The 220,518-nt window shown below is 41.0% G+C and overlaps 6 protein-coding genes and 2 non-coding genes across 9 annotated transcripts; 5 read left to right on the top strand and 3 right to left on the bottom strand.

Annotated features, from left to right (window-relative positions):
* Window positions 1-7,112: 7,112 nt before the first annotated feature.
* On the bottom strand, window positions 7,113-22,593 carry LOC116312589 (interleukin-2 receptor subunit beta-like). Its single transcript, XM_039614019.1, has 11 exons — window positions 22,583-22,593; window positions 14,221-14,279; window positions 13,143-13,353; window positions 12,928-13,039; window positions 12,720-12,810; window positions 11,936-12,020; window positions 11,707-11,840; window positions 11,386-11,590; window positions 9,507-9,591; window positions 9,322-9,394; window positions 7,113-8,753 (listed from the first exon to the last, which is right to left on the bottom strand). Exons 3-11 carry the CDS (start codon window positions 13,231-13,233, stop codon window positions 7,773-7,775), a joined length of 1,857 nt encoding a protein of 618 aa, XP_039469953.1. The 5' UTR covers window positions 13,234-13,353; window positions 14,221-14,279; window positions 22,583-22,593; the 3' UTR covers window positions 7,113-7,772.
* Window positions 22,594-32,645: 10,052 nt separating this feature from the next.
* On the bottom strand, window positions 32,646-39,889 carry LOC116329142. Its single transcript, XM_039614020.1, has 12 exons — window positions 39,716-39,889; window positions 39,553-39,611; window positions 38,969-39,081; window positions 38,498-38,708; window positions 38,283-38,394; window positions 38,084-38,174; window positions 37,721-37,805; window positions 37,491-37,624; window positions 37,121-37,349; window positions 34,909-34,993; window positions 34,724-34,796; window positions 32,646-33,493 (listed from the first exon to the last, which is right to left on the bottom strand). Exons 3-12 carry the CDS (start codon window positions 38,969-38,971, stop codon window positions 32,747-32,749), a joined length of 1,770 nt encoding a protein of 589 aa, XP_039469954.1. The 5' UTR covers window positions 38,972-39,081; window positions 39,553-39,611; window positions 39,716-39,889; the 3' UTR covers window positions 32,646-32,746.
* An 11,806-nt stretch (window positions 39,890-51,695) lies between these two features.
* On the top strand, window positions 51,696-51,768 carry trnav-aac. Its single transcript has one exon. It is a non-coding gene; the product is annotated as a tRNA-Val (tRNA).
* Window positions 51,769-70,483: 18,715 nt separating this feature from the next.
* On the top strand, window positions 70,484-78,103 carry LOC120440455 (interleukin-2 receptor subunit beta-like). Of its 2 annotated transcripts, XM_039612992.1 has the most exons (11): window positions 70,484-70,758; window positions 71,161-71,273; window positions 71,535-71,745; window positions 71,851-71,962; window positions 72,071-72,161; window positions 72,439-72,523; window positions 72,620-72,753; window positions 72,906-73,134; window positions 75,144-75,228; window positions 75,341-75,414; window positions 76,645-78,103. In XM_039612992.1, exons 2-11 carry the CDS (start codon window positions 71,271-71,273, stop codon window positions 76,659-76,661), a joined length of 1,041 nt encoding a protein of 346 aa, XP_039468926.1. In that variant the 5' UTR covers window positions 70,484-70,758; window positions 71,161-71,270; the 3' UTR covers window positions 76,662-78,103. The 2 variants fall into 2 exon arrangements, with proteins under 2 accessions (XP_039468926.1, XP_039468927.1); XM_039612993.1 differs by lacking the exon at window positions 71,161-71,273.
* A 9,045-nt stretch (window positions 78,104-87,148) lies between these two features.
* LOC120440679 (interleukin-3 receptor class 2 subunit beta-like) lies at window positions 87,149-167,323 on the top strand. The gene is made up of 16 exons (XM_039613702.1): window positions 87,149-87,166; window positions 158,542-158,600; window positions 159,315-159,525; window positions 159,631-159,742; window positions 159,851-159,941; window positions 160,207-160,291; window positions 160,388-160,521; window positions 160,644-160,848; window positions 161,891-162,002; window positions 162,111-162,201; window positions 162,467-162,551; window positions 162,648-162,781; window positions 162,904-163,108; window positions 164,279-164,309; window positions 164,422-164,494; window positions 165,695-167,323. Exons 3-15 carry the CDS (start codon window positions 159,435-159,437, stop codon window positions 164,483-164,485), a joined length of 1,440 nt encoding a protein of 479 aa, XP_039469636.1. The 5' UTR covers window positions 87,149-87,166; window positions 158,542-158,600; window positions 159,315-159,434; the 3' UTR covers window positions 164,486-164,494; window positions 165,695-167,323.
* Window positions 167,324-177,128: 9,805 nt separating this feature from the next.
* LOC120440678 (interleukin-2 receptor subunit beta-like) lies at window positions 177,129-196,106 on the top strand. The gene is made up of 11 exons (XM_039613701.1): window positions 177,129-177,193; window positions 189,754-189,812; window positions 190,670-190,880; window positions 190,984-191,095; window positions 191,204-191,294; window positions 191,677-191,761; window positions 191,858-191,991; window positions 192,133-192,337; window positions 193,289-193,373; window positions 193,486-193,558; window positions 194,366-196,106. The coding sequence occupies exons 3-11, from the start codon at window positions 190,790-190,792 to the stop codon at window positions 195,344-195,346; spliced, it is 1,857 nt and encodes a 618-aa protein (XP_039469635.1). The 5' UTR covers window positions 177,129-177,193; window positions 189,754-189,812; window positions 190,670-190,789; the 3' UTR covers window positions 195,347-196,106.
* Window positions 196,107-196,579: 473 nt separating this feature from the next.
* On the top strand, window positions 196,580-213,992 carry LOC116329129 (transmembrane protease serine 6). Its single transcript, XM_031751089.2, has 18 exons — window positions 196,580-196,830; window positions 197,270-197,408; window positions 198,736-198,878; window positions 199,355-199,422; window positions 202,071-202,258; window positions 202,358-202,399; window positions 203,481-203,685; window positions 203,890-204,026; window positions 204,588-204,700; window positions 204,879-204,988; window positions 205,516-205,658; window positions 205,777-205,875; window positions 207,677-207,790; window positions 208,489-208,605; window positions 208,811-208,979; window positions 209,562-209,839; window positions 212,653-212,789; window positions 213,546-213,992. The coding sequence occupies exons 1-18, from the start codon at window positions 196,741-196,743 to the stop codon at window positions 213,708-213,710; spliced, it is 2,457 nt and encodes an 818-aa protein (XP_031606949.1). The 5' UTR covers window positions 196,580-196,740; the 3' UTR covers window positions 213,711-213,992.
* Window positions 213,993-219,916: 5,924 nt separating this feature from the next.
* On the bottom strand, window positions 219,917-219,989 carry trnar-ccg. The gene has a single exon. It is a non-coding gene; the product is annotated as a tRNA-Arg (tRNA).
* Window positions 219,990-220,518: the final 529 nt, after the last annotated feature.

Here is a 220,518-nt window from a genome sequence, read left to right as displayed (position 1 = left end):
ACCACAGCTGTAGCTGCTTATGCCACGGTTGCTAGGTAACAGAAACTTTTAGTAGCAATTAGTAATAAACCCTATACTATACAGAGGTAAGAGATCACAATCTTCATATCAGTCTCCCAGCAAGAAAAATTATTTCCCAAGCACTTTTTAAAAATAGCCTAATAAAAACAGAACTTATATTTAAGTTTCAAAAGTTTAAAACAACAAAACAAAAACAAAGAAATGAAATTAAGGTTTGTGTGGCTGTTTAAACAGTTTAAGAACTAATTTTGAAATCATACTACTTTCACTTACCTTCTTTCACAGTCACAGTAACCATGAAACATTTGTAACAAATAAAGAGTTTCACTTTAACAAGTCTACAAGGTGCCGTTGGTGGCTGATGTGTTAAATAACTTGATAAAGACTACAAAGGAAACTGAAAAAAATCACATACTCATAGTGGCTGTTGTGGTGTTTCACGGTTCTTCAAAATATGTGAGCATTCATATCACCCAGTTTCTACTGTCAGTCTGTCAATCTCTTTCATATGTCACACTAGATGATAGATATAAAGAAGTGTTATATAGGGCAAAGGTAAAGCCTGAATTATCTTACAGACATTAAAATGACAGAACACTGAACACACCCGGACTGGTAGGTTCTTAATGTCACTTTATCTTTATTTGATTATATTTTAGTTTATTAGGCAGGCAGAACAGACAGGCAGTCTAAGAGCAAAGTGCTCTGTTAGGGTGGAGGTCTTTAACATAAAACCGTGTATGTGAGGAGAAAAATTTTAAATTATATTCTGGATTTAACAGGGAGACAATGAAAAGACCTAATATGGGAGAAATATGCTCTCTCCTTCACTGTTGGTACTCTCACTGCAGGAATTGGATCCACTGAAGACTTTTCAGGAAATTGTTAAGACAACCTGATAATAATGAATTACAACTCATTATTATCAGAAGTATTGTTTGTAATTTTACCTCTACACATCACCATCGAGGATTTTAAATCCGACAATCTATATGTGCTTTGAGTGCAGACTTGTGCATAGGCCAGGCAACAAAGCAAATATAAGCAGATTCACAACATAATGTACCACAATAAGTTTCTTCTTTCATGTTACGACTCGCTTCACATAAAATTTATCTTGGCTTGATTGGGTCTCCTTCAATTTTTATGTCTTGTTTTTTTTTTTTTTATTCTGTACAGTTTCAGAGCTTTTATCTTGTTAAATTACTGAATGCCATGTTGTCACCATGAGCAGCCATGAGCGCTCACTGCAGAGCGTCCCAGTTTGCATGTAAAGTTTGATATTTATAACAGCAGATCAGGAAGGAATTGATACTGCTTTCATGCATTTGGACCACCTGTTACAGAAACCAGAAACAGCTGCCTGGTTTGAAACATTTTTGTGAGTTGCAGCACACGGCATAATTTCCCCTTTCACACCTTTTATATCAACTTGAAAAGCTTTTAGCAGGAAGTGAACCTGTCAGATTACTGGAACATTGGAGTTCTCAGAAAGATCCACAGTTTTTGTTCTATAGAAGATGTGATCTGAAGATCTTCTTTATGAGTCTGGCTCTATGTTTGGGGCAAAGCTGGAATATCTAATGTGACGTGATATTTATTATGTGAATGAGAATCTAAACCAACTTCAGTACTATGCTGTTTAAACTTAATATGTTTGTATTCAATCAATCAATCAATCAATCTTTATTTATAAAGCACTTTTCATACAAAAACAAACTGTAGCACAAAGTGCTTTACATGGTTAAAAGCAGCCCACCCCACCCTCCCACACACTCCCCACACTCTCATTAACAGAAACGATCATGAATACACATCCCCCCCACACACACACACACACACACACACACTTAAAGAATAATATTAAGCTGGGTACGCATTAGCCAAGTGAGGAAACACTATCACAGGGAGCCATCTGCACCGGGAGCCAGTCACAGACCGCAGCCTCCAGGCTGGGCACACAGCAGGAGGGAGGCAAAGAAGCCCCCCAGCCAGGCTGAGAAGACCCACAGAGCCCCAGCAGCCACGGTTGATCACAGCCCCAGTGCAGAGAGCCCCCACCGAGGAAACACTGGAGATATGACCTAATAAGAATATAAACAGGATAAAGAGATAAAATAAATAAGAGTGGGATACAGTATAAATATAAGTATAAACAGAGTAAGAAGATAAAAAATGAATAAGAATAAAATCAATAAATATTAGGTAAAAACTAAATTAATAATATAAATAGAATAACAGAATAGAATAAATATGTAAGCATTAAATAAATAAACGTTAGTTAAAAGCTAAATTAAAAAGGTGGGTCTTGAGTAATGTTCCCTCTAATTTTTCATGTGTCTGAGCGAACACACAAACTCCCTGAGCGTCCCTTGGACCACTGTGAGCGACATCAGACGTGTGCACTGTGGTCACGCCAGCATCTAATCCATCCAAGTTACATGGTTTATTAAAATAATCAAATTACAGCATTTACATTTATGTTAGACTACTTTTAATTAACTGCTTTAGCACACTTACAGTGAAAATTTAAAAAATACTGTTCATGACCTGTGTAGTATGTCAACACTATTGGAAGTAAAAATAACTTGAACTCCAATTTTGAAAACACAACTTTCTTTCTTTTTTTTCATAAAGCTCTGACTTGTATTATGAGTCTGTGGTCTGGGAGAGAGTCTGTAACTCTCTGTCTGCCAAATACAGTATATAATGACCAATGTTGGGCAATTAATTATATAGTTAGTACTTCAAAAAAGGAACTCAGTTTGGCAAACAACAAAGTTTTTTGCAGCTATTTATTTTTTTTAATGCAGCCAAATCGTTTTTAAATAAACATTTCAAACTATTTACAGAACAATCAGCTGTTCTGCATCAAATCTGATGCCACACAAATTATTTGTGCCACTCGAAAAAATAATTTCTGTCCACTATGAGATAAAGGAGAACAACAGCCTGATACCTGCAGGCCTGACAACAGGAGATGTATCACTGCTGTAACACCTGTAACATTCAGCAGCCGCCTCATTGTTCTGACACACACAACAAAACTACTGACTACACTACACACTAACTACACACTAACTACACAAGATTTGTGCTAAACGTCTCAAATCTCTCGCATCTCAGAACACCGCCGTCGCTCCTAAAACTTCCCCCCGTTTCTTAACAACTAGATGCCACGTTGCCATATCATTTTTTGATTGGTCGACATGGTACTTTTTTCGACCAATAGGAAAGGGTGGGGGGTTTTTTGGTTTTGTTTTTGCTCACAGGCGGAGAGCGCTTTCGAACGTTTTCCTTATAAAACGCCGTTTTTACCGTTTCTTCCCGCAGTAAATATAAACAACGATAGTATTCAGGAAGAAAACCAAACATTGCATATATTTTTATCACAATTCTGGTTTTACGTGGCCTATCAACACAATTTAAAAACTTTTTCCGTCAATTGTTCCGTCTGTCCTGCTCACATCTCCAATGGTTGTACACCTTGTCATTAATGTGGCTTCACTCCACATCAGCCACGCCGCTTTGCTAGCTAAAACTCCGGTGTCGGCACATAAGGACGCTGTCATAGCCTGTCAACGACGTTGATTGGCTGCGTATATACGAATGTGAATCGCATTATTGGCTGGACTACAGGATAAGGTGGCATCGTTCTAATCCCATACAGGAGCAGCCAGTCACTGACTAACACTGCAAAACAGAATTGTTAAAGTTTTAATTTTAATTTCAATTCAGGTTAGATTTTTTTGTGCGCAACGCAGATTTTCTGTGCGCAGAGACCGTGCCAGCAGTGCGTAATTGCGCACGTGCGCAGCTTAGAGGGAACATCGGTCTTGAGCCTGTTCTTAAAAACATGAACGTTCTCTGCGGCCCTGAGCTCCTCCGGCAGGCTGTTCCACAGTCGAGGACCATACCACTGAAAAGCTGCCTCTCCGTGAGTATGTGTCCTGACTTTAGGGACAATCAAAAGGCCAGTACCAGAGGACCTCAAGGTCCGCGAGGGTTCATATGGTAAAAGCAGATCTGAAAGATAAGAAGGCCCAAGACCATTAAGACATTTAAAAACCAATAAAAGAACTTTGAAACACACGGGGAGCCAATGCAGCGATTGTAAAACCAGTGTAATGTGTGCCCGCCCTCTGGTCTTCGTCAGCACACGAGCTGCAGAGTTTTGCAAAAGTTGCAAAGGTGAAATATTCTTTTTGGGGAGACCAGAGAGCAGGGCATTACAGTAATCAATGCGACTGGTAATAAAAGCATGTATCAATATCTCCGTGTTGGCCCGAGAGAGAATAGGGCGGACTCTGGCTATATTTTTTAGATGATAAAATCCAATTTTGGTTACGTGTTTAATATGTGGGATAAAACCGAGCTCAGAGTCAAAAATAACACCCAAGTTTTTCACTTGTAGTGAAGGGCATAGTGAAAATGCCTGTAATTTAGACAAGAGTTTCTCTCTCTGAGCCTCAGGACCGATGATTAAAACTTCAGTCTTGTCCTGGTTAAGCTGTAAAAAGTTTTCTGCCATCCAAGATTTTATATCTAGAATACAGTTAAAAAGGGCATCCATTGGTCTGGTGTCATCAGGAGACACGGAGATGTACAGCTGAGTGTCATCAGCGTAACTGTGGAAGTTCACTCCATGCCTCCTGATGACACCGCCAAGAGGGAGCATATACAAATTAAAAAGTACAGGGCCTAAAACCGACCCTTGAGGCACACCACATGTCATTTTATGGATCTTAGAGGAGCATGTATCCATACACACCATAAAAGTTCTGTCTGAGAGATAGGAAGTGAACCAGTTGTGTACAGCACCAGAGAGGCCCACCATGTGTTTCAGTCTGTTTAAAAGAATAGCGTGGTCTACTGTATCAAAGGCTGCGCTTAGATCCAGTAGCACCAAGACTGAGAGCTTTTGGGAGTCCCAGTTACATCTAATATCATTTAAAACCTTTAGGAGAGCGGTCTCTGTGCTGTGGTTCACCCTAAATCCAGACTGAAATATCTCCAGGATCTGTCTATCATTCAGAAAATCATTAATCTGAGTAAAAACAAGTTTTTCTAAAATTTTACTTAAAAATGGTAAGTTGGATACAGGTCTGTAGTTATTAAAATCATTACAATCCAAATTGCTCTTCTTCAGAAGGGGCCTCACCACCGCCGTTTTAAAGGCAGCAGGGAAGACACGCAACTGAAGAGAGCAATTCATCATGTATAAAAGCTCAACTTCAAAAAATCCATAAAGTGTTTTAAAAAGTGAAGAGGGGATTGGATCTAAAAGACATGTGGTAGGTCTCACTGTGGAGAGAACTTTCTTAAGGTTCTCAGCATTAACCAGGACAAAGCTGTCCAGTGTCTCCTCAGGTACAATCGAGCCTTCAGATGTGTTTAAAATCATATCATGAGAAGATAAAATATCACATCTGATGGTGTTGATTTTTCCCCTGAAGTGGTCTGCAAACTGCTCACAGAGTGAGTCTGTGGGGGTTCTGTGGGAGCTGTTAAAATCAGGGTTAAATAAATGATCTATGGTGGAGAAGAGGACCTTGGGATTATTTTTGTTATTATTGATTATTTTGGCGAAGTATGAATTTCTTGAATTCCTTAGTGTATTATTGTAAATTTTGTAAGTTGCTCGCAAAGTATTTGATGGTTGATTGCATTTTTATTTTTCCTCCATCTCCTTTCTGCTGCCCTGCAATTCCTTTTGAGTGTTTTGACTTCTTCTTTCTCCAGGGTGATACACGTTTTACGTTAATCTTTTTGGTGGTGAGTGGAGCAACGGAGTCAAGGCTTTTCTTCAGTTTGAGGTTAAAATGATTAAAAATAAAATCACAGGGTGCAGGTAGAATCACAGGGGGGCATTCGTCTAAAACCCTGGTAAAATTTGCAGCCACTTCAGAGGTTAGATAGCGCCTCCTCACAGTTCGCACCGAGGTCTCCCGCTGAATAAAACCGGTGATGTTAAAAAACACACAGTAGTGGTCAGAGACAGCCAAGTCAACAACAGAGGACACACTGGTGGACAGCCCATGGGTGATGACCAGGTCCAGAGTGTGTCCTCTGTTGTGAGTCGGCTGCGTGACGTGCTGACCACTATGAAAAGAAAAGTTTGCTTAAAATTGTGTTGTTGCAAAGATAAAATGCTTAAAGTCAATTAATGCATAATGTGAACACATTAGGTGAGGATGTGGGTGTTTGTGGGTCAGCTTGCACTTGGCTGCAAAACCACAAAAAGGACAAATCCACACAAACACAGAGTTTAAATGTCAGTGTGGTCCACATGGAAAGGGAGCTACTGCTAATACTTATAAATAGTGCAGTGGTTGTGTGCGTTGCATTGGGCTGTGCGCGCGTGCACGTGTGAGTGTTCGCGCGCGTGCATGTGCGCGCGGGTCTATTGCATTGAATACAAGTTTCCTGTAATTTCTGAGGAATATTACAGTAAATCTGGATGAAACTTGGCACAGAGGTACAGTAGGTGTCCCAGAGGAGGAATGTGTTGAAAGTTGGACATCAACTATCAAGAATGATTTTTAATGAATTTTTGAATATGCAACCAGACTGTCCCGCTTTGGGCTGTCCCAAAGCAATGTATGCCCTCGCGTCCATGTCTCAGTCCCCCGCGTGCATGTGTGAGTGCACCCGCGCACAAGTACGCGGGTCTAGGGAAATAAGGAGAAAAGGCGCTGCCGTAAATGCCGGTGTAGAAGCGCAAGAAAATTAATGCGACGGAAAAGAGGCGGCTGGCTTGACTGTGGCTCACAAATGACGGCTGACTTGACCGCGGTGCGCCAGTGTCATTGTGGAGCCCTGTCGCCTCGCCCCCACAACACTGGACAAACGACAGGGACGAGGAAGAGGCGGTTCTCCCGACATCGATGCATCAGAGTGGGCATGGCCACCCTTTCAAAACCCAGAGAAAACACAGGAACAACTTTGTGTTAAAGATGATGACTATGTATATTTATTTTTAATTTAAGAGTAAAATTCTTAAAAAAACAAAAACACAAAAAACAAATGCAAGCTCTTATATAGGTCAGTAATGTTATGAAGTAAAGTTTATGTTAGCGGCCGTTCAAATGTAAGTTAGAAATGTTGATATTTATTTGACACGGGACAGATGATGGCGACAGACACAGCTCTGTTAATACCGTACTGTTGTCCTTGGGGCTGTCACAATATCACATTTTTCACAAAGCATATCTATACCAGTCTATATCTAGACATTTGATTTTCAAATATCCTGATTATAGTTAATATGTGATTATCATGATACCCTCTAAATGACATCAGTTCACACACTATACAGATAACACAACTATCTCAGCTATCTGGAACTTACATTCCTTTACCAACATTTATTTCAGTACAATAAGCTACATGCCGTTTAGATGATCTCACTAAAACCACAATATGAATGCAAACACTTTAATTATTATAACCACATTATTATTAATTTGAGTTTAGTTTTTCATTAGATAACGCATTTCTTTTTTAAAAGTAGAAATACCTGAGGTAACAATTCACTTTTAAAAGCAAGGTTATAGTGCACAGTTCTGATATATGAAACATAATTTTGCATAAATATAAAAATAAAAGAAAATACATTTAACGTTGCTGAACAACGTGAAGTGGATAAAGATTTATGTGATGTTACATTTTCCTGAGAACTGACTGGCTGTGATGACTCCTCCAAGTGCTACATGCTATTTTGTCCTGCTAGTTGAGCCTGCTGTCTGTTCTCAGCCCTCCTCCTGTTTCACTGGCATATATCCATCACCAGAGGGCTCCACCGACCTGCCTGCTGACGTCAGAGCAAACCCCTGTGTCATGTGACCTGGCTGGAGGTGCAAAGCTGGACTCAGACGTGGCCCAGGCAAGTTCAGAGGCAGTTGTGGAAAAGAGAGCAGGGAGCATGGTAAAGCACTGGGAGGATGAGGTGGAAACAGGAAGCGTGTAGATTCAGTGGACTTATCAGCATCCTCCATGCCCTCATCCTGACTCAGCTGCTCCTCTCCACTACTGCTAACACCTGAATCCAAGCTGGGAAGCTTCGGGCTGTCAGCCTGCTGTTTCTCCACTCGCTCATAATCAGAACAAACCTGAATAAACTTGCCAAACACACCTCCGCTGCTTCCAAACAGCCTCTGAAAATCTGCCTTTTGTTCATTCCCTCCCTCCTTCTTTTCCTCACCCTCAGATTCCTCATCATGGCTATCAGTCATATTGATGCTATCTGCCTCCATGCTCTCTTCACTGACCTCTTCACACTTGTACATGCCTGAATCTAGACTCTGGAGCCTAAATCGATCATTGTCGAGCCTCTCAGTTTTCTCGTAGTCTGAAATCACCTGCACTGGCTCACTGTTACTGCTGCCTTTGAGCAGCAACATTAACGTCTCCTTTTCTTTCTCTCTCGCTTCATCGCTTTTCTGTTCTGTGCTTTTTCCTTCACCCTGAGCACCAACAGGGCCATAAGGCGTGTCAGCCGCACAGGGCTTCAGGTTCCCAGCAGTGAGTGAGGAAATAGGAGGAGGGCTACAAAGCTCAGAGTAACTTGGGTTAGAGAAGCTGGAGCTGGTGGAGTCATAGCTGCCTTTGTTCAACACCATCTTCTCATCTGGCTTGTAGGCCACAACAGCATCCACAGGGGAGGTTAATTCTACAGTGATTATTTCCACTGGTGTCACGAATGAGTGAAAGTATTCACTGGTGAACCCACTCTGGAGGAGAGAAGTCACAGAACAGAAGAAGAGATTAGAAAGATTTGAAATATACAAGATATTCAACCTGCACTTTAATGAAATCAGTTAAATAGGTAAGCATCAGGTGTTTGGGGCGCTTCACTCATACTTTACTGAATTTGAATTGCTTGGATCATAAAGGTCTTAAGTCTGTGACTGGATCAGTGAGTCACTATGTCTGTATGGTTACACCTCCCACAGAGTTCACATCTGTCTGCAATGCTCTGTCTTTTTATGGTACATGTTGTGTTGGTCTGCTTTTTAAGTTGCACTGAGCTTATTTTTGCTTTTAGACTCCTTAAACTCTCTGTAGCTCCCTGCTACTTTACAGAGTGTTTTTAAATGAATATTTTTAGACATGAAAATTAGACCTTGATGCAGTCTACCTCTGTGGCTTTACAGTGAGCCTTGTTCCCAGCAGGCAACAGTTTAACAGAACAAATATTGTGAAGTGACTGTTGTTGTTAAATGGTGCTGCATAAATAAAACTGCACTGAACTAATGCATGTGTTATAACAGAGGAAATATCTGTGGTTCATACGCTTACCTGGATTTCTTGCAGGAAGGATTTTCCTGGGTCTGGTATGGGTGGACCTTTGATTTTCTTTACTATGTAAACCCTAAAAAAATAAAAATCAATTAGAGTTGTAAGAAAATAACTTAAGCAAATCAAAACAGAAGAAATTCCAATAATATTATTTGCTATAGAAACTTGTGTCTGTGTGCACGTACCGGGTGGTTTTGTGAGTGCTTAAGAGCAGGCCTGCCAGCAACACCACCACACCGACTATCGTTACAGGCACAACAAACGTAATACCTGAAAAATACGGGACAGAATAGGTCACAGTGGCTCAGAAACATGAGAAAACTGGGTCAAACAGCCAAGTCCATGAGACACACACAGGTTTGCTTCTGCAGGCCGATACAGTGAATTTGAATAGAAATCAAGATGTGACTGTGATTTATTATTCAGACTAAGGATACATTTTGCATGAAGTGCATGGAATACAAAAATACAGACATTTTCACTCATGCCCTTGATTTAATTATTATTACTAATCCATGAGTGCGAATCCTTTGTATGTGACTGTCTGAAGTCAGAAACCTTCAAAATGCCGTTTCTTTCATTTACTGCAGCCTCCTTCAGTTGCTGTTTGCTTCTGGGTCTTTCTTCTGTTTGTCTTCACTAAGTGAAAAGTACGCCATGTTGGGCTGGGGTCATGTGACCGATTTGGCCTTTTAGGAACATCTCTGTTCCTTTTGCTGCATGTTTTGGGTCATTACAGGCCCATCCTGTGAGTTTGTAATATTTGACTGAATCAGAAAAGAAAGTGTTGTTGTTGCTGTAGCTGCTCTGTAAGCATTCATCAGTAGAGACCAGCTAACCATTTCCATCAGCAGCCATACATGCCAGTGCCATGAAGCTGCAGAGTTGTTGATGTGACAACCCTCTAATTGTTGTAGGACCTCTATGATAAGTCTCTTTTGGTTTTTAGCCCATTCAAGGCCTTGCACTGCCACCTCATATGGACTGCATATTTTATGTTCCCATGAGCAGCTACCAAATGGAAACTAAACACTTTGATCAGCTCAAGGAAACAGGCCAGATGTGGACATTGATGCTTTGAATCTGAGAATTAATGTAGTTGTAATATTGGTAGCATGTGTTATTGTTGTCTGCCATTTTTCTTCTTCTTTGGTGGCTATCTAGTCTCACTCTGTTTGTTGTAGACAGACCACTCTTACCTCATAACAACCGGCTACTATTTCTTCATTTCTGAAATATTCCACTTTTTCTGGTGACAAAGTCCTATTGACTTTGAATGGGGAGCCAGCCCTCTCTCTCACCTCTCCCTTAATGGCTTAGTGGCAGTTACCACTCATTCACCTCTCCCTTGTATGTTGAAGGTTGCGAGTTAAATTACAGTGTAAACGTACACGACACACACAGTGAATGTGCTCACTATTATTGCTTTTTATTGACTGTTGTGTGCTCAAGGAAAACAGTCTGTTCCAGTTCAGCTCTCCTTCCTCCCCGCTCGACTCTGCCTTCACTATATAGAGCAGGGGTAGGCAAGTACAGGCCTCGAGTGCCGGTGTCCTGCAGGTTTTAGATATCACCCTGTGTCAACACACCTGAATCAAATAATTCGTTCATTACCAGGAGAACTTATCTGGAGAACTACAAGACATGTTGAGGAGGTAATTTAGCCATTTGAATCAGCTGTGTCTAAAACCTGCAGGACACCAGCACTTAAGGCCTGGAGTAGCCTACCCCTGATATAGAGAAACAAAAAGAGACACCGTCATCAGTCAATCGCCACCCTCTGGCTCACCTGCATCCCGGTACTGCCCCTTGAGCTCACTGCACCACGTCTACCCTGCAGCTGAGCCAGGGACCACACTTCTGCCACATACAGCATCGGACATTTTTCACAATGACTTTTTCCCCTCTATGCTGTGTATTACACACCAACACACTTTAAACTTTAAACATTTTCCCGTATACATAATTATTCCATACTGCAGTAATCATGCTCAGCATGAATGAAATGGAAAGGTTTTGACATTGGTATGTTATGTTAAAGAAAACATTTTGAGATAAATGTACCTGATGTTGGTTTTATTTTCCCTAGTGGTGACTCCCATGATGCAGTGGGGCTCCAGTCACTCCAGGCTCCCTCGGGTTGAGGTTTAACAGACCGCACACGAACTCGTGCCTCATACCTCTCGCCTTGTATCAGCAAATCTGGCTCCAGCTCTGCCTTGCACTCCTGCCCACATTGAATGCCAAGTTTTCTGTGCACAGCAGGATCCTGACACACAGAAAGCAGCGTGGGGTTGAGAACCAATCTTGTTTCACACGTGAACTTTCACAATCTCAACTTTACACTTAAACTTGTTCACATTGTGTCATAAAATCTAAACTTACACTCCATGACTGATCCTGCTTCTTCCACTGCACTTCACTTCTGTATGAACTGATCCTTTCATGTTCAGGGACTTGGGACAACCAGGAAACAGAGGTGAAGTTGACCTTTGGCTCCGCAGGAGGATTCACCTTTACTGCAAGATCACACACACAGTTGTTTAAGGTCACCATGAATAGCTCACATTGTAAATCACAAAGAGAAATATATTATACTGTAGATTACACTCACTGTGATAAGATGGCATGAAGGAAGTAATTACACTCTTCATTTGGTTACAGCTCAGATTAAGGGACAACTCATCGAAAGACAGAAACTGGAAAAAAAAAAGAATTCGGAAAAATATTTACTGTTAGAAAACATTCAGTAAGAACAATATAGAAGTTTTTTGCTTGGCAAACTTCAAATTTCATTTAAAGTAAAACAATTGGAGTCACAAATAGCCAATCAGACAACAGACTTGGTAAAATCAAAGAGCAGCATAAAGAGAGAAGAGATGAAGCTTCTTTTAGACAGAGGATGACCTGAGTGCATCCAGGAGAAAATCAAGTAAAAATAGTTAATGAGATTACTGTGTACATTTGAAAGGAGTGTTATACATTTTATGAGCTTTCTTGCTGAGAATGACATTACTGATATTGTCTGTACAGAAGCCATAATAAACTTCACATTAGTTTCAAATACACAACAGGGAAAAGTAAAAAACAATAAAAATGAATAAATAAATACTGACATTCGCCAGTGCTACCCCTCAACCTCCTAGCAGCTGCGCTTATAGTATGAATTTGAACATGCAAGGTAATTTCCTTCCTTCATCATATTCACAGGATTTTCAGAAAACATAATCTCTGACATTGACCGGATAAAAAAAACTATTTGAAAGGAGTCAATGACTGCCCCGAGGCATCCCGTAGAACATTAGCTCTGACTTCTAATTAAACTAGAAAACTGAGATATAGGATATATGATTTTATCTCGGGGGCTCAACAATAATTTGATTTCTTCACACACTCACAGTGTTTTCCATTTCAAAGATCAGGGAGCACTTCTTTAGGGCTGGTCTGGAGATGTCAACAGACTTTAGGTGACAGGAAGCGCTGTAAGGCCTGGGAATAGGAATATTAATTTGATTTTCCTGCAGATGATGTTACTGATGACATCTGTGATTTATGTATTGTGAGTATTCTGTGTTGAGGTTTTTTTTTTGTGACCGAGGTCCTTACCTGTCGAGACATTTATTTTGAGCATGTATCGTGCATGCAGTGTCATCAGACACGTATCTGCTGTTCCACAAGCATGTGATGATTCTATTGAAGTCAGTGTAGCAAGTGAGATCTGTGAGAATTAAAACAGGAGAGATGGAATGAAAATGAGTAAATATGTCAAACAACAGATCTTAAAATCAGTTAAATCTAAATCAAGAGGATTAAAGACTAACTCTGTGGCAGGCTGGGACACTCATCACTTCTGCAGAGCAGCAGCACAGGCAGCAGAATAAACAGGGAAAGGGTTTTCTTATTTCTCTCCATTAAGTCGACAGTTTTCTTTCTTAGAGGCTGCTGGGATGGTGACTCGTGACTGTGACTGGAAGATTTGAAGGACTGTAGTTGCTTTAGGTATTGACTGACTGCTTTCTGATTCTTGTCATCCTGCAAAGGTAAACACATAAAATAAAATGTTACCATGTTAGCAACATGATTAGAGACGTTACTGAGTTTTATTTCTCTAAACAGTCAGACATCAACCCACATAAAAACAACACAGTTGGCTGCAGATAAACACAGAATAAACAGAGGACGGAACATCAGAAATACAAGTGTTTCAGATCCTGCCTCAGTTTGTAAAACTAAAAGCAGTGATGATGTAATCCAGACTCCTACTGTGTATACTAAGGAGCACTTAAACTTACTGTGCTTTAATTTACTTTCTTACCATTCATCCATTTTCTTCTACTTCACCAATTTAGCATCGCAGTGGTGAAAGCTAGAGTCTATCTCAGCTTGCACAGGTCGAGGGGTAAGGTGCACCCTGGACAAGTCAGCAATCTGTCAGAGGGCCAATAACTAACCATTACTATACAATACAAAGTGCTGTTCAGCAACTGTTATTGTGGTTTGGCGACATCTACATAAAATGAAATTGAACTGAAATCATAATTTACATGAAGTGTTGCAAAAATTAATGTTTCCATTGGTGTTGAATTTGTGAGCTTTTCTTTCAGACATGCATCTCGACCACAGCCTCGCAAACTGCTGGCTGCTTGATTTGTGTTCACCTTCATTTGATCTGCTCCACCATGGCAAATCAAATAAAACTGATACATAAATAACAACAACCTGATCTCCTGGATGTTTTGTTACACAAAAGCAATTTTCACTCAATGTTAAACTGAACAAAATTCAGTAAAACATTTTTAATATTGTAATTGTAATAATACAATTCTCTTATACAAATAATAATACCTGTACATTAAAGCACAGACGCTGTCCATTGAAAGACTTCAGTCAGTCACTTACCTGCTGGCTGAGCTGCAACTGATCTGCTTCCAACTGCTGACTTAATTTCACCTGATATCCTGTCAAAGAGCATCACATGAGGGTATTACTTTCTTTTCGTATCAAATGTAACCAACTAAACTGACAAGACAAAAAAAGGGTGAAAAGTCTTTTGATCACAACCCACAGTGCTCTTCTGACAAACATTTGAACTTCTGAGTGTTTCAGTTGAAGTATTTTAACCCTTTAGTTTCATCTAATCCAATTCTTCAACTTATAAACTGTTGCATATAATAGTACCTGCAGTGAACCTGTCTGTATAACTCCCCTGTGTAGCTCCCTTTGCATGTGGACCACACTGACATTTAAACTCTGTGTTTGTGTGGATTTGTGCTTTTTGTGGTTTTGCAGCCAAGTGCAAGCTGACCCACAAACACCCACATCCTCACCTAATGTGTTCATATTATGCATTAAATGACTTTAAGCATTTTATCTTTGCAACAACACATTTCAAACAAACCTTTTTCATAGCGCTCAATACAAACATATTAAGTTTAAACAGCATAGTACTGAAGTTGGTTTAGATTCTCATTCACATAATAAATATCACGTCACATTAGATATTCCAGCTTTGCCCCACACATAGAGCCAGACTCACAAAGAAGATCTTCAGATCACATCTTCTATAGAACAAAAACTGTGGATCTTTCTGAGAACTCAAATGTTCCAGTAATCTGACAGGTTCACTTCCTGCTAAAAGCTTTTCAAGTTGATATAAAAGGTGTGAAAGGGGAAATTATGCCGTGTGCTGCAACTCACAAAAATGTTTCAAACCAGGCAGCTGTTTCTGGTTTCTGTAACAGGTGGTCCAAATGCATGAAAGCAGTATCAATTCCTTCCTGATCTACCGTTATAAATATCAAAGTTTCATGCAAACTGGGACGCTCTGCAGTGAGTGCTCAAGGTGACAATGTGGCATTCAGTAATTTAACAAAATAAATGCTCTGAAACTGTACAGAATAAAAAAAGACAAGAGATAAAAAATGGAAGAGACCCAATCAAGCCAAGATAAATCTGATGTGAAGCAAGTCTCAACATGAAGGAAGAAACGTATTGTGGTACATTATGTTGTGAGTCTGCTTATATTTGCCTTGTTACCTGGTCTATGCACATGCAAATGTTCTGACCACATAAACCTACCTGATCTGCTCCTCAGTGTTGGTGTAGAAGCTGAACTTTTACTCTGCCAAATCTACCCAATGGTTGAAACATGTCACATAGTGTATGATGTGAAGCAGCTCTTTGTTTATTCCTGTACTTAAATCCTCTGCATTTAAACCTTTCAGATTCCAGTTTTTTCATAGAACTTAAACACAAAAAGTTCATCATGGGGTTCCATGAGGTTCTGTGCTAACACTCATCTTTATTCATGCTTAACTTCAACAATATCACTAAAGTACTGCATGCATTTTCATTGCTATGAGTTAGAGCCCAGCTATATTTATCTGTGAGGCCAGACAAAACTGACCATTTAGTCCAATTTAAGCGTGTCTTAAAGACATAAATGTCTAAATGATTCAGACAATACTGAACTTCTTGTATTGACACTATTTATATAAAATACATTAAAATAAATCAATCTAGATTTACATTTAGTATAACCTCTCCCTCAAGTACTCTCACTGTGATAACCTGCAGACAATCTTTTTCTTGTTTTTAAAATCCCAACATATCCTCACAGCAAGTCTTTGGCACTGCCTTCTTTCAACTCTGCAAAATTTCATAATCTAATAGATCTCCCATGATGCACTGCACGCTCCTTCCACTCTCCTTTCTTTCTCTTCCCATGCATTTCTGTGATCCTATTGCAGATCATTGTGTGGCTTCTCTTTCCTGTAGTCTGGCTTCTTCCTCACTCTGTACCTGTTTGTAAGTGTCTCCAGCTCCAGAAACATGTTTCTGATTACTGTCGCACCAACCTTCACACTGTTTGTTGTTTTTTATGGTTTCTTACGATTAATGCTGTGATGGTTCTGTGTCCTTCTGACCCAGCATTTTGTGTTTCTTGTGTTTTTATGACCTGTTGTGTTATGGTTTATTATTTTTAGTGGTATCCTGAGTTTATTCTATGTTAACCTTTGTACATTTAGGCTCCCCTCATGTCTTTGCCCCCTGTGTCTCCCTCTGTGTGTCTTGTTTTCCCCTCCTTGTGGTTTATCCATGTTTCCACAGTCCGCCATGTCTCTCTCTCTCATCTCCTCTCTCTCGCTCGTGCTCCTTTGTGTTCCCTCGCTCCCTCTTGTCTGCCTCTTCTCCACTCCTGTGTCTTGTTCCCCACTTTCCTGTTTTATTGCGTGGTCTTATGTTTCCATGTTTCCATGCATATCTTGTTTTGCTTCCCCTGTGGCATTATGTTAATTTGTATCAGCTGTGTTCCCCGTGTGTTTTCACTTCCTTGTTATCCCTCTGTGTATTTAGGTCAGCGTCTCCCTCAGTCCTTTGTCATACCCTGTGTCATACCCTCATTCATGCACCCATATCAGCTCCTCGGGTGTGGACAGCAGCTGCCCAGTCACTGCCGAGACCTGTGCCAACCCCCAAGGTGAGGCCTGCCAGCACACAGCCAACCTCCACACCTTTTACCTTCTCCTCAGGTGGGAGCAGCTGGTATCCAGCAGGTGCCTGCATGTTCTGGCTGCTCAGAGCATGGATTAACTAGCAAGAACCAACGCAACCACCAACTCTAATTCCACTGCGACCATCACTTCAGCCACTAACTCAGGCTTTAGTTCAGTTACCTGCTCAGTTTGCAGCTCAGCCATTAGCTCAGCCATCTGCTCTGTCAGAGGTCTCCGCGCCTGCTGGTCCTATGTCAGTGTCTGCTGGGAGTTCAGGAGAACCGCTCCAGTCATTCCGTGTTTCCGCTGGGGACTCCAAGGAATCTGTGCAGCTGTCTGTCTCTGCTGGGGGGTCCGAGGGGCCCGTCCAGGAGTCTACTGTCTTCGCTGGAGGGTCCAAGGAACCCATTCAGCCGTCTGTCTCCCCTGGAGGATCCGAGGGGCCCGTTCAGCCATCTGTCTCTGCTGGAGGGTCTGAGGGGCCAAGCGTGGCCTGTTCGTCCTGCTTGTTTTTGTCCACATCCAGCACGGCCTGCTCATCCAGGTCCACCACCACACCATTGCCGGCCACTTTCCAGTCCATCAGTTAAGGGTCTTTGCCATCACGGATGGTCTCCAGACCTACTCAGTCACTGCTGACATCTTCCACGCGGTGGGCCTTTGGATCTGCTCAGTCGCCGCCGCCATCTTCCATGCAGCCAGCCATGTGAAATGCACTGTTTTGGACCCCTGTACTGTCACCCTCCAGGTGGCCCCCCTAAGCTGTTTTATGAACTGTTTCCTGGGCTCCAGTGCCTTTCATGGACTTTTTGCTTTGAACTATTTCGTGAGCTCCGGTGTTTCTGGTGGCCTTTTTGTTTTGGATTTGGATTTCATTAGCCCAGCAGTGTCTTAGTAAGTCATGCTAATAGACCATTACTTTTATTTTAATGGATCTTTATGTTCTAACTCGTTCTCATCATTTTGAAAGAGGTGTGAAGCGTATGTTCTCTTTATTTATGTCAAGTTTTCTGACTTTTGGACTTCCCCTTACTCAGTACAAGAAAAAAGTGAGAAAGGTGACACTCTCTTATTGCTTTCTTTTTGCCTCAGAAGCAAGAAAACCACAAATACACACTAAAAGCTCAAACCACATCCTAACCCTCTTCTCTTCAGAGAAAGCAAAATTTTTTCCACTAATAAAAAAAAAGTCATTCACTACCAAGAAAGTCTGTTTTCCCTTCCTTCCTTTCTTATTCTGTTTTTTCTTTACATGAGTGGTTGAGGGGCATCTGGGGCCACAGCTTCACACAGGTGGTAAAGGATCTATTAACAGCCATACTAGCATTCAATACTAAAACTAATTCTGGGATGCATTACAAAAATTACTGATAATATTACATAATAATCACCTTGAGTACTCGCCGGAAACTGCATTAGGTAGCTATTCACTGGAACTCTTCAAATGACGAAAGACGCTGATACAAGTGAGGAGGCCATCATTAAGATTTCAAAGCAAAATGAACCAATCAGAGAGAGATAGCAAAAGCTGCAGGAGTGCCCAAATCAAGTAGTAGATATATTAGTAGTTAAAGTAGTAGTGGTCGATTCTTTAAAAAAAGAAAAAAGAAAAAAAAGGAATGCAGAAAAACTAAACTAAAGTGCAACATCTAAAGAGGTACCACTGTCAAAGACTAAATTCAACAGATGCCTTCATGAATGTAAATACAAAGTTCATGTGGGGTAGTCAGACTCGAACGTCAAGGAAGGTGGTAGGGAAGCAGACTCAGCAGACATTTCGGGTTTCCAGAGGTGAGCAATTTATTTACAGTGAACCCCATCCTACATGAAACTTAACAAAACCTGCCCCCAAAGTAGTGATGGGTCCAGCAACACTGACGCACCGACGCATGTATCAAGCTCACAGAGCGAAACCTGTATCGGTGCGTGCGTCGCTTTAAGAAAAAGTCACGTGATCGCTCATTGCCAACGCGCCAAACTGTGTTTAAAAGGTACCGCATCCGCATCTGCCAACTACTGATGGGATTTCCGACTCTTTTTAGAGAACCGGCTCTTTCGGCTCGACTCACTAAAAAGAGGCGACTCTTTCGGTTCCCAACCGACTCTTCAGGTTGTTTTGTTCCTTTAATTAATTTATTATTAACAATAATATAAAATTATGCACAAAAGGAATTACTAATGTAAAAAAAAAAAGTGATTTTATTTATATATGTTTATATATAAATATATGCGGCGGACCCTAGACACAAAGCACGTACAAACTCCAAAACACATTTCTAGCTTAACTGAACTTCCAAAACAGAGCTACCTAGATCACTTAAATTACACAATTGAAAGCATATGTGTATTGTTTGTGTATTTATACACAAGCACTCATATATATTCAAATAATTTTTTTTAACAAATGTTCATTTACCTGTTACTACCACACACCAAATCCGGTCGTTGGTAGTTGCTGGCTTGTGTAGCCACTAGGTAACAAAAGCTCAACACTGCGCCTAGCATTCTGGAGCACTTCTGTTGTGTTTTATACGTGTTTTGGAGTTTGTACGTGCTTCGGAGTTTTTACGTGTTTTGGAGTTTTTACGTGTTTTGGAGTTTGTACGTGCTTCGGGGTTTGCACGTGCTTCGGCGTTTATACGTGCTATGGAGTTTTTACGTGCTTCTGAGTTTTTACGTGTTTTGGAGTTTGTATGTGCTTCGGGGTTTGTACGTGCTTTGTCTCTAGGGGCCACTGTAAATATACTTTTATTTATTTGCTCCACATTGTAATAAATAAATAAATCATATAATACAAAAACCAACTATTCACATTTCAACTTTTAACTATTTAAATTTTCAGCTTTTTCCTTTTAAACAAATTTAAAGTTAAACAACGCAAAACACTGCAAACCACAACACAATTAAATATAAATTAAAATATGAAAACAAAAAGAACATGCATATTCTCTGTCATATGGGCCTGCATGAATAAACTTTCTGAATCCTTTATCATCCGCAACTGAAAATAGTTGTGGATGATTACTATACCTTTCTAATGTGACATTGTTGTCCCTCGCTCTCTTTCTCTGTCTCTCCCTCCCGCTCTGTTCCTGTGCTACTGCAAGTGTAACTACCGCCCCCTCTTCCCAGAGCAAAACACAAGGCTCGCATGCAGAGTGAAGCGGAAAAAAGTACGAGAGAGAGGGTGAGATAAAGAAAAAAAAAACCCACTGCTCGCAATAAGGAGCTGGCTCGCGTCGTTCATGTCAAAGGTCCAGCTCTAACAGCCATTTAGTTAGCGACCCACACATCACTACTGCCAACGGAATGAGTCGCCACCAAAAAAAAACACAAAATTACTCTCGCAAAGATAAAAAAAAAATACACATCTCTCCATAACAAAATGGAGCCCGAAAGAAAAAGAAATGTTTCTGCTGTGTGGGATCATTTTGATCTTTTGACTGCAAATAAGGTCACTGTTTGTCTGTCTTTGTTTCAGTGTAATTTATCAGAATAGGAAAAACAGCAATGTGACTTGCAGTGTAAATTATTTCATTTTATGCAGGTTAAATGTCACATCTGTTCTGCGGTGCTTTCTTACACAAACAAAAGAACCTCCTCAGTGTTTAGGCATTACAGAGCCAAACATGAAAATGAGGAGACAAACACACCGAGAATGAACACAGGTAGGCCTATATTGACACTGAACAGCTTTATCATCTTTCTTTTTTTTTATTAATTTGTGTTTTATTATTTTGAAATCAAGAATCTAGGAAGACTGTTCTGGACCAGGCAGTCCTGAATTGTATTATAAAGGACTGCCAACCCCTTAGTATTGTGGAGAGTGTCGGAGAGAAACATTCCAAGATCAGAGGGTCCTTTAACATACTGGGGGAATAGGAAGACATCTTATCAGAACCTTTTCCACCTGGCTTTACAGTTTGTGTACCCCAGTTTCATCTGTGCCCTGTGAGCGTGTTTTCCAAAGCTGGGGAAATGGTGTCAAAAAACCGCAATAGACTGAATGCAAAAACATTGGATAAACTTATTTTTCTGAATAGAAATTTATAATAAACTCTGAGTCAATTACATTTAAATGGGTAATATTATATTCACAGTACTTTCATTTTAATTTTCACTTAATGTCATTCACAATGTATTTTAAAGATGTCTACAATATTTTCAATGTAAAAGATATAAAATGATTCCATGGACAGTACAATACCTTACAGTGTATACAAGTGTGACTAGGTCATTGAATCAGTGTCTGTTGTGAGTCCAGTGTTGCCAACTCCTCAGTAAGGAAAATCGCTATTGGCTGTCCTAGAAGTCGCTAGAAGTCACTAAATGACGTCATCGCCTAATTTGCATAATTGGTCATGCTAATATAATTGTAACCTATGTTGTTGGAGAGAGAAATAACATCGTGGAAGAGACATAAAGTGAGTAAAAAACGTCCTAAATGCATTTAGAATTTATTTAGAACTACAAATTAAATTTCTTTTAGCAATTATTGTTTTTTTTAATGTCACAATTCCAACCCTGCTCCTTTACCCGGGCTTGGACCGGCAAAAGTGATCCGAAATAGGCACTCTGGTGGAGTTACTTTGTGTGTGTGTGTTTCTAAGTAGTTTTAAACCTTGTGATCCACAAAACAGCATAAGAGTAAAAGAGTAAAAGAAGAACTGACTGTGTTACAGCACCGCTGCTTGTTGAGAGTAAAAGTGATACGCTTTCCGTCTTTTTTTTTAGCGACTTTTTTAAGAAAAAAAGTCGCTAGGGGGTCTGAAAACTCGCTAAATATAGCGACAAAGTCGCTAAAAGTTGGCAACACTGTGTGAGTCTCATGTAAGTTGCCTGCAATAATATTTAAAGTCCAGCAGGTGTCAGTATGGAGCCAAACAGCAACACTGTGTCGACACAGTATCATCGATACAGTTTGAATGTGCTGAAACGCTCCACGAGGCCTCATCTACCCGTCACTACCCCAAAGTAACTTAATTAATAAAACTCAAAAATACATGGATTTGGTAACACAGCTCACCTCTCCTCTCTCATCTGAGTCTGGCAGAGACTGACTATATATAGGGCCATCAGTCTCCCTTCAATTATCCCAGCCAGCACCACTCACTTGGGCTGAGTGATCTAAAACTCTGATTAGTTGACTAAAAAGGACGAAAACCTCCTCTCACTTCTAATTAGCACATTTACACAACTAAATGGCTCTATTAACAAAAAAAATTCAGCAAATCCTTTTAGACCTGGTAACAAACAAAAGGAAGCATTTCTATGGTAAAAGAAACCCCTCCTCTTGGTTCAACCTGCTGATGTCATGTGTGACATCATCAGCACTTTAAAATGAGGAAATGCTAGGCGGGTCTTTCCCCAAACCTGACCTACATGAAGACTGAAACGAAAGAACAAAGTAAGTATGAACAAACGACTTAATTTGTAACATAATAAAATCTAAAGAAACATGTATCTGACTATTTGCCTTAATTTGCAGAATGCTTGATTTGCCGGCAACAGAATGCTTACACAAATAAACCCGGGATAGTTAGTGCAGCAATGTTACTTTGACAAATAGCAAATGATAGCAAATAAATACACAGACAGAATAATGTGCATAATGTGCAAAAAAAAAAGATCAACACATCCAGGACAAATGGAGAGCATTACAACTGCTCATCCTCTGCGACCCTGAAAACGATAGGCAGAAGTGAATGGATGGATGGATGGATGGATGGTAATAAAATAAAAATTAAATACCAGTAAGAACCTACCAGTCCGGGTGTGTTCAACGTTCTGTCATTTCCATGTCTGTAAGGTAATTCAGGCTTTACCATTGCCCTATATAGCACTTCTTTATTTCTTTTTTATTATTTATATCTAGTGTGATGTATGAAAGAGAGAAAAGAACAGAAGCAACACAATGTGGATGTTTTTACTGACGGTAGAAACTGGGTGTAGCAGGAATGAGGCATAATGCGACCATGATTCTGCATACTGGAACATTTTATTTTATCTCACTCGATGGCTACGCACACACTTATGCGGCTGCTGCTCCCCAGCTGCCAGCCACACATATCCACAACAACAATGACATGACAGGACCCAGCTCAGTCTTTTAACCCGGCGAGGCATGATTGCAGATGCCCTGCGAGTGCTTTTGCCTACCCTGCAGCAGCACCGCCGACCACCACTTGGTGAAATGATTGGTCACATATTTTGACATGTCATATTAGGAACTGTAAAACACCACAATAGCCGCTATGAGTATGTTTTTCAATTCCCTTTGTACTCTTTATCAAGTTACTTAACATGTCAGCCACCAACGGCAGGTACAGCGGCACCTTGTAGACTTGTTAAAGTGAAACAAACCTTATTTGTTAACATTTTTTCACTATGACTGTGAAATAAGTGAAGTGAAAGTAGTATGATTTCAAAACTAGTGCTTAAACACTTAAAACAGCCATACAAACCTTAATTTCATGTCTTTGTTTTTTCTTGACTTTTCAAACTTAAATAATAAGTTCTGTTCTATTAAGGCTATTTTTAAAGAGTCCTTGGGAAATATGTCTTCTTGCTGGGAGAAGCTTGAGATCTCTTACCTCTGTATAGTACAGGGTTTATTACTAATTTCTACTAAAAAATTACTATTGGATTAGATACTTATTTGCAACCTGGCTGGCACATACGTTACTGTCAATTGCTTAATTATTAGCAATTACCCAGTGGGTCACCAGGAAACTTTAGAGGGTTGCGTAAGGAAGTGCATCTGGGATTATATCTTTGCCAACTCAAGCACAAGAATCCATCCACTGAGGAAACCCTGTGGAAATAAGGGCTGCAGCGTAAAATATCATTATGTGGGCCCTACAAGCACTGATAGCAATCCACTCGTACATTTTCATTACTTATATTGTATTCTCCAACCAAATCCCTTAACGCAACTATTGTGCGCTCATGCACCTTGTAGAACAAAGTGTATTGTATAAGAAATGGTGAAAATGTGGAGCAAAAAATCATTAGCTGTCAAGGTTGCTGCTGCTGAACCATCACCAGTAATACCTGCAACAGCTAATAACAAGGCTTTTGCAGTCACAGAAGGCTGGTGTTGGACCAGCTGTGGAGAAGCACAGGAAGAGGGACTGAAGTCCTCAGGAGAGAGTGAAGAAGAGAAACAGGAAGGTGACATTAACGTGGTGAGAAAATAGACAGAGGGACATAAGCAAGGATTCAAGTAAAATGAATGGCTACTTTGACTATGAGCCACTCCTAAAAACTGAATTGTACCAGAAACAACTGGTTGGGCCACCCTTAGCATCAACAACTGCAATCAAGTGTTTGCAATAACTGGCAATTAGTCTTTTACAGGAGGAAAAGACTAAATGGGGAGGAATTTTGGCTCATTCATTGTGCAGAATTGGACGGTTGTCATGACACAGCATCTCAATCTGATTCAGGTCAGCACTTTGACAAGGCTGCTCCTAAGTCTTCATTTTGTTTTCCTTAAGCCATTCAGAGGTGGACTATTGGTGTGGTTTAGATCATTGTCCTGCTGCAGAACCCAAGTGCGCTTCAGCTTGAGGTCATGAACAGATGGCCGGACATTCTCCTTCAGGATGTATTGGTAGACAGCAGAAGTCACAGCTCCATTTACCACAGCAAGTCATCCAGGTCCTCAGGCAGCAAAACAGCCCCGGACCACCACACTACCATCATCTTACTGTTTGTATGATGTTCCTTTTCTAAAATGCTGCGTTACTTTTATGCCAGATGTAATGGGACACACACCTTGCAAAAGTGCATGTCAGTCCACAGAGTATTTTCCCAAAAGTCTCGGGGATCATTAGGATGTTTCCTGCATTTTTTTAAATTCAGTGTTTTCATAAAAGCCTTGTTTTAAAACTTTTTGTCCTCAATAACAGAAAAAAAAATTAAAACAGGTAACACTTTATCCATCTCCTAAATTTATAAATTCTGCACTCAGCTTTGCAGTCTCCAGTATCATTGATGTGCAGACAGATGCTGCTCATTTTACAGTTTTGCTTGTTTCTTCACCTTTTCCCAACAAGCTACCTTTTAACTCCATCTTTCTGCATACCTGGCTTACCACTACACCTGCTGTCTTCAGAATGTCTGCCCGCAATGTAGCGGGACACAATGTAGTTCTGTCCATCCTTGATCAACTATAGTGCTAGGCAAACCAACTAGAGCTTGTACATGAAGAGCAACGTTATCCAGAGTCCGACCATCACCTGCTCTAATCGGAGGAAGCTCCGGTATATTCCGTAGCTCTTTTAATGTTAATTGTCTGGGTTGCCCATAACGCTCATCAAGGGCTTTGATGGCTGGAGTGTATGGGTCAGAAACATAGGGAAAGGCAAGAGCTAATCGTTTAGCTTGGTCTACTTTCAGATGATCCAGAAGGACATGATATTTAAATGAGACTGTGCAAATTGAAGATCTGGAGGACCTGCAAGAATGGGGAGAAGAAAAATGAATCATGAACTGCCTAATCTCCCTCATCATCATCAGGAGTTCCCTCATCACCTCATCTTGATTGGTAGGTAATTGAATAGGGCGTGTCTCTGGCTGGATTTCTACCTCTTGGGGAGGGTCCTGCTGCCCACGTTTGTCTGTGTCAATATGCTGGCATTTTCTTTGACTCTCTGTCTCACATCTAGTACTTCTAGCTCCAGGATACTGAATCTCATACTGGTAGGTAGGCAGGGGGGCGACTGTCATGACCAGAACGTCTCAAACCTTCAGTTAATGGCTGCTGTGAATCCATGACAATAACACGACTCCGGCTCGAAGGACCGTGTTTTGTAGGAAGGCTCAAAGAAGGTTGGAGCTTGTTACCATCATGGGCTCATCCGGTCAGGATGAAAATGAAGAGTCATCAATCACAGGTTTCTCCTTTTATTTGAATATCCAGTATTAAAGGAAAGACACACATGGACTACTAACTCTCAGCTGCTGCCTCATGTGGGAGTGAAGAAAGGGTGAGCTGTAGGTGAGTAGCAGTCCTTATATAACGGGTGACAGGTGAGTGCAATTAAGGGCAAGCACCACACCCAATCAAAGGTGAGGAAAAGAAACAAGGTGCATCTGGTGAAGTGAGTGTGCTCAAAAGTGAGTCTTTACAACAGGTGTATTGATGGATTAATGGATGCATGGATTGATTGATGTATGATAGTAGCAGTGTTGGGCAAGTTACTTTGAAAAAGTAATTAATTATAGTTACTAGTTACTTCTTCAAAAAAGTAACTGAGTTACAATATTCTAAAAGTAATTAATTACTTGAAAAGTAACTATTGCGTTACTTTAAAAAAAACGTTTAACCCTCTGGGGTCCAGGGTATAATTGGCCATTTTTAACTACTTTTGATTTTCCCTCCACATTTCACCTTTAAAAACTGTTTATTTGCCTTGTTTGGTATCATTCTTTTCAGCACAACCTCACGTGTCTGAATTTACAGTTATGTTTTCATTTTGACATACTGTATTAACACAATTGATCTAAAATCAGACAAAAAACATAAAATCCGAGTAGAAAAAGTGATATTTTTTACTGTAACAACCACAAACATGTTTAATGAATCATATTTCATAACTTTAAATGCAAATATAAATTGTCAATTTTAAAATCCTATGCACAAGTTTTGCAAACAACAAAGTTATTTGCATCCATTTTGTCACGGTCCTGGGTCAGTTCGACCCAGCATTTTGTGTTTCTTATGTTTTGGTTTAGTTTTGCATTAGTTCTTCTCTGCTGATACTGTTTTGATTATAAATATCAGGGCCGTTGCTAGCCATTTGGGTGCCCTAAGCACAAATGCTTTATGGTGCCCCCCCCCCGCCACTTAAAAAAAAAAAAAAAAAAAACATTAATACTTTTGAATTTCTCAGTGGAATTTGTTTAATTAAATAACAACAAACATGACAGTTAAACAAATAAATAAGGTTAAAGGAGGTTAAAAATACTGTTACAAATAAATACTCAGGCCCCTTTGGAAAATTAAAATCAGAGCTGACATTAAAAGGACCTCTCCGCACAATTTCAACACGATCAGCATCTACAATGTGAGCTGGCCAACGAGCAGGATCGGTTGAAGGGGCACACATGTCTCCACAGTGTCACTTTCTGATAGTCTCTCAGTGACAGGACTCTCAGTGGTACTTGTGTATGGAACTGTACCTGAACTGGTGGTTGATGGTTCTTGTTCTTCTTGGCTAGGGATTGTTGCAGGGTCTACAATGGCTGGTGGTTGATGTCCAGGGATGGCACTACTACTGGATGGTTCATCCTGTCCTTGAGATCCTCCTTGAACATATTTAAGCATTGACCCTGCATACAAGAGAAAATATTCAGGGATTTTACAGAAATACAATTTTGAATCTACAGTAGGCCTACGAAAAATTGCATTATAAGACTAATAAATTAAGTAAGTCACTGGTACATTTAAAAATTACTAACTATATTTTACATGTATAGATTTTCATAATGGCAAATGGCAATATAAACATGCTGTACATAATTTGATATAAATGCGCAAGTAGGAAATCTATATTACTGGAAGATATAGGTTTCATATTACACTGTAATATGAAACCTATATCTTATTTATGCCGCATAAATAAGATATGCGTCTTTATAGATATCCTGAAATGCAGCAACATACAAAGTAATCTTGTCTAATCTGATAATAATACTTGACTGCATCACTGACCTATCCCAAAGTTAAGGTTAATCAGTAGCATGCATGGCGTTAGCCAGCTAGCAACCTGAGGAGGGAAATGCTAGTCTCACGATTGCTAACGTTATCTGAAAACCGTCAATTGGTGACCATGATGAGTTGCTTTTAGTAGTCCATTCTATATTCATATCCACAACGTAAACAAACTACCCAACATCAATCATTTGCAACATTTGTTAACACAGTATGAACACTGCTAACAGGAGCTATCACAGAGTTGACGGACATGGCGTGCAAGCAAGGGCTACAATAATGAACTTTTTCTTATTGTTATTATTTAAACATTGCCTTACCGGCAAGCGACGCCTGAGTTTCATCACGCTTCCTCTTCTTCTTTCTTTTCTCCGCTCCCGACTCCTGTTGCCGTTTCGAGGCCATGTTCAAACAGGTGTTTACCAATACCGAATTGAGGCATTATAGAACAGACCACTGGGAGTGGGGGTGGGGGCACCAGGAGGAGACTGGAGACAGGGCACAAAGCAGATTCACCCCTTTTCTCGGGAAAATTGTTTTATGTTGCTTTTGTATTGTTTAACCATATTAATGCATATGATATTTATAGTATTAATATGGTTTACTTTTTTTTTTTTTACGACCCTGATTTTTTTGGTGCCCTACCGGCCAGTTGGTGCCCTACGCAGTGTGCGTTATGTGCGTTTGCGGAGCTACGGCGCTGATAAATATATTCTGTTTCTTTAGCTATATGATGATGATGATGATTATTATTATTTCTGGTTTAGGTTTCGTTATCGTGCCCTCATGTTTAGTTTAGGTTGCCTGTGCTTGGTCTTCTCTGCCTGTCCCCGGTAACCCCTGCAATAAAGCCGTTTGTTCGGAATTCACTTTCGCTTCCGTGAGTCCTGCATCTTGGGTCCTTCCTCTCTGCCTGCCTGCACACAGCCGAGACATGACAGATTTACCTTTTACCTTGATTTTTTAAATAACCATTTCAAACTATTTACAGAACAATCAGCTGCTCTTCAATAAGATGCCACACAAATTATTTGTGCCACTCCAAAAAAATAATTTCTGTCCACTATAAAGGAGAACATCACAGCCTGATACCTGCAGGTCTGACAGCAGCAGGTGTATCACTTCTGTTTCTACCTGGAGACAGCAGTCGCCTCATTGTTCTGACACACAACACAAAACTATCCACAACACTACACACTAACTACACAAGACAGCACATTGACTACACACCCCAAACATGCTAAACGTCACAAATCTCTCACATCTCAAAACTCGCTCTCTCTCTCTCGCCGTCACTCCTAAAACTTCCCCTGTTTTTGTTTTGTTTTGGTTTTTTTGCTCATAAGCAGAGAGTGCTTGCTGTGCTGTCCTTAGACAGTAAACGTGACGAAACTATTGAGGAAAAACACGCGTATATATTGTTTATCAACACAATTTAAAAACTGGTATATATCACCTTGTTGCTTTGTCTTTAAGTGGTCATGTGATTGACTTACCACGACTACTTTATTCTTCCTCAGTCAAACAGCAGCACTCATGTGATTGTTTTGCCCCCTGAGCTCCAGGTGTTGTGCTAGATAGTGATCGTGATTACCATCCGCGGGAGCACGCAGCTGCTTAAAGCTGTAGTCTCCAGATTACTTACAGCTACTTCCTGCAGCTGATATAAGATGCGGTAAACTGAACACAGCTTCAACCGTCTGTTTGCTGAAAAATAGTAACGGACCGCGTTTTCTTCTTAGTAACTGTAATGGCGTTGTAACGATAGGAATAGTAATTAGTTAGACTACTCGTTACCAGTGTTGGTCAAGTTACTTGAAAAAAGTAATCAGTTACTAATTACTGATTACTTCTCCCCAAAAGTAATCCCGTTACTTTACTAATTACTTATTTTCAAAAGTAATTAATTACTTAGTTACTTAGTTACTTTTTAAAAACACGATTTACAACCTGAATAGGTGATAAAGCGATAGATCTTTCAGCCCAATTCTACTTTTTCTGCATAATTCATCATACAAAATATAATCAAATGGAAAAGTCTCTTTTTAAAACTTTAAACTTTAAATCTTTTAACTTTATGCATCAAGCAAAAACTTAATTATATGCAACATTCTCTGACTGGAAGAAATTTGTTTAACATTTAAACCTATTTTCTGCACATTCCAGCACATAAAATAAAATAATTTTTTGTGTTTACACTCACTCTTTCAAATAGATGCAAGTGAAACGCAGCAGAAAATAAATAAAATCAAAGACTAGCGGTCCTGTTGCTCTATTTTCACCTGTAAAGCAGGAGTGGGGTAGGCGGAGGTTTACCCTGGTGCAGGTGTGCCGCAGCGGTCAGTGGAAGAATCCGCGAGTTTCTCTGTGAATTTCACATTATGTCATAATACACTCGCTGCTTGCTTGGAAGTTTAGGGGTTTTTTTCGCTGTAAAAAGAAGTTTTCTTCCCACGCACAACGGACGCTAATGTTTTTGTCACTTTTTATGGAATCAAACTCAAAATAAGGTCAGTACTTCCACGCTTTAAACGCTGCATGCTACACTCTGTCCCGCACTCCATATATTATGATCTGCACACAGCTGTTGTCATGAACGTGGCACACGCTTACGTCACTGTCATGAGACGTTCTCGCAAAAAAATCACGGTTTTAGTAACGCAGTAACGCAGCATTCCTACGTGAAAGTAACGGTAATCTAATTACCGTTTTTGCAATAGTAATCCCTTACATTACTCGTTACTTGAAAAAAGTAATCAGATTACAGTAACGCGTAACAAGTAACGCGTTACTGCCCATCTCTGCTCGTTACTGAAAAAAGTAACGCCGTTATTCCCATCACTGGATAGTAGTGATATAATGGGACTGTTTTTGCCCCCCCAACCTCCCTTTACCCCCAATCACCCCCTCAGGCGTGCTCTTAACCTCTGTATTTGGCACTTTTGCTAGTTCATGAGAGAGACAAGCGTCACTGACAGCCGGTGGTAACGGGGGATGTCAATATCAGGCACAGATAGTGGTAGGAAAAGTAAAGTTCTCTACCTGCTGATTCAAATATGTGATTCATGGTCAAACCCTTTTTAAAGCTGCGTATATTGCATCATATAGTGATTATTCACACGGCTCTGTTGGTGCCTGTCTGGTTTCTTGAATAAAATATTTAATCTAATTTTGATCATTGTTCAACTATCAAGTTGTTATTAAAAAAAACAACTAGATAGAGGAAAAGACAAACTTTATGTACATTAGAACTTTTCACAGTGGTCACTGTTCAACATCGGGAAAAAAAGGGCGGTGTGAATGTGACGTCTGAGTAACAGCGCTTTATTACTGCCAATAAAATGCAAAAGCCCTCTATCCTGTGCCCAAATTTTAAACCTGAGTATGTTTGTTGAAAGGGTTCGTATACATTTCATTAGACGCGCGACAACATTTTTTTCTCCAAGAAAAAATTAAATCTTTCATCACTTCTTCTGAAACAGACGTCAGAGCGACGGAACCACGTACCGACATGACCGCTGCAAAACTCTGCGGCAGCTGGCGCAGTGACTCTGGCCAATATTCTGACTCCCAAGATTCATCCACGTTTGGAAACTGGCTTGATGACGCATCATATGTGCCAGTGTCATTGTGGAGCCCTGTCGCCTCGCCCAACCCTGGACAAACGACAGGGACGAGGAAGAGGCGGTTCTCCCGACATCGATGCATCAGAGTGGGCATGGCCACCCTTTCAAAACCCAGAGAAAACACAGGAACAACTTTGTGTTAAAGATGATGACTATGTATATTTAAATTTAATTTAAGAGTAAAATTCTTAAAAAAACAAAAAACAAATGCAAGCTCTTATATAGGTCAGTAATGTTATGAAGTAAAGTTTATGTTAGCTGCCGTTCAAATGTAAGTTAGAAATGTTGATATTTATTTGACACGGGACAGATGATGGCGACAGACACAGCTCTGTTAATACCGTACTGTTGTCCTTGGGGCTGTCACAATATCACATTTTTCACAAGACATATCTATACCAGTCTATATCTAGACATTTGATTTTCAAATATCCTGATTATAGTTAATATGTGATTATCATGATACCCTCTAAATGACATCAGTTCACACACTATACAGAAAACACAACTATCTCAGCTATCTGGAACTTACATTCCTTTACCAACATTTATTTCAGTACAATAAGCTACATGCCGTTTAGATGAGCTCACTAAAAACACAATATAAACGCAAACACTTTTATTATTATAACCACATTATTATTAATTTGAGTTTAGTTTTTCATTAGATAATGCATTTCTTTTTTGAAAGTAGAAATATCTGATGTAATAATTCACTTTTAAAAGCAAGGTTATAGTGCACAGTTCTGATATATGAAACATAATTTTGTATAACTATGAAAATAAAAGAAAATGCATTTAAAATATAAAATACATTGAATATCACCACCACCATTACTAAACAGCGTGAAGTGGATAAAGATTTATGTGATGTTACATTTTCCTGAGAACTGACTGGCTGTGATGACTCCTCCAAGTGCTACATGCTATTTTGTCCTGCTAGTTGAGCCTGCTGTCTGCTCTCAGCCCTCCTCCTGTTTCACTGGCATATATCCATCACCAGAGGGCTCCACCGACATGCCTGCTGACGTCAGAGCAAACCCCTGTGTCATGCAGTGTTGCCAACTCCTCAGTAAGGAAAATCACTATTGGTTGTCCTAAAAGTCGCTAGAAGTCGCTAAATGACGTCATCACCTAATTTGCATAATTGATCATGATAATATAATTGTAACTTATGTTGTTGGAGAGAGAAATAACACCGTGGAAGAGACATAAAGTGAGTAAAAAACGTCCTAAATGCATTTAGTTTATTTAGAACTACAAATTAAATTTCTTTTAGCAATTATTGTTTTTTTTAATGTCACAATTCCAACCCTGCTCCTTTACCCGGGCTTGGACTGGCAAAAGTGATCCGAAATAGGCACTCTGGTGGAGTTACTTCGTGTGTGTGTGTTTATAAGTAGTTTTAAACCTTGTGATCCACAAAACAGCATAAGAGTAAAAGAAGAACTGACTGTGTTACAGCACCCGCTGCTTGTTGAGAGTAAAAGCGATACGCGCTTTCACGTCTTTTTTTAGCGACTTTTTAAAGAAAAAAAGTCGCTAGGGGGTCTGAAAACTCGCTAAATATAGCGACAAAGTCGCTAAGTTGGCAACACTGGTGTCATGTGACCTGTCTCCTCTCCACTACTGCTAACACCTGAATCCAAGCTGGGAAGCTCCGGGCTGTCAGCCTGCTGTTTCTCCACTTGCTCATAATCAGAACAAACCTGAATAAACTTGCCAAACACACCTCCACTGCTTCCAAACAGCCTCTGAAAATCTGCCTTTTGTTCATTCCCTCCCTCCTTTTCTTCCTCACCCTCAGGTTCCTCATCATGGCTATCAGTCATATTGATGCTATCTGCCTCCATGCTCTCTTCACTGACCTCTTCACAACTGCACATGCCTGAATCTAGACTCTGGAGCGTAAATCGATCATTGTCGAGCCTCTCAGTTTTCTCATAGTCTGAAATCACCTGCACTGGCTCACTGTTACTGCTGCCTTTGAGCAGCAACATTAACGTCTCCTTTTCTTTCTCTCTCGCTTCATCGCTTTTCTGTTCTGTGCTTTTTCCTTCACCCTGAGCACCAACAGGGCCATAAGGCGTGTCAGCCGCACAGGGCTTCAGATTCCCAGCAGTGAGTGAGGAAATAGGAGGAGGGCTACAAAGCTCAGAGTAACTTGGGTTAGAGAAGCTGGAGCTGGTGGAGTCATAGCTGCCTTTGTTCAACACCATCTTTTCATCTGGCTTGTAGGCCACAACAGCATCCACAGGCGAGGTTAATTCTACAGTGATCATTTCCACTGGTTTCAAGAAGGAGTGAAAGTATTCACTGGTGAACCCACTCTGGAGGAGAGAAAGTCACAGAACAGAAGAAGAGATTAGAAAGATTTGAAATATATAAAATATTCAATCTGCAGTTTAATGGAATCAATTAAATAGGTGAGCATCAGGTGTTTGGGGCGCTTCACTCATACTTTACTGAATTTGAATTGCTTGGATCATAAAGGTCTTAAGTCTGTGGCTGGATCAGTGAGTCACTATGTCTGTCTGGTTACACCTCCCACAGAGTTCACATCTGTCTGCAATGCTCTGTCTTTTTATGGTACATGTTGTGTTGGTCTGCTTTTTAAGCTACATTAGCTTATTTTTGCTTTTAGACTCCTTAAACTCTCTGTAGCTTCCTGCTACTTTACAGAGTGTTTTTAAATGAATATTTTTAGACATGAAAATTAGACCTTGATGCAGTCTACCTCTGTGGCTTTACAGTGAGCCTTGTTCCCAGCAGGCAACAGGTTAACAGAAAATATTGTGAAGTGACTGTTGTTGTTAAGTGGTGCTGCATGAATAAAACTGCACTGAACTGAAATCAAATCATTGTATAACAGACTTTCCCATGAACTTATCCAGCATCTGATTTTAACACTGTGATGAGGCACTCTACTCTTAACCCTAACCCAGTGGTCTCCAACCCTCGGGCCACGAACCGGTACCGGTCCGGTAAGAGTTGATGCTCGGGTGTGAAATTTATGGTTTTCAGGGTTTTTGTCGTTAACTCGGTTTCCCCGAGTCTTTTCCTGTGTTGTAGTTGTGTCTTATTTTGAAAGAAACATTTACACGTTACCATAGCAACCAGAGCGCATTAAGGGGCAGAGAGGATGTTACTCTCAATGTTGTTGGCGCATTTCTGGCGGACACCGCTAATCAAGTTACACAATTACACAGTGAATGTGCGTTTATTATTATATTTACAAAATACCACCAGGTCATATCATTTAATTTTTTTGTGTTTATCCTTGACACCTTAAAGGCCGGTCCCTGAAAATATTGTCTGACATTAAACCGGTCGGTGGCGCAAAAAAAAGTTGGGGACTGCTGCCCTAACCTAAAGAAGAGTCACTATTAGACTTAAAAGTGGTTAAAACTGAACTTTGAATATCTGGTAATAATTTAATTTACTGCAAACAAATTCACCACAGTATTTCATAAATGCTATGTTTACTGCCCTGAAGTGGCCACAGTATTATCTAATGCATGTGTTATAACAGAGGAAATATCTGTGGTTCATACGCTTACCTGGATTTCTCGCAGGAAGGATTTTCCTGGGTCTGGTATGGGTCGACCTTTGATTTTCTTTACTATGTAAACCCTAAAAAAATAAAAATTAACCAGAGTTGCCAGAAAATAACTTAAGTGAATCAAATTAGAAGAAGGTATAATAATATTATTTGCTATAGAAACTTGTGTCTGTGTGCACGTACCGGGTGGTTTTGTGAGTGCTTAAGAGCAGGCCTGCCAGCAACACCACCACACCGACTATCGTTACAGGCACAACAAACGTAATACCTGAAAAATACGGGACAGAATAGGTCACAGTGGCTCAGAAACATGAGAAAACTGGGTCAAACAGCCAAGTCCATGAGACACACACAGGTTTGTCTCTGCAGGCCGATACAGTGAATTTGAATAGAAATCAAGATGTGACTGTGATTTATTATTCAGAATAAGGATACATTTTGCATGAAGTGCATGGAATACAAAAATACAGACATTTTCACTTATGCCCTTGATTTAATTATTATTACTAATCCATGAGTGCGAATCCTTTGTATGTGACTGTCTGAAGTCAGAAACCTTCAAAATGCCATTTCTTTTTTCAGGGTCCTGGGTCTCCTGACCCAGCGTTTTTAATTCTTTGTGATTTTTGTATTATTGTACTTGTGTGATTTATTCTATGGTTTCTAGTTTTGATCCCTTGCCCTTCATGTCTCTCTGTGTCCCCTCTGTTCTGTGTAAGTCTGTGTCTGCATGTTTGAGTTTCCCTCTGTGTCTTTTGGTTCATCGAGTCCTCTGCCTTACTGGTTATGTCTCTGTGTTTCTTAGTTGCTGTCTCCACCGTGTCAAGTTCGCATCTCTGTGTTATACTTCCTGTTTTACTTTGAAGGTCCGTGTCTCATGTAAATGTGTTCAATTTACGCTTCCTTGTCTCGTCAGTTCTGATTTCCCCCAGCTGTGCTCTCCTTCTGTGTCTCATTCCCCTCGTTACTTCCCAGTGTATTTAAACCCTGTGTTTCTCTGAGTAAGTGTTGCGTTGTACCCTCAACAAGCTGTGTGTTCTGCTTCTGTGTTTCTAGTGTTTAGTCACCTGCTCAGGTTTAGTATTTATTTTCCAGTGTTTCAGTTCCTCTGTTCAGACTTTTGTTTGTCTTTTGGTGAGTTTAGTTAGTACGAGGTTTTTCCCAGCAATAAAGCTGCACTTTAAGTTGTACTTCCGTGTCTGAGTCCTGCATTTTGGATCCACCACTCCTGCTTGCCTGCCTGCCACACAGCCAACCATGACATCTTTCCTTTACTGCAGCCTCCTTCAGTTGCTGTTTGCTTCTGGGTCTTTCTTCTGTTTGTCTTCATGTACCGCCGTTACGTATTTAAAATACAAAATATGAGTAACTGTATAGTTATAGTTACCATTTAAAAAGGTGGTATTCAGAATAGAGTTTATTTTGTTGAAATTAAGGGATTACACGGTGGTCTTTTCATGTTTTATATGATAGGCTGTTCCCTCTCTATTTTTGGTAACTCCACGCCGATGGAAACCCAAACAAAACACGCACTAAGAGGCTCTAATGTCTGTGTCTCAATCTGGCGGCCCATGTCATCCCTACTTGCGGCCCGCATAATGACTTGACGAAATGTTTTTAAAAATTGTTCAAAAAATTATTTAATATGAAGGCAACAGGCAGAGTGTTACAGGCATAGCCAGTGGCGGTCCTAGCCTGTTTGGCGCCCTGGGCGAACACCCCCTCTGCCCCCCCGATAGTTGAACAATGATCAAAATTAGATTAAATATTTTATTCAAGCAACCAGACAGGCACCAACAGAGCTGTGTGAATAATCACTATATAATGCAATATACGCAGCTTTAAAAAGGGTTTGACCATGAATCACATATTTGAATCAGCAGGTAGAGAACTTTACTTTTCCTACCACTATCTGTGCCTGTAGCGGAGATGACAATAAAGTTTACTTTGACTTCAGCAGCGAGCAGGCTCACCGAGGGCTCTCGCGCTCACTTTTCGCGTATAGAATTTTGAAAAAACATCGGTGCAAATTATAAGTCTGTATCATAATTTCTGGTGTTTTCGTGTTTGTTGGTTTGTTTTTATTTTGTTTTATTTTGCGAGTTGGTAATTTTTGCTGCTCCAGCCAGCCAGAGAATCCCCCGCCGCTCCGCCCTCTCCTCCCTGTGCCGCAAGCAGCAGGCGCACCTCATAAGCGGAGGCGCCCTTACTCCCAGCAAATGGGCGATAGAAAACCGATCGGTGCCTATGACATTCCCAATATGTGCTGGCATGATGTCGGGGCAGCATGAGTACGAGCAATTTTTTTGCTCGTACTCATGCTCAGTATGAATGAAATGGAAAGGTTTTGACATTAGTATGTTATATTAAACAAAACATGTTAAGATAAATGTACCTGATGTTGGTTTTATTTTCCCTATTTGTGACTCCCATGATGCAGTGGGGCTCCAGTCACTCCAGGCTCCCTCGCGGTTCTGAAAAATAGACCGCACACGAACTCGTGCCTCGTACCTCTCGCCTTGTATCAGCAAATCTTGCTCCAGCTCTGCCTTGCACCCCGGCTGTATCTTGCACTCCTCCTCTTCATTGCACTGAATGCCACGTTTTTTGCGCACAGCAGGATCCTGACACACAGAAAGCAGCGCGGGGTTGAGAATGAATCTTGCTTGGATTCACACAGCCACAGGGTTGTCATTTAAATGTGCACTTTTAAAATCACTTTACACTTAAACTTGTTCACATTGTGTCACAAAATCTAAACTTACACTCCATGACTGATCCTGCTTCTTCCACTGCAGTTCACTTCTGTATGAACTGATCCTTTCATGGTTGTGGACTTGGGACAACCAGGAAACAGAGGTGAAGTAAACTTTTGGCTCTGCAGGAGGATTCACCTTTACTGCAAGATCACACACACAGTTGTTTTAGGTCACCATGAATAGCTCACACTGTAAATCACAAAGAGCAAATATATTATACTGTAGATTACACTCACTATGACAGGATGGCTTGAAGGAAGTAATTACACTCTTCATTTGGTTGCAGTTCAGATTGAGGGACAACTCATGGAAAGACAGAAACTGAAAAAAAATGTTTGTCAAATATTTACTGTTAGAAAACATTTATTACAGAAGTTCCTGTTTGGCAAACTTCAAAGGGGGCTTAACAAAAGCTTGATTTTTTTGTAACGACAGAAAAACTAACTATTTGGAAGGAGTCAATGACTGCCCCGAGAACATTACTTTCTACTTTCTGTAGAATATTAGTTCTGACTTCTAATTAAACTACAAACTGAGATATAGGATATATGATTTTATCTCGGTGGCGCTACAATAATTTGATTTGTTCACACACTCACAGTGTATGTTCTTTCAAAGATCAGGGAGCACTTCTTCAGGGCTGGTCTGGAGACGTCAACAGACTTTAGGACACAGGAAGCGCTGTAAGAACTGAGAAAAACAGTATTAATCTCTTTTTGGTGCACATGATGACAGGTGTGAGTTATGTATTTTGAGTTTTATGTGTTGAGCTTTTCTCTTTGTGACTGAGCTCCTTACAGGCGTCGAGATTTATATTGAGCATCTATCGTGCATGCAGTGTCATCAGACACGTTTCTGCTGTTCCACAAACATGTGATGATTTTATTGAAGTCAGTGTAGCAAGTGAGATCTGTGAGAATTAAAACAGGAGAGATGGAATGAAAATGAGTAAATATGTCAAACAACAGATCTTAAAATCAGTTAAATCTAAATCAAGAGGATTAAAGACTAACTCTGTGGCAGGCTGGGACACTCATCACTTCTGCAGAGCAGCAGCACAGGCAGCAGAATAAACAGGGAAAGGGTTTTCTTATTTCTCTCCATTAAGTCGACAGTTTTCTTTCTTAGAGGCTGCTGGGATGGTGACTCGTGACTGTGACTGGAAGATTTGAAGGACTGTAGTTGCTTTAGGTATTGACTGACTGCTTTCTTATTCTTGTCATCCTGCAAAGGTAAACACATAAAATAAAATGTTACCATGTTAGTAACATGATTAGAGACGTTACTGAGTTTTATTTCTCTAAACAGTCAGACATCAACTCACATAGAAAAAAAAAACAGTTGGCTGCAGATAAACAGAATAAACAGAGGACGAAACAACAGAAATACAAGTGTTTCAGATCCTGCCTCAGTTTGTAAAACTAAAAGCAGTGATGATGTAATCCAGACTCCTACTGTGTATACTAAGGAGCACTTAAACTTACCATTCATCCATTTTCTTCTACTTCACCAATTTAGCATCGCAGCGGTGAAAGCTAGAGTCTATCTCAGCTTGCACAGGTCGAGGGGTAAGGTGCACCCTGGACAAGTCAGCAATCTGTCAGAGGGCCAATAACTAACCATTACTGTACAATACAAAGTGCTGTTCAGCTACTGTTATTGTGGTTTGGAGACATCTACATAAAATGAAATTGAACTGAAATCATAATTTACATGAAGTGTTGCAAAAATTAATGTTTCCATTGCTGTTGCATTTGTGAGCTTTTCTTTCAGACATGCATCTCGACCACAGCCTCGCAAACTGTTGGCTGCTCGGTTTGTGTTCACCTTCATTTGATCTGCTCCACCATGGCAAATCAAATAAAACTGATACATAAATAACAACAACCTGATCTCCTGGATGTTTTGTTACACAAAAGCAATTTTCACTCAATGTTAAACTGAACAAAATTCAGTAAAACATTTTTAATATTGTAATTGTAATAATACAATTCTCTTATAAAACTAATAATACCTGTACATTAAAGCACAGACGCTGTCCATTGAAAGACTTCAGTCAGTCACTTACCTGCTGGCTGAGCTGCAACTGATCTGCTTCCAACTGCTGACTTAATTTCACCGGATATCCTGTCAAAGAGCATCACATGAGGGTATTACTTTATGTATCAAATGTAACCAACTAAACTGACAAGACAAAAAAAAGGGTGAAAAATCTTTTGATCACAACCCACAGTGCTCTTCTGACGAACATTTGAACTTCTGAGTATTTCAGTTGAAGTATTTTAACCCTTTAGTTTCATCTAATCCGATTCTTCAACTTATAAACTGTTGCATATAATAGTAACTGCAGTGAACCTGTCTGTATAACTCTGAGCTGATAACTTTAAGATGCAGTATCAGGTGGAAGGTGGTTGTTCTGGGTTGTTGCGTCAGTTTTTCATCTTCCTTGACTTTAGTACAGCCTGTCAATTCCCCCACCCTGATGTAGTTTTCACCACACACACACACACACTGCGCTTCTTATAAGTATTAGCAGTAGCTCCCTTTGCATGTGGACCACACTGACATTTAAACTCTGTGTTTGTGTGGATTTGTGCTTTTTGTGGTTTTGCAGCCAAGTGCAAGCTGACCCACAAACACCCACATCCTCACCTAATGTGTTCACATTATGCATTAAATGACTTTAAGCATTTTATCTTTGCAAGAACACATTTCAAACAAACCTTTTTCATAGCGCTCAATACAAACATATTAAGTTTAAACAGCATAGTACTGAAGTTGGTTTAGATTCTCATTCACATAATAAATATCACATCACATTACATATTCCAGCTTTGCCCCAAACATAGAGCCAGACTCATAAAGAAGATCTTCAGATCACATCTTCTATAGAACAAAAACTGTGGATCTTTCTGAGAACTCAAATGTTCTAAAAGCTTTTCAAGTTGATATAAAAGATGTGATGGGGTACATTATGCTGATTGATCCTCTTAAAATGAGCTTTGGGAGCTTTCAGTTGTGTGCTGCAACTCACAAAAATGTTTCAAACCAGGCAGTTTTTTATGGTTTCTGTAACAGGTGGTCCAAATGCATGAAAGCAGTATCAATTCCTTCCTGATCTACTGTTATAAATATCAAAGTTCACATGCAAACTGGGACGCTCTGCGCTCATGGCTGCTCATGGTGACAACGTGGCATTCAGTATTTTAACAAGATAAAAGCTCTGAAACTGTACAGAATTAAAAAAAAAAACAAGACATAAAAATTGAAGGAGACCCAATCAAGCCAAGATAAATTTGATGTGAAGCCAGTCTCAACATGAAGGAAGAAACTTATTGTGGTACATTATGTTGTGAGTCTGCTTATATTTGCCTTGTTACCTGGTCTATGCACATGCAAATGTTCTGACCACATAAACCTACCTGACACCATTAATGCACTGCTGCTCCTCAGTGTTGGTGTAGAAGCTGAACTTTTACTCTGCCAAATCTACCCAATGGTTGAAACATGTCACATAGTGTATGATGTGAAGCAGCTCTTTGTTTATTCCTGTACTGAAATCCTCTGCATTTAAACCTTTCAGACAGATTCCAGTTTTTTCATAGAACTTAAACACAAAAAGTTCATCATGGGGTTTCACAAGGTTCTGTGCTAACACTCATATGGCATCGGTTTATGGATCCACAGCTTTCTTTCGGGACGTAAACAGACAGTGAAAGTCAGTCATCACATATCCTCTGGTGTCTGGTTGCAAATTTTGAAGCCAATATGATAACCTTATCCCACCAACGCAATTCAAATCAAATCACTCATAATGATTCTCTGGAAAATGAGTAGAATCCTTAGAACAGGGTTCATTAAACATTGTTATATGAACTGCAGAACAGTACATTTAAAAGCAGAAATAACACATAGAAAGCAAGCAAACAAAAAGCGAAGCAACCCCGGGGTGTAGAGCCTTAAAGCACAAACACAAAACACACACAAAGACAGACAGGAAACAGGCAGCAGGAAAAAAAGAGAGAGTCCCAGTGCATATCAGAGTCATCTTATATAGGGACGGTGACCCCCCCTCCCTTTCATCCATTGTGTTTTCTTTTCGTCTTCCACTTATGATATACACGACCCTACACCATAACTTGCAAACCAGTCTCTCATCCATCATTGCACTGGGTCCCTTTGACAGTTTCATGGCCAAAGTGAGTCTGAAAGTCTGCAGAAAAGCAGTTAATCAGTTAATCCATTCAACAATATTGTTGGGCCTGCATGCCAGACATAAACTGCTATCCATGCTGAGTGAGGGTTTACTTGGTCGCCTTCTGGTGTTTGAGGCGAGAACTAGAATCCCTGGTACACGCCCTGCAAAGGCCAGGTTTTTTGTCTTACATAGATATTAAAAGGGCTGTACACTTCGGCTTTACAATCATTCATGCTTTTGTGTTACAGCCATTTAAGGGGCCATATGCTTTTATCTTACAGCCCCAGAAAGGGCTGCAGGCCTTTGCTTTACAGCCATCTTTTGTACAGCCATTTAAAGGGCGGCACACGCTGTGAAGCAATCCTGTTAAACACCGCTGCATGCTTCTGCTGCACAGTTAAATGCAGCTGCCTAGCTTTAGCAGTGCCAAGCTGAATTAACCCTTTGTTGGACTAGTCACAGTTGGCCGTTGATATTAATCAACATGTGCTCATTCAACAAGTGGCACAACTTTTTCAATAATATAGTGGGAGATATATATGACCTAAATATATGGGCCATGTGATTTGAACATACAGGAAATGTTTAACACAGTGCCTCCACTCTATAAACACTTCGCTGTAAGTATGCATAGTCTATATGAGTATATATGATTACACACAATTTATGAAAGATTGATTGCATGTCTAGTGTATACAGGTATATATGTCATAATAAAATCCACAACACTGAGTCTCAGCACTGGTGTACCCCAGGGCTGTGCTGAGTCCACTTCTCTATTCTTTTTATAGATATGATTGCAGGCCTTTCCATCCAAGCAACAATTTTGTGAAATATGCTGATGACACCCAAATACACGGACCAGTACCTCCTCTTTGACTCCCACCACCCTCTGGAACACAAACTTGGAGTAATCAGGACCTGAGCAGAGAATGTTCCCTCTAAGCCTGAAGGGAAAAAGAAGGAACACACACATGTAAAGGAAGCGCTTAAAACATGCAGTTATCCTAGATGGGCTTTCATCAAGTCAGCAAAGATGCACAGAAAAGAAGATCAGACACCAAGTAGGGAGGATAAGAAAGACAAACGCAACAACATTGTCATCCCCTATGTAGCCAGTGTATCAGAAAAACTCAGGAGAGTTTTCTCCAAACACGACATCCCAGTATACTTCAAAACCAGCAACACACTCAGACAGAAACTGGTTCATCCCAAAGACAAAACTCCTAAACACAAACTTAACAACGTGGTGTATGCTGTACAGTGCAGCGAGGAATGCCCAGACCTCTACATCGGAGAGACCAAACAGCCACTTCATAAACGCATGGCACAACATAGAAGAGCCACCTCCACGGGACAAGACTCAGTAGTCCATCTGCATCTAAAGGACAAAGGTCACTCTTTTGAAGATGCCAACGTTCACATTTTGAACAGAGAGGACAGATGGTTTGAAAGAGGAGTGAAAGAGGCCATCTATGTCCACTGTGAGCGACCATCTTTGAACAGAGGCGGTGGTTTACGACACCGTCTGCCATCTATAATCCAGTTTTGAGATCCCTTCCCAGACGCCTTAACGCCCACTCACATCCTGGGCCATCTGACCTCAGGAAATCACACGATAGGGTGGGGCTAGGTTTCACAATGAGCTCACCCGAAATCTTGGCTGATTGTGACCTACACCCATTTTCACACCTTGGCTTATGTGATTAGAGGATCTTTAGGGGGTCCATTGTCCCTCTTGGTGGGTTACTCCCACAGAGCTTAAATCTGGAACTCTCCACCATTTGACCCTAGAACTGAAGAAGCTTCTTGGATGAGAGGTGAAACGTCTTCAAGCAAGTTAAAGTGGAGACGCTTTTCTTTCCAAGCTCCTTAGACTTTGTGTCACAATGAGAGACCATGATTTTTGTTTTATGTATCTTGGTGTTCTTACTCTTTCTCATAATTTTCACAGAGGTTTGAAGCATATGTACTCTTTATCTATGTCGTCTTCTGAATTTTATGACAAGTTTTCTGACTTTTGGACTTCCCCTAACTCAGTACAAGAAAAATGTAAGAAAGATGACACTCTCTTATCACTGTCTTTTTGCCTCTCCGAGTCAGAAGCAAGAAAACCACAAATACACACTAAAAGCTCAAACCACATCCTAACCCTCTTCTCTTCACAGAAAACAAATTTCTTTCCACTGATAAAAAAACAAACCAAAAAAACATCATTCACAGGTCCGCAGCTCAGACCGTAGTAGAGGGACCTCTGGCTAATACGTCGGGTTCTGTGTCGGGCTCGTAGTCAAAAACTAGGTCAACTTTGCTAGCGAGAGACAGAGAGAAGCATTGAAAGGCTGCTCCAACGGTACTTATTGTTTCGGAGGAAAACACGAACACAGTGTACAGTCGAGTCTTAATAGCTGACTTGCAACTGGGCTGATCAGGCTCTCTTTTTGGCTGCAGTGGTTATTATTATATTTAAATGCTTCCATCTCCCGTTTCTGGTTGGTGACAACCAGTGTTGGTCAAGCTACTTGAAAAAAGTAATCGGTAACTAATTACTGATTACTTCCCCCAAAAGTAATCCTGTTACTTTACTGATTACTTATTTTCAAAAGTAATTAGTTACTTAGTTACTTTTTAAAAACATGATTTAAAACCTGAATAGTTAATAAAGCAATAGGTCTTTCAGCCCAATTCTACTTTTTCTGCATAATCCATCATATAAAATGTAACCAAATGAAAAAGTCTCTTTTTAAAACTTTTTATTAGTTTTAATCTTTCAACCTTATGCATCAAGGAAAAATTAAATTATATGCAACATTCTCTGACTGGAAGAAATGTTTAACATTTAAACCTATTTCCTGAATATTCCAGCATATAAAATAAAATTGTTTTTTGTGTTTACATTCACTCTTTCAAATAGATGCAAGTAAAACACAGCAGAAAATAAATAAAATCAAAGACTCAGCAGTCTTGTTGCTTTTAAATCTATTTTCACCTGTTTAGCAGGAGTAGGGCAGGCACAGGTTTGCCCAGTGCTGCAGCAGTCATGTCAGTGGAAGGATCCGGGAGTTTCTCTGTGAATTTCACATTCCGTGGCAGCGTACTCGGTGCTTGCTCAAACGTTTAGGGGTTTTTTTCACTGTAAAAAGAAGTTTTCTTGCCACGCAGAGTGAACAGCGGATGCTAATGTTTTTGTCACTTTTTACAGAATCAAAATCAAAGTAATGTCAGTACTTCCACGCTTTAAACGCTGCATGGTCATACTCTCTCACATGCTCGATATATTATCCATTGTTGAACTGCACACAGCTGTTGCCACGAACGTCGCACTCGGTTACGTTATTGTCATGAGACACTCTTGCAAACAAAATCATGGTTTAGTAACGCAGTAACGCAGCGTGCTTACGGGAAAGTAACTGTAATCTAATTACCCTTTTTTGCAATAGCAATCCCTCACTTTACACATTACTTTTTTTTAAAAGTAATCGGATTACAGTAACACGTTACCTGTAATGCGTTACTGTGTTACTAGCCCATCTCTGGTGACAACTCGTACTTTTGCACTCTCCTTTTTCTCCCTCCCTCGTGCTCACAGAGACATAACGGGTATGGCAGTCCATTCTGCCGGCAGCACGGACTACACTGCCCATGAGACTACATTCTTTAGGGCTATGCCATCATATTAAATCTTTTTTTGAATAATTATTTTAAAAAATATTTCTTCACATCATTATGCGTGCCACAAGTAGAGGTGACGTGGGCCGCGAGATTGAGACACAGGCATTAGAGCCTCTTAATGCAGCGGTGCATGCTCTGAGCAGAGGGGGAATGGGTGCCCCAGGAGGTAGTAGCAAAGGGAGTCGACCGGCCACCGGATCTCCAAACATTTCTTCTCGACAGTGCTATACCGGCACTCCTGATCCATCAGCTTCTGGCTGATGTAGAGAACTGAGCGGTCGGCTCCCCCTACCTCCTGGGACAAAATGGCCCCCAGTCCTCTTTGAGTCATCTGTCTGCAGACAAAAAGGGAGGGAAAAGTTAGGTGTGAACTGCAGCAGCTCCCCACAGACAGTCTGTTTTAGCTGCACAAACACCACCTGGCACTGCTCCGTCGCTGGCCTAGATCAGGGGCACCTTTCCGGGTGACATAGGTTAAGGGTCTAGCCCCAGGAACCGCCTCACCTCCACTGGGTACCCATCAAACTGTGACACCTCATCGACCTTGTGATAGTCGACACAGAACCGCATAGAACCATCTTTCATCACCACGAGAACTATGGGACTACACCGGGCGCTGTGCGACTCTTCTATTACTCCCATTTTCAGCATGTTGGCCATGTCTTTCTAAACGATTTGTCTTTTATGTTCAGGAAACCTGTAGGGCCATCAACGCACCGTCACGCATTTCAATACGATGCTCAATGAGAGACGTTTGACTGGGCAGGGGGAGAACGCGCCTGCAAAGCTCTGTTGTAAAGCAGCAACATCTGCTCTCTGAGCTTGTGTGGGATGTGATATGGTTATCACAATGGAGGGAGGTGGGAATGATGGACTCTGGCAACTCCCACCCAAACTCATGTAGGGCTGCACGATTTTGCAGAAAATGAGAATCACAATTTTTTTGCTTAGAATTGAGATCACGATTCTCTCACGATTTTCTTTTCCAGTATAAATATTTATTGCACTTATTAACTGCACATCAACTTCATAACAGTTGAGACTGAACATAAAAACAATAAATGTCTCACATTTTGTCGTTGCCGCAAAATGTTGTACTGCTTGTAATTCCGTTTCCACCGTTGCTCGACACTGCGTGTATAGAGCAGGTAGTGCAACATTTGAAAAATAGTTGCGGGACGGCACTGTGTAGCGTTTGTCTAGGGTGTTGATCATTTTCCTAAATCCCTCATTTTGCACAGTGTTCATGGGAGCCATATCTTTAACCAGGTGATAAGTGATAGCCTCCGTAATTTCTTTGTGCCTGCGGGAGTTCGACGGGTATGGGGAAGCGCTGTATAAGGTTCCGTTATTGATGTTTGGGTGGTTGACCGGGACGGATTTTCTCCTGTCACTTTCTTGGCCTTTACAGCTTCGTCATCTCTCACGTGCTCTCCATTGTTTTTTCCCTGCGGCTCCGCCCTTGTCATTTGTTGAGCAGGAAGAGTGGCGCTTGTTTTCATGCAGATTATGTCCCGGATCACAATGCGGTACAATCGTCATCTTTTTTTTTTTAAATCGTTGTCATTTGGAAATGACATCGCACATAAGTATGAATTGAGATCGCGATTTTCTAACGATTAATTGTGCAGCCCTAAATTCATGTCTCTCCTTGACCGGGCTCACCAGAGAAGCGGTTTCAGCCTCCCTCCAGGCTTTAAGGAGGTTAAGGTGGTAAATCTGCGTGGCTCCTCCCCTGTCCGACCATACTACCTCATAGTCAACTTCCCCCACATGCAGTGTGACGACAAAGGGTCGTTGCCACTTGGCGCGTAGTTTGAGGCTGGAGTAAGGGAGTAATACAAGTACCTTGTCTCCCCGTGAAAATTACCTGAGTTTAGCCCCTTTGTCGGGCTCCATTTCAGTACTCTTTACGGCCCGCTGGGGACCCCACCTCTTTTCCGAGCTGCTGGCACCTGAAACTGGTGTTCCATGGGCTGGACGCTCCACCGTGCAGCCTCTGGTCCGACGGCCAGGTGATCCTCCGCCGACATCCTCCGCTGCGGTGAGGTCGACAGGCCAATGGCAGCAGACCCAGCGGGCAGTGGCCTCGAGCAGTTCCTTCACAAACTGCTCGAGGAACACGAGGTTCAGCATATGCGCCTCCTCCGGTGACGGCCCCCGGACGTAGCCAGCTGCCTTCCAGCTGCCTGGCCCACGCAAACAGCCATTCTCTCCCTGCCATCTGACTGACATCCACCGGAGAGAGGCCCATGCGATCCACAACACCAACCAGCAGATGACCTTGAACACCCCCCGGGATGCTGGTGGCAGGCTGAACACCCCTGTCAGTGGCAAAAGCTGTGTTGGCCACTCCTCCTTCGCCAGTGACATGTCAGCACCGTGGCCTGAAAACCAGCGGATCCTCTCCTCCGCCATCCAGTTGGCGTCACTGACAACAGGGCAGGACGCGTGCTGGTGCAGGCGCGGCCCCCACTAGCTGTTCCAGCACCACGGTGTACCGCTTTGCTTGTTTCCACAGAATAGCCAGCTGCTCGTCCTGGGCGCCGCCTGCCATGCGGACATCGCCGCCAATCCTGCATCATTTGGCCCAGCATCAGGAGGCGGCTGGGCAGGCTGCAGGGCTGGCTGCTGGGCGGCGGCTGAGCCGGCAGCTGACCGGCCGGTTGAGCCTACTATCCTCCTCTTGTCCCTTCACTGGGGCCATCACATCCCAGCCCAGCTCACGGTAACCCAACTCACAAATGCAGGCAGAGGTATACCTCTGCCCTGCTGTAATCACACGCTTTGTCTCCTACTGTCGCCGTTCCTTGCTGTCAGGACTGGGTCGCCACGTCACATTGGCCGATTTGACTCCAGGTTAGGAATCAGGCAGATCAGGCATCGGGTCCCTCTTTTCACCTGGCCTTCACACATTCCTCCTCATATCTGGGGCCTCTCTCCTCCCAGTGCTCAGCTAGCCTGCCTTAAAAGGTCTTTACACAGCTGATACCTCAGCAGGTGATCCCTATCAGCTAATTTGTCCCATGCGCAGCCAGTCCATGCAACAGAAACAGAATAAAACCGTGCAAATAAAAACTACACTCATAAATAAACACTTAAAAATTCGAATTAAACCAATATACAAGATAAATACAGATGTCCACTGTGTGACAGACACTCCCAACTCCGTGCCACACACAGCTCTCTTGCTGGCTCTGGCACTACCAAAAGGAAAAGAGCATATTTCTCCCATATTGGGTCTTTTCATTGCCTCCCCTGTTAAATCCAGAATATAATTTAAAATTCTTCTCCTCACATACACGGTTTTATGTTAAAGACCTCTACCCTAACAGAGCACTTTGCTCTTAGACTGCCTGTCTGTTCTACCTGCCTATTAAACTAAAATATAATTTTAAAAAAAGAGTGACATTAAGAACCTACCAGTCCGGATGTGTTCAGTGTTCTGTCATTTTAATGTCTGTAAGATAATTCAGGCTTTACCTTTGCCCTGTATAACACTTCTTTACATCTATCATCTAGTGTGACATATGAAAGAGAGTTCAAAGGAAAGAACAGAAGAAGCTACGCACTTTTTTTTTCTGACAGCAGTAACTTAGTGATATGATCGGTCACAGATTTTGAGATTTCATATGAAGAACCGTGAAACACCACAACAGCCACTATGAGTATGTGATTTTTTTCAGTTTCCTTTGTAGTCTTTATCAAGTTACTTAACACGTCAGCCACCAACGGCACCTTGTAGACTTGTTAAAGTGAAACTCTTTATTTGCTACAAATGTTTCATGGTTACTGTGACTGTGAAAGAAGGTAAGTGAAAGTAGTATGATTTCAAAATTAGTTCTTAAACTGTTTAAACAGCCACACAAACCTTAATTTCATCTCTTTGTTTTTTGTTTTTTTAACTTTTGAAACTTAAATATAAGTTCTGTTATATTAGGCTATTTTTAAAAAGTGCTTGGGAAATAAGTTTTCTTGCTGGGAGACTGATATGAAGATTGTGATCTCTTACCTCTGTATAGTATAGGGTTTATTACTAATTGCTACTAAAAGTTTCTGTTACCTAGCAACCGTAGCATAAGCAGCTACAGCTGTGGTGGACAGCCCATGTTTGACATGTTCGATGGAAATAGAGAAAATCTTTATTTTATACTATTTTTTTGACTGTAAACAGAGAAAATTGTATTGTTTGATGCATCTGGGAGATCACCACAACCATGCACTGAGTCCCTTTAGCCAACAATCATGCTACGTTTAGCTAGTAAACTAGTTTGCTAGTGTAGCTCTTGAAAGCAGTCTCATTTCATTGCGATGGTACAAATGTAATAGGATTTACATTATTGAGATTTTACTATATATACAAAAATTTTGAAACAAAAATGCAATTGTCTCAAATATTGTATTTCAGTTCAAATTCAAGGTATACATTTCTGTTTTGTATCATTTATACCTTTGTGACTAACAGAGAAATATTCATACACAGTGACCACTGTCTGAAAGCTTTAGTTATATTTAAGGACAATATCCCATATAACTAAAATAAACTAAAAAGATTTGATCCTTGTATGTTTCACATGAAATGGAAGACAAACTGATGCAGTAAATATTCTTTTATTGCATGAGAAAACTGCAGTATAATTTACGTAAGATGTTGAAGATATTGGAGCGCCAAACAGACTGATGTTTGGGTAAGAGGCTCAAACAGGACAGATATGATACAGAAACATGACATCCTTATAAAATACTGACACACTTTATGAATATGCAACTTTTCACAGCTCTTTGAACGTTGTATTTAAAATAAACTTCGTACTTTTCCCACAGAAACCAGCACAATCCCACTTTGATGAAAACAACAGTTTAACTAAATATATTCTGGATAAATCAAAGAATTATCAAACTTGTCTGTGGTTCCGTTTATTTTCCTTCTTTCTCTGTCAGATCCTGTCCTGCAGCATAAACATCAGTGAGTGGTTTCCTGTATGCAGCTGTTATAGTTTGGGTTGGAGATACTTCTGCAAATATGGGAAGCTAATTTTTAGAAACTGTTTTAAATGTTTTCACCAGTTCCTCAACTACAGAGAACAGCTGTCAGCTGCTGGAACCCTCTTTCTCCCCCTCTTCCTCACACACTGCTGAATCAGTCCTGGTGTATCACCAGGGGTGGAGAGCCTCTGTCCCATCACCTCTCACCTTCTCAGTCTCTCCTGAGTATGCACATTTGCAAAAGGAAATCAACCACGGCTGTTTATTATTGAAAGATACGAGGTTTCTCTGTGCTGAATCACGGGGAGCGTTTTAGTTAATTGAAGTTTTATTGTGATTTTATTTTAAGACATTAAACTGGCCACGTTTTGAATAACATTTATAAAAAGAGAGCTACGCTGGACATAAGTAACTGGGTTAATGTGATGCCCTGCATATTTTAAGGATTACGATAAACTTCATGATCAAAATGCATTTTTTTAAATAGGTCGAGTTAAATGAGTTTTGTGTCACTGTGCACAGCGAAAAACTCACCTGATGTAGTGGTAAGGTGATGTTCACCAATAGATGGCAACAAGGACAAATGAGTGACTGGCACAGGTATTTTCTACACAAACAAAATTTCGCACTGAAAAGCCTGAGTGGGAATTTTTGTTTACATAGAAAGTTAAAAAAAAATATTGAGGTCTTTCCAGTGTTTTCAAAACTGTGTTGCAGTGAGTTTTTTGGATACACATCAAACACAAACACGGAACAACAAAATATGTAAAATTACATACACTTCTCGCTCATTTTTTGAGAATTTCACCACTTTTAGTTTTCATGGAAAATAGCTTGTGTTATTCATGACATGACATCACTTAAAATAACTTTCTAAAGTCAGTAAATAGCTGCCACTTAAGTATAAATCTAAATCATACAAATCATTTTGTATTATCTGGGAAAAAAAAGCAAAAACAGTTGTGCTGTTTTTTCATAATAACTGGGTAGGGGTGCAGTAAAAGTCACCAAGGCTCTGCACAGCTCCAAACCTTCTCTGCCAATGACATAAGTTTAAAAAATGTGCGCTGGGAGCTTCATGGTATGGATTTCTATAACCAAGCACTCAATAAGTATGTTGACAAAAACTTTCGTGCATGTAGGGAATCTTACCACAGTTTACTTGTGTCACTTAGGTCAGCTAGTTGGATGGCAGAGAGGGCAGCCTTTACATTATAGAAAGAGTCACATTATTTTTTTGCCTATGAGTTTCTAATCAAGCATAAATATTGACAGAAAATAAATTAAAGGAAATACGTTCATGAAAATAACAGTCACAGTTGCTGAAAACTGAGCAGACGACAAACGCTTACTCAGTTTCCGTAGTGTAGTGGTTATCACGTTCGCCTAACACGCGAAAGGTCCCTGGTTCGAAACCGGGCGGAAACATTATTTCTTTACTTCAAGCTGTCAGCGCGAGCAGTCGCAGCGGCCCGGCGCTCTCCACGACTTTGCAGCTTTCTTTTTCTGTGTTATTGTGTAAATACTTACGCTATTGTGTACTTCACACACATGGAGAGTTGCCAAACTGCCTTTCATTGTTTTTGTAACAATGACAATAAACAGCTATTCTATTCTATGTTTATGTGATGTTACATTTTCCTGAGAACTGACTGGCTGTGATGACTCCTCCAAGTGCTACATGCTATTTTGTCCTGCTAGTTGAGCCTGCTGTCTGTTCCCTCTTCCTGTTTCACTGACATATATCCATCACCAGAGGGCTCCACCGACCTGCCTGCTGACGTCAGAGCAAACCCCTGTGTCATGTGACCTGGCTGGAGGTGCAAAGCTGGACTCAGACGTGGCCCAGGCAAGTTCAGAGGCAGTTGTGGAAAAGAGAGCAGGGAGCATGGTAAAGCACTGGGAGGATGAGGTGGAAACAGGAAGCGTGTAGATTCAGTGGACTTATCAGCATCCTCCATGCCCTCATCCTGACTCAGCTGCTCCTCTCCCCCACTGCTAACACCTGAATCCAAGCTGGGAAGCTCCGGGCTGTCAGCCTGCTGTTTCTCCACTCGCTCATAATCAGAACAAACCTGAATAAACTTGCCAAACACACCTCCACTGCTTCCAAACAGCCTCTGAAAATCTGATAGTCTGAAATCACCTGCACTGGCTCACTGTTACTGCTGCCTTTGAGCAGCAACATTGACACCTCCTTTTCGTTCTCTCTCGCTTCAGTGCTGTCTTTACTTATTACTTACTTTACATATTTACCCTTAATTTAATTATTATTATTATTATTATTATTATTAATGTCTGCATTGAAATCTTTTGCATAAGACTGACCCAGCCAGATTTCATTCCTTTACTGCAGCATCCTTCAGTTGCTGTTTGTTTGGAGGTCTTTCTTCTGTTTTGTCTTCACTTAACAAGAAACATGTGTTGTGTGACTATAAAAGTTTATTCTTTTAAAATTACTCCTCCTCAGTATGTCATTTTTATTTTCATCTGTTACTATTTCACCATGTACAGCTATCACTGATAGTAACTCACTGTTAGTATGAATTAAACACTTGCTAATACCTTACTAAAACATTAATAATTCTTAACATTGTGACATTATTATTAAGTGTGTTGCGGGTTCAGATATTGAGGATGGGCACAAAAACAACACTAGTCCAGAGGAGTCAAGTCAAACGATGATTTTTAATGAACACACGCGTGGGAGATGTACGCTGCAACATCAGCTGTAAATCTCACCCCAAACCTATACAATCAATTGTTTTATAATATCAGGGCATTAGAACGCCCCCTCATGCGTCAAGAAGGTACGATACAGACATAAGTTTCAAAACCACACGTTCTGTTGACGACTTTTGACACATTTAAGAAGGACATCTTCTCCATCTCGAGGCCAGGTGCTTCCCGTTAATCTTCCAACTCTCGCTTATCCCCTAGAACAAACTGTCCCTTATGCAGACATGATTTTGCAGTTACAAGGTTTTGCAAACTTATTATTTGAACTCTTACCTAAAGATGAGTCTAACTACTGTTTGTGTGTGTGTGTCTCGATCTCAAACGCACTCTGTCTGTGAGGGCAGAGGCCACTCTCATGTGTGCAATAACCTAAATGAAACTATATATGTACTATGTTGAATTAATGTTCTAATCAAATGCCACTGCTCAAAGCTTAATAAAAAGGATATAAATGAATAAAAGATAATCATGAATAACATGTTATATGTGTTTTGTAAGTGTGTTCTTTCCATAGCTCAAAGTCACTTTCACAATAGATTGTCTGAACCTAGCGCAAAACAAAGCTTCCGACCTTCAACTAACTGACCGAGCTTCAACTCTTTAAATAAGCACAAAATACAAGGTGTGTAGAAAATGATTATGACTGGACCTGTAATGAAAAGGTTAGTATGTGATGATGATAACACCTGTAATCCAAATTGTAACATTATGCCAACAGCTTCAACAAATGCTTTGATGAAATAATGATTAATGCAATGATTAATGATGATGACTATGAATAGTAGCAGTAAAATAATTTCTTTAATTCCACAAGTGCTACCAAAAACCTAAGTTTTACATATATCCCGTACATCTGTGATTTTAAATATCTGGGTACAGGTTGCAATGTGTGCTGTGAAAATTTATAGCAATTCCACATGCTTAGTTTTTTTCTTTCTTCCTGCTGGTGACTCCCATGATGCAGTGGGGCTCCAGTCACTCCAGGCTCCCTTGTGGTGCTGAAAAACAGACCGCACACGAACGCGTGCCTCGTACCTCTCGCCTCGTATCAGCAAATTTGGATTCAGCTCTGCCTTGCACTCCTGTCCACATTGAATGCCACGTTTTTTGTGCACAGCGCGATCCTGACACACAGAAAGCAGCGCGGGGTTGAGAATGAATCTTGCTTGGATTCACACAGCCACAGGGTTGTCATTTAAATGTGCACTTTTAAGATCACTTTATACTTAAACTTGTTCACATTGTGTCACAAAATCTAAACTTACACTCCATGACTGATCCTGCTTCTTCCACTGCACTACACTTCTGTATGAACTGATCCTTTCATGTTTGTGGACTTGGGACAACCAGGAAACAGAGGTGAAGTTGACTTTTGGCTCCGCAGGAGGATTCACCTTTACTGCAAGATCACACACACAGTTGTTTTAGGTCACCATGAATAGCTCGCACTGTAAATCACAAAGAGCAAATATATTATACTGTAGATTACACTCACTATGACAGGATGGCTTGAAGGAAGTAATTACACTCTTCATTTGGTTGCAGTTCAGATTAAGGGACAACACATGGAAAGACAGAAACTGGAAAAAAAATGTTTGTCAAACTTCAAATTTGATTTAAAGTCACAGATTGGAGTCACAAATAGCCAATCAGACATCAGAGTAGGTATAAACAGAGAGCAGCCATAAAGAGAGAAGAGATGAAGCTTCTTTAAGACAGATAATGAGTACATGTATCACCGCTCAGTACAAGACTAAAGCGGTGCAGCTTAAACTGTTCAACAGCCTCCTCAGGGACACTCCTCATTTTTGCAGACCAGTAGCAGTGGCAGCAGAATAAACAAGGAAAGGGTTTTCTTGTTTCTCTCCATACTTCAAGTAGTCAGTTTTCTTCCTTAGAGACCGCTGGGATGGTTTGTTTCCAAAGTTTAGTCACTCAAAGAGTTGAAGGATTGTACTCACTTCAGTACTGACTGCTTCTTGATTCTCCTGCACAGATAAGTATACATGAATAAAGTAAAACATCATGGGGCTGATAAGATACAGATGTCAGTCTGATTCTTCACACTTTTTTTGTGCATGCAGTCACACACAAACACATATAGAAATACATATAAACAAATGCAACAAGAATAAGCAGTCCTATAAACAGGTGATAAAACAGAAGATGTTTCACATTCTGCCTCATTTTGTCCTCTGTGCTTCCACTTACACAGACTAAGAAAACAGTCAACGACTTCAGTCAGTGACTTACCTGCTGGTTGACCTGCGACTGATCTGCTCGCAACTGCTGATTTGATTCCATCTGATATACTGTCAAAGAGCAGAGCATCATGGCACATCTTTGCGTATCACCTGAACCACCCGAAAACCCCCCAAAAACAAACAACAACAACAACGTCGATCTTCCTTTCTAAATGTTTAACATTAAGGCTTTCGTGACAGTCTGGTTCCATATTCAAAAATTCATTAAAAATCATCCTTAGTAGTCGAGGTCCCACTCTCAACACATCCCTCCTCTGGGACACCTACTGTACCTCTGTGCCAAGTTTCATCCAGATTCACTGTAATATTCCTCAGAAATTACAGGAAACTTGTATCCAATGCAATACAGTTAATAAACTATAATTATGTAATTTTCAAAAATTCATTAAAAATCAGCCTGAATAGTTGAGGTTCAACTTTCAACACATTCTTCCTCTGGGACACCTACTGTAGCTCTGGGCCAGGTTTCATCTCAATCCGCTGCATCAATAATTGTTTAATATTGATGGATCAAAAGTGTTGCTGAGAGAGTCATGACAGGGACTATAAAGAGACAGCATATTTCAGCCATATTTGCTTGTCTTCACTGACTCGCTTTGAAATCCAGATTTTAATTTTGGAATATTAGGTGTACTTGTGGTTCCTATAGAATTTTAAGGTTGAACGGGAATCAGAGTCTTCATCTCTCAGGCCTCTCTTCTGTGGATGCAGCTCACATCATTCTGTACAATACGATAATTTTTAATTCTACAACTGTTTATAACCTGCATAGTTCACATTTCTGTATAGCTGTATATCTCATATTTCTGTATAGTTTTTTTTATTTCATATTCTGTATAGTTTTTCATATTTATATCCTGTTCATAGCCTGTACATAGCTTGTACTCACTACAGCCTGTACATACTTATAGTTATAGCATATTCATAACATACCTTCATACCGTGTACATTGTAACATACCATAATAGACCCATTTCTGTAATATACTTACATACCTATATTATTGCTAATATATATTGTAATATATCTATATCATGGCTAAAGCACTTCTGGATGGATGCAAACTGCATTTCGTTGCCTTGTACCTGTGACATGTGCAATGACAATAAAGTTGAATTCTATTCTATTATATTCTATTCTATATTAATTCAGAAGACAAACACCCATCTCTGCTTTTGAGATTAGCATTAAAACCTTCAGTTTTGACAAATAATACAGTTAGAGTGGATCAGGTGACCCTGAATCTTCCCTTATTTGTGCTGCAATAAGCCTAGGCTCTTGCGGGCTTCCCATGATGTATGAATTTTTTCCTTCTTTGCTCGTTCTGTGTTTATACACCTCTCTGCATTTATTCATTACACTGTAAAATATAACTTGTTGTTTCAACTTAAAAATATCAGGTAAAGGGCTGCCTTAAAATTAAATTAAATTAAAATTTAAGTTAAGTCAAGAAATAGAGTTTGTTCTTGTAACCAGTGGCGGTCCTAGCCTGTTTGGCGCCCTGGGCGAACACTCCCTCTGCCCCCACCCAAAAAACACACACACACACACACACACACACACACACACACACACACACACACACACACACACACGCATAAAACATATTAAGGATTGTAAAACATAAAACTGTTGTTGGAACCATACACATATATGAAGAGAGAGAGACTATGCATAGCATGCAAATGGCTGCCATCATAATTCGTCATACAATGAGAACTTGACAAATCAAGAATTGACAATGACTAATTAATATTGTGCTGAACACAGTCCAAAAGATTCTACTGTCTACTATGATAGCCAAGTGGCTAACAAACGTAAACAGATGTTTTCACTATCCCTACTAATTAATGTTATCCTGTTGTATCTCTGTTTCGTCAGTGCTATCCTCTATGCTGTTGCATGCTGGGGCAGCAGGTTGAGGGTCACAGATGCCAACAGACTAAATTAACTGATCCACAAGGCCAGTAATGTTGTGGGGATGGAGCTGGACTCCGTTAGGGTTGTGTCTCACAGGCGAATGTTGTCCAAGATAAAGACAATGCTGGATAATACCTCCCACCCACTCCATGACATGCTGGCTAGCCACAGGAGGATGTTCAGTGAGAGACTGAGATTACCCATAATGCACCACTGAACGACACAGGAAATCATTCCTGCCCGTGGCCATCTCCCTGTACAACTCCTCCATCTAACACACTGTGAACACTGCAATAGTTACACCCTTTTTACACAGGCTCTTTTCTACTCTGTAATATTCTTGTCAATTTTCTTGATAGTTATTTATAATCACCTCTGTTAATTCTTGATATTTATAATTGAGTGACCTGTATATATTAGTGCTATTTCTTAAATGTGTAAAATCTGTAACATAATGTATTGTTTGGAGTTTAATCTGTTACTGTTACTATTTTTACAATTTCTTCTTGGAGCAACTGTAACCCACATAATTTCCTTAGGGATTAATAAAGTATTCTGAATATGATTCTGATTGTTGCAGGATACATGACCTGCCATTATCCAATGACACATCTGCTTGCTCGTTTCTCCTCCTCTTCTTTTCTCTTTTTTCTAAGCTGAGCACCTGATGGCTTTGAACTTTTCTTGGCTTGGATTTACAACGTTATGAATGAAATGTGCTCTATTTGGAAGCAGCAGGGGCTCCTCCCTTTTCGACGGGTTGTGTGTGAGACTTTAAATCATCAAACTGTAAATTATAAATTTTAAATTGTTATTGATCCCTTTACCCCGAGTCCTAAAGTGTATATTTATTTTCTTACTCTTCTTATATTTATTGTTTGTTTACTTGCACTGCTGTAACTGGAGCCTCGTCGTCTCATCTCTCTATATACTGGACTGTATGTAGCGGAGATGACAATAAAGTTTACTTTGACTTCAGCAGCGAGCAGGCGCACCGAGGGCTCTCGCGCTCACTTTTCGCATATAGAATTTCGAAAAAACATCGGTCCAAATTATAAGTCTGTATCATAATGTCCGGTGTTTTCGTGTTTGTTGGTTTGTTTTTAATTTGTTTTATTTTGCGAGTTGGTTGTTAGATGCTGCTCCAGGCAGCCAGAGAATCCCCCGGCGCCCCGCCCTCTCCTCCCTGTGCCGCAAGCAGCAGGCGCACCTCGCAAACGGAGGGCGCCCTTACTCCCAGCAAATGGGCGATAGAAAACCGATTGGTGCCCATGCCATCCCCAAACTGCGCTGGCATGATGTCGGGGCAGCATGAGTACGAGTAAATTTTTTTATTTGCCGATGCCCGTGATGCCGCCCCCCACCAAGATGCCGCCCCGGGCAACCGCCTGTGTCGCCCGTATCAAAAACCGCTACTGAGCGTAAGTATTTACACAATAACACAGAAAAAGAAAGCTGCAAAGTCGTGGAGAGCGCCGGGCCGCTGCGACTGCTCGCGCTGACAGCTTGAAGTAAAGATGGAATGTTTCCCCCCGGTTTCGAATCAGGGACCTTTCACGTGTTAGGCGAACGTGATAACCACTACACTACGGAAACTGCGTAAATGCTTCTCTCATGTGCGAAAGTTTTTGTCAACATACTTATTGAGTTGCTTGGCTATAGAAATCCATACCATGAAGCTCCCAGCGCACATTTTTTAAACTTATGTCATTGGCAGAGAAGGTTTGGAGCTGTGCAGACTCTTGGTGACTTTTACTGCACCCCTACCCAGTTATTATGAAAAAACAGCGCAACTGTTTTTGCTTTTTTTTTTCCAGATAATATAAAATGATTTGTATGATTTAGATTTATACTTAAGTGGCAGCTATTTACTGACTTTAGAAAGTTATTTTAAATGATGTCATGTCATGAATAACACAAGCTATTTTCCATGAAAACTAAAACTAAAAGTGGTGAAATTCTCAAAAAATGAGCGAGAAGTGTATGTAATTTTACATATTTTGTTGTTCCGTGTTTGTGTTTGATGTGTATCCAAAAAACTCACTGCAACACAGTTTTGAAAACACTGGAAAGACCTCAATTTTTTTTTTAACTTTCTATGTAAACAAAAATTCCCACTCAGGCTTTTCAGTGCGAAATTTTGTTTGTGTAGAAAATACCTGTGCCAGTCACTCATTTGTCCTTGTTGCCATCTATTGGTGAACATCACCTTACCACTACATCAGGTGAGTTTTTCGCTGTGCACAGTGACACAAAACTCATTTAACAACACAACCTATTTAAAAAAATGCATTTTGATCATGAAGTTTATCGTAATCCTTAAAATATGCAGGGCGTCACATTAACCCAGTTACTTATGTCCAGCGTAGCTCTCTTTTTATAAATGTTATTCAAAACGTGGCCAGTTTAATGTCTTAAACTAAAATCACAATAAAACTTCAATTAACTAAAACGCTCCCCGTGATTCAGCACAGAGAAACCTCGTATCTTTCAATAATAAACAGCCGTGGTTGATTTCCTTTTGCAAATGTGCATACTCAGGAGAGACTGAGAAGGTGAGAGGTGATGGGACAGAGGCTCTCCACCCCTGGTGATACACCAGGACTGATTCAGCAGTGTGTGAGGAAGAGGGGAGAAAGAGGGTTCCAGCAGCTGACAGCTGTTCTCTGTAGTTGAGGAACTGGTGAAAACATTTAAAACAGTTTCTAAAAATTAGCTTCCCATATTTGCAGAAGTATCTCCAACCCAAACTATAACAGCTGCATACAGGAAACCACTCACTGATGTTTATGCTGCAGGACAGGATCTGACAGAGAAAGAAGGAAAATAAACGGAACCACAGACAAGTTTGATAATTCTTTGATTTATCCAGAATATATTTAGTTAAACTGTTGTTTTCATCAAAGTGGGATTGTGCTGGTTTCTGTGGGAAAAGTACGAAGTTTATTTTAAATACAACGTTCAAAGAGCTGTGAAAAGTTGCATATTCATAAAGTGTGTCAGTATTTTATAAGGATGTCATGTTTCTGTATCATATCTGTCCTGTTTGAGCCTCTTACCCAAACATCAGTCTGTTTGGTGCTCCGATATCTTCAACATCTTACGTAAATTATACTGCAGTTTTCTCATGCAATAAAAGAATATTTACTGCATCAGTTTGTCTTCCATTTCATGTGAAACATACAAGGATCAAATCTTTTTAGTTTATTTTAGTTATATGGGATATTGTCCTTAAATATAACTAAAGCTTTCAGACAGTGGTCACTGTGTATGAATATTTCTCTGTTAGTCACAAAGGTATAAATGATACAAAACAGAAATGTATACCTTGAATTTGAACTGAAATACAATATTTGAGACAATTGCATTTTTTGTTTCAAAATTTTTTGTATATATAGTAAAATCTCAATAATGTAAATCCTATTACATTTGTACCATCGCAATGAAATGAGACTCGTTTCAAGAGCTACACTAGCAAACTAGTTTACTAGCTAAACGTAGCATGATTGTTGGCTAAAGGGACTCAGTGCATGGTTGTGGTGATCTCCCAGATGCATCAAACAATACAATTTTCTCTGTTTACAGTCAAAAAAATAGTATAAAATAAAGATTTTCTCTATTTCCATCGAACATGTCAAACATGGGCTGTCCACCACAGCTGTAGCTGCTTATGCTACGGTTGCTAGGTAACAGAAACTTTTAGTAGCAATTAGTAATAAACCCTATTCTATACAGAGGTAAGAGATCACAATCTTCATATCAGTCTCCCAGCAAGAAAACTTATTTCCCAAGCACTTTTTAAAAATAGCCTAATATAACAGAACTTATATTTAAGTTTCAAAAGTTAAAAAAACAAAAAACAAAGAGATGAAATTAAGGTTTGTGTGGCTGTTTAAACAGTTTAAGAACTAATTTTGAAATCATACTACTTTCACTTACCTTCTTTCACAGTCACAGTAACCATGAAACATTTGTAGCAAATAAAGAGTTTCACTTTAACAAGTCTACAAGGTGCCGTTGGTGGCTGATGTGTTAAATAACTTGATAAAGAGTACAAAGGAAATTGAAAAAAATCACATACTCATAGTGGCTGTTGTGGTGTTTCACGGTTCTTCATATGAAATCTCAAAATGTGTGACCAATCATATCACTAAGTTACTGTCGTCAGAAAAAAAAAGTGCATAGCTTCTTCTGTTCTTTCCTTTGAACTCTCTTTCATAAGTCACACTACATGTAAAGAAGTGTTATACAGGGCAAAGGTAAAGCCTGAATTATCTTACAGACATTAAAATGACAGAACACTGAACACATCCGGACTGGTAGGCTCTTAATGTCACTTTATCTTTTTTTTAAATTATATTTTAGTTTAATAGGCAGGTAGAACAGACAGGCAGTCTAAGAGCAAAGTGCTCTGTTAGGGTAGAGGTCTTTAACATAAGACCGTGTATGTGAGGAGAAGAATTTTAAATTATATTCTGGATTTAACAGGGGAGGCAATGAAAAGACCCAATATGGGAGAAATATGCTCTTTTCCTTTTGGTAGTGCCAGAGCCAGCAAGAGAGCTGTGTGTGGCACGGAGTCGGGAGTGTCTGTCACACAGTGGACATCTGTATTTATCTTGTATATTGGTTTTATTCGAATTTTTAAGTGTTTATTTATGAGTGTAGTTTTTATTTGCACGGTTTTATTCTGTTTCTGTTGCATGGACTGGCTGCGCATGGGACAAATTAGCTGATAGGGATCACCTGCTGAGGTATCAGCTGTGTAAAGACCTTTTAAGGCAGGCTAGCTGAGCACTGGGAGGAGAGAGGCCCCAGATATGAGGAGGAATGTGTGAAGGCCAGGTGAAAAGAGGGACCCGATGCCTGATCTGCCTGATTCCTAACCTGGAGTCAAATCGGCCAATGTGACGTGGCGACCCAGTCCTGACAGCAAGGAACGGCGACAGTAGGAGACAAAGCGTGTGATTGGCAGCAGGGCAGAGGTATACCTCTGCCTGCATTTGTGAGTTGGGTTACCGTGAGCTGGGCTGGGATGTGATGGCCCCAGTGAAGGGACAAGAGGAGGATAGTAGGCTCAACCGGCCGGTCAGCTGCCGGCTCAGCCGCCGGCCCAGCAGCCAGCCCTGCAGCCTGCCCAGCCGCTCCTGATGCTGGGCCAAATGATGCAGGATTGGCGGCGATGTCCGCATGGCAGGCGGCGCCCCAGGACGAGCAGCTGGCTATTCTGTGGAAACAAGCAAAGCGGTACACCGTGGTGCTGGAACAGCTAGTGGGGGCCGCGCCTGCACCAGCACGTCCTGCCCTGTTGTCAGTGACGCTCAACTGGATGGCGGAGGGAGAGGATCCGCTGGTTTTCAGGCCACGGTGCTGACATGTCGCTGGCCGAAGGAGGAGTGGCCAACACAGCTTTTGCCACTGACAGGGGTGTTCAGCCTGCCACCAGCATCCCGGGGGGTGTTCGAGGTCATCTGCTGGTTGGTGTTGTGGATCGCATGGGCCTCTCCCCGGTGGATGTCAGTCAGATGGCAGGGAGAGAATGGCTGTTTGCGTGGGCCAGGCAGCTGGAAGGCAGCTGGCTACGTCCGGGGGCCGTCACCGGAGGAGGCGCATATGCTGAACCTCGTGTTCCTCGAGCAGTTTGTGAAGGAACTGCTCGAGGCCACTGCCCGCTGGGTCTGCTGCCATTGGCCTGTCGACCTCACCGCAGCGGAGGATGTCGGCGGAGGATCACCTGGCCGTCGGACCAGAGGCTGCACGGTGGGAGCGTCCAGCCCATGGAACACCAGTTTCAGGTGCCAGCAGCTCGAAAAGAGGTGGGGTCCCCAGCGGGCCGTAAAGAGTACTGAAATGGAGCCCGACAAAGGGGCTAAACTCAGGTAATTTTCACGGGGAGACAAGGTACTTGTATTACTCCCTTACTCCAGCCTCAAACTACGCGCCAAGTGGCAACGACCCTTTGTCGTCACACTGCATGTGGGGGAAGTTGACTATGAGGTAGTATGGTCGGACAGGGGAGGAGCCACGCAGATTTACCACCTTAACCTCCTTAAAGCCTGGAGGGAGGCTGAAACCGCTTCTCTGGTGAGCCCGGTCAAGGAGAGACATGAATTTAGGGCTGCACAATTAATCGTTAGAAAATCGCGATCTCAATTCATACTTATGTGCGATGTCATTTCCAAATGACAACGATTTAAAAAAAAAAAAAGATGACGATTGTACCGCATTGTGATCCGGGACATAATCTGCATGAAAACAAGCGCTCACTCTTCCTGCTCAACAAATGACAAGGGCGGAGCCGCAGGGAAAAAACAATGGAGAGCACGTGAGAGATGACGAAGCTGTAAAGGCCAAGAAAGTGACAGGAGAAAATCCGTCCCGGTCAACCACCCAAACATCAATAACGGGAACCTTATACAGCGCTTCCCCATACCCGTCGAACTCCCGCAGGCACAAAGAAATTACGGAAGCTATCACTTATCACCTGGTTAAAGATATGGCTCCCATGAACACTGTGCAAAATGAGGGATTTAGGAAAATGATCAACACCCTAGACAAACGCTACACAGTGCCGTCCGCAACTATTTTTCAAATGTTGCACTACCTGCTCTATACACGCAGTGTCGAGCAACGGTGGAAACGGAATTACAAGCAGTACAACATTTTGCGGCAACGACAAAATGTGAGACATTTATTGTTTTTATGTTCAGTCTCAACTGTTATGAAGTTGATGTGCAGTTAATAAGTGCAATAAATATTTATACTGGAAAAGAAAATCGTGAGAGAATCGTGATCTCAATTCTAAGCAAAAAAATTGTGATTCTCATTTTCTGCAAAATCGTGCAGCCCTACATGAGTTTGGGTGGGAGTTGCCAGAGTCCATCATTCCCACCTCCTCCATTGTGATAACCATATCACATCCCACACAAGCTCAGAGAGCAGATGTTGCTGCTTTACAACAGAGCTTTGCAGGCGCGTTCTCCCCCTGCCCAGTCAAACGTTTCTCATTGAGCATCGTATTGAAATGCATCCTGGCGTGACGGTGCGTTGATGGCCCTACAGGCTTCCTGAACATAAAAGACAAATCATTTAGAAAGACATGGCCAACATGCTGAAAATGGGAGTAATAGAAGAGTCGCACAGCGCCCGGTGTAGTCCCATAGTTCTCGTGGTGATGAAAGATGGTTCTATGCGGTTCTGTGTCGACTATCACAAGGTCGATGAGGTGTCACAGTTTGATGGGTACCCAGTGGAGGTGAGGCGGTTCCTGGGGCTAGACCCTTAACCTATCTCACCCGGAAAGGTGCCCCTGATCTAGGCCAGCGACGGAGCAGTGCCAGGTGGTGTTTGTGCAGCTAAAACAGACTGTCTGTGGGAGCTGCTGCAGTTCACACCTAACTTTTCCCTCCCTTTTTGTCTGCAGACAGATGACTCAAAGAGGACTGGGGGCCATTTTGTCCCAGGAGGTAGGGGGAGCCGACCGCTCAGTTCTCTACATCAGCCAGAAGCTGATGGATCAGGAGTGCCGGTATAGCACAGTCGAGAAGAAATGTTTGGAGATCCGGTGGCCGGTCGACTCCCTTTGCTACTACCTCCTGGGGCACCCATTCCCCCTCTGCTCAGAGCATGCACCGCTGCATTAAGAGGCTCTAATGCCTGTGTCTCAATCTCGCGGCCCACGTCACCTCTACTTGTGGCACGCATAATGATGTGAAGAAATATTTTTTAAAATAATTATTCAAAAAAAGATTTAATATGATGGCATAGCCCTAAAGAATGTAGTCTCATGGGCAGTGTAGTCCGTGCTGCCGGCAGAATGGACTGCCATACCCATTATGTCTCTGTGAGCACGAGGGAGGGAGAAAAAGGAGACTGCAAAAGTAACGCATTACAGGTAACGTGTTACTGTAATCCGATTACTTTAAAAAAAAAGTAATGTGTAAAGTGAGGGATTGCTATTGCAAAAAAAGGTAATTAGATTACAGTTACTTTCCCGTAAGCACGCTGCGTTACTGCGTTACTAAACCATGATTTTGTTTGCAAGAGTGTCTCATGACAATAACGTAACCGAGTGCGACGTTCGTGGCAACAGCTGTGTGCAGTTCAACAATGGATAATATATCGAGCATGTGAGAGAGTATGACCATGCAGCGTTTAAAGCGTGGAAGTACTGACATTACTTTGATTTTGATTCTGTAAAAAGTGACAAAAACATTAGCATCCGCTGTTCACTCTGCGTGGCAAGAAAACTTCTTTTTACAGTGAAAAAAACCCCTAAACATTTGAGCAAGCACCGAGTACGCTGCCACGGGAATGTGAAATTCACAGAGAAACTCCCGGATCCTTCCACTGACATGACTGCTGCAGCACTGGGCAAACCTGTGCCTGCCCTACTCCTGCTAAACAGGTGAAAATAGATTTAAAAGCAACAAGACTGCTGAGTCTTTGATTTTATTTATTTTCTGCTGTGTTTGACTTGCATCTATTTGAAAGAGTGAATGTAAACACAAAAAACAATTTTATTTTATATGCTGGAATATTCAGGAAATAGGTTTAAATGTTAAACATTTCTTCCAGTCAGAGAATGTTGCATATAATTTAATTTTTCCTTGATGCATAAGGTTAAAAGATTAAAACTAATAAAAAGTTTTAAAAAGAGACTTTTTCATTTGGTTACATTTTATATGATGGATTATGCAGAAAAAGTAGAATTGGGCTGAAAGACCTATTGCTTTATTAACTATTCAGGTTTTAAATCATGTTTTAAAAAGTAACTAAGTAACTAATTACTTTTGAAAATAAGTAATCAGTAAAGTAACAGGATTACTTTTTGGGGAAGTAATCAGTAATTAGTTACCGATTACTTTTTCAAGTAGCTTGACCAACACTGGTTGTCACCAACCAGAAAGCGGAGATGGAAGCATTTAAATATAATAATAACCACTGCAGCCAAAAAGAGAGCCTGATCAGCCCAGTTGCAAGTCAGCTATTAAGACTCGACTGTACACTGTGTTCGTGTTTTCCTCCGAAACAATAAGTTCCGTTGGAGCAGCCTTTCAATGCTTCTATCTGTCTCTCGCTAGCAAAGTTGACCTAGTTTTTGACTACGAGCCCGACACAGAACCCGACGTATTAGCCAGAGGTCCCTCTACTACGGTCTGAGCTGCGGACCTGTGAATGATGTTTTTTTGGTTTGTTTTTTTATCAGTGGAAAGAAATTTGTTTTCTGTGAAGAGAAGAGGGTTAGGATGTGGTTTGAGCTTTTAGTGTGTATTTGTGGTTTTCTTGCTTCTGACTCGGAGAGGCAAAAAGACAGTGATAAGAGAGTGTCATCTTTCTTACATTTTTCTTGTACTGAGTTAGGGGAAGTCCAAAAGTCAGAAAACTTGTCATAAAATTCAGAAGACGACATAGATAAAGAGTACATATGCTTCAAACCTCTGTGAAAATGATGAGAAAGAGTAAGAACACCAAGATACATAAAACAAAAATCATGGTCTCTCATTGTGACACAAAGTCTAAGGAGCTTGGAAAAAAAAGCATCTGGACTTCTTTAACTTGCTTGAAGACGTTTCACCTCTCATCCGAGAAGCTTCTTCAGTTCTAGGGTCAAATGGTGGAGAGTTCCAGATTTAAGCTCTGTGGGAGTAACCCACCAAGAGGGACAATGGACCCCCTAAAGATCCTCTAATCACATAAGCCAAGGTGTGAAAATGGGTGTAGGTCACAATCAGCCAAGATTTCGGGTGAGCTCATTGTGAAACCTAGCCCCACCCTATCGTGTGATTTCCTGAGGTCAGATGGCCCAGGATGTGAGTGGGCGTTAAGGCGTCTGGGGAGGGAACTCAAAACTGGATTATAGATGGCAGACAGTTGGTGTCGTAAACCACCGCCTCTGTTCAAAGATGGTCGCTCACAGTGGACATAGATGGCCTCTTTCACTCCTCTTTCAAACCATCTGTCCTCTCTGTCCAAAATGTGAACGTTGGCATCTTCAAAAGAGTGACCTTTGTCCTTAAGATGCAGATGGACTGCTGAGTCTTGTCCCGTGGAGGTGGCTTTTCTATGTTGTGCCATGTGTTTATGAAGTGGCTGTTTGGTCTCTCCGATGTAGAGGTCTGGGCATTCCTCGCTGCACTGTACAGCATACACCACGTTGTTAAGTTTGTGTTTAGGAGTTTTGTCTTTGGGATGAACCAGTTTCTGTCTGAGTGTGTTGCTGGTTTTGAAGTATACTGGGATGTCGTGTTTGGAGAAAACTCTCCTGAGTTTTTCTGATACACTGGCTACATAGGGGATGACAATGTTGTTGCGTTTGTCTTTCTTATCCTCCCTACTTGGTGTCTGATCTTCTTTTCTGTGCATCTTTGCTGACTTGATGAAAGCCCATCTAGGATAACTGCATGTTTTAAGCGCTTCCTTTTCATGTGTGTGTTCCTTCTTTTTCCCTTCAGGCTTAGAGGGAACATTCTCTGCTCGGGTCCTGATTACTCCAAGTTTGTGTTCCAGAGGGTGGTGGGAGTCAAAGAGGAGGTACTGGTCCGTGTATTTGGGTGTCATCAGCATATTTCACAAAATTGTTGCTTGGATGGAAAGGCCTGCAATCATATCTATAAAAAGAATAGAGAAGTGGACTCAGCACAGCCCTGGGGTACACCAGTGCTGAGATTCAGTGTTGTGGATTTTATTATGACATATATACCTGTATACACTAGACATGCAATCAATCTTTCATAAATTGTGTGTAATCATATATACTCATATAGACTATGCATACTTACAGCGAAGTGTTTATAGAGTGGAGGCACTGTGTTAAACATTTCCTGTATGTTCAAATCACATGGCCCATATATTTAGGTCATATATATCTCCCACTATATTATTGAAAAAGTTGTGCCACTTGTTGAATGAGCACATGTTGATTAATATCAACGGCCAACTGTGACTAGTCCAACAAAGGGTTAATTCAGCTTGGCACTGCTAAAGCTAGGCAGCTGCATTTAACTGTGCAGCAGAAGCATGCAGCGGTGTTTAACAGGATTGCTTCACAGCGTGTGCCGCCCTTTAAATGGCTGTACAAAAGATGGCTGTAAAACAAAGGCCTGCAGCCCTTTCTGGGGCTGTAAGATAAAAGCATATGGCCCCTTAAATGGCTGTAACACAAAAGCATGAATGATTGTAAAGCCGAAGTGTACAGCCCTTTTAATATCTATGTAAGACAAAAAACCTGGCCTTTGCAGGGCGTGTACCAGGGATTCTAGTTCTCGCCTCAAACACCAGAAGGCGACCAAGTAAACCCTCACTCAGCATGGATAGCAGTCTATGTCTGGCATGCAGGCCCAACAATATTGTTGAATGGATTAACTGATTAACTGCTTTTCTGCAGACTTTCAGACTCACTTTGGCCATGAAACTGTCAAGGGACCCAGTGCAATGATGGATGAGAGACTGGTTTGCAAGTTATGGTGTAGGGTCGTGTATATCATAAGTGGAAGACGAAAAGAAAACACAATGGATGAAAGGGAGGGGGGGTCACCGTCCCTGTATAAGATGACTCTGATATGCACTGGGACTCTCTCTTTTTTTCCTGCTGCCTGTTTCCTGTCTGTCTTTGTGTGTTCTTTCTGTTTGTGCTTTAAGGCTCTACACCCCGGGGTTGCTTCGCTTTTTGTTTGCTTGCTTTCTATGTGTTATTTCTGCTTTTAAATGTACTGTTCTGCAGTTCATATGACAATGTTTAATGAACCCTGTTCTAAGGATTCTACTCATTTTCCAGAGAATCATTATGAGTGATTTGATTTTAATTGGATGTGAAAAGCTGGACCTCCACAGCGTTGGTGGGATAAGGTTATCATATTGGCTTCAAAATTTGCAACCAGACACCAGAGGATATGTGATGACTGACTTTCACTGTCTGTTTACGTCCCGAAAGAAAGCTGTGGATCCATAAACCGATGCCATATGAGTGTTAGCACAGAACCTTGTGAAACCCCATGATGAACATTTTGTGTTTAAGTTCTATGAAAAAACTGGAATCTGTCTGAAAGGTTTAAATGCAGAGGATTTCAGTACAGGAATAAACAAAGAGCTGCTTCACATCATACACTATGTGACATGTTTCAACCATTGGGTAGATTTGGCAGAGTAAAAGTTCAGCTTCTACACCAACACTGAGGAGCAGATCAGGTACGTTTATGTGGTCAGAACATTTGCATGTGCATAGACCAGATAACAAAGCAAATATAAGCAGACTCACAACATAATGTACCACAACAAGTTTCTTCCTTCATGTTGAGACTCGCTTCACATCAAATTTATCTTGGCTTGATTGGGTCTCTTCCATTTTTTATCTCTTGTATTTTTTTTTATTCTGTACAGTTTCAGAGCTTTTATCTTGTTAAAATACTGAATGCCACGTTGTCACCATGAGCAGCCATGAGCGCAGAGCGTCCCAGTTTGCATGTGAACTTTGATATTTATAACAGTAGATCAGGAAGGAATTGATACTGCTTTCATGCATTTGGACCACCTGTTACAGAAACCATAAAAAACTGCCTGGTTTGAAACATTTTTGTGAGTTGCAGCACACAACTGAAAGCTCCCAAAGCTCATGTTAAGAGGACCAATCAGCATAAGTTCCCCATCACATCTTTTATATCAACTTGAAAAGCTTTTAGAACATTTGAGTTCTCAGAAAGATCCACAGTTTTTGTTCTATAGAAGATGTGATCTGAAGATCTTCTTTATGAGTCTGGCTCTATGTTTGGGGCAAAGCTGGAATATGTAATGTGATGTGATATTTATTATGTGAATGAGAATCTAAACCAACTTCAGTACTATGCTGTTTAAACTTAGTATGTTTGTATTGATCACTATGAAAAAAAAGGTTTGCTTGAAATGTGTTCTTGCAAAGATAAAATGCTTTAAGTCAGTTAATGCATAATGTGAACACATTAGGTGAGGATGTGGGTGTTTGTGGGTCAGCTTGTACTTGGCTGCAAAACCACAAAAAGCACAAATCCACACAAACACAGAGTTTAAATGTCAGTGTGGTCCACATGCAAAGGGAGCTACTGCTAATACTTATAAATAGTGCAATGTGTGTGTGTGTGTGTGTGTGTGTGTGTGTGTGTGTGTGTGTGTGTGTGTGTGTGTGGTCAAAAATACAACAGGGTGGGGGAATTGACAGGCTGTACTAAAGTCAAGGAAGATGAAAAACTGACGCAACAACCCAGAACAGCCACTTTCCACCTGACACTGCATGCTTAAAGTTATCAGCTCAGAGTTATACAGACAGGTTCACTGCAGGTACTATTATATACAACCGTTTATAAGTTGAAGAATCGGATTAGATGAAACTAAAGGGTTACAAGGCTTCAAGTGGAACACTCAGAAGTTCAAATGTTCGTCAGAAGAGCACTGTGGGTTGTGATCGAGAGATGATCTAGATTTGTGGCAGTGACCTCACAGAATTCAGTTGCAGCTCAGCCAGCAGGTAAGTCACTGACTGAAGTCTTTCAATGGACAGCGTCTGTGCTTTAATGTACAGGTATTATTATTTGTATAAGAGATTGTTTGAAGTTCCAACTGCACAATATTAAAAATGTTTTACTGAATTTTGTTCAGTTTAAGATTAAGTGAAAATTGCTTTTGTGTAACAAAACATCCAGGACACAAACCAAGCAGCCAACAGTTTGCGAGGCTGTGGTCGAGATGCATGTCTGAAAGAAAAGCTCACAAATTCAACACCAATGAAAACATTAATTTTTGAACCGCTTCATGTAAATTATGATTTCAGTTCAATTTTATTTTATGTAGATGTCTCCAAACCACAATAACAGTAGCTGAACAGCACTTTGTATTGTATAGTAATGGTTAGTTATTGGCCCTCTGACAGATTGCTGACTTGTCCAGGGTGCACCTTACCCCTCGACCTGTGAAAGCTGAGATAGACTCTAGCTTTCACCGCTGCGATGCTAAATTGGTGAAGTAGAAGAAAATGGATGAATGGTAAGTTTAAGTGCTCCTTAGTATACACAGTAGGAGTCTGGATTACATCATCACTGCTTTTAGTTTTACAAACTGAGGCAGGATCTGAAACACTTGTATTTCTGTTGTTCCGTCCTCTGTTTATTCTGTTTATTTGCAGCCAACTGTTTTTTTTTTTTCTGTGTGGGTTGATGTCTGACTGTTTAGAGAAATAAACTCAGTAACGTCTCTAATCATGTTGCTAACATGGTAACATTTTATTTTATGTGTTTACCTTTGCAGGATGACAAGAATCAGAAAGCAGTCAGTCAATACCTAAAGCAACTACAGTCCTTCAAATCTTCCAGTCACAGTCACGAGTCACCATCCCAGCAGCCTCTAAGAAAGAAAACTGTCGACTTAATGGAGAGAAATAAGAAAACCCTTTCCCTGTTTATTCTGCTGCCTGTGCTGCTGCTCTGCAGAAGTGATGAGTGTCCCAGCCTGCCACAGAGTTAGTCTTTAATCCTCTTGATTTAGATTTAACTGATTTTAAGATCTGTTGTTTGACATATTTACTCATTCTCATCCCATCTCTCTCCTGTTTTAATTCTCACAGATCTCACTTGCTACACTGACTACAATAAAATCATCACATGTTTGTGGAACAGCAGATACATGTCTGATGACACTGCATGCACGATACATGCTCAATATAAATCTCGCTACATGTAAGGACCTCAGTAACAAAGAGAAATCCTGAACACATAAAACTCAAAATACATAACTCACACCTGTCATCTTGTGCACCAAAAAGAGATTAATACTGTTTTTCTCAGTTCTTACAGCGCTTCCTGTGACCTAAAATCTGTTGATGTCTCCAGACCAGCCCTGAAGAAGTGCTCCCTGATCTTTGAAATTGAATACACTGTGAGTGTGTGAAGAAATCAAATTATTGTAGTGCCACCGAGATAAAATCATATATCCTGTATCTCAGTTTGTAGTTTAATTAGAAGTCAGAACTAATATTCTACAGAAAGTAGAAAGTAATGTTCTCGGGGCAGTCATTGACTCCTTCCAAATAGTTAGTTTTTCTGTCGTTACAAAAAATCAAGCTTTTGTTAAGCCCCCTTTGAAGTTTGCCAAACAGAAACTTTTGTAATAAATGTTTTCTAACAGTAAATATTTTTAAAACATTTTTTTCCAGTTTCTGCCTTCCCATGAGTTGTCCCTCAATCTGAGCTGTAACCAAATGAAGAGTGTAATTACTTCCTTCAAGCCATCCTGTCATAGTGAGTGTAATCTACAGTATAATATATTTGCTCTTTGTGATTTACAGTGCGAGCTATTCATGGTGACCTAAAACAACTGTGTGTGTGATCTTGCAGTAAAGGTGAATCCTCCTGCAGAGCCAAAAGTTTACTTCACCTCTGTTTCCTGGTTGTCCCAAGTCCACAACCATGAAAGGATCAGTTCATACAGAAGTGAACTGCAGTGGAAGAAGCAGGATCAGTCATGGAGTGTAAGTTTAGATTTTGTGACACAATGTGAACAAGTTTAAGTGAGTTAAGTTGAGCTGAGTGATCTGTGCACGTTTAAATGACAACCTTGTGGCGATGTGAAATCTAAGCAAGATTCATCCTCAACTCCACACTGCTTTTTTTTTGGTGTCAGGATCCTGCTGTGTACAAAAAACTTGGCATTCAGTGCAATGAAGAGGAGGAGTGCAAGATACAGCCGGGGTGCAAGGGAGAGCTGGAGCAAGATTTGCTGATACAAGGCGAGAGGTACGAGGCACGAGTTCGTGTGCGGTCTGTTAAACCTCAACCCGAGGGAGCCTGGAGTGACTGGAGCCCCACTGCATCATGGGAGTCACAAATAGGGAAAATAAAACCAACATCAGGTACATTTATCTTAACATGTTTTGTTTAATATAACATACTAATGTCAAAACCTTTCCATTTCATTCATGCTGAGCATGATTACTGCAGTATGGAATAATTATGTATACGGGAAAATGTTTAAAATTTAAAGTGTGTTGGTGTATAATACACAGCATAGAGGGGAAAAAGTCATTGTGAAAAATGTCCAATGCTGTAATTTAACTCACAGCCTTTAACTCACCAGAGTGGTGAGATAGAGGGCTGGCTCTCAATTCAAAATCAATAGGACTTTTTCACCAAAAAAGTGGAATACTTCAGAAACAAAGAAATAATAGCCGGTCGTTATGAGGTAGGAGCGATCAGTCTACTGCAAACAGAGTGAGACTAGTTAGCTGTCGGAGAAGAAGAAAAACGGCAGACAACAATAACACATACTACCAATATTACAACTACATTAATTCTCAGATTCAAAGCATCAATGTCCACATCTGGCCTGTTTCCTTGAGTTGATCAAAGTGTTTAGTTTCCATTTTGTAGCTGCTCATGGGAACATAAAATATGCAGTCCATATGGGGCACCAGTGCAAGGCCTTGAATGGGCTAAAAACCAAAAGAGACTTATCATAGAGGTCCTACAACAATTAGAGGGTTGTCACATCAACAACTCTGCAGCTTCATGGCACTGGCATGTATGGCTGCTGATGGAAATGGTTAGCTGGTCTCTACTGATGAATGCTTACAGAGCAGCTACAGCAACAACAACACTTTCTTTTCTGATTCAGTCAAATATTACAAACTCACAGGATGGGCCTGTAATGACCCAAAACATGCAGCAAAAGGAACAGAGATGTTCCTAAAAGGCCAAATTGGTCACATGACCCCAGTGTTGGGAACGTTACTTTTAAAATGTATTCCACTACAGATTACAGAGTACATGCACCAGAATGTATTTTGTAACATATTCCGTTACGTTACTCATTGAGACTAACGTCTTCTGAATACTTTGGATTCCTTAATGTATCATCACGCTTTTTATAACTACATAAATGTACTATTGCTGTGTGATTTATTACTATTACTGAAGGCTACTCGCCATTTCAATACCAACTAGATTTTTGAATCTTCCATGTCGGGAATGTAGATGAAAACTAGCTTTACTGTCCCGGTCAACTTTCCTAGCAAGAGACAGAGAGAGGCGTTGAAAGGATCCTCCAACGGAACTTATTGTTCCGGAGAAAAACACGAACACAGTGTACAATCGAGTCTTAATAGCTCACTTACAACTGGCTACACTGCCCATGAGGCTACATTCTATGCCTGTAACACTCTGCCTATTGCCTTCATATTAAATACTTTTTTGAACAATAATTTTTAAAAACATTTCGTCAAGTCATTATGCGGGCCGCAAGTAGGGATGACATGGGCCGCCAGATTGAGACACAGACATTAGAGCCTCTTAGTGCGTGTTTTGTTTGGGTTTCCATCGGCGTGGAGTTACCAAAAATAGAGAGGGAACAGCCTAACATATAAAACATGAAAAGACCACCGTGTAATCCCTTAATTTCAACAAAATAAACTTTATTCTGAATACCACCTTTTTAAATGGTAACTATAACTATACAGTTACTCATATTTTGTATTTTAAATACGTAACGGCGGTACATGAAGACAAACAGAAGAAAGACCCAGAAGCAAACAGCAACTGAAGGAGGCTGCAGTAAAGGAAAGAAATGGCATTTTGAAGGTTTCTGACTTCAGACAGTCACATACAAAGGATTTGCACTCATGGATTAGTAATAATAATTAAATCAAGGGCATGAGTGAAAATGTGTGTATTTTTGTATTCCATGCACTTGAAGCAAAATGTATCCTTAGTCTCTTGAATAATAAATCACAGTCACATCTTCTATTCAAATTCACTGTATCGGCCTGCAGAGGCAAACCTGTGTGTGTCTCATGGACTTGGCTGTTTGACCCAGTTTTCTCATGTTTCTGAGCCACTGTGACCTATTCTGTCCCGTATTTTTCAGGTATTACGTTTGTTGTGCCTGTAACGATAGTCGGTGTGGTGGTGTTGCTGGCAGGCCTGCTCTTAAGCACTCACAAAACCACCTGGTACGTGCACACAGACACAAGTTTCTATGGCAAATAATATTATTATAACTTCTTCTAATTTGATTCACTTAAGTTATTTTCTGGCAACTCTGGTTAATTTTTATTTTTTTAGGGTTTACATAGTAAAGAAAATCAAAGGTCGACCCATACCAGACCCAGGAAAATCCTTCCCTGCGAGAAATCCAGGTAGCGTATGAACCACAGATATTTCCTCTGTTATAACACATGCATTAGATAATACTGTGGCCACTTCAGGGCAGTAAACATAGCATTTATGAAATACTGTGGTGAATTTGTTTGCAGTAAATTAAATTGTTACTAGATATTCAAAGTTCAGTTTTAACCACTTTTAAGTCTAACAGTGACTCTTCTTTAGGTTAGGGCAGCAGTCCCCAACATTTTTGCGCCACCGACCGGTTTAATGTCAGACAATATTTTCAGGGACCGGCCTTTAAGGTGTCAAGGATAAACACAAAAAAATTAAATGATATGACCTGGTGGTATTTTGTAAATATAATAATAAACGCACATTCACTGTGTAATTGTGTAACTTGATTAGCGGTGTCCGCCAGAAATGCGCCAACAACATTGAGAGTAACATCCTGTCTGCCCCTTAATGCGCTCTGGTTGCTATGGTAACGTGTAAATGTTTCTTTCAAAATAAGACACAACTACAACACAGGAAAAGACTCGGGGAAACCGAGTTAACGACAAAAACCCTGAAAACCATAAATTTCACACCCGAGCATCAACTCTTACCGGACCGGTACCGGTTCGTGGCCCGAGGGTTGGACACCACTGGGTTAGGGTTAAGAGTAGAGTGCCTCATCACAATGTTAAAATCAGATGCTGGATAAGTTCATGGGAAAGTCTGTTATACAATGATTTGATTTCAGTTCAGTGCAGTTTTATTCATGCAGCACCATTTAACAACAACAGTCACTTCACAATATTTGTTCTGTTAAACTGTTGCCTGCTGGGAACAAGGCTCACTGTAAAGCCACAGAGGTAGACTGCATCAAGCTCTAATTTTCATGTCTAAAAATATTCATTTAAAAACACTCTGTAAAGTAGCAGGAAGCTACAGAGAGTTTAAGGAGTCTAAAAGCAAAAAATAAGCTAATGTAGCTTAAAAAGCAGATCAACACAACATGTACCATAAAAAGACAGAGCATTGCAGACAGATGTGAACTCTGTGGGAGGTGTAACCAGACAGACATAGTGACTCACTGATCCAGCCACAGACTTAAGACCTTTATGACCCAAGCAATTCAAATTCAGTAAAGTATGAGTGAAGCGCCCCAAACACCTGATGCTCACCTATTTAACTGATTCCATTAAACTGCAGATTGAATTTCTTGTATATTTCAAATCTTTCTAATCTCTTCTTCTGTTCTGTGACTTTCTCTCCTCCAGAGTGGGTTCACCAGTGAATACTTTCACTCCTTCTTAAAACCAGTGGAAATGATCACTGTAGAATTAACCTCGCCTGTGGATGCTGCTGTGGCCTACAAGCCAGATGAGAAGATGGTGTTGAACAAAGGCAGCTATGACTCCACCAGCTCCAGCTTCTCTAACCCAAGTTACTCTGAGCTTTGTAGCCCTCCTCCTATTTCCTCACTCACTGCTGGGAACCTGAAGCCCTGTGCGGCTGACACGCCTTATGGCCCTGTTGGTGCTCAGGGTGAAGGAAAAAGCACAGAACAGGAAAGCGATGAAGCGAGCGAGAAAGAAAAGGAGACGTTAATGTTGCTGCTCAAAGGCAGCAGTAACAGTGAGCCAGTGCAGGTGATTTCAGACTACGAGAAAACTGAGAGGCTCGACAATGATCGATTTAGGCTCCAGAGTCTAGATTCAGGCATGTGCAGGTGTGAAAAGGTCAGTGAAGAGAGCATGGAGGCAGATAGCATCAATATGACTGATAGCCATGATGAGGAACCTGAGGGTGAGGAAGAGAAGGAGGGAGGGAATGAACAAAAGGCAGATTTTCAGAGGCTGTTTGGAAGCAGCGGAGGTGTGTTTGGCAAGTTTATTCAGGTTTGTTCTGATTATGAGCGAGTGGAGAAACAGCAGGTTGACAGCCCGGAGCTTCCCAGCTTGGATTCAGGTGTTAGCAGTAGTGGAGAGGAGACAGGTCACATGACAAAGGGGTTTGCTCTGATGTCAACAGGCAGGTCGGTGGAGCCCTCTGGTGCTGGATATATGCCAGTGAAACAGGAGGAGGGCTGAGAGCAGACAGCAGGCTCAACTAGCAGGACAAAATAGCATGTAGCACTTGGAGGAGTCATCACAGCCAGTCAGTTCTCAGGAAAATGTAACATCACATAAATCTTTATCCACTTCACGCTGTTTAGTAATGGTGGTGGTGATATTCAATGCAAAATTATGTTTCATATATCAGAACTGTGCACTATAACCTTGCTTTTAAAAGTGAATTATTACATCAGATATTTCTACTGTTAAAAGAGAAATGCATTATCTAATGAAAAACTAAACCGAAATTAATAATAATGTGGTTATATGAATAAAACTGTTTGCATTCATATTGTGTTTTTAGTGAGATCATCTAAATGGCATGTAGCTTATTGTACTGAAATAAATGTTTGTAAAGGAATGTAAGTTCCAGATAGCTGAGATAGTTGTGTTTTCTGTATAGTGTGTGAACTGATGTCATTTAGAGGGTATCATGATAATCACATATTAACTATAATCAGGATATTTGAAAATCAAATGTCTAGATATAGACTGATATAGATATGTCTTGTGAAAAATGTGATATTGTGACAGCCCCAAGGACAACAGTACGGTATTAACAGAGCTGTGTCTGTCGCCATCATCTGTCCCGTGTCAAATAAATATCAACATTTCTAACTTACATTTGAACGGCAGCTAACATAAACTTTACTTCATAACATTACTGACCTATATAAGAGCTTGCATTTGTTTTTTGTTTTTTTAAGAATTTTACTCTTAAATTAAATTTAAATATACATAGTCATCATCTTTAACACAAAGTTGTTCCTGTGTTTTCTCTGGGTTTTGAAAGGGTGGCCATGCCCACTCTGATGCATCGATGTCGGAAGAACCGCCTCTTCCTCGTCCCTGTCATTTGTCCAGGGTTGTGTGGGGCGAGGCGACAGGGCTCCACAATGACACTGGCACATATGATGCGTCATCAAGCCAGTTTCCAAACGTGGATGAATCTTGGGCGTCAGAATATTGGCCAGAGTCACTGCGCCAGCTGCCGCAGAGTTTTGCAGCGGTCATGTCGGTACGTGGTTCCGTCGCTCTGACGTCTGTTTCAGAAGAAGTGATGAAAGATTTAATTTTTTCTTGGAGAAAAAAATGTTGTCGCGCATCTAATGAAATGTATACGAACCCTTTCAACAAACATACTCAGGTTTAAAATTTGGGCACAGGATAGAGGGCTTTTGCATTTTATTGGCAGTAATAAAGCGCTGTTACTCAGACGTCACATTCACACCGCCCTTTTTTCCCGATGTTGAACAGTGACCACTGTGAAAAGTTCTAATGTACATAAAGTTTGTCTTTTCCTCTATCTAGTTGTTTTTTAATAACAACTTGATAGTTGAACAATGATCAAAATTAGATTAAATATTTTATTCAAGAAACCAGACAGGCACCAACAGAGCCGTGTGAATAATCACTATATAATGCAATATACGCAGCTTTAAAAAGGGTTTGACCATGAATCACATATTTGAATCAGCAGGTAGAGAACTTTACTTTTCCTACCACTATCTGTGCCTGATATTGACATCCCCCGTTACCACCGGCTGTCAGTGACGCTTGTCTCTCTCATGAACTAGCAAAAGTGCCAAATACAGAGGTTAAGAGCACGCCTGAGGGGGTGATTGGGGGTAAAGGGAGGTTGGGGGGGCAAAAACAGTCCCATTATATCACTACTATCCAGTGATAGGAATAACGGCGTTACAAGTAACGGCGTTACTTTTTTCAGTAACAAGTAATCTAACTAATTACTATTCCTATCGTTACAACGCCGTTACAGTTACTAACAAGAAAATGCGGTCCGTTACTATTTTTCAACAAACAGACGGTTGAAGGTGTGTTCAGCTTACGCATCTTATATCAGTTGCATGGAAGTAGCTGACTACTTAAGTAATCTGGACGCTACAGCTTTAAGCAGCTGCGCGCTCCCGCGGACGGTAATCACGATCACTTTTTGGCACAACACCTGGAGCTAAGGAGGCAAAACAGTCGCATGAGTGCTGCTGTTTGACTGAGGAAGAATAAAGTAGTCGTGGTAAGTCAATCACATGACCACTTAAAGACAAAGCAACAAGGTGATATATACCAGTTTTTAAATTGTGTTGATAGGCCACGTAAAACCAGAGTCATGATAAACAATATATACGCGTGTTTTTCCTCAATAGTTTCGTCACGTTTACTGTCTAAGGACAGCGCAGCAAGCACTCTCTGCTTATGAGCAAAAAACCCAAAACAAAACAAAAAAAAAACAGGGGAAGTTTTAGGAGTGACGGCGAGAGAGCGAGTTTTGAGATGTGAGAGGTTTGTGACGTTTAGCATGTTTGGAGTGTGTAGTTAATGTGTTGTCTTGTGTAGTTAGTGTGTAGTGTTGTGGATAGTTTTGTGTTGTGTGTCAGAACAATGAGGCGACTGCTGAATGAAAACAGGAGCAGTGATACACCTGCAGGTATCAGGCTGTGATGTTCTCCTTTATAGTGGACAGAAATGATTCTTTTGGAGTGGCACAAATAATTTGCGTGGCATCTTATTGAAGAACAGCTGATTGTTCTGTAAATAGTTTGAAATGGTTATTTAAAAAATCAAGGTAAAAAGTAAATGGATGCAAATAACTTTGCTGTTTGCAAAACTTGTGCATAGGATTTTAAAATTGACAATTTATATTTGCATTTAAAGTTATGAAATATGATTCATTAAACATGTTTGTGTTTGTTACAGTAAAAATATAACTTTTTCTACTTGGATTTTATGTTTTTTGTCTGATTTTAGATCAATTGTGTTAATACAGTATGTGAAAATGAAAACATAACTGTAAATTCAGACACGTGAGGTTGTGCTGAAAAGAATGATACCAAACAAGGCAAAGTAAACAGTTTTTAAAGGTGAAATGTGGAGGGAAAATCAAAAGTAGTTAAAAATGGCCAATTATACCCTGGACCCCAGAGGGTTAAACATTTTTTTTTTTAAGTAACGCAATAGTTACTTTTCAAGTAATTAATTACTTTTAGAATATTGTAACTCAGTTACTTTTTTGAAGAAGTAACTAGTAACTATAATTAATTACTTTTTCAAAGTAACTTGCCCAACACTGCTACTATCATACATCAATCAATCCATGCATCCATTAATCCATCAATACACCTGTTGTAAAGACTCCCTTTGGAGTGCAGAATTATTAGGCAAATGAGTATTTTGTCCACATCATCCTCTTCATGCATGTTGTCTTACTCCAAGCTGTATAGGCTCGAAAGCCTACTACCAATTAAGCATATTAGGTGATGTGCATCTCTGTAATGAGAAGGGTGTGGTCTAATGACATCAACACCCTATATCAGGTGTGCATAATTATTAGGCAACTTCCTTTCCTTTGGCAAAATGGGTCAAAAGAAGGACTTGACAGGCTCAGAAAAGTCAAAAATAGTGAGATATCTTGCAGAGGGATGCAGCAGTCTTAAAATTGCAAAGCTTCTGAAGCGTGATCATCGAACAATCAAGCGTTTCATTCAAAATAGTCAACAGGGTCGCAAGAAGCGTGTGGAAAAACCAAGGCGCAAAATAACTGCCCATGAACTGAGAAAAGTCAAGCGTGCAGCTGCCAAGATGCCACTTGCCACCAGTTTGGCCATATTTCAGAGCTGCAACATCACTGGAGTGCCCAAAAGCACAAGGTGTGCAATACTCAGAGACATGGCCAAGGTAAGAAAGGCTGAAAGACGACCACCACTGAACAAGACACACAAGCTGAAACGTCAAGACTGGGCCAAGAAATATCTCAAGACTGATTTTTCTAAGGTTTTATGGACTGATGAAATGAGAGTGAGTCTTGATGGGCCAGATGGATGGGCCCGTGGCTGGATTGGTAAAGGGCAGAGAGCTCCAGTCCGACTCAGACGCCAGCAAGGTGGAGGTGGAGTACTGGTTTGGGCTGGTGTCATCAAAGATGAGCTTGTGGGGCCTTTTCGGGTTGAGGATGGAGTCAAGCTCAACTCCCAGTCCTACTGCCAGTTTCTGGAAGACACCTTCTTCAAGCAGTGGTACAGGAAGAAGTCTGCATCCTTCAAGAAAAACGTGATTTTCATGCAGGACAATGCTCCATCACACGCGCGTCCAAGTACTCCACAGCGTGGCTGGCAAGAAAGGGTATAAAAGAAGAAAAACTAATGACATGGCCTCCTTGTTCACCTGATCTGAACCCCATTGAGAACCTGTGGTCCATCATCAAATGTGAGATCTACAAGGAGGGAAAACAGTACACCTCTCTGAACAGTGTCTGGGAGGCTGTGGTTGCTGCTGCACGCAATGTTGATGGTGAACAGATCAAAACACTGACAGAATCCATGGATGGCAGGCTTTTGAGTGTCCTTGCAAAGAAAGGTGGCTATATTGGTCGCTGATTTGTTTTTGTTTTGTTTTTGAATGTCAGAAATGTATATTTGTGAATGTGGAGATGTTATATTGGTTTCACTGGTAAAATAAATAATTGAAATGGGTATATATTTGTTTTTGTTAAGTTGCCTAATAATTGTGCACAGTAATAGTCACCTGCACACACAGATATCCCCTAAAATAGCTAAAACTAAAACAAACTAAAACTACTTCCAAAAACATTCAGCTTTGATATTAATGAGCTTTTTGGGTTCATTGAGAACATGGTTGTTGTTCAATAATACAATTATTCCTCAAAAATACAACTTGCCTAATAATTCTGCACTCCCTGTATAAGGACTGCTACAGCTCACCCTTTCTTCACTCCCACATGAGGCAGCAGCTGAGAGTTAGCAGTCCATGTGTGTCTTTCCTTTAATACTGGATATTCAAATAAAAGGAGAAACCTGTGATTGATGACTCTTCATTTTCATCCTGACCGGATGAGCCCATGATGGTAACAAGCTCCAACCTTCTTTGAGCCTTCCTACAAAACACGGTCCTTCGAGCCGGAGTAGTGTTATTGTCATGGATTCACAGCAGCCATTAACTGAAGGTTTGAGATGTTCTGGTCATGACAGTCGCCCCCCTGCCTACCTACCTATAACAGTATGAGATTCAGTATCCTGGAGCTAGAAGTACTAGATGTGAGACAGAGAGTCAAAGAAAATGCCAGCATATTGACACAGACAAACGTGGGCAGCAGGACCCTCCCCAAGAGGTAGAAATCCAGCCAGAGACACGCCCTATTCAATTACCTACCAATCAAGATGAGGTGATGAGGGAACTCCTGATGATGATGAGGGAGATTAGGCAGTTCATGATTCATTTTTCTTCTCCCCATTCTTGCAGGTCCTCCAGATCTTCAATTTGCACAGTCTCATTTAATGGAATTAAATCCTCTGTATGCAGTCTTCAAGCCATTCCTCAAACGCATCAGCAACATGAGCAGTTCCCAGTGATTGATCCAGCAGCCTGTCAATCACTCTCTCAGGCCCCACAGGTTAGCCGTCATTCTGGTACAGTTACTGCTGCCAGCCCTCCTTAACTGAATTCATCAATATTAGATGCTGCAGTTCCTTCAAGTGCTTTGCCTAGACCAGTTTTTCCTACACAAGATGAGACTACCTTTAACTTCCCGACCACACCACTGCAGGGTCCCCACCAGATTTCCTGTGTTCAACCTGCTGTTCCGTTAGATGAAGACCCCACTCGACCCTTCATTTGCATTCCTGAACAAAGGCCCTCCTATAAAGCAGCACCCAGCTACATCTGACGGTTTGCATGAACAGAAACCTTCCGCACTCATTACTCTTTAGTTCTAGTCACCCTGTTAGCAGTAGGACACGTGTATACAAGCCAGTGGCGGTCCTAGCCTGTTTGGCGCCCCGGGCGAACACTCCCTCTGGCGCCCCGCCCACCCCCCCAATTGTTACACCCTTTTTACACACGCTCTTTTCTACTCTGTAATATTCTTGTCAATTTTCTTGATATTTATTTATAATCACCTCTGTTAATCGTTGATATTTATAATTGAGTGATCTGTATATATTAGTGCTATTTCTTAAATGGGTAAAATCTGTAACACAATGTATTGTTTGGAGTTGTTACTGTTACTATTTTTACCATTTCTTCTTGGAGCAACTGTAACCCACATAATTTCCATAGGGATTAATAAAGTATTCTGATTCTGATTGTTTCAGGATGACCTGCCATTATCCAATGACACATCTGCTTACCTGTATATTTTGCTCGTTTCTCCTCCTCTTCTTTTCTCTTTTTTCTAAACTGAGCACCTGATGGCTTTGAACTTTTCTTGTCCATCTTCCATTGGTTTTAATTTTGCACTCCAGTATGAACACCCATCCCCCAACTCGAGGATCACCACAACATAACCTAACAGACCTACACCTTAGCTCACAGATTCACTTTGTCTAGGGTTTATTTCTGGAATTTTGCACAACCCAGGATTCAAATCATGAATACATAATGGGCTTGGATTTACATCATGAATAACATGTGCTCTATTTGGAAGCAGCAGGGCTCTCCTCCCCTTTCGACAGGTTGTGTGTGAGACTTTAAACCATCAAACTGTAAATTATAAATTTTAAATTGTTATTGATCCCTTTACCCCTGGTCCTTATTTTCTTACTCTTCTTATATTTATTGTTTGTTTACTTGCACTGCTGTAACTGGAGCCTCGTCCTCTCGTCTCTCTATATACTGGACTGTATGTAGCGGAGATGACAATAAAGTTTACTTTGACTTCAGCAGCGAGCAGGCGCACTGAGGGCTCTCGCGCTCACTTTTCGCATATAGAATTTTGAAAAATCATCAGTGCAAATTATAAGTCTGTATCATAATGTCTGGTGTTTGTTGGTTTGTTTTTATTTTGTTTTATTTTGCGAGTTGGTTATTAGATGCTGCTCCAGCCAGCGAATGAATCCCCCGCCGCCCCGCCCTCTCCTCCCTGTGCCGCAAGCAGCAGGCGCACCTCACTAACGGAGGGCGCCCTTACTCCCAGCAAATGGGCGATAGAAAACCGATCGGTGGCTATGCCATTCCCAATATGGCATCATGTCGGGGCAGCATGAATATGAGTAATTTTTTTTTTTTTGCCGATGCCCGTGATGCCGCCCCCCACCACGATGCCGCCCCGGGCAACCGCCCGTGTCGCCCGTATCAAAAACCGCTACTGATACAAGCTTGAGGGTCCTTCTTTTCCAGACCTTATCAGAGAAGATGAAATGCAGTATAGGATGTTATGAATGGCCCTTACCAACCTTCTTGCCGCTCGTGAGACAGAGCACTTTAAATATCATGTCCTTCTCGATCATCTGAAAGTAGACCAAGCTAAACGATTAGCTCTTGCCTTTCCCTATGTTTCTGACCCATACACTCCAGCCATCAAAGCCCTTGATGAGCGTTATGGGCAACCATTAAAAGAGCTACAGAATATACCGGAGCTTCCTCCGATTAGAGCAGGTGATGGTCGGACTCTGGATAACGTTGCTCTTCATGTACAAGCTCTACTTGGTTTGCCTAGCACTATGGTTGATCAAGGATGGACAGAACTACATTGTGTCCCGCTACATTGCGGGCAGACATTCTGAAGACAGCAGGTGTAGTGGTAAGCCAGGTATGCAGAGATATGGAGTTAAAAGGTAGCTTGTTGGGAAAAGGTGAAGAAACGAGCAAAACCGTAAAATGAGCAGCATCTGTCTGCACATCAATGATACTGGAGACTGCAAAGCTGAGTGCAGAATTTATAAATTTAGGAGATGGATAAAGTGTTACCTGTTTTAATTTTTTTTTCTGTTATTGAGGACAAAAAGTTTTAAAACAAGGCTTTTATGAAAACACTGAATTAAAAAAATGCAGGAAACATCCTAATGATCCCCGAGACTTTTGGGAAAATACTCTGTGGACGGACACACACTTCTGCAAGGTGTGTGTCCCATTACATCTGGCATAAAAGTAACGCAGCATTTTAGAAAAGGAACATCATACAAACAGTAAGATGATGGTAGTGTGGTGGTCCGGGGCTGTTTTGTTGCCTGAGGACCTGGATGACTTGCTGTGGTAAATGGAGCTGTGACTTCTGCTGTCTACCAATACATCCTGAAGGAGAATGTCCGGCCATCTGTTCATGACCTCAAGCTGAAGCGCACTTGGGTTCTGCAGCAGGACAATGATCTAAACCACACCAATAGTCCACCTCTGAATGGCTTAAGGAAAACAAAATGAAGACCTGACCTGAATCAGATTGAGATGCCGTGTCATGACAACCGTCCAATTCTGCACAATGAATGAAACAAAATTCCTCCCCATTTAGTCTTTTCCTCCTGTAAAAGACTAATTGCCAGTTATTGCAAACACTTGATTGCAGTTGTTGATGTTAAGGGTGGCCCAACCAGTTGTTTCTGGTACAATTCAGTTTTCAGGAGTGACTCATGGTCAAAGTAGCCATTCATTTTACTTGAATCCTTGCTTATGTCCCTCTGTCTAATGATTTTTTGCTCCACATTTTCACCATTTCTTATACAATACAGTTTGTTCTACAAGGTGCATGAGCGCACAATAGTTGCGTTAAGGGATTTGGTTGGAGAATACAATATAAGTAATGAAAATGTACGAGTGGATTGCTATCAGTGCTTGAAGGGCCCACATAATGATATTTTACGCTGCAGCCCTTATTTCCACAGGGTTTCCTCAGTGGATGGATTCTTGCGCTTGAGTTGGCAAAGATATAATTCCGGATGCACTTCCTTACGCAACCCTCTAAACTTTCCTGGTGACCCACTGGGTAATTGCTAATAATTAAGCAACTGACAGTAACATATGTGCCAGCCAGGTTGCAAATAAGTATCTAATCCAATAGTAATTTTTAGTAGAAATTAGTAATAAACCCTGTACTATACAGAGGTAAGAGATCTCAAGCTTCTCCCAGCAAGAAGACATATTTCCCAAGGACTCTTTAAAAATAGCCTTAATAGAACAGAACTTATTATTTAAGTTTGAAAAGTCAAGAAAAAACAAAGACATGAAATTAAGGTTTGTGTGGCTGTTTTAAGTGTTTAAGCACTAGTTTTGAAATCATACTACTTTCACTTCACTTCTTTCACAGTCATAGTAAAAAAATTTTAACAAATAAAGTTTGTTTCACTTTAACAAGTCTACAAGGTGCCGCTGTACCTGCCGTTGGTGGCTGACATGTTAAGTAACTTGATAAAGAGTACAAAGGGAATTGAAAAACTTACATACTCATAGCGGCTATTGTGGTGTTTTACAGTTCCTAATATGACATGTCAGAATATGTGACCAATCATTTCACCAAGTGTGGCGGGGCGTGGTCGGCGGTGCTGCTGCAGGGTAGGCAAAAGCACCCGCAGGGCATCTGCAATCATGCCTCGCCGCATTAAAAGACTGAGCTGGGTCCTGTCATGTCGTTGTTGTTGTGGATATGTGTGGCTGGCAGCTGGTGAGCAGCAGCCGCATAAGTGTGTGCGTAGCCATCGAGTGAGATATAATAAAATGTTCCAGTATGCAGAATCATGGTCGCATTATGCCTCATTCCTGCTACACCCAGTTTCTACCGTCAGTAAAAACATCCACATTGTGTTGCTTCTGTTCTTTTCTCTCTTTCATACATGACACTAGATATAAATAATAAAAAAGAAATAAAGAAGTGTTATATAGGGCAATGGTAAAGCCTGAATTACCTTACAGACATGGAAATGACAGAACGCTGAACACACCCGGACTGGTAGGTTCTTACTGGTATTTAATTTTTATTTTATTACCATCCATTCACTTCTGCCTATCGTTTTCAGGGTCGCAGGGGATGAGCAGTTGTAATGCTCTCCATTTGTCCTGGATGTGTTGACCTTTTTTTTGCACATTATGCACATTATTCTGTCTGTGTATTTATTTGCTATCATTTGCTATTTGTCAGAGTTGCTGCACTAACTATCCCGGGTTTATTTGTGTAAGCATTCTGTTGCCGGCAAATCAAGCATTCTGCAAATTAAGGCAAATAGTCAGATACATGTTTCTTTAGATTTTATTATGTTACAGATAAAGTCGTTTGTTCATACTTACTTTGTTCTTTCGTTTCAGTCTTCATGTAGGTCAGGTTTGGGGAAAGACCCGCCTAGCATTTCCTCATTTTAAAGTGCTGATGATGTCACACATGACATCAGCAGGTTGAACCAAGAGGAGGGGTTTCTTTTACCATAGAAATGCTTCCTTTTGTTTGTTGCCAGGTTTAAAAGGATTTGCTGAATTTTTTTTGTTAATAGAGCCATTTAGTTGTGTAAATGTGCTAATTAGAAGTGAGAGGAGGTTTTTGTCCTTTTTAGTCAACTATAGAGTTTTAGATCACTCAGCCCAAGTGAGTGGTGCTGGCTGGGATAATTGAAGGGAGACTGATGGCCCTATATATAGTCAGTCTCTGCCAGACTCAGATGAGAGAGGAGAGGTGAGCTGTGTTACCAAATCCATGTATTTTTGAGTTTTATTAATTAAGTTACTTTGGGGTAGTGATGGGTAGATGAGGCCTCGTGAAGCGTTTGAGCACATTCAAACTGTATCGATGATACTGTGTCGACACAGTGTTGCTGTTTGGCTCCATACTGACACCTGCTGGACTTTAAATATTATTGCAGGCAACTTACATGAGACTCACAACAGACACTGATTCAATGACCTAGTCACACTTGTATACACTGTAAGGTATTGTACTGTCCATGGAATCATTTTATATCTTTTACATTGAAAATATTGTAGACATCTTTAAAATACATTGTGAATGACATTAAGTGAAAATTAAAATGAAAGTACTGTGAATATAATATTACCCATTTAAATGTAATTGACTCAGAGTTTATTATACATTTCTATTCAGAAAAATAAGTTTATCCAATGTTTTTGCATTCAGTCTATTGCATTTTTTTGACACCATTTCCCCAGCTTTGGAAAACTCACAGGCACAGATGAAACTGGGGTACACAAAAACTGTAAACCCAGGTGGAAAAGGTTCTGATAAGATGTCTTCCTATTCCCCCAGTACGTTAAAGGATCCTCTGATCTTGGAATGTTTCTCTCCGACACTTTCCACAATACTAAGGGGTTGGCAGTCCTTTATAATAAAATTCAGGACTGCCTGGTCCAGAACAGTCTTCCTAGATGCTTAATTTCAAAGTAATAAAACACATATTAATAAAAAAAAATTATGATAAAGCTGTTCAGTGTCTATATAGGTCTACTTGTGTTCATTCTCAGTGTGTTTGTCTCCTCATTTTCTTGTTTGGCTCTGTAATGCCTGAACACTGAGGAGGTGCTTTTGTTTGTGTAAGAAAGCACCGCAGAACAGATGCAACCTTTAACCTGCATAAAATGAAATAAATAATTTACACTGCAAGTCACATTGCTGTTTTTCCTATTCTGATAAATTACACTGAAACAAAGACAGACAAACTATTACCTTATTTGCAGTTAAAAGATCAAAATGATCCCACACAGCAGAAACTTTTCTTTTTCTTTCGGGCTCCATTTTTTTAAATCTTTGCGAGAGTAATTTCGTGTTTTTTTTGGTGGTGACTCATTCCGTTGACAGAAGCAGATGCGGTACTTTTTAAACACAGATTGGCGCGTTGGCAATGAGCGATACAGCAGCTGTATCGATCACGTGACTTTTTCTTAAAGCGATGCACGCACCGATACAGGCTTCGCTAGGTGAGCTTGATACATGCGTCGGTGCGTCAGTGTTGCAGGACCCATCACTAGGCACAACTGTAAACCTACCAAGACAAGGCCGTCCACCTAAACTCACAGGCCGAACAAGGAGAGCGCTGATCAGAAATGCAGCCAAGAGGCCCATGGTGACTCTGGACGAGCTGCAGAGATCTACAGCTCAGGTGGGGGAATCTGTCCATAGGACAACTATTAGTCGTGCACTGCACAAAGTTGGCCTTTATGGAAGAGTGGCAAGAAGAAAGCCATTGTTAACAGAAAACCATAAGAAGTCCGTTTGCAGTTTGCCACAAGCCATGTGGGGACACAGCAAACATGTGGAAGAAGGTGCTCTGGTCAGATGAGACCAAATGGAACTTTTGGCCAAAATGCAAAACGCTATGTGTGGCGGAAAACTAACACTGCACATCACTCTGAACACACCATCCCCACTGTCAAATATGGTGGTGGCAGCATCATGCTCTGGGGGTGCTTCTCTTCAGCAGGGACAGGGAAGCTGGTCAGAGTTGATGGGAAGATGGGAAGATGGATGGAGCCAAATACAGGGCAGTCTTGGAAGAAAACCTCTTGGAGTCTGCAAAATACTTGAGACTGGTGCGGAGGTTCACCTTCCAGCAGGACGACGACCTGTCAAGAGGAAGATATTTTTGTGGCTATTAGTATAATCATCATTACCATTTCATGATTGAGAGTGATGTTGCATTCAGATGCATTCAGATGTTCAAATATATTGGTATTATATTAGTCTTTATTACAGGTCCAGGAAGAACCACTTTAAACTGTGGAGTTGAATCTATAATTTTAAATGTTTTTAATGCTTCTATGATCTCAGTGTTTCTGTGTAGAGGGCAGAGACAGGAAAATACACTCTGTGCCAAAATGAGACAGGAAACACTTCTGAAAGGCTTGCAGAAGTGAAACTGAAAGCAGAGTGAGTGCAAGTTAAGAGCAGGGTGTTTTATTATGCATTTATCTTTGATTTAAGCTTTAAGTAGTTGTATTAGATTGAAACATTTGTTTTATACATTTTACATAGAAGTTAAGATCATTACACACAGGATGGCCTTAGCCTGGTTGCTTAAGCTGAGGTCAATTAAGGTGCAGCGTGTATGTGCAGACATACACACATACAGACACATATAGTGAGAGAGGTCATGACACGTACGCAGTACACAGCACGCACGCGCTTCGCGACGCACGCACACACCTATTAGATAGACTCATTTAGGTAAGAGTTTATAACTGCAAAGTTTGGGTGCGTACGTGGTAGTCTGTTCCAGGAAGTACACCAGATGTCCCAGAAGAGAAGCGACAGCGAAGACGAGAGGGGGGAAGCACCTGGCTTCGACCCGAAGATGATGTTCTGTTTTAAACTATGTTAAAAGTCATTGTGGTTTTGAGTTGACGTATGCTATATTAACTCTGCCTGGCAACAGAAAAGGGGGCTGTACTATCTTAACCCTATAAAACCGTGGTCTGACGATTGTAAAGCAGTTCAATACTGAATCTGAACAGTATTGGCTCCGCATATGTGTATTCATTAAAATGCCGTCTGATTTGCACCCGGCTGGATCTGTGGTTATTTTTGGATTTCCCCTCAATATTCTGAACCTTGACAGACCCTAAACATAAAGCCAGGCAACAGTGGAATGGTTTAAAACAAAACATATCCATGTGTTAGAATGGCCCAGTCAAAGTCCAGATCTAAATCCAATCGAGAATCTGTGGCAAGATCTGGAAACTGCTGTTCACAAACGCTGTCCATCTAACCTGACTGAGCTGGAGAGGTTTTGCAAAGAAGAATGGGCAAGAATTTCAGTCTCTAGATGTGCAAAGCTGGTAGAGACATACCCTAAAAGACTGGCAGCTGTAATTGCAGCAAAAGGTGGTTCTACAAAGTATTGACTAGAACCCTAGAACACTATCGCTATAAATAGTAACACAATCACTAATGCCGGGTGATTTTTACCCGATATAATATAACCAATAAAACGTAATCAAATATATCAAAATATGACAACACATGACAAATTAGAGTGGTCTTCTTTTACTTTCAACTGTCCCATGTCTAACAAAATGAAAAAAAAACCTCCTAAAACAAAATAATGACTCTGGAAAGCTGGTCTTTGGTCCACCCATTCCTGGGAAATTTGAGACTTCCCTGGTGAAGGCACAGGCTCCTCAACACGCAAACAGCTGCAGGAGAGAGAAATCATGTAAATGTATTTGCTCGGGTGTAAATCACCCGGCGATAGTGTTCTAGGGTTAAATACACATTTAACCCCAATGAATATAAGATAAAGAAGTGCAATTTTGTGTCATATGAGCTTTGGTTAGTTAGTTCAGTTTTCTGCCAAAGCTGGGTCTCTTTGTCAGTGTGAAGCCAAACGTACTTAAATGTTTTAGCATAAACCAAGCAGATGTTCACCAAACGTCTGGCCCATGAACTGTGGTGAGGACACAGACTCAACCATGCTGTGCTGAAGTTTGGAGTTAAAAGAGCTCTCATCCTGTATAAACCACTAATAATGAGACAGACAGTAAATGGAGAAGTCCTCCCACATTTCTGCAGTATCGTATGCCCCGTTTCCCCTTAGTTTTTTTTTTTTTTCTCTGATTAGAATACACAAAGTGTGTCCATGTGATTCTATTAGAAAATTGTGTTTTCATTCTGCAAGTGGATATTTGATAAACTTCTTCTGCTTTTGTTCTTAACTGCCACGGTTGATTTCCTTTTGCAAATGTCCATACTCAGGAGAGACTGAGAAGGTGAGAGGTGATGGGACAGAGGCTCTCCACCCATGGTGATACACCAGGACTGATTCAACAGTGTGTGAGGAAGAGGGGGAGAAAGGGGAGCCAGTAGCTGCTAAGAGATACAGAGGAGAACATGGGGAGAATAGACAGCTGTTCTCTGTAGTTGAGGAACTGGTAAATAAAAAGTTCAAAGAGCTGTGAAAGGTTGCATATTCATAAAGTGTGTCAGTATTTTATAAGGTTGTCATGTTTCTGTATCATATCTGTCCTGTTTGAGCCTCTTACCCAAACATCAGTCTGTTTGGTGCTCCGATATCTTCAACATCTTACGTAAATTATACTGCAGTTTTCTCATGCAATAAAAGAATATTTACTGCATCAGTTTGTCTTCCATTTTATGTGAAACATACAAGGATCAAATGTTGCTAGTTTATTTTAGTTATATGGGATATTGTCCTTAAATATAACTAAAGCTTTCAGACAGTGGTCACTGTGTATGAATATTTCTCTGTTAGAGAGGTATAAATGATACAAAACAGAAATGTATACCTTGAATTTGAACTGAAATACAATATTTGAGACAATTGCATTTTTTGTTTCAAAATTTTTTGTATATATAGTAAAATCTCAATAATGTAAATCCTATTACATTTGTACCATCGCAATGGAATGAGACTTGTTTCAAGAGCTACACTAGCAAACTAGTTTACTAGCTAAACGTAGCATGATTGTTGGCTAAAGGAACTCAGTTTATGGTTGTGGTGATCTCCCAGATGCATCAAACAATACAATTTTCTCTGTTTAAAGACATGGGCTGTCCACCACAGCTGTAGCTGCTTATGGCGCGGTTGCTAGGTAACAGAAACTTTCAGTAGCAATGAGTAATAAACCCTATACTATACAGAGGTAAGAGATCACAATCTTCATATCAGAACTTATATTTAAGTTTCAAAAGTTTAAAAAAACAAAACAAAAACAAAGATATGAAATTAAGGTTTGTGTGGCTGTTTAAACTGTTTAAAACTAGTTTTGAAATCATAACACTTTCACTTCACTGCTTTCACAGTCACAGTAACCATGAAACATTTTTAACAAATAAAGAGTTTCGCTTTAACAAGTCTACAAGATGCCGTTGGTGGCTGACGTGTTAAGTAACTTGATAAAGAGTACAAAGGGAATTGAAAAACTCACACACTCATAGTGGCTGTTGTGGTGTTTCACAGTTCTTCATATGAAGTCTCAAAATGTGTGACCAATCATATCACTAAGTTACTGTCGTCAGAAAAAAACCCACAGTGTGTAGCTTCTTCTGTTCTTTTCTTTGAACTCTCTTTCATAAGTCACACTACATGTAAAGAAGTGTTATACAGGGCAAAGGTAAAGCTTGAATTATCTTAAAGACATTGAAATGACAGAACACTGAACACATCCGGACTGGTAGGTTCTTAATGTCACTTTATGTTTTTTTTTTTTTAAATTATATTTTAGTTTAATAGGCAGGCAGAACAGACAGGCTAAGAGCAAAGTGCTCTGTTAGGGTGGAGGTCTTTAACATAAGACCGTGTATGTGAGGAGAGGAATTTTAAATTATATTCTGGATTTAACAGGGGAGGCAATGAAAAGACCGAATATTGGAGAAATATGCTCTTTTCCTTTTGGTAGTGCCAGAGCCAGGAAGAGAGGTGTGTGTGGCATGGAGTTGGGAGTGTCTGTCACACAGTGGACATCTGTATTTATCTTGTATATTGGTTTTATTCGAATTTTTAAGTGTTTATTTATGAGTGTAGTTTTTATTTGCATGGTTTTATTCTGTTTCTATTGCATGGTTTTTAGTGTTTTATTTAACATGGTTTTAATGCACTGTGGACTGGCTGCGCATGGGACAAATTAGCTGATAGGGATCACCTGCTGAGGTATGGGTGGTATCAGCTGTGTAAAGACCTTTTAAGGCAGGCTAGCTGAGCACTGGGAGGAGAGAGGCCCCAGATATGAGGAGGAATGTGTGAAGGCCAGGTGAAAAGAGGGACCCGCTGCCTGATCGTGGGGGGTGCGATTCCTAACCTGGAGTCAAATCGGCCAATGTGACGTGGCGACCCAGTCCTGACAGCAAGGAATGGCGACAGTAGGAGACAAAGCGTGTGATTGGCAGCAGGGCAGAGGTATACCTCTGCCTACATTTGTGAGTTGGGTTACCGTGAGCTGGGCTGGGATGTGATGGCCCCAGTGAAGGGACAAGAGGAGGATAGGAGGCTCAACCGGCCGGTCAGCTGCCGGCTCAGCTGCTGGCCCAGCAGCCAGCCCTGCAGCCTGCCCAGCCGCTCCTGATGCTGGGCAAAATGATGCAGGATTGGCGGCGATGTCCGCATGGCAGGCGGCGGCCCAGGATGAGCAGCTGGCTGTTCTGTGGAAACAAGCAAAGCGGCACACTGTGGTGCTGGAACAGCTAGTGGGGGCCGCGCCTGCACCAGCACGTCCTGCCCTGTTGTCAGTGACGCTCAACTGGATGGCGGAGGGAGAGGATCCGCTGGTTTTCAGGCCACGGTGCTGGCATGTTGCTGGCCGGAGGAGGAGTGGGTGACACAGCTTTTGCCACTGACAGGGGTGTTGAGCCTGCCACCAGTGTCTCGAGGGGTGTTCAAGGTCATCTGCTGGGCAGTGTTGTGGATCGTATTGGCCTCTCCCCGGAGGATGTCAGTCAGATGGCAGGGAGAGAATGGCTGTTTGCGTGGGCCAGGCAGCAGGGAGGCAGCTGGCTACATCCGGGGGCCGTCACTGGAGGAGGCGTGTATGCTGAACCTCGTGTTCCCCGAGCAGTTTGTGAAAGGACTGCCCGAGGCCACTGCCCGCTGGGTCCGCTGCCATCGGCCTGCCGACCTCACCGCAGCCATGACGTTGGTGGAGGATCACCTGGCCGTCGGACCAGAGGCTGCACGGTGGAGCGTTCAGCCCATGGAACACCAGTTTCAGCCACCGGCAGCTCAGAAAAGAGGCGGGGGCCCCAGCGGGCCGTAAAGAGTACTGACATGGAGTCCCACAAACCCCTTTGCACTGCTGCTTCGGGCCAGGGGCCCAGAAGGCATTGCTGGGGCTTCAGCACCCACCCCCGGTCTAGGAGGGACGTACCACATTTCGGTCAGGTGTCAAGGGGGTATACGCCACGCCTTGGTGGACATGGGCTGCACACAGAGCCTGGTCCACCAAAGCTTGGTTCAGGCCAGGGCGCTGTTTGAGGCAGAGTGGGTGAAGGTAAGATGTGTGCATGGGGACATGGGGAGGTGCCCCAGGCCTCCACGGGATTTCCTCCCTTTGAGTTACTGTATGGCAGACAGTCTGATTAAAGAAAACTGGGAGGAATGGTCGAGCCCTGCAAAAAATGAGATTCAGTACGTGCTGGACCTGAGAGCAAAACTGCACAGGTTGGGGAGACTTTCATTGGATAATTTGCTCCAGGCTCAGCAGCGTCAACAGAGCCTGTACAACAGAGGGGCTAAACTCAGGTAATTTTCACCGGGAGACAAGGTACTTGTATTACTCCCTTATTCCAGCTCCAAACTACGCGCCAAGTGGCAACGACCCTTTGTCGTCACACTGCATGTGGGGGAAGTTGACTATGAGGTAGTATGGTCGAATAGGAGAGGAGCCACGCAAATTTACCACCTTAACCTCCTTAAAGCCTGGAGAGAGGCTGAAACCGCTTCTCTGGTGAGCCTGGTCAAGGAGAGACATGAGTTTGGGTGGGAGTCCGTCATTCCCACCTCCCTCCATTGTGATAACCATCTCACATCCCACACAAGCTCAGAGAGCAGATGTTGCTGTTTTACAACAGAGCTTTGCAGACGCGTTCTCCCCCTTGCCCAGCCTAATGTCTCTCATTGAGCATCGTATTGAAATGCATCCTGGCGTGATGGTGTGTTCATGGCCCTACAGGCTTCCTGAACATAAAAGACAAATTGTTCAGAAGGACATGGCTGACATGCTGAAAATGGGAGTAATAGAAGAGTTGCACACCGCCTGGTGTAGTCCCATAGCTCTCGTGGTGATGAAAGATGGTTCTATGTGGTTCTGTGTCGACTATCACAAGGTTAATGAGGTGTCACAGTCTGATGGGTACCCAATGCCCCAGGTTGATGAGCACCTGGACTAGTTGGGCACTGCTCGCTTTTTCACGGCACTGCATTTAACCAAGGGCTACTGGCAGATTCCCTTGTCTGCAGAGTCCCATCGAAAAAATGGCCTTCTCCACTCTGTATGGTTTGTACCAATTTGTCATGTTTCTGTTTGGCATGTTTAGAGCCCCGGCCACCTTTCAGTGCCTTATGGACCAGGTGCTGCTGCCGCACACTGCATATGCTGTTGCCTACCTCCATGACGTGATCTGCTATAGTGACACCTAGGAAGAGCATGTGCAGAGGGTGGCCACGGTCCTGGAGTCTCTGAGGAGGGCGGGGCTCACAGCCTACCTGAAGAAGTGTGCGGTTGGATGGAGGGAGGAATACAGTTACTTTCTTGAAATAAATGGATTACATGGCGGTCTTTTCCTGTTTCATATGTTAGGCTATACCCTCTCTATTTTTGGTAATCCCACGCCGGTGGAAACTCAAAACATGCATTAAGAGGCTCTAATGCCTGTGTCTCAATCTCACGGCCCATGTCACCTCTACTTGTGGCACGCATAATGACGTGAAGAAATATTTTTTTAAATTATTATTCAAAAAATTATTTCATATCATGGCATCACCCTAAAGAATGTAGTCTCGTGGGCAGTGTATTCTGTGCTGTAGGCAGAATGGACTGCCAGACCCGTTCTGTGAGGGGGAGGGAGGAAGAAAAAGGAGAGTCCAAAAGTACGAGTTGTCACCAGAGATGGGTAGTAACGCGTGTCACGGGTTCAAAATATTGGGGATGGATACAGGAGGAAAACCAAAATAACAACACTGGTCCGGCCGGGTCAAGTCAAACGATGATTTTAATGCACACGTGTGGGAGATGGGACACTGTACGCAGACAGCACCAGATCTCTCACCGAAAACCACACAACAATAGTTTTTATGAAAATCAGGGAATTGGAACGCCCCCTCATGCGTAAAGTAGGTACAATACAATCAATGTTGACAACTTTTAACACATTAAAAGAACATCTTCTTCTTCCCGAGGCCAGATCCTTCCCAGTAATCTTCTAACTCTGCTTATCCCCTGGAACAAACAGTCTCTCCTGCAAGCATAATCAAACAGCTACAAGGCCTTGCAAACTATTATTTAAATGTTTGAACTCTCCCTCTACATGAGTTTAACTGCTGCTTTGTATGTGCGTGTGTGCCTCGACCTCAGCATTCACTCTGTCTATAAGGACAGAGGCCAACTCTTCATGTGTGCAATAACCTAACTGAAACCATACATGTAATATGTTGAATAAATGTTCTAATCAAATGCCACTACTCAAAGCTTAATAAAAAGAGTATAAATGAATAAAGGATAATGATGAATAACATGATATATGTGTTTTGTAAGCATGTGCGGCCTTCTACGCTCTGCGTCACTTCCCTCAATAGATCAGCCAGACATCCCGCTGACTGTAGCTTTTAACCCTTACTGACGTGAGCACAACTCCATAATAAGCACCAAGCGGCAATATGTATAAAGATGATCATGGTTACACCTCTAATGAAAGATTATATGATTATACCAACACCTGTAAATAGAAGATTAACATGAGGCTATAACAATCACTGTAATACAAACGTTAATGTAATGTCAATAGCTTCAATAAATGCTTTTAATGCAATGCTTATTATATGATTCTGATGTAATGATAAAATAACAGTAAAATATCTCTTCTCATTCCCCCTATTGACCTCTGGATAACATCCAGAGGTCACAAACAGTTATCGCCGTGTCATACCCTCGACCTACACAGCCACTTCCGTGTCCATCACCGGCATCATGGATATCGGAGGGTCCACCGCCCTCATAATTACCTTTTTCAGCAAACCTCTGGCACAAGGAATGAGACAACAACCACATGTGACCAAAATACCCACCAGCCAAAAAACATACAACTGTGATTAATAGCATAACCGACATCAGACATATAATACTAAGTAATATCTTGATAATTTGTGTCTCATCACGGGTTTCTGATCATCGTGATGGCATTGTGTTCTAATGAAAAAGTAAAGACAATAAAAGTGATAAATTAAAAATCATAAAAGTTCAAATCTCTTTTGTTAAAGCCTCTTTGTCAGATTTTCACTTTGGCACCGCTCCTTTTTGCAGGCGCAACGATTTCCTCCTCGGCTGCTCTTCTTTCTTCGGCCTTCCGGGTAGACTACCGGTCGGCCCTTTGCACAGGTGAGAGGATTTATTCTGCCTCTGATTTTCACCTGTGATGGGTGGAGGTGGATTTTCCCCCACCAAGCTCTCGTGTGCCGCTGCGCACTGCGACCACCAGGTGTCGCCTTTCCCTTTCAGTTGGACCGCTATAGCTGTCCGGGCCGTTACTTCATATGGACCCGTCCAGCGGGGTTCCTTCCACTTGCGTTTAATGACTTTCAGCCACACCGCCTTTGCGTCCGGGACCTCTCCTTCCCCCTTGGGCCTGTAGGATTAAAGAAATTATTTTACTGTTACTGTTCATAACCATCATCTTTATCGTTGCATTAATTATCATTTCATCAAAGCATTTATTGAAGTTGTTGGCATTATGTTATAATTTGTATTACAGGTGTTATCATAATCACATATTAACATGTTTATTACAGGTGCAGTTATAACCACTTTAAATCATTGAGTTAAATCTATAATCTTAAAAGCTTACATGCTGAGTGTATTGTTACAGTAAAATAGTAGCGGAGCAAAGGCCTCAGTGTATTCAGCAACAGGTTGCACTAGAGTTTACTTGACAACAGGTGACAGAAGGAAGACAAGTCCATGGGGACCTCAAAGGCCTGAGATCATCACCATATTTGGAAGAGGATGCCAGAAAGGGGAACTTCTGTGTCTGCATTTATCTCTTAAGATTGATCATTTTCTGTAAAAGAGGCAAATAATGTTCTTAAGATGCCAATTATGTGCTTGTAAACGCAAGAGGGGGCGTTATAATACCCTGATGTTATAAAAGCAATCTGAAGTGTATTTTTGGGTGGAGATTTACAACTGATGTTTTGCAGTTTACACCTCCCCACGCTGCGTGTATTCATTAAAATCAATTGTTTTGATCATGCTCTTCTGGACCATCGTTGTTTTACTCTCGTCCTCAATATCGGACCCTTAACATTTGGTGCATTGGCCGGTGGTTGAGGAGGGAGCGAGTTGGAGGTTAAGAGTGAGAGGGTCCATGGCGCTCGAACAGGCAGACACGAGTCAGTGGTCGAAGTGAGTTGACATAAGCCGGCTTATTCAAAGGTAAGGCACTACCTGTTGAATTATTTCCAAATTGTGCCAAATTGGACATTGGAAATTAAAGTCTACTCACTGAAATTACTGGTAAATGTCTGTTTTGATTTTGGTGAAAATCTCATGACAATTGAAGTTGAAGTAATGATAAAGAAACTTTGAAAGTGACAGTACTGAGTTGAAGAAACAAGAAATGACAAGAGAAAATACAGAAATGTTTAAGAGAATATAGGATAATAGGTAATTGGTAATTTTAAATTGATTAGGGACTTTAGAAATCAGGCCAGAGACAGGTTGAAAAAAAAACAACTTGGAGTTTATCCCTTGGAGGGTTAATTTAAATTTGTCAAAATTGTGTAGGTTTCAAAATGTCAGGCCTGATAATCTCTGCAGTTGTAATTATAAGACGTCTGTGTAACATAAAAGAGACTTGTGTGTGAGAGGAGTCTGTGAGTCAGGCTGGTATTATTTTTAGACTGTGTGTGTGTGAAAATGCAAATGAGGCAGCTGCGAGGTCCCTAGAGTTTTAGGAAGTTTATAGAGACTGTTACACATTGCTGAATGCCTGTATTTAAGACGCTGGTTTTGTTTATTACAATATTGTAAATAAAGTTTTTATGTCTTGCCATGACTGTATGACTTTTTAGCTGGGTTTTGAGACACAATACATAAACTGTTGATACTTAGGAGCGCTATTTGGGGTCTGAAAACTGAAATTGACCTTGAAATAATTTCATTAATAAAGATGTCTGTAAGTGATGTCTCTTTTGGTGTCTACAAGTAAGATGTTTTAGGATTTTGAGATGGGTTTTGTTTCAGTTTGAGATAATATACACAGTTACATTTGGTTTTTCTATTGTATTGTTGTTGACTTTGAGTGATAAATATAGGTGTAAGTCATTTGACTTTTGTTGGGCTAAGGAGGACTTTAGAAGATTGTAAGTGGTTTTTCTTTTAGTCCGATAATATATAAGTAGTTAGATTTGACAGACTTTTTTACATTTTGGCTTTATGTTAATATAGATTGCAGCGGGCACAGAGGAAACATAGCACAACATCTTAAGGGTCTAAAATAATAATAAATAAATGAATAAATACAGGGAAGTTTCTTAAGGGTTTTTGTGTGTGTTTTTAGGGGGAGTGTGTGTTTGTGTGTGTCAAACGGGAGGTAACATGAAAACAGAGGAATTAGAGACTAGAATGTCCTAGAAAGCAATAAAATGCAAATTAGTAAGCTGTGAACTGGTTAAACCACGGTTGGTTTCACAAATAATGCTGCATAGAAAGTTGAATGCGTGTGTTTAAGACGCCATTTGTGTTTATTAGAGGGCATAAAAGCAATAAATGCTGGTGTGTTTTATTTTTCCATTTTATGTGTGTGCTGTGAGAAATATTAGAGGTTTCAATTGTTTTTCGTTGACTTGCTCTTTCTGATTATGAAAGGCATCTCTGATAAAATACTCTTAGGAAAGCGTATTTTGAGTGATTTTAACTGTCTGAATGCTGTGAGCACTGGATCTGAGTGATTCTGTGTGATTTGTACAAAATAATATACAAAATAATAACACTACGAAGGTTAATAGTAGAGTGAGTGAAAAAGTGGAAGGTTGAGAGAAAAGGCAGTGTGTGTGAGACGATTATGAAGGTATTGTGTGAATGATGTCACAAAAACTGACAAATGCAAAAAACTTGGTATATTTAAAAGTGTGTGTGCGTGAGAAGAGGGTGTATTGTTTTTAGACCAAGACTTAGTAAAACTAAGGAGGGTTTGTAGACTGTAAATATGAAAAAACAAGTGTTTGATTAATCTGTAGAAACAGGAAAGAGAAACAGAAAATACTGTGCTGCTGTGTGTGTGACAGGAAGGCAGTAGCGGTTTTTGATACGGGCGACACGGGCGGTTGCCCAGGGTGGCATCGTGGTGGGGGGTGGCATCACGGGCATCGGCAAATAAAAAAATTTACTCGTACTCATGCTGCCCCAACATCATGCCAGCGCAGTTTGGGGATGGCCCATATCGCCCATTTGCTGGGAGTAAGGGCGCCCTCCGTTTGCGAGGTGCGCCTGCTGCTTGCGGCACAGGGAGGAGAGGGCGGGGCGCCGGGGGATTCTCTGGCTGCCTGGAGCAGCATCTAACAACCAACTCGCAAAATAAAACAAATTAAAAACAAACCAACAAACACGAAAACACCAGACATCATGATACAGACTTATAATTTGCACCGATGTTTTTTCGAAATTCTATATGCGAAAAGTGAGCGCGAGAGCCCTCGGTGCGCCTGCTCGCTGCTGAACTCAAAGTAAACTTTATTGTCATCTCCGCTACATACAGTCCAGTATATAGAGAGACGAGACGACGAGGCTCCAGTTACAGCAGTGCAAGTAAACAAACAATAAATATAAGAAGAGTAAGAAAATAAATATACACTTTAGGACTCGGGGTAAAGGGATCAATAACAGTTTAAAATTTATAATTTACAGTTTGATGATTTAAAGTCTCACACACAACCCGTCGAAAGGGGAGGAGCCCCTGCTGCTTCCAAATAGAGCACATTTCATTCATAACGTTGTAAATCCAAGCCAATTATGTATTCATGATTTGAATCCTGGGTTGTGCGAAATCCCAGAAATAAAACCTAGACAAAGTGAATCTGTGAGCTAAGGTGTAGGTCTATTAGGTTATGTTGTGGTGATCCTCGAGTTGGGGGATGGGTGTTCATACTGGAGTGCAAAATTAAAACCAAGATGGACAAGAGAAGTTCAAAGCCATCAGGTGCTCAGCTTAGAAAAAAGAGAAAAGAAGAGGAGGAGAAACGAGCAAGCAGATGTGTCATTGGATAATGGCAGGTCATGTATCCTGCAACAATCAGAATCATATTCAGAATACTTTATTAATCCCTAAGGAAATTATGTGGGTTACAGTTGCTCCAAGAAGAAATTGTAAAAATAGTAACAGTAAAAGACTAAACTCCAAACAATACATTAGGTTACAGATTTTACACATTTAAGAAATAGCACTAATATATACAGGTCACTCAATTATAAATATCAAGAATTAACAGAGGTGATTATAAATAACTATCAAGAAAATTGACAAGAATATTACAGAGTAGAAAAGAGCCTGTGTAAAAAGGGTGTAACTATTGCAGTGTTCACAGTGTGTTAGATGGAGGAGTTGGACAGGGAGATGGCCACGGGCAGGAATGATTTCCTGTGTCGTTCAGTGGTGCATTATGGGTAATCTCAGTCTCTCACTGAACATCCTCCTGTGGCTAGCCAGCATGTCATGGAGTGGGTGGGAGGTATTATCCAGCATTGTCTTTATCTTGGACAACATTCGCCTGTGAGACACCACCCTAACGGAGTCCAGCTCCATCCCCACAACATTACTGGCCTTGTGGATCAGTTAATTTAGTCTGTTGGCATCTGTGACCCTCAACCTGCTGCCCCAGCATGCAACAGCATAGAGGATAGCACTGACGAAACAGAGATACAACAGGATAACATTAATAAGTAGGGATAGTGAAAACATCTGTTTACGTTTGTTAGCCACTTGGCTATCATAGTAGACAGTAGAATCTTTTGGACTGTGTTCAGCACAATATTAATTAGTCATTGTCAATTCTTGATTTGTCAAGTTCTCATTGTATGATGAATTATGATGGCTGTTTGGTAGCCATTTGCATGCTATGCATAGTCTCTCTCTCTTCACAGGGTTTTCTCTTCTCAAAACCCTGGGACAACCTAAAGCAGGCACAGTCACGATTACTTGACCTAAGTCCGTGTGAGCTTGGACTCACTGGTGGAGACGGGACTTGAAGGGTAAAGCCGCTGGGCAGAGGCAGAGGGGAAATGTCATTAACAATGACCAGTGATGAGCCAAAGAGAGAAAACACACCCTGTCTAAAAGGAGTCTGAAACACTAGAAAAGAAACATTTATAAGATCACAAAGATCAAAAGGAAACATTTACAAAATCACACCTAAAAACAGAAAATGCACTAACCTTACAGAGACAACCTCATGAAGATTAATGCATAGACAGTGATTAATCTTGGCTAGGAACGCAAACATATGCAATGAAGATCAGCTTGCTACTTGTATGAGTGTTAAAATGGTGTGAATGTTGAATAAAATACACTTGAGTTTGAAGTTGAGGAATAACTCAAAAGAAGCTGTATGACAAGGGAGTGAGCTATGGAAAAGAAAAGTGATTAAAGTAGTTTTAAAAGAGTGACTTAGGAGTGTTCTCGTACTGAGTGATCAAACCAGTGATTATTATAGAAAGAAAATGAAAATAATTCGATAATGTGTTAAGGTTTAAACAGGCATTTCTCTTCTCACGGCAACTTGTTGAGATAGGACTCAGTATGCAAATTAGCTGAAAGGAGTGGAGAGAAAGAAGCTTCCTGTGTGTCTGTGTGGTTGAGGCCTTCAGGAAGGGAAGCAAAGTAGACTGTTCAGAGGTGCAGATTTGGACAAGAAATTTATAATTTAGTGTTGACACATTGTTATAACGTGTTTATATTTTAGGCTGAATCTAAGTATGGTGAAGTGTCAAAGGGGACATGGTTGTGTGTAAAACGGTACAGCTTTGACGAGGTTTTCAGTGTGTTGAACGGGTGACATTTAAGATTGTTTAAGATTTTTGAGGTTGTTGTTTTTATTTTAATAGAGGGAGTTTTAATAAACATGGACATGTCTAATGGGGCCCATTATTTTGTAACAGTGCACTTAGAGAAAACCTGTCAGGTGATTTTGTTTTGTACTTTGATGAGCTAATAATCAGGTCTCTTTTTCTCATTTTTGTTCTGAAGCAGGCCTGGAAGAGAGTGAACTAACAGCGCTGACAAAATTCTTGGGAGAACAATCATAAGGTGGGCTTTTCCAGATTATAATTGGCTGAGGAGGAGTCTACCGGTGGGGACCTGATTGGTTGTGAGTCTCTGTCTAAAAGGATTGTAGCGATTCAATCCAGTCAAAAGCATAAAGAACTATTTTCCTAAAAAGAAAAAACAAAATAAAACAAATGAATGAGCTCATGTTGCTGATGTGGAGTATCTGATTATTTGGAGGCTCCACTACTGGCAAGTATTTTGTGTGAAAAGTGAGTGAATGTGTGTGACTCGACCAAAGAGAGGATGAATAAATGTGGACAAACAATTTGCCATGCCAGCAAGAGAAAGAGGATGCTGATTTTGGGTTGCTGATGTTTGCTGTGAGAAAATTTCTTTTTTTACTGGGGTTAGATTATGGTATTACATTATATTGTTGGGAGAATGCTAAATGCTAAAGGGGAAACATTGTTTGATATAACTCATGTTACCATTAACTGAAGAAACACATGACTGATAACTGTTCTGTTTTAAGTTTTCTTTTTTGTAACACAGATTGGATCATAAAGGGGGAGAGTTGAGTATGAAATGTAAAGTACAGGTTTTGTTTGCAGGAAATTCCAAGGATCCAGACTTTGAATGGAGCAAGGAGTTCGAGGAGATGTGGAATGATGATTAAATTGATTTTATTCCTTACACACAGGTTTTCAGAGCCGGAGCAAAATACCTGAGAGGAGGATTGCTGAGGTGTTTGGAGAGATGATATGACTAACCTTTTTCCCTTTAATTTCTTAAGCCCAGGTGACGCATTTTGAGTTTTATTTGGACACACATGTGAAGTCCAAATAAAAAGGGGGGATTGAAATGGGTTTTAGGATCATTTAATGACATTTTGGGTTTTTTTTTGATAATTTAGATATGGCAGTACTGAGGCAGAAATTGTTATTTTTAAATAAAGTTATTTTTAAAGTAAAATGAACTGAATCCTGTTTAAAAGATAAAAGGCCGGTGTTCATGAGAAGCTGTACACCAAATTTAAAGGGAAACTGTGGGAATAAAAGATATGCTTAGATAATTTGGGGAAAACTAGTGAAGATTTTAGGAGTAGAAAATGTTTGATTTCTTTTTTATTTTTAGGATAAGTGGTTATAATGTAGGCTTTAAAACAGATATTACATAGATTTATTTCTAGGGTAGAGGAGAGAGTTTTTCTTAAGAGAGTGTTAAAAGTGTCGCTGACTCAAATGAATAATATTGGAGATTATATATGTAGAAATGATTTTTTCGTACACATTGCGATCGTGCTCATTAACAGAGTTGATGTTCGGTCCATTTAAGGTCATAAGCTTCGACGAGCGCGATGTCTCAGTCGATATATTGCGGGGGACTTGGAGCAATAGAAGGATAAACAGCATTCACGCTTACAAACACACATGATTTAAACATAGGCGAGGCCAAAGGCCTGGAATTCATTTAGCTTTTAATTGTATAGCTCCTAACTTGCAGGGATGGTGTGGAGTGTAGTGAATGAATGCATAACATGCTTACAAACACAAACATGACATAGATATATTTTATAGGGCAAAGGTGGAACACATGTTGCTTTGTTTCTGCTTAGCAACTACTGAGGTAGAAGGTGTCAAAGACAAGTATGTAATAAGTGAACAGGAAACGTGTGAGGGTGAGACGGCTGAAACAAAATGTTGTACATAATGGAAACTTGTCTAACTGGCATTAACAGTAACTTTTGCATGTTATGTATATGCTTGAAGCAAAAAGAGGCGTAAATCCTGATAGAAATTTTGAAGTCTGCTTTCTAGCGGAGATTTAGGCTGACATGGGGATGGTGTATATTTTACCCTGGGTGTGTTTAATAGAACTAAAAGCGTTGCTCACACACATAAAGAGCATTGAGATTAAGTAAATTAAGATCAAGAAAAGTTAATATAATGGACAGAGCCCAGAACATGATATTGTGAACCAACTTTGAATAATTAAAGGAACATTAGATGAACACAGTAGATCAGTGAGGTGTAGCAGAGAGAGGCTGTTTGTCTTCTATCCCTTACAGGAGAAGATTTCCACTAGAGAGGGACCCAGAAAAGGAGCAGAGACCACTTAAGCATGAAGTGTTTTCAAGTGGGAGCTGGCGTTTTATTACTGGACCACCTAGATGACATGAGGTTGTTGTCTGATTGGCTGAGTCAGAGGACGGTGTTACGGGTCCGAAATTGAGGACGAGAGTAAAACAACGATGGTCCAGAAGAGGTCGGTCAAACAATTGATTTTAATGAATATACGCAGCGTGGAGAGATGTAAACTGCAAAACATCAGTTGTAAATCCCCACCCAAAAATACACTTCAGATTGCTTTTATAACATCAGGGTATTATAACGCCCCCTCTTGCGTTTACAAGCACATAATTTGCATCTTAAGAACATTATTTGCCTCTTTTACAGAAAATGATCAATTTTAAGAGATAAATGCAGACACAGGAGTTCCCCTTTCTGGCATCCACTTCCAAATATGGTGATGATCTCAGGCCTTTGCTCAGCTACTATTTTACTGTAACAATATACTCAGCATATAAGCTTTTAAGATTATAGATTTAACTCAACGATTTAAAGTGGTTATAACTGCACCTGTAATAAACATGTTAATATGTGATTATGATAACACCTGTAATACAAATTATAACATAATGCCAACAACTTCAATAAATGCTTTGATGAAATGATAATTAATGCAATGATAAAGATGATGGTTATGAACAGTAACCGTAAAATAATTTCTGTAATTCTACAACGGCTAGAGAGGGTCAGAGCGAAGGCAGTGGACCTGGGAATGGTGGTTTCAGTGCCCATGATGCCATTAATGGATCTAGAGGTGACAGAGTGGGTCGAGGAGTGACACAAGAAAACGATGTGGTGACGTCTCTGGAAGAGACGTCAAGAGAGGGAATTGTAGAATTACAGAAATTATTTTACTGTTACTGTTCATAACCATCATCTTTATCGTTGCATTAATTATCATTTCATCAAAGCATTTATTGAAGTTGTTGGATATTAGGAAGTTGTTGGAAGTTGTTGGATATTGAGGACTCTCGTCCTCAATATCGGACCCTTAACACACCCGTTTGGTGAAACTGGACACAAGCGCTTTTATCTCGTTCCAGTAGTCCAAGGTGCCGGAAACTGTCTCCCAGTTAGCAGCTCGTAGGGCGTGTAACCTGTGGACTTCTGTTTTGCCATTTTGGCTGTTAACACGGGACGCCCGTCTGGCCCCCGCCACAAGTCTCCATCCTGCCAGGCTCCTTTGTTTCTCCACACCCCCTTTTCCTCTGGTGATGCCTCCTTACACTCGTCAGACCCGTCGTCCGGTGTCCGTTCCTTTCTCTGTAAGAGACCGAAAACCAAAGTACCTCCCTGCCTAATCTTCACAATCTAATTTTTATTGTTCATTGTTCTTCCAGTACTGCAAATTTGGTTTAGAATATCATGTTCAGGGCTCTCTGACCCAGCGACCTATTCTAACCATAATCTATGTGTGTGTAAGCGTGTTTGCATTTAGCCCTCTGCACTCAAAGCCAATCCCTACAATATATCAGTCCGGACAATCACGCCGAACGAAGCTTATGACCTTCAAAAGACACCAAGTGCCAACTCATTATGAGCACATTTGCAATGTGTGTATGACAATTATTAACCACTCATTCTAATCAAAGACCGCAAAAACAAATTAACCATACCTGCATTATTAAACACACAAGTAGAGACATAAAAATGTTCATAAAACCATCGCTTGATGTTAAAACTCAACTTTCTCCCCCTTTTGACACACTCCCTTGTGTCAATTCATCCGAGCTGGAAAATTAAAAGAAAAGGTTAGTGACATCATATCTCAGAAAGCATCAGAAAGTCTCCTCTCCAGTATTATTGCTCCAGCCTTGTCATCCTGTGCTAGGGAATGAAATCAATTTAGTTATTACGTCAAATCTGTTAAACTCCGGGCTCCGCCCAGAGCCTGCGTCCGCAGAATTACCTAGAAACAAAACCTGTATTAACATGAACTTCACATATAAAAACATCTTTTTTAAATTTTATTTTCCCCCTGGTTTTCCCTCACTGACCACAGCAGGGGAATCCATGTCTTGATTCAGCCATGAATCCCGCTCACCTGATTCATCACTGAGCCCAACCGTCACTGGCATCTGATAGTGTGGCGCTGCATATTTTTCTCTTAGTGTCACTATTTTTAATCTGTTAATTACAATTCTTGAACATGAAGTAGACTGTGTTAATAACAAGTCAGTACAGCTGTAAGCGTGGCCAATTATCAATCAATTAACATTCAATACTGAAATGATAGCTTTTGACTTATGCATGTTTAAGTCAACCACTTACCCAGAGGGTTCTCCATCCCAGAAAAATTCTCTCCTCATTTAATAAAGTCTGTCATCCTCCCATGGCCTGGTAACTGGTCCATCCAGAGCTGTATCATTTTGAAATATACATACTGTTATAAGATTTTTATGTATATTATGCTCTATTTTACTTAGGAGAACTTTAATAGTTTAGCTTCATTTAAACTTAGTGTGTGTGACATCAGTGTGATCACTGCATTAGGAAGCTGCTGAGCAAACCCTGATATGGCCAACGAACTCACATATCTTCGGTTTACATATAGGGAGTTGTTTCTCTCTGTATGTTCCGCCCAAGAATGGAATGCAAGCTGTCTGACTATATAATAAAGAACAAGCTGATGCCCCGGCGCGAATCCTCCGTGACTTGTCTCATACATGTCACTGTGTGAGGCTGTGTTGGGGCATTCGTCCATGTACATGAAATATCGCTGAGTCTGTGTTTCTTGCCTCCTGAGTTTTCTCTCAACATTTTTGGTCCTTCGAGCACAGGAGGGAAATATATCGAATAATTTGTTCGTGACTCCCTAACCAGAGGTCCAGAACTGCATCCTGACGTCGTGGGATCCCGGCACCGTAAGACTGTCGACAGCCCTCCGAGAGGAGGATAAAAAACCTAGGACGTGAAATTCGGGTCTAGGTCGGTGACTTTAGCCCCGGGCCACGGCGGTGGGATCCAGTGAGCGGCCTCAACACTAGCCAGAGAACCCAGGAGGGGTAAGAAACGACTCCATTGTGAAAAGTCTTGCGATAAGAAAGAATAAAATAGGCCTGAAATAATAAAAAGAGTCTAGGCACATTCACCCGAGACTGAATGAATTGGATTGGTTGTTGAGATAGCCGAAAGTATCTCTGGAAAATTCTGGTGGATTGACTCTCCACGGATAATAAGTACTTAGGCTGAGGAATAGCCGTGAAATGTTCCTGGAAGTTAAATAGCAGCTGCGCCTTCAAAACTGTGTGTTTGTGTGTTTACTTTGGAGAACTAAGTCACGTTGTGGTCTTAGTGGACCAGACTAGTTCTGTGTAACAGTTTTCAGTTCACGACTTGGCGACAAGGGAAAAAGGTTGAGTTCCGCCTCATAAAAGTCGCATCGCTTCTGTTTAGCAGAAGTAGAATGGCATGTGACCACCCTCTCCCAAGTCGAGCGTGCCAAGGGATTGAAAGCTGTATTTGTTGTACTTTGTGTATAAAATTACATAAAATAAGAGAATAATAAATAAATAAGAGAATAATAAATAAATAAACTTATTAACAATAAAATAGTAATTAAATACAGAAATGGGGAATCAAAATGGGAAATTAACAAAAGATGAGCTATTTATGGAAAAAAGATGCCCCGGGGCAGGAAAAATAAGTGTTAAAAGATGGAGAAATAAAAGTAAATTACCTAAAACCGAATGGACGGGAGAATGTACCGAAGAAGCTATGATTAAATTAGAATCTATACTCAAAGAAGAGATACGTGTCACAAAAAACAAAAAGGAAAAAACTAAACGTGAAGAAGAGAAGAAAAAGTTGTTTGCAGAATGGAAAAGGGAAAGTGTGCGTAGGAAAGAAGGCAGAGAGAAAAAACAATTAGAAAAAAAGCAGAAAAAGGAAAAGAAAGTGTTATCTATGTCAGTTGCACCAGATGACGAAACACATAAAGTGCAGCATCCATTACCACATAATCCTGATCATGAGAATGGCGCTGCCGGTGGGAGGCTTCCTCCTCCCCCATATTCACATGATGATAGTGAAAGTTGTGTTACCACTGACACAGAGCAAACCCCAAAAACTAAACGCAAGAGCAAAAAGGGTAAAAACCAAAAACTTGCATCACCAGGTGCTCGTATGGGATACGGTTTGCGATCCAAAGGCAAACCTGGGCCATACTCCGAAGCACAAAATCTTTTAAATAATATGACCCTGAAAGACTCCCCATTCGATCACCATTGTGATGGATGCGGAGGACCTCCTGACCCACCTGGTCCAGGAGCGGGGGCATATCCCATGATACAAGTAGCAAACCCTCATTTTATGATGCCCCAAGGTCCTGAAGGTGAGGTAGACACACGCCAGACCATCCCAGTATTCCGCCCATGGACCCCAGTTGACCGTCAAAACGTCATAAAAGACATACCTCCCTTGCAAGAGGGCGTTACACCCTGGGGAGATGCAATTCGCGAAATAATAAATGTATGGGGATTAAACGGCCACGAAGTAGTTCAATTATTTCAAGACTGCCTGGGATTAAAATGGGGAAGAGTTAAAGGAAATTTCACAGGAAATAACGGAGCCAACCCCCCTATACCCCTGCCACCAGGTAGTGTAGAATTAACAAACGGAGTAAATGACGTACTCGCACGAGTAGCAGTAGTGTTGGCCCCAAGAGCAGATTATGGTAAAATAGGACAAACAACACAAAATGATACAGAAACTCCAGCAGAGTATCTAGATCGACTGCGCCCAGTGTTCAGACAACATGCAGGGATAGACTACAACGAAGATGATAATAGTGGATATCAACAAGCGCTAAAACGAGCCTTTTTACAAGGTCTGAAACCACAAGTAAGAACCCATGTGGAGAAGTATTGGATAGAGCAAGACACAGGAAGTGTTAGTCAGGCATTACAACATGCCACACACGCACACGGAGTGATAAAGAAAAAAGAAAAAAAGAGTGTGTTCGTGCTCGATGAGAGCTCAGAAATGATTGCATATGTAGGCAATTACAGAGGAGGATACGGTTGTAGAGGCCGTGGTAGGGGAAGTAACAGACAGCAGTACAGAGGCAGATACCAAAGTGATAAGAGTAAACAAAGAAGGAGGGAAAGGAGCGGAGACAGAGATGAGTACGAAGAGAGGAGGTGCTGGACATGTGATAAACTAGGACACTTTAGGCGTGAATGTCCACAAAAAACTAAGCAAGAATGACTATCTGAGCGACACACCCAACCTCGTGATAGTGGCAGTGACAGAGAGTGCAGCAGCCGCTCAGATGAGGAAGTGTATAACATCAGCGAACTACTGGCAAACCTAGATGGGAAGCCACTCATGCAGCTAAAAATAAATGGGCAGGAAATTGAGGTTTTGTGTGACACTGGTGCGTGTAGAACAGTGCTCATACAAGAGCCACCAAACACTTGTTATTCAAAGGACACCTTGTTAGTTAAGACTGCCTCAGGTCACACAAAAGCCCAAATCCTAACCAAACCCCTGTTTATTCGACACCCAGAAAGCGGTCGTGAATGCAGGAATCAATGTATTGTAGACCCATCGTGCCCAGTAAACTTATTAGGGAGAGATGTAATGACAAAACTGAACATAGGGTAGTGCCAACAGAAAAGGAATGTCAGCTGAAGTAATGTTAGAGCAGGAACAACAGGAGGGCTTTGGAGAGCCTAATTATTACTGGACTCTAGATCTGCCGTCACTTCCAAAGTTAAAGCAGCTAGCAGGAGAACACTTATCCCCTCATACACAAATGTTGTCATTTACAGAGTACCATAATACTCTGTATTACAAGCATACCTCAGGCCCAGATGACCTATATGACAGGCAGGTGCACAGATTAGGAAATCCCATGATTACTCTGCAACATCTGTATGTCACCACAAGTGGAAATGCAGTATGTTCTGTAATACTTCCCGAAAATGTACAGCGCATGAGCAAAATGACAAAACCACACGTGTCAGTCGCTAAAACACCCGACAAACGCTGGTTTGAGCTAGGAGGAGTGTTAGCGAGGGTAGAAAAAGACACATACAAACCGTCACAGTACGAAGGGTGGGCAGAAGGGGAAAGAACGAAATGTCTGAGACGCACATTAGGGTGGACAGTCAAAACCACACCTAGCACACATCTAGACGATGAAAAAACCAACTGACAAAAAGTAATCGCTCTTACAAAGGAGGAAGAGGAAGAACTAAAAAATCTTCCATCGACGCTGTGGTCTCGAAATGCTACAGATGTCGGTCTAATTAAAAACCAAGAACCTGTTAAAGTGAAAACAATCTCATCTTTCAGACCCATTAGGCCACAATACCCCCTGAGCCCACAACTGCGAGAAGGTATTAAACCTGTAATAGCCGACATGCTGAAGGCAGGGATTTTAACCCAGAGCAAAACAACAACATGCAACACACCTATATTTCCAGTGAAAAAAGCAAACACAGGAAAGTATAGGTTGATGCATGACCTTAGAGCTATTAATGAGATCACTGAGACAATTCCACCAGTTGTTGCAAATCCACACACTATTTTAAACCAGATAACGCCAAAAGAACAATGGTTCTCAGTGATAGACCTATCTAATGCCTTTTTCTCAGTGCCTCTGCATCCAGACTCACAAGACCTGTTTGGATTCACATACGAGGGCCAGAAATACACCTACACACGTCTGCCACAAGGGTTTCAAAACAGCCCGACTCTGTATGCAGAAGCACTAGAAAAATCAATGTCAACATGTACATTACCCAGTAAGGGTCAGTACCTACTGTATGTAGATGACATTTTGATAACAGGACACTCACAGGAAGATTGTAAACAAAATACTCTTGCAGTGCTTAGACACCTAGCACAGGAGGGACACAAAGTGTCTATGAATAAACTACAGCTGTGGAGCCCATCAGTTGTGTATTTGGGACATACACTGTCAGGGGAAGGAAAGCAGTTGTTAAACAAAAGGAAAGAAGCAATACAGACAGCACCGCAGCCAGAAACAAAACAACAGATGATGAGCTTTCTAGGCTTGTGTAATTTTTGCAGAGCGTGGATTCCAGAGTTTGCATCATATGCACAGCCTTTACAAAATTTGATCTACGGAAAAAATCTAGTATTAAAGGATAAAATAACTTGGACACCTGAAGCTATAAAAGCATTTGAACAGTTGAAGGCCATTTTGCAAACAAATGTTGTCCTTGCTCTGCCTGATTATGACAAACCGTTTTATCTCAGTGTAGATGGAAATGCAGGCTACATGAAAGCAGTGTTAACACAGACCTTTGGAGAAAAACACAGACCGTTAGCTTTCTATTCAAGTAAACTAGACTCTGTAGCTGCAGGATTGCCAACTTGTGTGCAAGCCTGTGCAGCCGCAGCAGAGGCCGTTCAAAAATCATCTGACATAGTTCTAGGACACAAGCTTATACTACGGGTGCCACACGCAGTAGCTTCTGTACTTCTGCAAGGACAGTTGCCATTTGTAACACATGCTCGACAACTGTCCTATGTAGGCGTATTGTTGTCTCAATCTAACATTGAAATTGTGCGTTGCGGTCAGTTGAACCCTGGCACTCTGTTGCCAAGCGAACTTGACGGAAAGTCACACTGTTGCATAAACAAGTTAAATGAGGAAACAAAACCACGTGCTGATATTCATAGCACGCCACAAATAGATTATACAGACATCTTTGTAGATGGTTCCGTATCTAAAGGTGTTGATGGTGTTAGGGTTCAATGTTGAGAGAAGAATCCATAAAAACCACAGATCCAGGCGTGTGCAATTTAGACGGCATTTTAATGAACACATGTGTGAGTTCAACAACCCAATCAGTGTTGAACTGAACTTACAATCATGAGACAAGGTTTTATATGGGTACAATAACAAAGCCCCCCTCTTTTACAAAAATAGACAATAGTACAGCTTACGTCAATCCAAACCACAAAATGTTCCATGACCTTTAACATTGCTCTAAAAAACATTGTCTTCGGGTCGGTGCTTCCCCTCTTCACTGTCGCTTGTCGGGTGCACTTCCTCTAAGTACTTCGGCACACTTCTGCATTTCTGCCCTACCAAAATAGATCTGTTATGGTGTGTGTGTGAGTGCGTACACGTGCAAGGGCGCGTGCATGCTATGTACTGCGTACGTGTCATGACCTCTCACTATTGGTGTCTGTATGTATATGTCTCGCCCTTAAATGCTCTCACATCAGCCCGTTACCCTTCTGACCTTTCACCAGAACAGAGGCTCATCCCTCCCTATAATAACCTTACTGGAACTATATATTTAATCTGCTAATTATGACTGACTAAACACCCTACTCTTTGGCTTGCACTCACTCTGCTTTCGGTTTCACTTCTGCAAAACATGCTCTGCAGACGCGTTTCGTTTCCTGTCTCATTTTGGCACAGAGAGTATTTTCCTGTCTCTGCCCTCTACACAGAGATCATAAAAGCATTAATAACATTTAAATTATAGATTCAACTCAACCCTTTAAAATGGTTCTTCTTTAGACCTGTAATAAAGACTAATATAATACCAATATATTTGAACATCTGAATGCATCTGAATGCAACATCACATGAAATGGTAATGATGATTATAAAATAGCAGCAAATAATAGCAATAAAATATTTCTATTCCCACACTCCACTCTCGACCTCTGGACCACCAGAGGTCGCAATACATTTATGTTGGGTCACTCCTTGGCCCATTCAACTGTTCCCTGTCCACCCCTGACGTCATGGACATTTAGGATCACTGTTCTTAGCTCTGACCCTCTCTTGGCATCCTGTGACTTAACAAATCAGACAACCTCATGTCATCTAGGTGGTCTTAGTTATAAAATGCCCGCTCCCACTTGAGAACACTTCATGCTTAAGTGGTCTCTGCTCCTCTTCTGGGTCCCACTCTAGTGGAAATCTGGCCACCTGCAAAGGAAACAGAACACTTCCTCCCTAGTACGGCTTCCCTGCCTTATGTCCCTCAATTGTCTTCTTTATTCAAACCTAATGTTACTCAACCTAATGTTACTCAAACCATGAACCTAATTACGTATTTGGTTTTTCGACATTTATTTTCATATCTCATTCAACATTACTCAGCATTTGTGAACCTCTGAAAGCGTTGTCTTTAAGAGGATCAAAGGAAGCATGTCTCTGCATGTGCTTCCTCTCTGCTCCTTATCTGATCATCAACATCCTGTGCACAAACTGTCACTGCTGCAAGGGCCTACCTCTCATCTAAGTCACCTCTCACAAGCAAAATCATCATAAAATCATTATAAGGGCTTATTCTACTAAAAGGATCAAAGAAAAAATGACCACTTTAATCACTAAGTGTAAGCACCTAGTTAATTGCTCCTAGATAAACTTCATCATAGCTAAAAGCTGAACTCTAACTGTATTTTGAACTCCCATTTTCTGGGTGATAACCTGTTTGAATATATCATTTTATTTCATTTTGCTGCTTTTAATGTAATGACTCCTTCTAACTTAAACTTTATCAGACTTAACCAACATATATAAGCTTTCTCCCTTTGCTTCTGTTTTCTGTATTTCTGTATTCTGTAACTGCTTTTTATATAAGAGGACTAAGTTAGAGCTGCATCTGTTATCTCAATATTTTATATGTCACTCAGTTTAGTTACAAGCAAAACTCCTATTCAGTTCCTCTTTCTGTCATTTGTTATTGGGCCAACTCAAATTCAGTTAAAAGCTAAAGGAATTTCAGGCCCCTCAAATCAATACTGTCCTGTGTGTTGATGAACTCTGTATGTCTGTAAGCGTGTGCAATCCTTCAAAACTCAGGTCATTCTCACAGTAGATTGGCCAATCATAACGTTAACCAAAAGTTTATGACCCTCAAGAGACGACTCTCTGAGCCACAACTCCGTTAAAGGCACCAAAATGCAATGTGTATGAAAAATCATTTCTACATATATAATCTCCAATATTATTCATTTGAGTCAGCGAGACTTTTAACATCCTCATAAAAGCTCTCCTCTACCCTAAAGCCTACCTTATAACAACATTCTAGCATTATGTCACTGTTACAACTTATCCTAAAAATCAAAAAGAAATCCCACATTTTCTACTCATAAAATCGTCACTATCTTCCCCAAAGCATATCCTTTATTCCCACAATTTCCCCTTTAATTTGGTGTACAACTTCTTTTTAACCCCAGCAATTTATCTTCTAAACAGAATTCAGTTCATTTTACTCCTTTCTTTAGAATTAACAATCTCTGCCTCAGTTTTACCATATCTAAATTATCAAACAACCCCAATCATTATAAAATCCTAGTAAAACCCTTTCACATTAAACAAATTAAATCTTAAACCCCTCTCTTTTTGACACATCTCATGTGGCAAAAACTCAACATCTCCACCCAAGCTTAACAAATCAAAAGGAAAAAAGGTTAGTCATTTCATTTCCCAGAACCGCTCAGCAATTCTCCTCTCCGGTGTTTTGCTTCAGCCCTGAAAACCTGTGTTTAAAGAACAAAATCAATTTAATCATCATGTCAAATCTCCTTCAACTCGTTGCTCCATGGAAAGTCTGGATCCTTGGAATTTCCTGAAAACAAAACCTGTGCCTTACATTTCATACTCAACTCTCCCTTTATGATCTAGTCTGTGTCATGACAAAAATAACCTTAAACAAAACAGTTATTAATCCTGAGTTACCTCAGTTAATGGTAACTTGAATCTCATCAAACAATGTTTCCCCTTTTAGCATTTAGCATTCTATAGTGTAATAACATAATCCAACCCCAGTAAATAATTTTCTCAAAACAAACATCAATGTCCCAAATTCAGCATCCCCAGATTTAAGTCTTCCACTTCTCCTGTTTGTCAACCTTTTATTTATTTCCCCCCTTGGTCCAACCACTCACATTCACTCCCATGCATTCACACATGATATTTTTTGCTGATCTGCAGCCCTCCGCGCACGTCATCAGATGCTCCACATCAGCAAAATGAGCTCAATCATTCGTTTTATTTCGTTTTCCTGTTTAGGAAAATAGTTCTCTATACTTTTGACTGGATTGAATCGATACAATCCATTTTTAGACAGAGACTTGCCGCCAATCAGTCTCTGATTGTAATCAATTATAATTCTGTAAAGCCCACCTGATTTTCGTACTTGGTAATTTTGTCAGCGCCGTCGGTTCACTCTCTTCCAGGCCTGCTTAGAACAAAAATGAAAAAAGAGAGCTGATTATTAGCTCATCAAAGTACAAAACAAAATCACCTGACAGGTTTTTTCCTGAGTGCACTACTACAAAAAATTTTTGGGGCCCCTCTCAGACATATCCATGTCTTAATTAAACACCCTCTCTGGAAATAAAACAACAGCCTCAAAAATCTGAAACAATCTTAAATTTCACCCGTTCAACACACGAAAACCTCGTCAAAGATCAAAGACCGTTTGCACAATGTCACCCTTCCTCACTTTACCATGTGTTCATTCAGCACAAGATAAAAACCAATTTCAACCACATATCATCCTTAAATTATAAATTTCCTGTCCAAATCTGCCCCTCTGAACAGACCTGACCACCGTAATCAAATATCCTGATACTTTACCATTATATATTTCTCCCAATACTCTTCAACAGCCCCGATCTCTCTTGAACTGAAAGCCTCCGACACACACGCACACAGGAAGTGTCTTTGTCACTCACTCACTCCAGCTAATTTGCATAAACCCACAGCTCAACAGCCAACTTAACAAGAGGAATACATGTGTAAACCTTATCACATTATTGGATTATTTTCATTTTCTTTCTATACTAATCACTTACTTTGATAAATCAGTGCAAGAGCACTCCTAAGTAATTACTCCTCTTTTGTTTTTGTTTTTTTTTCCATAACTCACTCCCTTGTCATACAGCTTCGTTTGAGTTATTCCACAACTCTATTTTATCCAAGTGTGTTTTAAGTGTATTTTCTCCAACATTCACACCATTTTAACCCTCATGAAATTACCAGGCTGATTTAATTACATATGTTTGTGTTCTTAGCCAAGTTTTAAATCATTATCTGTTCATTAATCTTCATGAGCTTGTCTCTGTAAGGTTAGTGCATTTTCTGTTTGTATGTGTGGTTTTTATAAATGTTTCTTTATGATCTTTGTGATCTTGTAAATGTTTCTTTTGCAGTGTTTCAAACTCCTTTTGACAGGGTGTATTTTCTCTCTCTGGTTCATCACTGATCCTTGTTAATGACATTTCCCCTCCGCCTGTGCCCAGTGGCCTTACCTGTTAAATCCCGTCTCCTCCAGTGACTCCAAGGTCACTCCGGGACTTAGGTTCGAGCAATCGTGACTGCGCCTTGCCTTAGGTTGTCCCAGGGTTTCGAGGTGGGATCTTACCCGTCATGGGCTGTCCAGCCTTCCATGCCCGCCTACTACAGGAGCCAACTGGGCAAGGGTGTTATCAGATCTAGGGGACACACTGGTTCTGGAAATTAAAGGAGTGTAAACTGCTTTCTTTATTAAACTTTCAACAATAATTTCACATGTAACAGTTTGTGTATGTGCATTTTCAATTCATTAATGTAATTGTTAGTTCCTGTATTTATTTCTCTCAGTCTGTCTCTTTTCTAAAACCTGTAATTAATATAATTTTATTACTTTATTACTTTTTCTTAAAACATGCATCCGCTTCATCTTCTTAGAATTTAACTCTGTCTATTTCTCTGGGTGCTCCCCTGACATCATCAGTCACACACACCTTCCTCTCACACACACTTTTAAATATTCTAACCTCTTTCAGACGCCATGACTCGTCTCACCACACACTGCCTTCTCTCTCTCAAACTTCCATTTTCCACTCACTCAGACAAATAATGCAGAGTCACTCAAATCACATACTGACAGCCTTCACACAATTAAAATCACACAAAATACGCTTTCATACGAGTATTTTGGACATGCCTTCCATGATCAGAAAGAGCAAGTCAAAAGAAAAAGAAAAAGAAAACTGAAACCTCTCATCGTCTCACAGCTTCTCCCCACACACACATAACTGAAAATGAACACACCAACATTTATGGCTCACGAACTATACATCTATCAAAATTCAGTCATTTCCTATGCATCCACACTAATATATTCACACTGTATTTACACTCTCATAATAAGCAAAACCAACCTCTCATATACAGGCATTTAGCAAAAGCTCTCAGTCCTCTCAAAATTGAAACCACCCTCTCTGCGCGTCACTGCTGCTCATTTGCATTTACACACACCATCCGTGCACATCCGGCTGTGCATTACTGACACAGAGACTGATCCTACTCATAGATCTCATATTTTATATTACAGACGTCTTTAATTACAACTGCACAGATTTTTAGGCCTTTTAAATCCTATAAATTTCGACAAATTTATCCATAACGGTCCAACCGATAAAAGTCCCTGACTTTTTGCGACCAATTTTAGCCAGTATTCCGTCCCTGACGGTGGCCCGATTGCTAATGCCCTAACCAAATTTATCGTAGGCAAAAAGCGCGAGATACCGTTCCAAACGGTAAAGTGGTCCAACCACTGGCTTATCTCAGGATGCCCTGTACCCCACGGTCAAGCCAAACCGAGCTAACCCTACTCGCCGATGGGTCAACAATGCGGCGTCCGCATCGAGGAGGGATCGCAGCGTCCGGGCTATGCGCTTCTTAACAGACGCCGCTGTCGTCCTAGACAAATTTAGAATAATTTGAAACAACAATCTACACCCAACACGGATTAAGATTGAGGACAACCCTCAACAGTTTTAGAGATTCCCCAGTCCTCTTCGGATGTTGCCCGAAACTATCCCTAGTCATCGCTAGGTGAAGGATAGATTTCTCTATCCAGCAGGGGCGTCACCTCCGAGAAAGTTCTTAAGGGTTGCATAACCAATGGGACTTGAACCCACAAAATGACCAAATTCCCTATCCTTCTAAAGTTCACTTAGCAGCTCCAACTGCTTTAATTCTCTTTTCATTCCTTTATTCTCATTACTCAGTACTGTCACTTATACTTCCTTATCATTACTTCAACCGGTAAACTTCATGAAAACTTCACCAAAATTAAAACAGACATTCACCAGTAATTTTCAGTGAGTAGACTTTTAATTTGACATGCCCAATGTGACACCTTTTGGAAATATATTTCAACAGGCAGTGTCTTACCTTTAAATGCCCCGGGAATGCCTACTCACTTTCACCACTGATTACCGTCTGCCCGTCCAATTACCACGGACCCTGGATCTCTCCATCTACACCAAAATTAATTCCCTCTCTTCACCGGAACGAGCCCCCAAATGTTAGGGTTCAATGTTGAGAGAAGAATCCATAAAACCACAGATCCAGGCGTGTGCAATTTAGACGGCATTTTAATGAACACATGTGTGAGTTCAACAACCCAATCAGTGTTGAACTGAACTTACAATCATGAGACAAGGTTTTATATGGGTACAATAACAAAGCCCCCTCTTTTACAAAAATAGACAATAGTACAGCTTACGTCAATCCAAACCACAAAATGTTCCATGACCTTTAACATTGCTCTAAAAACATTGTCTTGGTCGGTGCTTCCCTCTTCACTGTCGCTCGTCGGGTGCACTTCCTCTAAGTACTTGGCACACTTCTGCATTTCTGCCCTACCAAAATAGATCTGTTATGGTGTGTGTGTGTGTGCGTACACGTGCAAGGGCGCGTGCATGCTATGTACTGCGACGTGTCATGACCTCTCACTATTTGGTGTCTGTCTGCATATGCTTTTCTGAACCTTAAATGCTCTCACATCAGCCCGTTACCCTTCTGACCTTTCACCAGAACAGAGGCTCATCCCTCCCTATAATAACCTTACTGGAACTATATATTTAATCTGCTAATTATGACTGACTAAACACCCTAACTCTTTGGCTCTTTGGCACTCACTCTGCTTTCGGTTTCACTTCTGCAAAACATGCTCTGCAGGCGCGTTTCGTTTCCTGTCTCATTTTGGCACAGAGAGTATTTTCCTGTCTCTGCCCTCTACACAGAGATCATAAAAGCATTAATAACATTTAAATTATAGATTCAACTCAACCCTTTAAAATGGTTCTTCTTTAGACCTGTAATAAAGACTAATATAATACCAATATATTTGAACATCTGAATGCATCTGAATGCAACATCACATGAAATGGTAATGATGATTATAAAATAGCAGCAAATAATAGCAATAAAATATTTCTATTCCCCACACTCCCACTTCTCGACCTCTGGACCACCAGAGGTCGCAACACATTTATGTTGGGTCACTCCTTGGCCCATTCAACTGTTCCCTGTCCACCCCTGACGCGTCATGGACATTTAGGATCACTGTTCTTAGCTCTGACCCTCTCTTGGCATCCTGTGACTTAACAAATCAGACAACCTCATGTCATCTAGGTGGTCTTAGTTATAAAATGCCCGCTCCCACTTGAGAACACTTCATGCTTAAGTGGTCTCTGCTCCTCTTCTGGGTCCCACTCTAGTGGAAATCTGGCCACCTGCAAAGGAAACAGAACACTTCCTCCCTAGTACGGGCTCCCTGCCTTATGTCCCTCAATTGTCTTCTTTATTCAAACCTAATGTTACTCAACCTAATGTTACTCAAACCATGAACCTAATTACGTATTTGGTTTTTTCGACATTTATTTTCATATCTCATTCAACATTACTCAGCATTTGTGAACCTCTGAAAGCGTTGTCTTTAAGAGGATCAAAGGAAGCATGTCTCTGCATGTGCTTCCTCTCTGCTCCTTATCTGATCATCAACATCCTGTGCACAAACTGTCACTGCTGCAAGGGCCTACCTCTCATCTAAGTCACCTCTCACAAGCAAAATCATCATAAAATCATTATAAGGGCTTATTCTACTAAAAGGATCAAAGAAAAATGACCACTTTAATCACTAAGTGTAAGCACCTAGTTAATTGCTCCTAGATAAACTTCATCATAGCTAAAAGCTGAACTCTAACTGTATTTTGAACTCCCATTTTCTGGGTGATAACCTGTTTGAATATATCATTTTATTTCATTTTGCTGCTTTTAATGTAATGACTCCTTCTAACTTAAACTTTATCAGACTTAACCAACATATATAAGCTTTCTCCCTTTGCTTCTGTTTTCTGTATTTCTGTATTCTGTAACTGCTTTTTATATAAGAGGACTAAGTTAGAGCTGCATCTGTTATCTCAATATTTTATATGTCACTCAGTTTAGTTACAAGCAAAACTCCTATTCAGTTCCTCTTTCTGTCATTTGTTATTGGGCCAACTCAAATTCAGTTAAAAGCTAAAGGAATTTCAGGCCCCTCAAATCAATACTGTCCTGTGTGTTGATGAACTCTGTATGTCTGTAAGCGTGTGCAATCCTTCAAAACTCAGGTCATTCTCACAGTAGATTGGCCAATCATAACGTTAACCAAAAGTTTATGACCCTCAAGAGACGACTCTCTGAGCCACAACTCCGTTAAAGGCACCAAAATGCAATGTGTATGAAAAATCATTTCTACATATATAATCTCCAATATTATTCATTTGAGTCAGCGAGACTTTTAACATCCTCATAAAAAGCTCTCCTCTACCCTAAAGCCTACCTTATAACAACATTCTAGCATTATGTCACTGTTACAACTTATCCTAAAAATCAAAAAGAAATCCCACATTTTCTACTCATAAAATCGTCACTATCTTCCCCAAAGCATATCCTTTATTCCCACAATTTCCCCTTTAATTTGGTGTACAACTTCTTTTTAACCCCAGCAATTTATCTTCTAAACAGAATTCAGTTCATTTTACTCCTTTCTTTAGAATTAACAATCTCTGCCTCAGTTTTACCATATCTAAATTATCAAACAACCCCAATCATTATAAAATCCTAGTAAAACCCCTTTCACATTAAACAAATTAAATCTTAAATCCCTCTCTTTTTTGACACATCTCATGTGGCAAAAAACTCAACATGCTCCACCCAAGCTTAACAAATCAAAAGGAAAAAAGGTTAGTCATTTCATTTCCCAGAACCGCTCAGCAATTCTCCTCTCCGGTGTTTTGCTTCAGCCCTGAAAACCTGTGTTTAAAGAACAAAATCAATTTAATCATCATGTCAAATCTCCTTCAACTCGTTGCTCCATGGAAAGTCTGGATCCTTGGAATTTCCTGAAAACAAAACCTGTGCCTTACATTTCATACTCAACTCTCCCTTTATGATCTAGTCTGTGTCATGACAAAAATAACCTTAAACAAAACAGTTATTAATCCTGAGTTACCTCAGTTAATGGTAACTTGAATCTCATCAAACAATGTTTCCCCTTTTAGCATTTAGCATTCTATAGTGTAATAACATAATCCAACCCCAGTAAATAATTTTCTCAAAACAAACATCAATGTCCCAAATTCAGCATCCCCAGATTTAAGTCTTCCACTTCTCCTGTTTGTCAACCTTTTATTTATTTCCCCTTGGTCCAACCACTCACATTCACTCCCATGCATTCACATGATATTTTTGCTGATCTGCAGCCCTCCGCGCACGTCATCAGATGCTCCACATCAGCAAAATGAGCTCAATCATTCGTTTTATTTCGTTTTCCTGTTTAGGAAAATAGTTCTCTATACTTTTGACTGGATTGAATCGATACAATCCATTTTTAGACAGAGACTTGCCGCCAATCAGTCTCTGATTGTAATCAATTATAATTCTGTAAAGCCCACCTGATTTTCGTACTTGGTATTTTGTCAGCGCCGTCGGTTCACTCTCTTCCAGGCCTGCTTAGAACAAAATGAAAAAGAGAGCTGATTATTAGCTCATCAAAGTACAAAACAAAATCACCTGACAGGTTTTTTTCCTGAGTGCACTACTACAAAAAATTTTTGGGGCCCCTCTCAGACATATCCATGTCTTAATTAAACACCCTCTCTGGAAATAAAACAACAGCCTCAAAAATCTGAAACAATCTTAAATTTCACCCGTTCAACACACCGAAAACCTCGTCAAAAGATCAAAGACCGTTTGCACAATGTCACCCTTCCTCACTTTACCATGTGTTCATTCAGCACAAGATAAAAACCAATTTCAACCACATATCATCCTTAAATTATAAATTTCCTGTCCAAATCTGCCCCTCTGAACAGACCTGACCACCGTAATCAAATATCCTGATACTTTACCATTATATATTTCTCCCAATACTCTTCAACAGCCCCCGATCTCTCTTGAACTGAAAGCCTCCGACACACACGCACACAGGAAGTGTCTTTGTCACTCACTCACTCCAGCTAATTTGCATAAACCCACAGCTCAACAGCCAACTTAACAAGAGGAATACATGTGTAAACCTTATCACATTATTGGATTATTTTCATTTTCTTTCTATACTAATCACTTACTTTGATAAATCAGTGCAAGAGCACTCCTAAGTAATTACTCCTCTTTTGTTTTTTTTTTTTTTCCATAACTCACTCCCCTTGTCATACAGCTTCGTTTGAGTTATTCCACAACTCTATTTTATCCAAGTGTGTTTTAAGTGTATTTTCTCCAACATTCACACCATTTTAACCCTCATGAAATTACCAGGCTGATTTAATTACATATGTTTGTGTTCTTAGCCAAGTTTTAAATCATTATCTGTTCATTAATCTTCATGAGCTTGTCTCTGTAAGGTTAGTGCATTTTCTGTTTGTATGTGTGGTTTTTATAAATGTTTCTTTATGATCTTTGTGATCTTGTAAATGTTTCTTTTGCAGTGTTTCAAACTCCTTTTGACAGGGTGTATTTTTCTCTCTGGTTCATCACTGATCCTTGTTAATGACATTTCCCCTCCGCCTGTGCCCAGTGGCCTTACCTGTTAAATCCCGTCTCCTCCAGTGACTCCAAGGTCACTCCGGGACTTAGGTTCGAGCAATCGTGACTGCGCCTTGCCTTAGGTTGTCCCAGGGTTTCGAGGTGGGATCTTACCCGTCATGGGCTGTCCAGCCTTCCATGCCCGCCTACTACAGGAGCCAACTGGGCAAGGGTGTTATCAGATCTAGGGGACACACTGGTTCTGGAAATTAAAGGAGTGTAAACTGCTTTCTTTATTAAACTTTCCAACAATAATTTCACATGTAACAGTTTGTGTATGTGCATTTTCAATTCATTAATGTAATTGTTAGTTCCTGTATTTATTTCTCTCAGTCTGTCTCTTTTCTAAAACCTGTAATTAATATAATTTTATTACTTTATTACTTTTTCTTAAAACATGCATCCGCTTCATCTTCTTAGAATTTAACTCTGTCTATTTCTCTGGGTGCTCCCCTGACATCATCAGTCACACACACCTTCCTCTCACACACACTTTTAAATATTCTAACCTCTTTCAGACGCCATGACTCGTCTCACCCACACTGCCTTCTCTCTCTCAAACTTCCATTTTCCACTCACTCAGACAAATAATGCAGAGTCACTCAAATCACATACTGACAGCCTTCACACAATTAAAATCACACAAAATACGCTTTCATACGAGTATTTTGGACATGCCTTCCATGATCAGAAAGAGCAAGTCAAAAGAAAAAAGAAAAAGAAAACTGAAACCTCTCATCGTCTCACAGCTTCTCCCCACACACACATAACTGAAAATGAACACACCAACATTTATGGCTCACGAACTATACATCTATCAAAATTCAGTCATTTCCTATGCATCCACACTAATATATTCACACTGTATTTACACTCTCATAATAAGCAAAACCAACCTCTCATATACAGGCATTTAGCAAAAAGCTCTCAGTCCTCTCAAAATTGAAACCACCCTCTCTGCGCGTCACTGCTGCTCATTTGCATTTACACACACCATCCGTGCACATCCGGCTGTGCATTACTGACACAGAGACTGATCCTACTCATAGATCTCATATTTTATATTACAGACGTCTTTAATTACAACTGCACAGATTTTTTAGGCCTTTTAAATCCTATAAATTTCGACAAATTTATCCATAACGGTCCAACCGATAAAAGTCCCTGACTTTTTTGCGACCAATTTTAGCCAGTATTCCGTCCCTGACGGTGGCCCGATTGCTAATGCCCTAACCAAATTTATCGTAGCCAAAAAAGCGCAGATACCGTTCCAAACGGTAAAGTGGTCCAACCACTGGCTTATCTCAGGATGCCCTGTACCCCACGGTCAAGCCAAACCGAGCTAACCCTACTCGCCGATAGGTCAACAATGCGCGTCCGCATCGAGGAGGGATCGCAACGTCCGGGCTATGCGCTTCTTAACAGACGCCGCTGTCGTCCTAGACAAATTTAGAATAATTTGAAACAACAATCTACACCCAACACAGGATTAAGATTGAGGACAACCCTCAACAGTTTTAGAGATTCCCCAGTCCTCTTCGGATGTTGCCCGAAACTATCCCTAGTCATCGCTAGGTGAAGGATAGATTTCTCTATCCAGCAGGGAGCGTCACCTCCGAGAAAGTTCTTAAGGGTTGCATAACCAATGGGACTTGAACCCACAAAATGACCAAATTCCCTATCCTTCTAAAAGTTCACTTAGCAGCTCCAACTGCTTTAATTCTCTTTTCATTCCTTTATTCTCATTACTCAGTACTGTCACTTATACTTCCTTATCATTACTTCAACCGGTAAACTTCATGAAAACTTCACCAAAATTAAAAACAGACATTCACCAGTAATTTTCAGTGAGTAGACTTTTAATTTGACATGCCCAATGTGACACCTTTTGGAAATATATTTCAACAGGCAGTGTCTTACCTTTAAATGCCCCGGGGAATGCCTACTCACTTTCACCACTGATTACCGTCTGCCCGTCCAATTACCACGGACCCTGGATCTCTCCATCTACACCAAAATTAATTCCCTCTCTTCACCGGAACGAGCCCCCAAATGTTAGGGTTCAATGTTGAGAGAAGAATCCATAAAAACCACAGATCCAGGCGTGTGCAATTTAGACGGCATTTTAATGAACACATGTGTGAGTTCAACAACCCAATCAGTGTTGAACTGAACTTACAATCATGAGACAAGGTTTTATATGGGTACAATAACAAAGCCCCCCTCTTTTACAAAAATAGACAATAGTACAGCTTACGTCAATCCAAACCACAAAATGTTCCATGACCTTTAACATTGCTCTAAAAAACATTGTCTTCGGGTCGGTGCTTCCCCTCTTCACTGTCGCTTGTCGGGTGCACTTCCTCTAAGTACTTCGGCACACTTCTGCATTTCTGCCCTACCAAAATAGATCTGTTATGGTGTGTGTGTGAGTGCGTACACGCAAGGGGGCGTGCATGCTATGTACTGCGTACGTGTCATGACCTCTCACTATTGGTGTCTGTATGTATATGTCTCGCCCTTAAATGCTCTCACATCAGCCCGTTACCCTTCTGACCTTTCACCAGAACAGAGGCTCATCCCTCCCTATAATAACCTTACTGGAACTATATATTTAATCTGCTAATTATGACTGACTAAACACCCTACTCTTTGGCTTGCACTCACTCTGCTTTCGGTTTCACTTCTGCAAAACATGCTCTGCAGACGCGCTTTCGCTTTCCTGTCTCATTTTGGCACAGAGAGTATTTTCCTGTCTCTGCCCTCTACACAGAGATCATAAAAGCATTAATAACATTTAAATTATAGATTCAACTCAACCCTTTAAAATGGTTCTTCTTTAGACCTGTAATAAAGACTAATATAATACCAATATATTTGAACATCTGAATGCATCTGAATGCAACATCACATGAAATGGTAATGATGATTATAAAATAGCAGCAAATAATAGCAATAAAATATTTCTATTCCCCACAATGGAAAAAACAAAGTAGGATATGCAGTAACCACAGAGACTGAGGTGATAGAAGCAAAACCACTATCATCTACGCACTCTGCTCAGAGTGCAGAACTTATAGCAGTAATAAGAGCATGCGAGTTACATAAAGACAAAAGTATAAACATTCATACAGACAGTCAATATGTTTTCTCAGCAGTACATCATTTTGCCAAGATATGGAGCAACAGAGGAATGGTGACCTCAAGTGGAACACCAGTTCAACATGCAGAACTATTAAACAAACTGTTGCTAGCAGTACTATTGCCAAAAAAACTAGCATTGTGTAAATGTGCAGCACATCAAAAAGATGATACACACATAACACGAGGAAACAACTTTGCCGACCAAGCAGCTAAGTCAGCAGCACAACAGAAGATGCATGCATTAGCTATGACAGAAATTAAAAACATACCACTTGAAGTATTAAAAAGTGAACAGAAAACCGCACACCAGGCAGAACAGAAGCAATGGTTGAAACATGGAGCACAGTTAGACACAGATGATATAATGAAAATTGCAGGAAAACCAATACTACCAAAATCCCTACACAAAACAGCAGCGTTAGTGACACATGGCTCGATGCATCTGTCAACAGGAGGGATAGTGTCTCTAGTAAAACAACATTTCTACGTCATTAATTTTGAAAATTCAGCAAAAGAATTCATAAGAACATGCATGATATGTCAAAAGCATAACGCTCAAGGGAACTTAAGACCAAAGAGAGGTCATTTCCCTATGCCACCACATCCTTTTCACACCATCCACATGGATTTCATAGAACTGAACGAATGCCAAGGGTCAAAATATGCGTTGGTCATAATTGACGTGTTTTCTAAATGGCCAGAAATATACCCAGTAAAGAGAGCGGATGCTATATCAGTAGCAAAGTGTTTATGTAATCATTTTATTCCAACCTACGGCATACCAAGTTTGATCCGATCAGATAATGGCACACACTTCGTGAATGAAGTCATACAAAATGTATCACAAGTTCTAGGTTTCACATTAAAAAACCATTGTGCTTACCATCCACAGAGTGCAGGATTGGTAGAAAGAAATAATGGTACAATTAAACAAAGGTTAAGGAAAGTAATGGAAGAAACTAAGAAACCGTGGCCAGAATGTTTATCCTTAGTGAAACTTTGGATGAGAATATCAAAGGGAAGTGGCCCTATGTCACCTTTTGAAATAATACATGGGAGCACTTGTTCTTGCTGTGCTAGTCACAGCATGTCTTCTATGGCTCCGCCCGGATTTGACACAGCATCAGAAGAGAGCTTGGACGCATGATAATTCACACCACTACACAATGACGCAGGACCACATCCACCCTTGGATGAACAATGCATGGTACCGCTATGTCTATGACAGCATACCTACTAAAGACTGCTATGTCTGCTCACATATGCCTCCAACTACACAGCATGCAACGTTGTATGGCAAAGCAATGAACATGACTCAGGTAAAGTGTGCAGCAAGTTACGCCAGCCTCGGGTACCAGTACCCTGGAATTGTGATCAACCACAGCAAACCTCTGGAGATAGGATTACGGAAGGGCACATGTGATGAACTGTTTTGGGTTGACCTCAAGGTAAAACGTAGAAGTAAAGCTGGCTCCTTTCCAGTCTTCCTCGGAAACCCAGGAAAATGGGATCATTCCCGGTGCTACTGCCAGTCTAGAGGGACCATAGACATGGGAAACACCACAAACTGCGTAGGAACAGTGACACATGCTCCTGGAGCACCAGTAAAGAACAATGACACTTCCAATGGCACCTATTGGGTGCAGGGAATGGCCTGGCTATGTGGTCAGCGTGCCTATTTCACTCTCCCTAAGAATTGGACAGGTACGTGTGCTCCGATCTTCATATCCGATCATACATTCAAGATAACCACCGACAACCAGTCATACGCCAGAAGGAAAAGGTCAACCAGCTTATCAGCTCCAACAGCACATGACCCAATATGGGGCTCTGACGTCCCACAGGAATTCAAGCTTTGGACTACAGGACAGAAAGTGCTGCACTCACTCTTTCCGTGGGTGGGCACAGGGAAAAATGCGCTGAGGATCGAGACATTGAACTACCGGTTTGGGCTGTTCCTGAATGCATCATGCCGAATCAACGACCAGCAAAACGAGGAGATAGATGCCCTGCGAATAATGGTCATGCAACACCAAGTAGCACTCGATATTGTACTAGCTGAGAAAGGAGGACTATGTGTACTTTTTAACACCACCTGTTGCACCTACATACCTGATAACATACATTCTAGCAACATGACAGATGCGTTGAAGGTCTTGAAACAGCTACAGGATGTGCAGTCAAAGGAATACATAGATGGAGGTACAGACTGGTTAAGATGGCTTTTAAGTGGCTCGTGGACTGCTTTACTGTATAAAGGTTTAATACTCATAGGACTCCTGCTTACACTGTTCTGTGTGTTTTCTACATGTGTTCTCCCATGTCTCAGGAAGATGATTTCTAAAATGATTTCCACATCAGTGACAGCTTATGTCGCTATACCAGTGGACTACAGTAATGACTTAAATAACAGTGAAGATAATTTTGAAGAGGACGATGTTTATGTGTAAAAAGAATGTTATCCCAATCCCAAGAAGACCTGTAAAGTTACATTACAATATGAGAAGCACATAATGATGAAATGTTTAAAAATGTTGAAGGCAAGAGAACATATTCTGAAAATATAAGGTGTGGAACGTGTTGAAATGAGCTAAAACAGGAGGGAATGTTATAAGATTTTTATGTATATTATGCTCTATTTTACTTAGGAGAACTTTAATAGTTTAGCTTCATTTAAACTTAGTGTGTGTGACATCAGTGTGATCACTGCATTAGGAAGCTGCTGAGCAAACCCTGATATGGCCAACGAACTCACATATCTTCGGTTTACATATAGGGAGTTGTTTCTCTCTGTATGTTCCGCCCAAGAATGGAATGCAAGCTGTCTGACTATATAATAAAGAACAAGCTGATGCCCCGGCGCGAATCCTCCGTGACTTGTCTCATACATGTCACTGTGTGAGGCTGTGTTGGGGCATTCGTCCATGTACATGAAATATCGCTGAGTCTGTGTTTCTTGCCTCCTGAGTTTTCTCTCAACACATACAACAAGCCAAACCATACCTTGGTCACACCAACCCTTCTCCACCCTGAGGATGTCCAACGCCATCCTTCTGTGGTTCGCTAAATTATGTTTATCTAGAATTCCACCCTGTCTCTAAATTTTGGAGAATTTTATGCCTGTTGTCAAGATTTGAAGAATCTTGAGACATGCACATTCTTTCTCTCACACGGCACCTAAGTAGCGGCCTTGGCTCCCGTCTTATCTCCTCCTGATGAGATGGGGCAGAAAACCTCTCCGGTATATTCTGCTCTCTTCTAATCAAACAAATAAGGTCATAACTCTCTGAAAACAGTATTTCTTATAACTCAGCTGTATAATGCATCATAAAACAATATCATTCATTCACAATTAATCAGCAGTCCAATGTGATACAAATCAGTTTAACAAATGTAATAGTTATCACCTTCTTCTAATTCATAAGAATAATGCAAACTAAAACTACATAATAGTTTCCCAATCTCTAATTAGGGGTATAACGTGGCATAAAACGATATAATAATCTTACAATTCCCCCTTTGATCTCTTTTTTTAAAAAAAAAGAGATCACCTACAACCCATAATCCAGTTTAGTGAGGTCCATTGCTTCTTCCCAGTCCTAAGGCCCTCTGTTCCCCTTTAACGAGTGGACCCCATGTATAATGACTTCTATGTTAGCACATATCAGATGCAACACAAACTAAATTTACAACAACAACACAGTTTTTGAGAAATTTTATGTTAGGTGTCAAATTATAAGAATTCAATCCAAATCTATGGTTTTATCACCCCCATCGGGGCTTACCTTTCTCGCCTTTCATAATATTTCTCCCTCAAATATTCGCAATTTCCCTCCTTTGGTGGCGAAAAGCTTTTGGTGTGGTCAAGTGGGCGCTATAGGAAACAAAAGCTCAGGACAGAACAGTCACCAGTCATGTACTTCATACAGAATTTGCATATATTTTGATTTCATATTGATCCTCTGAGTGTAATCTCCAAAAGTTGAATCTGTTCATCTGGACGTAGCGTTTTGTGGGAGAAACGTTTCGTCACTCATCCAAGTGACTTCTTCAGTCTCAGCTGACTGCAGGTTTCCCCAAACCTTATAAACAGTACATTTGCATAATGACTGAAACCAGCCCACTGAAGGAACAATGGGCTGTGAGGTCAGTTCCTTAATCATAATTATGCAAATTCCCATGACCACTGATCAACAACCACTGACCAAAACCCACTGATCAAAGAACACTGATCAATGGCCATGAGTACCATTCACAGAGAGTTGGGGAATGGCTGCAATCACAGCATTGTAAGATGGCGAAAGATGTACCCTTAGGCCCCCTCCTCGATTCAGAGATGGTCTTTTCCTTTTCACGTAAATGGCCTCCTTGACTCCGCGCTCAAACCAGCGTTCTTCCCTGTCCAGGATGTGTACATCCTCATCATTGAAAGAGTGTCCACTGGCCTGTAGGTGTAAATAGACTGCAGAGTCCTGGCCTGATGAGGTTGCTCTTCTGTGTTGTGCCATCCGCGTCGCTAGAGGTTGTTTGGTTTCCCCGATGTATAAATCCTGGCAATCCTCCTGGCACTTAACAGCGTACACTATGTTGCTCTGTTTGTGTCGGGGACCCGATCCTTGGGTGGACCAGTTTTTGGCGCAGCGTATTTTGGGGTTTAAAAGCCACAGAGACCCGGTGTTTAGAAAAATGCGTCTCAACTGTTCCGATACTCCTGACACATATGGGATCACTACAGGTTTTCGCCTGGGCAGCGGTTGTCCTTCTCTCCTGGATCGGCTGGAGCTTTCTTTAGGTGCCTTTCCAGCTTTGACAAAAGTCCAGCTGGGGTAACCAGATTTACTCAGGGCCTTCTTGATGTGATGTTCTTCTGCCTCCCTGGCCGCTGTGTCAGTGGGGATGGTGTTCGCTCTGTGTTGTAGCGTCCTGATGACACCCAGTTTGTGCTCCAGTGGATGATGAGAGTCAAACCTTAGATACTGATCCGTATGCGTAGGTTTACGGTACACGTCAGCTTTTAGATGTCCCCCATTACTGATGGAAATCTCACAGTCTAAGAAGGCTAACCTGCCACTTTTCATATCCTCCCTGGTGAATTTGATGTGTTGGTCCACCGAGTTAATGTGATCCGTGAAATGTAGTACGTCCTGAGATTTGATTTTCACCCAGGTGTCATCCACATATCTGAACCAATGGCTTGGTGGTGTTCCAGGGTAGGATAGCAACGCCCTCTTTTCCACTTCTTCCATGTACAAATTGGCCACGATGGGTGAAACTGGGGAGCCCATGGCACACCCATGTTTCTGCCTGTAGAACTGACCCTTGTATGTGAAGTAGGTGGAATGAAGACACAGTTGCAAAAGCAAACACACTTGATCGATGCTGAGAGTGGTCCTGTTGCTGAGGTTGGTGTCATCCTGTAATCTCTTACGGACTACCTCCAACGCTTCTGTGACTGGGATGCAAGTGAAGAGAGATGTAACGTCGCATGCGAGACCATGGTTTCATCTGGCTCCATAATGACATCTCTCACCTTCTCAACAAAATCCAGGGTGTTCTGGATGTGGTGTTCAGAGCTGCCCACCAGCGGGTTGAGGATCGAAGCCAGAAACTTGGAGATGTTATAGGTGACCGAGTTGATCATGCAGACAATTGGTCTTAAAGGTGCACCCTGCTTATGTATTTTCGGTAAACCATACAGACTTGGTGTAGACTCCCCTGGGTACAGCCTGTGGTATGAGGTCCGGTCGATAGCCTTGTCTTGTTCTAACTGCTTCAGACAGTCTATGACCCTCTTCCTGTAGCCACTTCCTGGGTCTCGTTTCAGGGGCTCATAAGTATTTTCATCACTGAGTAGTGACAAAATCTTCTCATGATAGTCTTTCTGGTTAAGCAATACTGTGCACCTACCCTTGTCTGCCGGAAGGATGATAATGTTGTTGTCATCACTAAGTGATGTGAGTGCCTTCCTCTCCTCCATGGTGATGTTGGATGCTGGGGGCTTTGCATTGCTGAGACAGGCCGAAACTTTCGTCCGTAGTTGCTCTGCGTTTCTCCCACAAAACGCTACGTCCAGATGAACAGATTCAACTTTTGGAGATTTACTTTCCTGGATGATTGAGAATGCATCAAGACCTCTGAGTGTAATGGTACATTTTAATTCGAATTTATCAAAACTAAACACAATAGTTTTCTCTTTCTCTAGCTTGCTCTTGTTCCTATGCAGCACCACATCCTATCACATGCCCCCGTCGGTTACATTCTACTTTTTAAAATTCTGACTATTTCATGGGTGAACCTAAATCACATGGACCAGTGTTTGTTATTACATATCTCTATTCTGAATGTGAAGTTTTCCATTTCCCTGTTATTCATACATATTATTAAAGTTTTGGCTTTTTCTCTATAAAAGTTAATTGACTTTTTACAGTGGCCTGCTATGGTTAATAATAACATGTTCAGTCATTAGTAAAATCAAACTTTCCTTCACTGTAGCCTTTGACATTCCCAACAATATAATGTGATACCTTAATCAAAACACAGCTAATAAAAGACAATTTTCTTAATGCAACCATCCGTAACTCAAAATTAGCCACCAAAGGGTTAAGTCTGCAGCTCCACACTCTCATGTGAAGCTACATCCCCCCCCCTCAGCTCTCTCTTATCCTCCTGCTCCTGCAAAAACAAAACAAAACAAAGTATCCCCCCATCTGTTGCAGGCTGGGTGAATTGTTGCTCCACATTTGCTAATCCTAAAGTCTGTGTCGTTTTGTCTCAGTATCGAGTCAGTCAAAACTTTTAGTCATCAGTCCATCACAGTCCAGTCACATGCATACCTTCACACACATTCATACCAGATGTTGCTGATAATGGAGTCTCACGCGCAACCTATTCGAGTATCCATCATCAGCAAGATGACGTCATCATTTTAAAGAAAACAGTTCTTTGTTTTTTGAACTGGATTGACTCACTGCAATCCTTTTAGACTCAGGACTATATGATGTAATCAGTGTCCCATATAAGTGAATTTCTCCAGAGCCCATTATAATCATGGAGAAGCACACTTTGCAACCGTTTCCAGTAAGAATATTTCATAGCGCTTTAAATTTCAATCTGTTAGGCCTGGTTTAAAGAGCTGATTGTTAAATCATGAACTCACAAAATATCAAAATATCACCACCGGTGGATCACACCTCTCCAATTTTCTTATCTCAGTGCACTGTAACAAAAGCAAAAACAAACGTAACCAACAAAATACTCATAAAACAAGACATGCTAGGGCCCATTGCAGACATGTTCAAGCATAAAACCATCTTTCTACTCTCCCCTTCACTGTTTGCAATTTTTATTGAGCCACTAGCAGCAGCAATTAGACAGAATTCAGTAATTAAGGGCATAAAATGCAAGAATGTAGAACATAAAATCAGCCTTTATGCGGATGATGTGTTACTTTTTCTCCAAAACTCACAAACCAATATCTCTGGGGTGATTGAATTGATAAATTCTTTTTCAAGAGTCTCAGATTATTCAATCAACTGGTCAAAATCTACAGTTCTTCCGATTAATTGCTCCTTCCATAATTCTTCTCCTACACCACTGCAATCTGGAAATATAAAATATTTAGGTATTAATGTCTCTCCTAAGCTTTCAGAATTAACTAAAATAAACCACATCCCGCTTTTAAAGACAGTAGAAAGCGATCTGGCTAGATGGAAATCTTTACCCATATCACTCATGGGAAGGGTTGCCGCTATAAAAATGATGGTCTTGCCAAAAATAAACTATTTGTTTTTCAATGATCCCAAATAAGCCATCACAAGATTGGTTCAGATCTCTAGACTCATGTATTTCTAAATTCCTTTGGAAAGACAAACCCCACGTATCAGCTTAAAAACATTACAAAGGACCAAGGATAAAGGAGGATTAGATCTGCCTAACTTTAATCACTACTTTTTAGCCAACAGGCTTCAGTTCATCTCTAGATGGTTTAAACACAGCTTCTTAGATGAGCCCTGGCTAGATGTAGAACAGGCACTATGTAATAATCTAGAAATTTCAGACCTACTATTTATCAGCTCAAACATCAAAAGACATGAATGCTTTAAAAGCATCAACATCAGCTCTTCTCTGACAGCATGATGGGAGTTTCTAAAAATGACAGCCCTCATTAATCCCATGCAAACGTACACCTATCTGGAATAACCCTGACATATTACAAAACAATAATATGATTAATTTTCCAGAATGGAGTTGTAAAGGAATTAAATACTTAGAACATATATTAGAGGAACAGAATTTATTCCATTTGACAGACTAGTTACACAATATGAGATCAACAAGAAAAGATTTTTAGAATATCAACAAATTAAATCCATAGTAAAAAGAGATTTAACCTCAGTCAAGCTGAATTACAAACACCACCAAGTGCGGTATACTTTCTTACTCTTAAATCCCCCAAATTATTATCTAAAATATACAGAACACTTTCAAAAATAGATGAATCAATATCCCTTCCTATTGCAAAGTGGGAAGCAGATTTATCAGTAAGCTTAGACCAAAACTTCTGGTCTCAGGTATGCTTAAAACCTTTAAATTGATTAAAAATCCCAGTCTGCAATTAATACAATACAAAATACTACATAGAGTACACTATACTGGTCATCGGATGTTCAAGATGGGCTTTACATCTTCCAACAACTGCTCACACTGTCAAGGCAATACACCGGACAATTACATCCATGCCCTTTGGTTCTGTCCACCAGTGCAGAAGTTTTGGCGTGAGATATGTGAAGACTTATCAAAGTGTCTGAAATGTAACATTCCAGCCTCCCCTTTAGTGTGCTTGCTGAGCAACTTGGATGAGGTCACTGCAGAAATAAACACAGCCCACATTGTTTTTACAGCCCTATGCACTGCCAAGAAAACGGTCCTCCTTAACTGGAAAAATAATCTTAATTCTAATCAATATAAAAACCATCTAATAGATCACATTAGTCTTGATACAGCCTCTGCCACCACATTTGATCAATCCCTTTGGGCTCCTTTGATCGGCTTCATCACATAGTGGGGTGGGGGTCATGGTTTGGTCCTGCCTTCGCTATTGTGGTTGATGTGGAGGTTGGGATGGGCTTAGGACGCCAGGAGAACCCCTAGAGACGTTATCCCTGGAGGGCTCAACCCGGGGGGTTGTGGTCATAACCTGGTTAGTGGCTCTGGTCGCTCTTAGAGGGTGTTCTCCTCGTGGCTGCATGCAGCGGGGCTGGGGGATGGTCTGTACTGGTGGACGTAGGTTACTGGCCTGGTGGCCTGGCTGCCCCTGAGTGGATCCGGGGCAGGCGGGGGGGCTTGGGGTTTGGGGGTGCTTCGTCTCCGTGATGGGGCTCTGGCTGGGCCTTGGGGGCTTCGGTCCTCGTCGGTGTGTTGCCGAGGTTGTGGGCGGGTGGGTGCACGGGGGCTCAGCCCTGGCGCAGGGGGCCTCTGGTGCATCGGCCTAACTTGGGGGCTCTTCAACTGGCAGGGAGGTTGTTCCATCCTTGCAGAAGTCCACTCTGCAGGTGGGGGAGAGACACAGGAGAGGTGGAGAATAAACCTAACCTGGGTGTCTGTTGTCTTGTGTAGTCTGGAGATGATTGAATGTTGGGGTGGGTATAGTTTCCTCTGCGGTGGGGTGGGGTGGGCTTCCCCAGGTCCTGTGGGGCTTAGCGGTGCTGCTGCCATAGGCCCCGGTCTGGATGGGCCTGGGCTCCCTTGCCTTGGTGGGTACTAGAGGACGGGGTGCCTACTGGGGTCAGCGGGGAGTTGGCCCTAAGGAGGGCATCTTGCCCCTCCCTTCTTTTCCTCCCCATCCCCAGCTGCCTCCCTCTTCCCGCTCCACCACACCCACCCACACAGGTAGGGCCTTGGGGTGCGGGTGTGTCACCAGGGTGCAGGGGAGGCATTCCCCCCCCTCTGTCCCCTTCTGGCCACCTGTGCCTCAATTTTATTTCACAACTTAGACATCCACATTATTCACACTCTCATAACACACACACACATATATATATATATATATATACAGGGCCCTGAGGGTGACCACGTTAACGGTGTCCAGAGGACGGTCTGTGTATTCAACCCTACCTCTGGCGCCGGTGCCCACCTCTCAATTTTAAATCCATGTAGACATTGAGGGTTCTCGGGAGGGCGTGTGCTAACACCTGCTGCTCTCTGGCAGCAGCACCATGCCCTCCCTTGTTTTAAATGCACTTTAGAACAACACGCAGCAACACTACACATGAGCGGGAGGAGGGAGGTATGGGGTCTTCACACACACCCCGTTCTCTACTAGCCATCGGGGGGGGACTGGGAGGAGGTGTTGGCTGTCCGATTGGCCTCCCTGCTGCTGCGGAGCCTGGGGCGGTCTGCTTGCCTCCACCCCGGGGAAAGGGTCACATCTCTTGGGTCTGGTGCCGTTTCCCCTCTGGGGGCGAGGGTACCTGGACCCGGGGCATAGAGTATGTGTGGGGAGTATGATTGTGTGTACATGTCTATGTATGTCTATCCCTACATTGGGTGAGTGCTGAGTGTTTGTATATGTGTGCATGAGGGTGGGAAAGCATGTTTATGTCTGTGTGTGCCTGTTTGTCTGTGTCTATATGTCAGGTCGGGTCTTAGACTCCACCTCCTGGGTACTCCCAGGCCCTCCAAGTGTGGAGGCCTATCTCCCTCACCACACTCCCTGCTGGTAACTGATGCCCTCAGGGGTTGGTGCATTGGTGGTTCTTGGTGTCCGGGCTGGGCGCTCAGGTATGCACCAGCTCACTCCCGGTGGCTACTTGGCGGGGCCTGGTGCCTGTCGCCGGTCAGGCCTCTTCCGGGGCAAAGGGGCCCTCGGGCCTCCGGCCCGGGCCTGCAACTCGGTTCACTCTGGCACAGCTGGCTGCCGGCAGAGCCGGCAGGCACACCAGTGCAGCCCCCTCTGGCTTCTGCTCCGTGGCTACTGGGAGACCCCCTCGTCTGGGGATCTCCTCAGCCCTTCCCAGGAAGGTGGCACGGATGCCCCTCCGGTGGTACTCCTTGGGCTCTCGCACTCTGGGGCCTCTTGATGTCTGGAGCCTGGATCTCCTCCATGCCTGCTTCATGCCCTGGGGGACGGGGCTATGGGCCTCCACACCCTCTAGCAGACCGTTACATGGGGAAACCTTTTGTATACAAGCACGTTGATCCACACAGGTGTGCACATGGGTGTTCACTGTTCGTAGACATAAACTACACCTCTCTTAGCTGCTACTTCAAAGCACATTGTGCGCTGTCTGTCCTGCGTGCTGCACAACAACTTTCAATATTTTGTATTTACTGCTGTTCACACTTAGCTAGATTAACGTGATGGTGTTGTGTTTAGTATGTTGCTTTGTTTTTGTTTGGTTTTTTTTTGCTTGTCTTCTTTTTTTCTCTCAACAGGTGATCCAGGAGATTTTTTTTTTTCTTTCTCTTTGTCTTTGTAAGTGCCCTTTCTCACTGTCCCTTTTCCCTTCTGTTTTTCTTTTCCTTCCTCTCTTTCTTTCTCCCTTTCCTATCCCCCAGTCATGTCTGTCCCATCTGTAACAACTGAAAATAAAATAAATAATAACAAAAAAAAACAAAAACAAAAAACATCTTTCTCTCTCTTAGAGAAAGAAAACAACCCAAACATCACTGATAAAATCAACCTAATGCTAAGCAAAACCCAAAAATCAACCAAAAGTTTTTCTTCCTCCCGGAACAACATGGTGTGGGAATGAGAACCTCAGGTGCTGTAGCAACTTTTGTTCCTCCTTCAATCAAATCTCAATCACAGAAAATGTGGCGCTCCGAAATAAATTCACACCGTTAATTCATCCTTTTCATTCTGTACCACTGCTCCTCATCAGGCTATGTCAAGCACAGTAAACAATTCATTCAAGGCCTTGAGCCATAAACAGACATCACGCACAGACATTGTTTTCATAACCAAACTGTTTTAGACCTTGTCCCTTAAATCTACATAAATGACCTCTGGGTGACAAAAAACACATTTAACCAATAATAAAACACATTTTAAGTAATCAATGGCTTCTTATAAAAATTATGTATTTGGATGTTTGTGTGCATTTTGCATATCAGCATAAGCATTTGTTAGCAAAGTATTCTTCATTGCATCAGCGTATGTGTGTGTATCACTCTTCATTGCACAAGCGTGTGCATGTGTATGTGTGTGTATCACTTCTCAGTTAATCAGCATTTCGATTTGTGTGTGTGTCATTTCTCACTCAATCAACGAGTGCACATGTGTTCATGTGTGTATTTCTCTTCATTCTGAGTCAGCGTATGTAGACATGTGTGTTTGTGTGTGTTTGTGTTCATCACCTTCCTGTTCTGGTGTTCTGGGTAAACCACAGCCTGAAGCGTCCCCTGGGGTCCTGCCCTCCTCCATTTCAGTCTGTTTGCCACCCTTGCTGCTGTTCAAAGTTCAGTCTGTCCTGGTTCTGGCCCCAACTCAGGCAGTCCTTTTCTCCAGTGTCCATGTTCATCGCAGGTGAAACCTTCATCTTCTCCTTGTCCAGCTCCTCCTGAGCCATGCTCAGTTTCTGCTCTGATGCCTTGAGCTCTTACTGAGGGCAGAAACCTCAGAGTCTTTTCCGTACACGTCATATTGAAGCTTATTGATGTTTTCCTTGCTTTGCTCCAAGGCCTTCTGCAGCTCTGCTGTCCGGCTCTTCTCAGAAGTCAGCTCCTGGCCGAGCCCCAACACCTGTGCCTTCAGCTTATTTTTTCTTCTTGTGCTTCTGTCCATTCTGAGGTGCCTCCTGACCTCAGTTGCGCCTCCCGTCTGTGGCACGCCCTTTTTGCTGCCCTATCATTCGTGTTGGTCCAACACTGTCCTGCACAGTGTTAAATGCAGAGTTATTAAGGTCAGCATTCTGTTGCTCGGCCTCACTTTTCATCCGCGCTTAATGGGCGTCTCGTCACAGCTCTGTCAGCTGAAGCTGTCTGGAAATTTCCCCCGTGTAGTGAAACGAGCCTTGGATTTAATGCTCTCCGTCTCTGCTGCATGAGATCGCTTTCCTGCAGCACTGTTGACATTTCCAGATTGTTGTTATGGGTCCAGCTGTTGCAGCATTTGGTCAGGGTCACGTCAAAGATGGTAGAGGGGAGAGCAGGAGTCCAGGTCAGCCTCGGCTTTCCGGGCTGGCAAAGCAGCCTGTAATTAAACATAAAGAGAAAAAACAAAAACAAAAACAAAAACAAAACAAAAACAAACGAACAGGAAAATGATGTTGTTTTGGCTGTGTGATTCAGAGAGGGGAGAAACACCGGGCCAGGCCCTGTGTCAGCCTTCTCTCCCCCTTTTTTGTTTTTTCTTACCATATAATCAACTCATAACCCACCAAGTTGACCGGACAACACAGGTACATGTTAAAATTCTTAAGATCATGTTTAAAAGCCCAAAAAGCAATTTCCTTCCTTCAGTAATCACTTCTATTATTCAATCAGCAGAAAACACCTCACAATTTGACTCTTAACCACTAAATTTGTTGTTTCATCGCTGGTTGGTCATACCAGTGTCTTTCTTTTGGAAGTTAAGTTGTTGTCCTGCAACCCAGAAAGTTTATTTGTTAGTAATGGATAAACTTCATCATTCAACAACAGATGTATGTTAAGTTTTGCTGCTCTAACCTTGCTGGAAAATCTTCACATGTTCATGAGTGTAAGCTGTTTTTTCATTGCGTGTGTGTGCATTTGTAGGCGGTTTATTTTTTACTTTTTTTCTCAAACAAGGCATTACCTTAAAAGGAGCCTTTCTCTCACATTTCTCTGCTTGTGTGTGTTTTTGTTTCACCTTTTGTTGTGATGCTCCGGACGCCTTCCCAACCTCCACAAGTCCGTTGGCCCCAATTTTATGTGTTACAGCTTCCCTTAATTTCTCCTCTAATTCTCTCCTCACTGCTGTCAGTTCCACAGCTGCTGATTCTTGCTGGGTGTGGTTCCCACTACTATAATTTTGTTCTGGGCGCTGTGCTTGTGGTGGGCGGTTGGTCCAGGTCTGTAGCCACCTGTATTAACACACTAAAACATACAATTAGTATTTCTTTTCTTACGACGTCCATTCGCTCCATCTGCCTAGATTTCACTCTCTCTCTCGCTGGGTTCACACTTCACACAGTCAGGCAGTTGCCTTTTATGGGCATGCAGAGTTCCGGTCATACACACACAGCTACTCACACCCAGCGGCTGCAAAGCAGTCTTCACATTATCTATGCACATACTCAGCCTCCATCATCTGCTCCTCAATATAAATGTATAAAACCAGTAGTCATTATCCCTAGAAACACACACATCCTCAAGAAAATTCATTGTATTTAATCATATGAGAAATATGCCAACCACAGCCATTAATCATATATTCACAACAATAAATCAAAACTCATTTTTACTAATATGGTGAGCAAAATCAGCATCTTATTTACAGGCTTTTAACAATATTTGCAAATCATGATTATAAAACTCAGTAATACGCTAAACAGGAAGTACAAGCCCTCTGTGCGCTTCACAGCAGCCACCTCATTTGCATGTTCACAGACAGTCTAAAAATAGCTCGCAGCGCTGCAGCGCGCTGTTGTTACACAGAGCCTCCTTCCACACCAAACTCTCTTATTTTATATTACAAAGACGTCTTTTATTTACAACTGCAGAGATTATCAGGCCTATTCACGCCTACACAATTTCGACAAATTTAAATTAACGGTCCAACCGATAAACTCCCCGAGTTTTTTGCGACCAATTCAATCCAGACTCCGTCCCCGACGGTCAGTGTTGGGGAGTAACGGAATACATGTACCGCCGTTACGTATTCAGAATACAAAATATGAGTAACTGTATTCCGTTACAGTTACCGTTTAAAAAGGTGGTATTCAGAATACAGTTACTTTGTTGAAATAAATGGAATACACGGCGGTACTTCCTGTTTCATATTGTCGCGGGTCAGGACTGTTTGGGTTTGTTTGACAGCTACGTTCTGTTGTTCCAGGCGGCAGCATTACGGTTGCCATGGTTACAGGGTGACGCGCTCTCTCTCTGCGTGTTTCCTGGGTGAGAGAGCGCTTTTTTGTTGTTGTTGTTGTGCTAAGCTAAAAGGCAGAATGCTACAGGCATGGCCCTAAAGAATGTAGCCTGATGGGCAGTGTAGTCCGTGCTGCAGGGAGAATGGACTACCATACCCGTTATGTGTCTGTGAGCGAGGGAGGGAGAGAAAGGAAGTCCGAGCTGTCACGGAGCAAAAACGGGAGCTGGAAGCATGTAAATATAATAATAACCACTGCAGCCAAGAAGAGTGCCTGACGAGCCCATTTGTAAGTAAGCTATTAAGACTCAACTGTACACTGTGTTCGTGTTTTCCTCCGAAAAAATAAGTTCCGTTGGAGAAGCCTTTCAACGCCTCTCTCTGTCTCCGCAAGCAAAGTTGACCCAGACAACAAAGTAAAGCTAGTTTTCGGCTACCAGCCCGACATGAACCCGACGTATTAGCCAGAGGTCCCTTTACTACGTTTCGGAGCCGCGGACCTTCAGTAACAGTAATAAATCACAGCAATAGGACATTCACGTAGTTGTAAACAGCATGATAATATATTAAGTATTCCAAAGTATTCAGAATACGTTACTCTCATTGAGTAACGTAACGGAATACGTTACAGAATACATTTTGGGGCATGTATTCAGTATTCTGTAGTGGAATACATTTTAAAAGTAACCTTCCCAACACTGCCGACGGTGGCCCGATTTCTAGTGCCCTAACCAAATTTAAAAGCGTTAACCAACCCAAACTTTGCTTGAAGCCTTATTTTTGGCATTCCACAGCCAAGGCTTTCTCGAAGTTTTAAGTTAAAACTTCACGCCCGAAACCGGGTTTCTGCTAGCTAAAAACTGCACAACGTCGTCCTGGACGACAAAACTGGTAAATACCAGTGGCTATTTTTAAACCAAGGTCCCAGGTCATTGGCAGGTGCCACCTGGGATAACCTCACGCCGGAGGACCCTTTCCCACGTCTGGAAAAGGGGGGTTCCCACCCCTGAACTTTGGTGCAGTCCTAGGAGCCCCGCTCCCGTCCTAAGAAATTTTAATTAATTTGTAAACACCAGCAATTCTATTGGTGTCCAAGCCCGGCTTTATATTCAATCGAGACTTAACTGTCAACTTTCACCAATTACCTATCTTCTGTGTGAGACTCGAACTCACTTTCACTGTTTTCCTTTTCCTTATTCAATTTACTCAATACTTGGGACTTGAACCCACTTAAAAACTTCCATTATTCTTATTTCAACTTCAACTTCTCATGAGATTTTCACCAAAATCAAAACAGACATTCACCAGTACTTTCAGTGAGCAGACTTTTAATTTTGTTAATGTCCAATTTGGCACACTTTGGAATAATTCAACAGGTAGTGCCTCACCTTTTAGATGTGCCGGCTTGCCCACTCACTTCAGACCACTGGCTCGCGCCTGTCCGTTCGACCACCTCGGACCGTCCAAGCCTCCAGATTCAATTTCCACCCCAATACCACAGGACGAGCCCCCAAACTGTCACGGGTTCAAAATATTGGGGATGGATACAGGAGGAAAACCAAAATAACAACACTGGTCCGGCCAGGTCAAGTCAAACGATGATTTTAATGCACACGAGTGGGAGATGGGACACTGTACGCAGACAGCACCAGATCTCTCACTGAAAACCACACAACAATAGTTTTTATGAAAATCAGGGTATTGGAACGCCCCCTCATGCGTAAAGTAGGTACAATACAATCAATGTTGACAACTTTTAACACATTAAAAGAACATCTTCTTCTTCCCGAGGCCAGATCCTTCCCAGTAATCTTCTAACTCTGCTTATCCCCTGGAACAAACAGTCTCTCCTGCAAGCAAAATCAAACAGCTACAAGACCTTGCAAACTATTATTTAAATATTTGAACTCTCCCCTCTACATGAGTTTAACTGCTGCTTGTATGTGTGCGTGTGTGGCTCGACCTCAGCATTCACTCTGTCTATAAGGACAGAGGCCAACTCAGCATGTGTGCAATAACCTAACTGAAACCATACATGTAATATGTTGAATAAATGTTCTAATCAAATGCCACTACTCAAAGCTTAATAAAAAGAGTATAAATGAATAAAGGATAATGATGAATAACATGATATATGTGTTTTGTAAGCATGTGCGGCCTTCTACGCTCTGCGTCACTTCCCTCAATAGATCAGCCAGACATCCCGCTGACTGTAGCTTTTAACCCTTACTGACATGAGCACAACTCCATAATAAGCACCAAGCGGCAATATGTATAAAGATGATCATGGTTACACCTCTAATGAAAGATTATATGATTATACCAACACCTGTAAATAGAAGATTAACATGAGGTTATAACAATCACTGTAATACAAACGTTAATGTAATGTCAATAGCTTCAATAAATGCTTTTAATGCAATGCTTATTATATGATTCTGATGTAATGATAAAATAACAGTAAAATATCTCTTCTCACACGTTACAGGTAGCGTGTTACTGTAACACGTTACTGTAATCCGATTACTTTTTTTAAAGTAATGTGTAAAGTAAGGTATTGCTATTGCAAAAAAGGTCATTAGATCACTGTTACTTTCCCGTAAGCACGCTGCTTTACTAAACCGTGATTTTGTTTGCAAGATTGTCTGAATGACAATGACGTAAGAGAGTGCGACGTTCGTGGCAACAGCTGTGTGCAGTTCAACAATGGATAATATATCAAGCATGGGAGAGAGTATGACCATGCAGCGTTTAAAGCATGGAAGTACTGGAAGTAATGGAAGTAAAAAATGACAAAAACATTAGCATCCGCTGTTCACTCTGAGTGGGAAGAAAACTTCTTTTTACAGTGAAAAAAAAACCCTAAATGTTTGACCAAGCACCGAGTACGCTGCCACGGGAATGTGAAATTCACAGAGAAACTCCCGGATCCTTCCACTGACATGACTGCTGCAGCACCGGGCAAACCTCTGCCTGCCCCACTCCTGCTAAACAGGTGAAAATAGATTTAAAAGCAACAGGACTGCTGAGTCTTTGATTTTATTGATTTTCTGCTGTGTTTTACTTGCATCTATTTGAAAGAGTGAATGTAAACACAAAAAAATATTTTATTTTATATGCTGGAATATTCAGGAAACAGGTTTAAATGTTAAACATTTCTTCCAGTCAGAGAATATTGCATATACTTTAATTTTTCCTTGATGCATAAGGTTAAAAGATTAAAACTAAAAGAGACTTTTTCATTTGGTTACATTTTATATGATGGATTATGCAGAAAAAGTAGAATTGGGCTGAAAGACCTATTGCTTTATTACCTATTCAGGTTTTAAATCGTGTTTAAAAAAGTAACTAAGTAACTAATTACTTTTGCAAATAAGTAACCAGTAAAGGATCTGGATTACTTTTGGGGGAAGTAATCAGTAATTAGTTACCGATTACTTTTTTCAAGTAGCTTGACCAAAACTGGTTGTCACCGACCAGAAACGGGAGATGGAAGCATGTAAATATAATAATAACCACTGCAGCCAAAAAGAGTGCCTGATCAGCCCAGCTGTAAGTAAGCTATTAAGACTTGACTGTACACTGTGTTCGTGTTTTCCTCCAAAACAATAAGCTCCGTTGGAGCAGCCTTTCAACACTTCTCTCTGTCTCTCGCTAGCAAAGTTGACCCAGAAAACAAAGTAAAGCTAGGTTTTGGCTACGAGCCTGACACAGAACCCGACGTATTAGCCAGAGGTCCCTTTACTACGGTTCAGAGTCGAGGACCTGTGAATGATGTTTTTTGTTTGTTTTTTTTTATCAGTGGAAAGAAATGTGTTTTCTGTGAAGAGGGTTAGGATGTGGTTTGAGCTTTTAGTGTGTATTTGTGGTTTTCTCACTTCTGACTCAGAGAGGCAAAAAGAAAGCGACAAGAGAGTGTCATCTTTCTTACATTTTTATTGTACTGAGTTAGACGAAGTCCAAAATTCAGAAGACAACATAGATAAAGAGAACATATGCTTCACACCTCTGTGAAAATGAGAAAGAGTAAGAACACCAAGATACATAAAACAAAAATCATGGTCTCTCATCGTGACACAAAGTCTAAGGAGCTTGGAAAGAAAAGCGTCTCCACTTTAAGACGTTTCACCTCTCATCCAAGAAGCTTCTTCAGTTCTAGGGTCAAATGGTGGAGAGTCCCAGATTTAAGCTCTGTGGGAGTAGCCCACCAAGAGGGACAATGGACCCTCTAATGATCCTCTAATCACATGAGCCAAGGTGTGAAAATGGGTGTAGGTCGCTGATAGGTTTGTAGCTTGAACCTATTCGCTGGAACGTTGAAGGCAATGTAATAACACAGCAAGCAAGACACGAGTAGGCAACATTCTTTATGTTTCACGTGCACGGGAGAGAACTGGACAGGCGCCGTTCCTTCGCTTGACCCCAGTTGCTCTCGTCCGTTCCCCCGTAACACTGCTCTTTTATTGTGGTTACATGAATATGCATAGGTTCATTAACATATGACATCTTATAGGTATACATGTGAACGAAGAATACCCTGAGTGTGTGTGTGTGTGTGTATCTATGTGTGTATGGGGTCAAGATGTAACCCCAGGAAGAGTCCCCAAAGCTGGTGCCAGGAGTCTAGCGGTACATCTGAACAAAAGGCTCTTAGACTCAAACAGATATACGTGTGTTTGCTATACCATATATCAGCAAGAGAAGATACGACCTCTCCTAGGAGGTGTGTGATCTATGCCAGAACACTCTGAAGAGGAGTGAACGCACTCCCCTCTTCATGCTACACAGAGTTGTTACAGACCTCCTAGGATGAGACATTCTTTCAATCTACAAATGATTATATACTTCTAAGCATATATGAGTAAATATTTCTAAGCATAAATGACAATCACAATACAAATCTAACAGTCGCAATCAGCCAAGGTTTCGGGTGAGCTCATTGTGAAACCTAGCCCCACCCTATCGTGTGATTTCCTGAGGTCAGATGGCCCAGGATGTGAGTGGGCGTTAAGGCGTCTGGGAAGGGATCTCAAAACTGGATTATAGATGGCAGACAGTTGGTGTTGTAAACCACCGCCTCTGTTCAAAGATGGTCGCTCACAGTGGACATAAATTGCTTCTTTCACTCCTCTTTCAAATCATCTGTCCTCTCTGTTCAAAATGTGAACATTGGCATCTTCAAAAGAGTGACCTTTATCCTTTAGATGCAGATGGACTGCTGAGTCTTGTCCCGTGGAGGTGGCTCTTCTATGTTGTGCCATGTGTTTATGAAGTGGCTGTTTGGTCTCTCCGATGTAGAGGTCTGGGCATTCCTCGCTGCACTGTACAGCATACACCACGTTGTTAAGTTTGTGTTTAGGAGTTTTGTCTCTGGGATGAACCAGTTTCTGTCTGAGTGTGTTGCTGGTTTTGAAGTACACTGGGATGTCGTGCTTGCAGAAGACTCTCCTGAGTTTTTCTGATACACTGGCTACATAGGGGATGACAATGTTGTTGCGTTTGTCTTTCTTATCCTCCCTACTTGGTGTCTGATCTTCTTTTCTGTGCATCTTTGCTGACTTGATGAAAGCCCAACTAGGATAATTGCATGTTTTAAGCGGTTCCTTTACATGTGTGTGTTCCTTCTTTTTCCCTTCAGGCTTAGAGGGAACATTCTCTGCCCGGGTCCTGATTACTCCAAGTTTGTGTTCCAGAGGGTGGTGGGAGTCAAAGAGGAGATACTGGTCTGTGTGTGTGGGTGTCAACAGTATATTTCACAAAATTGTTGCTTGGATGGACAGGCCTGCAATCATATCTATAAAAAGAATAGAGAAGTGGACTCAGCACAGCCCTGGGGTACACCAGTGCTGAGACTCAGCGTTGTGGATTTGATTATGACATATATACCTGTATACACTAGACATGAAATCATAGTTGCTTTCATAAATTGTGCGTAATCGAATATACTCATATAGACTATGCATACTTACAGTGAAGTGTTTATAGAGTGGAGTCACTGTGTTAAACATTTCCTGTATGTTCAAATCACATGATCCATATATTTAGGTCATGTATATCTCCCACTATATTAATGAAAAAGTTGTGCCACTTGCTGTATGAGCACATGTTGATTAATATCAATGGCCAACTGTGACTAGTCCAACAAAGGGTTAATTCAGCTTGGCACTGCTAAAGGATGTGCATAGGACCCTTCTCGGCATGCAGCTGCATTTAACTGTGCAGCAGAAGCATGCAGCGGTATTTAACTGGATTGCTTCACAGCGTGTGTAGCCCTTTAAATGGCTGTACAAAAGATGACTTTCTGGGGCTGTAAGATAAAAGCATACGGCCCCTTAAATGACAGTAACACAAAAGCATACGGCCCTTTGAATGACTGTAAAGCCGAAGTGTACAGCCCTTTTAATATCTATGTAAGACAAAAAACTTTGCGTTTGCAGGGCGTATACCAGGGATTCTGGTTTTCACCTCAAACACCAGAAGGCGAACAAGTAAACACTTACTCAGCATGGATAGCAGTTTATGTCTGGCATGTGCACTCAACAATATTGATGAATGGATTAACTGATTAACTGCTCTTCTGCAGACTTTCAGACTCACTTTGGCCATGAAACTGTCAAAGGGACCCAGTGCAATGATGGATGAGAGACTGTTTTGGAAGTTATGGTGTAGGGTCGTGTATATCATAAGTGGAAGATGAAAAGAAAAAACAAAGGATGAAAGGATACCTAACGACGGAAGGGGGGATCACTGTCCCTGTATAAGATGACTCAGATATGCACTGGTGTGCGATACTGCATATTTTGGTATTGATCCGATACCAAGTAAATACGGGCCAGTATCGCCGATACCAATACTGATACGATACTTTTCAATAAATAAGGTGGATGCCTCATTGATAAATTGCAATTAATTTTCATGACCTTAAGTGTTTTTTGTGATGCTTCCTTTGGTATTATTAATTAGTTAAAACCCAGGACATAATTAGGAGAAATAACTTATTTATAATTAAATAAAAAATGTTTTATTATTGTGGCGGCTTGTGGTCTGCGATGCCGCTGCAGGTGAGATGGACTCACCTTCACTGCATCTACAATGATGCCTCGCCGCCTTAAAACCTGTGTGTGTCTTGTTTCTTTATGTTGTTGTGGGTTCTTAAGAATGACACCATTACTTGAAGAGAAGGTATTTTATCGAACTGTGGTTCACATGTAAAACAACCTTAGCCATCACAGTCTGCTCCGAGGTAGCGCCCTCTAGCTATCTAGCGCCCCCTACAGTCTAGGAGTATTAACAACTAACACATGATACTAGGCAAATAAGGATTTGCTGTTATCATTACATCTTCCTTTTTTTTTTTCAACAATAAAATAACATACCTACTTTCACAAACATAAACAGTCTCTATTTGGTTTTTACTTGTTAAGCCAGGCTTTGTCAATGTAACGTTAACAACACAACTGGTTTTCAACAATTATGGTCCATTCAACACTAGTAACCAAACATAGTGCAACTTGCAAAGATACTATGACATTATCTTCCAAACAACATGTCAACACATTACATCTGTTCAATCAGTCTCATAGGTGGCTTCACTTGTCTTACAGATCTTCTCAGTGTTTGTTCTTGTGTATGTGCAGGTGTTTCAGGTGATAGTGTCTCATGTGTGTTGGGGTTGTTCAGCAGCCTCCAACCTCTGCTCCACTACTACTGGTTCCTTAAGAAGATCTCTGCGATTTCTTCTCAGCATAGCTCCGTCTTCTGTCTGAACGATGTATGATCGTGGGTGATCTTTCTTTAGAACAGTCGCTTTCTGTGCCCATGTGCTGGTTTTGTCCTTGATTCTCACTGGATCCCCAGCATACAGTTCAGGTAAGTTTTTCGTTCCTCTGTCATAATAGAACTTCTGCTTTGCTTTTTGTTGCTCCTTAAACTTCTTCACGCTGTTTCCCTCTTTTGTGTTATGCAGATTATCCTGAATGGGCAGGTTTGATCTCAGGCGTCGTCCCATAAGAAGCTGTGCTGGTGACATACCACACTCAAGTGGCGTTGTGCGGTATACTAGCAGGCTTTGGTAGAAGTCAGCACCACTGTCTCTTGCCTTACTCATCAGCCTCTTCACGGTTTGGACGGACTTTTCCACTAGTCCATTAGATTGCGGGTAGTGCGGGCTTGATGTTGTGTGAACAAAGTCCCATTCTTTGGCAAACTGTCCAAACCTAATATTGGAGAATTGTGGTCCATTGTCTGTGAACACTTCACTTGGCACACCGTGTCGTGCAAATACGGCTTTCATAGACGTGATTACAGCCTCTGCTGTTGTTGTTTGCAGTCTACATACTTCCGGATACAAAGAGTAGTAGTCTGTGACCACAATATAGTCCTTTCCTCCAGACACAAAGAGGTCAGCCCCCACTTTCTGATATGGTCGGTCTGGCACTGGGTGTGGCTTTAGTGGCTCAGCAGGATTGCTTGCTTGATATGTCATACATGTTGAACAGTTCGACACTTCATTTGTCACATCCTGATTAATCCGTGGCCAGTACATCACCTCACGTGCTCTCCTTTTACATTTTTCCATACCTAGATGCCCTGCGTGTATCTTTTTGAGCATCTCTCCCCGCAGGCTCTTTGGGATGACAATTTTACTTCCCTTGAACACCACATCATCCACTACAGACAGTTCTGCTCTGCAGTTCCAATACTCTTGAATTACAGGTGAGCAGCTTTGCTTACAGCTGGGCCATCCATCTATGATGGTTTTTTGCGCAGTGCTTGTAACGTTCCATCTTCCCTTGTCTCCGTTCTTATGAGCTCCATCTTCCCTTCTGCAACAGGAAGTGCACTTGTGACCATGCTCACATATGCCCTTACATCATCATCCATCTTGGTGTTTGCTGGCTCATTCGGATCAACAGCTCTGGATAATGTGTCAGCTGTGTACATCAGCTTGCCAGGTGTGTACATCACGTTAAGCGTGTAACGTTGCAGCCGGATCATCATTTTTTGGATTCTCAGCGGACAGTCATTTAGTGGTTTTTGGAACAATGCTATCAGTGGCTTGTGATCAGTTTCAACACTGATGGCCTGCCCGGACACAAACTGGTGAAATCTCTCACAGGCGTATGTTATGCTGAGCAGTTCTTTTTCAATCTGTGCATATCTTGTCTCTGCATCTGTCATGGATCGCGATGCATATGCAACAGGCTGCCACTCATACTTCTGCAGAAGAACAGCTCCAAGCCCACTCTGTGATGCATCCGATGAGATCTTAATAGGTCTCATTGGATCATAAAACTTCAGAACTGGTTCCTTTGTAAGCAGATCTTTCAAGTCACGCCATGCTTTCTCATGTTCATGATTCCACTCCCATTCGATTCTCTTTTCAGTTAGCTGTCTCAGTGGCGTTGCCACTAAATGCCATTAAATCTCTGCACATCTTTCTTGCATTGCGGCCTCGGCATGTTTTCAATTGCAGACACCTTGTGAGGATCTGGTCTGATGCCTTCACTGCTCAGGATATCTCCAACGAATGTCAATTCCTTCGCCCCAAGCTGACATTTCTCTTTGTTCAGCTTCAGATTGGCTTTTCTGGTTGCCTCAAGAACATTTCTCAGTCTCATGTCATGTTCAGCTTTTGTGCTTCCCCACACAATGATGTCATCCATTGACGTGTCGACTCCTTCCAGGTGTTCATAGATCATGTGTATTGTCTTGTGATACACCTCAGGTGCTGAAGCAATGCCAAACGGCAGTCGCCGGAATCTGTACCTGCCAAATGGGCTGTTGAACGTGCACAGTTTTGAACTTGCTTCGTCCAGCTTCAGTTGCCAAAATCCTGATGAAGCGTCTAGCTTGCTAAAGTACTTCGCTTTTGCAAACTGTGACATTATCTCTTCTCTTGTAGGTAGTTTGAAATGTTCTCTCTTTATTGCTCTATTCAGATCTCTAGGATCCATGCAAACTCTGAGCTTTCCAGTCTTTTTCTCCACAATAACAAGAGAACTCACCCACTCCGTTGGTTCATCGATCTTTTCAATCACTTCCAGGTTTTCCATCCTGTCCAACTCGGCTTTTAGTGGCTTTTGTAGAGCAAATGGTACTTTGCGGCATGGATGAATGACTGGTGTTACACTTTCATCGACTCTGATTGTGTGTTCTCCAGCAAGGCAACCAAGTCCCTGAAATAGGTCACCATATTCCTTCATCAACTCATTATAGTCCATGTCATCATCAGTTTCCACGACGAGCACTCTTTTCACTAGGTTCAGACTCTCACAGGCATGTAACCCTAGTATAAGGCTGCACATTCTTGCACCACAATGAATGTTAGCGTGTGCTCCTTGTCTTTGTGTGTCACTTTAACCATGCATTTTCCTTTCACAGGTATTTCTGCACCTGAGTATCCACTCACTTTCACCTTTGTTGCATGTATTTTAGGTCTAGGTCTGATTTTCTTGAACTCTGCTTCTGATATGACATTCACTTGAGCTCCAGTATCCAGCTTGACTTTCATGAGTGTGTCATTCACTTTGAGTGTCATTATCCAGTCCTTTTCACCTGTCTTATTGTCTGTCACTGCAGCTACATAGAGTTCCTCTGTGTCTTCTTCATCCACAGTATGGACTGTACTTTGTTTCAGGGTTTGAGCTTTGCAGCACCTAGCATAATGGTTATTTTTGTTACAATTATTGCATCTTTTCCCATATGCTGGACATTTTTTAGGAGGATGTTGCATTCCGCAGCGACCACAAGTCTTTTCTTTTCTGTCCCTGTTTGCTGGCGATTTCAATTGCAGTTTCATTTCAGCAGCACTCTCCTTTTTGACTCTGTGTGTGTTCTTATTCACAGCATCCACTCTGCAGCTGTCACCAAGCAGTTCTTTAGCTTGTGCCCTCACTGTTTCAGCTGCACTGCACAGTGTTAATGCTTTTTCCAGGTCAAGATTTTCCTCTCTCAGTAGCCTCTCTCTCAGACCGTTATCTGGAATCCCGCACACAAGTCTGTCTTTTATCAAAGAGTCTGCTTGTGCTGTTGTTGTTTTTGGTGTTGATGAATGTAGGCCACTGTTACGGCAACCGTGTGATCACTGTAAGGGTGGACAGCGCGCGGCTCGGGGTGAGCCGGAGGCTGGCGCACCAGCGGGACCTGCCAAGCTGGAGACGGAGGTCGAGGTGCGCGGGGGTCCTGCCACGCCTGAGGGCGGCATGCTGTCCACTTCGGCACGCAGGCTGCATTGTCCTGCATGTCGGCCGTCTGTCCAGCTGCCTGTGAGCCCGAGCTCACTTCCATGCCTGCTGCGCCGCCACTGCTTGCCATATGGGTGGCCATCAGGCCAGCTCCGGGGCTTCCGCTGGAGGCGGAGTGGACACTTCCCCGTCGCTGGGCTGGGGCATGGGGCGCCGATGGTCCGGGCCAATTCCCTCGCCTGCTCGCGGGGTGAGGTGAAGCGGACGAGAGGGGGTATGTGGCAGGGCGTGTTCTGCGATGCCGCTGCAGGTTTGGTGGTGGTCATGTGTACGGCAGAGGCGGAGGCAGACATTTGAAACACCCGGGGCTTAGCCCTAAAGGGTAGTATGCATGTGGGATTTTTTTGGGGGGGAAATGACTGTAAGATTAATAGGCTCTGTTTTGAGTTTTCTTTAAAAAAGAATGACTTCATATAGGGAAAAATAAATATCACATATGCAGGACACCTTAAACTAGTTTTTTAATTAAGCAGCAAGGCAGAACAAAGTCGGGGCTGTATCAAGACACAGGGACTAAACCCCAATTCAACCAAACCCAGAACTGATCCAGAATTAAAACAGGACTACAACAGTTCAAAATCAGAACTACTGAGGACTAAACCAAGACAGAACCAGAATCAAAACTAGATGATAGTAGCACTAAAAATCATCATAGACGTGCACTACACTTATTTTTTAATTCTACCAAAGTACAGTATTTAGATTCAGAAAAGTTTATATAATTATTTAGCCTTCATAAGCCTGCATAACTTACTAAATATAGAATTTGAAAAGTAACAAACCTAAAAAGAAACACTAGGTACGAGATACATGAGTACCTATGATACGGTGATACTTTTGGTAAACAACCATTTGACTAACATGTGTGTCTCACCTGCTTTTCTTCCATCTCTGTTCTGTCCTCATTCTCCATCTCCCTCTTTGTTCCTCTCTCTCCGTCTTTGTGCTGACAATCAAGCCAAACACCAACATCATCAAATATACAGTTGAAACCAGATATTTACGTACTCTTCAGATAAAAACACAAACACTTTTTTAATTGTAACATCAAATCAGACTAAATGTTTTCTTTTAGATTGATGAATATAATAACATATTTGTTAACTTTAAGAGTAAAGAGAGAAACTATCTGTATTTCTTAATTGTAAATGGCACCAAATTGTTGTAGTTGTTCTGTTGTGTAGTCGTTGTTTTGTGTGTCAGTGAGGGCACTAATGAACACAAAGGCACATTTGCAACGTAAACACTGTCACTAAATAGAAAACCAGCGGAGTGATACACCTCCTGTTGTCAGGCCTGCAGGTTTATCCCTGTGCTGTTCTCCTCGGTCTTTTGGTGGACAAACTTTTTTTTACTGGCACACATCATTTGTGGGGCATCTTATTGCGAAACCTGATTGTTCTCTCATTTTAGTTTTAGTAATATTTTTAAATGGTTGTACAAAATTTAAAAAATGGCAGGTGTATTGGCTGCATTTTTAGTTGTATATGTTTACAAAATGTACAGTTTATATTTGCATTTCAAGTTATAAAAATTTACCCAACATGTCTGTGGGGGATTTTTTACAGTAAAAAAATACTACTAGGATTTTAAGTTCTTTGTGTGATTTCAGATCAGTAATACTAATGCAGTATGTCAGTGAAAAAACAAATTCAGTTGAGCTGAAAAGAATGATACCAAACAAGGCAAGGGGAAAAAATAAAATGATTTCTGACACTTGTGTAATTTAAGCATGTAACAATGTGATTGTTATCTAACAAAAAACACTGTGAAACTTAAGTTAGACCTCTGTTTGTAAATGAACCGCCCCATGTTGTGTAGCTTTCTGGATTTTATACTTATTGGGCTACATATTTATTTATTATACAGGCTATACAGTACATAAGATCAAAACTCACATGTTTTATGTAACTAAAGTGTGTAATTATGTGGGCTACAGACAATAATTAAGTTATAGACTATATTTATATGAAAAACATGTATACTTACTACATTTGAATCTTTTTAACCATATGTAACCACCTGCATATGTGTTTGGGAGGAAAAAAGGCTTTGATTTTGCCACCCCATTTGATTTCTTTGCCACCCTCATGCCACCCTAAGAAAATTTCTCTAGATCCGCCCCTGAATAGTTGTGGATGATTACTATACCTTTCTAATGTGACGTTGTTGTCCCTGGCTCTCTTTCTCTGTCTCTCCCTCCCGCTCTGTTCCTGTGCTACTGCGAGTGTAACTACCGCCCCTCCCCCCTCTGCCCAGCGCAAAACACAAGGCTCGCGTGCGGAGTGAAGCGGGAAAAAAGTGCGAGAGAGAGGGTGAGTGAAGGAAAAAAAACAAAAACCCACGGCTCGCAATAAGGAGCCGGCTTGCGTAGTTCACGTCAAAGATCCGACTCTAAGAGCCATTTCGTTCGCGACCGACACATCACTACTGCCAACGGAATGAGTCGCCACCAAAAAACCCACAAAATTACTCTCGCAAAGATAAAAAAAAATACACATCTCTCCATAACAAAATGGAGCCCGAAAGAAAAAGAAATGTTTCTGCTGTGTGGGATCATATGTGTTTGGGGGGAAAAAAAGGCTTTGATTTTGCCACCCCATTTGATTTCTTTGCCACCCTCATGCCACCCTAAGAAAATTTCTCTAGATCCGTCCCTGGTTGAGACTCGCTTCACTTGAAATTTATCTTGGCTTGATTGGGTCCCTTCCATTTTTTATCTTTTGACTTTTTTTATTCTGTACAGTTTCAGAGCTTTTATCTTGTTAAAGTACTGAATGCCACATTGTCACCTTGAGCACCCATGAGCGCTCACTGCAGAGCGTCCCAGTTTGCATGTAAACTGATATTTATAACAGCAGATCAGGAAGGAATTGATACTGCTTTCACGAATTTAGACCACCTTTACCGGAAACCAGAAACAACTTCCTGCTTTGAAACATTTTTGTGAGTTGCAACACACAACTGAAAGCTTTGAAAGCTCTAAAAGCACATTTTAAGAGGATTTTAAGAGCATAATTTCCCCTTTCACACCTTTCATATCAACTTGAAAATCTTTAAGCAGGAAGTGAACCTGTCAAATTAATGGAACATTTGAGTTCTCAGAAAGATCCACAGTTTTTGTTCTATAGAAGATGTGATCTGAAGATCTTTATGAGTCTGGCTCTATGTTTGGGGCAAAGCTGGAATATCTAATGTGACGTGATATTTATTATGTGAATGAGTATCTAACCAACTTCAGTACTATGCTGTTTAAACATAATATTTTCTTGTTGAGCACTATGAAAAAAAGGTTTACTTGAACATAAATGTGCTCTTAAATTCTTCTAAAATGCTTAAAGTCAGGTAATGCATAATGTGAACACATTAGGTGAGGATGTGGGTGTTTGTGGGTCAGCGTGCACGTCGTTACAAAACCACAAAAAGCACAAATCCACACAAACACACAGTTTAAATGTCAGTGTGGTCCACATGCAAAGGGAGCTACTGCTAATACTTATAAATAGTGCAGTGTGTGTGTGTGTGTGTGTGTGTGTGTGTGTGTGTGTGTGTGTGTGTGTGTGTGTGTGTGTGTGTGTGTGTGTGGTGTGTGTTGCTGTTTGTGGTGAAAAATACAACAGGGTGGGGGAATTGACAGGCTGTACTAAAGTCAAGGAAGATGCAAAAGCTGAAGCAACAACCCAGAACAGCCACTTTCCACCTGATACTGCATGCTTAAAGTTATCAGCTCAGAGTTATACAGACAGGTTCACTGCAGGTACTATTATATACAACCGTTTATAAGTTGAAGAATCGGATCAGATGAAACTAAAGGGTTAAAATACTTCAACTGATACAATCAGAAGTTCAAATGTTCGTCAGAAGAGCACTGTGGGTTGTGATCAAAAGACTTTTCACAATTTTTTTGTCTTGTCAGTTTAGTTGGTTACATTTGATACGAAAAGAAAGTAATACCCTCATGTGATGCTCTTTGACAGGATATCAGGTGAAATTAAGTCAGCAGTTGGAAGCAGATCAGTTGCAGCTCAGCCAGCAGGTAAGTGACTGACTGAAGTCTTTCAATGGACAGCGTCTGTCCTTTAATGTACAGGTATTATTATTTTTATAAGACAATTGCTTGAAGCTTGAACTGCACAATATTAAAAATGTTTTACTGAATTTTTTTTCAGTTTAAGATTGAGCAAAAATTTATTTTCTGTAACAAAACATCCAGGAGATCAGGTTGTCGTTATGTCATTTAAATTATGATTTCAATTCAATTTCATTTTATGTAGATGTCCCCAAACCACAATAACAGTAGCTGAACAGCACTTTGTATTGTATAGTAATTGTTAGTTATTGGCCCTCTGACAGATTGCTGACTTGTCCAGGGTGCACCTTACCCCTCGACCTGTGCAAGCTGAGATAGACTCTAGCTTTCACCGCTGCGATGCTAAATTGGTGAAGTAGAAGAAAATGGATGAATGGTAAGAAAGTAAATTAAAGCACAGTAAGTTTAAGTGCTCCTTAGTATACACAGTAGGAGTCTGGATTACATCATCACTGCTTTTAGTTTTACAAACTGAGGCAGGATCTGAAACACTTGTATTTCTGTTGTTCCGTCCTCTGTTTATTCTGTTTATTTGCAGCCAACTGTTTTTTTTTTTCTGTGTGGGTTGATGTCTGACTGTTTAGAGAAATAAAACTCAGTAACGTCTCTAATCATGTTGCTAACATGGTAACATTTTATTTTATGTGTTTACCTTTGCAGGATGACAAGAATCAGAAAGCAGTCAGTCAATACCTAAAGCAACTACAGTCCTTCAAATCTTCCAGTCACAGTCACGAGTCACCATCCCAGCAGCCCCTAAGAAAGAAAACTGTCGACTTAATGGAGAGAAATAAGAAAACCCTTTCCCTGTTTATTCTGCTGCCTGTGCTGCTGCTCTGCAGAAGTGATGAGTGTCCCAGCCTGCCACAGAGTTAGTCTTTAATCCTCTTGATTTAGATTTAACTGATTTTAAGATCTGTTGTTTGACATATTTACTCATTCTCATCCCATCTCTCTCCTGTTTTAATTCTCACAGATCTCAGTTGCTACACTGACTACAACAGAAATATCACATGTTTGTGGAACAGCAGAAACGTGTCTAATGACACTGCATGCACGATACATGCTCAACATAATTCTCGCAAAATGTAAGGAGCTCAATCACAAAGAGAAATCCTCAACACGTAATACTCACAATACATCAATCACACCTGTCATCATGTGCACCAAAAAGAGATTAATACTGTTTTTCTCAGTTCTTACAGCGCTTCCTGTCACCTAAAGCCTGTTGACGTCTCCAGACCAGCCCTAAAGAAGTGCTCCCTGATCTTTGAAATGGAATACACTGTGAGTGTGTGAAAACATCAAATTATTGTCGAGCCCCCGAGATAAAATCATATATGCTCAATCTCAGTTTGTAGTTTAATTAGAAATCAGAGCTAATGTTCTACGGAAAGCCTCGGGGCAGTCATTGCACCCTCCCAAACAGGTAGTTATCTGTCTTTTACAAAATCAAGCTTTTATTAACCCCCCCCCTTTTAAACTTGCCAAACAGAAACTTCTGTAATAAATGTTTTTTAAGAGTAAATATTCTTCAAACATTATTTTCCAGTTTCTGTCTTCCCATGAGTTGTCCCTTAATCTGAACTGCAACCAAATGAAGAGTGGAATTACTTCCTTCAAGCCATCCTGTCGTAGTGAGTGTAATCTACAGTATAATATATTTGCTCTTTGTGATTTACAGTGCGAGCTATTCATGGTGACCTAAAACAACTGTGTGTGTGATCTTGCAGTAAAGGTGAATCCTCCTGCAGAGCCAAAGGTCAACTTCACCTCTGTTTCCTGGTTGTCCCAAGTCCCTGAACATGAAAGGATCAGTTCATACAGAAGTGAACTGCAGTGGAAGAAGCAGGATCAGTCATGGAGTGTAAGTTTAGATTTTGTGACACAATGTGAACAAGTTTAAGTGTAAAGTTGAAATCGCGAAAGTTTGTGTGTGAAATCGAAGCAAGATTCATTCTCAACCCCACGCTGGTTTCTGTCTGTCAGGATCCCACCGTGCAGAAAAACCTTGACATTCAGTGCGAGGATGAGTGCAAGGCAGAGCTGGAGCCAGACAAACTGATACAAGGCGAGAGGTACGAGGCACGAGTTCATGTGCGGTCTGTGAAACCTCAACCCGAGGGAGCCTGGAGTGACTGGAGCCCCACTGCATCATGGGAGTCACCTGTAGGGACAATAAAACCACCATCAGGTACATTTATCTCAACATGTTTTCTTTAACATAACATACCAATGTCAAACCCTTTCCATTTCATTCATGCTGAGCGTGATTACTGCAGTATGGAATAATTATGTATACGGGAAAATGTTTAAAATTTAAAGTGTGTTGGTGTATAATACACAGCATAGAGGGGAAAAAGTCATTGTGAAAAATGTACAATACTGTAATATAACTCACAACCTGCACCATACAAAGGAGAGGTGAGAGAGAGGGCTGGCTCTCCATTCAAAGTCAACAGGACTTTTTCACCAAAAAAACTGGAATACTTCAGAAACTAAGAAATAATAGCAGGTCATTTTGAGGAAGAGTGGTCTGTCTACAACAGAGTGAGACTATTTGGCAGACAACAATAACACATACTACCAATAAAGTATCAGCCAGTTACAACTACATTAATTCTCAGATTCAAAGCATCAATGTCCGCATCTGGCCTGTTTCCTTGAGTTCATCAAAGTGTTTAGTTTCCATTTGGTAGCTGCTCATGGGAACATAAAATGTGCAGTCCATATGAGGTGGCAGTGCAAGGCCTTGAATGGGCTAAAAACCAAAAGAGACTTATCATAGAGGTCCTACAACAATTAGAGGGTTGTCACATCAACAACTCTGCAGCTTCATGGCACTGGCATGTATGGCTGCTGATGGAAATGGTTAGCTGGTCTCTACTGATGAATGCTTACAGAGCAGCTACAGCTACAACAATACTTTCTTTTCTGATTCAGTCAAATATTACAAACTCACAGGATGGGCCTGTAATGACCCAAAACATGCAGCAAAAGGAACAGTCCCAGCAGCCTCTAAGAAAGGAAACTGTCGACTTAATGGAGAGAAATAAGAAAACCCTTTCCCTGTTTATTCTGCTGCCTGTGCTGCTGCTCTGCAGAAGTGATGAGTGTCCCAGACTGCCACAGAGTTAGTCTTTAATCCTCTTGATTTAGATTTAACTGATTTTAACATCTGTTGTTTGACATATTTATTCATTTTCATTTCATCTCTCCTGTTTTAATTCTCACAGATCTCAGTTGCTACACTGACTACAACAGAAACATCACATGTTTGTGGAACAGCAGAAACGTGTCTAATGACACTGCATGCATAATACATGCTCAACATAATTCTCGCAACATGTAAGGAGCTCAGTCACAAAGAGAAATCCTCAACACGTAATACTCACAATACATCAATCACACCTGTCATCATGTGCACCAAAAAGAGATTAATACTGTTTTTCTCAGTTCTTACAGCGCTTCCTGTCACCTAAAGCCTGTTGATGTCTCCAGACCAGCCCTGAAGAAGTGCTCCCTGATCTTTGAAATGGAATACACTGTGAGTGTGTGAAGAAATCAAATTATTGTCGAGCCCCCGAGATAAAATCATATATGCTCAATCTCAGTTTGTAGTTTAATTAGAAATCAGAGCTAATGTTCTACGGAAAGCCTCAGGGCAGTCATTGCACCCTCCCAAACAGGTAGTTATCGGTCTTTTACAAAATCAAGCTTTTATTAACCCCCCCCCTTTTAAACTTGCCAAACAGAAACTTCTGTAATAAATGTTTTTTAAGAGTAAATATTCTTCAAACATTATTTTCCAGTTTCTGTCTTCTGATGAGTTGTCCCTTAATCTGAGCTGTAACCAAATGAAGAGTGGAATTACTTCCTTCAAGCCATCCTGTCATAGTGAGTGTAATCTACAGTATAATATATTTGCTCTTTGTGATTTACAGTGCGAGCTATTCATGGTGACCTAAAACAACTGTGTGTGTGATCTTGCAGTAAAGGTGAATCCTCCTGCGGAGCCAAAAGTCAACTTCACCTCTGTTTCCTGGTTGTCCCAAGTCCCTGAACATGAAAGGATCAGTTCATACAGAAGTGAACTGCAGTGGAAGAAGCAGGATCAGTCATGGAGTGTAAGTTTAGATTTTGTGACACAATGTGAACAAGTTTAAGTGTAAAGTTGAAATCGCGAAAGTTTGTGTGTGAAATCGAAGCAAGATTCATTCTCAACCCCACGCTGGTTTCTGTCTGGCAGGATCCCACCGTGCAGAAAAACCTTGACATTCAGTGCGAGGATGAGTGCAAGGCAGAGCTGGAGCCAGACAAACTGATACAAGGCAAGAGGTACGACGCACGAGTTCATGTGCGGTCTGTTAAACCTCAACCCGAGGGAGCCTGGAGTGACTGGAGCCCCACTGCATCATGGGAGTCACCTGTAGGGACAATAAAACCACCATCAGGTACATTTATCTCAACATGTTTTCTTTAACATAACATACCAATGTCAAACCCTTTCCATTTCATTCATGCTGAGCATGATTACTGCAGTATGGAATAATTATGTATACGGGAAAATGTTTAAAATTTAAAGTGTGTTGGTGTATAATACACAGCATAGAGGGGAAAAAGTCATTGTGAAAAATGTACAATACTGTAATATAACTCACAACCTGCACCATACAAAGGAGAGGTGAGAGAGAGGGCTGGCTCTCCATTCAAAGTCAATAGGACTTTTTCACCAAAAAACTGGAATACTTCAGAAACTAAGAAATAATAGCAGGTCATTTTGAGGAAGAGTGGTCTGTCTACAACAAACAGAGTGAGAATAGTTAGACGCCAAGGAAGAAGAAAAATGGCAGACAACAATAACACATACTACCAATAAAATATCAACCAGTTACAACTACATTGATTCTCAGTTTGAAAGTATCATTGTCCACATCTGGCCTGTTTCCTTGAGTTCATCAAAGTGTTTAGTTTCCATTTGGTAGTTTTTAATGGGAACATAAAATATGCAGTCCAGCTTCATGGCACTGGCATGTATGGCTGCTGATGGAAATGGTTAGCTGGTCTCTACTGATGAATGCTTACAGAGCAGCTACAGCTACAACAACACTTTCTTTTCTGATTCAGTCAAATATTACAAACTCACAGGATGGGCCTGTAATGACCCAAAACATGCAGCAAAAGGAACAGAGATGTTCCTAAAAGGCCAAATCGGTCACATGACCCCAGCCCAACATGGCGTACTTTTCACTTAGTGAAGACAAACAGAAGAAAGACCTAGAAGCAAACAGCAACTGAAGGAGGCTGCAGTAAATGAAAGAAACGGCATTTTGAAGGTTTCTGACTTCAAACAGTCACATACAAAGGATTTGCACTCATGGATTAGTAATAATAATTAAATCAAGGGCATAAGTGAAAATGTCTGTATTTTTGTATTCCATGCACTTCATGCAAAATGTATCCTTAGTCTGAATAATAAATCACAGTCACATCTTGATTTCTATTCAAATTCACTGTATCGGCCTGCAGAAGCAAACCTGTGTGTGTCTCATGGACTTGGCTGTTTGACCCAGTTTTCTCATGTTTCTGAGCCACTGTGACCTATTCTGTCCCGTATTTGGCAGGCCTGCTCTTAAGCACTCACAAAACCACCCGGTACGTGCACACAGACACAAGTTTCTATAGCAAATAATATTATTAGAATTTCTTCTCATTTGATTTACTTAAATTATTTTCTGACAACTCTGGTTGATTTTTATTTTTTTAGGATTTACATAGTAAAGAAAATCAAAGGTCCACCCATACCAGACTCAGGAAAATCCTTCCTGTGAGAAATCCAGGTAAGCGTATGAACCACAGATATTTCCTCTGTTATAAAATGTTATTTTTACATGCACTAGATAATACTATAGCCACTACAGGGCAGTAATCATAGTATTTATAAAATACTGTGGTGAATTTGTTTGCAGTAAATTAAAGTTCAGTTTTAGCCACTTTTAAGTCCAATAGTGACTCTTCTTTAGGTTAGATCAGCAGTCCCCAACCGTTTTTGCACTATAGACCGATGTCAGACAATACTTTCAGGGACCGGCATTTAAGGTGTCAAGGATAAATACAAAAAAATGAAATGATACGACCAAGTGGTATTTTGTAAATATAATAATAAATGCACATTCACTGTGTAATTGTGTAACTTGATTAGTGGCGTCCACCTGAAATGTACCAACAGCATTGAGAGTAACATCCTCCTCCTTGCCCCTTAATGCTCTTTGGTCGCTATGGTAACCCGTAAATATTTCTTTCAAAATAAGACACAACTACAACATGGGAAAAGTCCCAGGGAAACCGGGTTAATGATTAAAAACCTCAAAAACCATAAATTTTACATCCAAGCCTCAACTCGTTGGCCCGGGGGTTGGAGACCACTGGGTTAAGGTTAAGAGTAGAGTGCTGTATCACAGTGTTAAGATCAGATGCTGGAGTCTATTATACAATGATTTGATTTCAGTTCAGTACAGTTTTATTCATGCAGCACCATTTAACAACAACAGTCACTTCACAATATTTGTTCTGTTAAACTGTTGCCTGCTGGGAACAAGGCTCACTGTAAAGCCACAGAGGTAGACTGCATCAAGGTCTAATTTTCATGTCTAAACATATTCATTAAAAAAAAAAAAAAACTCTGCAAAGTAGCAGGGAGCTACAGAGAGTTTAAGGAGTCCAAAAGGAAATAAAAAAATAAGCTCAGTGCAAGTTAAAAAGCAGACCAACACAACATGTACCATAAAAAGACAGAGCATTGCAGACAGATGTGAACTCTGTGGGAGGTGTAACCAGACAGACATAGTGACTCACTGATCCAGTCACAGACTTAAGACCTTTATGATCCAAGCAATTCAAATTCAGTAAAGTATGAGTGAAGCGCCCCAAACACCTGATGCTCACCTATTTAATTGATTCCATTAAAGTGCAGATTGAATATCTTGTATATTTCAAATCTTTCTAATCTCTTCTTCTGTTCTGTGACTTCTCTCCTCCAGAGTGGGTTCACCAGTGAATACTTTCACTCCTTCTTGAAACCAGTGGAAATAATCACTGTAGAATTAACCTCCCCTGTGGATGCTGCTGTTGCCTACAAGCCAGATGAGAAGATGGTGTTGAACAAAGGCAGCTATGACTCCACCAGCTCCAGCTTCTCTAACCCAAGTTACTCTGAGCTTTGTAGCCCTCCTCCTATTTCCTCACTCACTGCTGGGAATCTGAAGCCCTGTGCGGCTGACACGCCTTATGGCCCTGTTGGTGCTCAGGGTGAAGGAAAAAGCACAGAACAGGAAAGCGATGAAGCGAGAGAGAAAGAAAAGGAGACGTTAATGTTGCTGCTCAAAGGCAGCAGTAACAGTGAGCCAGTGCAGATGATTTCAGACTACGAGAAAACTGAGAGGCTCGACAATGATCGATTTAGGCTCCAGAGTCTAGATTCAGGCATGTGCAGTTGTGAAGAGGTCAGTGAAGAGAGCATGGAGGCAGATAGCATCAATATGACTGATAGCCATGATGAGGAACCTGAGGGTGAGGAAGAGAAGGAACAAAAGGCAGATTTTCAGAGGCTGTTTGGAAGCAGCGGAGGTGTGTTTGGCAAGTTTATTCAGGTTTGTTCTGATTATGAGCGAGTGGAGAAACAGCAGGCTGACAGCCCGGAGCTTCCCAGCTTGGATTCAGGTGTTAGCAGTGGGGGAGAGGAGCAGCTGAGTCAGGATGAGGGCATGGAGGATGCTGATAAGTCCACTGAATCTACACGCTTCCTGTTTCCACCTCATCCTTCCAGTGCTTTACCATGCTCCCTGCTCTCTTTTCCACAACTGCCTCTGAACTTGCCTGGGCCACGTCTGAGTCCAGCTGTGCAGCGCCAGCCAGGTCACATGACACAGGGGTTTGCTCTGACGTCAGCAGGCATGTCGGTGGAGCCCTCTGGTGATGGATATATGCCAGTGAAACAGGAGGAGGGCTGAGAACAGACAGCAGGCTCAACTAGCAGGACAAAATAGCATGCAGCACTTGGAGGAGTCATCACAGCCAGTCAGTTCTCAGGAAAATGTAACATCACATAAATCTTCATCTACTTCACGTTGTTCAGCAACGTTAAATGTATTTTCTTTTATTTTTATATTTATGCAAAATTATGTTTCATATATTAGAACTGTGCACTATAACCTTGCTTTTAAAAGTGAATTGTTACCTCAGATATTTCTACTTTTAAAAAAGAAATGCATTATCTAATGAAAAACTAAACTCAAATGAATAATAATGTGGTTATAATAATAAAAGTGTTTGCGTTTATATTGTGGTTTTAGTGAGATCATCTAAACGGCATGTAGCTTATTGTACTGAAACAAATGTTGGTAAAGGAATGTAAGTTCCAGATAGCTGAGATAGTTGTGTTATCTGTATAGTGTGTGAACTGATGTCATTTAGAGGGTATCATGATAATCACATATTAACTATAATCAGGATATTTGAAAATCAAATGTCTAGATATAGACTGGTATAGATATGTTTTGTGAAAAATGTGATATTGTGACAGCCCCAAGGACAACAGTACGGTATTAACAGAGCTGTGTCTGTCGCCATCATCTGTCCCGTGTCAAATAAATATCAACATTTCTAACTTACATTTGAACGGCAGCTAACATAAACTTTACTTCATAACATTACTGACCTATATAAGAGCTTGCATTTGTTTTTTGTTTTTTTAAGAATTTTACTCTTAAATTAAAAATAAATATAAATAGTCATCATCTTTAACACAAAGTTGTTCCTGTGTTTTCTCTGGGTTTTGAAAGGGTGGCCATGCCCACTCTGATGCATCGATGTCGGGAGAACCGCCTCTTCCTCGTCCCTGTCATTTGTCCAGTGTTGTGGGGGCGAGGCGACAGGGCTCCACAATGACACTGGCGCACCGCGGTCAAGTCAGCCGTCATTTGTGAGCCACAGTCAAGCCAGCCGCCTCTTTTCCGTCGCATTAATTTTCTTGCGCTTCTACACCGGCATTTACGGCAGCGCCTTTTCTCCTTATTTCCCTAGACCCGCGTACTTGTGCGCGGGTGCACTCACACATGCACGCGGGGGACTGAGACATGGACGCGAGGGCATACATTGCTTTGGGACAGCCCAAAGCTGGACAGTCTGGTTGCATATTCAAAAATTCATTAAAAATCATTCTTGATAGTTGATGTCCAACTTTCAACACATTCCCCCTCTGGGACACCTACTGTACCTCTGTGCCAAGTTTCATCCAGATTTACTATAATATTCCTCTGAAATGAAAGGAAACTTGTATCCAATGCAATACAGTCAATACACTTTAATTATGTCAAATTCAAATATTCATTAAAAATCATTCTTGATAGTTGATGTCCAACTTTCAACACCAGTAGCGGTTTTTGATACGGGCGACACGGGACCGCGGTCAAGTGAGCCGTTATTTGTGAGCCGCGGTCAAGCCAGCCGCTTCTTATCAGCCGCATAAATTTCCTTGCGCTTTTACACCAGTCTTTACGGTAGCACCTTTTCGCTTTCTATCCCGATCAGATCCCGATTGAAAGCCTAGACCCGCGCGCACATGCACACGCGCGAACACTCACACGTGCACGCGCGCACAGCCCAATGCAACCAAAGTGACAGTCTGGTTGCATATTCAAAAATTCATTAAAAATCATCCTTAGTAGTTGAGGTCCCACTCTCAACACATCCCTCCTCTGGGACACCTACTGTACCTCTGTGCCAAATTTCATCCAGATTCACTGTAATATTCCTCAGAAATTACAGGAAACTTGTATCCAATGCAACACAGTTAATAAACTATAATTATGTAATTTTCAAAAATTAATTAAAAATCAGCCTGAATAGTTGAGGTTCAACTTTCAACACATTCTTCCTCTGGGACACCTACTGTAGCTCTGGGCCAGGTTTCATCTCAATCCGCTGCATCAATAATTGTTTAATATTGATGGATCAAAAGTGTTGCTGAGAGAGTCATGACAGGGACTATAAAGAGACAGCATATTTCAGCCATATTTGCTTGTCTTCACTGACTCGCTTTGAAATCCAGATTTTAATTTTGGAATATTAGGTGTACTTGTGGTTCCTATAGAATTTTAAGGTTGAACGGGAATCAGAGTCTTCATCTCTCAGGCTTCTCTTCTGTGGATGCAGCTCACATCATTCTGTACAATACGATAATTTTTAATTCTACAACTGTTTATAACCTGCATAGTTCACATTTCTGTATAGCTGTATATCTCATATTTCTGTATAGTTTTTTTTATTTCATATTCTGTATAGTTTTTCATATTTATACCCTGTTCATAGCCTGTACATAGCTTGTACTCACTACAGCCTGTACATACTTATAGTTATAGCATATTCATAACATACCTTTATACAGTGTACATTGTAACATACCATAATAGACCCATTTCTGTAATATACTTACATACCTATATTATTGCTAATATATATTGTAATATATCATGGCTAAAGCACTTCTGGATGGATGCAAACTGCATTTCGTTGCCTTGTACCTGTGACATGTGCAATGACAATAAAGTTGAATTCTATTCTATTATATTCTATTCTATATTAATTCAGAAGACAAACACCCATCTCTGCTTTTGAGATTAGCATTAAAACCTTCAGTTTTGACAAATAATACAGTTAGAGTGGATCAGGTGACCCTGAATCTTCCCTTATTTGTGCTGCAATAAGCCTAGGCTCTTGCGGGCTTCCCATGATGTATGATTTTTTTCCTTTGCTCGTTCTGTGTTTATACACCTCTCTGCATTTAATCATTAGTTAGTATGTATCTCTTGCTCTCTTGCACAGTGTATATGTTGTCCTGTCTCCTTTTCATCAACCTCAGCCAGTCACAGTGGATGGCTGTCTCTCCTTGAGCCTGTTTCTGCCAGATGTTTCTATCTCTTCAAATGGAGTTTTTCCTTCCCACTCTCACTAAATGTTAGCTCATATTGGGTAATTAAATTGTTGCTGTTTTCTTTGTATTATTGTTGTGTTTTTACCCAGCAACATAAAGTGTCTTTAGGTGACTGCTGTTGTGATTTGGTGCTAAATACATAACATTTAACTGCTAACACCAGAATTAATTAAATTGTATAAATTCAAATTATTCATTGTGACATACTCCTTGTCTTTTGAAATACTTTATTTTCTGTTTTTGGACACCTTTTAAAACAACATTCAATATTACAGGAACAGAAGCTCTTCTATTTCATGAACTACCAAACTTACTGGTAGTCACACACACTGCAACTTGGAAACACCAGGGAACACTTTTAAGGCCCAATACACAATATATAGGTGAAGTGATTTTGCCTCTTCACCACATATGACACTGGATACTGTAGCTCCTGTGAAAAATAAGGCCTCAAATCAGAAGTACTTGACCCCGTGGTATAATTCTCAAACACGTAGCCTAAAGCAGATAACTCGTTTGTGTGTGTTTGATCAGTTGAAGTCTTTGTTGTGGAGTCTGACAGCAGTAGGGAGGAAAGACCTGCAAAATCTCTCTGTCCCACACCGTGGGTGCCGCAGCCTGCCACTGAAGGAGCTGTTCAGTGCTGTTAGAGTTTCCTGCATGGGGTGGGAGGGATGAAAGCTTAGCCACCATTCTCCTGTCACTCACCACCTCCACTGGGTCCAGAGGGCATCCTAGAACAGAGCTGGCCCTGCGGATCAGCCTGTTCAGTCTCTTCCTGTCCCCAGCAGAGATGCTGCCGCCCCAGCAGACCACACCATAAAAGATGGCTGCAAATCATGCTGTAGGTATTACAGGTACTGTGCTGCAGTGGTTTGTATCATATCTATCTAATAGACTCCAATTTGTACATGTAAATGGAGAGTCCTCTTCACATGCTGAGGTTAATTATGGAGTTCTACAGGGTTCAGTGCTAGGACCAATTCTATTTACATTATACATGCTTCCCCTAGGCAGTATCATTAGAAGACATAGTATACATTTTCACTGCTATGCTGATGACACCCAGCTCTATCTGTCCATGAAGCCAGATAACAAACACCATTTAGTTAAACTGCAGGAATGTCTTACAGACATAAAGACCTGGATGGCCGCTAACTTTCTGCTCCTTAATTCAGATAAAACTGAGGTCATTGTATTTGGCCCTGAAAATCTTAGAAATATGGTATCTAACCAGATTCTAACTCTGGATGGCATTACCTTGGCCTCCAGTAACACTGTGAGGAACCTTGGAGTCATTTTTGACCAGGACATGTCCTTCAGCGCACATATTAAACAAATATGTAAGACTGGTTTCTTCCATTTGCGCAACATCTCTAAAATTAGAAATATCCTGTCTCAGAGTGGCGCTGAAAAACTAGTTCATGCATTCATTACTTCCAGGCTGGACTACTGTAATTCATTATTATCAGGAAGTCCTAAAAACTCCCTGAAAAGCCTTCAGTTAATCCAAAATGCTGCAGCAAGAGTCCTGACAGGGACTAGAAAGAGAGAGCAGATTTCTCCTATAATGGCTTCAGTTCATTGGCTCCCTGTTAAATCCAGAATTGAATTCAAAATACAAGATCTTAAATAATCAGGCCCCATCCTATCTTTATGACCTTGTAGTACCATATCACCCTATTAGAGCACTTCGTTCTTGCACTGCAGGCCTACTTGCTGTCCCTAGAGTATTTAAAAGTAGAATGGGAGGCAGAGCCTTCAGTTTTCAGGCTCCTCTTCTGTGGAACCAGCTTCCAGTTTGGATTCAGGAGACAGACACTATCTCTACTTTTAGGATTAGGCTTCAAACTTTCCTTTTTGCTAAAGCATATAGTTAGGGCTGGACCAGGTGACCCTGAATCCTCCCTTAGTTATGCTGCAATAGATGTAGGCTGCCGGGGATTCCCATGATGCACTGAAGTTTTCCTTTTCAGTCACCTTTCTCACTCACTATGTGTTAATAGACCTCTCTGCACTGAATCATACTTGTTATTAATCTCTGGCTCTCTTCCATAGCATGTCTTTTATCCTGTCTTCCTTCTCTCTTACCCCAACTGGTTGCAGCAGATGGCCCTGAGCCTGGTTCTGCCGGAAGTTTCTTCCTGTTAAAGGGGAGTTTTTCCTTAACACTGTCGCTAAAGTGCTTGCTTATATGGAATAATATGTTTGTTGTGTTTTTCTCTGTATGTATAATTGTAAAATCGAACTTACAATATAAAGCGCCTTGAGGTGACTGTTGTTGTGATTTGGCGCTGTATAAATAGAATAGAATAGAATAGAATAGAATAGAATAGAATAGAATAGAATAATGTACTTCAGACCGGGAGATTGGCAAAATGTATAAATAGGATGGCGATTAGGGGAATTGGAGACAGCTGCATAACACAGCAGGGATACATTGGGAATAAGAAGACAGTGGAAGTAAGACTCAACACAAGAAAGAGACAAGAGGCCACCAAACTAACACACAGACTAAGACACACGAGCTTGACACAGACAAAACCATAAACAGACATGAAGACAAGACTGGCTTTAACACTAGAGTGTTTTCACAAGTGTTCCATCCACTTGTGGAACGCTGAAGAAGAACTACACTAAAAAGCAATATGGAACTGAAAACAAAAGAATACATAATATAAACATATCATCAAATAATCCAGGACTCACAAACAATGATATGATGAACAGAACTATAAAGAACAAAACTGAGAAATGCTTGGTAAACTGACCAACGACTATGTCATCATGTCATTTTTTAATATCATAGTTAATGTGTCCTGATTTGTAGATAGTGCCATCTTACAAATACCAGAAAATCCAACTGGGTGACAAGCCAGAGTTGTCTGCCCACACACCCACTGACTAGAAAAAGGGTCCAGGACTCTTCAAGCTGGGATACAGGCATCAAAGAAAAAGATTTAAACAGATAGAAAGTCATCAGGAAGGCATTGCCTGTTGTTGCTGCTGCTGTCAGACTTTTTAATTCATCCACTTGTGTCAGACACATATTGAACAGGAATAAACATGACTCACTGCACTCACTCACTTTGTATACCACAATGTTTGCTTAGACACCTGTATGCTTATATTGTTTATCATATCCCAGAAACATTAATGTTAAAACTTGTGTTCCTATGTCTATATATAAGTTTATTTTCATATCTCTATATTAATCTATTTATAGCTCCATTCCCTCACTTCATTTTATACAATTGCTTTGTTCCTGCATGAGAGCTATTTAAAGTGGTTTCACACACAGTGCCTCCAGATGAATACAGAGTAGTTTTGGACAGCAGAGGCTGGAGAATGGTATTGCTCTCTGTGTGAAAAATAACTACTTATTTGAAATGAAGATGAATGTATGTTATCAAGGCAAAAAAAAGTTTTTTCTTTTAAACAGTACATTGCATAATGACTGAAAATGAAACGTACTGTTTATAGGGCGATCATGGCTCAAGAGTTGGCAGTTCGGCTTGTAATTGGAAGGCTGCCAGTTCGAGCCCTGGCTCCCACAGTCTCGGTCGTTGTGTCCTTGGGCAAGACACTTCACCTACTGGTGATGGCCAGAGGGGCCGATGGCGCGATATGGCAGCCTCGCTTCTGTCAGTCTGCCCCAGGGCAGCTGTGGCTACAACTGTAGCTTGTCTCCACCCGTGTGTGAATGAATAGTGGAATTGTAAAGCGCTTTGAGGGTCTCGAAAAGCGCTATATAAATGCAATCCATTATTATTATTATTATAAGATAGGGGAAACCTGCAGTCAGCTGAGACCGCAGAAGTCACTTGGATGAGTGACGAAACTTTTCTCCCATTGAAAACACTACGTCCAGATGAACAGAATCAAACTTTGGGGATTTAATTACCTGGATGATTGAGCATGCATCAAGACATTCTCCGTGTTGTTTCTGAATTCTTTGTCACCTTATGAATAATGTATATAATTTTGAATAATTTCATGTAAATTTAAGTCTTATCAATAGAAACTGAGGAAAGAATGTAATTTGTTTTTACACTTCTTGCTACTTGGATATGGGGATTAATAGGTAGTTATTTATATATTTTCATTATTTTCTGTATTTCAAACTGTAAATTAAGCTTGTTTGGTTATATTTTTTTATTGCATTCTTGTAATTTTTCATGCTTGTACTTTTAATATATTTTTAATCACATAAAAATAAATTCTGAAAGAAACCTGCATTTTTCAGTACAGAATTCACAGATATCAAAATTGATTTGGCACGCAGTGTTACATTGGTAAAGTATAATATATTGCATTAGAAACTTTCACAGGATCAGTACTGGACTATATCAAGTTCTGTATTGCAAATGTGACTGTGGACAAAAGCATTCGGGTTTTCCCAAACCAAAAACCCTGGATGACCAGCGAGGTCCGCTCACTCCTCAAAGCCCACGATGCCCCCTTTAGGTCAGGTGACAGAGCTCTGTACAGGTCTGCTCGAGCTGACCTGAAAAGGGATCCCACCTGTCCAGCAACAACACATGGGAGGTGCGGCAGGGAATAAAAGACATCATAAACCACAGAGGCAGAACTGTGAAAACAGAAAACCTGAGTGTGCAGCTAGCAGAGGAAATAAACAGCTTCTTCGCCCGCTTTGAAACACCACAACAACAGCACTCATCTGCTTCAGCCCTGCTCCCATCCTCATCCTCACCTGGTTCCTGCACCTCTCCATTCACAGTAACGGAGCACGATGTCAGACGTGTGTTCCTAGCAGTGAACCCCAGGAAGGCGGCCGGTCCAGACGGAATACCTGGTAAAGTGCTAAGAGCATGTGCCCACCAGCTCACCCTCATCTTCACCAGAATCTTCAACCTCTCACTGGATGAAGCAGCCATCCTGTCTAAAATCAGCCACAGTCATCCCAGTGCCAAAGAAGTCTCCCATCACCAGCCTGAACTGTTATCGCCCTGTGGCCCTCACAGCCGTAATCATGAAATGCTTTGAGAGACTAGTCCTTCAGCACACCAAGGATTACCTCCCTCAGAATTCGACCCCCACCAGTTTGAATACCGCGCAAACAGATCCACAGAAGACGCCATCGCCCTCCACTCTGTGCTGAGTCACCTAGAACAGCGGCAGAGCTACGTTCAAATGCTCTTCGTGGACTACAGCTCAGCCTTTAATGCAATCATCCCAGACATCCTCTGCTGACCTTCCACCACTCGCCCATTGAGAGCCTGCTAACTTACTGCATCACGGTATGGTACGGCAGCTGCACTAAGCGCCCCCCAGCATGTTTGCACTGAGTAGGAGATGCTCTGTATCTCACTGTACAACTGTATAGTGACAATAAAGGTATTCTATTCTATTGTATTCTATTCTAAAACTTGGGTTAATTGCTATAAACAGAGGAACCCAAACTGATGAAAAATGGTGAATATTTTTTTTTTCAAATGACTAGTTTTAGTGGATTTTTGATATAGAAGCAGTATGACAGAATGTTAAAAGAAGTTTTAGTTGCTCTAAGCTGGGCATTGTGTTCTCTGGCTGTTCAAAGCCATGGAACTTTAGACTTTCCAAGCAAATAATGATGGCCATACTGATGTTCATTTCAGTACATTTTACTTGATGTTCATTTTCAGTTTTTTGATGTTTCCATTTTTACATAATTCATCCCACATAGCAAAATTGGTATGGCCCGGATCAGTCCCACACAATGTGCTTACACATAGCACATACCGCAAAGAATGACGGCCCTTTGGTGGCCCAGATCTGGTTTACCAGAGGTGGCCCACACATGGGCCAGCACAAGGCCAGTTGCAGACACACTGCTGGCCCTGTGCTGGCCCAGAACAATTTCAGCTCTGGACCCAGATGTCAGCCTAATGTTTACCTTGATCAAGCCATGTAATAACAACATGTGCCGGAACATAACAGTGGAAAAGTAACATGACGAAACTCTGTTCAGACAGTCAATGAACTGATTTTTATATAGTGCTTTTCTACTCTCCCAGATTACTCAAAGTGCTCTATACAACATGTCACATTCACCCAATCACACACTTTCTATAAACTGAGTGTTTCCTAACTACATTCACACTCTTGACATGCAGACTGGAGGAGCCAGGGATAAAACCACTAAACTTCCGATCAGTAGGTGACCTGCCCTACCTCCTGAGCTACAGCCACACAGTGATAAACATGAGTAAACCCTCACTAGGTTTTGGATAAAGTGCACACTCACAAACTTGTCAAACCTGCATTTGAAACGTTGGCCACCATAGATGTATAGTATTGCAACATGGCATTTGGGTCTTCTAACTAAAATAGGAAAATAGGAACATAAATATTGCCATCATTGCCAGACCTGGCCCACATCTGGTTGAAATACACCCTGACGTGACACCAGTCAGTCAGAAGTGCCAGCTTGATGCCGTATCCGGGCCAGACCTGTTTTCTATGAGCCTGGGCCACATACACCAAACCACAATCAGGCCAGATGTGGCATGCTATCACATAGACAGTGCCATCTACACCAGGCCTGGCCCATATCTGGATGACATACCACTTACCATGCCAGAAGTCAGCCAGCAGTGCCGGCTTGACACCAGATCCAGGCAAGACCCGTATGCTATGTGGGATGACTTGTTCTTTTGGAGTTTTAGTTGTGGATTATGTTTGGGCTGTGTCTCTTGCCCTTTCAGTATAATATTGTTTTCTTGTGCTTCTAAGTGTCCCTTTGTTTCCACTATGTTTCTTTTTAGGTTATGTAGTATGGGTTAGGGATATGTTGTATTTTGTTTTTGTTTAATAAAACCGCCTTTTGGATTATTCCCTGATGTGCCCGAGTTCTGTTATTAAGTGTCACTTTGAAAGGCACACAGCCAGCCTTGACATATACTTGTTCTTTCAATTTTTGATAAATATTACAGTGGATTGAGATGTAACTTGGCCCAGAGGTACAGTAGGTGTCCCAGAGGAAGAATGTGCTGAAAGTTGGACATCAACTATTAAGGATGATTTTTAATGAATTTTTGAAATTGACATAATTGTAGTGTATTGACTGTATTGCATACAAGTTTCCTTTAATTTCTGAGGAATATTACAGTAGATCTGGATGAAACTTGGCCCAGACGTACAGTAGGTGTCCCAGAGGAGAAATGTGTTGAAAGTTGGACATCAACTATCAAGAATGACTTTTAATGAATTTTTGAATATGCAACCAGACTGTCACGATGGCTGTATTGGGCTGTTCCATTGCAATTTGTGTGCGCGCGTGCACGTGTGACTGTTCGCGCGCGCGCACGTGTGCGATAGGCTAAAAGGCGCTACTGTAAAGACTGGTGTAAAAGCGCAAGAAAATTTATGCGGCGGATAAAAAGCGGCTGGCTTGACCGCGGCTCACAAATGACGGCTCACTTGACCGCAGTCACTATATGATGCGTCATCAAGCCAGTTTTCAAACGTGGATGAACCGTGGATGGAGTCAGAAGATTGGCCAACGTCACTGCGCCAGCTGCCCCTGTTTTTTGCGGCAGTCATGTCGGTATGTGGTTCCGTCGCTCTGACGTCTGTTTTAGAAGAAGTGATGAAAGATTTCATTTTTTCTTGGTAATGTGAAATGTATACGAACCCTTTCGACAAACATACTTGGCTTTAAAATTCGGGTTTACAAGAAGGATATCAGTGCGCAGGATAGAGGACTTATGTATTTTGTTGGGCGTAATAAGGCACCGTTACTCAGACGTCACATTCACACCGCCCCTTTTTTTTTATGTTGAATAGTGACCACTGTCAAAAGATTCAAAAGATAATGTAACCTACATAAAGTATGTCTTTTCCTCTATGAAGTTGTTTTTAATAACAACATGATTGTTGAACAATGAACAAAATGAGATTAAATATTTTATTCACAGCAGTAGTTATAAACAATTCCTTCCATGTTTAATAAGACACTATAACTCCCACAACACTCCCAAAACAGGACGTAGGTATGGTGACATAATCAGCTGGTTTCTGACGTGTCATTTTGAAGCCTCGCGATTTTCACCATCACTACTTTCAAGCAACCGGATGAAGGTAAATACAGCGTTAACCTCTGAGTGTTGCGGTTTAAATGGTGTACATGAACCTGTCGTGTCAAACTGCTCCAACTAGCGAACTGTTAACGAGGACATAAAAAGCGTAAGCACCTGTCGGCTTCTATATTACCAGATGTGTCATTGGCAGTGTGAATGGATAGTTCGTTAACCAGAGTGCTTTAGTGCACGGACAGCCTGCAGAGTGCAGCCGCACTGAACTCTTGTGTTTGTGTGTTTGTAGCGCTAAGGAGCAAATAAAATAAGTTATTTCAAAGTTATGCACAAATCAAAGTGCCTTTGCGTCCAAGTGAAATGTTGCAGCATTTCTGAGGTGATTAATGTCTTGAGCAGCAGCACCAAAACGGAGATGTGTTAACTATGATGGAGATGCACGGAACGCGCGGCTGAGTACAATGGAAAAATCTCAAAGATTGTGGAGTTTCCATTGACACCAACTGAAAGAGGTGTGTTGAAGCCAAAATCTGCAGGTGGAATTTTCACAGCTATTCACAGAATCCAAACTATTCACAGAATCCTTGGAAAATTTTACTAAAGATAAAGTACGGGATGCTTCAATGCAATATTTCAGGAAAATGTTAAACTGTGGATCCAACAATAGGTAGCACTGTCGAGTTGAAAAAAATGAGTTTAGCAGCAGCAAACAGGATTCAAGAAGTGACAGTAAGACTTCAAGCTCTGTGGTCAGAGTAGGAAAACAGGCCAGTAGGACTCTGAGTGACGCAAACTGTGCATTTGAAGTCAGAGAGGCTGTGGCCAATTCAGTCAGTCAAGATAAAATGTGACCTGACTCTCTCTTAGTTAAAGGAAATATTGAAAACGCATCAAAAAACTCATGACTTTAAATAATAAGAATTATAATGTATATATATATATATATGTATATATATATATATAATAATAAGAATAATGAGATTTTAAGAACATATGTATTATGCCCTCTACTGTTTATACAGTCAATAATGTGTTAATCCTTTGCGTCTATCCTATGAAATCTAGTCAAAAGCACCTAACTGAGAACATTCACACGATGGGGTGAGCAACAAGTGTCCAGAGCGCAGCGATGAAGACAGAGTGGAACAAGTTTCAAGGAAGAAGAGGTGCTCTCTGGCCCTCTAGGTAATGGCACATAGATAAACTGAGACATATGTGAAGCATACAGTGGGTCTGTGTAATGGCTTATTGGGTAGAAACAGGGTCAAAACCAGGGGTGTTTTATACAATTATATCTGGCCCATCTCAATTATTAATGGCTCGTTGTATGTGGGAGCCAAAACCATGCAGGCAGACAGTGTTGGGGAGTAACGGAATACACATACTGGCGTTACGTTTTTAAAATACAAATATGAGTAACTGGGGGTGTCCAAATTCATAGGCTGCATCCTCCTGAGGACCCGGCCCACATAGACCACGTGGGCCGGATTCTCCAAAGGCCGGGTAGACCGAAAGTAAGCGGCTGTGAAACTGGACGGTCTAGCCTTCAGTTTTGCATTAGCAGCTGTCTCGGTGGAGTTTAATAAACTCAACTGTCTGTTTCTTGCTATGTAAAATATAACAGGACATTGGCCTAAATTCTCAGTCATCTTACATTTCAGTTTAATCAGTTTTCCATTTGACGTTGATTCAACTGTGTGAAAACTATCACTTTAATCTCAGCCAAACCGATTTACTCACGAACAAATAAAACACTGAAAAAAGCCAAACAATAACATTTTTAAGTTGACTTATATATCATGTTTAACCTGAGTAGCGAAAGACCGTGAGGGGTTTGAAAACGATGTGCCGGGAGTTCGCTGTTCTTGCCCTGGCTAGCTATCGAGCTGGTGGCTAACAGACGTCTCTGAAAATGTCGGAGCACTTTTGCAAATATGTGATGTCTTGATAAACCAAGCAAATATTTGAAGTTTACACAGCTACATTCTCGCCTGAAAATATGTTAAAAGTTTATTTTGTGACCCAGAAAGAGTAATACGAGTAATATTAAAAGGAAGTAGCTGCCACCATTGTTGGAAACTGTAATTGGCTGGGCCGTGCTATGAATTCTGGGATATGGTGGGCCACGAAGGATACACCCGACCCATCCTTCTGATCTGGGTAAAAGGAGGACACATTTGTCGGCTGCATTTGGAGGAGTCTACGAATTTGGACAGCCTTCGTCGCGTCGCTGTGACGTAATCTGCCTACAAATGCGGCCTCAGGAGGATGCAGCCTATGAATTTGGACACCCCCACTGTATTCCGTTACAGGTACTGTTTAAATAGGTGGTAATCAGAATACAGTTACTTTGATGAAATAAATAAAATACACATCATTTCCAGTTTAGTATGTTAGGCAATGCCCTCTCTATGCCTTCTCTAATTTTGGTGATTTAACGCAGTTGGGCGCAGGTTCAGCTCGGGTGGATGTGCGTGTAGTCATATATCGCCTGGCTGAGAGCGGCCGGCCCAGTTTCAAGTACGACTCGCTGCACCCTTTTTCTTTTTTACCCGATGTATAAATCATGGAAATCCTCCTGGCACTTAACAGCATACACTATCTTTGTTAGGATACCTGGGTCGTCGACCCGAAGTTTTGGGTTTTCATTATTATTGTACTTTGATTTTGCCTTTATTTATCATTTCTAGTCTTTTGGTTTCTTTGTTAGTGTTCTGCTTTCTGTCTGTGTTCCTTAGTTGCTCTGTCTCCCCTGTCTGCTGTATGTCCTTGTCAAGTCCGCGTCTCTGTGTTATGTTTCCTGTTTTACTTTGAAGTCCGTATCTCAGTTTATAGTATCAGGTTTTGCTTCCCCTGTCTTGTTAGCCCTGATTTTCCCCAGCTGTGGTTCCCTTCTGTCTCTCATTCACTGATTGCTCCCTCTGTGTATTTAAGCCCTGTGTTTTCCTTTGTCTGTGTTGCAATAACCATCATCTTGTACTGTGTGTTCTGTCTGCCAGCCTGCTGAGTTAGTTTATTTTGTATTCTAGTGCAGCCAGTTTTCTGTTTTGCCGTCCAGCATTAAAGCTGTATTTAATTTCACCTTTTGTTTCCATGAGTCTGCATTTTGGGTCCACCACACTTGCACACAGCCTACACATGACAATTTTACTCTGTTTGTGTTGGGTGACCCGATCCTTGGGGTGGACCAATTTTTGGCGCAGCGTGTTTTGTGGTTTAAAAGCCACAGAGACTCTGTGTTCAGAAAAAATGCATCTCAACTGCTCCGATACTCCTGACACATATTGGATCACTACGGGTTTTCGCTTAGGTAGCAGTTGCCCTTCGCTCTTGGAGCTTTCTTTGGGCGCCTTCCCAGCTTTGACAAATGTCCAGCTGGGATAACCACATTTACTCAGGGCCTTCTTGATGTGATGTTCTTCTGTTTCCCCGGCCGCTGTGTCTGTGGGGATGGTGTTCGCTCTATGTTGTAGCGTCCTGATGACACCTAGCTTGTGGTCCAGTGAATGATGAGAGTCAAACTTTAAATACTGATCCGTATGTGTAGGTTTACGGTACACATCAGCTTTTAAATGACCTCCATTACTGATGGAAATCTCACACCAATAGTCCACCTCTGAATGGCTTAAGGAAAACAAAATGAAGACTTAGCCTTGTCAACGTCCTGACCTGAATCACATTGAGATGCTGTGGCATGACTTTAAAAAGGTGGTTCATGTTTGAAAACCCTCCAATTCTGCAAAGATAAGTGAGCCAAAATTCCTTCACAGTGCTGTAAATTGGAGATAAAGTATCGGAATTTCAGGAGCGGGACCACGCCTCCAAACATGCTCCTTCCGGTTCTTTTTTATATATTTTCCCCCAAGCTGTTCATTCTCATTTACGTGCAAACAGGGTGCGTTCTCGGCGAATACCTTATACAGCTTATCACTCAGGAGTAACATAATTTTACTCTCCCTTCCAGCCTATATATTTATACCCTTACTCTCATTCTCTTTTATTTGGTATTCCAACTCTGTAACATGGAACTTCTGTCGGTGCTGTGCTACTGGAAACTGAATTTCCTGGAGAAACCCACCCGAGGGATTAATGAAGTGTCATCTAATCTAATCTAATCTAATCTAATCTAATATAATATAATCTAATCTAATATAATATAATATAATATAATATAATATAACCTAAACCCTTATGGCACCAAGATACCAGAAGAGTTCAGGTTTTCATTATCCCTCATTCACAGCAGCAAACACAGAAGCAAGCTTCTATCAACGAGTCACCAGTCTCTCTACATTTACATCACAAAAACAGCAGCCAATCCTTCTAGCAGTAGGATGCTAGGTTTCTTCTATTTCAGTCATTCACAAAAGCAGCAGCAAGCTTCCTATCAACAAGTTGCCAGTTTCTCTGCATTTATCATCACAAAAGCAGCAGCGAATCCTAGCATCCTATTTTCTTCTTTTGGAAAATGCAGCAGCATACTTATGGCTCCTAAATGCGCGGTTCTTTCTTTATCCTTCATTCGCAAACGCAGCAGTGTACTCTCTACCATTGAGTTGCCAGTTTGTCTGCATTTAGCATGACAAAAAGCGGCAACAAATCCTTCGGGCCCTGGATACCAGGTTCTTGTCTCTCCTAACCTTCCTGTGCAAATACAGCAGCTCACTCTTCCGGTACTGGATTGGCTTCCACCATCAATCATTTGCACAGAAACCCCCAAAAAACCCCAAAGCATTCCTCACACCAGGATGCCAGTTTCTCCGTTTTGTCCAGTCTTCCTCAAGATGTAGCAGCAAACCCTTCCGGCACTGAGATGCCATCTTTCTCTGCCATCTTCCGTGCCATCGCAAAGCACCAGCGAACCCTCATGGCACCGGGATGCCAGGTTCTGTCCTCTATCACTCCTTCTAAGACATCCAAACTGCATAATTCTTAATGGCGTCCCTTTACTTCTCATGTGCTTTCACTAGCATCATCTAAACCCTACCGTCCTTGACACAATTATTCAAGACCGCTCTCCAAGCCGACTCGCGGTTCTGACTATGTCCTTATCTTCCATGAGGTTCGATGGACTAATACTCTGCTCTCTGTCGGTTTTGGAGGTTATCATTATAGAAGGCGATTTTCCTCTAATCAGTCTTTCAATTCGTCAACCCTTCCAAAGCTGCTTACTGTCACATCTGTTCATTTCAGAAATCGGCACAGTAGTTATCGCTACTTTACCTGAAGTAAATTAAACAGCTAAGCACCCCCTCTCCATCTTCTACTCAAAGACAAGCTCACGCCAGTTTTTACAAGCCATCAAGCCATTACCTCAAATCTTAAAATCCAGCATACATCTCCGTCAGAGCTTTATTTCAAAGTCGAGCCACATTACTACCTAATCGAGGGTTCTCGTCATTCATCTATTAAGATTTCTGTTGTTCCCAATTTTCTTTGCGCTTGTTTTTGTCCTGTTTTCCTTCTCTCTCGTGGCAGATAGCTGCCCCTCCCTGAACCTGGTTCTGCCAGAGGTTTCTTCCTGTTAAAAGGGAGTTTTTCCTATCCACTTTTGCCAAAGTACTTGCTCATTGTTGTGTTATTTCTCTAGGCATTATTTTAAGGTCTTGAGGCGACTGTCGCTGTGATTTGGTGCTGTATAAATACGTTGAATTGAAAATTGAATTATTACCACAGAGCTCCTCGACCTTCGTAACGCACAGTTATTACTGCTTCCAGGGGATGCCTTCTTTGGGGATCTGCTAGGCCTGGGAGCTGCCACCATTCCCCTTCAAGGCCTTCCCCAAACCGCAGCTTAATTCACGTCCAAGCCATTCACCTTTATCTACCAAAGCGCTGTCAAACCTAAAATGAGGACATGGGCCCAGCTGGTGAAGGACTCATTGCCAGTTATTGCACTTGCTTGCAGTTGTTGCTAAGGTGGCTCAACCAGTTGTTTCTGGTACACTTCTGGTCAAAGTAGCCATTCATTTTTCTTGAATCCTTGCTTGTGTCCCTCCATCTATTTTCCTACCATGTCAATCTAACTTTCCTCTGTCTCTTATTCACTCTCTCCTGAGGACTTCAGTCCCTCCTTCTGCGCTTCTCCTCAGCTGGTCTTAGCAACACCAGCCTCCTGTGATTGCAAAGCCTTGTTATTAGTTGTTGCTGGTACTACTGGTGTTGGTGCAGCAGCAGCAGCAGCAGCCTTGACAGCTAATGCTGTTTTGATCTACATTTTCACCATTTCTTATACAATACACTTTATTCTACAAGGTGCATGTGCGCACAGCGAAAGTAGGGGAGGGAGTTAAGAGATGTGATTGGACAATACATCAGTCAGTAATGAAAATGTACTAATGGAATGGTGTCAGTGCTTTATGCTTTATTTTATGCTGCTGCCCTTATTTCCATGGGGTTTCCTCAGTGGACGGATTCTTGTGCTTGATTTGGCAAAGATATAATCCCAGATGCACTTCCTTACGCAACCCTCTAAACTTTCCTGGTGACCCACTGGGTAATTGCTAATAATAAAGCAACTGACAGTAACGTATGTGCCAGCCAGGTTAACACTTGTAAAAGTAGTTGTTGCATCACTCCTCCCAAAGTGTTGTGTAAACATCCTCTACTTCAGCTGTTAGTGAGGGGAGGCGATGTGTGCCTGTCTGTAGCACTGCTGTGTAAAGTTGTGTCAGTAGGTGTGTTGATACTGACACTGTTGCAAATAAGTATCTAATCCAATAGTAATTTTTAGTAGAAATTAGTAATAAACCCTATACTATACAGAGGTAAGAGATCTGAAGCTTCTCATCAGTCTCCCAGCAAGAAGTCACATTTCCCAAGCACTCTTTAAAAATAGCCTTAATAAAACAGAACTTTATTATTTAAGTTTGAAAAGTCAAGAAAAAACAAAGAGATGAAATTAAGGTTTTTGTGCCTTTTTTAAGAGTTTCACTTTAACAAGTCTACAAGGTGCCATTGTACCTGCCGTTGGTGGCTGACATGTTAAGTAACTTGATAAAGAGTACAAAGGGAATTGAAAAACTCACATACTCATAGTGGCTGTTGTGGTGTTTCACAGTCTCACATATGAAATGTCAAAATATGTGACCAATCATATCAGTAAGTTACTGCCGTCAGTAAAAAAACCCACAGTGCATAGCTTCTTCTTTTCCTTTCTTTGAAATCTCTTTCAAACGTCACACTAGATATGATAGATATAAAGTGCTATATAGGGCAAAGGTAAAGCCTGAATTATCTTACAGACATGGAAATGACAGAACACTGAACACACCCGGACTGGTAGGTTCTTAATGTCACTTTATTTTTATTTTATTATATTTTTGTTTAATAGAGAGGCAAACTGCTCTATTAGGATAAAACAGAGGTCTTTAACATAAGCTGGGGCGTGATTATTAATGACTTTGTATGTGAGGAGAATAATTTTAAATTATATTCTAGATTTAATAGGGAGGCAATAAAAAGAACCAATATGGGAAAAATATGCTCCCTCCTTCACTGTTGGTGTTTTAGGAAGTTGTTAGACAATCTGATAATAATGAATTACAACTCATTATTATCAAAAGTATTGCTTGTAGTTTCATCTCTGCTCAACACCAGGATTTTAAATCAGAGCATCAATATGTGCTTGGAGTGCAGACTTTCAGCTTTATTTCAAAATTCAAAGCAAAAGTTTTGTGTCATCTGTTTATTATCTGGTATTATCTGGTATTTAGTAACTTAAAAGCATGCTGTATGCAGTCCTTGGAGAATATCGTTTTTTTATTTGAGAAACTCTTGGATTGTTATACTTGTGCATCGCAGTGGTATCTTCACAGTGGCCCTGAGCTCATGAGCTGTATCTTCCCTTCTGCATACTTTTGTCTCGTCATCTTTCTTGTTCAAGTCTATCTTGGTTTCTCCTAGAGTCGTCTTCTCCTTCTTTCAGCTGCTTGGTTTAGAAATCATCACAGTGGATCATTGGCCTCCATTTCACCCTGCCCCAAGCATCCAGACTGTCTGGATGTTAGGACTCTTTTCTTCCTCTCTTTGTGTTTTTCTGCCTGGCAGCTCCATCTTCAACATCCACTCTCAAACATCCCTCCTCTGCACATGTCCAAACCATCTCAGCCTTACCTCTCTAACTTTGTCTCCAAACTGCTCAACCTAAGCTGTCCCTCTGATGTTCTCATGTCTAGTCTCGTTATTCTGTTCACTCACAGTGAAACCTTAAGATCTTCAACTCTACCTGATAGTGCTACCATCTCCAAACCATACACACACAAACCACACATACACTCTCACTACCAACTTGTAAACCTTGCCTTTCACTCTAGCTGTACGTCTGTCACAAATCCCTCCTGACACTTGTCTCCACCCTGCCTGATCCCAAGTATTTAAACTCATCCACCTTCACTATCTCCACTCCTTGCACCTGTCTCTCTCTCATTAACATGCATTTATTCTGTTTTGCTTCTGCTGACTTGCAGTCCTCTTTCTGACATCTGTAGTGCTGTTTTTCAGCAGGAGGCCACACTGCTCCTCACTGATAAGCTCTTTCCCATAACTTCATGGTATGGCTCCTAAGCTTTATCCTTCTGTAGTTGCTAAGCTTTAGAAAACACTGTCATACTTAAAAATTGCCTCAGACATCCTCTCATTGTCCAGGATTGGGTTTACCAATATGGTCAGCCATTTCCTCCTTACTAATCCTCTCCACTTACTGATTCACTAACTTTCCTCCATCCGTCCTCCTTTCTCTCTCATCTTAATGAGCTACTTTACCTTGTGCGCTGGTCAGAATTTAATCTCACTTGAACACAGCAGTGACCTGATGGGTCTTTATCCAAACTGTGCTCAAAGTCAAGGTTGCATTTGTTGTTTTATTGCAAATTCTGATCTGGCCTTGTTGTTCTTGAGTGTAACCAGTGGTTTGAACCTTGTTGTAAACTCTTTTTTACATTCATAAAGGCATCTCTTGATCGTAGTCTTTGACAGTGGTATTCTTAGTAGTTCGTCTTTATTCAATATAGAAATAATTCTGGCTAAGTGCACTTTAGTTGTTCTGCATCACCTTGCTTTGACATCTTAATGATGGCCTCCTTCACTTGCATCAGCATCCTTCGTCATTTGAAGAGTTCCAGTGAATAGTTACCTAATGCAGTTTTCGGCCAGTATGCAAGGTGATTATTATGTAATATTATCAGTAATTTTTGTAATGCATCCCAGAATTAGTTTTTGTATTGAATGCTAGCAGGGCTGATGATAGATCCTTTACCACCTGTTTTGAAGGTGCAGCCCCAGATTGATTGATAATACTTTATTCATCCCGAGGGAAATTGGGTTAAGGCTGCCAGCCGTGCCAGCGCCATGATACCCCTCAACCACTCATGTAAAGAAAAAACAGAATGAGGAAGGAAGGAAGGGACAACAGACTTTCTGGGTAGTGAATGACGGGTTTTTTTTTTTTTTTTAATCAGTGGAAAGAAATTTGTTTTCTGTGAAGAGAAGAAGGTTAGGATGTGGTTTAAGTTTCTATTTGTGGTTATCTTGCTTCTGACTTAGTGAGGCAAAAAGAAAGCGATAAGAGAGTGTCATCTTTCTCACTTTTTTCTTGTACTGAGTAAGGGGAAGTCCAAAAGTCAGAAGACGACATAAATAAAGAGAACATATTCTTCACATCTCTGTGAAAATGATAAGAACGAGCTAGAACACAAAGATACATTTAAAAAAAAAGTCATGGTCTGTCATCATGACACCGCTGAGCTAATGAAACTTGCATCAGCTTTGGTTTTCTTGCATTTATATTTAATGCATCATATTATTAGTAATCTGCAGGCACTTTAAAGGTCACACACTTAACTGGCCAACTTGTCTGCATCGATCAGCTGATGTAGACTAAAGAATGAAACGACAAGCAGTGAGAAACCACAAACAACAAACAGTGGGAAGGTTTGTGCGACAGTAATCAGAAACATGTTTCTGGAGCTGGAGACACTTACAAACAGGTACAGAGTGAGGAAGAAGCCAGACTACAGGAAAGAGAAGCCACACAATGATCTGCAATAGGATCACAGAAATGCATGGGAAGAGAAAGAGAGTGGAAGGAGCGTGCAGTGCATCATGGGAGGTCTAGCTGAAAGAAGGCAGTGCCAAAGACTTGCTCTGAGGATATGTTGGGATTTTTAAAAAATAAATAAGATCATCTGGAGGTTATCATAGTGAGAGTACTTAAGGCAGAGGTCATACTAAATGTAGAGCTACATAAATCTAGATTGATTTATTTTGATCTATTTTCTTTACATAGTGTCGATACAACAAGTTCAGTATTGTCTGAATAATTTAAAACAGTCTCGTCTGGCCTCACAGATAAATATAGCTGGGCTCTAACTCATAGCAATGAAAATGCATGCAGTACTTTAGTGATATTGTTGAAGTTAAGCATGAATAAAGATGAGTGTCATGAACTTTTTGTGTTTAAAAGAGTTCTATGAAAAAACTGGAATCTGTCTGAAAGGTTTAAATGCAGAGGATTTAAGTACAGGAATAAACAAAGAGCTGCTTCACATCATACACTATGTGACATGTTTCAACCATTGGGTAGATTTGGCAGAGTAAAAGTTCAGCTTCTACACCAACACTGAGGAGCAGCAGTGCATTAATGGTGTCAGGTAGGTTTATGTGGTCAGAACATTTGCATGTGCATAGACCAGATAACAAGGCAAATATAAGCAGACTCACAACATAATGTACCACAATACGTTTCTTCCTTCATGTTGAGACTGGCTTCACATCAAATTTATCTTGGCTTGATTGGGTCTCCTTCAATTTTTATGTCTTGTTTTTTTTTAATTCTGTACAGTTTCAGAGCTTTTGTCTTGTTAAATTACTGAATGTCACGTTGTCACCATGAGCAGCAATGAGCGCAGAGCATCCCAGTTTACATGTAAAGTTTGATATTTATAACAGCAGATCAGGAAGGAAGTGATACTGCTTTCATGCATTTGGACCACCTGTTACAGAAACCAGAAACAGCTGCCTGCTTTGAAACATTTTTGTGAGTTGCAGCACAAAACTGAAAGCTCTGACAGCTATAAAAGCACATGTTAAGAGGATCTATTCAGCATAAGTTCCCCTTTCACATCTTTTATATCAACTTGAAAAGCTTTTAGAACATTTGAGTTCTCAGAAAGATCCACAGTTTTTGTTGTATAGAAGATGTGATCTGAAGATCTTCTTTATGAGTCTGGCTCTATGTTTGGGGCAAAGCTGGAATATGTAATGTGATGTGATATTTATTATGTGAATGAGAATCTAAACCAACTTCAGTACTATGCTGTTTAAACTTAATATGTTTGTATTGAGCGCTATGAAAAAGGTTTGTTTGAAATGTGTTGTTGCAAAGATAAAATGCTTAAAGTCATTTAATGCATAATGTGAACACATTAGGTGAGGGTGTGGGTGTTTGTGGGTCAGCGTGCACGTCGTTACAAAACCACAAAAAGCACAAATCCACACAAACACAGAGTTTAAATGTCAGTGTGGTCCACATGCAAAGGGAGCTACTGCTAATACTTATAAATAGTGCAGTGTGTGTGCGTGTGTGTGTGTGTGTGTGTGTGTGTGTGTGTGTGTGTGTGTGTGTGTGTGTGTGTGTGTGTGTGTGTGTGTGTTGCTGTTTGTGGTGAAAAATACAACAGGGTGGGGGAATTGACAGGCTGTACTAAAGTCAAGGAAGATGCAAAAACTGTAGCAACAACCCAGAACAGCCAGTTTCCACCTGATACTGCATGCTTAAAGTTATCAGCTCAGAGTTATACAGACAGGTTCACTGCAGGTACTATTATATACAACCGTTTACAAGTTGAAGAATCTGATTAGACGAAACTAAAGGGTTAAAATACTTCAACTGAAACACTCAGAAGTTCAGATGTTCGTCAGAAGAGCACTGTGGGTTGTGATCGAGAGATGATCTAGATTTGTGGCAGTATTTCTGGCAGTGACTTCACAGACTTCACCTGCTTTTTTGTCTTGTCAGTTTAGTTGGTTACATTTGATACATAAAGTAAAACCCTCATGTGATGCTCTTTGACAGGATATCAGGTGAAATTAAGTCAGCAGTTGGAAGCAGATCAGTTGCAGCTCAGCCAGCAGGTAAGTGACTGACTGAAGTCTTTCAATGGACAGCGTCTGTGCTTTAATGTACAGGTATTATTAGTTGTATAAGAGAATTGTTTGATGTTCAAACTGCTCAATATTAAAAATGTTTTACTGAATTTTGTTCAGTTTAACATTGAGTGAAAATTGCTTTTGTGTAACAAAACATCCAGGAGATCAGGTTGTTGTTATTTATGTATCAGTTTTATTTTATTTGCCATGGTGGAGCAGATCAAATGAAGGTGAACACAAATCAAGCAGCCAACAGTTTTTGAGGCTGTGGTCGAGATGCATGTCTGAAAGAAAAGCTCACAAACTCAACACCAATGGAAACATTAATTTTTATATTGCGATTTCAGTTCAGTTTCATTTTATGTAGATGTCTCCAAACCACAATAACAGTAGCTGAACAGCACTTTGTATTGTATAGTAATGGTTAGTTATTGGCCCTCTGACAGATTGCTGACTTGTCCAGGGTGCACCTTACCCCTCGACCTGTGCAAGCTGAGATAGACTCTAGCTTTCACCGCTGCGATGCTAAATTGGTGAAGTAGAAGAAAATGGATGAATGGTAAGAAAGTAAATTAAAGCACAGTAAGTTTAAGTGCTCCTTAGTATACACAGTAGGAGTGTGGATTACATCATCGCTGCTTTTAGTTTTACAAACTGAGGCAGGATCTGAAACACTTGTATTTCTGTTGTTCCGTCCTCTGTTTATTCTGTGTTTATCTGCAGCCAACTGTGTTGTTTCTATGTGGGCTGATGTCTGACTGTTTGGAGAAATAAAACTCAGTAACGTCTCTAATCATGTTGCTAACATGGTAACATTTTATTTTATGTGTTTACCTTTGCAGGATGACAAGAATCAGAAAGCAGTCAGTCAATACCTAAAGCAACTACAGTCCTTCAAATCTTCCAGTCACAGTCACGAGTCACCATCCCAGCAGCCTCTAAGAAAGAAAAGTGTCGACTTAATGGAGAGAAATAAGAAAACCCTTTCCCTGTTTATTCTGCTGCCTGTGCTGCTGCTCTGCAGAAGTGATGAGTGTCCCAGCCTGCCACAGAGTTAGTCTTTAATCCTCTTGATTCATGTTTAACTGATTTTAAGATCTGTTGTTTGATATATTTACTCATTTTCATTTCATCTCTCCTGTTTTAATTCTCACAGATCTCACTTGCTACACTGACTACAATAAAATCATCACATGTTTGTGGAACAGCAGATACATGTCTGATGGCACTGCATGCACGATACATGCTCAATATAAATCTCGACGCCTGTAAGGAGCTCAGTCACAAAGAGAAATCCTCAACACATAAAACTCAAAATACATAACTCACACCTGTCATCTTGTGCACCAAAAAGAGATTAATACTGTTTTTCTCAGTTCTTACAGCGCTTCCTGTGACCTAAAGCCTGTTGACGTCTCCAGACCAGCCCTGAAGAAGTGCTCCCTGATCTTTAAAACTGAATACACTGTGAGTGTGTGAAAAAATCTAGTTGTTTTCAACCCCCCGAGATACAATCATATATCCTATATTTCAGTTGAATTATGGGTCAGTGCTAATATTCTACGGAAAGCCTCGGTGCAGTCATTGCATCCTTCAAAATAGTTTGACAAAATCAAAATGCTAATATTTCATTTTACCTGCTACTTGATGCACTCAGGTCATCCTCTGTCTAAAAGAAGCTTCATCTCTTCTCTCTTTATGGCTGCTCTCTGTTTATACCCAGTCTATTGTCTGATTGGATATTTGTGACTCCAGTTTTGACTTTAAAGCAAATTTGAAGTTTGCCTAACAGAAACTTCTGTAATAAATGTTTTCTAACAGTAAATATTTTTCAAACATTTTTTTCCAGTTTCTGTCTTCCCATGAGTTGTCCCTTAATCTGAACTGCAACCAAATGAAGAGTGTAATTACTTTCTTCAAGCCATCCTGTCATAGTGAGTGTAAACTACAGTATAATATATTTGCTCTTTGTGATTTACAATGCGAGCTATTCATGGTGACCTAAAACAACTGTGTGTGTGATCTTGCAGTAAAGGTGAATCCTCCTGCGGAGCCAAAGGTCAACTTCACCTCTGTTTCCTGGTTGTCCCAAGTCCACAAACATGAAAGGATCAGTTCATACAGAAGTGAACTGCAGTGGAAGAAGCAGGATCAGTCATGGAGTGTAAGTTTAGATTTTGTGACACAATGTGAACAAGTTTAAGTGTAAAGTGATCTTAAAAGTGCACATTTAAATGACAACCCTGTGGCTGTGTGAATCCAAGCAAGATTCATTCTCAACCCCGCGCTGCTTTCTGTGTGTCAGGATCCTGCTGTGGAGAAAAAACTTGGCATTCAGTGTGAGCAGGAGTGCAAGGCAGAGCTGGAGCCAGATTTGATGATACAAGGCGAGAGGTACGAGGCACGAGTTCGTGTGCGGTCTGTTAAACCTCAACCCGAGGGAGCCTGGAGTGACTGGAGCCCCACTGCATCATGGGAGTCACCTGTAGGGACAATAAAACCACCATCAGGTACATTTACATTCCTAGATCAGGACTGGTCTAGCAGTGGTCTGTCTACAACAAACTCTCGTTAGCCACCAAAGAAGAAGAAAAATGGCAGACAACAATAACACATACTACCAATATTACAACTGCATTAATTCTCAGATTCAAAGCATCAATGTCCACATCTGGCCTGTTTTCTTGAGCTGATCAAAGTGTTTAGTTTCCATTTGGTAGCTGCTCATGGGAACATAAAATATGCAGTCCATATGAGGTGGCCGTGCAAGGCCTTGAATGGGCTAAAAACCAAAAGAGACTTATCATAGAGGTCCTGCAACAATTAGAGGGTTGTCACATCAACAACTCTAAAGCTTCATGGCACTGGCATGTATGGCTGCTGATGGAAATGGTTAGCTGGTCTCTACTGATGAATGCTTACAGAGCAGCTACAGCAACAACAATACTTTCTTTTCTGATTCAGTCAAATATTACAAACTCACAGGATGGGCCTGTAATGACCCAAAACATGCAGCAAAAGGAACAGAGATGTTCCTAAAAGGCCAAATCAGTCACATGACCCCAGCCCAACATGGCGTACTTTTCACTTAGTGGAGACAAACAGAAGAAAGACCCAGAAGCAAACAGCAACTGAAGGAGGCTGCAGTAAATGAAAGAAACGGCATTTTGAAGGTTTCTGACTTCAGACAGTCACATACAAAGGATTTGCACTCATGGATTAGTAATAATAATTAAATCAAGGGCATAAGTGAAAATGTCTGTATTTTTGTATTCCATGCACTTCATGCAAAATGCATCCTTAGTTTGAATAATAAATCACAGTCACATCTTGATTTCTATTCAAATTCACTGTATCGGCCTGCAGAAGCAAACCTGTGTGTGTCTCATGGACTTGGCTGTTTGACCCAGTTTTCTCATGTTTCTGAGCCACTGTGACCTATTCTGTCCCGTATTTTTCAGGTATTACGTTTGTTGTGCCTGTAACGATAGTCGGTGTGGTGGTGTTGCTGGCAGGCCTGATCTTAAGCACTCACAAAACCACCCGGTACGTGCACACAGACACAACTTTCTATGGCATATAATATTATTATAACTTCTTCTAATTTCATTTACTTAAGTTATTTTCTGACAACTCTAATTGATTTTTATTTTTTTAGGGTTTACATAGTAAAGAAAATCAAAGGTCCACCCATACCAGACCCAGGAAAATCCTTCCTGCGAGAAATCCAGGTAAGCGTATGAACCACAGATATTTCCTCTGTTATAACACATGCATTAGATAATACTGTGGCCACTTCAGGGCAGTAAACATAGCATTTATGAAATATTGTGGTGAATTTGTTTGCAGTAAATTAAATTATTACCAGATATTCAAAGCTGTGTTTTAGCCAATAGTTTTAGTCCAATAGTGACTCTTTCTTAGGTTAGGGTTAAGAGTAGAGTGCCTCATCACAGTGTTAAAATCAGATGCTGGATAAGTTCATGGGGAAGTCTGTTATACAATGATTTGATTTCAGTTCAGTACAGTTTTATTCATGCAGCACCATTTAACAACAACAGTCACTTCACAATATTTGTTCTGTTAACCTGTTGCCTGCTGGGAACAAGGCTCACTGTAAAGCCACAGAGGTAGACTGCATCAAGGTCTAATTTTCATGTCTAAAAATATTCATTTAAAAACACTCTGTAAAGTAGCAGGGAGCTACAGAGAGTTTAAGGAGTCTAAAAGCAAAAAATAAGCTAATGTAGCTTAAAAAGCAGATCAACACAACATGTACCATAAAAAGACAGAGCATTGCAGACAGATGTGAAGTCTGTGGGAGGTGTAACCATACAGACATAGTGACTCACTGATCCAGCCACAGACTTAAGACCTTTATGACCCAAGCAATTCAAATTCAGTAAAGTATGAGTGAAGTGCCCCAAACACCTGATGCTCACCTATTTAATTGATTCCATTAAACTGCAGATTGAATATCTTGTATATTTCAAATCTTTCTTATCTCTTCTTCTGTTCTGTGACTTTCTCTCCTCCAGAGTGGGTTCACCAGTGAATACTTTCACTCCTTCTTGAAACCAGTGGAAATGATCACTGTAGAATTAACCTCGCCTGTGGATGCTGTTGTGGCCTACAAGCCAGATGAGAAGATGGTGTTGAACAAAGGCAGCTATGACTCCACCAGCTCCAGCTTCTCTAACCCAAGTTACTCTGAGCTTTGTAGCCCTCCTCCTATTTCCTCACTCACTGCTGGGAATCTGAAGCCCTGTGCGGCTGACACGCCTTATGGCCCTGTTGGTGCTCAGGGTGAAGGAAAAAGCACAGAACAGAAAAGCGATGAAGCGAGAGAGAAAGAAAAGGAGACGTTAATGTTGCTGCTCAAAGGCAGCAGCAACAGAGAGCCAGTGCAGGTGATTTCAGACTACGAGAAAACTGAGAGGCTCGACAATGATCGATTTAGGCTCCAGAGTCTAGATTCAGGCATGTGCAGTTGTGAAGAGGTCAGTGAAGAGAGCATGGAGGCAGATAGCATCAATATGACTGATAGCCATGATGAGGAACCTGAGGGTGAGGAAGAAAAGGAGGGAGGGAACGAACAAAAGGCAGATTTTCAGAGGCTGTTTGGAAGCAGTGGAGGTGTGTTTGGCAAGTTTATTCAGGTTTGTTCTGATTATGAGCGAGTGGAGAAACAGCAGGCTGACAGCCCGGAGCTTCCCAGCTTGGACTCAGGTGTTAGCAGTGGGGGAGAGGAGCAGCTGAGTCAGGATGAGGGCATGGAGGATGCTGATAAGTCCACTGAATCTACACGCTTCCTGTTTCCACCTCATCCTCCCAGTGCTTTACCATGCTCCCTGCTCTCTTTTCCACAACTGCCTCTGAACTTGCCTGGGCCACGTCTGAGTCCAGCTTTGCACCTCCAGCCAGGTCACATGACACAGGGGTTTGCTCTGACGTCAGCAGGCAGGTCGGTGGAGCCCTCTGGTGATGGATATATGCCAGTGAAACAGGAGGAGGGCTGAGAACAGACAGCAGGCTCAACTAGCAGGACAAAATAGCATGTAGCACTTGGAGGAGGCATCGCAGCCAGTCAGTTCTCAGGAAAATGTAACATCACATAAATCTTTATCCACTTCACGTTGTTCAGCAGCACTGGTGGTAATATTCATGAATGTATTTTGTTTTATCTCTTATATTTATGCAAAATTATTTTTCATATGTCAGAATTGTGCACTATAACTGTTCTTTTAAAAGTGAATTATTACATCAGATATTACTACTGTTAAAAGAGAAATGCGTTATCTAATGAAAAACTAAACTCAAATTAATAATAATGTGGTTATAATAATAAAACCGATTGGATTCATATTGTGGTTTTAGTGAGATCATCTAAATGGCATGTAGTTTATTGTACTGAAATAAATGTTGGTAAAGGAATGTAAGTTCCAGATAGCTGAGATAGTTGTGTTATCTGTATAGTGTGTGAACTGATGTCATTTAGAGGGTATCATGATAATCACATATTAACTATAATCAGGATATTTGAAGATGTAATGTGTAGAACAGGTCAGTAATAACATTACTGACCTATGTAAGAGCTTGCATTTGTTTTTTAAAAAGAATTTTATTTTTGTATTTTCAATAAATATACATCTGTAATGGAATGGAAGTAGTTTCCATTATTGTTCTGATCTTGGTGTCCCTGTATGTTGTTGACCATCATGTCAATCGTAAAATATGTTGTTTACTGTGATGAACTTCACAGTAAAATAAATGACAAGTGCAAATAACTTGTGGGCCTTTTATTTTTAAAGTTTAATGTAAACCGGAGAAAAGATTTTACATGAACATTTTCAAAAAATGTGCTCCTGATAATGAATTGATTTGCAGAAGCAAAATGGTGATTTAAATCAGTGTGGAGTGATAAACTGATTAGTCCCTGAGATAAAGACACTCATACCTCTGTGTGTAATAGACTCTTGTTTGCATGGAAAACTAACTCTGGAGAATTGAGGTTGTAAATAACTCAGCTTTATTCCCTGCAGTCCTACCTGTGCAGGTAGTTGCCTGGGTGCACTGCTGTTGCTTGGTGATGATTTGTGATACCAGGTTGTGTACCTGACAAACTTTTACTCCTCCCAGTTATATCAAACCATCAGTTCTTGCTTTGTTGAGGCACAGAGGTAAGTCAGCTAACTCTGAGTGACATGCTGAAGCCAAACGAGCTTTGGGAAATATTGACTGTCTTTTTTTGAACCTTTGGACTTACAAACAGAAAGGAGACTGCTCTTTGTCTGTCAGAGCAACATGTGCGGCTCTGTGATTACCAAAGATGGCTGGTAAAAGACTTTTGGTTGGAAATTCAGAACTCAGCGAACCCTCATAGATGTCAAGATGATTTCTCAAGGACCAAGAAATGTGGTGTAATGCAATGGCGCTTGGCCACGGGTCAAAGAAGTCAATTTCCTGTGACCAGGGGATCACAGATGTTTCTCTAAGCAATGGGGTCAGTAATACTGAAATGTTAAAACCGCAGCAATGCACTCTGATCTATGTCCTTTGTAGGGATTTTTGCGTATCTGACAATTTTTAGAGTAAATGCGTGTTTTAGAGAATGCACAAGACCTTTCAAAATGGAGGCTCCTTTGCTTTGAATGCCATGACTGATGCAGGTTCATACATGTTTCCATAAACTGTGTCAATATGCTTTGTAACAATCAGGTGTGTTTGACTGGGATTTGCAGATATCTAATACTTAAAAAAAAATAAATATAATAAAATTTTAAACAAATTGATACTTCCCAAACATAACTTACTGAAAAACCAAGTTAGAGGTTAACTAAATGATTAACTACATTTTAATTTTTCTCTAAACCAAAGATGCCACAGCATTGGGACTGTCTCTGTCAGATTCTTTGTAGATCATGTTAAGCTTTTGTTTTCAGGTGGGAGCTGCTACACAAACTGTGGGTCCGCCCACTAGGAAGTCTCGGTCCTGCAAGTGCAAGTGTGTCCTTGCCTTCCTCATCATCCTCATTGTCATCCTTATAGTTGCAGCAGCAATTTTGGCTTGGTATTTCCTGGGTGAGCAAAACATTGTCTCTCATTTTGTTAATATTTTAATCTCAAGTTGTGCTACTGACAATGACAATGCTGTGTGAGTGGCCACATGTATACAGCATCTACAAAATGTGGTTTGCATGTTTACCTATGATCTTTTGCAACATGCTCAGTTTCAAATAACTGTCAAGTCATGAGGATTATTTGAGGATAGTAGTCATCATGTGCATGAGAAGCTGGTGGCGTAATAGTACTGCTTATTGGGATATAGTTTAAAGACCCAAACCAGAACACCATACGTTTGGATCCCTGTAGAATTGCTGTTTGGAGAAACATTTAAATGCTTTGCAGCCAGATCAAATTTGCAACACGCCAACAGGAATTACATTCTGAACCAAGGCCAACTCTTCCAATTGCCAAACATAAAATACCAAATAATATTTTACTGACATACACCATTGACAATGCAGCCGTTATGGAGTACTATCTAAATGTAATATTTTAGTTCTCTCTCGGCTGACTAAAACATTTTGGTCCTACAGTGACTACAGAAGCCGGGGTCATGCATTGGTATCGGGAGGAGTAAGGAAACTGAATTCAGTTGACCACGATCTGTAATTTAGTGACATCTAGTCATGAAATTTTGCAAACTAACTTAGAGTTAGGCAGCGGTGGTTAGCACTGTTGCCACACAGCAAGAAGGTCCTGAGTTCAATTCCACCATCAGGCTGTGTTGCGTGGGCATGGGTTCCCTCTGGCTTAATAGATTGATCTAAATTGCCCATGGGTGTGAATGTGAGTGCGAATGGTTGTCTGTCTCTGTGTGTTAGCCCTGCAACAGAGGGGGACCTGGACAGGGAGCTGGGATATGATAGCCCTGTGACCCTGAAAAGGGTAAGTAGAAGTGAATGGATGGATGGAACTTAGAGTTAGTGTGTAAAATTATAAGAGTTTTTATTGTCCTCTGTGTGGTAGTGTAGTTTAGTGGTTGAGCAGGTACCAGCTGTGAATGTAAGGCTTGAATTAGGTTGACAAGGATGTGGTAAAGAAGCAGAAACTCACAGACAGCTAGGGAAAGCAAATCAGACATGCTATATTTATAATGGTACCACACACTCATACTGAAATACAGTGAGTAAACATTTTCCACTTTCCTTTTTTCTTGCCTTTCATACCTATTCTTAGCACAGCTGGGCTGTCCCATGGATCATTATCATACGACAGATCAAGAATCACTGTGCTACTGTTATTATGTATTGTGATAGCATCACAGTTACTCTTTGATGTCTTTAATTTCTGTAATTTCATTTCTAGTCTCTTTATGCTGTGTTGTTCCACATTTCTGTAACAGAGTACAAGGTTTGGGTGTTAGAGGCTCGTGTCCAGCAGCAGTACACTGCCTACTTATCCATCCTCAACAGGAACTTCTCTACTGATCTGTCCTCTCACAACAGTCCCGTTTTCAAGAAAGAAGCCAAGGGCGTCGAGAGGATGGTGAGCAGGGACCACGAATCCCTCTGACGCAGATGTCCTAAACAATCATTTAGATCACTTCATAGGTGATCCTGTCAGTTTCAAAGGCTTTCTGTTTTTCCAGTAATTTTCACAATGTAATCTTAACAAGTGAACAATAACAAAAAAGGGACTGAAACAAATAACGCTTAGCAAGTTTGTTTAGGCACTGTAGATGAAATAATAAATATTACCATAAACAGTTGTTATCATTAAAGTACATTACACTAGTAAGCCATAGACCAGAACAGAAGAAGAGCAGACTGTAGTCAGATTAACTGGTGACTACGCCATAAAGAACCACATAGGACAGCAGAAACAATACATTATAAATTAGCATCCAGGAGGCTGTGTTTGGCAGTATATCGTACATATAGTGCATGTGTACTGACAGGAACACTACCATCCTCCACCTGAATGATTTGATGTGAACAGCTGATAGTTTTTCTCTCTTTCAGGTAGAGAATATTATGAAAGGTTCGAGTCTTTCTCGATACTTCAACTGCACCACTGTGTTTGCCTTTGGGTATGTACATTACATTTTTTCTTCACATAGTCACAGTCATAATAACAGGAATGGAGCGGTTGTGTAGTTTAGTGGTAGACTAGGCGCCAGCAGTGATTCTAAAATACAAATTGAGCCTTGAATTAGGTTGATAAGTAGTGAATATTGTGCCATCAAGACTCCAAGTTCAGTTCAAGTTTTTGTCAACAAGAGGATATTTTCTACTGATAAGCTTTAAGTATATTTTTAAATTTACACTGTTCTGCACATTTTTTTGTGTGTGTAAAACTAACCTCAGAAAAATATCTTTGTGGCTTTAACATGAGCTTTTACTCTGTTGTGAATAAGGGAGCAGCCACCAGTTGTTTCTTTGTAGTGGTTGGTGTTTTATGCTAACTGCTACAATACTGATGTGTTTCAACAAGTTCAGAATATAAGCTACCACTTTCTGAACTGACAAAAACTGAACATGATCAACTTTATCTCACCAACAGTTTTAGGTATATTATAATCGACCCAAGATCATGAGGTAAAAGTACCAACTATATTGCAGGTCATGCCTGTTTCCATAGACTGTATACAAAAAGCTCGACATGGCAACCTTAAAATGATAGATTACAGACTTTAGACTGACTGTAGATTTCAGAATTCACCTTGTTCAGATGTTGTTGTTTTATTTTTCTTTTATTTTTCTTTTTATTTATACTGTAAATTTGGACATTTTAGCCGGGAAGTTGCTTTTGGGGCCAAACAAGTGAAACACTATGACTATTTAAGAAACTGTCATTTCTGGTATTTCACCACATACCTGCACAAACAAGCATACTTATGACAACACGAAGCCATAGGCACCAAATACTCCCAATCAGTAAAGACAGCAAAACACTAGAAGTCAAAAGTTTGGACACACCTTCTCATTTAATGGTTTTTCTTTATTTTTACTACTTTCTACCATTGTAGATACATGCTGAAGACATATATATGAAGCAAGATATATAGAATTATGTAGGAAAAAAAAGTTGGTAAATATATTTAACTATGTTTTATATCAGGGGTCCCCAATCCCAGTCCACGAGGGCCGGTGTCCCTGCAGGTTTTAGATGTGTCCTTGATCCATCACAGCTGATTTAAATGGATAAATTACCTTCTCAACATGTCTTGAAGTTCTCCAGAGGCCTGGTAATGAGCTAATCATGTTATTCAGGTGTGTTGACCCAGGGTGAGATCTAAAACCTGCAGGGACACCGGCCCTCGCGGACTTTGATTGGGGACCCCTGTTTTATATTTTAGATTCCTGAAAGTAGCCGCCCTTTGCTTTGTTGACAGCGCTGCAAACCCTTGGCCTTCTCTCACTGAGCTTCATGATGTCGTCACCTGAAATGGTTTTCACTTCACAGGTGTGCCTTGTCAGGGCTCATTAGTGCAATTTCTTGCCTTCTTAATGAGGTTGGGACCATCAGTTGTGTTGTGCAGAAGTCAGGTTGGTACCCAGCTGACAGTCCTATGTGACAACTGTTAGAATTCATGTTATGGCAAGAACCGATCAGCTAAGTAAAGAGAAACGACACTCCATCATTACTTTAAGAACTGAAGGTCAGTCAGTCCTTGCGAAAACTTTAAGTGTCCCCAAGTGCAGTTGCAAAAACCATCAAGCGTTACAAAGAAACTGGCTCACATGAGGACGCCCAAGGAAAGGAAGAGCAAGAGTCACCTCTGCTGCTGAGGATAATTCATCTGAATCACAGGCCTCAGAAATCACAAGTTAACAGCCACTCAGATCAGAGCTCAGATAAATTCCACACAGAGATCCAGTAGCAGACACATCTCTACATGAACTGTTCAGAGCAGACTGTGTGAATCAGGCCTTAATGGTCAAATAACTGCTAAGAACCAAGCAACAAGTGCAAGAGATTTGAAGAATCACAAGGAGTGGACATTAGACCAGTGGAAATCTGTGCTTTGGTCTGATGAGTCCAAACTTGAGAGCTTTCGTTCCACCTGCTGTGTCTTTGTGCAGAAAAGGTGAATGGATGGTCTCTACATGCATGGTTCCCACCGTGAAGCATTGCAGAGGAGGTCTGATGGTGTGTGGGTGCTCTCCTGGTGACACTGTTGGAGATTTATTCAAAATTGAAGGCACACTGAGCCAGCACGGCTACCACAGCAGCCTGCAGCGACATTACATCCCATCCAGTTTACCTTTATTTTGACCATAATTTCGTTTTCAACAGCACAATGACCCCAAACACACCTCCAGGCTGTGTAAGGGCTATTTGACCAAGAAACAGAGTGATGAAGTGCTGCCCTGGTCTCTCCTCAGTCACATAAACTAAACCCAATCAGGATGATTTGGGATGAGACTGTTGGAAAACCATTTCAGGTGACGACCTCATGAAGCTCATCGAGAGAATGCCAAGAGTGCACAAAGCAGTAATCATAGCAAAGGGTGGCTATTTAGAAGAATTTAAAATATAAAAAGTGTTTTGAGTTATTTCACACTTTTTTGTTTCCTACATAATTTCATATGCTCATTCATAGTTTTGATGCTTTCAGTGAGAATGTACAACATGAATAGACATGAAAATAAAGAAAAAACATTACATGAGAAGGTGTGTCCAAACTTTTGACTGGTCTTTCTTTGAGTCTTGGTTGTGTTTTTGTCTCTGCAGGGAAGGAAGTGTTGTGGCTCACTTCTGGATAATGCTGAACATACCCAGCAGCCATGCTGATGGAGTCACGCTGGAGAAGGTCAGCAGGAGCCTGGTGGAGGGCCTGAAGGGGTACAGCAGGTCAAAGGTGGAAGAGACAGCCAGCTTTGATGGATACCTGTTCCATCTCCCTACACTATCTGTCAGTGGTGAGAGGACGAAAATGGGCAGAAAAACAGCTAAAGAAATATTTAAATTTAATGTACATTTAATTTAATTTCTGTTTCTTTGTGTTCTGCTCCCTACAGAAACTGACCCCAAAGTTGTAAAACTTTTGAAAGCCTCATTTGGTATCAGTTTTTATTTCAGTTTGTTTATAATTTCTTGTTTTGTATTAATTCATTCATGTACCGGAACTTTAATTACAAGTGGCACAGTCCACTGTACATTTGACAAGAAATAAAGTAACTCATGGGAACAGAGGTAAACAGGATTTTATGTTGAGCATGCTTCTCAGTATAATTTAATTTATTATACTGTATACCTAATTCACCGAACAAATATCATTTTGGGGTGAAAGCCAAAACATTTTAAAGCCTTATTTTGACATTTGAACTCCACCTTTATTAGGTTGCATCATTATTTAATTGGCAACATTTAATACCCTTTTCTTGATTTGCTTAGAGGGGCACTCATTGATCATGCTTAGAGTTTAACTACATAATAGTACAAGTAGTTTATATGTTGAATTTTGAAATGATTTTAAAATGTTTTGAAAGGGGATTAATAATAAGATAAAAACAATGTAACTTGGATACAAACTAACAACTGAATTATTTAAATTTGCTAACAAAATATTTAACTTACAAAAGTAAATGTTCTGATTCAGATGGCTAAGATATAAGATATTTTCTGTGAAAATCTTTAGTAATGTTAATGGAATGTAAATGTTAATGTAAACTGTTAACTAGTGCTAATAGTATCTGGGTGCTCAGTGAATGTCTAAGTTAAATTCATTTAACATTAATAAGCTATTTATATATTGTTGGGTTTGGAAGATAAGAAGTGCAAAAAGTTTTGTAGGTTTTATGCTAGTTAGCTTGAATGCTAATGTTAGCAGTTTTATTAGCACAGACACCAAACACTATAAACTGATTTTCTCTTGTGTTATACTTTTATATGGCCCATTGTTCTAGTTTAGTTAATTGATCTTTTAATTATTGCTTTTTAAACAATTCCTTTTAATGTAATAGCTCCATATCTAAAGTCAAAGTAAAACTTTATATTTAGCGTGATGTCATCAAACCCTACCAGCTTAAGTTAAACCATAGAAACAAAAGTCATTGAAGTTTAACATTTACAAATCCCATCATCTGTGCACAAAAATGCAGACTCAGTTCTGACTTTAATTCTTGGCTTTTTTGCTCCAAGACTGCTACCGCTATCAAAAGGTGGTGTCCAGCAGCCCCGTTCTGCTCCGTGGCCCTAACACACAGCGTTCCTCCTGTCTGTGGCACCTCCAGACCACCCCAGGCTCCCAGCTTGAGCTCCATATGGAGTGGCTGCTTCCCGAGTGCAGTGACAGACTGCTGGTGTACAACTCGCTCACCCCTGCTGATAATCATCTCATCACATCGTGAGTCTCTCCTAACAATACAAGTATATTTAGACTGATACACAGCACTGTGAGGCATTAATGTGAAGTGCCATGAATATTTAAAAACCACAAAATATTGGCATGACCTTTAAAAGAGGATGATTTACATACATCTAGGCCTCTATAGTTCCTGTTATAGATGACCAAAATATAAACTCATACTAACACGTTATTATCACCCAGTGTGTATGGCTGCAGCAGACATGAGCACGTGGTCCGTGTCCTGTCATCAGGAGAGTGGATGACGGTGGTTTGGAAACAGGGTCTATACAATTACAAGGAATCCTTTTCTTTGTCTGTGCAGGCTTGGGAACACCACGGTAAGCCTACCTGAATGTTTTGCACTTCTCTCTGGTAAAAAATGTATCATACAATAATTTGACTAAAAGTCAACATCCTAACATGCGGCTAATGTCAGTTTGATAAATCAAGTAAAAAGGATGCAAATGTCAACTGAAAATACCGATGTCAACTTTTTGGTGGCACTAAAAAATTTCAGGTGATACCCCAAGTGACTATGTTACATCATCTGGAAAACTTTTTGGTATTCTGTCCAATAGATGTTTAGATATGTCACACTATAAATGAAATTATTGACCGGTTAGTTGTGCAATAGCTACAGGAATGACCAGAGTGAGTGGGATTTAGTCTCTGGGCAGCACAGATATCAATATCCTCATGTATTTTTATGGCAATCTATCTTGTATCTTGGTCTTACAAAACCAACAATCAATCAAGTTCAGAAAGACATGGTAGAAATCAATCGTGTGTGGATCCTGCTATATTCATGATTTCCCCCTTCTTTTCTGTATATATTGACATGAAATGATTATATTGTGGATTGAACAATCTTTCTTGCTTTGTGTCTTCATCATTATTAGACTGTAATTCCACTATACAGCTGGAGGCAGTATCAGGGGTCCAAGGGACACTAAAGACACCTTTCTTTCCCAGCTACTACCCTCCTGACACCAACTGTACCTGGAGCTTTACTGTAAGCCTCTCCTTCAGCCATGCATCTTTTATTGATCCACACCTTGATTGATTATTTTATTTATCATCAAATGATCCACATCAAACTTTGAATCACTAAAGGTAACTCGTATTATAGTAAAGAACCTGTTAAGAAAATGACTTGATGGATACATTTACTGTCCTGTGTGTGATTTCAGATGCCCAGTGCAGGGATGGGCTTGTGTTTGACATTTGAGGGCTATGAGCTAAGCAGAGCCAGCTACAACCAGGCCTGTACCCAGGGACAGTGGGTCATCCAGAATCGCAGGTAAGCTGTGCCACAAAGACCTTTTTCTGCCCAGTGAAGCAACGTTAGTGCCTATTCTGGAACTTATTGTTCATGTTTAAACACACAAAAAGAAAATTTTAGATAGCCCAACATAACACAAATCCTCATCATAACTGATATAACAGGTCATGCTTTCAAATAGTTCCCTCTTTAGCAAATAGTCATGTGTAAAGCATTTCGTCTTTCTGTGTAATGCACAGGTGCTGAGTTCTACTTCTTCTTAGCCTCAGTAAAATGTATTTAGACCATGAGAGGATTTTGTTCCCTACTGAACAACAGGGGGCAGTGTTGTACCACACAAGCCAACCAAATCCCCTTTATGTTTGAGGGCATTTTAATTCCAGTATATGCAATTTACATTTTTTTAAATGTTTTTTTAAACTCACAAATCCATTACTTCCTTTATTTAATCAGGAATAAACAAATCAGTAGTTGCTTGTACAAGTGGAGAAGTGATGCCTTCAGGGACACTTCCCTTCAGTTTCACCCTCCCTCTCCTTTCTCAGACTGTGTGGCACCAGAGCTCTGCAGCCCTACAGCGAACGTCTCTTCCTGCTCTCTATGACAACCACTATCTTCATGACATCTGAGGTGTCACTCACAGGGCCGGGCCTTCAGCTGCAATACAGCGTCTTCAACCTGTCAGATCGTGAGTTGTGGATGCTGGAACTGACAGCCATGAAATGCTGATGAAAGTATTGGGATGTCATTTTGTGACCTTTTCTCAGCATAGTTTTGAGCTCTGTGTGTATTTGTGTGTTTTATAGCTTGCCCAGGACAGTTCCTGTGCACTGTGAATGGTCTCTGCGTGCCCATCTGTGATGGAATCAAGGACTGTCCCAATGGCCTGGATGAGAGAAACTGTGGTATATACAGAACTCCAAACAGAAACAATTCTCCCTTCACATTTAGAGGGTGCTCAAATACTGAATGTGACACATACTAAATGTGCCCATTCTACTTAAAATAATGTTGAATTTATTGTCTATCAGCCACTAACCTCTTGGTGAGGCCACTTGTGACACTGGAGAGCCAAAACTGCCAGATTTATATGACATGCATGAGAGTAGAACTGTTCCAGAAAAACATCAGATATGTAAGCCTTATCAGAGTGTTGCTAATGAAAGCTGGCTGGCTTTAAATCCAAGGGTGATGTTGATCTGATCTGATGGGCCTACTCTTTAAAAATCGCATGAAAGCACTTGGAAGGCAGAAAGAATCTCTAATTTTAAAACCTGTGAGTGCTGGCAGCCTGTCAAGCTACAGTTCTATCAGTGGTTTGACTGAGGTCAAGTGTTCACTATTGATTCAGTGCTGTGAAAAAAGTTTCATCCCCATCCTGATTTTTTTGTTTTTGCACATTTTTTAACACCTAAATGTTTCAGATCATCAAGAGAATTTTAATATTAAACAAAAATAACCAGTTTCAATGCATAATGCAGGTTTTAAATGATGGCTTCATTTATTAAGCGAAAAAGCTATCTAAACCTTCCTGGCCTTGTGTGACGAAGTAACACATCAAAAAAAAAGGTGAGAGACAAAGTCAGTGACATCTGTCAGTCTGGAAAGGGTTGGAAAGCCATTTCTAAGGCTTTGGGACTCACAGTAAACCACAGTGAGAGTCATATCCACAAAAGGAGAAACCTTGGAACAGTGAACCTTTCGAGGAGTGGCTGGCCTACCAAAATTACTCCAAAAGTGCATCGAAGACTCATTCAGGAGGCCACAAGAGAACCTCAAACAACATCTAAAGAACTGCAGGACTCATTTGCCTCAGTTAAGGAAAGAGTTCATGATTCAACAATGAGAAAGAAACTGGGCAAAAATGGCATCCATGGGAGAGATCAAGGAGAAAAACACAGCTGAGCAAAAAGAACACAAAGGCTCGTCTGACATTTGCCAAGGTTTACATCTGGTGTAAAACTAGCACAGCATTTCATGAAAACATCATCATACTAACAGTCAAACATGGCGGTTGGTGGTAGAGTGATGGTCTGGGCTGCTTTGCTCGATGACTTGCTGTAACTGATGGAACCATGGATTCTGCTCTCTGCCCGAAGATCCTGAAGGCGAATATCTGACCGACTATCCTGAACCACTCAGGCTGAACGGACACTTGATTTATTGCTAGGTTTATCCAAACCAGGTAGGTTTGGATGGCTTTTTTCCATTAATGAATAAAATCATCATCATTTAAAAACTGCATTTTGAATTTACTCAGGTTATCTAACATTTAACTATGACAAACATGCAAAAACATAACACCCAAAATCTGGAAGCGACAAAGACTTTTTCATGGCAAAGACTACTGCTGATAATATACTAATTTACAGAAAGTAAAATATGTTAACCACATAAAGATAACACATGAAAATTCAGACATATTTACTGCATATTTCTGTTATACAAAAGCATCAAAAGCACTTTATTTAAAAACTTTTTCAAATGTACTCTTTAATAAAACTCCTCCTTTGCTTTTCCCCTAATAAACATAATCCAACATACATTAAATCAAGCTATTCATTATCTACTGCGACACAATCAAAATACGTTTTAATTTGTAAATAAGAAGCACAGTGGGCTAACTCATGTTACACGTCTGAGTTTTTCTACAATATTTTGTCAGTGAATGGTTCTGAATGTAGTGTTTACATGTGTGTCTCTCAGTATGTGTGGCACAATACAAATGTCCAGAGGACAGTCAGTGTGTGGACTACTACAAAGTGTGTGACCAACACCCAGACTGCCCTGAAGCTACCGATGAGATGAACTGCACTGAAGGTAACAGGCTGCAAGTGTCCTTCTTTTCACACATAAAATACTTCCACAGCCGTCGGCAAAAGGTAGTTGGAAAAATCACTACAATCCCCCTTTTTGGAATATATGTAGTCAGATGCCTCTAACACTACATTTTCTGTGTGCTGTATAATGAAATGTTAACCAAAGCCTCCATTCACCTTTTAAAATGCTTAGCTTATAAAAAAGTGTGCTTTAAGATGTAACCACCCAGACATCATTTTAAATCATCGATTCATTCAGTCGTTCAAATACTTTTCTGACGTCTATCTCTGAGGTGTCTGGCTTTTTAATTAGAAGGTGACAGTTAGAAAGATGCATGAAGGTGGAGGATAGGAAGGTGTGGGTTGCATGCAACAAAGCGCCCACGGCAGGATCAAACCCTGCCTGCCTGCTGCCACAGGGACAGCCAAAAACTGTTTTCAATGAAAGATGTAGTGGCCTGTTTTTATCTTGTCCTGCATCCTTTTGGAAGATCCAAATGACTTTGTCCTGAACATCTCAACAGTAACAGGCATCACGTGCATGTTGGTTCCTTTTAGCTTCAAGCCGAACTGATAAAGGAAGTAGACACAAAACTGTACACAGGCTCTATTAGAAAATCAGCCAACTCTGAGATTCCTGAACTTTATTGTTTAATGGAAAGGCATTAAATATGAATTTATACTTGTGTCCATGCCCAGGCGTGCAGTGTACAGATATGACCTATGTGTGTGCCGACGGAACGTGTCTGAAGAAACCAAATCCTGAGTGTGACTTTGTCACTGACTGCCCTGACGCCTCCGATGAGAAACATTGTGGTAAGAAGACTCGAACACCTAACACCTTCTAACTTTCCCACTTTATTCTCATTGTTTTAATTGTATTACATTTAAATTTTGAGACCTCTGTGTGCTTCTATGTCAGAGAATTTGTTTCAATAACTCTTGAGCATTTTATTTGAAATGTATTAGCACACACTGCGCGCATCAGTGTGTTTAAACATACCTGTGTGTGTGTATCCAGAGTGCGGCCTGAGGCAGTTCTCCAGCCGCATTGTTGGGGGAACGGACGCCTCAGAGGGGGAGTGGCCATGGCAGGCCAGCCTGCAGGTGCGGGGTAACCACATCTGTGGTGGCGCTTTAATCGCCAGTCAGTGGGTGTTGTCGGCTGCCCACTGTTTCTATGACGACCGGTAAGGGCAGGAAACGAGAAGGAAGGAAGTGGTGTGATGAGTTAAATGTTAGAAAGTGCTGCTAAAAGGAAGACAACCAGACGCTCTCTGTTGTGTAAAGATTAAAATATTGTCTTCGTCTGCCGTGACTTTGATGGAGCGTTTTAGTCGTGTTTTTATAAATCAAGTTTATTTCTGCTGCTGCTTCCTCATGCAGTCCTTCGGTTGCATCTTTGCTGACCGGGGTTTAACTGTGACAGCCTGTCTGAGTCAGAGGCAGAGTATTTATGTATTTGTATACACTTGTGTTTTTCAAACCCACAATCTGGACCATCGCCAAAACTATAGCTGCAGCATCCTCTAGAGCATTACTTATTCTTCTCTGCTTAATTTTCTTGCATAGTGATTAAAAGCTTATGCAGCCTTCAGAGTCTGTGGATGAGGAAGATAAAAAAGCTGAAAAAGTATAAACATATTTCTTGGCATGAGTTAATACTGCTAACTGTGTGGGTGTTTTCTTTTTAAATAGCTCAGGGAAAAAAATAAGCTTTCTTATTGGCTCTATAACACATTTGACCTCTTTGTGTTCTGCTTCTGCTGCAGTCTCTACTCCCCCTCAGTGTGGACAGTCTACCTTGGCAAACTTCTGCTCAACCGCAGCAGCCCTACAGAGGAGGTGGCACGGGTTCAACGCATCCATCTTCATCATTACTATGACGATGAGTCCCACGACTACGACCTGGCCCTGCTCAAGCTGGACCGGCCCGCCGCTGCGCTGCTGGCTGGGCATGCTCGACCCACCTGCTTGCCCCCACCAACGCACCAGCTGGAGCCAGGCCTGCTCTGCTGGGTCACTGGGTGGGGGGCACTCCGTGAGGGGGGTGAGCTTGGAAAACAGGGAAGGGGATGGCTTGAAGGATGTGCAGAGAAGATAGAGTATGGAATGGCAAACTACACTTTTAATAACCAGTAAACCTGCTATGGCAGTAATTTCCAAGTTTTTGGTTTGACCTCTCAAAATGCCTCCATATCTGCTACACTTTAACGCCTCAAGGTGCTTTATATTGTAAAGTAAAGATTCTACAATAGTATAGAAAAACCCCCAAAATCAGACAAACCTCTATAAGCAAGCACCTCTGGCAGGTCTTGATTAGACTCTCCTGGTTAGCTGGGGCTTTTCATGTTCACTCACTGCCTGCACGGGCTTCTTTCAGAAACTCCAGTTTCCTCCCACGGTCCAAAAACATTTGTATTAGGTTAACTGGTGATTTTGAATTGGTTGTAGGTTAGATTTTAGAGTGTGCGGCTGTCTCTCTGTTTTGGCCTTATGATGGACTGGAGACCTGTCCATGTGTACCGTGCCATCTGGACTACTTTTTGTCCGGAAATGACATTAAAATATTGAAATAAAACTGCAAAGACACAGGTCCATTTCAGTGACTTGAACGAGCTGACATAAGGTTTAGCAGTCTGTAACCTAGCCATCTGCTGTTCAGAGCAGCTGTGCCGGTAATAAACCCAAACTTTAAACCTTTAAAAAGTGAGTATCAGCCACAGAGACCGTTTTTTTTCCATGCTTATTTCTGCTGTAAAGTTGGGCAGTTTAATATAGGAGACCGTGGCAACTGACTTGCTTTCAGAGCCAGCCTCAAGTGGCCATCCATATTTATTAGAGCAAAGTTTAATCAGTTTCCTCTATGATCAAACATCTTAGAGGTTTAAAATTTATCTTCTGACATTTTAAATGGATTGCTGTTTTCAGGTTGGGGACCTCTACGCTACCTGCCTCTCAAAACAGTCATTTTTCATTCTCCATGATCATAAATCACATTGAGCTACAGGCTGCTTTATGCACAGACACAACAACAAACCTTAAAAGACACTTAAATCCCACGGAGCAGTTTCATAAACACTACTAGTCCTAGAGTGCTGCTACATTTACTGCTTTAAAAATGGAAGGTTTACTCTAAAAAGAAGAGCACTCACACACTTTTTAGTTTTTCTTTTAAGCAAGTTTGACTCCTGTTGTAGAATGATTACCAACTTATGTATTATCAGTGTGATGCATAATTTTCAAAACCAAACGACTGTGTGGTTTTTAAAAACATCCTTTTGTCAGTGCGTGTGAGATATAGGGAGTTTTTGTGCAGCTGGCGATGTGGAGGCAAGTGGGTGTGCTATTTTGATATCTGAGCAAACACACATGGAAAAAAAAACCTCATTTAAATTAAAGAGGCAGGAGGAGATGGAGTGGTGTGGGTGGAAGTGGTTTCTGCTATCACGATGAACTTAATAAACAGAAGGCTGAGAGAGAGAGAACGTGTGGGAAAACATATCCTGGCATGCAACGCTTCAATACAACTTCTGAGAAAAATCGAAGGTAAATTTGAATGCATTAAAATGCATTTGCATTATTATAATTGGAATAAAGTGTTTTCTTGTTACCGTAAGGGGAGACTTTTGTAGTTCATTATTAGTAAGTGAAGACACGTCAACCAGGCTTTCCAGCAAACATGGCACATCTGGGTTCTACATTATGGGGAACAGGAGCTGCCCACACAAAGCATGCTAAGTGTGGTCTGCCCAGATGTACCCCACATTTCACACCAGTAGCAGGGATCACAGAGGGCTGCCTAACTGTGCCCTGTGGTACATTACAGCCACCAACTGTATGCAGCGTGGAACAGCGTTTCTGAGGTTCTGAATCAATCACCTTCTCTCAGCTTCTCAGCCTCCTCATATTTCTGGCAGTGTACTAAAACATGTTCTGTGGTTTCATTAATATAAATAATATGCTAACAGACATACCCATGTAGGCCCAAAGTGGGGTGGCTGTGCCTCATTAGATAGCATGGGTAATATACCAGCTGGAAGGTTGGATACTGGATACTTCAGTCTACAGTGTGTCTGGGAATGTTAGACAAAGCACTTAGTTTTAGGAAAAAGTGCTTGAATGAAACTGTCTTTTGTTTCAGTCTTCTAGGAAAGTGGTTAAAATGCTCAGAGTAGAAATACCTGTGCACACACAGGACCCACAGCACCTTTGCCCCTTTAGGACCCCTATATGAGCTTTCTATGGGCAAGCACACAATGGGTTCCCTCACACCTGCCCACAAAGGGCACGTTAGGAACGTTTATTGGACACTGGAAGTTGCAGAGTGTTGTTAGTGTTGTTAGGTGATATCTGTTGCAAATGGTGCTGCACCAAAATGTTCTCTGTGATTGCTTTGCTCGCTAGCAGATTGCTGCAGTTTGCATGAAAGTATGCTGATTTGTCTGCAGACAAGTCAACAGTGAAAGTTGAAATAGTGCGATGGGAAGTGAAAACGGAGAATGTTTGCCTTCACAGTAAAAGTTGTGTCTTACCGCTGAAACCAACATGTTTGGGAAGACACAGCTTTGACTCTGAATGCTAGTTAGCATCTTCCAGGCGTACTATGGGTGATGACAATTAAAACAATCAAAAGGAGGTTGTCAGTGCAGAAATGTATACCTTTTTGCAACAACCTCCCAAAAGCACTCGCAGTCAGGGAAAACTCGTTTTTCCCTCATCACTGGCCATTTCCAGACAATTGCTAATGGGTCTCTAAGCTGGTGTTACTGGGGCCTTAAGCAGTGCACAAAGACTCAACAGCATTAGAACTGAGAGGATATTCTTTTGCCCTCTGTCACTTTGTCCTCTTACTCTTCCCAGGCACAGCCAGTAATGTGCTTCAGAAAGTTGATGTGCGCCTGGTTAGCGAGGAATCCTGCATCCGTTCCTACGGACACCTGGTTACTCCCAGAATGCTTTGTGCCGGTTACCGCAATGGAGGGAAAGATGCATGTCAGGTACAAAGAAATACAAGCTGCATGTGCTTTGAACTTTGTCAGCAAAAATGGATCAAATGACTAAAAATGAAAAAGCAAGTGGAACTCATAATGTCCAACACAACACTTAGCACTTCAACCCCTCAGCTCTATACATTGTTTACAGCCTGCAGTCTTACTGTTTTGTCAGTCTCACCATTCCCATCTAAAATATCTTTAACTGCATTTGAAAAAAGAAGGGAGAACAAAACAAGCCAAAAGACGACCAGACTTTGGTTTGCTGGGTGGCGATACCGCACAAGTGTGTATGTAGAACTGCCAAGACACTGTAGGTAAAATCAAAGCAGAGATTCTCTCTTTAGTATAACTAATATTACAAGAAATCTAAATTCAATAAGTTCCTGCAGTGTTTTAAAGTTGATATGATGCAATAAAAGTAAAATGCTATGTATCACTTAGAATAGTCCTACTCTCTGTCCAGATGTCCTCAAAACCACCAAAAAGGAGAAACCGATTAAAACTCATAAATAAAGATTTTAAATATTAAAAAAATCTATAATGTTATTTCCTCTATTTTAGCCCAGTTTTTAAAAACACATCCATGTTATAAAATGAGTTTTAAAAGCCACATATCTAAGAACCTACGCTGATGATGATGATGATGACATCATAGTGAGTCACTGTAGTGATTATAAGTAATGTCAATTATTATGGTGCCTCTGTGCTGTGAAGACCCAGTCTTATTTGTGCCTTGTCAACATTACCTGTGTCTGTTAGGGAGACTCGGGCGGTCCCTTGGTGTGTCAGGAGCCTTCAGGTCGCTGGTTCCTGGCCGGGGTGGTGAGCTGGGGTAGAGGCTGCGGGCGTCCAGACTACTACGGTGTCTACACTCGCATCACCAGGCTCACCAACTGGATAAAGCAGGTCATCAGCAGCTCCTGAGTCACTGATGTCATACTTGCACCAGAACACCAAGTCGGGAGAGAGTTAAAAAATGCCTTAAGGTGTTCACAGATGACCTGAGACTGGTTCTTATCCAAACAACTGTGAAATGTTAAAGGCTTTTTTCCAAAGTACCAAAAGTAATAATATACTGAAATGATACACCTCTAATAAATGATAGTAAAAAACGCTTTAAAATTGTACCCAGCGAACTTGATAAAATCATTTACAAGCTGAATCTTCCTCTTTTGAAAGATAATAAACTTCACACATAGTCTCATATACTCTGTGTTTGCATCTCTGATTCAAAATGAATGTGAAAGATGTGTAACAAGACAAGTCCACAGTCATGATACTCGCTGCGTGAGTTTATTTATACTTTTAGTACTTTTAGCCTCGAGCTGGGTACTTTGGAGGAGACTGAGACTCCTGTACTTCTGCAGACTCCAACTTGTTTTTGCAGCGGAGGAGGCGCCCCCTGCTGGTTATTAGAAAGAATGTTGTTTTAAGGCTGCACCTTTTGGACCTGGAAGTTATGGCTTTTGTTCATATATGGTCTTTGTGTATCTAATTGCAACATAGTAAAAAGTGAACCAGAGAAAGAAAAGATCATCTAATTAAGGGATGTTAAGCTGGTTTCAGTGCCCTACAGTTTGCCATTCTACACTACAGAAAAATCTGTCAGCACAACTCTTTCAGCTTAAACTGTGAGAAATAAATGTTTAAAATTACAGAAATGTTTTGGTAGGTCATTGCAAAGACCACCCTGTAACTATAAAACTGAAAGTTTTCTGGTTAATTAACAGAAGTCCAGTGTTTTTGCTATTTTTGGGAGGACATGGGGGTGTTTTTTACTTAATGTTATAACTGCGGAACCACTGGCAAGAAACAGAAATTTCTATAGTAGATAGATTACTTTGGTGTGGTATGAATGACCTTGGGAGCATATCAGTTGGAAAAAAATTAATGTGACAATACAGTTAAAATCTATGACTTCTTTCACCATTTCCAAAGCTGTCCAGCGAGCTGTATTAAAAACTTTATCAGATCAATTCTGGCTGCACACCTTATGTATGACACCCCTGATCTAAACTTCATAGTGTCTAAAGTATCTTAAGAGACACAATTGCAATAACTAGCAGGTGGGTTAGGGTTGCCTTGTTAATTAGGACACAGAAAAGTGAGTATTTGGTTAAACAAAATAGGATCATTCTGGAGAAAAAGTGGAGGAAAAAACATAGGATCAATCATGTAGGAGTTGCATATACAAAAAATGTTACATTTTTTTCGAACCATTTGGGACAAATACATAATCCACACTTCACACAGTGCACATGTCTGTGAGCAACATTTACCTCCATGCAGCTCCTGCTGAGGTAAAACTTCATGCTTTGGAGGTACAAGATACAATTTCACAAGTTACATTTTCGATGTTGGTTTACAGCAGGACTATTTTATGAGCTGTCATAAGCAACATTCGTAAGTGTTAAAAATATGGTTATTTTGACAGAGATGGAATAGTTCGGTATTTTAATAAGGTGGTACAAAGAGACATTTACCTTGTTTTGAGCAGACAACTGTACCACATGGTGATATAACACATGGGATTATGCAGACATGACAATGTCGTGTGGCTAACTCCTCAGCTCAAGACATGATGAGGGCTCAAAAATATTCGAAAAACAAGATAAACTAAAACGCACCAAATTTAAAAACAACCCCTCTGTGGACTCTGGGGGACAGTTACTAAGAAAATAATTGTGTGGCATCATTAAAACGACTGAAACTACTGCTTACAAAAAAAACAGAAAAATCTGCTGATTCTGAGGAGCTCAGGTGGCAACTTGTTTCAGATTGGGTTGATTTTATTTGGAGTGACCCAGGTGCAAGGTTTAATGGGCTCTCACATGACAGACGGTTTTTCTTTTCAATTGATTTTATCATGTATAACAACAACATTCTCAAAGGGACTGGGAGCAGGTGTTTGGCATAACTCCCTGTTTCTGGATGCTCATGAGTCACTGTGATTTTTTTTTAATGGGATGAAGGGCGATGTTCTCAAAAGGTAGATTTGATTACAGATATTAACATCTATCTATTTATTTGTAATTGTGCTCACTCCAAAGAAATTAACCATCTCTGCCAAAAAACACATTACACAAAACTTATAAATTGATTTTCAAATAAGTATTTTGAATCCATAGCAAAGCACAGCTTAGTACTTGGTGGGAAAAACCTTTGTTGGTAAGCACAGCAGTGTCCTGAAGTTGGTCACCAGGTTTCTCACATCTCAGGAGGGATTTTGGACCACTCGTCTTTACAGAGACTCTATAAATCCTTTAGCTTTCTTGACTCCTGCTTGGCAACACAAAGCTTCAGCTTCCTCCACAGATTTTCAGTAGGACTGAGGTCTAGGTAGGCCCCTACATTAATGTGTTTCTTATTTAGCCTCTCTTTTGTTGCCTTGCTGGTTGCATGTTTTGGGTTATTGTCAGGCTGGAAGACTCATGGAAGTTTCTCATCCATGACTTTATGGTACATGACCCCATGCATGTTTTTATGTACCCATAAAAACAGGTCAAAGCATAATGTTCTACCTCTGTGCTTGACTGTGTGGATGCTGTTGTTTGGGTCATACTCAGCATTTCTCTTCCTAAGAGAAATGTCTTCTCTGAATAATTTAGATGTTTACTGGCAAACATAAAACAGGCCTGTACATGTGCCTTAGTGTGTGTTTCTTGATGGCTGTGGACCAACTGCCTTCAAATCATTAACGAGATCCTACTGTATACAGGGTGGGCCATTTATATGGATACACCGTAATAAAATGGGAATGGTTGGTGATATTAAAGTCCTGTTTGTGGCACATTAGTATATGTGAGGGGGCAAACTCCTCAAGATGGATGGTGACCATGGTGGCCATTTAGAAGTCGGCCATCTTGGATACAACTTTTGTTTTTTCAATAGGAAGAGGGCCATGTGACACATCAAAATTATTGGTAATGTCACAAGAAAAACAATGGTGTGCTTGGTTTCAATGTAACTTTATTCTTTCATGAGTTATTTACAAGTTTCTCTTTGTTCACAGCCATTGACATGTTGAAGAGGTTAACATGTGAGGAGCAGTTCGAAATTGTGTTGATATCTGGTGAATGCAGTAACCGGGCCATTGCAGCAGATTTCAATGCAAGACACCCTACGAGACCACCCATCTCCCATGCTACAGTTAGCAAACTGCTTGCTAAGTTTCATGAAACTGGTTCAGTGTTGGATTTGCCAAAATGTGGACGCAAGAAAACTGTCACTAATGCAGAAACATCAGTGGCTATCCTAGCTTCATTCAGCAAGAGCCCACAGCGTAGCACTCACCGCATGTCACTGGACAGTGGCATTAGTGGCATTAGTCAAACATCCCATCCCATCCCTGCAGCATCTCAGTGAGGATGACCCAGATTGGCGCACAGAATTTGCAGAATGGGCAAAACAAAAATTGGAACAGGACCCTCAGTTCACGCAGAAGATTTTGTTCAGCGATGAGGCAAACTTTTATGTGAATGGTGAAGTTAACAAACAAAACCACCGCTATTGGTCTGACACTAACCCACATTGGATGGATCCCTCCAAGACTGTTGGAACAACAAAAGTGATGGTTTGGTGTGGTATATGGGGTACAACGATAGTGGGTCCATTCTTCATCAATGGAAACCTCAAGGCCACTGGATATTTGAAATTGCTACATGATGATGTGTTTCCCTCTTTATGCACTGAAGCTGGCACGTTCCCTGAGTTTTTCCAGCAAGATGGTGCACCAGCACATTATGGGTGCCAGGTCCGAGCATTCGTAGATGAAAGTGGATTGGTCATCGTGGGCCAGTTGAATGGCCCCCAAGGTCTCCCGATCTGACCCCCTTAGACTTTTATCTTTGAGGTCATCTGAAGGCAATTGTCTATGGTGTGAAGATACGAGATGTGAAGCACCTGAAACTACGGATACTGGATGCCTGTGCTGGCATTTCTCCTGCGGTGTTGCTATCAGTGTGTGAAGAGTGGGTGAAGAGGGTTGCATTGACAATCCAACACAATGGGCAGCACATTGGACACATTTTATAAGTGGTCAGAAACTTGTAAATAACTCATGAAAGAATAAAGTTACGTTGAAACCAAGCACACCATTGTTTTTCTTGTGACATTACCAATAAGTTTGATGTGTCACATGGCCCTCTTCCTATTGAAAAAACAAAAGTTGTATCCAAGATGGCTGACTTCTAAATGGCCACCATGGTCACCACCCATCTTGAGGAGTTTGCCCCCTCACATATACTAATGTGCCACAAACAGGACTTTAATATCACCAACCATTCCCATTTTATTATGGTGTATCCATATAAATGGCCCACCCTGTAGTTTCGGGCTGATCCAGCAACGTTCTCATGATCAACCTCAACTTGTGAGCAAGAAGCTTAGGATCAAATACTAATTTCACTGAATGCCATAAGAATCCAATTAAAAGTTTTATGTATTTTTTTTTCTAGACGGTTGATATTCTGTCCTTCTCCATTAAACTACCATCATTTGGAAGTGCTCTATCCATCCATCCATCCATCCATCCTCCCTCCCCCTCTCTTGTGTTTCTCCTGCACATCTAAGAAATGAGCCCTAATCCTCAAGGGATATTTCAATATTTTGAAGTTTCCATTTTCAGTGTAATTGCTCTTTTATTAGGCTGTAAACTATAATAGCAGTTCTGCTCTATGAAGCATAGCTACAGCGCTCAAACAGGCCTTTGGGGGCCACGAAGAACAATCCATCAGTGGTGTGTTGCCATAATGTATAATGTTTATAATTGACCTTCACAGATTTTGTTTATTTTTATTCATTTATTTTGTAGCCCATGCTTTAAAGGGTATTTTGACTGACAATCATGTCTGATGTCTTGAATGTATAAAACAGATATCACAGGTTTAATTTCACTTTTGTACACCATTAAAAATTACACCAGTTTGCATGATTTTTAGATCATGACATTTCAGTCATTCCGTCCTGGCCACCATTAGGGGGAGACATTACACACAAGTGGCAAATAGAGATTTAATTGAAGAATAAAATAATTACTCCTTATTGATACCCATTTTCATCAGCTGTTTGTGATGACACATGTCACTAACATGACAGACAAACTCCAGACGCTGAGGCACAGCCCGCTGGGATACTGACTCACAGTGATGTGTCATAGAAAGAGACGAACAGAAGGACAGTGAGACAAGATAATCAAAATTCAAGACGGTCTCCGGTTTATGTTTGCAAATTTTACACACTACTGATAAAACAAAGACTAAAATCTTTTTTTTTCCTCAGCTGCTGATGCCTTTGAAAATACCAAATCTTGTGAGCTGTGTACACGAGATAAAAAAAAAAAAGCCTGCATAACACAACACAAACTCCCCGAGGTCCCAAAATAAGATCCTTGCGCATGTTTATGTTCTTAAAATATGTTTATTCTCATAAAACAAAAGTCTGGATGTGTAGAAAGAGCAGCTGAGGTACTTTCAGGTGTGAACTGAGGCTTAGCTCATCATGATCAAGCAATTAAGCATATACTGTATACAGGAACAAGAAACCAGTACATTCATTCAAAAGTAGAAGCACATAAATCAGATGAGAGAGTCTGAAGGAACAGGCCAGCTCGCTTGGCCTGAGATGTTGATTAAGTTATGGACATCGGCCATCTCGCTGCTCTGATGTTTTGCTTTGCCTGTGAAAACAGTTAGAGGAGGACAGATGGGGTTCGTTTCATTCCAACTACGATACCACCATCCTGTGTGTCCTGTCTGTACTGAGCCTTTTTGAAACATTAGCAACAATATTTACATTAAATATAAACAGACATGCAAGGCTGACATTTCGATGTCAGCCACAATTAATACAGGAATCCTGAGGCACGTTTCCCAAAATTCTAATGTTTGCATTAGCTGAACAAATGAAAAACTAAAGACATGCTGGAGGGATTGTGTTACATGATTTTGCAGTCTAAGGAGCTTCCAAGCTCCTTAGACCATGATGACCTGGATAAGGGAGAACCTTCACAGACACGATTTTTGATTTTTCCTATTTGTAATGTACTCATTATTTATCAGACTGATGTGTAAAGATGCTAATTAGGTGTTGGCACTCTATTCATGCTTAAAACCCACAATTTAAAGGTAAGACGACCCAGGTGGGACTTGAACCCACGATCCCCAGCTCCGGAGGCTGATGCCTTGGCCATTAGGCCACTGGGCCCAGCTGCCAAGATGAAATCACATGTAGACATTCTTTTTCACCTCAGTGGTTTTTGACGCCATAACCAAACTCTCAGCGGCAGTAACTCAACCAGAACCGTAATTCATATGTTTAATTTCAGTTTTTAAGTAAGTAAACAATTCATCACAACCAAAATCACAAGTATGTTTGAAAGCCTGGTCAAAATTGTGAAAATGACAATGGACTCTGCAGGAGTTACCCTTATCCAGCAAATTCCAAACTTTTCCAACAAAATGTACTACTATAGTAACAAACGTAGTTCTGGGAGGCGCTGGACATCCTGTGTCTTTGTCCACAAACTCAAATTTCCCTGTAAAATAACAGGGAGAGACTTTCTTGTGAATGTTGCAACATCCATCTCCGCTTTTCTGCACTTTATGTTCCCAAAAGGTTGATTCTGTTCATCTGGACGCAGTGTTTCAGTGGGAGAAACGTTTCATCACTCATCCAACTGACTTCTTCAGTCTCAGCTGACTGCAGGTTTGCCCAGCCTTATGAACAATACATT

This window comes from Oreochromis aureus, linkage group 6 (assembly GCF_013358895.1).
Source record: "Oreochromis aureus strain Israel breed Guangdong linkage group 6, ZZ_aureus, whole genome shotgun sequence".
Taxonomy (NCBI): Eukaryota; Metazoa; Chordata; class Actinopteri; order Cichliformes; family Cichlidae; genus Oreochromis; species Oreochromis aureus.
Note: the sequence above shows the minus strand (reverse complement) of the source record. Positions and strands in the feature narration are given on the sequence as shown.

Coding starts and splice junctions, on each gene's coding strand:
- LOC120440678 (XM_039613701.1), top strand. CDS start 190,790: ATGGAGAGAAATAAGAAAACCCTTTCCCTGTTTATTCTGCTGCCTGTG. Junction 190,881..190,983: donor GTGTCCCAGCCTGCCACAGA/GTTAGTCTTTAA, acceptor TAATTCTCACAG/ATCTCACTTGCTACACTGAC. Junction 193,559..194,365: donor CCTTCCTGCGAGAAATCCAG/GTAAGCGTATGA, acceptor TCTCTCCTCCAG/AGTGGGTTCACCAGTGAATA.
- LOC120440679 (XM_039613702.1), top strand. CDS start 159,435: ATGGAGAGAAATAAGAAAACCCTTTCCCTGTTTATTCTGCTGCCTGTG. Junction 159,743..159,850: donor CAACATAATTCTCGCAAAAT/GTAAGGAGCTCA, acceptor TGTTTTTCTCAG/TTCTTACAGCGCTTCCTGTC. Junction 162,552..162,647: donor CTTCAAGCCATCCTGTCATA/GTGAGTGTAATC, acceptor GTGATCTTGCAG/TAAAGGTGAATCCTCCTGCG.
- LOC116329129 (XM_031751089.2), top strand. CDS start 196,741: ATGTGGTGTAATGCAATGGCGCTTGGCCACGGGTCAAAGAAGTCAATT. Junction 207,791..208,488: donor TGAGATGAACTGCACTGAAG/GTAACAGGCTGC, acceptor GTCCATGCCCAG/GCGTGCAGTGTACAGATATG. Junction 212,790..213,545: donor GAGGGAAAGATGCATGTCAG/GTACAAAGAAAT, acceptor TGTGTCTGTTAG/GGAGACTCGGGCGGTCCCTT.
- LOC116312589 (XM_039614019.1), bottom strand. CDS start 13,233: ATGGAGAGAAATAAGAAAACCCTTTCCCTGTTTATTCTGCTGCCTGTG. Junction 13,040..13,142: donor GTGTCCCAGCCTGCCACAGA/GTTAGTCTTTAA, acceptor TAATTCTCACAG/ATCTCACTTGCTACACTGAC. Junction 11,841..11,935: donor CTTCATGCCATCTTATCACA/GTGAGTGTAATC, acceptor GTGATCTTGCAG/TAAAGGTGAATCCTCCTGCG.
- LOC120440455 (XM_039612992.1), top strand. Junction 72,754..72,905: donor AGCAGGATCAGTCATGGAGT/GTAAGTTTAGAT, acceptor TTTTGGTGTCAG/GATCCTGCTGTGTACAAAAA. Junction 73,135..75,143: donor GAAAATAAAACCAACATCAG/GTACATTTATCT, acceptor CGTATTTTTCAG/GTATTACGTTTGTTGTGCCT.
- LOC116329142 (XM_039614020.1), bottom strand. Junction 38,395..38,497: donor GTGTCCCAGCCTGCCACAGA/GTTAGTCTTTAA, acceptor TAATTCTCACAG/ATCTCACTTGCTACACTGAC. Junction 33,494..34,723: donor CCTTCCTGCGAGAAATCCAG/GTAAGCGTATGA, acceptor TCTCTCCTCCAG/AGTGGGTTCACCAGTGAATA.